Genomic DNA, 259,038 nt, shown 5'->3' on the forward strand with positions numbered 1-259,038 from the left:
CCACTCGGAGGCGCCTGAGGACGTGGCGCTCGGCGGAGGCGGTGGCAGGGGGGCCGCAGCGCCAGCGCCCGGACAGCCCTCACGGTGCCCCGGCCCCGCACACAGTAGACAGCGCCCCCCAGAGGGTCTGCCGGGAGCCCTTCCCGCCCAAGTGCTGTCACCCGCTGTGCAGAGCCCGTCCGGGCGGGCCAGAGGCGGCTCCCAGCCCCTGGGGAGACACACCAGCACCCGACTCCTCTGAGGAGCCCGAGCAGGACGTGGCTCCAACGCTGGGCTCGGCCGGGGCCTGTCCTCCCGCTGCTGGGCTCCGGGCAGCGGCACGTCCACGCGCAGCCCTCCTCGGGCTCAGTGCCGGGCACCCCGTCCTCCACTGGAGGGAGGCGGCCTCGCCTCCACACCCGCCCCTCACGCCGGCAGGTCGGGAGGAAACAGGGTGCGGAGCCAGCCAGGCCCACCCCACCCCACCCCTGCAGGAGCCGGAGCCCCAGAGCCTCCTCCACCTCCAGGAACTGCTTTGTCACCGACTTTCCAGGTGCCGCTGGGCCCAGGAGGCTGCTGGCGGTTGCCATGGAGACAGCCTGTGGGTCTCAGCCTCCCGCCCCCGCCCCAGGGCTGAGCTGAGCAAAGGCCTGCGTCTCACTCAAACGACCCCGCGGCCCCAGCCTTCAGGCCTCCGGGGTCAGCGTGCCCCGTCTCACGGGGAGAAACGGGGGTGCGGGGGCACTCCCAGTGCCCAGGCTCCCAACCTGGAGGGGGTGCCCCAGTGACGCACCCAGAGGAAGTGTCACAGCCGCTGGCCGCCACCCACCACTCGGGAAAGGGGGGCCGTGGGGCCCCCCCCAGCCCCTCCTCCAACAAGGGCCGCAGGCCCCAAAGGCCAGCAGCAGACAGCTGCCATGTTGACCCCTGACCCTCACCACCTGCCTCCGAGGGGCACGGAGTCCTTGGCTCAGTGCTCTGTCCAGCTCGAGGGGCGGCGACTGGTCAGGCAGCCCGGCTCTGACCGAGGCCACGGAGGAGCCGCCTCCCGGGGGGCCACCAGCATCCCCCCTATTTCGGGGCTGCTGACTCCTCCGTAGGACCCTCGGGCCAGGGCAGCGTGCGGTCAGGCGTGGACCCAGCGCCATCCACTCAACGCCCCGCCCGCTTTCTGAACCCCCGTTTTCAGTCTTTGGAGTGGGGTGACTCCCCTCCACCCCCCCTCACCAACACACACACAACTAGTTACAAGGCAGCCCTGGTCCCTTTAAGTGTCAGGACCAGAGACCCAACTGACAGCCGTCTGCGTAGCATTCGAATCCCAGAACGTAACGGGAAAGGTCCAGGTTCCACCAAAACTCGTCCGTCAGAGCCAGGAGGACCAGAGGCCACAGGGAGAGACAGACCACAGGCGGGCGGTCACCGGCGCCGCTGCCGAAGCCGCGGCCAGCAGAGCACAGGAGGCACCGCCGACCGCGTGTGACCGGGACCGGGACACCGAGGCCGAAGGAAGGGCACAGGCCCGGCAGACGAGGCTGCGGCAGAGGGCGTGGCCGGTCAGCACTCAGCTCTGCCCGGGCTGAAGATCCCAGGTTTGGCTCAAACCTACAGATTCAGGGTCCGAGGGCCCAGGTCAGAGAGGGCGAGAGGAGGGAGAGCCGCTCCCCAGGCCCACAGCACGGCGCCACGCAGACGGGTGGGACCTGGACCGAGTCACATCACCACCTGTGCCCTGGGGCCACCGTGGGCTCCGCCGTCCCAACCGGTCTCCCCGCAGAGGTGGAGCAGGGCGGCACAGAGATGGCGGCCAGACAGGAGCCCACAGCCGGAGCCCCCCTGCCCCCCGTGCCTCCGCCTGGAGGCAGCGCCCAAAGGCGGCCTCAGGGGAACCCACCCGCAGGGCTGGCACCCACGGGGCAGGAGGCACCGCAGTGAGGAGGCCTGTGCCACACGGCGGGCAGGCGGGTGGCACCTGGGCCTGGGACCTCGGCCGCCAGGACTGACGCGGGCCCGTGTGCAGCCCGTGTCCCCGCACACGCACGTTCACGCCAGACGCCTCCTAAGGACCGGCAGCCGGCCTGGCAGCGTGGCTTGGAAAGGCCGCCAGGCGATCCAGGGCTCATGCCTGTTTGTGGGCTTGATCCCCGGCGTGGGGCGCGCAGGAGGCAGCCGATCGATGGCAAGCACGTCGCCATGTTCCTCTCTCTTTCTAAAAACCAACTCACCTAGAGCCATCTGGCCACGCCCCTTCCGCCCGCCAGCCCCAGGCCCGGGGCCAGGAGTGGCCGGGGCACCAGCCACTGCAGACCCCGCCCGGGAGCGGCACCGGTCCCAGCCACCGCCCCTCCCTGCCCCCTCCCGAAGGAACGGGTCTGGGCTCAACTCAGACAGGCTCACGCAGAATGAGGCCGGCCACGGTGGCCTGCTGAGCCCCCCACCCCACCCCACCCCACCCTCAGATGCCAGGCCCCATGGGATCCCTGGAGACGACCCCATGGGATCCCTGGAGACGACCCCAGCCCCTGGCCCTGGGCGCTGGAGACCTCCGCGGTCAGCTCCAACGGCCCCAGCAAGCCCCAGGCAGACAGTGCGCGGAGGACAGAGCATGCAGCCACGGCGCCCGGAACCCCCTGCCGCAGGGACACGCAGCAGATCCTGCGAATGACTCATGTCCCCCGGGCCTCGGCGCCCCTCCCCTCCCCGCGTGGCCCCCAGGCCCCGTTCCCGGAGCCCTGGGCTCTGAGGCAGCAGCTCAGCAGGGGGCAGGTGCTCCCAGGGCGGGAGCCGGCACAGGGGCCCCCATCCCCCAGCGCGGCGGGGCCTGGAGCCGCCCTCCCAGGGAGCCCGCAGCCACCCCAGGAGGCCCCCCAGGAGGCCCGGCAGCTCTAATTACAGGTCCGGGAGAGAAGCCGGTTTAATTTGGAGTAAAACGAGCCGCTGCGGCTGGAACGTCCCCGTGGGAGCCACCTGCCTGCGCGGGACACACTCCGCCGTCCACGCCCGGAACGAGCCTTGGCGAGGCCAGGAGGGGGCGGGGCGGGCGCTCAGCCGGCAGAAAGGCGCCCCAGGCCCTGGGCCCCTGCCCTGGACAGCGCCCTCGTCCCAGGAAGGTGAGCCCCTCGATGCTCTCTGTGCCCGAGGGGGGGCGGGCAGGCGGGGGCTCCGGGGACCTGGACAGCGGGTGGGGCCGAGGGGACAGGCCCAGAAGTGGGCGGCTGGGAGGGGCGCGCCATCCTCCGTTCTCAGCTGCCAGCCCAGCTCCCCCACACCCCCTCACACTGCGCCCCTTCCCGCACCTGCTGTCACAGACACCAGGCCACCGGGCTGGGTCCCAGGACCCCCCGTCCAGCCGGGCTTCCTGTCTGTCACCCAATGGCTTCGCCTTGGGGAGAGCCCACCGACTGAACCCTCCAGGCCTCCCCCTGCCTCCCCCGGCCCAGCACCCAGGCCCCGTCTGCACCCTGCGTGGCTGCAAGCACAGAGCGGCCTCAGTGCACCACGTGCTCCCTCCCCACCCGCCATCCACTCCTCTCCCCTCCTCTCCCTCCTCCTCTCCCCGCTCCTCTCCCGGTACCTGCCCTTCAGTAAACTCCCGGTCTGCACTCCCGGGCCCCCTCCCCCCACTGCTACACCCCCCTCGCTGCCACCAGCCCGCAGGCTCTGGTCCCGGCTCCGCCCGCAGCACCCCCGCACACCCCATCCCTGGCGCCTGCTGGTCTCCGTCTCTGACCACCATCGATTCACTGTGACCTCTCCAGCTCCATCCTCCGTGTCCTTCCGAAGTCAGGGGCAATGAGGGCTCCCGGACTCCGCCCCCGCCGGGCCCCTCCAGCCCGCCACACGCCCTTCGGTGTGACGGAGCCTTGGGGAGAGCGGGGCGGGCGGCGGGAGGCACGGTGCGGTGCGGTCAGAAGCCCCGTGTCCCCTCGACCCCACCCATCACACTGCAGGGGCTCAGCCAATCCCGAACGAACAAATGACGGCAGGGACAGGGGAGCAGACAGCAGGACGGCCCCTCGGCTCCCTCCCCCACAGCCAGGGCCAGAGGCTGCGCCAGCCCAGGCCCCGGCGCCCCCAGGCCTGGTCCCCGGTGAGCAGGGAGGCTGAGGGCTCCCGGGGGAGGGCGGGGCCAGCGGGCACCCCCAGGACCTGCCGCAGCTCAGAGCAGGAGGCCCCGCAGGCCGCTGGGGAGGAGCTGGGCTTCCAGGCAACGGGCCTCCCCTCCCTGAGACCTGCCCACCAATCTCCACCCCCTGAGCATTGAGTGAGTGAACCCTAATTAAAAACAAGAGCCAGCAAGAGTAACCCCACGGCTGCCCTCTGGGACCTCGGCTCAGGAGGCTGAGAGTTAGGGCTCTTCCCTGACTCCCCACCGGCCAGCGCTCACCCCGAAAAACACTCCCTCCACCCCACATACACATGTACACACATGTATGCGCGAATCCTGTGTGCTGCATGCAGGAGGGAGCGGCTCCCTCGGACCCTGGCCACGTGTGACCCCACAGGACACAGGTCACCCTCCCTGCCTGGGGGTTCCCCTCCCAGCCCAGCACCCCCTGGGGATGAGGTGCAGAGCCAGGAGCCTGGGGACCGCCCAGCAGCACCCCCCCAGGACACAGAGTGCGGGGACTCAGGGACTCAGACGGGAGCCCGGGAGCCACGAGGCCAGAGAAGAGAAAGGGAACGTAAGACCAGGAGGAAAATAAGAAAGTGAAATGGGCAGAGAGAGAGAGAGAGAGAGACACGAGGGGGAGACCTGGAGGAGGTGGGGGGGGAGGAAGGGTGCGAGGGGGGGGAGAAGGGAGACCTGGAGGAGGTGGGGGGGAGAGAAGGGGGGAGGGAGGAGGGAGGGAGGGAGGAGGAGACTGGAGGCGGTGGGGGAGGGGGAGAGAAGGGGGAGAAGGGGGGGAGGGAGGGAGGGAGGGGAGGGAGACTGGAGGAGGTGGGGGAGGGGGAGAGAAGGGGGGTTGAAGGGGGGAGGGAAGGGAGGACCTGGAGGAGGTGGGGGAGGGGGAGAGAAGGGGGAGAAGGGGGGGATGGAGGGAGGGAGGGAGACAGACCTGGAGGAGGTGGTGGGCGGAGAGAAGGGGGGAGGGAGGGGGGAGGGAGGGAGACCTGGAGGAGGTGGGGGAGGGGAGAGGAGGGGGAGAAGGGGGGGAGGAGGGAGGGAGGGGGGGGAGGGAGACAGAACCTGGGGGAGGTGGGGCGGGGGAGACGAGAAGGGGGGGAGGAGGGAGGGAGACAGACCTGGAGGAGGTGGGGAGGGGAGAGAAGGGGTGAAGGGAGGGAGGGAGGGAGACCTGGAGGAGGTGGGGGAGGGGGAGAGAAGGGGGAGAAGGGGGGGAGGGAGGGAGACCTGGAGGAGGAGGGCAGCACATGGAGAAAGGACAGAGGGAGGAAAGAGGCGGAGGAACCAAGAAAAGAGGACGGAGGGAGGGTCTCCAAGGTGGAGTTGGGGACCAGGGACCCGCTGGCTGGGGCTCCCAGGAAGGTGAGCCCCTCGACGCTCTCTGTGACCAGGATGTGGGCATCAGGCACGGCCGGCGCCCCCTCTCCCGGCCGGAGGCTCCGGCTCCCTGGCCTGAGGCCCTCCACCTCCGGCCTCCCCACCTCCCCCCGCCCCCCACGCCACAGCTCAGCCGCTCTCAGGCCCCACGCCCGCGCCCCGCTTCCCTCTAATGTGCAGACACCCCTGTGCCTCCTGGGAGCCGCCCATGGCCAGGCTCTGGGGACACCCTGAGAGACAAGGGGCCCTCCTCAGGGACTCCGGTCCGGAGGGAGGGAGGGAGGGAGGGAGAGGGGAGTAAACAGTGCGGCTCCGGTTCCCCAGCGCTGCCTCCAGCCCTCCCCACCGGCCGGGCCTCAGGCGGGGCGGCACAGGGCGGGGCCGGCAGCACCGTGGACAGCGCCCTTGTCCCAGCAGAAGGTTCCTCCTCCCTCCCCAGTCACAGGCAGGGCCCTAGGCACCCACCAGGCAGATGGGGAAACCGAGGCCCGAAGGGCAGGGACTCAATGAGGAAGAGCAAGGTGCTCGGCCTCACTCCTGCCCGGCCCACCCCCAAGTCCTCTTCCCGGGCCCTGGGCTGCTGAGGGACCTGTCAGGGTCCATCTGGGAGAAACGTGGGGCAGGCGGGGTACTGACACCTTCCAGGTCAAAGCTCAGACCCCAGGACAGCCCTCCCCCTCGGTGACCGACCCCCGCCCCGCAGCCGGTCAGCAGGCCCCGCAGCCGGTCAGCAGGCCCCGCCGAGGGCGGCCTGGGCACGCCGGGCCCCGCGGTCGGCAGGCAGAGCTCTCCCCGGCGGCCCCGCGGGCACGGCGGGCACCTACCCCGTGAGGACCACCACGAAGTCCATGACGTTCCAGCCGTTGCGCAGGTAGGAGCCCTTGTGCAGCACGAAGCCCAGGGCCACCACCTTGATGCCCGCCTCGAAGCAGAAGATGCCGATGAAGTAGGGCTCCGTGTCGTCCTGCGGAGAACACGCACGGCTCACCTCGGCCCGCGGCCCAGGCCGCCCCCCGAGGGCCCCGCCCCCGAGGGCCCCGCCCCGCCCTCCAGGCGGGCAGCCGGGTGTGATGGCCACGGTGAGTGTCCCCTGCAGTGACCTGTCAACGTCCCATCCCAGGCCCGCCCCCCATCCCGAAGGACACGGAGGCACAGAGGCCACGGGCCCTGGCGAAGACCAGCCAAGGCCCCAGGCTCTGCCCTCTGCCCTCTGCCCGGTGCCCCAAGGCCGGAGCGCAGCCCGGGACCCACTGGCTCATGAACTGACGCACAGTCCCAGATGCTCCCTCCTCGAAACCTGCAGATCCCGGAGCACATGTGGCCGCCTCAGGGTGCCTGGGGGGCGTCCCGCCCTCCGGGCACAGGCAGGGCGCTGTGGCGAGGGGAGCAGTGCGGGTGGGCGGGTGCCAGAGAGGAGCCAACGATGCAAGCGCCCCCTCCACCCCCTGCACCTCGTCCCTCAGCGAGGCCCATCCTGCTCGGCTGAGCACACGTCCCATGGAGACGGCCAGCAGGGAGGGCCTCAGTGCCGCTGAGCGGGGGCTAGGCCATGGGGGCTGGGGGGCAGACCCATAGGAGGGTCATTGCAGGGAATGGCTGGCGCAGTGCAGCCCACAGGCACCCACATGCCAGGCCCCTGCCCGGTGCCCGAGGAGGGTGGTGAGGAAGGGCTGGAGCCTGCAGAGCGCCCTGCCCAGCCGGCTGGGGCGGCGTCACAAGCCTGGGGACCTGCGGCCCAGGGTGCAGGGGGCAGGGCTGTGGCCCGGGTTTGCAGCTCCCGCTCAGGACAGTGGCCGGCGCCTTCCTCTCCCCGGAGCCTGGCCCGAGGCCCTCCCACGGACCCGCAGCCCGCCGCCCCTGCCCACGGCGACGGCAGCCCTGACACGGACGCTGACTCATGACAGGCCCCCCGGGCTTCCGGCCAGATGGCCCCTCTCCCCTCCGCCCCAGGGGAGCACAGGGCCCACCACACAGAAGGCCTCTGAGTGGACAGGGGGGCAGCCCAGAGCCCGATGGCGGGGCCATGCTGACCCTGGCCTCAGCCCTGCCCCCACCTCCACCCGGATCACAGGGCTGAGCCAGGGCGTGGGGGAGGCATGGGGCCCGCCAGCCAGGGCTCCAGCTGAAGGCGCTGGAAGGTGGAGGGAGGCAAGCAGAGGCCCCAAGGCAGAGGGCCGTGGCGGCCCCGTCCCCGACCAGGTTGCCCGCCTCCCCCCTCCCCCTGCTCCCCAGGCGGTGGCACCAGCCTCAGAGCCTGGCCTTCCGTCCCTCCCAAGAGACGGGTCACCCCAGAGGGACCCCATTCTGCTCCTTTTCCCAGCAGCTCGGCAGAAGTATGCCCGCCCCTTCCCCACAGACCAGGAGGCAGGAGCTGGCCCACCCAAGCCTGGCCCCCCAGCGGGCACCGGCTGAGCCCCCACCCGCTTCTCTCCAGCCCCACCCCAGACACCCTCCCGTGGGGACAGGACAGGGTCCCGGGGGCTGGCCTAAGGCTCCCTGCCCGAGTCCCCAGCTCCCTCTGCCTTTCGCCCTCATCTGCCTCCAGAGTGGATGCTGGCACAGGGTCCACAATGCCAGTGGAGCTGGGCCCAGAAGGCAAGTGGCCCTGCCCAGCCCAGCCACACCGGAGCAAGAGCCACACGGGACACATCCCACTCCGTGTCCCCGCCTTCCCCATGCTAAAGAAACGCATGCCCCCCGAAACCTCCATCCCTGGTTCCCCCCCACCACCGGCTGCCCACCTCCTGCCTTCTCCCAGTGCCCTGCCGACGGCGAGCCCGGGGCAGGCTCACTGGCCCCCCGCCCCCCACTGGGCCCAGGGTGGGGGAGGAGGGAAGCCCAGGGCCCACGCCAGGCACCCCGCGGCCATGCGCGTCCTCGCTGCTCATCTCCAGGAAGTGAGGGGAGAGGCCCGGCAGTCACGTGCCCGAGGCGGCAGAGCTCCAGCCGCTGCCTGCATCCTCCCGGCTCTGCCTTCTCTGCTCCGGCTCAGCCTCCGGCCTCCGAGCCTCCGGGCCCACGGCAAGCCCAGGCCAAGGGCCCAGCAGCAGGGAGGGCTGGGGCCGGGAGACCTGGCCTCACCTCCCCAAACCTCACCCTTCCCGCTGCCCCCCCCTCCAGAGACCCCGCCCTGGCACCCAGCCTATCTCAGGCTCCGGGCCTCAGGGGGGTGGCACAGGGTCTGTGAGGGGTGGCAGACAGTGGGGACAGCTGGGTGCTCAGGAAGAAAGCGGGGAGGGAAGGCTGCCAGGGGATGCCGAGCCGGGAGACAATCCCGAGGCGGAGACTGGCAGACCCAGGGGGCACCCAGGGCAGAGGCCACCACGGCCCAGCCGCCAGCCGCCCTCCCTAGAGCCTGCGTTCCTGACCCTGAGCCGTCCATCAGCACCACACGCCCAGGCCCAGCGCTCCGTCCTCAGACCGAGAAGCCTAAGGCCTGGGACTGGGGTGCAGGGGTGGCTGGGGCGCTGGACGGAGCCCCCACCCGCCTCGCCATCAGGCTGCCTGGCTGCCCCATCATCCCTGCCCTGGGGAGGGGCTGCCGCCCGTTCCGGTTGCCGCCCGGAGGGAGGGGCACGGCCCCGCACTCACCAGCCGCTCGGACATGGGCGTTTTGTCGCCGTCAGGGAGGTGCTGCTCCAGGGCCAGCACGATGCAGTTGGCGATGATGGTGGCCAGGATCATGTACTCGAAGGGAGTGCGTGGGTTAAGGAGCGGCCGGAGCGCCAGGGGGAGGAGAGGCGGCCAGGAGGCCTCAGGGGGCCTGAGAGTGACCCCTCCAGGGCCCCCACTCCCTCCAGGGCCCCCTCTCCCTCCGCCCTTATCTTTGGGGGCTGCCGCGAGGCCAGGCCTTTGCGGTCACGGCCGCCAGCACCGCGGACAGCGCCGCCAGCACCGCGGACAGCGCCGTCCGGCTCGGCCCGGAGGCGGGAGGCCCGGGGGAGGAGGCGGTGCGCCCCCCGCTCGGGCTGGAGAGGGACCCCGCGCAGGCGCACTCCTGCCAGCGGCACACGTAGCCACATGTACCGACACGGGCACGTGAACATGCGTGTCCCGAGAGGCCGCACACACGCCGCACCTGCTGCCGGGAGCGGCCCGCGGCCCCGGGGCTCGCACCCCAGACCGGCTCCCCCTCGGCGCCCTCCAGGCGGCCGTGCGCTCGGCATCCGGCCGGGAGCGAAGGGACGTGGCCGGGGCAGGGGGCTCCGCCCAGCGTCCACCCGCTCCCGCCGCGACCACGCGCGCGCGCACACGCACCCGCGGCGGCGGAGGCCCGCAGCCCCGCCCCGCCCCCTCCAGCCCAGTCCTCCGGCGCCGCTCCCGGATCGCGCCCTCCGCCTGGCCCGGAAGATGGCCACTGGGCGCCGCACGACCCACCGCCCCGGCCCCGGCCCCGGCCCCGGCCCAGCCGCCCCTCCCGCACCCGGCGGGGCGCGGACGCCGGACCCGGCGCCGGCCCTGTGCCCGCTGCCCGGGGCAGCCCCCGCCCGCCCGGCCCGGCCGGAGGATATGGCCACTCGGTGATGCGCTTGGCGTATTTGCGGACGACGTTGTCCTCGCTGAAGATGAAGAGCGAGCGGTTGACGGTGAAGCAGTTCTGCTTGACCGGGATGGGGTTGTACATCGCCATGGTGCGCGCGCGCTGCGCGATCGACTGCTTGTAGAGGACCCGCTGGCCCGGCGGCAGCCCCCCGGGGCCCGGGCCGCCCGCGCCGCCGGCCCCGCCGCCCCGGGCCCGCTCCCCGCCGCCGGCGCCCCCATAGCGGCCGCCCAGCTCGTCCCCGAAGCGGACCATGGCTCCCGGGCGCCGCGCGCATCCCCCGCCGGGACCCGGCAGGGAAACGGCGGGCGCGCCCGGCGCTCGCAGCCGAGCGGTCAGGAGCCGGACCGCACGGACCTCGCCCGGCCCGGCAGGCGCCGCACCCGCCTCGGCCGCCGCGCCACGCCCTATAAGGGGCCGGTCACGTGGCGGCGCCCGGCCAATCCGGCCGCGCCGCCCGCCCCGCGCCGCCCGCCCCGCCCCGGCGGCCGCCCCCGCGGGGTCCCGCCGCCCGGTCCCCGCCGCCCGGTCCCCCCGCGGGTCCCGCCGCCGGCCCCCGGGAGGCGCCGCGGCCCCGGTCCGCCCCGGCTGCGCCCGAGCCCGGCCGGCGGGTGCGCTCCCTCCGTGCGTCCGGCGCGCCGGGCGGGGCGCTGGCCGGTGCTGGGCGGGGCCCGAGCCCTCGACGGCCGAGCCGGGCGCCGAGAAGACCCTCTGCCCCTCCCGGAGGCATCGCCAGTCGCTCAACGCTCCGCCCGAAGGCTCCTGGCTGCCCCGGTGCTTCCTCCTCCAGGGAAGCGGGGCCCGGCCCCGCCTCGCCGTCCTTTCGGCACCTTCGACATCCACACGCCGCCTTCCACGCCCCGGTCTGGGGGTGGGGGGTCCGGATGCACAGCCCCCGCCTGGGCCTCCCTGTGTCCGTCCAGACCTTCCCATCCACCACCCGCGTGAGCTTCCAGATCTCCACACTTCCTGTCCTTCCGCCATCCGCTCAGTCATAGTCTTTTCAAATACGTGTGTGTGTGTGTGTGTGTGTGTGTGTGTGTGTGTGTTGGGGGGCACAGAGAGAGGGAAACAGACACAGAGACATCACTGATGGTGCCTCTGGCACGCCCCTCCTGGGAATGGAGCCCACAGCCGGCAGGTGCCCTGCTGGGGACCTGGTTCCTGGGTCCGCGCGGAGCCCGGCCATTCAGTGACCACGGGAGGGGAGGCCGTGTGTGCTCTGTGTCCACGCAGGCTCACGCCCCCACGGGCACCGGACACGTGCCGGCCGAGCAGCGTGCTCAGTCCTGGTGGCTCCTGCTCGGGGACCGGGTGGGGGGGCGGTCAGACGCCGTCCCCTTCGCAGCCAGTGGAGAGCGAAGTCCACACCAGCCGCCCGGAGGCACAGCGGACACAGGAAGTGACGCCCCCGCCCCCCGGGGTGTGTGTGTGGGTGTGTGTGTGTGTGTGTGGAGAGAAGTGAGATCGGCGTGTGCAGAGGCCCCGGGTGACCTGGGCCCTGAGGCCAGGCTGTGGGCTCGGCCTGCTGCTCTGAGTACGACGAGGTGGCAGGGGCCCCAGCAGAGCGGTCACCTGACTCCCATCCCAAAGGCCCCCCTGGCTGCTCTGTCACTGTGGTGCATTCGGACGTCAGCAGCCCGCTTCCAGCTCCGTGCCTACCCAACTCCTCACCTCGATAAAGAGCAATGGCCCAGCCAAAACCAGTGTGGCTCAGGGGCTAGAGCATCGGCCTGCGGTCCGAAGGGTCCCAGGTTCGATTCCAGTCAAGGACACATGCCTGGATTGCGGACTTGATCCCACGGGAGGGGGGGGGGGGCACGCACGCAGGATGCAGGAGGCAGCCAGCTGACCAATGATTCCCTCTCGTCACTGATGTTTCTCTCCTCTCCCTCTTCAAACCAATGAAAAAAATATATATTTTTAAAAAGTGATGGCTCAGGTGGCATGGCTCAGTGGTTGAGCGTCGACCTATGAACCAGGAGGTCATGATTCAATCCCAGTGTGGGGTGTACAGGAGGCAGCCAATCAATGATTTTCTCTTCTCATTGATGTTTCTATCTCTCTCTCCCTCTCTATTCCTCCCTGAAATCAATAAAAAATATATTTCAAAAAGAAAAATAGCTGAAACCAGTTTGGCTCAGTGGATAGAGTGTCAGCCTGAGGACTGAAAGGTCCCGGGTTGGATTCTGGTCAAGGGCATGTACCCTGGTTGTGGGCACATCCCCAGTAGGGAGTGTGCCGGAGGCAACTGATGTTTCTCTCTCATCCTGAGCTCACCAGCTCAGGACAATGTTTCTAACTCTCTATCCCTCTCCCTTCCTCTCTGTAAAAAAATCAGTAAAATATATTTTTTACAAAAAGAAAAATAAGTAAAAAGTGATGAAGCATTCCATTTTAGGGGTGCAGACGCCCCATCGCTCCTCTCTGCCAGGCCGCCCCCCAGTGCTGCCTCATGGCCAGACGTGGCTGCCACGGCCCCTCTTCACACAGGAAGGCAGAGGCAGGCAGGAAAAGGACAGCCATCTTTTAGAATAAATGTCTAACCCTAGCTGGTTTGGCTCAGTGGATGGAGCTTCAGCCTGAGGACTGGAGGGTCCCAGGTTCGATTCCGATCAGGGCACATGCCCGGGTTGGGGGCTCAATCCCCAGTGAGGGGCGTGCCTGAGGGAGCCGATTGGTGATTCTCCCTCCCTCTACCTTCCTCTCTGAAATCAATAAAAGTATTTTTTAAAAATAAAATGCCTGATGTCCTTTGGTAAGAGGCTCCCAGCAAATTGTTCCCTAAACCCCTTTGGGCATCCCTGAGCCCCAAGAAGGTGGGAATGAGTATGGCAGAGAGGACCAGGCCCCCCAAAAATCAGGGTTCACTTGGGTGTGAAGTGGGGGTGCAGGCTGTGGGAGGCCACCAACAGGCGTGTCTGGGAACAGAACCCAGAGGGGTGTGGGGCAGGGACAGCAGCCCAGCGCCTGCTGCGGGGCCGCCCAAGCCGCTCCGGAGGCGGCGGTGCCGGGACAGAGAGGAAACTGCCGCTCCGGCTCCGTCCTCCGCAGCGTGGGCGGTGCTCTGCACGGGCGGGAAGAGGAGGGACCTGTGGCCGCGGCATCGCAGGCTCACAAGGTGGGGTTCCATACACAGTGGGGGTGCGGGCCGGCAGCTGAGGGCCCCAGGGGTGCTCAGAGCTGGTGCAGGAGCTTGGCCTGGATCCGCACCCGCCTTCCCTCCGGCCCAACCCCTCCAGGCCCCGCCCGCCGCCCGCCGGGCCCCGCCCACTTCCTGGTTCCGCCCACCAAAGCCCCGCTCACCCCTTCGCCTTGGCTCTGCATCCACACCAAGATGCAGCTCTTGGTCAAGCTTGGCCATGGAGAGCACACGGAAGGTTGTGTAACTTTTTATTTTTACCGATTATATTTCATATATATATATATATATATTTATTTATTTATATTTTTACTGACTCCAGAGAGGAAGGGAGAGGGGAAGAGAGAAACATCAATGAGGAGAATCATTGATCAGCTGCCTCTTGCACACCCCATATTGGGGTGAGCCCACAACCTGCTCATGTGCCCAGACCAGGAATCGAACCCTGACTTCCTGCTTCGTAGGTGGACCCTCAACCACAGAGCCAGGCCGGCGAGCAGCGTTGTGGTTACGCACACATTGCACAGACACCTCCTCCCCTCGCGTGGTCCCCTCGTGCTCTGCAGGGAGACGGCTGAGCACCTGCTCTCAGCGCCTTCCAAGCTGACGGCATGGGACTGAGCATGCTCACCAGCTCAGGACAACCATCCTGTACTGGACGTGTGTCGCCCTGCCAGCACGGCCCCAGGTCCGGCCCCAGCCCAGGAACCACACTGTGCTCTGCTTCTGTCCTCTCCGAGTCCATGGAGGAGTGTCAGCGGGTCCTGCCGTCCAGGCACCTGCCCTGCATAACGTCCGAGGCCCGTCCATGTGGAGACGGCAGGACGCCCGCCGCCTCCCGCTGTGCTCAGGACTCCGCCCGCCCGGAGCCACGTCCAGCGCCACTCCTGTGCTGGGGGCGCTAGGCCGTTTCCTGGTCCAGCCACTGGGGGACGCCGCCGTGAGCACGGGCGCAGGCCTCTCTCCCAGACCCCGGTTTCATTTCCTCCAATTACCTACGCTGAACCAGACTGCTGGCCATGGGTCCTTCTAATGACCCTTTTTAACATTATATTTCATTGATGTCAGAGAGGGAGGGAGAGGGAGAGACAGAAGCATCAGTGATTAGAGAGAATCACTGCTTGGCTGCCTCCTGCACGCCCCACACTGGGACCGAGCCTGCTACCCAGGCCTGTGCCCTGAGCGGGAATCGAACCCTGACCTCCTGGTTCACAGGTCAACACTCAGCTTCGGAGCCACGGCCGTGCTGGTCATCACTCTGTGTGGCCCCTCCGTGCAGTCTCCCACAGGGACTCCCGCTCCACGCCCACGGGCACCCTCACAGGGCTGGTGCTTGCTCACTGGGTCCGTCTGCACTGCCCGAGTGATGGGGCTTTTGAAATTACACGATGGTGAGGACTGAGAACTTTGGGGTGTATGAAAGCCTCTGCTGTGCGTCTTAAAATGGTTAACATGGTGGACTGTTATGTGAACTTCGCCTCAGTAAAAAAGAAGTCTTGAATAAAAATGTAAGTAGCCCTGGCGGGTTTGGCTCAGTGATTAGACCATCGGCCTGCGGACTGAAGGGTCCCAGGTTTGATTCCGGTGGAGGGCACCCCAATCCCTCTCCATCAGCACGCCTCTCTCCTCTGCTCCCACTCCTCCTCGCTTGGGCAGCAGCAGCAGCACTGAGGCCCACAGGTCCCTCCCAGGTGCCTCGGCATCCCTGTGCCCGGACAGCTCAGTCACTGCCGATCTCGGAGCGGCATCTGATGGCGCCACCAGAAAGGAAACCAGGGGGGTGGGGGTGGGGCCGAGGTCCGTGCACTCCCCTCGCTCAGCCTGCATGCTGGTGGGGCTGTGCCCTGACCGGCCAGCTCGGCTCCACACCCGCCCTGGTCCCTTGTCCCTGCATCCTGCCCGGCCCATCACGCCGTCACGGTCTCCGGCACACAGGCTGACCACGCAGGCCCTTCCCGCACGCACGGCACCGTCCTGGGAAGCGGACTCAGCGTGCACTCGGACTGAAATGTGCGACTGGCCAGAAATAATGGCGACCTGGGCCCTGCCCACATCCCAGGCATGTCTGGCGGCTGCCCGTGGGAGGCTGGCAGAGGGTGCCGCCTGCCCTGCGTGCCTGGAGCAGTGTCCTGCCGGAGCAGCACCCCCCGCCCCGAGGGCTCTGCCCACGTCCGGTTCGGGTCGTCCACGGCGGCCGCAGGTGGTCACCGCCGGCCCCTGGGCCAGGTGGCACATGGAAACCCCACAACTTGTTTAAAATGCTCAGAATCTGACGTGGCCCCTATTTGGGGGGTCCCTTCACCAACAGGCCACGCTGACACCCCGAAAGTCTCACCTGAATGAGGGCATCGCCTGTGGGACCTGTCACACCTGCCACTCGGTCTCGGCCGCTCTCACACTCTGGGCTGGGCCACCGGCCGGGTGATGTGTGACCGAGGGGAGGGGAGGCCCCGCGCGGGCTGCAGCCACTGCCTGCGGAGCCCACAGGCTGGCAGGGGAGCCAGCCCCGGCGGGAGACACAGACACGGGGATGCGGGCAGAGGCATGGCCCCGCCTGAGGCTCCCTCGGCTGCGTCAGGTTCACACACAGACCGCACTCCGATTCGGGGACTCACCTGGCACTGCCACCGCGTCCGTGTTCCTGTGCGGTGTCGCCCGTTTCCCTCGGCGCCTGCCGCCCGCCCACGTGCACACGCACACACGCACACGCACCACGTGGCCCGCGGCAGCGCAGGTGCCGAGACGGGTCTCGTAATGAAATCTTCCTTTCAGTTTTCCTTTTTTTATTGATTTCATTGAAAACAGAACAAGAAATGGTTCGAGCCAAAAGACTGCTCTTAAAACTGTCAAAAACATTTAACAGAAAAAATAAACATGACCGCGTATGAATGTTCAGTCGCACAAAACCCCCAAGGTTACTGCACTAGTTACAGTTAAAAAAGTATCTGCCAACAAAAAGGTGTGACCTGGGCCACCACACAGAAGGCAGCGGCGAGTTTATTCACCACAGACAAAGCTTTAAAAAAGTTTCCCGTTTATTCTAAAACCACTTGTTCTCTTTGTACAGTTGATATTTCACATGGTGCGTGGGAACCACACCAGGATCAGCACCGTTGTCTGTTGTTGTGTTTGTCCTCATGTTCAGTGATGGTAGAAAATAATCAGTTTATCCGTCATCAGAGCCCACAGGAGGGCGGTGTGGCCCAGCGCAGCGGTCTGTGGTGGCCGGACCTCCGAGCCCTGGAGGCGGCGTGGAGCTCGGACCCGGGACCACCACGCACGACCGGCCATTACTTAAAGAAGCCAACGTTTTCTCCAAAGTCCACGGCGCTCCCGACCTTGCAGACGGTGGGAACCTAGGACCTGTCCGTGCGGCCAGGACCTTGCGGGTGGGCTAACGGAGCAGCGGGTGACGAGGCGGGGCCCGCGGAGGAGTCTGGCAGCAGGACACTGCTCCCTGTCCACGGGTGGAGGGCCTCGGGAGGAGGGAAAGGAGAAACGTGGAAAGGACCGGGCTCTGCCGGTGGCCCAGCGCCCAGCGCCCAGCACAGCGTCAGCCCCGAGGCCTCGGCGCCAGGCCCTCCCTCCGCTGGGTGACCGGCACTGGGGGACGGTGGAGTCTCATCGGGAGCCAGCGCTGCAGGAGCTGGTGTCGGGCAGGCCGTCCTCCGAGGCCTCCCGGGCGCTGGCCTGCCGCTGGGCCAGGGCCGCGCTGGAGTGCCGGCACTTGGGGGACCCGCAGCGGCAGCTGAACAGCTTGCCCTTGATGTCCCAGAAGCGCTGCCCGTAGTCAAACCTGGGGAGAGAGGGCGAGCTGAGGAGGAGCCGGCGCTGCCCGGGCCCCCGGGGCAGGCGGGGAGGACGGCCTACCCCAGCTGCTCGCCGGCCACGATGAGGCGGGTGCTGAAGAAGGCGATGCGGGGGAAGCGCAGGTCCTGGTGCGACATGAACACGCGCACGGGCACCAGGTTGGGCTCGCAGTGGTGGTTGATGAAGCGGCTCACGTTCCCGTAGAAGCGCGCGTCGATGCAGTACAGCTCCCCGTCCTGCGGAGAGCAGGCGTGGGCACCGGGCAGGGGCCCCGGACTGGGCACAGGGCGCTGGGACCCCCCCAGGCCCTCCCAGCACCAGGTAGAGAGCACCCACCACTGGAGAATCCCCCAGCTCTGATCCCGTGGGTGTGGGGGCTGGGGTCAGGGGTCAGGGGTCAGGGAGGGAGACAGCGAGCCACAGCTGCTCACACTCGGTGACGCCGGGAGGGGGGGTGGAGACACGGAGCAGCCGGCAGGTGGGACGGGGCAGAGGGACAGAGGGAGGGAAGCTGCAGCCACAGACATCAGAGGGGCAGGGACGACCGACCAAGAAACAGGAAGCCCATGACCTCCGCTGCCCCGCAGGTGCAGGCAGCACCCAGGTCCCCGAACCCCGTCCCCCCTCCCTCCCACGAGGAGGGACAGAGGGCTGTGAGGAAGGCAGACGTGAGGGCCTGGTCTAACCACACGGCCCTTGACCAGGACTTTCTCCAGGAAGAACCAGAGTGGAGCTGAGCCCGCACCACCCAGGGGGCCGCAGGCTCCCCAGAGCGGGGTCCCGGGCCGCAGAGCCCGCCACACGGAGGCACAGAGAAGCTGGGACAGAGCGTCCCTGCCGCCCCAGCCACGGTCGGTCTGCAATCACTCTGGTGGGACGGCTCTGCCGCTTTGCCTGACTGATGGGGCCCGAGCAGAGGACCCCTTCCCCAGCCCTGCCTGAGCTCTGAGCCACTGCCAGCCTCCAACAGGCACCTGAGGAGTGAGGGGCCGCATGAGAACCAAGATGGGGGTGAGGTGGCCTCGAAACACCTGGATCCTGGAACCAGGCTGGAGGCCGGGCAGGCCGGCTCCTCCCAAGTCCCAGGAAGGCAACGGGACTCGCACCCATTCACGTGGCCCCTACTGTCCACGTGGCCCCTCTGCAGGTCACGTGGCCCCTACTGTCCACGTGGCCCCTCTGCAGGTCACTGTCCACGTGGCCCCTCTGCAGGTCACTGTCCACGTGGCGCCTCCCGGAGGCCGTACAGGCGCAGGCTGTCCCCAGGGATGCAGGCTGGGGTCTAGGGGTGGGGCTCACTGCCCACCCCTCCCCCGGTCGGCCCTCAGCCCTGAGCGCAGGAGGCCAGCGCTGGGTGGGGGGCAGACGCCCACACTGTGTTCGCTGAGCTCGGTGCACCCTCAGGACGCAGTACCTTGTTGTCAAGGTCGAAGAGGTACGAGTCTTCCTCCCGGACGTCGGCCTCGGAGTCAGAGATGAGCTCGCCCACGTACCTGCGAGCGGACACAGTGACCGCCGTGGCCACGGCCACGGCCACTGCGGGGCGGAGCTGGCTCTCCCTGGGGCACCCCAACCCCGCCTGACCCCACGCCGCACGCCCAGACGTGCCCTCACTCACTCGCAGACGAAGGTGCCCACGGGGATGTCCTGCAGGGTCCGCACGCCCCAGCCCATGTTCTGGGTGCGGTACAGCTGCAGCCTCGCCCTGCAAAACAGGTCTGTGCTCGTGGCCACGGCCGGGGCCCCGGCACCGGGCACAGGACAGGCGTCACCTTCAGAAACGCTTCCCAACGTGAGGCAGAGGAGCGACTCCGGTGGCCCGCACCCGTCCTCATACCTCAGGCATCACCACGGGGACAGCCGGGCCAGACCCCTGGTCACCACGCCCAGGCTGTGACCCGGTCAGCTCGGGTGGGGTCCGAGAGCCATGGCCCCTGGCGGGAGACGTGTCCTCACCTGAAGGACTCCCTGCCACACTGGGGTAAAGGCAGCGTGGCAGTCACTGTGCCCTGGGGTCGCCGACAATGAGGAACCACACGCGGGACATGGCGCCCAGCCAGCCCGAACGGCCGCTCCCGACCCGGAGGAGTGCCGGTCACCCTCAGCACACGCAGGAGGAGGGTTCTGACCGGAACCCGGCCTGGCTCGGGGCCGGGGCGGCCACTCGGGGCCGTGAGCCTGAGCGAGCGGGGCGTCCGGTGCTCGGGAGACACTCCTGGCAGCACCGTGCAGCTGCAGGCGAGGCCGCTCCGGGCCAGGCTGTTCGCAGCTTTGGGCTCTTTGGACCAAGAAGGTCTGGTCCTCTCGGCCTGAGAGCCACGTCTGAGCCGAGAGGAAGCAAGACGTTCACTCCCGCCAAGGCGGGACCTGACGGAGGACACGGCTGACACACCCGTGCCCTGAACACGCCCTGCACAACGCGCACGAAACAGGACGCTCCGAAGCTCCGGCCGGAGCAGCGGAGGCTCCGGGGTGGGAGCGCGCTCACCGGAGGCCGTTCTGCACGACGCGGTTGCGGCAGTTCCGCCAGCAGGCGCAGGCGTGGTTGCACTCGAACAGCAGGGGCGGCTCCGCCATGTTGAACTCAGGCAGCAGCCGGCCGTCCTGGGGACAGACACGCGGTGAGGACCAGCCAGCACAGACAGGACATGCTCCTACACACCCAGCACTGGCCCGGGGGAGCAGGGCCGGGAACCGGGCCGCCCCCACTTCCAGGCGCCACACGCACGGCTGAAGGACACTGGCTGGTCCCCAGGAGCCTCCCCCCTGTCCCCCACCCCGCCCCCCCCAGCTGGGGGAAGGGCTGGAGGGAGTGCTCACCTTGCCGTACCAGCAGCGCATGCTGAGCTGGCCACACATGCAGTTGCTGGAGGAGCAGTCGTCGATGCAGACGCAGTACTGGGGGCGAAGGGAGGGGGGGCAATGTCAGCTCGGCTCCCTCCCGCCCACAGCCCCCACCGCACAGACGGCTCTGGTCTGCCACGAGCTTCTGCAAGCCACGCTAACGAAGGGGAGGGAGGGAGGGGCGGGGAGGGGAGGGGCGGGGAGGGCAGGACCCAGGGAGTGCAGGCTCTTGGGAAGGAGGGTGGGGCAAAATGCCACAGGCTGGGAGAGGTGTGGGCACAGGCTCCGTGGGGTGGGCCGGGGGGGGGGGGCCCCCACAGCTGCCCTAAAGATGCCCCAAGGGACAGGACAAGCTGGAGCAGGAGCCCAGCCTGAGGCACGCGCCTGGCTGCGCCTGCAGGAAGACACGGCTGGGGCACAGCGCGGAGGCGGGACCTCAGCTCGCTGCTCGGGCCCTTTTTGTCCCGCGGTGCCTGGAACACCGCCCACGGGGGCACTCTGGGGGGCGGGCCAGCGTGGCACACGGGTGCGTTTTGTGGGGGACTGTCCTCCTGGGAAGCCTGGCGTGGGCGCTGACCTGCAGGTGGGTGATGTTGCGGTCGATGTTCATGGGGGACGTCACGCAGCTCTGGGAGACGTACTTGTAGTTGCTGGGGCTGGGCTCGCCGTCCACGGCGTTCACACAGGGGATGGGGATGCGCTCGTAGCCGCGGGCGATGTCTCTGGGGGGGGCCACTCTGCTGTGATGGTGCGAGGACAGACGCCGCCACCGCGCCCACCCCTCGGGGCCGCCCCGGGCTCGGACAGCCTACCTGCTCACCGTCTTCTCCACGGGGACGGGCCTGTCGGGGGCCGAGTCCCGCAGCGCCTTGCTCATCTGCAGGGCATCCCACACCTGGGAGTGGAGGCTGGCGCACTGCAGGGGCGTCTCCCCCTCCTTGTTCTTCAGGTTCACGTCCGAGTCCCGGGAGAGAAAGAGGCTAAAGGGAAAACCAAGCCAGCAGGACATTCCGACCTCCGTTTAAGACAGGAGGACAGACGTAGTAAGTCGGAAGAAACACTGAGAACACACCGTTGGCCGTGACATTTACGAGCTGGCCGACCGGCGCTGGGAGGACTGGGGACTCACCAGAGCAGCCCTCGCCTCACCCACGCCTCGGCCACACTCCCCGCCGGCAGAGCGGGGCGGGAGGCGCTGGGAGGGCGTCCGCTCAGTGCACCCTCACCGACGGCGTAAGCAGGCCCCGCGCTGCGTACCTGGCGGGGGCCCCAGGCTGCCCTGGGTCCGCACAGGACGCCGGGCGCCCGCTCCCAGGGCCTCCCACCAGCACGCCCACCGTGCAGACCTGCAGCCGCGGCCCGTGAGGCGGGGCCCGCAGGGCGTCCCTCACGCCCGGGAGGCAGGTAACCCGGGGTCACCGGTCAGGCGGGCCTGCTGATGAGAGCGGGGTCACGCCCAGAGTGGGCCCTGGGGGACGCAGGCCTCAGGAAGCCAAGGGCTCCAGGTGGCCGGCACCAGGGGACGCTGACCCCACAGGCTGTCCCCTCGGCCTCGGTCGACCGAGCACTCGGGGCTTTTTCTCAGCAACCCCGAGGCAGGCTGTCCGCGCCGGCCTCCGGCCCGGGAGCCCAGGGGCACTCACACGACGCAGGCGTAGCGGTCCTCCCGGGCGGCGATGTGCAGCGGCGAGTCGCCGTGGATGTTCACGGCGTGCAGGTCGCATCTGGCGGCCAGCAGGATCTCAGCGATGTCCACGCAGCCCGAGAAGGCCGCCCAGTGCAGGCAGATGTTCTCCTCCTGCGGGAGGGGGGCGCGGTCGGAGAGGGAGTGGGTCCTCAAATCAGAATGACCCGGACCCGGCACAGCGCCTGCAGGGACCTGGTCCGAGTCGTCCCGGTGGGACCGGCCTCACACTCACAGGATGTGGTGCTCGTGTGAGAGCGGAAGACAGGCACTGCTGCCTAGCAAAATGGTGCTTCCCAGAGCCTCTGAGAAGTACCGTTTCCCCGAAAATCAGACAGTGTCTTGTATTAATTTTTGCTCCCAAAGATGCGCTAGTCTCATTTTCAGGGGATGTCTTATTTTTCCATGAAGAAGAATACGGTACACATTTATTGTTAAATGAAAATAAAGGAAATTTGCCGAAACCGGTTTGGCTCAGTGGTAGAGTGTTGGTCTACGGACTGAAAGGTTCCAGGTCCGATTCTGGACAAGGGCATGTACATTGGTTGTGGGCACATCCCCGGTAGGGGGTGTGCAAGAGGCAGCTGGTCAATGTTTCTCTCTCATCAACGTTTCTAGCTCTCTATCTCTCTCCCTTTCTCTCTGTTAAAAATCAATAAAATATATTTAATGTATATATTTTTTAATTGATTTTTTACAGAAAGGGAGAGGAATAGACAGTTATCTATTTAGTTATTGACGCTCTATCCACTGAGCCACACGGGTCAGGCCCAGCAGCTTCTTAGGACCCAACGGTCCTGAGGATCATGGTGGGAAGGACGTGCAGTACAGCAGCCCAGGGAAGGGGGAGGAAGCACACACAGGGGTCTGACTTGGGGGCACCGAGCAGGGAGGCAGCATTCCCCGTGCCATGGGGCACCCCTCTCCTGGCTGTCCTGGCACTGTCCCCACCCCCACCCCCAAATTCCCAGGCCAAGGGCCTTGCAGGAGGGCGGCCCTGAGCCTCCATGAACCCGAGGCGGCAGGCAGCTTAGCTCGCTCAGTGGGGCTGCCGCTCAGGCACAGACTCCTGCTGCCCAGACCGCTCTCTGCTCCGCTGGCCCCTCGGGAACTGCAAGAGGTGGGAGCCCAGCCTGCAGGGGGGCCGCCATTGGGCTCCCTGCCCTGCCCGTCCTGTCCCACCGGGGCCGCAGTCCACACCCCAAGCCCAGCTGGGGGCCAAGTGCTCTCCGCGACACCCAGGCCCGCGGACAGCCCTCCCCATCCCGCTCTCCGCATGCGCACTCCGCTCAGGGAGCTTTCCGGAAGCACAGAGCATAGCAGGCCGCTGTGAAGCCGACACAGCCTGGCAGGGTGCGTCAGCCTAGGAACCCAGCCTCTGCCGGGGCCACTCCCAGCCCTCCCGCCGCCCCACCACCACGGGCTCTGAGTCCCTGCCGTCCCAGAAGCTCCTTAGTGCCGCCTCCTGTCACCGCCTCCACCACACAGGGCGCTGCGGAGGCCTGGCTGAGGCCACGCTCTGGCAGACACACCTGCCCACACACTGAGCGCCACATCACCCTTCAGCCGGCCACGCTGCGCACGGCCTACCCGCCCCCGTCCCGCCATCCCTCCGAGGCGGCACCTCTACCGGCCCAGGTGCAGGCGACGCCCGGGGCTCCTGGCCCTCCCCGGCGGATGGCAATCAGTGACACGCCCTGGAGCTGCTGCCAGCCATCGCTGACAGCATACTGACCGGAACCGGGCTGACTCGAGGGTGGCCCCCAGCCGCCCGCCCGCCCGGCGGTGACACTCACGTTGTCCCGGATGTTGATGTCCGAGCCCTTGGACAGCAGCAGCTTCACCAAGTCCACGTGCTTGTACTCAGTGGCCCAAATCATGGGTGTCCAGCCGCCGTCGTCCTAATCCCAAAAGAAAGAGTCCACAGGCCGCCCGTCGTGCAGTGCTGCTCAGGCATCTTGGCGGCAGGACTGACCCACAAGCCCCTGTACACGCCCATGCCCACGCCCACGCTGCAGGAGCAAAGAGCAGCCATGCTGTGAACAGCCCCGCCCAGGACCAGGCTGCTGGACGGGCCACTGCAGGGGCTGTGTCTGCCCCTCCCTTCGGCTCTGGAGGCCGAACACTGAGCACTGAGCACAGGGAGCCAGGGCAGCGGGGAGGGTGTCGGGAGGGGAGGGTGTGGCTTGCCTGGCAGTTGACGTCCATCTGCCCGTTGGAGAGCAGGTACTGCACCACCTCGTAGTGGCCTTTCTTGGCAGCCAGGTGCAAACAGGTGGAGCCCTCTGCATCCTGCAACACAGAGGCAGAGTCCGACACCGGCCGCGCACATGGGAAACCTGTCGCGGAGGAGCTGGCCTTGTTCAGGGTCACAGGGCCGGACCCGCTCCTGACGCTCCAGGTCTCCCCGCTCCTCCTGGCCGCCGCTGCACAGGGAAGTGGTTTCTGATCTTCCTTTCTGGACGTCCGTCAGCAAGTGTGAGGAAACACACTGCTGTGTGCACAGACCGTCCTGTTCTGTCACTTCCCCCAGGACAGTTTCCCGCTGACTGGTAGAGAGCAGGGCACCGCGGGGAGGGGAGACACATCGATGGGAAGCCTCCCACACGTGTTCTGATCAGGGTCAAGGATCGAACCTGCAACCCAGTTACATGCCCTTGACCAGGAATCGAACCCAAGACCCTTCAGTTCCAGGGCCGATGCTCTAACCCGGAGCCACCAGCCGGGGCTCGGAGCTGACTCTGTATCACTGACTCCCCTGCGCACATCCGTGACCCTGGCCGCTCGCTCAGGGCGCTCGGGGTTTCCTGCATGGAAGGTCAGGTCTTGGGGAGCGTCGCTTTGCTCCTTCCTTTCAGATTGGGTTCCTCTGTCTCTCCCCCTTACGGCAGCAGGTGGAAGGAGCTGCCCGCCCTGCAGGCGGCCCTGACCAGCGCTATCTGCTGCCAGGCGCAGGGACCAGATCCCCCCAAACCAGGACCCCGAGACACACGAACGGGACAGGGACGGGGCTCCGAGCGGCGCATGCACCTTGGGGTCCACGAGGGCCCCGGCCTTGATGAGGTATTTCACTGCGTCCAGGTGGTTGTTCTCGGCCGCCTCCATCAGCGGGGTCCGCTGGTCCTCTGAGCAGGTGTCGATGTTGGCGCCCGCCTGGGGAAGGGGCCAGGTGAGTGGGAGGCGGCTCTGCGGCCACACAGGGAGGACAGGCGCCTGGCCGCTTCGCTCTTGAAGCTGAAAGACCTCCCGGCCGCGCCATCCTCCCCACCGCGCAGCCTCGAACGCGAAGACCTGACTGCCGCCCTCACGGCTCGGGCTCCCGAAGGCGCGCACTGCGAAGTGAACTGAACAGACCGTCACAGCGCAGCCAGGACAGCACCTTCAGAAACGAGGAGGAAGGCGACAGCCCCCACAGCCACAAAGGGGCGCAGAGGGCCCTGTGAGGCTGCAGGAGGTGCTGATGTGACCGCCCGACCCCTGCTCTGCTCAGCATCGCCGCCCGTCCTCCGGGAACGCTTGCCAAAACACAGTCCCTCCGTCTATGGTGCAGCGACTCCTAGTTTCTCCTGAAGCTTGTGAACCTGGGAACCACGAGCAGTGCCCAGGCCACCCTCTGTGTCGGACACACGGCCACGCTCTGTGTGGGACACACGGCCACGCTCCGTGTCGGACACACGGCCACGCTCTGTGTGGGACACACGGCCACGCTCTGTGTCTGACACACGGCCACGCTCCGTGTCGGACACACGGCCACGCTCCGTGTGGGACACACGGCCACGCTCTGTGTGGGACACACGGCCACGCTCCGTGTGGGACACACGGCCACGCTCCGTGTGGGACACACGGCCACGCTCCGTGTGGGACACACGGCCACGCTCTGTGTCTGACACACGGCCACGCTCTGTGTGGGACACACGGCCACGCTCTGTGTGGGACACACGGCCACGCTGTGTCGGACACACGGCCACGCTGTGTCGGACACACGGCCACGCTCTGTGTCGGACACACGGCCACGCTCTGTGTCGGACACACGGCCACGCTCTGTGTCGGACACACGGCCACGCTCTGTGTGGGACACACGGCCACGCTGTGTCTGACACAGGGCCACGCTCTGTGTGGGACACACGGCCACGCTCTGTGTCGGACACACGGCCACGCTCTGTGTCTGACACACGGCCACGCTGTGTGGGACACACGGCCACGCTCTGTGTGGGACACACGGCCACGCTCTGTGTGGGACACACGGCCACGCTCCGTGTCGGACACACGGCCACGCTCTGTGTCGGACACACGGCCACGCTCCGTGTGGGACACACGGCCACGCTCCGTGTGGGACACACGGCCACGCTCCGTGTGGGACACACGGCCACGCTCTGTGTGGGACACACGGCCACGCTCTGTGTCGGACACACGGCCACGCTCTGTGTGGGACACACGGCCACGCTCTGTGTGGGACACACGCTCCGTGTCTGACACACGGCCACGCTCTGTGTGGGACACACGGCCACGCTCCGTGTCGGACACACGGCCACGCTCTGTGTCGGACACACGGCCACGCTCTGTGTGGGACACACGGCCACGCTCCGTGTCGGACACACGGCCACGCTCTGTGTCGGACACACGGCGGCCGGCCCTGGGCTGATCCCGAGCGGGAAGAAAGGGCGCATGGCCGCTGAAACCTCCCCCGGGAGGAGGCGTCCCTCTCAGAGGGGTGGACACACACTCACATTTCGCTTTAGAGTCAGTGTGTGCCCTGGGAAAGGCTGAATCGTTTTCACTTTCCACCATCAGAAAGCAAACAGACCTGGAATGGCTCCCATGCTAACAGCGGCTCTGAGACTCGCTCCTTTCCAGGGTCAGAGGTCAAAGATGCCAGAAACGCAGGGAGACACAGGGCATGGACACAAAAGCTCAAAGCCGAGGAGTGAGGCCCCAGTGGGCCCAGAACCCACAGCAGCTCATTTTAACGCTGAGCACGTGCATAAAAGAGCACGGTCAGCAAGCACCTGAGGCCCGGGCTGCACGGCGCCCTCTGCAGGGCGAAGCAGGCACTGACCCACACTGGTCGCGGGGACTTGGCAGCACTCCTCCAGGCGCCCAACCGCGTGAGGACCTGGCCGGCCAAAGGCAGGAGCTGGGTGACAGGGCCTCTGGGCAGGGCTGCGTCTGGGAGGGCAGAGGGGGCTGATGACCCAGAGCTGAGCTCGAGGGGGCATGGCCTCAGGCCGGGGTCAGAGGCCAGGCCTTCCCTGAGACTCTGGGTGCAGGTTTGAGGAGGGGTTTGGATGGACCAGAAAACCAGCTCTCGGGGTGCTCGCCCGAAACCAGAGCAGGCCAGCGACCGGCTCCACACAGCACCGAGGCCTCCTAGGGACACCAGGACCCAGCCCCGCGGAGCAGTCACCACCAGAGCAGCAAGGGCGGCCAGGAGAAGCCGAATACTCCGAGAACGAGACACACAAGAGCGAGGCCAGCAGGTGCCCGGCTGCCAGCTCCACCAGCCAGAGGAACGGAGCCTCCAGGACAGATGCCCACGGCAACAGCACAGACCCTGAGCAGAACGCCCCCCAGGTGTCCCCCAAACCCTCCCTGCCCAAGTGGATGCAGTGCAGACACCTGTGTGAACGCGCCCAGCCCTCCCAGCTCCCTGGCTGGGGCCTCTTCTCTGAGAACACCTCAGGCTCACGTGCATGCTCAGAGCCGGAGCGGAGGAGGAAGATCCCGGACAGCGTGACGCTAACGCAGCCGGACGGAGCAGGGAGCAGGCAGAGGTGTGGACGCAGACGGAGCCGTGGCCAAGGCCGCTGTGCTGGCCCACCGTGGTCCAGGACAGGGTGCGCAGCCAGGGTGTCCCCATGCTGGCCCACGCTGGGGCCGGATGCTGTCCCTGAGCCACCCGCACGGCCACCCCACCCTGCCCCAGCCCAGGAGCGCACCTCCTCTCGCTCAGTGCTGTCACCTGTATTCAAACAGCCCCACGTGGCAGCACACAGCAGAGGCAGGGAAGACCCCACGCCTCCACAGGGGTGATGGGGGACCCAGGCGCCTACCTGCCAGGCAGGCCCGGGTGTTCCTTCTCAGAGCTGCCTCTGAGGGGGCAAAGGGGCGCACAAGGCCAGAGTCGACCACCCCCACACAAAAGCTGAGCCTCCAAAACCAGCACCCGTGGGTTCCTGGCGAAACAGGACTAAACCTGCCCAGTCTCTCCTCGGGAACCTCAGGAAAGCTGCCTGGATTCCAGAAGGAAACAGAGAAAGCACGGCCCTGGCACCATCACACTCACCTCCAGGCCGAGTGCCCTCGGAGAGGCGCCCCTCCCTTACCCCCCCCCCCCCCGGGCGGGGCTCCAACCACAATGGAACGCGTTAGAGATAAACCGGTGTCAGACACTACAGCATTCGCGGGACTCCTTCCTCACACAGACTGAGAGGCAGGGCTCCTGACATTCACCACGTGCTACCCACACAGCCACGCCCAAACAGCGGCTCTCCGCCCGCAACAGGGCTGGGAGGCCCAGGAGCACGGCTGGGGCCAGACATCCAGCCCACACGCGTCTCCTCTCGGCTGCGCTCCTCTGAGGCGGCTCCGGGTGCAGGGCGCTGGATCCTGCTCGGTGCTCGCACCTGCTGCCTCGGGGCAGGGAGAACGTGACGTGGCCGAGTGACAGGCACACGGGAGGGAAGGAGACAGGAAGGGAGGGTGAGCGTGCCGGGTCAGTGGGTGTCTCAGAGCCACCAGGAGGGAGGCGCGCAGCCTGCGGTCCGGGGACGGGGCAGCCCGCACGCACCTGGATCAGCATGTGGCAGATGTCCACGTGGCCGGCCTCCGCCGCCGCATGCAGGGGGGACCGCTTGCCCTGGTGCTCCATCTTGAAGTTGGGGTCAATCCCATCAACTGTGAACAAACAGGTTGGCTGCTTACTTCGGAGCCGGCGCTAATTCCCAGCAGCAGGCCGTCGCTGGCACCTGAACCGCCGGCTGGGCTGAAGCCGCGGCGGCAGCAGCAGCGCCTGGTCTGGTGGAGACCGGCTGAAGGGAGCGCACCGAGGTCTCCACGTCAGCCGAGGGAGGCGTCAGAAGCCTCCTGTCCATACACATCCTCTCCCTTTGCCCTTGTCTGACCTGGGCCACAGGTGAACATTAAAAACAACTTTTACTTATTTTATATACTTTTAAACGTTTTTATTGGCTTCAGAGAGGAAGGGAGGAGGAGAAAGAGAAACAGCCATGATGAGAGAATCACGATCAGCTGCGTCCTGCACGCCCACACTGGGGATCGAGCCCACAGCCCGTGCCTGTGCCCCGACTGCGAATAGAGCTGTGACCTCCTGGCTCACAGGTTGATGCTGCACCACTGAGCCACCCGGCCAGGCTCAAAACAACTTCTGGAGCAAACTGTTAAGTTTCTCTCCTGATTTACTATGAAATGGAGTTCTAATCCCCTTCTCAGCCCAAAAAAAGCGGGCCCAGAGCTGGGAGCTCGGAATACAGCTGTGAGGAGGCAGGGACCCTGACGTCCACCCCACAGGGCATCTCCACACACACAGGTGCAGGGTGGCTCCGCAGCCAGCTCACCGGGCGGCTGAGTCTGCACTTCCTCCGAATTTAACCCCTTGTTAAAGTGAGAGATTCATAGAGAACTCCACTCCTACGGACAACTGCGTGTGACCAGCATCAACAGGCTCTGAGCTCACGAGGAAGGTGGTGACTGGTGTCTGCTCCCTGGGGCCTGGGGCCTGCCTGGTGGGCCGGGGAACATGGGGGAAGAGGCGGGGGGCCCACGGAGTGCCGGGCACTCACCCAGCATGAGCAGCACCTTCTGCAGCTCCCCTTGGCGGGCGGAGAAGTACAGCTGCTTGGGGTGGAAGCGCAGCTTTTTGGGTCTGCAGGGAGAGCACAGGTGTCAGCACCGCCCACCTGCTGCCATTCACGCCGCCTGCCCATCAATTCCTCCAGGTCGAGGGCCCCATACCCTCCAGGCTCACGGCATGGCACACCACTAACATAACACGAGCCACTGCCTTCTCCACCCACCGTGGGACAGGGTCCTGTGCGCAGGGAGGGCAGGATCGCCAGGCACAGAGCGCTCCTCCCCAAGGACGCCGGGGGCTGATGAGACCCGACAGCCCTTCGGGCAGTCTCTCCAGTGTTTAACTCCCGGGGACAGCCAGGCCCGGGGTCACAAAGCTGAGGGTGACACCATGGCCTAAGCTGTGTCCATTCCTGAGCCCGAGGGAGGACCCTGGCCACATCCGCACCGGACTGAGGGAGGCAGGGTGGACCTCAGCCCCGACGTGACACCTGCCCGCACGGCTCCGGCCCGATCCCTTCCACCCAGGGCCCTGGTGCTGCACTTGTGACGAGCAGTGTTCGCTCTAGAAGCCCTGTCAGGGACACTGCGGCCCCGAGAGCCGGCGCCAGGCCCGGGGCAGCGAAGGCCAGCAGCACGCGGGAATACGTGGCTCTCGCCAAGACTGCCCTCAGTGTAACGGGGTCACTCGCAATCCCTTCCTCAAACGGGGCAGCGCGGGCACTGCCCTGCTGGACAGCCACCACCAGTGACCGCCCGGGAGCCGCAGCCCAGCGGGCAGACCCCGGGAAGAGCGATCTCGGCGAGAATGGAAGCGGTGGGGACGTGAGGCCAGCAGGCACACAGCCTGGAGGCGGCGCCGCGGGTGGGGGGAGGCGGTGGCTCTGGGAGGGGAGGTGGGGAGGTGGGGGCGGGCCCTGGGCAGCCGAAAGCGCAGCCTTACTTCTCCGAGTCCAGGGCGATGAGCGCACTCTCCAGGGTCTCCTTCCCGGGCCCCGACTTGGCCAGCCCGGCCGGCCCTGCGGGGTCGAAGCTCTCGGGCACGTGGGCAGCCGCACTCTGCGGCTTGTCGTCCTCTGAGAGCCGAGGGCCCGCAGCGCTTCAGGGAGAAGGGGCGAGGAGAGGCTGAGTGTCGGGAGACCCCGAAAACACGGACTTCGTTCCCGGACCCCAAGCTTGCTGCTCTTCTGAGGGCGAGGCCCTCCCGGGGAGCCGGGCTCACAGTCAAGTCCTGGCAACAGGACACTCCCGGCACCTGTCCTACACATCTGCTCTGTGCACGCGCTCCAGGCTGAGCCTGCGAGCCCGGGACGGGCCAGGACAATCGGCCCTCAGTGCCCCAGCGTCACCTCAGCGCGAAGGAGTGGACTGCCAGTGCTGACGGGTCTGCACGCAGGTCTCAGTGACCTCGGTGCCGTCGGGCCGCGCTCTGCACCAGCGTGGAGCACCGAGGGCCCTGCGTGCTCTGGGCCTGCAGGTCGGAGGGCTCTCTCCCTTTTCCAGGTGGATTCCGCTGGCAGGGAACACGGCCACCGATTTGCGGTATTTCTACCTCCTCGCACTCAGTGACCCCTTGTCTTTCAGCCGATTTTTTTTTAACCCTTGTTTTCATTGATTTTAGAGAGAGGGAGAGTATTTAGAAATACTGATCGGCTGCCTCCCACAGGTGCCCTGACCAGAAATCGAACTTGCACCTTTTGGTGTCTGGGACGATGTTATGGCTGAGCCGCCGGCCAGGGCTCCTATTGAATTCTCTTAGAGAAATGTAAGTGCTTCCCATGCGAAGCCTTGTCTTTTACATGATTCATTTCCTGTGGTCAGCTAGGGCCTTCAAAACATCAAGCTGTGGCAGATAGCATCAGCTGACTCTAATGCTCCGCATTACACATGTACACACACATATACGGGCATGTACAGCTATATAAAAATACACGTATGCATAGAGGTACAGGTGCACATAAACACGCACACATATAGATGCACACAGGTACATGTGTACGCATGTGCACACACACGGAATGTGTAGACACAGAAACACACACACACATAGGTGTGTACAGACACAAAATACCGATGTTATGAACATGCCTACATGTATAGACGTGTGTGTGCATGTATAGGTGCACACCGGCATGTGTAGCTGTGTACTGATGTGTACACACGTGTAAAGGTGTTTCTGATGTACACAGCTACCCAGTGAACTATGCTACCTCCAGAAGACGCGATGATGTCACATCATGTGGACGGGGAGGCCCTGGCTCAGAAACAGGCACGTGGCTCCAGAAAGCAGCCCGGAGGAGCCTGTGCCAGGGACAGCCGAGCATCTCAGGTGCCAGAGTGGTCAGCGGGAGGCAGGACAAGCAGCGGCACCAGCCACAGGACAGACGGACACGTCCCTGGCACTTACCTGCCGGTGGTGGTGTCGGCCCGGCCCTCCCCGGCGGAGTTCTTCTCCTGCCCCGGGGCCAGGGTCACGGTGGAGGTGGTGTCCGCCTTGGCGATGGTCACCTCCCGGGCCTTGGAGGTCTCCTCCCCGCAGTGGGGGCAGAAGCTGGCGTTGCTGACGCGGGAGGCGCAGTCCTTGTGAAAGCGGTGCGAGATGCTGCTCTCGGGCTGGCACTCCATGAAGCTGCCCTGGGCGGGAAAGCAGGGGTCGTGCTTAAAGTGGAGCGAGTGTACAGAAAAGCAGACGTGTGCCGGAACCGGAGGGAGGCCAGCGCGGGGAGGTCCTGCGATCCTGCCTGCCTGCCTGCGTGTGTGCAGCCTTTACCGGGCCCATCCCACGCCCCAAGCCCCAAGCCCCAAGCCCCAAGCCGCGGCCCGGTTCTCTGCTGTCCGAACAGGGGAGAGGCCACCTCGGCCAGGCCCACGAAGGACCATGGGGACAGCCGGAAAGCACACGTAGGCAGAGCACCAGGGGGAGGCGCTGTCAGCACCTGGCTCGCAGCGACCTCGGGACAGCCTCCCGTGGCACATGGTGAGCGGACCGCTTCCCCTCCACCGGGAGCAAAGCGCATTGTGCAGGCGGGAGGCGGGAGGCCCTGAGCGCTGCGCACAGGTGTTTGCAGGAGGAGTGGCTGCGGAGATGACCCAGGAGGAGCAGGAGGCGAGGGCGAGCAGAGGCAGAGCGTGCCCTTCTCAGGGCGGGGGCTGTGCACTCACACGGGCACCCAGAGCCTGCCATCCAGGCCCCGGTGCTCCTAGAGGCCGAGGCCACAGGCAGGAGGAAGGGGGCATGCTGCGTGTGCATGTGTGTGCTGCATGTGCATGTGCGTGTGCGAGAGCCTGTGTGCACGCACAGAGCTCAGATGACCCCCGTCTCAGAAGCTGGGGGCTGCGCCTCCGCGCCTGCCCTGGGGGCAGACGTGTGCCGGCCGAGGCGCTGGCTGCGGGCGAGCGGGCGCTTACCGCCGTGCAGAAGTAGCCGCAGCCGGGGCAGCACTGGTGCTTCACCATCCGGCCCCGGTGGTCTTCACACAGCACCAGGAGCGGCGCCTTGCTGGACGGGCGCATCAGCTCGTGCTTGACCACGCTGTTGGTGCACCTGCCCAGCTGCAATCAGACAACACAGGTCAGCGACAGCACCAGGTGGCGCGGCGGAGGCGAGTCCAGGGCAGACCTCGAGCGCCGGGGTGGAGGTCAGAACACACGTGGCCAGAGAGGACGACCACGTGATGGATAGCCACGCAGAGTTAGAGCAGCCGCTGGTTAACTCGGCAACATTGGAGAACATCCTGAGCGAGTCGGGGTCTAGGCTGAGTGCAAAGATGGACACACGCCGGGCAGGCCGGCAGGCGGAGCATGAAGTGAGGGGCCAGCGACAGGCAGCAGGGACTCCCTGAAACCTGCACATGTCAGACAGCAGAGCCAAGGCCACACCAGGCTGCAGACGATGGGTGACCAGTTAGCTACAGATGAGGTTTCCATGGAAGTCTCTGCAGAGGGCGTTTCTCAATTTCAGCAACCAGTCACAACGGACAAGAGGAAGCACAGCTCCAGACGGACGGTCAGGCAGCTCTGCCCCGAGAAGACCCACCATGGCCCACAGCCCAGACGCTCCAAGCATCCAGGACGCAGGATGCCGCCACCAGGAACGGAGACAGGCTAAGAACCGGAGGACAAAGCAGGGCCACACTACCAAACAGGAGATGGTCTCTGTGTTCCTCAGGAACACGTCAGCCCTGGACGGTGCTGCTCAGTGCTTAGAGCGTCGGCCGGACGCAAGGCCTGGGTTCGATTCCGGCCAAGAGCACAGGCCTGGGTTGCAGGCTCATCCTGGCCCTGGTCAGGGTGCATACGATGAGGAAACCCACCCACATGTCTCTCACAGCGATGTTTCTCTTGCTCGCTCTCTCTGCTCCTCCACTTGCCTCCCTCCCTGCTTCCAGGGAAGGGGAGGGGAGGGGAGGACGAACAAACGAGAGACATCTAGCCTGGAGTCCCTCGGTAAGAGACACAGAGAAGCAGGCGCCGGGCTCAGGAGCTGGGCACTGAGGGGTCTGGGTTTGGACCCGCCACCAGCAGATGCAGGAGTGACAGAAAAACAACTGGATGGCCTGGGTAGCTCCCCAGCAGCCGAGACACGAGGAAATGCACATGGAAATGCTGGAATAGAACGTGCTCACACGCACACTCCAAAGGAGGAAGAAACCACGGAGTCTGAAATGGAGGAGAGAAGTGAGCTCACAAAGGAGAGGAGAGGAGCAGCTGTCAGCTGTGTGGCAAGGTCGCACCTCACATGCACGCCCGAGCCCAGAGCCGGAGAGAACGGGCTGAAAAGCAAATTGCTACCGGTGGGGGTTTTCTAGGAATGAGCGGCTCTCAGAAGCCTCACAGGGATAAACACCAGGAGGAAAACAAAGGGCAGCACCCCCTCCCTTGCCAGGAGGGGGCCCTGGCGGGGGCCAGAGCCTCCCCACACGCACGAACCAGGTCAGACAGGCCCGCGTGTCGCCAGAAGCCCCCGAGTCACCTGGCCAACGCCGCAGTGCCGACAGCTCTCCCATGAACACACCTTCCAGAAATGAAGGCAAATGGGCTTTGTCAGGCACAGCGAAGGGAGAGAATCCGTGACGAGCAGGCTGTGCCACCAGGAGCAAGGACACACAGGCAGACGCAGGGTTTACAGAAACGAGGATAACCCAGAGGGAGACGACACTGCCGAGGCATGAAGCTGCAGGTGACAGAAGGATGCGCGTCGCCCCATTGAAAGCCGGCAGGCAGGTGAAAGCAATAGCAGCCCGTGTGTGTGTGTGTGTGTGTGTGTGTGTGTGGACACAACACACACATGACCCCATCGACACAAGGCTAAGACGTGCACAGACACGAGGGAGAGCTCTGCCAAGCCAGACGGCACGTCGAGCGGCACAGCAGCCATGAAGAGAAGCAGATCCGTTAAGACAGCGTAATCTCAGGGCACCCGTTGACGACGTTAGGAACAGACGTAAATGATAAAGCCAGCCGTGGGATAAATTACAATCACAGACCCCCAATGCACAAGGCTCAACCCGGAGAAAAAGGAATAGCAGGTGGCTGCCTCAACTCCAGTAAAACAGTAACTGTGACTGGACGACATCCATGATCACATGACGTGGGGGTGCCCACACAGACCAGTAAGCATTGGAGACCCACACGCACACAAGGCTAACCCGAGGTGCTATGCAGAGTCGCTGCCAACATGAGGGCGGACACAGCGAGGGCAGGTGCCTCCAAGGGGAGGCGGCAACCGGGGGCAACGTCGGGCGTCAGAGCGCAGAGGCGGCGGGCTGTTCAGACCACAGGCCGGAGGAGGAGGAAGCAGGGCCAGGCCGCGGAGCTTGGGCTGCAGCGCCAGCACCGCAGGACCAGCACGCCAGGCAGGAACCCAAGACCCACCAAGGGCCCGAGCAGCAGGCCCCGGCCGGGTGGGGTTCCTCGGCTGCACTGTCAGGCTGACGAGGACGTGCAGGGGGCTGCCTGCGTGTGGACTGGCCTCAGTAAAGCTGCAACGGGGCAGCGCGAAGACCAAGGAGCTTGCTCACAAAGGCTACTGACACCGGAGGAGACCGCTGAGCATCACGACAGTCTGAGGGAAGAGTACAGCCCCAGACATCCCTGGGAATGTTGGTGCGCTTGAAGTTGTCCCAGAGCTCCTTACGCTATCTTCATATTTCCTGAGTCTTCTGTTTGTTCTTATGATTGGGTATTTTCTGCTTCCTCATACTCTAAATTGTTGATTTGATTCTCGGAATCCTCTACTGTACTGTTGAATCCCTGTAAACTATTCCTTATTTCAGTTAGTGTATGCTTAATTTCTGACTGGTCCTTTTTCATATCTTGGACATTCTTTTTTCTTTTTTTCTTAGAGAGGAAGGGAGAGATAGAGTTAGAAACATCGATCAGCTGCCTCCTGTACACCTCCTACTGGGGATATGCCCGCAACCAAGGTACATGCCCTGACTGGAGTCAAACCTGGGACCTTTCATTCCGCAGGCCATTGCTCTATCCACTGAGCCAAACTGTTAGGGCCATATCTTGGATATTCTCACAGAGATCCCTGAAGGTCTCATGAAGATCCTTAAGTAATCTTGTAACCATGGTTTTGAACTCTGTATCCCGCAGTTTGCTTACTTTCATTGCTTTCATTTGTGACTTGTTTGTCGCTGCATTTTGGCTGCTCCGTGCTTGTTTCTACGTATTCGGTAGAGATGCTCTGGCCCCTGGAGGCGGCAGTGGTCTTGTGTGGCAGGTGTCCTGTAGGGCCCAGCGGCCCAGCCCGTGTGGGCTGTGCACAGTCTTGTACTTGATCCTCGACTGCTGTCGGAGTCACTGGGAGGAGTTCACGTCCAGGTCAATTGGCATGAGGACCAGCTGCAACTCCAGTGGGAGAGCTGCCGTGCAGGAGACACCCCTAGGAGCAGGACTTGTTCAGTGGGGCTCTGGTGCTCCCTGCGTCTGCCCTCTGTGGGTTGCTTGTGGGTGTGGAGAGCTGTGAGCTGCGCTGGTCTGAAGCTGTCATACTGGGGCACTGGCTCTAGGGCCTCCTGGGGGTGCAGTCAGCCCTGCCTGGGGCCACTAGGCAGGAGCTCCATTGGGATCTGCAGATTCCTCCTATTTGTATTGGGCTCGGAGGTGCCCAGATGAGGCTCACCTGTGAAGCAAGGCAGGCTGGCGCTAGTGCCGGGTCCTGAGCCTTTCATTGATGGGTTTGAGCCAGGACAGGCCATTCATATGGAAAAACTGCTACAAACAGACTATCTCCCTCCCAATTAAAAAACAACAACAAACGAACACAGGTGGGTTTCAGACCAGCCCTTCCGTCCTTCTCCCGGTCTCCCGGGGCTTCCCTCTTCTCTAGCTGTAGGGCTTCCATTCAGCCAGCTTTCAGGTGGTTCTGAATGATATTGTTCTGCATTTTAGTTGTAATTTTGATGTAGTTGTGGGAGGTGGGAGGTGTCAAATACAGGTGTTTACCTATCCCATGATCTTGGTTCTTGGAAATTAAAAAATTTTAAGTAACAATTTATTTTAAGATAGCAATATATCTACCATTTGCTAACATAAAAAACTTAAGTTTCCAAAAGAGAAAAAAAATTACTATAATTTTATTGATTTCAGAGAAGGAGAGAAACATCAATGATGAGAATCACTGATCAAGCCCACAACCCTGGCCTATGCCTTGACTGGGAATCCAACCATCAATTCTAGTTTAGAGGTGGATCTAGTCATGGACATGGTCAACCACCTCAGTAAAGCTGAGGTATTGTTGTGCTAAATAAACTTGCAGTTAAAAAATATTTATTTTTAAAAAGGTACATGGTAGTTTCTTAGAAGGCTGGTTGCACCCCAGCCGGTTTGGCTCAGTGGACAGTGTTGGTCTGTGGACCAAAGGGTCCCAGGTTTGATTCCGGTTGTAGGCTCCTCCCGGGCCCTGGTCAGGGTGTGTGCACGAGGCAACCAATTGATGTATTTCTCTCACATTGATATTTCCGTCTCTCCTTCCCTCTTCCATTCTCTGAAAATCAATGGAAAAATATCCTCAGGTGAGGATTAAAAAAGGAAAAAAAAAGGACCGGTTGCTGGGAAATGGCCCAGTTCAGAGTGCTCCAGGAAGCCCACGGGTGTGTTGCACTCTGAATGGTTCTGCAGAACCAGGGAAATGACTGGCTCCGAGTCACTCAGACCTTCACACCTAGGAAGGTGCTGGGCCCTTGGAGAGAAGCAGTGAAAGGCACAGAGCCTCTCGGCATTGTGGGACAGGCATGGCCCCAGGAAAGGGTCACGTGAAGATGGCATGTGCGCCAAAGATGGGACTGTTGGAGCACCAACAAGAACAAAACGTGGCTCAGTGTCTGAGCATTGACCTGTGAACCAGGTCGTCACTGGTTCGATCAGGGCTCATGGTTGGGTTGGGTGCTCAATCCCCAGGAGGGAGTGTGCAGGAGGCAGCCGATCGATGTTTCTCTCTCATCAGAGTTTCCATCTCTCTATCCCCCTCCCTTCGTCTCTGAAAACCAATAAAAACATAAAAAACTTATATATATTCATGTCCACAGTGATGCTTTGAAAGGGAGGGTTGGTCAACCTCAGACGAGGATGGAACAGACTGTCTGAAGGACTGGGAAAGGAATGAGACACTAGAAGAGAAGGCAAGTCTCCCTGTAAACCACCCGAGTAACAGAACCAGCCGCCCCCCTTTACAACGCTGACGAACTACCACCGACACCGGAGAAACAGGAGACACACAGCCCACACCGGAGCCGGGACGGGCAGGCTGTGCAGGGGTCACTGGCACCCGCTCATTACTTGAAGGATGAAGAGATCGAGCAGCAGCCATGATGCTGTCCTCAGGGCCAGCAGAGGGGAGGTCCGTGCCAAGTCCCAGCCGGACTGCGGGAGGAATGGCAGTGCCCAAGGACATGGGAGGCTGAGGACTGAAGGCAGGGCATCAGCCGCCACACGGCACAGACAGTGTCTCAGCACCACTGCTGGGGTGCGGGGAGCCCACAAACCACGCCAGAGCATTCTGGGCAGGTAAGTAGACACACCACTGAAGGGTGGTGTGCCCGAACCTTGAGCTCTGGCCACAGGACGAGGACCCGATCTCACGGAGGAGAAGCCGCAGCTGCAGCGTCGGGGGTCCGGGTCGCCCCACAGCGGACGGAGGCAAGGTGTGGCAGGAGCTTGGGTGAAAAGAGGCAGAAAGGCACAGGGCACACACAGCCAATGCCACGAGGAGGCCCTGGGGGAAACTGTAAGAGGACGGTTTTCACAGACATCTGACTCTGGCCTGGGCATTATGTAACAGGAGTGCTATTTCTGCTCCATGAGAAATGTCCTTCTTTAGGAAAACGCATCCTGAAATATTTAGTGGTGTGTGGGTCTGCGCTGGAATGCCAGCTCACAGTCAGGACGAGGGCGAGGGCGACGAGTCAGGCTGCAGATGGCAGAGGCGGGGACGGGCCAGGCGTGTGCGTGCCTCTGTCACAGGGGAAAGTCCTGGGAGAGGGCGGGCGGGTCTGTGGACAGGCTGAGTGACGGGACGAGACGTGAACATCAGCGCTGCAGGCTCAAGGCCGCCAGCCTACCCACGCCTGCACCTGCAGCAGGCGGGTCCTCGTGGGAGCAGGAGCCTCAGAGCAGGCGGGCGAGGCACCCCGGCATCGCCGCCCTAAGAGCTCGCCACCGAGTCTGCGTTTCCAGGCCAGCACCTCTGCTGCCCCCCCAGGCTCTGCGCCTGTAAGCCTGGGCACCTGCCATGCTCAGACCCGCTCGCGCACTGCCACGCCCCTGCTTGGCTAACGAGAGTGAGTGCTCACCTCGTGGTCCACGCTCTCCATGGCCATGCACTGGTTGTTGGCCAGAGTGGTGATCTCTCGGCTTTTCGGGGTTTCCATCCGGCAGCTGCAGAGGGGCACTTCCTGGAGGCCGTCCGTCTCGCCCGCGTCGGGACCGTTAGCCAGCCCTGGAGTCAGACATGCGAGAACATCCCCACCAGTGGAACATGTGCCGGCTCTCGCTCCAGCCTTGCCCCGGCTGCTGACACGCGCGCGCATACGTGCACACACACACACACACCACCCCCCACAGTGAAGTGCAGCCCATAAGGGACTATTCACGACCTTTACAACATCAGGGCAGGGAAACACCAGCGACAAGGTGCTGTGTGGGCAGCGTCACCATTGGGGCCACAGCCAGGAATGCCCACCAGGGGACAGGAAGGCAAGTCGGAGCCAGTCGATCAGCCTGACGCTCACCTGCTTGCGTGCTCTTGACACCGAGATCCAGGGAGTCCAGAGACACCTCCATGTACCCCGCGCTGTCCCCCGGGGCCGCCGGCTCTGCGCTCCCCGAAGACGACGTGTACGCTTCAGGACCTGGGTTTAAAGGCACCTCTGTCAACGCCGCGCCCCAGACGTGGTACCAATCATCCTGCTCAGCTCAGCCATCACCGCCACGTGGTCCAGGCCACCGCAGCCCCCGCCATTCTGCACCCACTGTGAGCCCCCCGTCCACTCACGACTCGTGGGAGGGTCTGTGTCAAGCAAAACCGAGGCTCAGATGTGTCAAACCTCCTTCTCTGACGGACCAGCCAGAGCCCAGTGGCCAACCGCCCAGAGGACAGCGAGCGCCTGGTGTGTGGGCTCCGCGACCCGCAGGGCCAGACCAGACGCTGGGCAGCCAAGGAGCCGCCCGCGCATGCAGACCCCTGGGCCCAGGACAGGGTCGCCCATCTAGCAGCCCAGGGACGGCGTGTGTGCAGAGGAGGAGGTCCTGGAGCCTGCCACTGTCGGGGCCTGGCTGTGAGGAAGGCGCTCGGACACAGGCGGCATCGCGGAGGGGTGGCATCACGCCTGAGTGCCACCACATTCTGCTCTGGGTGCGGGACAGGCAGGGAGCCAGCACCCGCGAGAAGGCGCATACCCCGGAAGAGCAGGAGGGCCTGTGCCATTTTCAGCCTCACAGAGAAACGCTCCAGCTCCCGTGGGAGTGCTCAGGCATGTGCTGTACACGTCACGCCAAGCCAAGCAGGCAAAGGTGACACCTCTGCCCCAAAGGAGCGCTCCGTCCCGGCCTGTCCCTGCGAGTCAGCCGCAGAGGAGCACACCGGGCAGCTGGCCCATGGGGAAGGTCTGATGAGCGAGGAGCCGACTGGGAAGGAGCATGAGGTTCAAGGAGGCCCCCCGACACCCGAGTCCAGGCTCACATGTGACAGGCACACACAGCGCCTCCATTCAGGGGAGACAAAGCTGTCCCACTGAGCAGAGCTGCCTCTCCGTCAGGGCATGAAGGGAGCTGAGATAATCTGGAAAGTGACGGGGTGCTGCAGCTTTGAGGTGCAGATGGATGGATGGACGGACGGGTGGATGGAAAGAAGGAAGAGACGAGGATGTCCAGAAATGCCCAACATTGTCAGCAAAGGTGGGAAGGTGCAAAGAGAAAGTCCACGCGGCACCAGCTCAGCCGCATCGGAGACCCATGACAGGGCTAGATGGAGACTTCAAGAAAAGGCGGGACAAAGACTTTGTGCCTGACAGTTAGCTCAGACCTCTGAGCTCACTAACAGCAGGATTTGGAAAGAATATAGTCATAAGTTAGACTTCAACGTACTTTAAACTTTTACTAGTGCACACATTCACAGAACACGCACTTCACCGAGGACTGGCACTCCCTGGGAAGGCACACGGCGATCTTCCACCACCGAGAGAAAAACACTTTCCCAGAGAAGACGCAGGGGGAAACGTGACCCAGCACCAGGATGCCAGCGGTGGCTGCGCACGGGGAAGAGGTCCGTGCTTTGGAACGGTTTCCCGCCGAGTCAGACACCACGGGACCAGCCCTCCAGGCCAAACGTCGACCCGACAGGGAGAGCATCTGCTCTGAGACAGCACGGTGTGCCCAGCGCTTCCCTCGGAAACAGCCCCAATGGGAGGGACACAACAGCCCAGCAAGCAAGGGACCCAGGCCCCGTGGGCAGCCCTGGCCTGGTCTCCGGCCACCCAGCCCACACAGCACCGTGGCTGCCTCTCCAACAGCCATGCACAAAGCAGCTGCCCGAGAGCCAGGCGCCTGCCCACATGCATCCACACAGACTGCGGTGTGACCTGCCTGGACAAGTGAGGCTGGGTGACTGGGACAGGAGGCTGGCAGGGGAGGGACCCTGTCCCCAATGCCGAGTCCTCTGAAAACAAGTGGCTGCACTAGCCCCGCCCCAGGCTGCTGACCTCCTGGGTCTGAGGGCCAGTGCCTTCCTTGTGTCCCTTGACAAAAGGCCCCCTGAAGCAGGGGGACCTGAGCGAGGGGCTGAAAGCCACCAAGCGGGCCGAGGCACTGCCCTGGGACACTGAGGTCCACACAGGCCACCATTCCCGGTCACCAGGGAAGGCGATGAAGGAGCCCATCAGCTCGCAGGCACCACGGAAGTGTGAGTGCCACAGGGTCTCAGGGTCAGTCACTGAGGGCCGCCCCGCAGGAGTGGCACACACCTCTCCTCCTCTTTTAAAGGTGGACTCCTCCAGAGCCCGCCCCCGGCTCCCGCCCAGGGCCCGGGCTGCTCACCCAGCACGCTGCAGGCCTTCCTCCGGTTCCTCCGCCGCCGCTTCCTGGCCGGCTTGACCCAGGGGCTGTCAGGCTTCCCTTTCCTCTTGAGGAACTTCTTCCTGGTGCTGGACTCGGAGCTCTGCAGCAGAGGGCAGACAGGGAGAGCTAAGCGCGGGGCCTCCCAGCCCACACACCACCGCTTGGTTTTTGTGGGTAAAACGTCTGCTACGTCCTGATTCTACGACTAAAAAGTTAATTGCACTTTTAGGCATTTTTTCTGGATCCCATCCTTAAAGATACTCAGGCTTTCCCCCAAACATCACTCTAAGCCAGTTTATCTTCTAGGCCCCGAAAGCGCTCGGAACACGGGAATGGGTCGTGTAAGTCTGGAGTTTGGCTCAGGAAGCGCCAACGCGCGGAGCCCCAGCCCACACGCTGCGCAGAGGCACCTCGGAGCTCCAGTCCACCTTCACGAAGAGGCTGGAGGCAGCGCGGGGGGCACGCTGCTCTCCTTCACGGCTGGCCTGAGTTTCTAAGTCTAGGTGGGAGGATGTCCACCTGCCACGAGCGACAGACAGACAGACAGACTCGCAGCGCAGCTGGCCAGCCCTGCAGCTGGGCGAGAGGCACCGAAGACTCCTGCCCACTGTGGCAGACGGGAAAGAACGTGTGCAGAGACGAAGGCGCACAGGTGCAGGGCCTGGCCTTTCCGCCCCCGCCGGTGCTGACCGTGCCAGTGCTCCGCCCAGTGGGCCCTCGCCACAGCCCGCCGCCCCTGCCCCTGCCCCCTGGAGCTCCTGATGGCAAAGCTTCAGGAAGAACTGGCAAGCACTGCACCCAGAGCTCCCGGCACGTCACACCGTCCCCACGTCCGTGTCCTCCCTCCGCTCATCCGCCCAGACCAGCTGACACCACACGCCACATGCTGCCTCCTAAGGGTGCTCCTCCAGCCACGTGACCTCCATCCTGAGCTCCCTCTCTGCAGCTCGGAGAACACCTGCCGGTCCCAGGACCCACTTGTCTGGCCGTGGTGCCCAGGCTGCATCCCTCCCCACGTCCAAGCTCCCCCTCCCACCCAGGGCCCTGCCTCCGTGACGACTCCACTGGCTGCCCAGTGCTAACCACAGACTTGGCCTCGCCCGCCCCACCCCACCCCGCCTGCCGCCCCCACCCCGACAGGTGCCTTCTCCCTGACCCCTCACGCCTCCTTCCTCAGGCCACGCGGTGGCAGCAGTCTCGGGGGACCCCTGCCTGGCCTGACTGCAGTGCCGCTCCTGCTCCTGTCCGAGGCCCTGTCCCCCCACGCGCACAGACACGGTGAACGGATGACGCTGCCTCCTGGTGCCTGGGCTAAAAACACGAAGTCAGAATGCACCGCTGGTTACCAGGTCGGACTCGTCTCCATCCTCCTCCTCCTCCCCGGTGCCGGCCGACTCCTGCTCCTCCTCAGACTCGCCATCCATCTGACCAGCCGCACAACAAGCCAAAAAGAAAACAGAAACCAATGAGACGCTCCAGTGGCAGTGATTCCATCAAAACCACATTTTCCAAACACAGCAGGAGCTCACATGGTCAGCGCTGAGGTGAGTGCCTGGCCCATCACCTGCGGTTCTGAGCGTGGAGTTCGGTTGGGCAGTACCAAAGCACACGCGGTGAGGTCAGAGGGTACAGTCACAGACAATGACCCCGGCCCCCGCAGACACACCTGGCCCATCGGCACAGGGCCTCCTGCCGGTGCCCACAGGGGCTGAACACAGAGCATTTCTGTCTTGTCAGATGACGAGCCGTCACAGGCAGTTTGTGGATGTTATTTCTTCTAAGTAAAACACGTTTTGTAGTTCTTTCCATATCAAATCGACACAGACCTTACTGGCTGCAGATAAGCCTTTTCTAGCACATGGGTGACACATGCTAAAACACACATGAGCACCCATGTGCTTCTCACGGACCTGGCGGCAGGGACGGCCCGTACGTGCTGGCCTGGCCTCTGTGGGGCACGTGGGGGCGTCGTCAGCCCCGCCTCGAGGGCACCCAGCTCCACACGTGGCCGTGCACTGAGCCACAGGACCCTCCGCAGGGACCAGCCCCACAGGCACGGCTTCACGTGCTCTCCGCCTCCGCTGGGCCTCACCGCACCCACACCACCTGGGGTTCTTGCTTTCTGACCGCTCTGGGAAGCTGCACACACAGGTGCTGGCACGGTGCCGGCTGACTGTCACAGGTGTTTTCTGCGGTAAGTTCTTGGAGCTTTGCTTCTGGGGTTTTGATATAAACTCAGAAGGTGACCTGGGCCGGCCACACGTGTCCACCTCTCTCTTCGGGCTTCTCTCTCTTCTCGCTGGCCATCAGAAGAGTCCCAAGATCCCCTGCCACCCAGCAGTACTTTAAATCTTCTGGAAGCTACTTTTTTAAGTAACAGCTTTCCCGGGAAGTGGCTCTTCACCCAGAAACGCGTCGCTATCAAGTGTCTGATGGGTGGTTCTCAGTATGCTTGGGGTGGCCATCACCCCAATTCCAGAAGGAGGTGGCGTTAGTTAGGGACCATCCAGCAGGAGCTCACACCTTTTCCCCGAAGATCAGCCGACTGTTCCAACATTTACAAACTGTCACGGTCCCTAGGCCACAACCTAAACTCTCTTCCTGCAGTAAACTCGGTCTTACTACAAACGGCTGCTACGGCCCTCCGAAGCTCCCGCCCGCCTCTCCTCACAAGCCCCGTTTCGGGCACCACGGCCCTCGCTCCCATCCTGCGGCCACAAGGCCTGCGCCCGCCGCTCCCGACAATCCTGTAGCGGATCTGGGGGTGCACATAGCACGGTCCTCCCCTCCAGACACGCCATGGGCCTCGCCACCAGCTCGTCTTTCTTCTGAGCCTCTTCCAGCAGATTCACGCTCTCTTCTCACAGGGAGCGCGCACTTCCTGTGGAATCCATGCCCAGCGCACCGGTGAGCACGTCACAGATCGTGCTTTTAGTTTTACGGGGAGAAGCTGTGCTTTGTTTCTCACAGTCTTCCCTTCGAAGCGCCACAATGAAGTGCCTGCTTTTCAACGACCTTGTCCTGGACGACTGCGTGGCCCGTGCGGTGCCACCCGCCGTTTCCCGCGCCTGCACCGCCGGGCCCTGACCCTGAGGCTGGGCCCCGCCACCACCTGCTCCCTGGTTCTGTGCGGGAGCACGGGCGCGGCTCTCCAGCTGCTCCTCCCCCGCTTCGGTCTCGCCGCTGGAGGGGAATCCATCCTCGCAAACACTTCTTTCTCCTGGTCCTGCCACAGGAACGTTTCCCGCTGGTTCTCATCCCACAAGATCTCAGGGACTGCGCTGCGGGTTTAGGCGGGTAGACGGCAGCCACCCTCCCCTTCACTCCTGTTAGAAATGCTTTAAAAGCTCACCACTGAGGAGCACAGCAGCCTGTCTGGTAGGGTTCGATAGCTTCCGTCAGCTTTATTTATTATATGGTATCTTTAAGTTTCGTTGGGTAGTTTTTATTTTAAAAAGATTGAACAATGAAACCTAGCAGGTTGCTCAGTGATTACAGCGTCAGCCCTTGGACTGAAGGGTCAATGCCGGTCAAGGGCATGTTGCAGGCTCAATCCCCGGCCTCAGTCAGGGAGCATTCGGGAGGCAAGCAATGGATACCGTATGTCTCTCTCACATCAATGTTTCTCTCTCTCCCCTCCCCGCTTCTCATCTCTCTAAAAATCAATGGAAAAAATATCCTCAGGTGAGGATTAACAACAGCAGCAGACTGAGCAATGAAACTACCATCAAAACAAGCAGGTTAACAACTCAGTGGCCCAGCTCGTGCCGTGAGACCTGGAAGGAAGGAGCAGGGGACTTGGCAGGGTCGCTGGGAAACTGCACACACAACAGCTGCTGAGAAGGCAAATCACACCCAAGGGACGGGCAGAGGGACCGCAGCCGGACAACCGGGCAGTGCTGCAGGCTGAGACAGGAGGGAGCGAAGGCTCTGGGGCCGACCTGTCACCAGACCCAGCTCCGACCTCAGGCTGGGAAGTGAGGGTTGCGCCTCGCCTCCTCCCAACGCTCAGAACATCTGTAACCACCACCCCCACCCAGCTGCCTGCCACGTGACCAGACCCTCAAACCGGCTTCTAAACCAAACAGCAATGCTGGCCACACCAGTGAGAAGGCGGCTGCCATGGGAGGAACACACAACGGGCTCCCCTGCTACCAAGTGATTTGGAATGTAACCGCCCCACCGACAAGCGGCTGCACCGAGTGGGGTCCCACAGGGACACACAGGAGACGTGCCTGAGCCCTCGGGAGGGGAGGCCAGTCTGGCCGTGAAGTCGTGCGGGTCCCACAGCGGCAGGCACTCTGGGCGGCTAGCAGGCACCTGGGGACACCACAAGCTGAGTTCTGGTCTCGGGAAAACCACTAAGAATTACAGAGCCTTTACTGTGTTATGTCCGATAGTATTTCTGTCACAAATTAAAACGAGCATGTTTAACCCACAGTACAGCTCCAATAAATGACAGTTTAAAGACAACTACAATTTTAGCATTTTGCAGCAACTTCTGACCCCAAGATGGCCAGAGAGGATCTCAGAGAACCAAGATGACTTTAAAAACCACCGTGATAGCCCTCGCCAGGGTGGCTCCACAATAGTGTCGGCCGGTGGACTGAAGCATCTGGGGTTCAGTTCCCTGAAGGCCACACGCCCAGGTTACAGGCTCCATTCCCAGGAGGGGGCATGCAGGAGGCAGCCAATCAATGAGTCTCATCATTGATGTTTATCTCTCTCCCTCTCCCTTCCTCTATGAAATCAATTTAAAAAAACACACACCGTGATATAACAATGAAAATGAATTAACAGTACAAAGACCACAAACGTAACACTGCAGAGACAGCCACACTAACACATGCCCACGCAAGGTTCCGTCAGCACAAAGCAGGGCTGTCTGAGGGCGGCCGGCGAACACTCAGGCATGGCGTTCTGTGGTCACTGGCCAACGAAGTCCTTATCACTCTTGGGATCACGAGGTCATCCCCAAACCCCAACCCCAGCTGGCTTCACAGGCGCCCCGAAACACAGACGCTCTCGGCCTCCCCCTTTCATCTCGGCCACTCAGTGCTGGTAACAGGCCCTGTGACCTGTCTCCGCTGAGCAGTCTGCCCCTCGCACGGCCACCGTGTGACACACCTGTGGCTGTCGACCGACACGCAGTCAGGCGTGAGGAGTGTCCGCAGGTGCATGGACCATCTTTCTCTCCCTGGAGTGGCCGTGACCATGACATCTATTCTCGCTCCCTGCAGCTGCCGACTGAGAGCCATACCCGCCATCTGGTTTTGTTTCCCGCTGGCCATAGTATCTTCTTCTGTCTGCCTTTTCTTGGTTCTTTGGTTCGCTGGAGACTCACTTAGCTTTCCCCTTTACAGACTCAAACTCCTGTGCCGTAGTGTCTATGACAACGGAGGCTTTTTAAACCAGCCAGGGGAGAATCAGCCAGTAAACACTGTTGACGTACGTGGATAGCCATTTCGAGGGAATGGGTTCCATAGCATTCAGCCATTTTGAGTGCATTAACATTACATTTTATCACCAAATTAGTTCTGTAAGTCAAACGTTGATGAACAGAAGGTGATATCCATGAAGTATTAGAAGACAGCTTACATCAATGCCAGCACCCAGGATCCAGGAGGAACAGCAAGAGGCAAGGCCTGGGCTGCGAGCCCCCAGGCAGGGCTGGGAGACAAGCCGGCCCAGAGCGGATGCCCACCCCACGGTCACACACGCTCCTGGTGCCACGTCGTCACAGACGCACAACCACAGACGACGGGACAGAATGCTCAGCGGGGCTCGGAGCAATGGTCAGCTCAAAGGTGACTGCAAGTTTCCTGAGCCAAGACTGATACGGCTCAGGAAGAGCACAGCATCCATGTCCCCCAGCTCCCAACGCCCCTTCTTGTCTTCCCCTCAGAACTGAGTGCACACAAATGCTCCCCCATCCACGGCATCTGCTCAGAAACCACACCCACCGGGCCCCTGGAGACGCTGGCCAGGACGGAGCCCAGGGCCACTTGCAGGCAGTGCCTGGCTGGCAGGGCCACGATGCGGCAGCTGTGACCGTGCTGCCACCCTGCCACCTCCTGGAGCTGGTCCTCGGGTGGCCACATAACAAGGACATGCCTGGCCCCTGGGACACACCAGGGGCTGCCCGATTGCATGTCCCTCAGCAGCCGTGGATACCCACTGGCTCCGACCAGGAGGACAGGGACTCCCATCAGTGCCTCAGCGGGGGAGGCTGCGCCTGGGGAGGGGCCCCACCGGCCAGCAGCAAGCACCATGAGCAGTCAGCCACCAGAGTCCTGTCCACCCAGAGCTCAAGGAGGTCAACGCAGCCCTGCCACACAGGTACAGGGACACACATCCCTGATAACATAAAGGTTATCTAAATGCAGGAAAGGTAAGCAGAAACTTAAGTCAGATGCAGGCAGGGATGGAGGGGGCCTAGAAGGGCCACTGCCAACTCCCGGATCCACGAAGGCCCGCGCTGCAGCCTCCTGACCGAGGAGGGACAGGCCTACCTTGTGGGTGCGGTCACTCCCCGACACACTCTCTTTGGAAGTCCTGCTGTCCTCCGTGGGGAAGGCGGCAGCCTGCTCGGCGCCCTGGTCCTCCTCCTCCTCCAGCTCCTCGGAGTCCTCCTCCTCCGAGTCCATCTCCATGCTCTCCCCGTTCACGTGGAGGGTGCTGTCGCCCAGGTCCTTCTCGCTCTGAGCAGGGGCAGGGCATCCGTCACGTGGAGCCGGGAGCAGGACGGCCTGCCACCCCCCAGCGCAGGGCGCCGCCACCACAGGGACGGGAGGCATGGCCTAGAGCCGAGGCGCCTCAGCCTGGCTCCTTCGAAAGGGACACAGGCCATCCACCCCCCACCCAGGCCGCAGAGGGTCCTGGACAGACACACGGCGCACACTGCGCCCGTACCTTGGCGCCTGCAGTGGAGTGAGTTATACTCTTAAACATCTCAATCACCGTCCTCTGTTTTAACACTTTGGTCTTTTTCCTGGGAACCAGACTATAGGTTCCCATTCTTCGTTTTTTCTTCCGAGACACTGCAGCTGCTAAAACAAAAGGCAAGGAAGCTAAAAAAAAAAAAAAAAAAGAAAAAAAAAAGAAAGTCAAAGGAGACAAGAAAAGGAAGCGCCATTCAAATGTGTTTTCCAGGTGGGGGACAGCTCCCAGCCTGACCACCAACAGGCAGCACCGACACGGGACGGCCGCCGGCAGGGGCGCTCACGGGCAGACCGTTTAATTCATAAGAAAACACTGTACGGATGCAACTGGGATTGAAAGCCCCGCCCCTGCAGTGACCTTCCTGCCACCCTCCTCCTGGCTCCGTCCACCAGCTCAAGGCAGGAGGGTGCTGGGTGACAGCGCCCACAGAAAAGGGAGGACAAAGCTGGAACCAAACTTTAAAAAAAACAAAAAAAAACTCCAGGGTCTAAAAGTTTCTGAAACCCACTGAGAGAAACTGCTTTCTTTGCCGAGACCGGTTTGGCTCAATGGATAGAGCATCGGCTTGGGGACTGAAGGATCCCGGGTTCGATTCCGATCAAGGGCATGTACCTTGGTTGCGGGCATATCCCCAGTAGGGGGTGTGCAAGAGGCAGCTGATCGATGACTCTCTCTCATCAGTATTTCTAACTCTCTATCTCTCCATTCCTCTCTGTACAAAATCAATAAAATATATTAAAAAAAAAAAAAAAGAAACTGCTTTCTTTGCTGAAAAGGGCATTCTCAGGGCAACTGGCAAAAGCTGGCCAGTGTGGCTGCGCGGTTACCGCCCCGATGGCAGTGCTCCTCTCCAGAGACATTATGCGTCCCTTGTAGGAGACAACTCTGAAGTATCTAGAGGCCAAAGGGGCGTGTCTGCACCCACGCTCCGGGCTCAGGAGTCTCGGGGGGAGCACACAGCGGGGAAGGCGCGGAGATGCCGGCAGAGGGCCTGCAGGCCGGAGGTCAGACGTCCCTACAGGCGCAAGTATTTAAAGTCCAGAAGACATGCCGCTCCGACCATGGACACGCCCCAGGCAGCCTCTCAGGGGAGTGGCCGCAGTGCAGCCAGACTGTGTGGGCTCGCTACACTGAAGGGAGCGTCCTGTCTGCAGGACTTGTGTCCAGTGGCTCCAGCGCAAGCCCCGCCACCCCGGCCTCCTGGGGGCCACTCGTGCAGCCACCTGCTGCCGGAGGCCCAACCAAACGCATGCTCAGCCTCAGCCCCAACGGCAAGAGCAGAAGCAGAAGCAGGCTGAGCAGAGAGAGGGCGCCCACAGCAAAGGGGAGGACAACAGCTGGGGCCAGAGCACCATTCCCAAACCCTCCGCCCACAGGGCCCCCAATAACCATGGGGAGTTCGCCAGCCAGCATCTTCCACCCAACAGGGGACCAGGGCAGTAAGATTCCGTCATGGAGACAATCTTCATGTGAGACTGACAAGGCACCGGTGTGTGGGGGGGAAGGGGGGCGCTGCAGGTTTCCAGGGGAGCCCAGAAGGACCCCCGAGGCCAGCGCCCCAACCCTGAGCACACTCACACTCAGAGTCAAACACGGCTCTGGGTGGGCAGGGGAAGGTTGGAAACACACACCCGGAGCCGGCCACTGCCGGCCTCACCTCGGAGCCGGCCACTGCCGGCCTCACCTGTCTGTGACTTCGTGGTGGCCATGTAGCACTGGTTTTGAGGTAGCGACTGGTGAAGGGGTGGGAAGGGGGGCAAAAGCTGCTGTCGTCCAAAATCAGAAACGTTCTTGCTCATGTCCTCTGCGGGCTCCTCCTGACCTCGAGCTTCTCGGGGGTCCTTGCTGGCTGTGGGCTTCAGGACAAAGGCAGTCAGTGACCGTAATCACGCACCAGCAGCCAGCACACCGCAGCCGGCGCGCAGCCTGTGGCCCGGGCCCCGCTCCTCTCTGCACACGTGTCACCGTGAGGCGGGAGGAAGTGCGCCTGGCTCCGGGACTATAGGGTCTGCACCGCCGGCTAAGAACGTGAGGCCCCTAGAGGAGTAAGACCCACAGACAGACAATCCCTGGCGGTGGGCGGGGTGGGGAGGCAGCGGGATGAGTGTTTAAGGGGACAGTGTCCATGTGGGAAGATGAGAAGATCCCGGAGAGAGTGACAGTGGCTCCACACCTTGAATGTCCTTTGTGTCCAGAACGGGACGCTTAGAACTGGCTGAGATGGTGTATTTTATGCTTTGGGCCTGTTCATGGGTGGGGTCACTGTCCAGGCGGCAGCTGGCCCTGTGGCTCTAACTGGCCCCTGGCCACCCCCTTCTCTGAAAGGGACACTCCCCCACCTGCTCCACGTGCTGCTCCTCCAAAGCCTCCCCCTCCCCCTGCACAGGGAGCACCTCCCCCTCCCCCTGCACAGGGAGCACTATTCCAATGGAGTGCCAGGTGGGTGTGTCACTGGCCCAGGTACCGCATCCTGCTCCCTGTGCCCCTACAAGGCCCAGACGGCGGACAGAGGCAGACGGGGCCTCGGGAAAGCAGCACAGGCCACTCAGGGACACACTGCTCTGTAAGACGCTATTTTGAAAATCTAAAAAAGGCAAGCTTCTCGGTTTTGTTAGGCACTATTATTTGACAAAGCAAAAACATGAGACAAGAACTGCCTCGCACAGAGCTGCCTAGATGGGTCTGGGCGCCTCAGCCTCCCCCTCCCCTGCCCCCAGGACACTGTCACCCTCCTAGAGGGCACTGAGTCACACCTGCCACCCACTGCACCAGGCTGGCCCACACCCCACCGGCACCCAAACGGCCACAGGGTGCAGTCCTCATCACCGCGCCCGTGTCCCCAGGCCACCCTCCCCGGCCGGGGTGAGCCCTCCGGCACAGACAGCGGCCCTCTCCGCACCAGCAGATGCGACTGCACGGGGTGGGCGGGGGCTGTGCTGAGGATGGCGGGAGCTCAAAGAACTGACCCATCTTTTCCTCAGAACCTGGGGAATCCGGGGACACATGGGAGGAGGGGCAGTGGTGACACAGACGGGAAGGAGAAAGCTGAGGGGCCACTGTGCAGGTAGAGAAACGGGCTGCACTGTGGGCTGAGGTAACAAGGACCTCAATGCAGGCCTAAAGGCTCCCTTCTAGAAATTTCCCTTTCTTTGCCCAAACAGTGGAGGCATCTGCCATGTTATTGCTTTCTGCCAGGACCAACACTGGAGGGGTTGGGGGGAGGGAGGGAGAGAGGGAGGGAGGGAGGGAGGGAGGCAGCAGACAACTGCACTGCCAGGGGGCAGAAGTGAGGCCTGCAAACGCCTGCATTTCACACTCTGACAGATACCTTTTCCAACATTCACTTTCTCACTGAAATGACTTGTCTTAAAACGCCATTTCCAAGCCCTGGCCCAGTTGGTTAGACTGTCATCCCCATATACCAAGGTTGTGGGTTTGAACTCAGGCCAATGCACATGAAAGAATCAACCAATGCCAGGCCGGCATGGCTCCGTGGTTGAGCGTCAACCTATAAACCAGGAGGTCACCATTCCATTCCCGGTCAGGACCCATGCCCAGGTTCCAGGGTCAATCCCCAGCAGGGGCCGTGTAGGCGATAGCAGATCGAGGATTCTCCCTCATCACTGTTTCTCTCACTTTCCCTTCCTCTCTGAAATCAAGAAAATATCCTATATAATAAAAGCCTAATATGCTAAGTGTCCAGTTGTCGAGTCAATCAATCAAAGCATAATATGCTAATGATATGCTAAGGCAGCTCAACCACTCACTATGTCGTGCACTGAACACCAGGGGGCAGACACTCCAACCAGTATATTAGCTTGCTGCTGAGGTCCATCAATCAGGATGGGCCAGACACGCCCTGGAGCCCTCCCATGGTCCCTCCCCAGCTGGCTAACCTCCCATGTCCCTCCCCAGCCCCGATCATGCATCAGTGAGGTCCCTTGGCCTGGTCTGCACCTTCTCGCAATCCAGAACCCCTCAGGGGATGTCGGAACTGGCTTCGGCCCAATCCCAAGGCTAGCCCAAGGGAACCCACTGGTGCATGAATTTGTGCACCGGGCCTCTGGTGTGTGTGTGTGTGTGTGTGTATTAAATAAAGAAGAATCAACCAATGCACGTCTGGTGTAGCTCAGTTGGTTCAGCGTCATTCTATGCACCGAGGTCACTGGTTCAATACCTGATCAGGGCACACGCCCAGGTTGCAGGCTCAGTCCCCAATAGGGGGTATGCAGGTGGCAGCCAAACAATTTTTCTCTCTCATCTATGTTTCTTTCTATCGTCCTCTCCCACTCTCTCTAAAAATAAAAAAATTACTATGTGTATAAACACACACACACATTATATATAATCAACCGACGAGTGCATAAATAAGTAGAACAACAAATTGATGTTTTCCCCTCTCTCTCTCCATCTTTCTCTCTCTCTCTCTAAAAATCAAGAATCTTTTAAAGATATATTTTATTGATTTTTTACAGAGAGGAAGGGAAAGGAATAGAGTTAGAAACATCGATGAGAAAGAAACATCGATCAGCTGCCTCCTACACACACCCTACTAGGGATGTGTCCGCAACCAAGGTACATGCCCTTGACCAGAATCGAACCTGGGATCTTTCAGTCCGCAGGCCGATGCTCTGTCCACTGAGCCAAAGGTTTCCGCAAGAATTTTTTTTAAAACTACAATTTTCAATAAAGCTCAGATTCCAAAGAAAACCAAACAAGTGAGAAGCGGGTTTGGGGAGCTGGCCATCCTGAGGGCAGCGGAGGCCAGGCCTAAAGCACGAGGGCACCACATGCAGGGGTCCTGGCCGGGTATCTCCTCACAGGGACCCCAGGAGCACACAGTGTCCGGGCTGTGGAGCGGGCGGGCATGGCCTTCAGGAAATCGGTTTCCAAGCCTCACACCCTTCCACACTCTTCCTACAACTGACCAGCCTGAGAATGTGCAGCAATTTCCAACAAAATGATATGTTGCAGCCAACCGCATACTAATCATCATAAGAACTCAATTCAAAACAAAGCTGACACTTATAGAAGCCGATGGTCAGAGAAACTCTTGGTATTGAATTTTAAATTGCTTTCTTTCCCTAGAAAAACTTAATGAGATGACAAAAGATCCTCAAGAATAAAAATATGGCAGAATAAACACCTGGAAGAGGGAATGGAATAAAAGTATAATTTCAAGGAGATTAAATAAGTGGTGTAAAATTTCTCACATGCATTTTGAAATTGATAATGGTGGGCCAAGAAAAAATAGGCACAAAAAATGAACTTCATCTCAACCTCACACCTAATACAAAAATTAACTCAAAATGGGTACATGGGTCCTATATTTGAAGTTCACATGAAAGTAAAAAACTCCTAAGAATCAGAGAAACCGGGGACCTAGGGCTCACGAGGCTCTTGGACGTGACACCAGACAATTAGCCATGAGGAGGAGCTTCCACGTGCCGGCTGGACCTCACCAAAGGGAAGCATTTCCCACGGGACCCTCTGCGAGCGTGAAGCCGCACAAGCCAGACAGTCTGCAGGCGCAGGCCCAGCACGGCTCCGGCCACAGCCTCCGCGCTCACAGGACACGCAGGTGAAACCCAGCACGGGAGTGGAAGCGCTGCGGGAAGGACACACCATGGCCACCAGGACGTGCAGAGAATTAAACACAACAGTTCTCACAACCACAATTAAACGGCGGCACCCAGCACTGCGAGAGGAACTGGCTGTGCAGCCCATGCCGGGGTGGAATGGGCCACGGCTGGTCTGGAAGGTGGCTTGGCAGTTGCTTATAAAACTACATCTCTAATCACCACGTGACCTGCAATTGTGCTCCTGCGCTGACCCAGAGAAACGAGAACACAGGCCAGACAGGAACATGTGCGCGTCCTGCTGGCCGCTGCGTGGGCGGAGCACGCCTCCTGCACCGAAAGGCTGCGGGTTCCGTCCTCAGTCGAGGTGAGGGGAGGCCACTAACAGATGTTTCTCTCTTGTCCCCTTCCACTCTAAAAATCAATGGAAAAACTACCCTTAAGTGAGCATTAACAAAATAAATTTAAAATAATACAAAATATAACTAAGAATGCTATGAAAAAAGCAGCTGTGAACACTAAAAATATCAATATATGAAATGGCCAGCAAAAATATCAAAACTGGAAGCCGGTGAGCTGCCATGCGAGAAGGCAGAAGACACGTCCACGGACAGAGCAGCGCACAGAGCATGTTCCTCGCGCTGAGGAGACGGACGGCCGGGCCCTCAGGGCCCGCAGGGACGCTGCCCAGGGAAAGCACAGGGCCCTGCGGACGATGGGCAGACGGGCATCGCGTGCACCCAGCAATGCCTGTACGAGATCCCAGGGACCTGGCCACAAACCCGACTCAGCAGGACGGGGAGCACGCGCAGCCTGTGGGCACTCAGAGTGCACGTGGTAATAGCCGAGGCACTTGGCTCGGCGTGATCGGGAACGGCCGCCTGTTCTCAGGCAGACCGAGCCCTCAGCTGCTGGCTGGGGTCTTGGATGCGGTCCCTCGTCCCTCCCTCTGAGACACCGTGGCTCTGACCTGTCTACTCACGTCCCGAGGAGACGGGGTGGGCTCGGAGCAGGAGCGCAGTCTGTGATGCGTTTCCTCGCGGGCAATGGGCACCGCCAAGAGCAAAGCCCAGAGAGCAGGCCGAGAGCCCCTCCAACTGGGAGCAGCATCTCTAACCTCCCCGCCTCCCGGCGGCCACCCATGTGCTGCCCTCTCCGCCCTGCACCGCGCCCCTGCCATGGCACAGACACAGAGAACACCAAGGACGCTGTCCCGGCACCACCCCCCGACGGGCGCATTACCAGGCCCAGGGCGGACTTCGGCATGGTCTTCCGAGCCCTATGAACCTTGACATCTGCGCCCAGGGCCGTGGGCTTCTTGTCCTCTGAGTCTTTGTTCCCTTCCCCGGGCCTGGCTGGCGCGGCGGGAGTCTGAGAGGGCACACTGGGAGTCCGCCCTTTGCCAGCCGCTCCTGGGAGAGTCTTCGCAGCATGGCCGGGAAGGGAGGGTGCCGAGGTGCTGGGGACCCGCAGGGCCGGCTCCTGCGGGGCTGGTTTACTCAGGAAGTACCCGTTGCTCCCGATGACGGCCGTCTGTGTGAGGTCATCAGCCGGGACATGGTTCTGCTTCTCCACGTCGGTGTCTCTTTCCGAAACCCCGTTCTCCGCTATCCGGGCCAGTTTGGTGGGCCCTTCCTGGGCGCTGACTTTTGCATTGTCCTGAGTGTTCTCAGTTGGGCTGACATGCCTGCTGGTATCACTCCTTTCACAGGACCCGTTGGTGGCGTCTGCAGCCACGTGGGCGTCTCCTCCCGGCTTCTCGGGGGAGCCTTCATCGGCAGCCATAGAGATCTCTGTAACAGAGGGGAGCGTCAGAGCGCTACACCAGGGACCCACCTTAATAACCGGCAAATGGCTTGACGGGTATTTCGCCAAAGAAGACACAGTGGCTACTAAGCACCTGAAAAAATGCTCAAATTCATCAGGGACGTGCAAGTCAGCACCACCAGGATGGTGATGTCAGAGAAGGCAAGGCCACATGTGGCAGGAGGCATGCAGCCTGGCTGGCTGCTGCGGACATGGCTGGCGGCTTCCGGCCTCAGCTCCAGGCCACATGGGGGAGTCCCTGGCCTCGCTCACCACTGCGTTGAGAAAAGGCCCCGAGGGGAGGTAGGGAAGGCAAGCTTCCCCAAGTCGAAGACACCGGCCACGTCCTCTGTGGGAGCACCCCACGCACCCAGCACTGCTCCCGGGCAGCACCCTGAGCGGCTGCGGTGAGGGACGTGAACGAAGCTGCCAGCAGCTGGTCCATGACCACTCAGACTCGCTGCTCTGAGTAGACCGGAAGGGCTTTTCACTCTCTGATGAGGCTTTTCTTTCCCTAGACCTTGCGTGGGCCTGGTGCCTGGGAAGGGGCGAGAGGAGAAGCTGGCCGGGCGGGCCCACCTTACCTTCCTCTCCCAGCAGCTCGGTCCTCAGGCAGCAGTCCTGTCTGGCCTCCCCCTTGGCCGGAACTACCTGTGAACGGAAACAACTGTCAGACGTGCCCGCAAGGCAGGCCAGCAAGTCGCCACCATGACTTCTCGGAGGGTCCCGAACCCAAACCAAGCCCCAGGTGACAGTTCACGGTGGGTGGCTGGACAGCGGGCTGTGAAGAGGGGGGTCCCCGACAGTGAGGGGCACACGGCCCCGGGCTATGGAGCCGCTGTACCAAGCGGGTGCTGGTGCGTGGCTGACATCCAGATCTCAGAGTGTTCTGCTGTGACAGGGACCCAACACGTGCTCCACACGCCCAACAGCCTACGTCACAGAGACGGCAAGTGAACGTAGAGTCCCCCGGGCTGGCCCGTGTGGCGGCCCTGGGATGGCGGGGAGACAAGCGTGTGCCCGGAGGTCAGCCTCTGGTGAGACAGCAGCATGCCCGAGGCTCTGCCCGGGCCTCAGCCACCGCACGGCCACGAAAGAGAAGGGGAGAGCCTGCCCTCTGGGGCCCCGTGATGCAGACCCAGGTCTCCCACTGAGCTCCGCAACCCACGGCAGGGCCCCAGCGGGACACTGTCACTGACCCCTCCCCTGGGCCACGTCCAGCCAGCACAGGTGCCGGCGAGAAGGGCCTTTCCCCCAAAAGCGCAATGGGTGACTCTAACCGAAGCCAGGTGCCGAGTGCTGAGCCGCCCCGTCCTCCTCTGCTCAGACGCCACCCCGAGACTGCGCAGCGCTGCCTCCTCCCTGGAGTAGCACTGCCCACAGCGCGGGCGGCCACGCCGAGGGGCGCTCACACGGACGCATCTCCAGGCCACATCTGCCGTGGCGAGCTCCCCCACTCCCTAACTGTAAGCGCTCCCAGCCCAGCAGTTCACAGCTAATTGTCCGAGGGGCTAGAGAGAGAGAATGAGCCCTTTCCATATCTGGTAGACTTCCTTTTCCTCTTTGTCTTTTTGTTTCTTCCCTTGGCAGGAAAAGGAGTTAGTTCCTAAATTTGGAAAACACAATTAATATACATTTGCCCCATAATTTATATTTAAGGGAACAAACTCCCTTTTCATCTGCTACTTAACCCTTCCCTGCCTGTCTGCAAAGAAGAAAACCAGGGTGTTCCTCCTGCCCGCTTCTGGACAGAGGTCTCTCTGCCCTTTTTCCAAAGACTGACATCCAGAGCAGCACACAGCCCGTGCCCACGGCCCGCTCCAGAGAGGCGTTTCCTGGATGGGCCACGGCACCTGCCTGGCCAATGTCCGCTCCTCCGAGTCTGAGGCTGGGCACGGACATCAGCACAGCCACCGGGAGGAGTCCAGACCCCAGGAGAGGCTGCTGGGGACGTCCGGTCAGCGGCCACGGAACCAGCATCAGCCACCAGGGGTGCGCATGAGCGAGCTTGCAGGTCCCCGGCCCAGCACTCGGCTCCCGGGCAGGAAAGCCATCCCCTCTGCCCTGGGACTTGCCGGCCCCGGGGCACAGTCCACCAGCACCACGGCTGCAGGTGCCACGGACAACTGCCACAGCGCTCTTCTCTTCCTGTGCCCGGGGGTGGGGGTGGGGCAGCACAGCCGGGTCTGGCCTCAGTCCTGAGTGAGGACTTGCCCTGCCAGCGCCCCAGGTCCTGACCGCCGGGCCAAAGACCGCAAGGCCCGAGCCCTGAGGCCACACGGTCCCTGAACCCGGATGTACCGGGTGCCTAGGAACTGGGAAAGGTGCTGGCTGCCTCTCCTCTGCGGAGCACAGGAGCGAGCCCGCCTGGCAGGTGCGTCAGCTGGAGCAGGCAGGGCCCCCGGGCTTGGCGCCTGGCTGTCCTCGAAGTGGAGGCAGTCACACACCTCTCCCTCCACAAAGAGGCCGACATCCTCGTCTCCACATCAGTCTCTCCTGGACGTGGACAGTGCGGCTGCTTCAGTTTGGCTCACAGCAAAACCAAGTTTTGGTGAACCTGCCTGCTCTGGAGACATGCCTGGCTCTCACGCAGTCGGCTTTTTTCCTCTTGAACACACTCCTCTCAATGTAAAGATGTGGAATAGAAAAGACCATTTAGTGACAAGCAGCCACTGGAACTGCCGGGCACAGCAATCCGCTATGACGATGTCAACAGAAGGCGCTTCCTGCCATGCTGTGGCACCTGAGCCGTAATGTGCCTGATGTTTCCACAACTCTCACTGGATGCCAGCTCCAAATCCTTCCTCTTCTGCCAGCTTCTCTGTGAGTTCTGCTTGTTTTGCATTTCAATAGGATCAGCACTTTCCTGTGAGCTTTTAGAGAACTGTGCTCCATGTAAGTGTCACGGCAAGAGAAGATCTTAAAGCTCCCGTAGCCAGGAAGGACAAACCCACCAGAACCCAGGAGGCAGAGAGCCGGTCCGACCGGCCATCGCCAGCACCTGGAGTGGCCCCTCGCCCACCGACGGCTGTCACCGAATGCTGGGTCGTGTCGGTAGGGGAAGCTGTGGGACAGGAAGTTTTTAACCAGTTACCAAATGACCCAGAATTCCCTTCCTGGTACATACGCAGAGAACGGACGCAGGCACTGGAACAGACACCTACACACAAGTGTTCAAACAGCGCTCTGTAAAGTGGTCAAAAGATGGAAAATACTCGTGTCCATCAGCAGATGAAGAGCAAGAGATGCGGTTCACACAGACCACGGAATAGCATTCAGCCAGAAAAAGGAATAAAATTCTGGCAAAGGCTACAACACGATGGACCTTGGAAATATCATGCTAAGCGAGATAAGCAACACGAAATGACAAAACCTGTAAAGTTCTGCTTAGATGGGCAGGCAAATTCACAGACAGCTGTACAGGGACGGAGCTTCTGGGGGGGTGAAATGTTTTCGAAATAGATAGCAATGTCATGCAACACTGAAATGCTTAATGCCACCGGACAGTACTTAAAAATGGTTAAAAGATGAAAATGTATGTTTAAGTACATTCTATCATGATAAAGGAAAATGGGGGGGGGGGGGATTAAGAGGGGCCCACCTAGCCATTCAGATGCAGTCAGGTACTTCCTCAATGAAAGCAGCCAATGCGTTCAGGAAGAACTACTTTATTCTTTAAAACGCGTTTTATTAAACCAGACATGCTCTGTGTGAATGTCCTCATGTAACTGACAAACTGCAGGACTGGACGCCGCCTAGGCTGTTAGCATCTGAATCCATCTCCTGCAGAGGCCCGCGTGGGGCGCTCACATCCACTGGAGCGCCCCTGACACACACAGACCCCACCACGTGGCCAGTATGATAGGTCTAATGCTGTTCAACTCTAGAAGAGACAATAACTACAAATCAATTAGAAGAAGAAGAAGATCACAAAAAAATGGAGAAAGGAATTAAACAGCATTCCCAAATGGCCGGTAGGCATATTCAACCCCACCAGTAATTACGGGTTGGTACAGAGAAACACTCCCCCACTCATTCTGAGAGAACATATTACACAGAAAACAGAGCAAGTCAAAGACATGTTACAAAACTATAGGATGCAAGGCTGGTTTAACATCTGAAAACCAATGTAACAAATATTAATAGAATATAGGACAAAAATCACAATGACCATGCCAACAGATGCAGAAAAAGTGTATGACAAAATTCTTTCACGATTAAAAAACCCTGATAAGGTACATCTCTGAAAAATGGTCAATGCTTCTCTCCTGTAAGACCGGGACTGGAGGCCCCACCTGCTGCTTCTACTTAATGCTGCGCACACATGGGGGCTCCAGCCCCAGGCCATGGGGAAGGGGTGTCAGCATAAATGAGAAACAATGAAAATTACCCACCATCCTGCCACCTCCAGTCAACACCTCTGAATGTCTGACCGGTCTTTTCACCACGGATTAGAGCACACTGCCTGCCACCTATCCTCGTCCCAAATCGGACAAGAAAGACCCCCCCACTTTCCAGCCGCCATAGCCCGTAGCCCGGCTGTAGCGGCCATGCACGCCCTCGTCCAGCTTCCCCCCAGCCCCGCCTGTGCCTCTTCCCTCTTCCCGCTCACTGCCCCCTTCCTGTTTAGAGCCGTTTCTTCCCCAAAGCCCCAGCGTCAGGGACAGACTTCTCACTCCTCCAGCCTCTCCTGCCAGCCTCACGCTGCCCCGCTCCCAGTCTCTTCCTGGAGTCGTGATCTACCACGTCCTCTAAAAGCACACAGGCTCCTCCTGACCGGGAGCCGCGCACACTCCTCACACAGCAGAGGGCTGCCCGGGGGAGGCCCCAGGTGGGCACCATGCCCACTGCCCTAACTGGCCCACACCCGCATTCCCACAAGCGAAGAGTCATTTCTGTACATTTCACTGGCAGGAATAAAAAAGAATATGCATGTCAGACAATTTGAGGCCTACACACCTGGCCACTTACAGAGAAGCCTGCTGACCCCTAGCGGGACACACCGCGTCTGGCCTGTCACACACCCATCGCCCACCGCCTCACGCTGCTGGGCTTCCTGAGCAACGCCCGAGCTTCAGCCACAGCCCGCCTTCCTCAGCTTTCCTCCCTGAAGGCCCCCTCCCACACGCCCGCCGCCCAGGGCTTCTGCACCGCCTCGCCCGCCTCCTCGCAGCTTTACCTAAACCCTGGGGACTGCCCTGGCCCGTCTTGGCAGCCCCCTCGCCCTTTATATAAAGCGCAGCCGCTGGCATCAGCAGATCACAGTGTGCCCAGCAGGCCCACAGCTGCGCTGAACGTGCTCTAAGACTGGCCAGAAGACAAAGAGGACAGAAGAAGCCCCCGGCTGAGTCAGGGATTTCTGGGGTGTCTGCCAAGTCGGAGCGTCTGAGCAGGCTGCAGTGGGCACCGGGAGGGGGGTGGGGCTGTGGAGAGCGGTGGTGTCATTCCCCATCCTAATGGTCCGGGAGGACCTCCTGAACCTGCTCCTGCAGCTCCGCCGCCAAGGGCAGCGGCTTGCCGGCTCCCGCACTGAGTGAGCGTGGCTGCGGGCCACGCCTGTCTCCCTCAGGACTCGGGCCAGGCCTCTGAAACACGGCTTTCAGACGTTCTCGCGGCACTTCTCCTGACCCTCAGCGGAGGCACTGGGCTCCAGGCTGCTCCGGGACAGGTGGTTCTGCTCCAGGTCCATGGGCACCACAGGCTCCTAGGACGCCGAGGCAGGGCAGGACCCAGCACTCACAGGCGCTCAGCACCGCGGGGCTGAGCACAGCCTCGGTCACCACGGAGACAGGCTAAGTTCCATGTAGCAGTGTTACCAGACTCACGGTGATTTTGTCATCTCTATCCTCTCGATGGATGCACACGTGCACAATCGCTGACATGAGGAACAGCCTTACAGCGTGTTGACGTGAGAAAGCAGCTTTAAACACTGGCAGGGTCGGCACAGGCGCCCAGCCCTGGCGGAGCAGCCGCCCTGCCCAGCTTCACGGCGAGCCGCTGCTGCCGAGGCCGCGGAGCAGCCCAGGCGCACACACAGCAGGTGCCTCCCTCAGAACAGAGCCGGCCACCCTCAGGGCCACAGCTCCAACGCGGGCGGGCGGCAGCATCCTCAGCCTGCCTCCCCCGCGGCCCCTGCCCCTCTGAAGAGCCTGGGAGGTCAGTCTCTGCACCAAGAAAAGGCAGAGCCACTCCTTTCTCAGGTGGAAGAGGAACGCAGCAGAGATCCTGTGAAACTCCGCGAACATAAAGCCGCCGCGGACAGCCAGGGGCAGCACGGAAGGACGGGCCTCCATAAGCGGCTGCTGGAAGAGCCGTCCTCTGAGGGTCCCCTCTCCAGGGAGAAGACGGCCCTTGTTAGGCACTTTGCTAACAGATCGCCTTAACGCGGCCAAAGGTGGTTCCTGCAGCACCGCTCCACGGCTGGAGCAACAGCTGTGGCTCACAAGCCACGGCGCCACCTGGTGGTCACAGCCAGGCTAAGCGGAGAAACTGGGGCAATGGGTTCCCTTCCCCCATCATCTGAAGACCACGCTCATCACACTGGAGACTTTTTTTAAATATTTTTTTATTGATTTCTGAGAGGAAGAGAGAGGAAGAGAGAAAATAAAACATCAATGATGAGAGAGCATTAATTGGCTGCCTCCTGCATGCCCCCTACTGGGGATCAAGCCTAAAACCCCAGCATGTACCCTGACCAGGAATCGAACTGTGACCTCCTGGGTTCGTAGGTCGATGCTCAACATGGAGCCATGGCAGCCAACGTGGGGGCCTGGGAGTGTGACGGAACGGCTGTCCACCTCAGGGGCCACGGCACTGGGTCTGGAAGGAGGAGTCGCAAACAGTGGGCGAGGACAAAGCAGCAGATGAGCTGCAGGGGGTCCAGCCCCACTGTCAGAGCCCTGCCTGCACCCCAGGGAGAGGGGGGACGGGAGGAGGGGAGGAGGAGGAGGGAGCAGGCGTGAGGATGGGAGGCTGAGGAGGGTGCAGCGGGGGAGAAAGCCCACCAGCCGGCCAGGAGAGCAGCCCCCGGTGCGGGCAGTCCGCGGAGGAGGTGTCCCGCAGAGGAGAGGCGGGGAGCACCCTCACACCACGGCAGCAGAGGATCTGGGTACCGCTGTGCTAACCCTCACGGAGTGGCGCTCACAGCCCCCCCGCCCCCCCCAGCAGCTGACCCCAGACTCCTCACCTGACCAGCAGCCGCCTCCTCCCAGCTCAGCCATTTGGTGTTTTCTCACCCCAGAACTCACGTCTTTCCCTCTTCTCAGTCTCTGATCAAATATCATTTTCACGTAAGAAATAACAACAATAAACTGGATTTTTATCAAAACTAAAAACTTTTGTGCTTCAAGAAAGTGAAAACCCAACCCACAAGCAGGAACCGTATTTCCATGCTATGTTCACAGCATCAGGGGAAGATCCGTGTGCCACCAGCTGAGTGAGCGAGCATGCCCCCCGCTGTGAACTAGGTTCAACCCTGACCCGCCAACACCTAGCGCCCTGGGAGCCAGCACAGGAGTGAGCCGGTCACAAAGGCCATGCAGTGCGTGACTCCGTCCACGAAATGCCCAGAACACTCACATCTACAGACACAAAGTAAGTTAGTGGTTGCCAAGGGTTACCAGGAGGAGAGAAATGGGGAGTGACACAGATGGTGTGAAGTTTCTTTTTAGCATGATGAAATGTTCTGGATTTCTAGTGCTCTGTTCATGGACTTAACCAAGTTTTCAGACTAGTAATCCTGGTATAGAATAGGCAATTAACATGGGATGGATGGATGCAAGATGGACGGGTGGGTGAATGGGTGAATGAGTGAGTGGGTGGGTTGTAGTTAGATGAATGGATGGATAGATGGTGGGTGGGTGGATGAATGGATGGATGGTGGCCAGAAGGATGGTGGGTGGATGGATGGTGGATGGATGGATGGTGAGTGGGTGGGTGTATGGATGGATGGTGGGTAGATGGATGGATGGATGGATGGATGGATGGATGGATGGGTGGGTGGATGGGTGGATGGATGGATGGGTGAGTGGATGGATGGATGGATGGATGGATGGGTGGGTGGGTGGATGGATGGGTGAGTGGATGGGTGGATGGGTAGATAGATGGTGGGTGGATGGGTGGATGGATGGGTGGATGGGTGGATAGATGGTGGGTGGGTGGGTAGATAGATAGATGGTGGGTGGATGGGTGGGTGGATGGTAGGTGTGTGGGTGGAGGAGGGAAAGATGTTCCTCTTGTAGAAGATGAGAAGCCCCTTATCACTCATGCTCCTAGAGGTGAACAGCTGGCACCCACCACCATTTCTCCTGTTGGCACCCCTTCCTCCAGCTTGGCTGCATGCCCCTGGCCCCACCACCTCTCCAGGCAGGAAAGAATGAATGTGCTCGTCAAAAGCCTATGAAGTAGCTGTGAGCTCTCTCCTTCCCAGCACTCTCTCTCTTCCTTTAAAAGCGAGTCTGTGGTGGGAGCTGCTAAAAGGAAGTGGACCTCAGTGGCGGCCGTGCACCTGGTCCAGCTCTGAGAAGGGGTTCTTATGAAAGTGAGAGGGTTTGCACAGGTTCCTTTCTGATCCCATGAAACCCCCTGAGCATCACCAATTCTGCACAGACCTTCCCACCACATTCAGATGCCAAAAAGGCCAGGCCACTGGTAAACAGCCTGACAGCCACCTTTCCTCCTGGGCTTCTCTAAAGGAGACAAAACGCTTGACCGATTGTATTAATTTAAAACTCACTACAACTTTTCTTCACTTAAACTGTTTCATTTTGGTTCTGCTGTTCTTTTTTTTAAACCCCATGATCCACAGATGACTCATCCACTTAAAGCAGAAAATAATAATCTTCTAACGCAAACAACTCCCATCTCTGAACGTCTCTTACAATGAAAAGCTGAGGCCTCTCCCTGGCCCTGCCTTCCCCACAGGCCCTGCCCCTGCCCCCACCTCAGGCTGCAGCGGTCTCCCTATCCCCCCTTTCCTCAGGAAGGGAGGATACTGGAGGGAATGGAGGGAGGGAAGGAGATGATAGGGGAGGGGGAGAAGAGGAGGGCGACAGCAGGGAAGATGGAGGCCAGAACCTGCGGGTGCACAGGGGCGACCGTGAGGCGGGAACCCTGTCCGCGAGAGCACTGTCTTTATCAGAAGATGAAAACCAACGTGCCTATGAGCTGAGGGCACCAACCCCCCTGCCGCACACATCACGGGTGCTCACACCGGCCGCACCCCTGCTTCCACGGTTCCTCTCAGCCCCTCAAAGCAGTGGGCCGTCCAGGTCCCAGCGGCCAGTCCCAGCGCAGGCACTGGGCCGGCCCCATTGTTCCCTCTTCCTCATTCCCTGGAGCTGGAGTTTCCTCAGGTCCCAGAGAGTGGCCTCCCCTCCCGCACGCTTTTGTGCCCAGAACACGTCTAGGCCCGGCAGGCTGGGAGCCACTCCGCCGTCCGCCAGTGCTGAGCCCACGGCCCTCGCCGCCCAGGACAGGTCTGCACTCGCTTAGCCCGGCCGCTCTCTAGGGAACGGCTTACAGCGCCCAGGTGCGACCTGTGTCCCTCAGGTCTGCTGTCACAGCCTCCCTGCTCCCATTCTGGGAAATGGCGACTCCCACTCCGGTCTCGGAGGCCTGGACAGGCCACTTCACAAGCCGCAGTGCCCGCGGCTCCCAACGGGCAAGGCCCGCCTCCGTGGACACTCCTGGTGCGAGGGGAGCCAGTGCCCAGGGCGACAGACCCCTTTTCCTGCAGCCTGCGAGGAACACAGTGAGTGCACACTGAGTGACAAGCCAGCGCCCCCGGCCACGCTGAGCCAGTGCCTACTCTCTCACTCTGCCGTCCCAGCCTCTCCCATCACCACCACCGCCACCGCCACCGCCACCGCCACCGCCACCGCCTCCGCCTCCGCCACCGCCTCCGCCTCCGCCCCCGCCCCCGCCCCCGCCACCGCCTCCGCCCCCGCCCCCGCCCCCGCCACCGCCACCGCCACCGCCTCCGCCTCCGCCACCGCCACCGCCACCGCCACCGCCACCGCCACCGCCACTGCCACCACCGAGGCCACAGGGCGGGGAAGGGGAAAACACCCACGGGGCAGGGGAGAGGAAAGCAGGGGCACCTTGTTAGCCTTCCAGCAGAGCAGAGCAGAGCACAGCGGGCTCCAGCCCGACTGGAGAGTCAGGAGCGCCTTCCCGCCAGCCGGCCAGCTGACCCAGCTCTCAGCTGCAGCTTTGGGAGGAGCTCCTACCCCCCCCCCACGCCGGCCCAGCAGGGTCCCGGGAGTGATGTGAGCAGGAGGAGGTGGCCCTACCTCCTAGGCCACACCGGCCTGGACTGCCTGTGTGAGGGGCTGACGGGAGGAGGACGGAGCACACGCTCCCGCGTGGACCTCCAGCCACCTTCCCCGCGAGTGCCGCTCACGGCGGCCGGCGCTCACTGCGCAGACCAACCAGCAGCCGAGGGCGGGCACACGGCTCAGGCACGCTCAGTGGCCCTTTCTCCACAGTGGCAACTGGTTCCTTAAACAGAGGCAGCTCCAGGCAGGGAGCATGCCCAGTAGGGGCCTACGGTGCATCTGAAACCCTCAGATTGACAAACATTCTAAAATAGTTTTCATTTCTCAGAAGGAAGCCATTTGTACAACTGTCAATGCCCTAGAAATGGTGGAAAGTCCTACAGAGCCATCCACACACAAACCACTCCCCTAGTGTCTCCGAGGTTCTGCTTGTTTAAAAAGCACAGACAGACCACCTAGGATGAGTCTGAGGCCACACCTAAGGGCACAGAGCACTCGCCAGCCTGTCCTAAGAAACTCACCTCAGAGCCCAGCGCCCACGCTACACGTCCCGCTTGCCAGGCTCCCGGCGCCAGCCCAGAGGGCGTGGGTCTCAGGACGCCCCGTGCACACACAGCGCCCACCCCACCCCCTTTCACAGCTATGCCAGACTCAATCAAGCCCATGCTGTAGCTCTAAATACCAAGCAATACATACACGAAGGGATTACATAAAAGCAGACCAGCAGTGTGGCTCAGTCGTGAACACCGACCTATGAACCAGGAGGTCACAGTTGGACTCCCAATCAGGGCGCAGGCTCGGGTTGCGGGCTCGATCCCCCTGTGAGACGTGCAGGAAGCAACCAATCAATGGTTCTCTCTCATCACTGATGTTTCTATCTTTCTCTCCCTTTCCCTTCCTCTCTGACATCAATAAAAACATATTTTTTAAAAATATGGTCTGATTGCCGAAACCGGTTTGGCTCAATGGATAGAGCGTCGGCTTGGGGACTGAAGGTTCCCGGGTTCGATTCCGGTCAAGGGCATGTATCTTGGTTGCGGGCATATCCCCAGTAGGGGGTGTGCAAGAGGCAGCTGATCGATGACTCTCTCATCGATGTTTGTAACTCTGTATCTCTCTCCCTTCCTCTCTGTACAAAATCAATAAAATATATTAAAATATATATATATATGGTCTGATTAAGTGTCTGCTAGAGACTCACCATAGATTGAAAAGCACTGAGATTGTAAAGTAAAAGACTCACAATGCAAAGAGAAACCGTGAGAGACTGAGGTGGCCAGACTGCGACCAGACAGAATGGGCCTGCCAACAGAAACCCTGCCAGAGACAAGCAGGGCGTTTCACAGCGAAGGAGCCAAACTGGCAGCTACCACCTCGGAACACACCGAACTCACGAGAGCCTCCAATGCATGAAGCAAAACTGCCAAAAGTGAAAAGACAGTTCATCAATAATCATCAATAATAACTGGATATCCCAACACCCACTGCCAGAAACTAACAGAAAAACTATAAAGGAGGACTCAACACCAGAGACAAGACCCTGCCACGGGAGCAGCCCCGACCACTGCACAGCCCACCGCATTCTGCTCGGCACTCAGCAAAGCTCCAGGGCAGAGCAGGTCTGAGCCATTAACACACTGACACATTTATTTTTTTAATTATTTATTGATTATTTGTCCTCATCCCCCCCATTCCCATCCCAAACCCCTCCCCACGCATGCCTCCCCCTTTCTCCGTGACTACTGGTTAGGCTCATATGCATGCACACAAGTTCTTTGGTTGATCTCTCCCCCTTATCCCCACCCTCCCCTACCTTCCCTCTGAGGTCCGACAGTCTGATCGATGCTGTTCTTGTTCATCAGTCTATGTTGTTTATCTCTTTCCCCAGATGAGTGAGCTCATGTGATACTAGAAACAGTCTTATAAGAACCGAAAATGAGACAAGCTATAATGGTTACAGTGCTTCCATATCAGAAAAGAACTTAAACCAGGATCCTAAGCTTCGATCTTAAGAAACCAGAAGAAGGGCAACTAAACTCAAAGCAAGCAAAAGAAATAAAAAAGGAAAAAAATAATGGTTATGTGCTTCCCGACATATCTTGACAGTTTGGCTCAAATAAACTCACAAAAATTCTTTATAGGTTTCAATGTTGTATTTTTCGTTAACAATAAGGATTATAAAGGAGTACTGTATGCCAACCAAGTAAATGCCCTAGATCAGTGGTCAGCAAACTGCAGATCGAAAGACGCGGTTTGCCACTCTGTTGACTAATGAGTTTGCCCACCACTAGGATAGATGCTTAATCACAAGGAACAACAGCCTGTAATTATTGGAATCGAGATTCTAGGTCAGTGGTCAGCAAACTCATTAGTCAGCAGAGCTGCAACCTGCCCTAGATGAAGCAAGTACCACAATAAAGGAGGCAAAACCTTTTTGCTGGTGGAGTGTCCTGCCTTCAGTTTGTAAAAGAAACATGACACCTCTGGGTGCCATAAAGCAGAGCGGAACAAAACGAGGTGTGCCTGCACAGAAAGATCTCTTATGATCGTCAACAAAGAGACAACTGAACTGAACTGAAGGAGGGACTTGAATTCCTACAAAGGAAGTCTCCGAATGGCTAATAAGCTCATAAGAAGATGCTCACTTCCCAGATCATCACACACACAATGAGGCCCACTTCACACTCCGCACTGAGAGCTGCGGGGGCGGGGAGCTGGCTCGCAGCCTGCGGGTGGCAATGCCATGCAGTCACGGGGGGGGGGGGGGGGACACCATTCTGCGCGGGCAGTCATGGCCTCGCAACCCCAATGCCAGGTGCACGCCCGAGGACTAAGCCAAGGTCCACACGAAGCTCATGCCCGACCAGTCACAGCAGCGTCATCCACGGCGATAAACGTCCACCTGCTTCTGCCATTCACACCCCGTCTTTAAAGCAAGGATGCCGGGACCGGTTTGGCTCAATGGATAGAGCGTCGGCTTGGGGACTGAAGGGTCCCGGGTTCGATTCCGGTCTAGGGCATGTACCTTGGTTGCGGGCAGATCCCCAGTAGGGGGTGTGCAAGAGGCAGCTGATCGAAGACTCTCTCTCATCGATGTTTCTAACTATCTCTCTCCCTTCCTCTCTGTACAAAATCAATAAAATATATTTAAATAAATAAATAAATAAAGCAAGGTTCAGAGACCGGAACACGCAGTAGGAGGGCAAGCCCCCCGCCCCGGGCTAGCAGCGTCTCCACCACAAGGCAATAGGCATGGCTTCGCAGGACGCTCACACCGTTCACGGCAGGCGGAGCCACAACGGAGCTGGAAGTGAGACCGAAGCCGCAGCGGGGGCTACGGGCTGCCCGGTGAGCGGTGCGGGCACCAGAGGACTCGCGGCCGAGGGGCGCAGCCCCCGCCAGACGGCCTGGCAGAGCACACTCCGCAGCGTCCCCGGTTTGCAGCCGAGACTGTCTGCAAGCAGCAAGCTTGGGTTGAGTTGCTTCTTGGACTTTAAAGCTCTCTCTGTGGGCTGTGCGCACTGCGGTCCAACCTCAGCCGGCCTGGCAAGACAGTGCCCTCCTGCTCCCTTCTGTGAAAGGAAGACATTGGGACAGTCGCCCTCCCTGGTTGGTAGGGCTGTTGTAAGCGTTAAGGGGAAAACTCCATAAAAGTCACTTGGGAGAGCATCCGACTCTAATACACAGACTAATGAACCCCATTTGCCGATGGAAAAACACCAACAGCTGCCATCATGACTGACACTCCCTGGTCCCAGCCACACGAATAAATGGATCCCTGCTGGGCCTGTGACCAGGCCACCGTGTCAGACTGGAGTCTGGGAGACAGCTGAACCCACCACCCTGACGGCGCTGGACACGGCACGGGGGCAGAGCACAGCATGACTGCTCTCAGCTGCTGTGCATCTACCCACAAAAACCTCTGCTAAACACCCAACCCCGCCCAGCTTTTACTCCTTTATTCTTATTTTTGAGGTAGAGGTATGGGGCCCTAAAGAGAGCTTCTGAAGTCTTCTCCAAATATCGGGAGAAGCCTGGGTTAGAAATTGGTGTCATGCCAAAACCAGTTTGGCTCAGTGGATAGAGCATCAGCCTGAGAACTGGGGGGTCCCAGGTTCGATTCCAGTCGGGGGCATGTACCTTGGTTGCAGACACATCCCAGTGGAGGGTGAGCAGGAGGTAGCTGATCTGTGTTTCTCTCTCATCAATGTTTCTAACTCTCTATCCCTCTCCCTTCCTCTCTGTAAAAATAAATAAATAAATAAATAAGTAGATAGATAGATAGATAGATAGATAGAAAAAAAAAGTGGTGTCATGCCTGGCCGGTGTGGCTCAGCGGTTGAGCATTGACCTATGAACCAGGAGGTCACAGTTCGATTCCTGGTCAGGGCACCACCCGGATTGTGGGCTCAATACCTAAAGTGAGGGGTGCAGGAGGTGGAGGCGGCCGATCCATTATTCTCTCTCATCACTTTTTTAGTTCTTTTGTTTTATATTTTTCTAGGGAGGGAGGGAGACGGAGAGAGAGAGAAACATCAATGATGACAGAGAACCATGGATCAGCTGCCTCCTGTACATTCCCTGCTGGGAATCGAGCCTGCAACCTGGACATGTGCCCTTGACTGGGATGCAAACCATGATCTCTTGATTCATAGGTCGACACTCAACCACTGAACCACACTGGTCAGACTTCTGGGTCCTTTTGCAATGTGTGAATGGCATGTGTGTGACAACCCCATTCCCTGCAGGAAGCACCGCTCTGCTGGCCACTGATCCCTTGCGTGCCTGTAACGGCCCCCAAAAAGCAGAGTGGCACTGAACTCCATCAGTCACTGAGGAAATGCAAATTAAACGCACAACACCCCTACTAGGACGGAGGGCTAAAACAAAGGACAAATGACACCACATGTCAGCAAAGATGTGGAGCAGTGATGTGTCTCACACGGTGACGTGGCACAGACCACCCAATACATACGCAAATCCTGTGACTCAGCGCCCGCTCCGAGAGCACGCCAACAGAAACGGGCACCTGTCTTCCGAAGACACAACAGGGTGCTCACCTCACGCTGCCTGATCACCCCAAAGGGACCCAGCTCCCAGCCCACGGCCAGACAGGGGAGGAAGTGCCGCTCCAGCGGGTGTCCAGCAGGGAGAAGGAACACTCGCAGGGCCACAGGCGACCCCCCAATGCGATGCTGACGAAGAAGGCAGACCAGTCAGTGCACGCTGGAGCCTTTACCAGGTCACAACCGGCAGAACCGACGGCGGCATCAGGAGCCGAGGCGGCAGTTACCCTGGGGAAGTACAGGACAAACCAGAAGGGCCCAGGGAACTGCCGTGGTTCTGGTATGTCCCTGCTTGACTGGAGACATGTATGAAAATATACACATAACATGTGTAATCTCCTATAGTATTGTGTCAGATAGTAAAAAAATTTCCCCCAAACGCAACCTGCACACTTTGGTTAATGCCTGCTGTTACTGAACCTGCAAGGGGACATGACAGACCTGTCTCAGTTTCTGTGTGGGCACCAGCCGTCCCCCACCACGTGGTGGTGCTTGTTCCAGCCAGTGCTCACGGGCCAACAGGCCAACAGTGAGGCTGAGGAAGCAACAGGCCTCAGCCTAACACCAGCCTTGGCCTCCATGGGGAGGAGACGACCTGACCTCCAGGATGGAATCACCTTAACCAGCTTAGCAGGCCTTTTCCCCCCACACAGCTCAGGCCCTCCAGGCCCCTCAGGCCAGCACCGTGAGGAGGCCCTGGGTGCCAGGTGCTTGCAGGATCCAGAATCCGTATCTCCTTCCCCACAGGAATCCTGCTTTACTGGTGCACGAAATTCTGCACAGGGGGAGTCCCTAGGCCTGGCCAGCGATCAGGGACGATCTGTGGGGCAACTGGTGGGCAATCAAGGCTCTTTCCCCTATATTCCCCCCCCCACCCCACCGCCCGCCTTGGCCAGCCTGGCGCCGCCTGCTCAACAGCCCCACACACCCTCAACCCCCTGTCAATGCTGCCAGTCACCAGCAAGGCAATAGGTCGCCTCCCTCTGTTGGGTGACTGGAGGGGTGGTGGTGGCCTTGGCTGGCCTGGGGCCTGCAGGCTGGGGCAGCTCCTGCGTTGAGCATCTGCCCCCTGGTGGTCAGTGCACATCATAGTGACTGGTCATTCCACCTGGTCATTCTGCCATTTGGTCGATTTGCATATTAGGCTTTTATTCTATAGGATGGTGACAAAGCAGTTTTTCCTTTGTGGAAGTATTCCAGCTAATAAATGGAGGAAGACTGCCATTTCACAAACCCGGATGAGTTAATGGCTCTGAGCAATAACATAAATGATTAACATCACAAAACCCTCTCATTATGCCTGATTAAAAAGCTCAACACTGTACCAGTTACTATGTATTCTTGCTAAAACAATTTTTTAAAGACAAACTTACATCTGATGGAGCCTCAAGCCCAAGGCTGTCCAACCAAAACATAATGTAAGCCACAACCTGAGCCATGTATGTAATTTTAAATTTCCTAGTAACCACACTTCAGAAACACAAATTACTTTTAATAATATTTCATCTACCCCAATATACCCAAAAGGGCAGGCAAACGGTATTTTACAGTATTAACGTGACACCTGACCTTCCCTTTTCCAAAGAAGTCTTCAAAATCTGGTGTGTATGTGGCCCTTACCCCTCTCAGCTCACACCAACCACACAGCTCAGCTGCCCCGTGGCCACAGGAGGCTGGCAGCTACCTCCGCAGGAAGCAGACGCTCCATCTCCAGCTGCAGTGATGGGAAATGCAGAGGAGAGGAGCGTGTTAAACACACCGGGAGGATGCAGTCAGCAGCACCAAGGGTCTGGGAAAGTTTGGGACAAATGAACCATTATCTTCTTTTTTTTTTTTTTTTTTTTTTTTTTTTAAGAAATATCTTTTTTTTTAAATATATTTTATTGATTTTACACAGAGAGGAATTGAGAGGGACAGAGAGTTAGAAACGTCGATGAGAGAGAAACACCGACCAGCTGCCTCTTGCACACTCCCCAGTGGGGATGTGTGCCCGCAACCAAGGTACATGCCCTTGACCGGAATCGAACCCGGGACCTTTCAGTCCACAGGCCGATGCTCTATCCACTGAGCCAAACCAGTCCCGGCTGAACCATTATCTTCAAGACTTAATTGCAAGAAAAGATAAATACATGGAATTCAATACAGTAAGTTTTTTAAGAGATATCTATCCAGGGCAATGAATAGACCATACTTTGTTCCTAATTTAAAATGAAATAAAGCTCAGGACAAAGACACGATATGTGCTGACTGGAATATGAGTATTAGCTGGAATAGTCACAGGTGCAGGATGTCTGAGAACTGCTTCAGAGGAGCTGAGGGAGGGGAGCCAGCCACGAGCAGGGGACTCTGGCAGCAAGGCCAGGCACCGGCCCTCCTCCTCCCCACATCTCTCTGACAGATCTGAGCAGTCCACGCACATCCTCCAAACGCTACCAACGCACTGCGCATGTGCTCCTCCATCAGAGCTCTGGTGGCTGCCAAGAGGAGTGAGTGGCTGGGGGACCAAGGAGGGCGATGGTTCACTCTGTAATACCCTTTTATACCCTTTATAAAAGTTCCTAATAGGGTAGCCCAAACATTACCTACTCAAAAAATCAAACTCAGCCCTAACCAGTTTGGATCAGTTGAGAGAGCATGGGCCTGCGGACTCAGGGGTCCCAGGTTCGATTCTAGTCAAGGGCATGTACCTTGGTTTCGGGCACATCCCCAGTAGGGAGTGTGCAGGAGGCAGCTGATTGATGTTTCTCTCTCATCAATGTTTCTCTCACCCTCTCCTTTCCTCTCCATAAAAAAACAATAAAGTATATTTTTAAAAGTAATAAAATAAAATATGCATACTAAAAAAATTAAAAAATAATAAAAAATAAAAATGTACACACTATACCTCACCACCCAATTCCTGCCTCATCGCCTTCACGACCTGGACTGGCACGTCCTCCCAGCTCGTGTCCAGGGCAGCCAACAGGGCCAGCTCAGGCCTTTCCTGTTGACTCTTCCCAGATGCCACTCATTTCCTGCTCGGTAACATGTGCTCGGTCACACGATGAAGTTTTGTAAAATCGGGGACCCACCTCAGGAGCATGTGTACCCTCTTACACAACCCCTCGAACAGCCCTTCATAAACAGAAGTGCTCTCTCAGTGCTCACAGCCCTTAGAAAGAGCCTTTCACATTCTCCCATCAGAACCTACGAGCCTTTAAGAGAAAAATGCAGAAAGCATTCCAAACCTTTTCACAATAAAAGCCACTGCCAGTGATGTTACTGGGAAAGACCTCTCACCCGGGAAGACACCGTCTCGGAGGAAACGCCACCTTCCAAGCTAAAAGGACCACGGCAACGTTCTGTTTCCAAAGCCCAAACCTCTGAAGAGTTACTTTAACACATGGGAAAGCCAGAAACCAAATAGAAGCGAGGGTGAACAGGAGGGCGTCTCATTCTGGACTGATGTGTTCTGTATCCCCCTGCCGAGACCTCGCCTGGCCTTGCGGCCCCCTGCCAAGGCCTTCCTCCAGCACCGAGTCCAAGCTCACGGTGAGTCCATGCTCACCGTGAGCCCACGCTCCCGGAGACAGAGGAAATGACACACGACAAGAACAGAAAGCTCCTGCTGGAAAGAGCCAAAAAGATGGTTCTTGGAGCTGCATTGCTTTCAAAGACAAGCTCAATAAATCATGGTCAGATGCACAAACCTGTTTTGTGACATAACAGGAAGCAGAAGCAGGAAACCGGGCTCCAGCCCCCACGCTGGCACTGACCACAGGTGGGTCTCCAACAACCAAGCTGCCCACGACGCCCCGAGGGCAGGCCCAGCGCTGAGGTGCTCCCGCTGCGGGGGCTGGCCTGCACGACCCCAGGACAGACACAGGGGGCCCCAGTCAGGGGCCCGGCCTGCCTGCCCCAGGTGCTGTGCTTCTGCGGCTGAAACCGCCTGACTCACAGCCCAGCTCCGACTCCTGGATGGCAGAGCAGACTCCCACCCCTTCTCTTATCAAACGCCAACTACAGAGGAAAGAGAAGCACGCTCCGCCTAGGAGATGCAAGAAACCCCACACGAGCATGAACAGAAGACTCGGGGTAGGGACCCCACACAAGGCTCAGAAGTGGGGGTGATGCCTGCAGCTACAAAGGGGTGTGGATGTGAACACCCACGTGAGGAACGCGGGACTCTCCCGCCTGCACACGCAGTCAAGCCCTCCTCTTCCGTAGCTTGGGACGCCGGAGGCCAGCTCAGTAAGCTCCACCGGAAACGGACCACAGGGAAGGTGGGCACAAAGGAGCCAGGAGCAAGCTCCTCCGCTGAAGCAGGAACACTGGGTAAAGGTGCCCTGAGCCCTGGCAGGCCTCCTCCTGTTCTTTAACCTTCCGGACATCCGCTTACACCAACAAGAGGGGAAGCGCCCTCTCCACAGAAGCCAACCGCAGACAGGAGCATCGGGGAGAGCCAGCGAAAGCGCTAGTAGCATCACCCTCCAACAAGCACACAAGACCCCACACAGCCTTCCATCCCATCCCTTTTCTCTGAAGGCGAAACGCAGCCAGGGGGCCACCGGACACTGGAGGTCTCCAGCAAGAAAGCAAGAGCCCGAACGATACATCACAGAGCATGCAGGGAAACAGAAACTGCGAGAAACAAACACTTTTAATAACCTCTCCATTGACTTTTAGAGAGAGGGAGTGGGGGAGGGAGAAAGAAACATTGATGTAGGAGTGGAACATCCATCGACTGCTCCTGCGCGCTCCCTACAGGAGGGATCAAGCCCACAACGTTTGTGGTGCATCTGATTATGTCCCCAACTGAGCCACACGATCAGAGCTTTTTAATAATTTTTATTTTACCTGTAATTGAAAAAATTTAACTTAAATTGAAATAAAGAATATTATACACATAAAACAAGAACAGGAGGTATTTGTACAAGAACAGAGAACAGTAAAGAACATGGAAGCAGAAGTTAAAAATTCAGTGAAAGAACTGGAAAGTAATCAAAGACGCCCAAAAAGGTAGAACAAGAAGATGAATGCATGACAAGCCTAACACTCAAGTAAAGGAAGAGAAGAGGTCAGAGAGGAAATAGATATGACCCGCCTCCACTGCCTCCTACAGAAACTTCCTATGACTGCAGGGCACCCATCTCCACATTCCCCGGTTTAACACACCCTGCACGTGGGAAAGGCTCCCCGGAGCGAGTCACGGGACTGGGGCATGGAGGACGCAGTGACCCTGACATCCAGTGAGGAGGGGAAGCACGCTCGCCAAGGAGTAAGAGTCAATCACACTGTCCTTTTGACAGTGAGAATGAGAACTGGAAGACGCTGGAGTGTTAACTTCAAACTACTTCCCACCCGGAATGCCATGCTCAGCCCACTGTCCTGTCAGACGGTCAATCCCAGCACGGCCCTGGGCTCGCACTCGGAACAGGTGGCGAGGGGAGCCTGGCCTCGGTGAAGGACCGCCTCTCCAGTGAGAGAACTCCCAGGAGCACAGCACCCTGACCGGGCAGTGTGGCCCAACAGCGGTGGGGAATACTGGTGAGCTGAGCTGAACAAAACGTAAAATGAGAACTGTTTTGTCCTGGGTGGTGTGGCTCAGTGGATAAGGCGTTGGCCTTCCGACGGAAGGATCCCAGGTTCGATTCCAGTCAAGGGCACATGCCTGGGTTGTGGGCTCAATCCCGTGTGGAAGCATGCAGGAGGCAGCCAATCAATAATTCTCTTTCATCATTGATGTTTCTCTCTCTCTCTCTCACCACCCCCTTCCTCTCTGAAATCAATAAAAATATGTGTATTTTTTAAACTGTAGTTTAGCCTCCCGTTCAGCATGGCACAATGACCGGAACAGACGGATGAAGATTCTTGAAGGGATTTCACCAATGTTGTGAGTCACTGAGGGAAGAGAGTTGAGAGAAGGCAATCACCTCTACCATGAGTGGACGCCAGAAGATAACCCTGAAGTGGCGACGGAGAAGTAGAAATAAATCGATACCGGGCAACTAGTGGGTGGTGTGCACACGGAGCACAGGCCAGACCGCCGAGCGCCGCCTTTCCGAAGCGGACAGGAGGCGCCTTAGACACATCGAGTTTTTAAACGACCTGCATGTTTCTCTAAGAAACAAAACATCAGGTTCCAGAAACAGGGCAGCCCCCGGCCAGAGAGCCACCGGCCCCGCCTGGGGCGGCCTCCGGCCGAAGGCGCCGTTCGCAGGGTCATAGGTTTGGGAAACGCTGCCTGAAGGCAAGGGTGTCACCCTGAGCGCAGGGCTGGGAGGTCCTCGCACAGGAAACCCCCCGAGCCCGCTTACTCATCCGCAGAGTGGAGGTGGGACACTGTCCAGGGCCTCAGTTCTTTTTAGACTGGAAACCAGGGGGGCCTGAACACTTTTAGGGAGCAGGGGCTCTGACGGAGCTGCCTGCACCCATCTCCTCTGCCACAGGCTCCGGAACCCTGGGCCTCGCCGGGCCTGCGTCCTTGGGTGTCCATGGCAGACAGCACCCACCCCCTGCGAACACCGCCAGGCTTCCACGAGGGCGCCCTCGCAGAGCGGGCACTGGGGCAGCACTGACGGGGGGAGGGGGGGGGGCGTTCAGTGCCCACAGCTCACTCTCCTCTCACTCTCCGCTGCTCAGCAAGCCGTCCAGCCCGGGCTGCTGTGGAGTCAGAGGCGTCCGGTGTTCGTGAAAAGCCTACTATGTGCCAGGCACTGGACAAGTGCTAGTCCTAGGACCGGCACATCCTGGTCTTCCAGTCTGGCTCCCCTCACCTGTTGATCAGGAAAACGGCCGACGGGGACACAGCGGGCTCAGTGAGCGGTCTCACCGGACGTGGCAGGGCTCGGGCACGCTCCCGGAGTAACGCGGTGTCCACTCCCTGGGTTCCCAGCTGGCCCGGCCCCAGGCCGCGTCCCGCCCATCAGGGGTGCCTGGAGGGACTGGCGGCCAGGACGCCGGCGGGTCCTCACTGTGCGAACCCGCCCTCGGAGCCCGCACGCGCCACTCCCCCCCGCACTGGCGGGTCGGCGCCTTTCGCTCCGCGGGAAGGGGGTCCGCCGGGAGTGGGACCCCCGCGCCGCCACCGCGGCCCCGGCCACGGGGAGGCCGGGACATTGACAAAAGGAGGGAAGTTTCTCCGTCCGGAGCCGCCCGAGGCGCGCGCCCCGGGCTGACAGCCGCGGGCGGGCGGCTCGGTGCGGAGGCGCGCGGCCGCCAACTTTTCCTGAAAGACCGGCCGCCCTATCGGAGCGGAGCGGAAGGTCAGCGGGGCGGGCGGGGCGCCGGGACGCCCGGCTCGCCCGGCCGCCCGCGAAGTTGGCCGGCGCGCCCCACTTTCCTTTTTGTCTTCGCGGCTCCGCGGCTCCGCCGGGCCGGCGGCCGGGCGGGGGCGGGGGCGCGGGCGGCGGCCGGGCCTCCCCGCTCCGCGCCGCGCCCGCCCCGCCGCGCCGCCTCCGCCTCCGCCCGCGCCCGCACAAAGCGCGCCCGGCGCCGCGCGGCCCGCACGCCCGGGGCCTCGGCCCGGCCTCGGCCTGAGGCGCGGCGGCGGCGAGGAGGCGCGGGCCCGTCTCCGGCGCGGCGCCCCCGCCCGCCCGCGCGGCGTCCCCGCTCGGCGCCCCCCGATCCCGCCGCCCCGCGCCGCCCGCCCGCGCCCGCGCCCGCGCCCGCGCCCGCCGCCGGCCCGTCGGCCCCGCTCCTCACCTCGGCATCGGCGGCGGCCATGGCCCGGGCCCGCAGCGTGGCCCCGCCCCTCCCGCGCGCCATCGCCCCGCCCGCGCCTCGCGGCCCAGGGCGGGGCGGGCGGACAGCGAGTCTGCGCCTGCGCCCGTGCCCGCGCCTGCGCACTGCGGCCGGACGGCGGCGTCCGCGGCGGGGCCTGCGTCGCCGGAAGCGGGGCGCGCGGGCCGCCGGGGGCGGGGCCCGGTGGGAAGGCCGGCGGAGGGCGGCCTTTCCCCAAACACCAGCTCCCCCCATTAGGCTTCCGGCGGGCGGGCGGGACAGGTGGGGTGGGGGGGGGAGAAGGACCTCTGACCTCTAACCTCCGCGGGCCTTCTCTGGGGCGGGCCCTGCCCTGCGGCCCTGGGCGGGGCCCTGGGCGGGGGTGCGCCAGGTTGGGAAGGGGTGCCCGTCGGGGCTGTGCGGGTTAGGGGGAGCCCCAGCTGGGGAAGGTGTCGGGGCTGCGGAGGCCGCCGAGGCGGGGAAGGGGACTGGTCCCCTGGGGAAAATGGCTCCAACTCGGTGGACGCCCCAAGGGGAACGCTGTCCGAGGGCAGAGGGGCTGCGTTAGCGAAGGGGCCGCGATGAGGGGCGGTGCCCCGCTCCGGGGTGCCCCAGCCGGTGGCACGTCGGACTGAGAAGGAGGGTGCCTTGTTGGGGAAGGTGTTCCACGACCCCTTGGGGAGGGTTACCCACGTTTGGGGGTGTTCTGGTTAAGGGAGATGCCTGACATGGGGGTGCCCCCGCCGCGCAGCGTCCCTGATCACCCCAAACCCCATGCTCAGTTGTGCGCAGGGACTTCTGTGGAAGCACTGGCTTAGGCCTCCCGTTCCCCAGTCCAGACCAGTTCCTCCCACCCCTGGGAGTGGAGGAGAGAAGCGTGGACTGCAGTAGAGGTTCTCTGGCCAGTCTTCAAAACAAGAACTGAAGAGGCCGAGTTGAAGGTGAACCGGCCCCTCGACCCCATGAAGGCTCGGTCTCCCGGGAGAAAGACGCAGGGAGATGCCTTTAGTCCATCGTTGACGGTGCACACAGGTGCAGAGGAGGAAATGGATGCTTCTACCCCCCAAGGAAACCTTCCAGCGGTTTCTTTCTGGCAGCCTGGCAGCTCGTGACAGGCTGGGGACCCCCAAGCCCGCTCTGGAGCCCCAGAAAGGAGGCTCAGAAATTACCCACCATGGTTCATGCCCCTAGCCTGGCCCGCCTTCAGCCACATCTGCCTCCGGGGCTGTCCTCTCCATCCCCACTCCTGCCTTGGGCCCTCCTGTCCCTTCCCAGAAACCCTTTCAGGTCAGGGACCTGAGTAGCTCACTTCTCTACCATCCTTCAATACCACCTCGCCACTAAAAAAAAAAATGATACTGCACCCCAGGACTTCCTTGCTTCATAACGATATTGTCTATTTTTTCTCACTATAATGTAAGTCCAAAAGGCCAAAGGTTTTTGTCATGTGTCCTGGTGTTTAGAACTACACTTGGCATGTAGGATTCAAAGTGAACATCAGTGGTTGAGTGTCGACCTATGAACCTGGAGGTCACAGGTTGATTCCCAGTCAGGACATATTGCCTGGGTCTCGGGCTTGATCCCCAGTGTGGGGGGTGCAGGAGGCAGCTGACCCATGATTCTCTCTCATTGATGTTTCTATCTCTCCCTCTCTGAAATCAATAAGTATATTTTTACATGAACATTAGTTCAATGAATGATATGAAAAACCCTTTGCCAGGCAAATACCAAAACAAGTGAAATGTTTTGGGCCATGAGGGCAGCCTGCCCCTATCCTCGGGATCACTGGTAACAACATGCCAGAGGCTGCCCTCTGCATGTGACAGGTTAACGCTAACCATCAGGCCCGTCCTCAGAGACAGATCGTTGTTCTTATCCACATTCTGTGAATGTGCAAACCAAAGCCAGGAGTTGTGTTCAAGGCCACGCAACTGACTAGGGGCAGAGATGCGATTTGAACCCGTGTGGACTTTACTTTCGACTGAGGCTGCAGCTTCTAGCAGATGGGTCAGCAAACTCATCAGTCCACAGAGCCAAATATCAATAGTACAAGGTCTGAAATTTCTCTGGAGAGCCACATTTTTTAAACTGAAACTTCTTCTAACACCACTTCTTCAACAAAGAGTCACCCAGGCTGTGGTATTTTGTGGAAGAGCCACACTCAAGGGGCCAAAGAGCCGCATGTGGCTCTCGAGTCGTAGTTTCCCGACCACGGTGTTAGGTTATCCTGTTGGGGGTCAACTTTGTGCTTTTCTCCAGTTTTCATCCTCTTTTCATCCTACACATAATACAATGTGGCCTGGCGCATGGCTTCCCGAGAAAGAACACATTTCCAACCACAAAGGGTGGCCAGTGGGATGTGGCGAAATGGATCATCTACCAGCCTGTCCCCCAAAAGTAGGCCCAGAAAGCTGTGTGAGGGTAAAAACCGTAACAGCTGCCCTGGGTCCAGGGGTGGGAGCCTGGACCAGAGAATGCCAGCTACATCACGAGGCCCAAGCCCTTCCCTTCTGGACTGTTAGATGTTCAAGAAATAATCTGGTCCCGCTGGGGGAATGGGGGCCCCACCTGTCCCTTCATAGGCCCATGCGTTTGTCATAAGTTAAGGAAACGACCCTCGGCCAAGGTCACCCTCCACCCAATGGCAGAGCCAGACTTTGAACCCAAAGTCTTAACCCCACCTCCCGTTTTCCCAAACTTTGTTCCAGGGCTGCTGGCCAGGTAGGGCTTGCAAAGTCCTCAGGATGCCCCTTTGATGAACATCTTTCCGCAAAACCCTGACGCTGTCTGCTAGTGCGTTCCTGAGTCCCAGGTCAGGAGCAGGCCCGGGTGCTCCTACTGGGACGGGAGGCAGGAAGCGGACTGTGGGACGTGGCAGTGGTGCCAGCAGCAACGTGACCCTGGAGGCCAAGGCTCAGGGCCAACCCTCCCCTCCACCACGCCGGAACTGCCTGCGGCGCAGCTCTAACTGCGCTCCTGGAAGGGTGGGTGCCGGCCGGGCGGCCCAGGGGTGCGCGCACAGGCCGGAACAGCGGGCTCCGAACCGAAGCCTGGGCTCCAGCCCAGAAACCGGGCTCCGGGGTCCGGGGAACGCGCCCGGGAGGGCGGACCCAGGAGGAGGGGCGCGTCCAGGAGGAGGGGCGCGTCCAGGAAGGGCGGGGCCAGAGGGGCAGGTGCCCGGAAGGGGCGGGTCCAGAAAGGCTGTTGCCCTGGGGGCGGGGCTTGGTGTGGGCGGGCCTCGCCTGGGAGGGAGGAGGGTGGCCGTGGAGGGCCCCCAGGCTGGGCCGGCGCATGTCCCGCCGCAGGAGGGCGCCCGAGAGGCCGCGCCCCGCACTACAAATGGAATGCTTTATTTACAGGTGGGGTCCAGCCCTGCCGGCCCGGCCTGGCCCGTGGCCTGGGAGAGGCCACCTGCGGGGGGCCAGCCAGGCGCATCGAGTCCTGAGACAGCCGGTCAGGCCGGGAGCAAAGGCACGAAGCCCTGGGCGCCGGTCCCATGGCAAAGGTTGGCCAGCCGGGAGAAGGCGGCGAGGGGTCAGCTCCCCGGGGTCAGCTCCCGGGGGTCGGGCCGGCGCCCGCACTGCCGCAGCTCTGCTCATAGGACGGCGGGGCCTCTGCGGAGAGAGGGAAGTCAGTGTGGGGCCCGTGGCACCTCCGTACCCCGGCCCCTGGCCCTCACTCACCACAGGGGGGAGCCCACAGGCTGTACTCCGGGGGGAGGATCCAGGTGCTGGTGGAGGGCACCGGCCCACCAGACCCGTCTGCGAAGTAGGGCACAGTGGCACCCGCGGAGACGCACAGGGCCGGGGGCAGCGGGTGGGAGGCAGGGCCGCTGCCCGGAGGGCAGGGTTCAGGGGCGCCGGGCACCGCACCAAAGACGGAAGGTGGCCACAGCTGCATGTGGCTCTTGGCAAAGAGGGAGACAGGGTCGGCCACGGGGGGTGGGCCCGTGGCCCCGGCCTCTGCCTCCTCCTGGGGCGGGGCAGAGGGCACCACCGAGCACTGAGCCCCAGGAGGCGGCCCAGGGCCCGGCTGGGGACTTGTTGGGGCCGGGTTCACAGCGATGTTGCCAATGAAGACCGGGAGCACCACAGAGGCTTCGGGCGCCTTCAGGGAGACCTGCGAGGGCGGAGGGGCGGGTGGTGAGGGTCCGGACCACCAGGCTCCCTCCCCCCTCCCCTCTCCCGGCCCCCGCCGCCCCCCAACCCCAGCACCTGCAGGTAGTAGTCGATGTGAATGAGGCTGCAGCCCGGCAGGGCCGACTGGGGCAGGGGGGGCACCAGGATCTGCTCTTGCCACTGGGTCCGCCGCCAGGCCTTGACGCCGGCGCCCTCCACGTCGGCGATGGCCCGCACGTCGTAGATCCAGCGCTTGGCCTTATAGGACACTTTCTAGGGAAGGGCCAGCCCGTGAGCCCCGGCGGAAAGCAGCCGGCCCCTCCCCCCTCCCGCGGGGACCTGACCTGCAGCAGGCTGGCCGCCACCGGGCCGGTGTCCTTGCCCGACTGGTTGTCGATGTCAGCCTGCAGCCGCAGCACCTGCCCCGCCAGGTAGCCGCGGAGGTCGGTGCTGGCCGTGAGCACCACGCTGCCGGTCCGCACCAGCTTGTAGGAGAACTTCTTGGTGGTGGAGGCCACGTTGGGTTGCTGGGGGGAGGGGGAGGGGGGAGGCAGTTGGTGGGCCCTGGCCCAGCCCGCTCGGCCCGCCGGCCCCGGACCCTGGGCACAGCACGGTCAGGTCAGGACGGGGAGGTCTCCCTCCGCCGGGGACAGGGCGTGGCCACCTGCCCCCCTCACCTCGATGTCCGGGATGCTGTTCAGGTTCAGGGGGCTCAGCACGTAGAACGCGCAGCTGCACTGGTGGTCCTTGGAGAAGCGCGGCGTGTCGATGGTGGCCCGCACCTGGTACGCGATCTTCCCAAAGGGGCCCTCAAAAGACGTGGGCGCCGTGACTGCAAAGAGAGCGCGGACTGGCACCCAGCCGGCCCCCCACCTCCCCTCCCCCGCCAGCCGGCCCCCCACACCCCCTCCCCGCCAGCCGGCCCCCCCACACCCCCTCCCCCGCCAGCCGGCCCCCCACACCCCCTCCCCCGCCAGCCGGCCCCCCACACCCCCTCCCCCGCCAGCCGGCCCCCCACACCCCCTCCCCCGCCAGCCGGCCCCCCCACACCCCCTCCCCCGCCAGCCGGCCCCCCACACCCCCTCCCCCGCCAGCCGGCCCCCCCACCCCCCCCCCCCCGCCAGCCGGCCCCCCACCCCCCCGCCCCCGCCAGCCGGCCCCCCACACCCCCTCCCCCGCCAGCCGTCACCGCCAGGCCCGGCCCAGGGGCTGGGCGCTCGCTCACCAGGAAGCAGAAACTGGAAGGGGAAGCTGTGCTCTCCTGTAGGCAGGCTCCCTGCGGAGACAGCAGGGAGGTGTGGGGGGGCCAGGGCACCTCCGGAGCCTGAGGGGACACCACAGGGCCCAGGAGAGGAGCAGGCGCCACAGCCAAGTGGCTGCTGGGACATCCAGCCAGTGCCCAGCGCCCAGGGGCAAGGCCTGGGCAAACGAGAGCTTGGCTTAAACCAGTGGTCGGCAGACTCACCAGTCCACAGAGCCAAATGTCAACAGGACAACAACTGACATTTCTTTGGAGAGCCACATTTTCTAAACTGAAACTTCTCCTAACACCACTTCTTCAACACAGACTCGCCCAGGCCGTGGTATTTTGTGGAAGAGCCACACTCAAGGGGCCAAAGAGCTGCATGTGGCTCGCGAGCCGAGGTTTGCCCACCACGGGCTTAAACGACAGGGGGCCGGGCGGGGGTTCCCGGAGGCAGATGGGAAGGGGGAGGACAGACAGGCTGCCGGGCGGACGCACCTTTGTCCGCCAGCGACAGGGTGCTGTTGACGTAGCCCTCCTCGGCCACGCAGGCGGTGTCGTTGGCCTTGGCGGAGACCCTGCAGGAGCCCGTGCAACTCACCCGAATCGCTGAAAGAGGGGGGACAGGTGTGAGCCCCAGACGCTGCCAGCCCAGCCCTCCCTGCCCCAGCTCAGGCATTCCCTCAGGGCTGGCAGCCCCCACACACACACTGGGGCCTGAGAAGGCCAGCAAGGGTTTGCTGCCTTTTAGAAGACAGCTCCTGCCCATCCCCCAGCCCCGTGCTCACAGGGAGGCGCCCAGAGGGCACGCCGGGGCCCGCCAGACCGGTGAAAACCCGGCTCCCAGAGCGGGTGCTTGGGGAATGAGGAACAGAGGCCCACGGGGCTGCTGACCATGACGGGCCTTCACCTCCCGGGCAAGTCAGTTAGACTGGGAGGCACCTGTACCTCCCCTGCAGGAATGTGGTCAGACCCGCCTGAGCAGAAAAGGCGCACAATGGCGGGAGGGGTCAGCCTGGACTTCCTGGGCCAGCGCTGCCCAGCAGGCTGATTTTTGCATCCAGAGAGGCCCGTCCTCTCCCCTGCTCCCCAGCTTAGTGTCCGGGCCAGGGACCCTCGGCAGCCTCTGTTCTGTGGTCAGGAGCTGGGACGCCTCAGTCCAACAGCTCTGCTCCGAGCCCCAGAGGGACCGACCACCAGCCCGGGAGGCGGGGCACCGCAGGTGGAGGGGCAGGAGCTGAGCGGCAGGTGGCCCTGCGGCCCCACCCTCCTCTCATGCAGGCCTGAGTCAAGGCCAGAGACCGCGGATCTCCGCCCAGTCCCACTCCTTCCCTGACTCAGTGTCAGGTGAGGGGAAGGTGACGCAGACCTGACACCTGACTGACGGAGCCACCACGGAGGAAGCGCCAGGGGGCCCAGGCCCGGGCCAGAGAACAGCCTGGCCAGCCATGGCCACGGAGCCCCGGGCTGGCCCACCTGCTGACAGACTTCCCGTGCCACCCTCCACACATGCTTCCTACAGGCCCTGGCTCTCCTCCGCCCCCGTCGGCACTGCCTTTGGCCTCTGTGCCGTCCATCCCATCTCCCCTCGGGGGCCTCAGCCTCTCTCTAACCCTCGCTCCTCCGTCAGCCGAGCCCCCTGGGTCCAGGCCTGGAAGTGTCCTCACCCTGAAATCCTGGCAGCAGGGCTCTGACCGCCCCTCATGGCCCAGGGGCAGCCAGGCGGGCGGGAGCAGGCAGGGCGGGCAGGGTGGAGGGCCGGCGAAAGTGCCCAGCTTTAACCCTCCCGTGGACGGGCACAGCCCCACTTGATCCCGCTGCCCTGGGGATGCTGGGGCCCACAGAGTGTGCCAGAGGGATGCAGTGGTTCCCGGACAGGCCCGGTGCCCGCCAGGCACTGCCAGGTGACCCCAGTGGACGCCGGGCACTGCCAGGTGACCCCAGTCGACGGCGCACGGAGCTGAAGAATGATCTGCCCACCTGTGCCCAAATTCCTACCGCCACCGGGAGCTAACTCCACTCAGCTCAGGGACGCGCTGTTACTCTGGGTTTACATAGTAGCAGATGAGGCACAGGTTCCACTCATTTGTAACCTTCTGATTGGCAACTATTCGATCCTGTGTTGTGCTGAGGGGGAACAGTCATGCGCTGGGAGTAACCAAACGTAGGCGCCAGGGGCCTGGAGAAGCGCCAGGCAGGGTGGACAGGGACCAGGGCCCCAGCAGCTCTCAGAACCTCACGCCATCCATCCGCCCAGGAGCCCCGAGCACCACCCCGACCCTCGTAAGGCCGGCCATCGGGGACCAGCCCACGGGCCCGGTGGGTGGCTGAGACTCCCCCACCCCAGCTTGGCCTGCCCCCCAGCGTTCATGTAAAGAGCAGTGGGAGCACCTGACCCGGAAAAAGAACCGGTATCAAAGTGAACACTGGTTACCCCGAGGGCCCAAGCACGGTGGCTGTCCCAATGCCCAGCAAAGAGCCCTCTGCACCCACAGAGGCCCCGTGGGGGCCCCCGACTGAGTGAGCCGCGTCCAATCGCTGTCTCTGAGGAAACCGCCACACCGACGGGCAGGTGCGCTCACAGCACTAAGCAGGCTGCGCCCCGGGCTGCGCCATCCGGGTCAGACCACTCCGTTTCCCAGCACTGGGCTGGCGGGTACCCTGTTTGGATGTTTGGGGCTGCTCCAGTTCTCCAAGGAAAGTCATCTCGTGGCCCCACTGGGATGGCTCAGTGGTTGAGCATCAACCCATGAACCTGGAAGTCAGGGTTCAATTCCTGCTCAAGGGCACAGGCCCTTTTGCCGTCTCGATCCCCAGTGAGGAACGTGCAGGAGGCAGCCGATCAATGGTTCTATCAACACTGATGTTTCTATCTCTCCCCTCCTCTCTGAAATCAACCCTATATAATAAAAGGCTACTTTGCAAATCGACCAAACAGAACAACCAGTTGCTATGACATGCACTGACCACCAGGGGGGCAGACACTCAATACAAGAGCTGCCCCCTGGTGGTCAGTGCACTCCCGCAAGGAGAGCGCTCTTCAGTCAGAAGCCAAGCTCAAGGCTGGTGAGACTCCTGCCTTGGCGGCTGTACTAAGCATGTTCCACTGAAGGCTTTACCTCCCCCCATCCCAGGGCTCCTGGACTGCAAGAGGGTGCAGACCTGGCTGAGGGACACCACCCCTGAGTGCACCAATTTCACTAGTAAAAATACATTAGCCCAGCCGGTTTGGCTCAGTGGATAGAGCGTCAGCCTGTGAACTGAAAGGTCCCAGGTTCAATTCCGACCAAGGGCACAGGCCCAGGTTGTGGGCTCATCCCCAGTGGGGGATTTGCAGGAGGCAGCCGATCCCTGATTCTCATCACTGATGTTTCTATCTCTCTCTCCCTCTTCCTTCCTCGCTGAAATGAATAAAAATATATTTTTAAAAAATTTTTTAAAGAAAATCTTATTTTCTTTCCCTACGTCAGCCCTTCTCTCTGTCCTGGTTCCAAATCCGTCCCACGAGGAAGAGAGCGCCCACCGCCCAGGCTGCCGTGAGGCGGGCCACTGGAAGTGGGGAGGGTGATGCCGGCCGTGACAGGAGCTCAGGGGGGGGGGGGGGCTGGCTGCTGTCCTTCCCCATGTCCTCCCAGGATGGAGGTCTCCCCACTGATCAGTGGCTGGCAGCAAGGGTTCAACAAGTATCTTTTCAATAAAAGACGGAAAAGAGCCGATCTGTCCTTTCCCCCCACCCAGGCCGGCCGGGAGAAAGCCCAGCACAGCTCAGCGCCCACACGCCCTCTGCTCCCAGGGTCACCTGACCAAACCCCCTGCTCCCCCGCCCACCCTCCACCTTCCCCTCTCCCGTGGGTGGGACCACCAGCGGGGCTCCCTCGGCCTTCTGTGGCAGCTATCTGCTCACCCACAGCCCACCGGCCACACGAAGGCCAGGGGGCTCTGTCCAGGCCAGACCAGCCCCCCACAGCTCGGGCCGTCCCTCCACTGTGGTCGCCACAGCCTGCTCTCTCAGGAGGCTGACAGGTGGGCAAGCCAGGTGATGAGCTTGGCGCGGGGCTCGGCTGCCCCAGCTGCGAGGCTGTGCCTCCTTCCGGGACCCAGCACAGCACTCTCTCGTCCGCTAGAAAGCCGGCCCCATCGCACTTCCCACCTCTCGCTTGTGCCCCAGGAAGGACCGCGTGGCCCCTGCTGTGCCCCTGCCACACCCACTCCCACCCAAACCCCAAACTCCAACTGGGGAGACGAGATAGGAGGTGACAGTCTCATGGGAGGAGACTCCACAGGCCGAACCCTGAGCGAGAGGTGAGCAGGCTACTTACACCAGCCTCTTCTCAGACCCCGTGGCCGCCCACTGTGGGGTGAGGGGCAGGTGAGGCCTGTCCGGGACGGGGCAGTGGCTGCCCAGGGGGCTCTCGGTCCTCAGTGGGGACCAGAAGTGCTGAGCTGTCAACCACACAGGAGTCTGGAGGGCCACGGTCCAGGAGGAAGCCGGGTGACTGTGGTCTTGGCTGAGCACCCTGAGGTGGAGGAGCACCCCGAGGTGGAGGAGCACGCCAGCAGGGACACGACGCACAACCTTGTGTTCAGAGTCAGGGATCCCCCACCCCACCCTGAGGGTCGAGCCCCGAGGACCCACCCGGGCCCTGAGGGACACCTCGGACAGGAGAGGCGGGCACCTGGGGAGGGTGCTAGGGAGGGCAGTTGCGGCAATCTGATACCCAGTCCAAAGCCCCAGCAGGGGGGACAGGCCAGGAGGGTTCAGGTTCACCTCCCAGATGCCAGCGGGGCCAGGGGCCTGGGGCACCCAGGGTTGAGCAAGACACCCCTGTGCACAAGAACAAGTTTAGACTGGACGTAAGCAGGTGCCCAGGTGGGCCGTGGGTCCATCTGGGAACCGCAGACTCGGCAGTGGGACTGTCTGTGCCAGGAGCCCAGTCCCCAAGTGGGGGCCCAGCAGGTGCAGGACACAGCGGACCCGCAGACCCGGCAGCGAGGGGCGGAGCTTGTCTGTGTCCAGGTCACAGTGGGCTCTGCCAAGACGGACAGGCGCTAAGCCTTCACCGGGCGGAGAGGACAGGAAGGGCAGAAACGGAAGCCTGGGCCACCCGGGCCTCCCTGCTCTGCCCCGAACGCCGCCGGCCTCCCACCCAACACTCCCAGCAGCCGGGGCGCCGGAGTGGCGCCCACACGGGCCTCGGACTGTGCTAGGGGAGAAGGGGATGTCCCAGACCCAGCGACATCGGCGGCGCTTCCGGGAGCCCCGGCCCGGCCCCAGGAGCGGGCGCAGCCACCTGAACCCACTCCGCCCGGCCCGCCCGAGGCGACCCGCGCCCACCTCGGAAGGGCAGAGGCGCCCCCAGGCACACGTGCACGGCCCCCGCCAGCGGCTCCCCGGGGCTGTAGACGAGGCGGCCTTGGCTCAGGCGGATCTCGAAGAGCTGCACCCGCCCCATGCCGCCCGCGGGCCCGACCGGACGGCCGCTCGCTGCTGCCCCCGCCCGCCTGCTGGCCGGCTCTGCTCTGAGCGCCGCACCGGTGCGACTCGCCCTGGACCCCGCCCCGGACCCCGCCCCACCGGCCCTTCCTCCAATCGGGACATGCTGAAAGCCAGACCACGCCCCTCATGCAGATGTGATCACGCCCATGTCCCCGCCCCCATTATGGGGCCACGCCCTCTACCACGCCTTACGCTCGCGAGCCCGTCCCCGACTCAGCCACGCCCCCACCTTCCAGGTCCGCCCAGGCCACGCCCTCCCCGGGCCCGCCCCCAGGCGGTCACGCCCCCGTCCGCTGGGGTTTTCCTGGCCGGTCCCCTGGTCTCCTCGGTCCCCACGCGCGCCGGTCAGCCCGCGGCCCCGCCTCCGGCCCGCAGGGTGGAGGTCCGGCCGGGTCCCGGGGTCCGGCGCCCGGGCACTCCCGCTGCCCCGGGAGAGTGGCCGGCTCACCTCCCGAGGAGGCGGGGCCGCGGCCGGGCTGGGGCTGGGGATGGGCCGGAGGAGACGGGGCCGGGTCGGGGTGGGGGTGGGCGGGAGGAGACGGGGCCGGGTCGGGGTGGCGATGGACCGGAGCTCTGCGGAAGGACGTCCGGAGGGCTGCGGGCGGGTGTGCGGGCGCTGGGAGCTCGCGGCGGTCCCGGGGCTCAGGGTGGAGTGGACAGGTGGGTGCGGGGCTGGAGTGGAGGTGGCGCGGGGCTGAGGGTGGGGCGGGATATGCGTGGCTCCGGGGCGCGGAGGGGCGTTCTCTGATGTGTGGTCTCCGAAAGGCGAGGCGGGTGGAGAGTGAGGTGGGGGCCGGGGCGGGTGGAGAGTGAGGTGGGGGGCAGAATGAAGGGGGGGAGAGTGAGGTGGGGGACGGGGCGGGTGGAGAGTGAGGTGGGGGGCAGAATGAAGGGGGGGAGAGTGAGGTGGGGGCCGGGGCAGGGGGGAGAGTGAGGTGGGGGCCGGGGTGGGTGGAGAGTGAGGTGGGGGACGGGGCGGGTGGAGAGTGAGGTGGGGGCCGGGGCAGGGGGGAGAGTGAGGTGGGGGCCGGGGTGGGTGGAGAGTGAGGTGGGGGGCAGAATGAAGGGGGGGAGAGTGAGGTGGGGAGCCGGGCGGGGGGAGGGTGAGGTGGGGGCCGGGGCAGGGGGGAGAGTGAGGTGGGGGCCGGGGCGAAGTGGGAGACCGAGAGCCCGGGAGAGACGGCCGTGCCCGCTCAGCTCAGAGCTCGGAGCGCGGCCAGGGGCGCCCCGCTACTTAAACACGGGGCCTGTCGGAGGCGTCGGGTCAGCGGGGGGAACGGGTGGCGTTCTCTAGCGGAGAAAGCTGGCCTCGGTACACGCTGTTCGGGGCGTGGGAGAAAGTCACGGCCCGCAGGTCTGAGATGCCCGCCGGGCGCTCGCATGAGTTTGGGGAGACGGAGGATTGGAGATCCGTTACGCGCCCTTGTGTGGACGGAACTCGGGGCGCTGATGACGTTGAAGTTTGGGGTGAAACCACAGAGACCTAACCTGGCCCTCAGCTAATGGAGCGGGACTTCCTGCCCGCAGGGTCTGCGGGGCCACGGGAGGAAGGGCGGGGCCGGGGAGCCCGGGAGAGCCGGGGTCAGGCAGGCGGCGCCGGACCCCAACCTGGCTCCCGGGAGCCTGATGCGCCACAGAGGGAGGGGCTGACTGTGCAAATGAGGGGACTCCTGAGCCAGGGCGGACTGCCCAGGAGAAGGAGGGGATTGTGGGCATCCCATAATGCCACAAGTCCCTACTGAAGTCAAGAAGGAAGAAGAGAGGTGTGCTGACGTCTTTCTCTCAACGTCCCTTAAAAAAAAAATATATATATATATATTAAAATTAAAAATAAATATATATATATTATTGATTTTTTACAGAGAGGAAGAGAGAGGGATAGAGAGTTAGAAACAACGATGAGAGTCACTGATCAGCTGCCTCTTGCACACCCCCTACTGGTACATGCCCTTGACCGGAATCGAACCCGGGACCTTTCAGTCCGCAGGCCAATACTCTATCCACTGAGCCAAACCGGTTTTGGCTCAACGTCCCTTTTTTCAAAATATAAATATTTAATTGGTTTCTTACAGAGAGGAAGGGAGAGAGATAGAATCATCAATTAGAAATGTCAATCAGCTGCTCCTGCACACCCCCCACCAGGGATGTGCCTGCAACCCAGGTGCATGCCCTTGACCAGAATTGAACCTGGGACCTTTCAGTCCGCAGGCTGACGCTCTATCCACTGAGCCACACCAGTTTCGGCTCAGCGTCACTCTCCTCTTCCTCTCCTGGTGCCAGGCTTCCTGGGTGTCTACTCCTGTGCCTGTGGGTGCCCTCCTGAGCCCTGTGGCCATGTCCAGACCATTTCCCTGTCACCTTCAAAGCTTTGCCCGGCTGATAGGGCTCCGGCTTGAGAATGGACCTATGAGCCAGGAGATCACGATTCAGTTCCCTATCAGGGCACATGCCAGGTTGTGGGCTCCATCCCCACTGTGGAGCATGCAGGAGGCAGCCGATCCATGACTCTCCTCACTGCTATCTCTCCCTCTCCCTCTCCCTCTCCCTCTCTGAAATCAAAGTGTACCCAAGTAAAGTGTACCCAGGACTCATTCTAATTGCGTGAGGTGACAGATAGACAACTGCTCGCTCTCAAGAGTTTTGTGCCTACCCCAGAGTAGGGGTTAGCCCCCTGGGAGATGCCAGGGTTGCCTGGCCCCAAGCCTGTGGGTTTTCTTTCTTTTCTTTTTAAATATATTTTACTGATTTTCTACAGAGAGGAATGGAGAGGGATAGAGTTAGAAACATGGGTGACAGAGAAACATTAACCAGCTGCCTCCTACACAACCCCCACTGGGGATGTACCCACAACCAAGATACATGCCCTTGACTGGAATTGAACCTGGGACCCTTCAGTCCGCAGGCCGACGTTCTATCCACTGAGCCAAACCGGTTTTGGTGCCCGTGGGTTTCCTGTGGGAATGGGTGGGGCAGGGGAGGCTGTGAGTAATCTCCATGGGCTCCGGTCCCTGGGGGTGGTCTCCGGTGTCCAGTTCCTGGCCCCGTGGGGACGGAGGCAGAGGAATCCGGGCGTGGGGAGTGAGGGAGATAAAGGAGGTGGGGGCTCTGGATTGGCCGGTTTGCACGTGACAGTGTAGTCCCAGAAGTTGCTTGCTGTCTCCAGGAATTAGCTCTGGGGGCAGGCTCTCCCAAAGTCGCAGGGCCCCCAGGTGTCAAAGCACAGGTCAGACCATAACTCTGTCCATCCATCTCCTCCCCACAGCTCTGCCAGAACTCCAGCCGCTCCCTCCCTTGGCTTGGTTCCTTCGTCTCAGAGATGCCTGCCAGCCCCTCTCCTTCCCTTTTCCAGGCGCGCTGTTTCTCCCATCAGAAGGTGGGCTTATCCCTCCCATGGACCCTGGGCTGGCCCGGCTGGCTGTGATGGTGATGCTGTTAGAAGCGATGCCACACCAGCTGAGGGGCTCACGAGGGCGTGGGTGTGGGAGCTGCCACTCGACAATGCCTGCTTACTGCTGGGGAGACCTCAGAGGGAGAGGGGGAGAGAGAGGGGGAGGGAAAGGGGGAGAGAGGGATAGGGGAAGAGAGGGAGAGAGAGAGAAGGAGGGAGAGGGGGAGAGAGGGAGAGGGGAAGAGAGGGAGAGAGAGAGAAGGAGGGAGAGGGGGAGAGAGGGAGAGGGGAAGAGAGGGAGAGAGAGAGAAGGAGGGAGAGGGGGAGAGAGGGAGAGGGGAAGAGAGGGAGAGAGAGAGAAGGAGGGAGAGGGGGAGAGAGGGAGAGAGAGATTGCCTGGACACCTGTGTGCCCCTGGCTCAGACTTCTTGCCTCACTCACACCCAGGGACTGGCTGAGAGGCCCTGGCTGTGTCCGCTAGCTACTGCTGCAGAACAAACTGCCCCACTTGCTTAGTTATTGTGACAATGAGGCTGCCCTCAGCCAGAGGCTCTTCTGCTCCGTGCGGTATCTGCTGAGAATGGGACATCCAAGACATCTTTTTTCTTTTCTTTTTTAAAAATATATTTATTATTGATTTCAGAAAGGGAGAGGGAGATAGAAACATCAGTGATGAAAGAGAACCAATGATCATCTGCCTTCTGCACGCCCCCCACCCCCCACTGGGGATAGAGCCCGCAACCCGATCATGTGCCGTTGACCGGAATGGAACCCAGGACCCTTCAGTTTACAGGCTAATGCCTCACCTGCAGTGACTGGGGTAGCCCAGGTATGGTCAGCTGACACACCTGGTCAGGTGTCCCCGGTGAGGCCTCTCCACATGGCTGGTTTGGGTGTAGCACAGTGGGATGGTCTCCAGATAGTCAGACTGACGACCTGGCGGTATGTCACCAAGGCGGAGGAAGGTGAAGCTGCCCATCCTCAGTCCTGGGCTGTGAGTTCCAGAACCTTCTATGACTGTAAGTGCATCAAAAACAGTCACAGGATCAATTGGGCGGAGCATCACACACACGAGGAGGAAAGGAATTGGTGACAAATGGAGACAGCTGGCCGCACCAGCCAGCAGCAGAACCAACCAGCTGAGCCCAATCTGGATTACAGAACCATGAGGAAGTAAACAGTTGCTTGAAGTCGGGAGGTTTTGGGGTGGTTTGTCATGCACCAACAGATAACTGGGACAGACATTATTTTTCATGGTGGTGGCACCAATTTTTATATCTTTATTTATTTTAATATACATTTTATTGATTTTTTACAGAAAGGAAGGGAGAGGGATAGAGAGTTCGAAACATCAATCGACACATCCACTGGGGATGTGCCCACAACGAAGGTACATGCCCTTGACCAGAATCGAACTTGGGACCTTTCAGTCCTCAGGCTGATGCTCTAGCCACTGAGCCAAACTGGTTAGGGCAGTGGTGGCACCAATTTGTAATCCCAGCAACAATGCACGAGGGTTGCCTCCCCCCACCCACACTTGTTTGATTCATTGATCCCTTGATGATAACCATGTGATAGGTGTGTGGTGGTACCTCATGGCGTCCTCCCTTCTTTCTGATAAAAGTCAAAGAGCCTATTGCTCCTCCTGCGCTCTAGTCTGGTCACAATAGCCACCTCCATTTTCTTTTATTTATTTATTTATTTATTAAATATATTTTATTGAATTTTTACAGAGAGGAAGGGAGCTAGAGAGCTAGAAAGGTCTATGAGAGAGAAACATTGACCAGCTGCCTCTTGCACACCCCCTACCGGGGATGTGCCCACAACCAAGGTACATGCCCTTAACCGGAATCGAACCTGGGACCTTTCAGTCCACAGACCGACGCTCTACCACTGAGCCAAACAGGTTTCAGCTATTTATTAAGTATGTTTCCATTGATTTTAAAGAGGGAGAGACAGAAACATCCCAGGCTACGCACCCCCCCTCACACACACACGGAGCAGCAATGCAGGCATGTGCCCTGACATGACCGGGAATTGAACAGGTGACCATTGGTGCATAAGACGATGCTCAACGCACTGAGCCACACCAGCCGGGCGGCCACCTCCGTTTTCAAACATGCCAGGAATGTCCCCAGCTCGGGGCCTCTGCATCGCCTCATCCCACTGCCTGGAATGCACTCCCTGTGTGATGCTATGACGCATGCTTTCTCCTTCCACTGACTTGTGGGTCAGGCCTGCTCTGCTCCCCACCTTCACCAGGACCCCCAGCCTCTAAAGCTGACCTACGCGTTCCCCCGCGGCAGGTACGGCCTCCTCACTCCGCACATAACTCTCTCCACGGGCTTCCCTGCCTTCCCCGCTGGAACAGGAGCAGGCGCTTTCAATGTGTGCGCTGTGTGTGTGTGTGTGTGTGTGTGTGTGTGTGTGCTGGGGCCACAGCGCCAAGCTGGAGTGGTTGCCAGGAGGTGAGGAGTCCCTGGAGCAAGCTGTCTGCGCCCGGGACATCGCCCACCCGGTTAGGGAGCCTGCGGCCCGGGACGCTGGTGCAGCCTGGGGTTGGGAGCCGGCCGCCTGGTCCCAAACAGGCCCCGAGCTGAGGGGACAAGGCAGGGGGAGGAGGCCCTCCGCTGGGCTGATCTGGATTGGCCTTGCTTCTCGGCGGCCGGGCACCTGGGCCCCGCGCTCACCCCGATCCCGCCCCTGCCCGCTGCCCTGGACCGAGGGCCGTGTACGGGAGCCGCGGCGAGCCCAGCGCCCGGACCATGGCCCTGGGACAGCCGGGGGCGCAGCGCCGGGAGCCGCGCGGGGACCGGGGCGGCGCGGGGGCGGGGCGCGCGGTCCGGGGGAAAGCGCGGGGTCGCGGGCGGCGAGAGAGCCGGTGCCGGCACAAAGCTTCCCGCGAAACTGACGTCGCGGGGCGGCCGCGCAGGCCCCGCCCCCGGCCGCGCCCCTCCCCCGCGCTCGGCTCGCTGCGCGGCGCGCCTGCGCACTGGCCGGCTCCCCGTTGGCCGCGGCGGAGCGGCGCGCGCCGGCTGGTGCAGGGCGCGCCCCCCTATTGGCCGGCAGGCGGCGGGCGGGGGTGTGTCCGCGCCGCGCCCCGCCCTCGTCTCCGCTCGCGGTGGTGCGCGCGGCGGCGGCGGCGGCGGCGGCGGCGCGTGGCAGGTCCGGCGGGCTCGAGGCGGCGGCTGAGGCGGCCTGGTCCCGGCCCGGCCTCGTCCCGCCCGGCGGCCCGGACCCGACCCCGGCCCGCCCGCCCGCCCGGCTCGCTCGGCGCGCCGCGGCCCCGCCCCGGCCCGGCACCTCCCCAGGGAGCGGCGCCGCCGGCGAGCGCAGGCCTGGCCATGACCGACTTCAAACTGGGCATCGTGCGGCTCGGCCGGGTGGCCGGGAAGGTGAGCGGCGCGGGCCGGGGGCGGGCCGGTGGGCGCGGCGTCGGGGCGTGGGGCCGGGCCGGCCGGGGCCGCGGGGCCTGGCCGGGGGCGCCGGCCCGGCGGTTGTGAGGGCGGCGGCGGGCCGGCGGCGTGTCCCCGCGGGGCACCCTCCTTGGGCCGCGGCCTGGGGCCCGGGCGTGCGCCGCGGCCCGGGAGGAGGCGGCCCGGCGGCACCTGCGGCGCGGGGACCGCAGCGCCCTTCCGAGGCGGCGCGCTGGCTCGCCCCTGCGGAGGCCGGTGTGTGCGCGCCGCGCCGCGCCTGCGGGTCCGGTGGCGCCTCGCACGGGTTTCACGCGGCCAGCGGGGGCCCCCGCGGCCAGGCCTCCCTCTGCTGCTCTCCAGCCCGGGCCCGCCCTCCGCGGGGCCGAGGCCGGGGCTCCTGGCACCTGTGGGCATTGAGGCTTGGCTGTTTCCAGGAGCCGGCCGGCCGTGCCGCTGACCAGCCCCGGACCGTACCCTGGATGGGAACCCTGTTCCCATCGCCAGCGGCGGAAGCTTCGGGTGGGAGAGGAGCAGAGGCAGTCAGACGAAGGTAACACGGACGCAGACCCTCGGGAGCGGCTTCCCGAGCCAGAGCGAGCCGGCCCTGTGGGGGCTGCTGCTGCCCGCCCGCCCGCCCGGAGGCGTGGCCTCCGACCTAGGGACGGGTGGGCGCCCCGCAGCCCCGAGACCCTCCTGACCCAGCGCCACGCAGGAGCCTTCAGACCTTTTCCTCGGAGCGAAAGTAAAAAGGTCAATTCCGTGGGCAGCTGTGCGCCGGCTGCCCGGCTTAAGAAATGAACGTTAATCGAAACCTTCTGGATATTCTGCCTCAGTCCCGCCCCCTTCCTCTGCTCCGCGGAAGCCGTGCCCGGCTAGGCTTATTGGCACCTGAGACGGCACAGGGTCGAGGTTGGCCAGCTTGGTGGCAGGTCGGATGGGTAGCCTCGTGCGGGTGGCAAGCGCAGCCCGATGCCCGCTCCTCTGGTGCGGCCTCGGGGGGGACGGCCAGCCCTGGCACGGCTACCTGCTGCCTGGGGCAGACTGCCCACGCCCTCGCCTTCCGATCTCTGGCTCCTGAAGGGGCTGGTCCGTGCCGCCTGTCTCCAGTACCTTGCCCGTCCCGCATGTAACGTGTGAAATGTGGTTGATTTGTAGACCAAGTACACGCTGATAGACGAGCAGGACATCCCGCTGGTGGAGGGCTACTCCTTCGAGGTGAGGGCGCCCCCTTCGCCAGCCCTTGGGGAGGGCCGGGCCGGGGGGGGCCGGGCTCCCTGTAGAACTCGGTCTCAGCGCTGCCTCTGTGGCCCTCCTCCCAGTGGCCACCCTGATTGCTCCCCTTCCCCAGGAGAGACCAGTTGTGCCATATCCGTGACTGAATTCAACTGGATGAGCCCTGGTTCCTTAGGAGGCTGTCCCCCACCCCCCTAGCCTGGGCCCTGTCCCTCCCGGTGCCCAGTGCTCCTTCCTCTCTTCTTCCTGGTGCCCCTGCCTTCCACTGCGGCTGCTTGACCAGCTTCTGTTCATGCCCCAGGCCCCAGGCCCCAGGCCCCCACCGCTCCTCCCTCCGTGAAATCCTCGTCGGAACACCCCACACACGCATCCCCGGTCCTCACGCGCCTGCAGCAGCTGCTTGTGCCGGGTGCCCCTCTCACTGGTGGTGGCGTTTGTGAGGCCTCCTCTCCCTGTCCACCGTGCTGCTGCCTGTCGCGCTCAAATGCAGGGGCTGGGGACACGCGGGCCCGTGCTGTGTCCGGGCTCCCGGGGTCCCAGCTGCCTTGTTCAGGCGCTCGGTATCTCTAAGGGGGATCAGAACGGTTGCGCGTCGGAGGCTTCTTAGCAGACCTGTACCTTGTTCCTTCTCAGGCCAGGATGGAAGTGGATGCCGATGGAAATGGTGCTAAGATATTCGCTTATGCCTTTGACAAAAACCGAGGAAGGGGCTCGGGCAGGCTTCTGCATGAGTTGCTGTGGTGAGTATTACCGGGCTGCTTGTTCCCCACTGGGTCCTGCATGAACTCTGGGGCACAGGAGCCAGCGTGGCCTCCCTCGTGCTCTGTGCCCTCGGCTAACTCCGAGGAGTGGCGGCGTGCTGTGACACCAGCGGGCCGCCGGTCTCCAGACCACATGCTCTGCTGTTCACAGCTCACGGGGACGGTTACTGCCTCCCCAGGAGGGTGGGTTCTGCTCCCCCCCCCCCCCGACACCCCCTACACACACACCCGGCCATTCCCACCCCGGGCAAGCCCCCACCGCCCCAGTGTCTGTCCATTGGTTATGCCCACGTGCCTGCCGGCTCTGGCTGAGCCTGTGGGGGGACGTGGGGAAGCAGCTGCCGTCCTTGGTGTGCATGGGGGGGGGGATTGGGGGAGTCCCCTGGGCATCCTGACTCCGGTGTGCCATCAGTCAGTGTGCGGGCAGTGCAGGTGCGTGGCGGACGCTGGCTGGGCTGTGGAGGTGGGTCGAAGAGTGCCTGTTTCTAGGGAGCGGCACAGGGGCGGCATCGCCCCCGGCTTCCAGGTCGTGCATCTCAACGCGGTGACCGTGGACAATCGCCTGGACAACCTGCAGCTGGTGCCGTGGGGCTGGCGGCCCAAAGCGGAGGAGACCTCCAGCAAACAGAGGTGGGTCTTCCCGCTGCAGGCGCTGAGGACTGCTGCTCTCACACCGGCCCACGTCCCCGCGCTGCCCGATGCTGCTGTTGTCCCTGGACGTGTGGGCCTCTGTTCTGGGAGGCGGGGGAGGTCCTGGTGCTTCTCTTTGGGGGGCGTCTAGGCTGGACGCCTGCCGGCAGTAGCACTTGCCCTCGTCCCCGAGGCAGGGGGGGTGTCCAGCTCCTGCACACAGGTTTTTTTGTCCTGCTCCGTGCCCAACACTGACGCAGTGGGTGAGGGAGCAGGCCACGTGGATCAGAAGTTGGTCTCTACTGAGTCCTGCAAACGGCGCTTGTGCTCAGCACAGGCACCTGCCGGTGGGAAGGCCGCTCCGAGCCTGTTCCTGCGGCCTGGGGGCGCCCAGCTCGGAGCTTCGAGGAGCCCCTGGGACGAGCGGGGGACCAGCAGCAGGATGGGGCTGGAGCTGACAGGCCAGGGTGTCTCTGGCCACATGCATTCCAGGCTCGGAGGGCCCCCACGGGCTTCTGCATGCCCCCGGGCCTTTGGGCAGCTGTCCCCAACGGTGGTGGTGACTCCCAGCAGTCAGATGTCAGGGAGGTTGGACGGGTCAGTGTTTCCCGGGATCTTGGCAGACGGAGACGGGTGAACAGCCAGTTGTCATCCTCACGGTCTTGCTGGAGCCTGAGCAGCGGGTTCAGAGGCCACGTGTCGGGTGGTCCCAGGCTCTCAGACATGCCTGCACCCCGTGCCTTCCTCCCAGGCGCTCAGCACGGAGGGGCAGGGCTGGGCCGAGCCTTTTGTAATCCTCGTCCTGCATTTCTGGTTGAATGTGACAGATCCTGGCTGGTAGGTCCGTGGCTTAGAGCAGTGGTTGCTAGCCGGTGGCTCGTGAGGTCCGAGAGGTTGGCGATCTCTGGGGTAGAGCATTGGTGTGATATGCAAGTTTCCAGGGTTGACCCCTGCTCAGAGCAAATACAGGAACCAACCAATGAATGCACAAATAAGTGGAACAAGACATGGGTGTCTCTCTCTCCTTCTTCCTGTCTCTCTTTGAAATCAATACATTAAAAACAAAAAAGAAAGAAGTGCCCTGGCTGGTGTGGCTCAGTGGATAGAGCATTGGCGTGGGGACTTACGGGTTTCAGGTTTGATTCCAGTCAAAGGCACATGCCTGGGGCAGGCTTGATCCCCAGTAGGGGTCATGCAGGAGGCAGCCAATCAATGATTCTCTCTCATCATTGTGTTTCTATCTCTCCCTCTCCCTTCTTCTCTGAACTCAATAAAGATATGTTTTAAAAAGAAAAGAAAGTGACAAAAACAAGGCCCAAGTTTGGCTGAAGCAGAGATCGGGCACTGATTGGCGCGGCCACCAGAGCGGCAGACGCGCTGCCCCCGGCAGGTCCCCGAGGCCTCGCAGGCCCTGGGTCACCAGTGAGCTGCGTTAGCTCACGTTTCTCCCCGGGCGCTGGGACGGACGGCTGGTCCACAACAGAACCGAAGGAGCAGGGCAGCCGCCTCAGGTTCCCGGGCCAGTGAGCACGCGTGTGCGGTGTCCATGCGGGACCTGCCCTCCCCGACCCAGCAGGCCCTTTAGCCCCCGTCACCAGCAAAGGGTCTGCTCCTCCGGGTCCCTTCTTCCTAAGGCCGACCAGCACCCGTGTGTCCACCACGTGCGCCTTACCCTTGGTCCGGTGGCGGCGCTGGGTGGCTGCTCCGTTCCAGCGTGGGGAGCGATGCTGCTGTGAGTGTGGGTGTGCAGACCCCGTTAGGACCCCCCGTCAGTTCTTGTGGGCGTGCCCCCAGGAGTTAGATTGCGGGTCCTGTTGGTGATTTTCTGAGGGCCCTCAGACAGTTCCCCAGTGGCTCCCGCCGTATGGTACACGGTGCCCAGGCCCCCTCCACATTCCCTCAGCACTTAGCTTAGTTTGTTTAACAGCAGCCATCACTGTGTGTGTTGGCTCATTGTAGTTTTGCTTTTTCCTGCCCACTGGGGATGTTGAGCATGTTCTCGTGGGCTTTGGGCCATTTGTGTGTCTGGAGAATGTGTAGCAGTCCTGTCTTTAAGTTCCGTTATCTTGTTGCATTGTACTGGTCTTTATGTACTCTGTAACCGTTATCACATCTATGGCTTGCAAATCTTTCTCCTCATTTTCTGGGTTGCCTTTTTACTCTGGACAGTATCTTGATGCACAACAGCTTAAATTCCGTGAGGTCCACACGCCTGTTTCCTCTGTCAGCTGAGGCTCGGTGGCCTGTCCAGGAAGTCGTGGCCAAGACCAGTGTAGGGCAGCTCTTGTCCTGGGTTTGCGTCTTCTTCTTCTTTTTAATACTTCATTGATTTTTTACAGAGGGGAAGGGAGATGGATAGAGAGTTAGAAACATCGATGAGAGAATCATTGATCAGCTGCCTCTTGCACACCCCCCACTGGGGATGTGTCTGCAACCGAGGTACATGCCCTTGACCGGAATTGAACCTGGGACCTTTCAGTCCGCAGGCCGATGCTCTACCACTGAGCCAAATCGGCTTCGGCTGGGTTTGCTTCAGAGAGACCTTGTGTTTGAGGTCTTATTTTTAGGTCCTTGGTTCATTTTGAGTTACCCTGTTTCCCCGAAAATAAGAGTGTCTTATATTAATTTTTCTCCCAAAGTTGCGCTAGGTCTTATTTTCAGGGGATGTCTTATCTTTCCATGCGCTAGGTCTTATTTTTAAAGGCTGTCTTATTTTCGGGGAAATACGGTAGTTTTTGTGTACGGTATTGGGTGAGGGTGACCCTTCCCATTCTTCTTTTTTAAAAACTATTTTCATTGATTTTTTACAAAGATACAAGGAGAGGGAGAAATATCAACAATGAGAGAATCGTGGATCGGCTGCCTCCTGCACACCCCACACTGGGGATGGAGCCCATAATCCAGGCATGTGCTCTGACCGGGAATTGAACCAGTGACCTCTTGGTTCCTGGGTCATCGCTCAGCCACTGAGCCACACCAACCAGGCTTCTTTCCCTTTTTTACCCAAGTCCCCACAGGCCTGGGGTTAAACTTCCTGGAAGGCCACAGTGCTGCCTGTGAGGGCGCCTCACTCCGGAGCCCTCAGTTGCAGCCCTGCTGTCCTCACACGGACGGGGTGGAAGGGTGCGGGCAGCACAGCACTGAGGGGAGGAGGCGCAGACCAGCGACGGAGCAGGCGCTGCTGGGGCCCTGAGCAGGGAGGGGACTGCTGCTGGCTCAGGTGGCAGGCGCGGTGGGGTCCTGAGGCTGAGTCCCATGCCTGCCGTGTCCCTGGCGCCAGGTGCGGGAGACCCAGCCCTGCTCTGCGCCTGTCAGTGGGGAGACCAAGGCTACAAAGTAGGTGTCAGTGGGGATGAGCCCACAGTGCGGGTGGGCCACGTCCAGTTGCCAGGACAGAAATGGGGGTGGCCGTCCTGGGTCCTGCATCATCCTCTGTCCTCGCTGGGCCCCTTCTCCTTCAGGGAGCAGAGCTTGTACTGGCTCGCCATCCAGCAGCTGCCCACGGACCCCATCGAGGAGCAGTTCCCCGCGCTGAGTGCCACGCGGTACTACAACGCCAACGGGGACGTGGTGGAGGAGGAGGAGAGCTCCTGCACCTACTACGAGTGCCACTACCCGCCCTGCACCATGATCGAGAAGCAGGTACGGCGCCCCGCTCCGTCCCCTCGGGCTCGGGCCTCCAGAGGAGGTAGTTCTCGGCAGGACTGAGGTCACCTGCTCTGTGCTTTCAGCTCCGGGAGTTCAACATCTGCGGGCGCTGCCAGGTGGCGCGGTACTGCGGCTCGCAGTGCCAGCAGAAGGACTGGCCCGCCCACAAGAAGCACTGCCGGGAGAAGCGGCGCCCCTTCCAGCACGAGCCCGAGCCGGAGCGATGACTGGGCAGCGGCAGCCCGGCTGTGGCTCCAGGCCCGCCCTGGGCGCCGCGGACACGGTGGTGGCTGAGCCTGGTGTGGAAGAAGCCGGCAGCGCCCGGAGCCGCGGCGGTGGCGGCGGCCCTGGTTGCGGGCACTTGGCGGGGCCAGCGCTCCCCTGGAAGTGCTCCCTGCAGGACAGCTGGGAGGCTCCCGCCAGGATGCTTCTCATTATTTATATGTTAATATGTTTGTAAACTCATGTACAGTTTTTTGGGGGGGAGGCCGTGGGGGGTTAGGAGTTACAAATAGAATCATTTGCTGTCATCCTCAAGCTGCAGACGGTCAGGCCACGGGTCTCAGACTGTCACAGCAGGAGCCGCCAGGAGTGCGGCCTCGGTGTGGCGTCCACACGGAAAGTAAAGGGCAGTCACCCAGCACCTGCTCTGCGCTCCTCCTTTCCGCTGAGCCTGTTTCTGCTGGGCCGGGCCCTGGGGTGGGGGCTGCCTCGATCCCGGCTTCTCCCAGGAGTGAGCCCAGACCCACTGGCCTGTGGCGGGGAGCGGCCCGGGGATCGCAGCCCAGCTGCGACGTTCTCGCCTGGACTCCCTGGGGCCGGCAGGTCTCTGAGGCCCTGCCTGTGAACAGCGACCTGGAGGACGGGAGCTCTGCTCCCCACACCTGCTGGGCCTCCGCCTCCCTGGAGCCACAGATGTCCGAGTGCTGGGCCACCCGGCAGCACCCTGCACAGCCACCCTGGGGCAGGGAGCTGGGCTGTGTGGTTGGCATCTGGCTGGGAGGATGACTGGGTGGCCCCGGCCCTGGAGTTGCTGCTGCTCTCCATGCCAGCTCTTCTGTGCTCACCGCGGCCTGGCTGGGCGGCCCATGCTGGCCTGTTCTCTGCTGAGCTTCCTGTCGCTCCTTTGCATGTGTGGTGTCCTGTGCAGAGTCCCGGGGAGCAGGCATAGGAAATGTAGAGCTCACGGGAACAGGAGGGCTCTGTTCTCACCCTGAAGGAGGGTTTTCTGGACGGGAGAGGACTCGCATTCCCACACACTTGTTTGGCCAGACGCTCCTTTGCAGTCAGCGGTCAGGCATGGGTATTTTCTGGGTCCGAGAGTTTTGCCCCACGGGCGGTCTGTTCAGGTCCCTCCAGACCTTGGGATGAGCAGTGATGGGCTCAGCTATTGGGGGCGGTGACATGTGTGATCCTGAGAGAGAGTTGTCCCTACAGCTGGTTTGAGCTCTCGGGACATTCCCGGTGACTGCGTCCAGAGGCTAGTTCTGGCCAGGACAGTTGGGGGTGGGGCTGTATAGGCCTGGGCCCTGAGTGCTCAACAGCTTCTTTCAAAAAGGCTCCTGGGCTGCAGCTACGGGTTCTGCCTGTCCTCTGGGGACTGGCCAGGTTGGTGCTTCAGCCGGTCTACATCCCCTGACCAGCACGTTGCTCTGCAGTCAGACATTCGTCAGAAAACCCATTGGAAGGGACGTGCCAATCTGCTGACCACAGTGCCCACTGGGTCCTGACACTTGGCTGCTTCCTACGTGTCTCGTGGTGCTTCAGGCATAGCCTTGACCTGGGGGTCACTGTCAGCCATGGAGCTGGCGCCACAGGAGGCAGCGTCCCAGCCCTGGGCTGAGCTGGGAGCGTGGCCTTGGCCTACAGTTGGCCCTGCAGCAGTTCCTTCCCTGTGCTCATGTCATCACCATGGTGTGGAGAGGTGCTATTGGTCCACAGACTCACTAGCTTTCCTTGTCTGCTGCCTTGTACCCAGCCCAACCTCCTGATCTTTGTAGCCACACAGCTGAGCATCTAGGAAGTCCGACATTCAGAAGGTCCGTTCACCGCGGGGCCTGTTTTTGACCTGGTGGCAATGTGGCTGGTGGAAAACATCTCTCTTTGGGGCAGAGTCCACGACTGTTCCCAGTCCTCCTTTCTTCAGCGGTGTCAGCGTCCTGTAGCTCCGGGTCTGACCGAGGCTGTGCTGGCCACTCCTTTATATGCTGAATCTAAGTGGCGGGGGACCCCTGCCCTCCCTGGACACTGGCTGTTCTCCAGGCACCTGCACCTGTGCAGAGGGCCTGTGTCCTCTCCCGCTGCCCTGGCTGTCAGGCCTGCATCCTATCCCACTGCCCTAGCCTGTGTCCTCTCCCGCTGGGCCGCCCGCCTTCCTGGGTGGGCAGGAGGGGAGGAGGGCAGCCGAGGCCCAGCTCCTTCCAGCCTGGACTCCGCTTCACGCATGTGAAGGCCCTTTGCACACTTCCCTTCTCCGCTGCCCTCGGGCCCAGCTGTCCTGTCAAAACCCAGGCAAGGGGCTCGCCCTGGCACTTGGCGCCCGCCGAGGTCCGCCGGCCGGGAGGGGGCGCAAGAGCTCGGCCTTAGAAGGGGGAGGCAACTGCGGCCGGAAGTCCCGCCCCAGCACACCGGAAGGAGTCGGGAGGGAGGTCACTGCGGAAGGGGAGCAAGTACCTACCGGTGCGGCGGCGCGGGCGCTCCTTTCGCGCTTGGGTTCCGGCCGCAGACCCCGGCCGACCCCGCCGTCGCCTCGGCCCCTCCCGGGCGCGCAAGCTGGCCTCGTCATCCGTCCACAGCGCCTCGGCCTCCGCCGCGGCCGACGCCGGGGGGCCGGGCGGGCCCGCGCAGCTCCTGCAGGCGCTGGACACGGAGTTCACGGCCGACTCGGTGGAGTGGTGCCCGCTGGAGGGCTACCGGCACCTGCTGGCCTGCGGCACCTACCAGCTGCGGGAGCCGGAGAGCCAGGTGCGGGCGGCCCTGGGGCTGCCGCGGTCCCGGGCGCATGGCCCGCGCCGGGGGTGTGGGGGGCAGAGCCACCCCGGCCCCCACCCCCGCCCCCGCCCCACGGCCGCACCTCCCCGGTCTGCGGCCCAGCGCTGAGACAGGCGCCCCTGGGCCCACAGGGGGACGGTGCGGCGTCTGCCTGGGGCCCAGGGGCAGATCTCTGTGGCTGAAGGCCCTCTGGTTGCGGCGTGGCTCCAGCTGATGTGAAGAGAAAACGCGCTGTGTGGGGACTGCACCCAGTCTATGGGAGCAGACACGTGGGCCCAAACCGCGACCCTTAGGGGTGACCGCTGGCGCTGGAGCACAGGCCCCAGCCGGACTGCCCTGTGCGGCCCTGAGCACCGCTGGCCCCTGTGGGCTGGTGTGGAGGGAGGCTCTGAGCTGGGCCCGCGCAGTGCCCGGCAGCCCTCTCCCTCGCTCCCTGCCCCACCGTCAGCCTCTGTCGGGGTCACCTGGACACCTGCATCTTTTGCAGAGCAAAGAGGACGTTCCTGAGCCTCAGGCCCGCTTGGGCCGTCTCTACCTGTACAGTTGCAGTGGCCCCTCTGCTTGCTCGGTGACTGAGATTCAAAGACGAGACACGTCTGCCATCCTGGACATGAAATGGTACGGACCTGCGAGAACCCCACGGCCTGGAATCGCGTCACTGGCAGGGTGCCTGATGCCGGCAGCATTCCGTCGCCTCCGAGCAGCTCGGCTCTTCACTGCCCTCCCGCCTGCGGGCACTGGCGGGGTGATGCAGCCTGGGGTCCGTGTCCTTTGTCAGTCTCCCAGCCCCAGAGTCAGCCCTGTTCTGAGAGTGGTGCTGGTGTGAGGGTGTGTAGGCTGGGGATCCAAAGCAGCGTAGGGGCTCCCCTGTGAACGGCGAGTTCCTGGGGTGCTTTGTGCCATCCTGGGCCCCTGTCCTGACTGGCACGTGGACTCTCCCCTCAGGTGCCACATCCCGGTGGCTGGCCACGCCCTCTTGGCTGTGGCCTGTGCCGATGGGCTCATAGGGCTATACCAGCTGCTGAGATCCAAGGTCAGTGGCTGGGGAGGGCGTCCTCGGGCTGGAGGGGACATCTCCCTGGGGTGGTCTCTGTGCAGGGAAGTCCCACACACAGCGGTCCGGGGCAGCCATGGCCCGTTTTAAAGTGTCGGGTTCTTCCCCGCAGGTGGGCAGGGCTCGGCCTCTCCCTCTGGTAAGAGGTCCTGTGAGTGTCATATCAGAAGGCCTGAAGCCGCGGGCTGCTGGCCTAGCTGTCATCGCCTCTGAAAGGACTTCTGTAAGGAGAGCCTGGACCACCGTCCTTTTTTTTTTTTTTTTTTTTTACAATATGTTCTTATTGATTTCAGAGAGGAAGGGAGAGGGGGAGGGAGGGAGGAACCTCAGAGGTGAGAGAGAGTTACTGACCTGCTGCTGTCTCCTGCACGCCCCCCACTGGGGACGAGCCCATACCCGTGACCTGGTTTATAGGTCGCCGCTGAACCATTGAGCCACACTGGCCGGGCAGCAGAGACTTTCTTACGTGGGACCTGCCCTTCTCAGTGACGGTTGGGAGAGCACACGATCGCAGCCCTCATCCTTGGGAGCCTGGAGGGGAGGGGAGAGGAGGGGACAGCCCCCCTCCCAAGGCCATGCCTGCTCTGGAGCACACGGGGTCTGCGCGGGAGGCCTGAGCAGAGCCTCAGGGCGCCGGGCTCCTGGCCTCGGAGGGCTGTGTGGAGAGGCCTTGCTCCCGGCCGCGGGAAGGAGCGGCTTGTCCTGGGAACAAGGGAGAAGACGGGGCCCCGGGACCGGATGGAGGCCCAGGGCCCGGGATCGAGGCAGCAGCCGTAAACCCGAACGGAGCCGCCTGTGGGGCGGTTAAGCGGGTCCAGGTCGCGTAATGAAACCTCCGAAGGTGTTAGGAGAGAGAGACAGCACTTCAGCGGCACATGGACTCTCCCCTCAGGTGCCAAATCCCGGTGGCCAGTCATGGCTTCTGGAAAGGAAACCAGAGGGAAGTGTCTGTTGTCTCTGTCTCTGAAGGCCCAGCCACCTGGGGAGCTGAGGGCGGACACCAGGGCCCTTCCAGGCCCGGGGGGGGAGCGGGGACGGGCAGCGAGGGGCTGAGTGCCATGCCTGCTCCCCCGAGGTCACTCGCGGCTGGGACTTCCTTCTGTAGGTATGTGAGCTCTCAGGTCCCCCGGGAGCGAAGGAGAGCGAGAGGGGGCGGCGGCGGCCGGAGCCGGGGGCTGCCCTCCAGGTTCCCGGGTGGCGCTTGCAGCGGTTTGTGCCCCAGGAGACCGCCTACCGCCTGCAGCCGCTCACCAGCTTTGCCCTGAGCAAGCAGGGTCTGGCCTTGTCCCTGGATTGGTCCACCGGGAAGGCGGGAAGGTGAGCGCCCCGTCTTCGCGCTGAAGGCTCGTTCCTGCTTTTGTGGGGGAGCGTTGGCACCCCCCGTGCTTCCCTGGCCGCGGCCCCTAGACCCCGGGTGCCATGCCAGGCCCCCCACCCCCAGGACAGAAATCCCAGCCTTCTAGCTAAAGGGTGGTGTCTCCGTCCGGAGCGGCCGACGGTCTGACCTCCACAGGCTGAGTGGGAGTGCCGCTCTGCAGGTGCCCAAGCTGCTTACACACCTGCCACTTGCCAGGCCCAGGCAGAGCCGCCCGGGGTTTGCTTGGGACCCTGAAGAGGCGATGCGGTGGGTCTGAGTGACCTTCACCGGGTTCTCCGTTGCTCCCTGTGTCTAGGGACAGCTGCCAGCCCTTAAAGATCATCAGCAGCGACTCCAAGGGCCAGCTGCACCTGCTCCAGCTGGGCGAGGCGGGGTCCCAGCTGCATGAGGTGGCCGCCTGGCAGGCGCACCAGTTCGAGGCCTGGATCGCGGCTTTCAATTACTGGCAGACGGACGTGGTGTACTCCGGTGGGTGTCCTGCGCCGGCAGCAGCCACGCACCGGCATCACGCCTCCCTCTCTCCGACCCTGGCCTCGCTGGGACCGGAGACCTCGTGCGCAGAACGCGCTTTCCGGGCGGGAGCTGTGGCTGCTCCCCACCTCTCAGCTCAGCAGCGCCCGCTGCAGGATCTGCGGGAGCCCTGCCTCTGCGGTGCCGTCTGCGCCGTCGGCAGAGGCCCCAGCGTGGCCGGTGTTTGTGGGTCCCGGGGGCTCGGGGCTGGATTTCAGGCTGCTGCTGCCTTTATGGGGGTTTGCCTTCCTGAGGGAAAGGGGGTGGGAGAGAGGGATCGGCTTGCTGGTGCTGTGACTTGGGGACGAGGAGGGAGCAGTGGCCGGTCCAGCCTCTGGCCCAGGCAGGGTTCTCCCCGCGGAGGGGCGGCCTTGGCCCCTGAGGGGACAGGTGAGGAGCCGCTGCCCCTGCAGGAGGCAAAGATCCCACCTGCTCCTGCTCCGTCCCTGGCGGGGAGGAGCGGGCTCTTCGGTCAGAGCCGGTAGCTGGGCTGCCTCGCCCCACCAGACCGCTCCTGCCAAGGTTCTGGTCGCGGCCCCCAGGCCAGCGGCCCCTTCGGCCCATCTTGCTCAGCTCCTCACAGCATTTGGCATGCGACCCTGGGTCTGGATCCGGGCTCCCCTTCCGCTCTCCACCCCGCCCTCTGCCTCTGTCCTCACTCAGCAGGTGACTCTCCTGAGTGCAGGCACTGTCCCTGCTGGAAACACTTGCCCTTGGCCCTCCTCCAGGGGGCGCCGCGGAGCCCCCACCGTGTCGGATGGCACCCCTGCTCCCCTCTCTTTAAAACTGTGGAACGCTTCACGAATTTGGGTGTCATCCTTATGCAGGGGCCATGCTAATCTCTGTATCGTCTTCATTTTAGTATAGGTGCGGCCAAAGTGAGCACTCTGCTATTTTTTTGGAAAAAATATATTCTATTGATTTTTTACAGAGAGGAAGGGAGAAGGATAAAGTGTTAGAAACACCGATGAGAGAGAAACATCCATCAGCTGCCTCCTGCACACCCCTTATTGGGGATATGCCCGTAACCACGGTACATGCCCTTGACCGGAATCGAACCCGGGACCCTTCAGTGCTAAGGCCAATGCTCTATACATTGAGCCACACGGTCAGGGAACACCCTGCTCTTAACATCCAGCACCAGCACAGGGTTTGGCGGCCACACCAGAAACCTCTGCCTCCTCGGCCCCCCGGGTCCGCCCTTGTTGGTCTTCTCAGGTCTCGGCACTGGCCGCCTCCCTCCTCTCTGTCGTGCTCATCCTGTGTTTGGCGCTTACCTCCCCCCAGGGTGGGGCCTCAAACAGCCTCAGAAACAACGAGGATTTCATTTCATTTTCCAGTTAGTCCCTCTGCCTTGCGGCTCCGCTGATGCAGGGCAGGGGTGTAGTGGGCAGCGAGTCGATCATTCAGGACCAATCCAGTTACTCAGCGAGCGTTCTCTGGGCGCTTGGGCACATGCGTGAGGGAGGGACAGTCCCTGCCTTCACTGAGCCCACATTGATGGGAGGACATGGACAGAACCGACACCAAATAGACAGTAAGTTAGCCCAGAGGTCAGCAGAGCCAAATGTTAAATAATTATGTAAATAATTATTTACATAATTATGTAAATAATTATTTACATAAAAATGTAAATAATTATAAAAATAATTTTATATATAGAATTATTTTTATATATAGAATTATTGTTTATATATAGAATTATTTTTCTGTATTTATTGAAATGAGCATTTTGAGTAACAAATATCAATAGGACGACGGTTGAAATTTCTTTTGAGAGCCAAGATTTTTTTTGTTTTGTTTTTAAAAAATATATATTTTATTGATTTTTTACAGAGAGGAAGGGAGAGAGAGAGCTAGAAACATCGATGAGAGAGGAACATCGACCAGCTGCCTCTTGCACACCCCTACGGGGGATGTGCCCGCAACCAACGTACATGCCCTTGACTGGAATCGAACCTGGGACCTTTCAGTCCGCAGACCGATGCTCTATCCACTGAGCCAAACCGGTTTCGGCGAGAGCCAAGTTTTTTAAATTTAAACTATATAGGTAGGTCCATTGTTATGAACTTAATTAGGGTCCTCCTAAGCTGGCCTTTGCAAAAAACTTGAGAGCCGTGGTTTGCCAACCACTGAGTTAGCCAATTGCACAGGAGGGCCGAGGCAATAGGTGCTGGTAAGGATAGAGCCAGGGGCCAGGGTGCTGCGCCGGTGCAGAGGGTCCCGTTGCAGAGCCGGTCCTGTGGGGAGGCCTGGAGTGGGGGAGCCTGATGCTGGACAGTCGAGAGGAGCAGTGACAGGAGGAGCAGGTGACAAGAGGTCACCGCCAAGGCCAGGGCCGTGCAGGCAGCCCCGGAGCTTGGCCTCGCTGGTGTAACGGAGCCCTCACGGCAGCTCGGGTTGCTGTCCCTCACTCGGAGTTGCGCCATGGGGACCTGGGAATGCCCGTCAGGCCTGCCGCGGAGCTGCCAGCTCTCCCTTCTTCCCCGCAGGCGCCTCTCCGAGTCCAAAGGCAGTGGTGGCTCGGTGCCTGGGCGGGGTGCTGACCTGAAACCCAGGAAAAGGGGCCCCTCCCCTCACGGCCTCAGGTTCCCGCTGTGAGACATACCACCTGCTGCTGCAGGCCACGGTCAGCCTTGCTTCTCTCCGCAGGTGGGGACGACGCCTTGCTGAAAGGCTGGGACACCAGGGTCCCCAGCGCATCGGTGTTCACCAGCAAGAGGTAAACCCCGGGCTGGCGGTGGGTTGACAGCACCTCCCGGAGGGGCTGCCGCGCCTGCTGAGGCCTTGCCCTTTGGTTACAGACACGGCATGGGGGTGTGCAGCATCCAGAGCAACCCCCACCGGGAGGGCATCCTGGCCACCGGGAGGTGAGGCCACGGCTGTTCCCGCGCCCTTCCTGCTCTCCCTTCCTGTCCTTGGGCCGGGGTGCGGGTGGGGGAGGGGGACTCGGCCCCCGGTCCTGGGAGACGACCCTGCATGGGGCCCTCTCGTTGGGTTTCAGCTATGACGAACACGTGCTGCTGTGGGACACGCGGAGCATGAAGCAGCCGTTCGCAGACGTGCCCCTGCAGGGCGGGGTGTGGCGGCTCCGGTGGCACCCTGTGCACAGCCACCTGCTGCTGGCGGCCTGCATGCACGGAGGCTTCAGCATCATCGACTGCCGGCAGGCCACGGGTGAGGGCCCTCGCCTCCTGCCCCCCATCCCCCAGGCCGGCTCTGAGCGCCCCGGAGTCTCGGTTGCAAGCACTGTGCCCTTGGGCTGCAGTTCTTCCCTGAGCAGCTCCGTGGTTCTGGAGCCTTCTGCACTGCCCGGGACCTCTGTGCCAGGAGCCTTCCCACTTGTCTCTTTCCTAACCACCCGTGGCCCACCTTCTGCCTTGTCCTTCCTGCCGGCGGACAAGGTGGTCTGCACGGCCAGGTGCCCCCAACGTGCTTCCCTTCCTCTCCTGCTCCACTCCCCCTGTGGGCAGAACCAGCACCGGTTCCGCCCGCTCTGCTGGGCCGTCCTGCAGGGAGTGCTGGCAGGCCCTGCGAGTCGCCAAGCACGGACCTGGCCTGTGCGGCCCTGCACCATCCTTGCGTGCTCTGTTGCGATTCAGACCGCGTGGCCCTGACCCTGCACGTGGGAGGCAGCGGTGGCCACCCTTTGGGTGCTGGCCTTTCCGGCTGGTGACGGCTCCATGCTCACATCCCCTCACTGGCCTGGTGTTCCTCAGCGGCTCCAGCCAGCCTCGGCCGGCGTGGGCTGGACCCCTTTCTCTGGTCCTGTCGCTCTGACCATCGGCAGCTGTGTGCCTTCTGGACGGAGGCCTCGCCTCCCCCGGTCCCACCTCCAGCCTCCAAGTTGCCACAGCAGCTCAGGAAACCTCCAGGAAACTGCTCACGTTCCAACCCTTCCAGCTGAGTGTGCTGACGGGGACCATCCAGCCTGTCACCATGCCCCGGGCCTTCCCCTCATCCCTGTGTTTGTGGCTCCCCAGGAGCCGTGCTCTCACTGCCTTGCCTCCGCGGGCAGCTCCTGTCCTCAGCTGTGCACGCGTCCTGCCAGCCAGGCCCAGTGCTCTCAGGTGCATGGAGCATCGCACCTGGTGTCAGCCAGCCTCTGTCCACCCCACGCCCACTCCCGCAACAGTGGTGCTCGCCGTGAGGGCGGGCAGGGCCATCGGCAGGGTCAGAGACCAGCTCCGCATAACGATGCATTTCCTGTTCTGTCTCTGTCCAGAGAAGAAGCAGAACATGTGCACCATCTGTGTGTCCCACACGCTGCCCAGGTCCCTGCTGTATGGAGCCGACTGGTCCTGGCTCACCTTATGCCGTCTGCCTGAGGAGCAGCTGTCATCCCACTCAGCGCCCTTACCCGGCTGCTCCCTAGTGGCCAGGACGGGAGACGAGGGTGGAGGCCAGTGGCCAGGACCTCCCTGTCCTGGCAGTCTCGCAGAAGTCACGAGTGGAAGCAAGGAAAGTCCTCCCCTGCCGTCCACAGAGGCGAGGAGCATCAGCAGCCAGCGGCACAGCCCAAGGACCAAGATCCGTGTCTGTGACCCAAGAGTGGGAAGACCCGACCTCGACATCAACCTGCTGGCCACATGCTCCTTCTACGACCACGTTCTCCACCTCTGGAGGTGGGACAGCAGCTGAGCCAGGGAGCTGCCCGGCTCGGGACCACAAAGGCCAGGCCGTGAACGAGCTGCCTCAGACCCTCCTAGGCACATGCTTGGGTTGTGGGCTCCATCCCCAGCCGGGGGGGGGGGGGGGGGGGGGGGGGGCGTGCGTGCAGGAGGCAGCTGATCCATGATCCTCATCATTGATGTTGCTCTGTCTCCCTCCCCCTCTGAAATCAATTAAAAACAAGCACAAAATACTGAGATTCTGGCCGGGAGTGCCTCTCCCAGCTCTCAGGCTTGTCTTCTGTGGATCTTCCAATTCTTCCCACTCGTTTAAGCATCGTTTACAGTAATTACACCAGCACTGTTAAAAGATCACCCACCCCACGGAGGCACCGGAGGCGCTCCTGTCTTTGCCAGCGTGGCAGCAGGGGGAAGGGGGTGTGGGTGGGGAAGGCGGGGTGGGCACGCTTCCTGACCCTGGCTTCCGGGAGCTGCGGAGCTTCCCCACGTTGTACACGAGAAACCCACACACTCGGCTGGGCTTCTGACCCCCGACGTCCAGACAAGCTCGCCCGGGGCATGGGCCACCCCTGAACTCGCCAAGCCATCAGCATTACTGGGGGGGGGGGGGGGGCGGCCTGAAACGTGCACTTGAGCGTCTCCCTGAGGGGGCCGCACGGCTCGCGTCCGACCAGGACGTGCTGGGTCATTCTGGCTAACTGGTCAGTCCCCTTACCATCCGCTGGAGCTTCCGTTCCTTAAGGGTCAATCCAGTACTAAGACCACAAAACCCTAGGCCCATGGTCGGCAAACCGCAGCTCGGGAGCCACATGCGGCTGTTTGGCCCCTTGAGTGTGGCTCTTCCACAAAGTACCACGGCCTGGGCGTGTGTTTTGAGGAAGTGGCGTTAGAAGTCTCAGCTTAAAAATTTGGCTCTCCAAAGAAATTTCAGTTGTTGTCCTGCTGATATTTGGTTCTGAGGACTGATGAGTTTGCCGACCCCTGCCCTAGGGGTTCCCGCTTAAACAGGCCGGGCACGGGGAACAGACAGATCCCTCGGTGTGCCCGGTGTGCTGCCAGGGAGCAGCGCCTCTCACCTGACGCGCCCCCACCCCGCCGCCAGCTGCTCTGGAACCGTGAGCGGTCACCAGGGGGTGGACTGGCGGCGGGGACACGTGGCACCCAACCACGGGAAGGGGCCGAGCCCGCCCTCCACCTCACCAGGACCACACGCCAAGCACACGCGCGAAGGTAGCCGGGCCTTTAATGGGGGCCGGGGCCGGGGCCGCTAGCGCGGGAAGTTCTTGGGGTACAGCTGGAAGAGCTTGCCCTCCTGCGTGGGCTCGAAGCCGTACTTCTCCAGGCGCTCGGGGTCGAAGGTGCCGGCCCTGAAGTCCTTCTCGATGGCGGGCGCCACCGCCTCGCGGAAGAGCTGCTCGGCCGTCAGGGGCGTGTCGGTGCCCGCGGGCGCGCGGTAGTTGACGTAGGGCTTGAGCTTGAAGCCGGTCAGGTCGGGCACCACCAGCTCGGGCACCTGCTCCTTGACGAGCAGGAACTTGCCGCCGCGGACGAGGTAGCCGGTGCCCTTCGCGCCGCGGCTCTTGTAGAAGGTGCGCGGGCCCCGCTTGCTCGTCCACTTGCTCATGCGGTCGGCGCCGCGGACCACGCAGCGCGCCGCCGCGCCCAGGAGCCCCATGCCGCCGCCGCCGCTCTCGTGCGCCCCGGGCCTCCGCGGCGCGCTTCCGGCTCCAGAAGCGGCTTCCGGCGCCAGGGGCAGCTTCCGGCGCCCGCCCCTCGCGCCGCAGCAAGAGCCGCTCCGATTGGCTGCGCCGCGCCCAGTGCGCAGCCGCGGTCCTGCGAGGGGGCGGGACCGGAGGGGACCCGGCCAATGAGCGGGGAGAGCCGGCGTCGCTGCGCGGCGGCGAGAGCGCGGGCTCGGTGAGTGGCTGCCGCGCGCCCCGAGCTGCGCCCGGCGTCCGGCCTTCGGGGAGGGGTGGCCCGCGGCTCCCCAGCCCGCGCCCGGCGCACTCGGCCGCTGGCCACTGGGAGGAGCTCCTCTCGGGCCCGGGCACCAACCGTGCCCCCACCTGACGCCCCCAAACTCGGTGCCCCCGTTACTCTGACACCTTAACCTGTTGCTGCTGTAACACCAGCGCCCCTAACCGCGTCGCCCCTCGCACCCCAGTAACAATGAAGCCCCCAAACCCAACGCTCATCTTAACACCCATGTCCCTGTGACACCGACGCCCCCATACCCGTGACCCCTGAACCTGAAGCCACAGTAACACCGACGCCCCTTTACTCCGACACCCTCTAACCGACACCCTCTAACCTGTCGCACTGACGCCCCGTTACCCTGACACCCCATGTCCCCAAACCCCCAACTGACGCCTCCCTAACTCTGGTGCCCCCAGAACCCCAGTGGCCCCCCTAAATCTGACGCCTGGAGAGACTCCTGTTCCCTAACCTCCACAGCCAGTCCAGACACCCCTAACTTGCCATTTCCACTAATCCTGACATCCCCCAACCCTGGACACCCCTAACCCTGGATACCCCTATCCCTGACATCCCCCAACCCTGGACATCCCTAACCTGATATCCCCCCAAACTCGATCTAGGCTCTGTAGGCCCCTAACCCTGGTGCCAGGGCCCTCAGCTCTGCATGGGGTCCCTCCCCTCTGGCCCCAGGCTGTCCCCCTACAGAAGTGACAGCTGGTGCTGAGGGGCAAGGTTGGTGTGGGGAGACGGCCTGGTCAGGGCAGTAGCCGGCCACAGGGGGTCCGGAAGGGTTTCCCTGCGGGATGGGGAGGGCACAGGACATTTGACCCCGTGAGCAAAGGCAACAACCCCACACCTGCCGGCTCCCTGCTTCTCTGGGTGGGACTTTGTCGGAGAGAATCCCTCCCTGGCTCCCGCGTTCCTACGGGCCGGCCAGGTGAGGGGGCTGGTTCCCTGGACCCCACACACCCGCTGGAGGGCTCAGCCACACTGGATGGGAGTCCCCACGCCCGGCCCCTGGGGAGGGTGCCCTCTGTGTGCCCAGGCCAGCTTGGAAGGCCGCTGGCAGGCACAGGGCCGGGGCCAGCTGCCCGCTGCCCTTGCTGCCCGGGCAGCCACGTGAGGGCTGTTTGTGGAGGGGGCGTGGCTTGCTGCTCCGGAAAGGCAGCTCCTCCTCTCAGAGAAGTTCGTCCCCGTCCTCCTGCCAATGAAAACACAGAGATTTATTTACCTCAGTCTTGTTTGCTTGTCGGTCCTCACCGGAGGACATTTTCCCTTTGATTGTTAGAGAGAGAGTAGAGAGAGAGGGAAAGACCGAAGGAAACATCCACGTGAGAGAAACACGTCTACAGGTTGCCTCCTGCAGGAGCCCCCACCCGGCCCGGGCCTGGGCCGGGGAGGAGCCTGCAACCCAGGTACGTGCCCTCCACCGGAATGGAACCCGGGACCCTTCGGTGTGCAGGCTGACACTACCCACTGAGCAAAACTGGCTAGGGCTGAAGACATAATGAAAGAACACTTTTTAACACGTTCTTAATGATTTGAGAGAGAGAAACATCGATGGGCTGTCTCCTGCACTCCCGCTGCTGGGGTTCGAGCGGGAACCCAGCCTGCCACCTGGCATGTGCCCAGACCCCGACCGGATCAAACTGGTGGCCTTTGGGTGCACAGGGCCCTCCGGCCAGGGCTGAACATCTAGCTGACCGCGGAGGGGAGCCCAGGAAGGGAGCCCGGGGCAGGCTCCCCCGCGGCTCAGTGGGCGGGACGCTTGTTCCAACGTCTCTCTTCCTTTGCAGCCATGGAGCAGGAGGAGCCTGCCGGCCCACAGGTAGGGAGCCGGGTGGTTTCCCAGTCGGGGCTCCGTGGGCCAGGCCCCCGGGCCCTGCGGAGCGAGTGGGGCTGTGTCTCCCTCCCGGGGTCATTCCTGGCCTCAGTCACCGTGAGGAGTTGGAGTCGGAGGCGCGGGGCCTCGGGGACTGCACAGGGCTCTGGTCACCAGGCGCCCGCCCCGCCCCTGGACGGAATGAGCTTGGTGTTCGGGGTGTGGCCCCGGGTCTGAGCACCCCGTCAGGCCAGGAGGAACCAGACGCAGGGGTTGAGTTTTCGGGGCACTCCTGAGGTCCGGACGCAGCGCTCTGCTCAAGGTGCAGTGGTTTTCTAGCGAGAGTTGTCAGGCTTTTGCAGAGCTCGGAAGGATGGACAGGGAGAGGGAGGGCGCAGCATCCTCCACCTCGGCCTCTGCTGCTCTCCACGGCTCACTCCTCCCCACTCCCCACTCCGGTCTGGACTTCTGAAGCCAGGCTAGCTCTTCTCCTGGGGCAGCCGAGGGGATGGGGGGGCAAGCTGGCCAGCAGCCTTCTCTTCTCCTGAGGAGAGCTGGGATCTGAGGTTCTTACAGCCCAGGTGGCTCCTGGGCTTTCCCGGCACCCCTGGCGCTTGGGCTCCTGTGTGCCCGGGGCCAGCAGCTCAGGTCCTGGTGCCTGGAGGGTGCTGAGTGGGCCTGAGAGTGCAGGGTTCAGACGCATTAATGGCCTGTGGAGTGTATGCTGTGCACACAGCTGGGCTGGGGCACCCTCTGCCCTGCCGGCCCAAGGGCGGCCGTGGACACAGGTCTGGCTCCCGGACGGGAGCTGCCTTCCTGAGTCCCCGCCCTGACCCCGAGCGCTGTCTCTGCCGGGCCTGCCCTGCCTTCCTGACCTCCACGCTCTCCCTCCTGCAGGCTGGCGTCTGCCTGGGCGCCGCCCTGCAGTCCTGGTGGCTGCTGGTGATGGAGCAGCACTCACAGTCCACCATGGTAAGCAGCGCCCCGCCGCCAGCCCCTCGCCCCCGTGCGGTGCCTGTGGTCAGGTGGGGCCGCTGCGCAGCCTCGCTGGCCTGACGCTCTGTCTGCCCCCTCCAGCTGACGGGCATGGCGATCGGAGCCCTCCTGGCCCTGGCCCTCGTGGGCATCGCCGTCCTCTTTGTGCGCAGACGGCGGAGCCAGCAGCGTGAGTGCATGTCTTCGGGCGGCCCAGGGAGGGCACTGGGAGGTCCGGGTGACGCCCTCCCTGCCCGGGGCCGTGGGTGGAGACTCTGGCTGTGCAGCCCGGGGCTGAGCCGTGGGCCCACGGGGTCCTCGTTTGTCTGCGCTTCTCCAGTCTCGCCCACTCCGCCTTTCGTGGGAAGAGCACGTCTCTGGGTCCCCTTGGGGTGGGAGGTGCCAGCCTGGACGGACGCTGCCCTTCCAGCGCTGGGGGGGGGCGCGGCTCAGGCGGCCACTCTGCTCCCTGCAGGACAGGTGCAGCCCACCCCGCAGTACAGGTTCCGGAAGAGAGACAAAGTCATGTTCTACGGCCGGAAGATCATGAGGAAGGTAGCCTGGCTCCTGGCTGCGGCCCTCGCTCGGCCCTGACCCCGAGGCCTCGGCCCCCACTGGCCTGGCCGGGATGGCTCCATGGCTCTGTGCTGGGCTGGGGGGCCGGGGGGCTCTGGGGGCCTGGGTGGGGCTCCAGGAGGATTGAGGGGACTGGGGGGGCTCTGGGGGTCTAGAGAGGCCTGGGTGGGGCTCTTGGGGGGCTGGGGAGCATAGGGTGAGGCTGGGGGGAGGGGGCTTGCTGGGCGGTCCTGCCAGGATTTGGGGCCAGGTCCCCATGGGGTGGAAACCCCTCTCTGTGGATGAGCATCCGGTCCAGCTGGTTCCAGTGGCCTGAGCCCACTCCCGGCTCTGAGGGCGGGAAGGATGCCAGACGCTCAGAGGCCCGTGTACTCAGAGTCAGGCTCAGGGGCCCTGGTTCATCTGGGGACACGGGGACCCGCGCTCCTTGTAGAAAACAAGCGTCAGACAAGTGTGTGTGTCTGGCCTGGGTCCTGTGAGTTCTTCACGTCGAACTCCGTGAGGTCGGCCTCCAGTGTCAGGTGCTGGGCGGGAGGTCGGCTGGGGCTGCCCCCGGGTGGTGGCTGCTCGGAGCCCGGACGGGCCGCACCCGCTGTTGGCAGGGGCCGGGCCTGGTGTGGGTACATGCAGCTGCCTCCAGACGGCCCCGGCAGGTTGAAGGGGCTGGTGCGTGTGGGGCGGAGAGCCCAGGGGTATGGGGACACGTGGGAGGGCCCACACCCCACAGCAGCTGAAGCCCTGGGGCTGACCCTCACGTGGAGGGAGTCCTGAGGGCAGCAGAGGGACCAGGACAGGGGCCCTTGTCACACCACTGCCCACCCGGGGCAGCCCAGTTGGCCTGACCCTGGGGAAGAAGGGCAGGACTTTCCTGACCCAGGCGATGGTGCAGAGACGGGGCTGGAGGGAGCGGCGGGCAGGGCAGGGCAGGGCAGGGCAGGGTGAGCTCCAGAGGCTGTGAGGAGGTGGCCACAGTGCCTTCTGGAGGCGGCCCTGGCCTGAGGGGGTCACTGTCCAGAGCACCTGGGCTGGCTGAGGGCTGGGGCTGACCGCCGAGGCCGAGACCCGGACCCGGCCTGTCTTGGGGTGTGACTTGGCCTCCCCTGCTCTGCAGGTGACCACGCTCCCCCACACGCTTGTGGGGAGCACAGCCGCCCCCCGGCAGCGGGTGAGGAAGCGGACCAAGGTGCTGTCCTTGGCCAAGAGGTACGGGCCTCCCCCAGGGGTCACTGCCAAGCTCCCAGCTGCGGGCTCTGCTCCAGGGCGTGGGTCTCTGCTTTGTAGGATCCTGCGTTTCAAGAAGGAGTACCCAACCCTGCAGCCCAAGGAGCCGCCGCCCTCCCTGCTGGAGGCCGACCTCACGGAGTTCGACGTGAAGAACTCGCACCTGCCCCTGGAGGTGCTGTACATGCTGAAGAACGTCCGGTGAGGGGGCTACCGGCCGGCGATCGAGGCTGTCCCGTGCCCCCGAGGCTTAGCACAGCCTCCTGCCGCTCTGCCTGGCGGTCAGAGGGCCTCCTTACCCGTTTCTGCTGTGTGTTCACGTGCGTGCCGCACTCTCGCCTGCCCGAGGGCCCTCGGAGCCAGTGGGAGTCGCAAGCCCAGGTCCCCTCTACCCCTCCCCGACCCCTCCTTCCTCTTCTCGCCCCATCCCCGGCGGGAGGAGCTCCTCCCCTGGCCTTGGAGATGGGTCAGAGTCCCTGCGCCAGGGCTGTGAGCTGGAAACGGCTGGTGGGGTTCCTGTCCGGATGGGGACTCCAGGCCGCAGCCCCGGGGAGCTGGCTGGCTGCGTCCGGCCGGAGGGGCGGGAGGGGGCGCTGGCCCGGCCGCCCCTCCCTGACGCCGCCGCCCGCCGGCCTCACAGGGTGCTGGGCCACTTCGAGAAGCCGCTCTTCCTGGAGCTCTGCAAGCACATGGTGTTCGTGCAGCTGCTGGAGGGCGAGCACGTGTTCCGGCCGGGGGAGCCGGACACCAGCATCTACGTGGTGCAGGACGGGCGGCTGGAGGTCTGCATCCAGGACGCGGTGAGAGCTGGGGCGGGCAGGACTTGGGAGGGGGGCGGGAGCGCGGGGCGGGGCGCCTGCTGTGTGTTTCTTGGAGGTCTGCCCTCAGCGTTTTCTTACATTTTCCGTGGAAAAGTTAGTGCAAACTCTTAAGTTTTAGTACTTTGAGGGAAAAGGCACATGTTGATCCCAACATGGGACGCAGCTGCTCTTGACGCTGGCGGGGCTCTCTCACACACACACACACACACACACACACGCACGCGCGCGCACACACACACACACACACACACACGCACACACCCGTTTTGTTGAGTGGGGTCAGCAGCACTGACCCCTCCCAGGCAGTGAGAGGTCCCCACTTCCACACATGCGTGTGTGTGAAATCGCCCGTGTTGCCAGGTCTTTCTCTTTTAATCCGGTGGGAAATGTATCAAAATGAATGACTAATCCTGACAGGACGTGGATTTGGTCCCCAGCCTCCGGCGGGGCTGCGGCCTCAGGGCGGTTTGCTGGGATTCAGGCCCTGTTCTGGGGTGCGGATGGGGTTGGACGAGGGTCGGACGGGTGGGCGGGCTTCACTGTTCTCACACTGCACTGCCCGTCCTCTGCTTCCGAGCGCGTCCCTCTGGTCTGCAAGGCTGCAGGGTGCGGTGGAGGCCGCTGCCCCGCTGGCCAAGCCCCCCAGTGGACCGCTCTGCTCTGCCCACGTGCAGGACGGCTCCGAGGTGGCGGTCAAGGAGGTTCTGGCCGGCGACAGTGTCCACAGTCTGCTCAGCATCCTGGACGTCATCACCGTGAGTGCCCGCCGCGCCCGCGGCAGCCAGGGCCCCTCCCGGCAGCGCCCACGGACGGCGGCCCGCGAGGTCCCGCATCTCGGCAGAGCTGGCTGCTCAGGGGTTTGGGGCGTCTCTTAAGCGCTGTGTTTGGACGGGGTCACCCCCGCACGTGGTCCAGGACCCAAAAGGCCTGCAGCGTCACAGGTGGAAACGCCCCTGCTCCCCTGGGGGTCCCGTCCACTGGCCACTGTCACCTGGCCTCATATGGGCGTCCACCTGTGTGCCTGAGTCCAGTCTGTAGGACAGTCCTGGGCCCCCGGGGCGCACTCCTCACAGAGGCTGAACCCCCTCGCGCCTCCCTCCCCAGCTGGGAGCCGTCTGAGAGGTGGTTTTGCTGGTCTAATCGGTGACAGGACAGCATGTCCTGTGACCTTGGGCTTTCTAAGCGTTTATCCTGGAACATTCCAAACCTTCCGTGGTCAGAGGGCAGACGGGGATGAGTGTGTGTGCCGGGCGCCAGCTGCGGCCTCGGCTCAGCCCCTCGCCTCCCCCGACAGTTTCCTTTGAATAGAGTCCACACGGTCACCCAGACCTTCCTGCTCGGTAGCTCACCAGGGTGCCCACGTCAGCCTTCTCCTCGGGAGGGGCACCCTCCTTTAGGATCCTCGCCTGAGGGTGCTCCCCACCGGTTTTTAGAGAGAATGGGAGGGCGGAGAGATACATCGACGGTTGCCTCCCACCCATACCCACTCGGGGCCAGATGTGGACCAGGATGGGGACCAGGTGCGACGTTCCAGGCGCAGCGTGTCTGCGGGTCCACGGCTGGGGGGCTCCAGCAAGAGAAACACAGGCCGGAAAGCCCGTGTGACCGCCCACAGCAGCTGTCCGCGGGACTGCCCGCCCTGGGAGCAAGGGTCCGAGCACCGCCGCATCCCGGCAGACAGCCGTCACGAGAGCGGGCCACGTCCCGGCAGACAGCCGTCCGGAGAGCGGGCCGCGTCCCGGCAGACAGCCGTCCGGAGAGCGGGCCGCGTCCCGGCAGACAGCCGTCCGGAGAGCGGGCCGTCCCGGCAGACAGCGTCCCCGGCAGACAGCCGTCCGGAGAGCGGGCCGTCCCGGCAGACAGCCGTCCGGAGAGCGGGCCGCGTCCCAGCAGACAGCCGTCCGGAGAGCGGGCCGCGTCCCCGCAGACAGCCGTCCGGAGAGCGGGCCGCGTCCCTGGCAGACAGCGTCCCCGGCAGACAGCCGTCCGGAGAGCGGGCCGCGTCCCCGGCAGACAGCGTCCCCGGCAGACAGCCGTCCGGAGAGCGGGCCGTCCCGGCAGACAGCCGTCCGGAGAGCGGGCCGCGTCCCGGCAGACAGTGTCACGAGAGCGGGCCGCGTCCCGGCAGACAGCCGTCCGGAGAGCGGGCCGCGTCCCGACAGACAGCTGTCGTCCCGGCAGACAGCCGTCCGGAGAGCGGGCCGCGTCCCGGCAGACAGCCGTCCGGAGAGCGGGCCGCGTCCCCGCAGACAGCCGTCCGGAGAGCGGGCCGTCCCGGCAGACAGCCGTCCAGAGAGCGGGCCGCGTCCCCGCAGACAGCCGTCCGGAGAGCGGGCCGTCCCGGCAGACAGCCGTCCGGAGAGCGGGCCGTCCCGGCAGACAGCCGTCCGGAGAGCGGGCCGTCCCCGCAGACAGCCGTCCGGAGAGCGGGCCGTCCCGGCAGACAGCCGTCCGGAGAGCGGGCCGTCCCGGCAGACAGCCGTCCGGAGAGCGGGCCGCGTCCCCGGTGTCGCCTCAGGGGCAGGAGCCATGCCTCCCGTCCGCACAGAAGAGGGCTGGCCGGTTGCAGGAGCACTGGGGGGAGGAGAGGGTGACGGGACCGAGCTGAGCAGAGAGGGCGGGGGGCACCCAAGGGGACCCTCTTCTCGAACACCAAGCTGGGCGCCTCCTGGGCTGGCGCCCCTCGGTGCACCTTGGGAGGCCCTCGGGCTGGTGCCTGGCATGCCGTTGCAGAGGGACTGAGAGCCGGGGGCGAGCTCCAGGCCGGGGAGCCCACGTGCCTGTCCTTGCAGGGCCACACCGCGCCCTACAAGACCGTGTCTGCCCGCGCCGCCGCCCCGTCCACCGTGCTCAGGCTGCCCGCCGTGGCCTTCCAGGGCGTGTTTGAGAAGTACCCGGAGACGCTGGTCAGGGTGGTGCAGGTGGGCGCTCGGGCCCGGCCCGGCGTGCGGGCCCCAGTGCGTGCAGGCGGGCGGAGGGAGGCGGGGACCAGGGGACACGCTCCATGATAAGCCCACGCTCGCGACCTCCGAGGCCCAGAGCCTCCGGGCCTCCGGCTCCCGCCAGAGCGGTTTTAGCTCGTAGGAAGCTTACAGTGACACAGCGCTCCCGCCCGAGGCTGACGCTTAGGTGACCGTGGAGATTGTCAAAATGGGGGGGGGGGGGTTCCGGCTCTCAAGGCCCAGGTGGACTCACGGCCCGTGGCCCTGTCGTCCAGATCATCATGGTGCGGCTGCAGCGGGTCACCTTCCTGGCTCTGCACAACTACCTGGGCCTGACCACGGAGCTCTTCAACCCCGTGAGTGTGCGCGTGTGCATGTGTGTGCATGTGTGCGTGCGTGTGCATGCGTGTGTGTGTGTGTGTGCGTGTGTGTGCGTGTGTGCGTGTGTGTGCGTGTGTGCGCGTGTGAGTGCACGTGCGCGTGTGTGTGCGTGTGTGTGTGTGTGTGTGTGTTGGGAGGGCGTCATGGAGGCTGTCTCCTCCTTCCCCGGGTGCCTTTGACCCCCTTCCTGTCGGCTGGGGGTGAGCTGGTGGCTGGAGGTGGGCTATACCGGCTCCCACCCCCGAGGCCTCGGACGTAGATGGGACCTCGTGCCCGCCCCGCCCTCTCCCGTGGCCAAGCCCTCCTGCTTCCCGCGTTACTCTCCACCTGCTGAGGAGTGTTGCCGTTTCTGACCATTTTGATCGTTGTTTTAAGCTTGCCGGGTCTCTGTCACCTTGAGCAAACCAGTTGTCCTTTTCTGCAACTTGTTTCAAGTCCCCCCTGGCTGCCCCGCTCTGAGGGTGCACCCCGCCCGGGCGCTCAGGGCAGCCCCTCTTGCTCGCGCCCAGGAGAGCCAGGCCATCCCCCTGGTGTCTGTAGCCAGTGTGGCTGCTGGGAAGGCCAAGAGGCAGATGAGCTGCGGCCCCGAGGAGCGGCCGGAGCGGCCCCTGGGGCCTCAGGAGTCCTGCGACCCAGGTACTCGCCCAGGACAGACCTCTGCCTGCCTTGGCCTCCTTCTCCCCCGCCCCTTCTCCCTCTGGCCCCGGCCTCCTTCTCCCCCCCACCCCCGCCCGGCCTCCTTCCCCCCCCTGGTCCCAGCCTCCTTCCCCTCCGGCCCCGCCCCCTCCCCCCCGCCCCCAGCCTCCTTCCCCTCTGGCCCCGGCCTCCTTCCCCTCTGGCCCTCGGTCACCTGCTGCCTCCCTGTCTCTGCTGGGGTCTTGCCTGGGGAGAGGGTGTTCCAGGGTGGGCACTGTGCTCTGAGCCCCGACCGTGGTCATCTGAGACCTCAGGAGGAGCTGAGGTTTGGGGAAGAAACTGACCAGGGAGGCTCCTTGGCTTGGATTTGATAAACTCGTGGCTGACGGGGCGTGCAGTGCAGAGCAGCCGTGTTGCTGGGCCCCTCCTGAGGCTGGGACCCACTCTCCTGAGGGCAGTGGGGTTCTGACGCTCGCCAGGCTGGCAGCTGTGTGCAGGGCTACCTCCGAGGGCTGGCTCAGAGGAAAGGGCACCGCCTTCACGGTGCCCAGCCAGCGGCAATGGGCGGCCAGTTCAGAAAGACCTGGAGACGGGCCGAGCAGGGCCTGGTGCGAGGCTGTCCCAGTGCACCCGTCACCTGGGCCGGCGGGCATGGGTGGTGGGCAGGCGGGCACAGGCGGCGGGCAGGCGGGCATGGGCGGTGGGCAGGCGGGCACGGGTGGTGGGCAGGCGGGCACAGGCAGCGGGCAGGTGGGCATGGGCGGTGGGCAGGCGGGCACGGGTGGCGGGCAGGCGGGCATGGGCGGTGGGCCGGCGGTGGCCTTGAGGCATGTGCACAGAGGCCCCCGAGCCCCGAGGTGGTGGCGTGTGCTGCTGGGGGGACGGAGGCCCACCTCACCGTGCCCTCCCCACAGACCACGGGGCTGGCCGGGCAGCCAGTGGCGGGCATCTGCTGAAGAGGAGCCACTCTTACCCGCTGCCCTCTGTCCACGAGGAGGTCTCGGACGACCTCGGCCAGGCCCAGGCGGGCGACCAGGCCGCTGGGGCCCCCCCAGGTGAGAACCGGCTACCGCACACGGCCGCCTCCAACACCCCAGGCCGGCAGCAGGCACACCGCGCCTCGGAGGCTGTGTGCCGCGGTCGCAGCCTTCCTGTGGGCGGGCGGCCGGAATGTGCGCATGTCTGCCACGGGCGTGGGGCGGGTGTAAGCCGGTGGTGTGGTTCCGTGGCTTACTGTTTTTTACGCTGCCCTTTTACTGACTCCAGAGAGGGAGAGAGAGAGACATCACTGACGAGAGAGAGTCATGGATGGGCTGCCTCCTGCACGCCCCACACTGGGGATCGAGCCTGTAACCTGGGCCTGTGCCCTGACTGGGAATTGAACCCTGACCTGGTTCGTAGGCCAACACGAACCATTTAGCCACACCAGCTGGGGCCAAACGTGACATGTATTTAACACGTAGTAGAAACACGCATGTATCAGGATGAGAAAAGTAGCTGTCAGCTGTGACTTCCATTTTTATTGTTCATTTGTGTTAATCCTCGCCCGAGGATCTCCCACTGATCTTTAGAGAGAGGGAGGGAGGAAGAGGGACAGACAGACGCTGGCGAGAGGGACACTTTGGCTGGTTGCCTCCCGCCCCGCGCCCTTCGCTGGAATCAGTCCTCGGGCCGATGCGCTGTCCCCTGAGCCGAGCCGACTGGAGCAGAAACTGCGTTATTTTGAACGTTTTGGAATCTGATCCACGTAAGCCAGTAGCTGAACCGACTTGTTTGCTGTGAAATGTAGCCGGGAGGACACCGTGGGAACTGGCCGCGCAGTTCCTGGCGGGAGTCCGTCTCGCCCTGAGTGCTCGTTCCCGGCCGTGCGGCCCCAGGCCTCCCCCACAGAGGCTTTCCCGCGTGTCCCCATGCAGCCCTCACGCTCCCGACTTCTTCCTCTGCTCATCCGCTCTCCTCCCTGTGCCCTGCATCCTGTGGCTGGGACCCGCTGCCAGGGAGCCTGGCACCCTTCCCTGGGAGCATGTCTCCCCTGCTGAGGTGGAGGTTTTCCAACGCGGACAGGACTGTGGGCGCCAGGGACGGCCGCCCCACAGACCCCTGGGTGCTGCCGTTCCGCTCCGTGGGCCTCTGCCGGAGCCCACTGGCCTGCCCGCGCCTGACCCGCCGCTGGGACTCGCACCTGTGGGGGCCGCCCGGCTCAGGCCGGAGGCCGGAGGCAGCCCAGGGCTGAACTGGCGGTGTCTAGGCCGAGACTGGCTAATGCCGGCACGCTGCCCGTGTGAATGGCACGCCAGCACCGGGCCTCCCTCAGGGTCAGACTCATCCGCGGTCCACAGGTGTGAGGGCCCCGCCACCCCGGCTGCCAGCACCCCTGAGTCTCCCTCTGTCTGCAGGTGCCCCCTCGGACCTGCGCATGGCCTGTGACCGCGCCAGGGTGCCCCTGCGGGCCGAGGAGCGCCCCGGGAGCGCAGCCAGCAAGGTAGTGGTGCCCTCGAGCTCTCCCTCCCACACTGGCGACCCCCGTTCCCTGCTCCCTTCCTCTGACCCCACCGGCGACCCGTTCCCTCCCTCTGACCCCACCGGTGACCTCTGTTCACTCCTCTCTCCCTCTGACCCCACACCGGTGTCCCCTGTTCCCTGCCCCCTCCCTCTGACCCCACCAGCGACCCGTTCCCTCCCTCTGACCCCACCGGCGACCCCTGTTCACTCCTCCCTCCCTCTGACCCCACCAGAGACCCCTGTTCCCTCCCTCTGACCCCACACCGGTGTCCCCCGTTCCCTGCTCCCTCCCTCTGACCCACCGGTGACCCCGGTCCCCTGCCCCCTCCCTCTGACCGCGGTCCGTGCCCTCAAGTCCAAGAAGAGTGTGCTGGTGGCAGAGACGCCCTCCGCCGTGTTCCACTACTCGGACTGCGACCTGGACGAGAGCGCGGCCAGCACCAAGACGGACGCCATCTTCCGTGCCGCCAAGAAGGACCTGCTGACCCTGATGAAGCTGGATGTAGGTGCCCTCCGGCCTGACGCCCACAGGCCGGGCGCCGCCTGTCCATGGCGCCAGGACCCGCCAGTGGGTGGGCTCTGTGTGGTGGGTGGGCTCTGTGCGTGGTGCGTCCCTCAGGGCTCTGCAGCCCCACCCACAGCAGTGAGCGTTGGATGAGACACGGGCTCACCGATCACCCGTCCCTCGGGTGGCAAAGGCGTCGGCTGCATGTCTGGCGCTCTGTGGGCCGCCCTCATGTCTGCTGGCGCCATCACTTGGTGGCAGGGGCAGGGTGCCGGCCGGGGCAGGGAGCCGGCCGGGGGCAGGGTGCTCCTGTGCGGACGCCACGTTTCTGTTTAGGACCCTTCGCTGTTGGACGGCCGGGTGACGTTCCTTCATGTCCCGGGGGGCACGGTGGTGTCCAGGCAGGGGGACCAGGTGAGCGGAGGCCTGGGTCTGAGGGGCGCTCACGGAGAGGGCTCTCCCGGGCTTGTCCTCACGGCTGGGCACGCGCCCCCCTCCCCGCCCTCCCTTCGCTTTGTCCCCCAAGGAGGAAAGAAGGGTTACCCGTCCTCACAGGAGGAGGCGCCCACCATCCCGCACCCGGTCTGGGTCACCCGGGGAGCCCTCTCCAGGGCCTCTGCACCCTTGGCTTGTCCCCCAGCTGCCGACCGGCCTGTCCCCGCACACCCGTCCCCGCACACCCGTTTCCATGTGGCTGTGCCCACACGGCCGTCCCCTCACGGCCGTCCCCAAACGCCTGTGCCCACACTGGCCAAGTCCATTGGGTCTGTCCCTTCCTGGCCAGACCACAGGGATGAGGTCCGAGGGCAGGTGAGCAGGTGGGGAAGAGGTCACGTGTGGCAGATAGGTTGAGGTTGGCGTCAGCGTGTGTCACTCGTCGATGTTGGGCCCGTCATGCCTGCGACGTGGGGGCCGGCAGGGAGGGTCCGCCCGCCGCTCGCAGCAGGCACCTTGTCGGCCGCTGACGCCTGGCCTGGCCCGTCAGGACGTGAACGTGGTCTTCGTGGTGTCGGGGCTGCTGCACGTGTACCAGCGGAGGATCGACAGCGAGGAGGACAGCTGCCTGTTCGTGACGCGGCCCGGCGAGATGGTGGGCCAGCTGGCCGTGCTCACGGGCGAGCCCCTCATCTTCACCATCCGGGCCAACCGGGACTGCAGCTTCCTGTCCATCTCCAAGGCGCACTTCTACGAGTGAGCCCCACTCGCCGCCGCCCGCCCCGCGCCCTTCCCCGCGCCCGCAGCGGGACCGGCCCCCTGTGGTCTGTGCCCCCTCCCGGGGCATTGTGGGGTAGACAGCTGGGCGGGGCTCCCGAGGCTGCTGGCGGCTGGTCGCCAGGGCGGGTGGCAGGTGGTGGCTGTGCTTCTGTGCTCCTGAGTGGGAGCCACGGTTTGACAAGGGGTGCGGGTCCCGTGTCCGCTCAGTGCCGGGCTGGCGGGAGGGCGGCTGACGGGGCCTCTCGGCAGGATCATGCGGAAGCAGCCGACGGTGGTCCTGGGCGTGGCGCACACGGTCGTGAAGCGCGTGTCGTCCTTCGTGCGGCAGATCGACTTCGCCCTGGACTGGATGGAGGTGGAGGCGGGCCGTGCCGTGTACAGGTGGGTGCGGGCGGGGCGAGGGCTGCATGGGGGCCTGAGGGGGCAGGCCTCCGGTGGAGACCAGGTGGGGTCCCCCAGGGCGTCCGCGGCCCGTACTCTCGCTGGGCCGGCTGGGCCCGGTGCTCACGCACACGGATGCTCAGCGAACCCACACCGGCCGGGACACGGCCACTCGGCGCCGGCAGCACAGCGTGTGTGTGGGTGCTGCTGGCCCTGCTCCTCGGCGGAGCGAGGGCTGCTGTGCACCTGGGTCGCCGCTGCCCCTTCGCCAGCTGTCCGTCAGAACTAAGGGCGTTCAGGACGCTTGCTTACCCGAGTGCCATGTGGACCCGTCCCATGACGGGTGGTGGGTGCGCCGGCTCCCGGCGGTGCCCTGCCTGCTCCAGCCCCCGCCCTGCAGGCAGGGGGACAAGTCGGACTGCACCTACATCGTGCTCAGCGGCCGGCTGCGCTCCGTGATCCGCAAGGACGACCTCAAGAAGCGCCTGGCCGGGGAGTACGGCCGCGGAGACCTCATCGGTGTGGTAGGCTGGGCGCCGGGGGGCCAGGGCGCGAGCCCACTGGGCGCTGCCGGGTGTGGGAGGAGCCCTCGCTGTGGCCTCAGGAGGGCGTGCCTCCGTGGCGTTCCGTTTTCTGGGCCCGTGTGCCCGCCCCCAGCCGGGCTGCGGCACAGGCGGAATCCAGGGGTCAGAGGTCTCCAGACCTCGGGGGGCCTGGCTGCAGCGTCCTCACCGCTCTGCCCTGTGTCCTGGGCGCCGGGCGGCAGGTGAGGGAGCGCAGCCGGCACCCACCTCCTTCCTCAGGTGGAGACACTCACCCGCCAGCCCCGAGCGACCACAGTGCACGCCGTTCGGGACTCAGAGCTCGCCAAGCTGCCGGCGGGGGCCCTGACGTCCATCAAGCGCAGGTACCCGCAGGTGAGGGTCTGAGCCGGCCGGGGCGGGCGGCCGGGGCAGGCGTTTGAGCGGGTCCAGCTGTTCCTAACACGCACCTGAACGCAGCCTTTCTGTCTGAGAGGCTCCACGTCGGCTGCAAACAGACGGCCGAGCTGCTGCTGCGTCGGAAGGAGGGAATTAACAGATAACGTGCCTTTTCCACTAGAGAACGAGTGGCCGCTGAGGACTTAGAGGAGAGGCTGGGTCGTGTGGGGTGGAGCGGCGCTGCCTTGTTCTTCCCGCCCGGGAGAAATGGAAGGGAGCAGCCCCACTAAATCGCAGCGCTCTGCCTGGCCGGGCGGCTCAGTGGCTAGAGCGTCGGCCTGTGGCCTGCAGGGTCCCGGGTTTGATTCTGGTCAAGGGCATGCACCTTGGTTGCAGGCTCCTCCCTGGCCTGGGCCCTGGTCAGGGTGTGTGCAGGAGGCGACCAATTGATGTGTTTCTCACGTCGACGTTTCTGTCTCCCCCCCCCCCCCACCCCCGTCCCCTAACAATCAGTGGGAAGTGTCCTCGGTGAGGAGTGAGTACATGTGTACACGTACATGCGTGCACATCGCAGAGTTCTTAAGTCAGGTCAGCCAGGGGCTCTGCCTCGCAGGGAGTGCAGCCCGGGGCCGGCTGGTCCGTGTGGGCAGGGCTCCCCTTGGGGCCCAGGAGAGCTGCCCGGAGTGACTGGCAGGCGGGCACGGACACAGGGAGACGCCGGGCAGAGGGGCACTTCACGTCCCGGTCTGGGCCGAGTGGGACTTGGGGAACCCGATCACCATCCCCCGGCTTTGGAAACTCGGTCCCAGGGCCCGCGCCCGCTGGTTTCATGTCTTAAAGGTTTGGGGTCTCCTCTCCGCCAGGTGGTGACCCGGCTGATCCACCTGCTGGGGGAGAAGATCCTGGGCAGCCTGCAGCAGGGGCCTGCGACCAGTGAGTGCCCGGCCCCCGGCCCCCGGCCCCCTGCCCTGCACAGCGCCCTCAGGCCTGCCCCCTGCCCCCTGCCCTGCACAGCGCCTCCGGCCTGCACCCTGCCCCCTGCCCTGCACAGCGCCTCAGGCCTGCCCCCTGCCCCCTGCCCCTGCACAGCGCCTCCGGCCTGCCCCCCGCCCCCTGCACAGCGCCCTCAGGCCTGCCCCCTGCCCCGCACAGCGCCCTCAGGCCTGCCCCCCCGCCCTGCACAGCGCCCTCAGGCCTGCCCCCTGCCCCCTGCCCCCTGCCCCGCACAGCGCCCTCAGGCCTGCCCTCTGCCCGGCACCACCTCCGTGAGCAAGGCCTTCATCCCAGGCCTGAGACTTCCCTCTCCTCTTTCCCCCCTCTCCCTGGCCTCCCCTCAGTGGGGGTGCACCTCTGCTGGCTCAGGCTGTGGGGAGGTGGGTCCCCCTCACTCACTGGGGTCTGCTTAGCACTGGGGACCCGGGGAGTCTCCCTGGAAGAGCACCCAGTGGGGAAGGCCAGATGCAGCCCACCTGCCTGAGCTGGCAGGGGCAGGGCCACTGCTGACATGGCGTCCGGACCCTAGCCAGCCTGTTCTCCCCCCGCCCCCCTCGGGCCCTTCTGAGGGCTGTGCCCGCCCAGCGTGGGGGTGCCTGCTCCTCCCCCGTGGCCAGGACCAGACCCTGCCCCGTGCCTCAGGCTGCACAGCTGCAGAGAGCGCGTAGACCCTGTGCCCCCCTCCCTGCCTCCCTCCCTCTCCCCCTGCCTCCCTCCCTCGGAGGACGGTGACGTCAGAGGTCACTGGGAAGGGCGGGAGGAAGGGGACCCCACGGTTCTCTGTGTCTCTGCTCCCTCCTGGGGCCGAGCCCGGGGGGAGATGGGGTGCAGAGCCGGGCGTCTCTGTGGGGGCTGGGTGGAGGCGTCCTGGTGCTCGGCTCGTCCCAGCTGCTGGTGCCAGCGTGTCCTCCAGAAACACCTCATGACACCTGGAGAGGGGCCCCACCCCTCGCCGACCACGACCCCTGCTTCCAGGTCACCAGTTTGGGCTGTGCTCCACGGGCAGCAAGTGGGACTTGGGGAACCCGGCCAGCAACCTGTCCACGGTGGCCATCATGCCCGTGGCCGAGGACGTGCCCCTCACCGCCTTCGCCCTGGAGCTCAAGCACGCCCTCAGCGCCATTGGTGAGCGGCCGCCCCCTCCCGCCTCCGTCTCCCTGTGGTTCGCGTGTGACCCGGTCTGTGCGGCCGCTGGTGTGAGTGTCAGGGGGGCCGTGAGGCGGTGGGGTTTTCTTCCAGCCACAGAGCCTCCCTCCCCGTGGGCGGCCTCAGCTGTGTCTGCTCTGAGACACGGTAGGTGGCAGTCCTTGCTGATTCAGACCCAGGTGTGGGGGGTTGTGCGTCATTAGCCTGTGACTGTCCGCCACGGCCAGCTGGTCTGGGTCTGGGCATTTGTCACCTGCATTTTATGAGCTTCTGCGTCCCCTGCCCCCAGCACGCCACCTCTGTGCTGCAGAGCTCCCATCCCTGGGCGGAGGAGGAGACTGAGGGTCAGAGAGGCCCCTGTCCCTGTGCCTGGCGAGCCCTGAGCAGTGCAGTCCTCCCACTTTGCCTGAGCGCTCACCTGCCCGGCCACAGGCACTTCGGTCCTGGGAGACGCAAAGCTGCTGGTGGCCTCGGAGCCCACCTCTGGGGGCCGTGCTGCCTGCTGGGTCGGCTGGCTCCCCTGTGGCAGCCTGGCTGTCCGGGAGGGGCAGCTTCCCACCACCAGGTGCTTTCCAGGCCCCGTGCTGCTGCTGACCAGCGACAACATCAAGCAGCGCCTCGGCTCGGCCGCCCTGGACAGGTACAGCTGCAGAGGCACCGCTGGCTGCAACGGCTGAGCACAGCCCGAGACGGCCCGTGTCTGTGCGCCCTGAGGCCTGCCCCCATGTCTGCGCCCCATGTCTTCACCCCCACGTGTGCTCCCATGTCTGCACCCCGTATGTCTGCACCCCGTATGTCTGCACCCCATATGTCTGCACCCCCGTATGTCTGCACCCTGTATGTCTGCACCCCCGTATGTCTGCACCCTGTATGTCTGCACCCTGTATGTCTGCACCCCCGTATGTCTGCACCCTGTATGTCTGCACCCCTGTATGTCTGCACCCCCGTATGTCTGCACCCCCGTATGTCTGCACCCCCGTATGTCTGCACCCTGTATGTCTGCACCCCTGTATGTCTGCACCCCCGTATGTCTGCACCCTGTATGTCTGCACCCCCGTATGTCTGCAGCCCGTATGTCTGCACCCCTGTATGTCTGCACCCCTGTATGTCTGCACCCCTGTATGCCTGCACCCTGTATGCCTGCACCCCGTATGCCTGCACCCCGTATGCCTGCACCCCGTATGTCTGCACCCCCGTATGCCTGCACCCCGTACGTCTGCACCCCCATACGTCTGCACCCCCGTACGTCTGCACCCCGTATGTCTGCACCCCGTATGTCTGCACCCCGTATGTCTGCACCCCCGTATGTCTGCACCCCGTATGTCTGCACCCCCGTATGTCTTAACCCCCGTATGCCTGCCCCCCGTGCGCCCGCCCCCCGTGCGCCCGCCCCCCGTGCGCCTGCCCCACGTGTGCCGTCCGTGCAGCGTCCACGAGTACCGGCTGTCCAGCTGGCTGGGGCAGCAGGAGGACATCCACCGCATCGTGCTCTACCAGGCGGACGGCTCGCTCACGCCCTGGACCCAGCGCTGCATCCGGCAGGCCGACTGCATCCTCATCGTGGGCCTGGGCGACCAGGAGCCCAGCGTGGGCGAGGTGGGCGCTGCCCCAGGGCTGTGCGTGGGGGGTGGGCGAGGTGGGCGCTGCCCCAGGGCTGTGCGTGGGGGGTGGGCGAGGTGGGCGCTGCCCCAGGGCTGTGCATGGGGGGTGGGCGAGGTGGGCGCTGCCCCAGGGCTGTGCGTGGGGGGTGGGCAGGGCGGGGGCTGCAGGCAGGGCTGTGCGTGGGGGGTGGGCAGGGCGGGGGCTGCAGGCAGGGCTGTGGGTGGGGGGTGGGCAGGGCGGGGGCTGCAGGCAGGGCTGTGGGTGGGGGGTGGGCATGGTTGGCACTGCCCCAGGGCTGTGCGTGGGGGGTGGGCAGGGCGGGGGCTGCAGGCAGGGCTGTGCGTGGGGGGTGGGCAGGGCGGGGGCTGCAGGCAGGGCTGTGGGTGGGGGGTGGGCATGGTTGGCACTGCCCCAGGGCTGTGCGTGGGGGGTGGGCAGGGCGGGGGCTGCAGGCAGGGCTGTGCGTGGGGGGTGGGCAGGGCGGGGACTGCGGGCCGGGTCCCAGGGCTGCTGGTCAGGCGTGCAGGGGCTGGGGCAGCCATGCTCTCCTCAGATCCCTCCCTCTGCTGCTCTCTCCTTTAACGCAATGTTTCAGGAATGGACAAAGGAGCCACATCCAGATCTTTCTTTTCTTTTTTTAAATATATTTTATTGATTTTTTTACAGAGAGGAAGGGAGAGAGATAGTTAGAAACATCGATGAGAGAGAAACATCAACCAGCTGCCTCTTGCACACCCCCCTCACCGGGGATGTGCCCACAACCAACGTACATGCCCCTGACCAGAATCGAACCCGGGACCTTTCAGTCCGCAAACCAACGTTCCACCACTGAGCCAAATCGGTCTCGGCCACACCCAGATCTTGACCTCAGTGGTAGTTTTAGCATCTGCGGTCCCTGCCCTCCCCCCCAGGCCCCTCCCCTCCTCATGGCTCCTGTGGAGCTGGCGCCTCTGCCCGTCGCACACTAGCCGCGTGTGAGCTGGACGCAGGCCTGGCCTGTGTGAATGGCACCCTGGTTCTTACCGTTTGAACCTCGCGGTGGGTGAGCCCCACCTGCCTGTCCCAGTCCCTGGGCCGGGACGTCACTTCCTGACATGGGCCCCCTGGTCCCAGGGTGGGCGCCTTCCGTTCACCAGGCCGGCGCGGCCTCCAGGCCTCACGGCGGGAAGCGGCCACTTGGCCTCCCTCCGGCGGCAGCCTCGCTGTCCCTTCCTCTGCCCACGCCGCTCCCACCTCAGTCACCCCTGGCCCTGCGGCCTCGGGGCTCCTGCCCTGCAGGGAGTGGCTCCCTGGGGGGGGGGGGCCTTTGCAGAACTCATTGTCCAGAAGGTTCAAGGGGCTGAGGCCCGCAGCCCTGCTGGTCACGGGACCGGGTGCTGCCTGGTCAGTACGGGGGGTCAGCGCGGGGGTCAGCGCGGAGGTCAGCGCGGGGGTCAGCGCGGGGCCTCTGGGCAGCCCCGTCCTGGCTTCGGGCCCTGACCCAGCTCTGCCCTCAGCTGGAGCGGATGCTGGAGAGCTCGGCCGTGCGCGCCCAGAAGCAGCTGGTGCTGCTGCACCGGGAGGACGGCCCGGCGCCCGCCCGCACCGTCGAGTGGCTCAACATGCGCGGCTGGTGCTCCGGCCACCTGCACCTGTGCTGCCCGCGCCGCGTCTTCTCCAGGCGCAGCCTGCCCCGGCTGGTGAGGGTCCGGCGTGAGCTGAGGCTCCTGGGGGTCTTGGTGGCCTCGGTCGGCATAGCCTCCTGCCTCAGGCAGAGGCCGTGCAGACCCCGAGCCCTCTTCCCGGGGGGCCTTGGCGGGGGCCGGGGGAGCACGGAGCCCGCCGGGCGTCCCAGCCTGCTGGCCCCGCTCAGGGACATGTCGGACAGCTGCGTCCACGCCCCCGAGTCCCTGCCCAAGCACCTGGCCGCGGGCTGGCGGGGTCAGTGAGGTGTGGACAGGGTGGTGACGGACAACAGACAGAGCCGAGGTGGGAGCGCCCTCCGCCTCTGCAGGTGGAGATGTACGAGCGGCTCTTCCAGCGGCCCCCGGACCGGCACTCGGACTTCTCCCGCCTGGCCCGGGTGCTGACGGGCAACGCCATCGCGCTGGTGCTGGGCGGAGGCGGGGCACGGTGAGACCCCGTCCTGCACACGGCCGGCCGGGCGCACGGGCTGACCGCGGTCCCTCCAGATTCCAGAACGTGCAGGAGCGCCTAATGGTGCCCGTCTCCTCGGAGCGAGCCGGGCGTGGAGGGCAGTGGTGGCACGGCGGCGCCGGCACTCACTCCTGTCCCTGCTCCCGTGGCAGAGGCTGCGCCCAGGTAGGCGTCATCCGGGCGCTGGCGGAGTGCGGCATCCCCGTGGACATGGTCGGGGGCACGTCCATCGGGGCCTTCATGGGCGCCCTGTACGCCGAGGAGCGGAGCTACAGCCAGATTCGCATCCGGGCCAAGCAGTGGACGGAGGTGGGCCCCTGGAGCCAGCTGGTCCCCGCGGCCGCCGGAGGCAGGGGGCACAGGGTGCGGCACACCCCGGAGGGGCTGGCTGTGCTGGTTCCTGGTCTCCGTTTACCGAGGTTCACTGTACCCACAGTTCCGCTGAACACGAGGCGGGCCCCGGGAGCCCAGCCAGCGCTTTGGGGTTCTGGGGGACGGACAGGATGGCAGCTGAAGGCCAGCTCCTCCGAGCTGCCCGGGGCTGGGCCCTGGGCCTGGCCGTGGCTGAGCGGCCGGTGCTGCCTGGTGTGAGGTTTGGGTGGAGGTGGGGGTGCATTCATCAGTTTCCAGGGGAGACACCAGGGAGGTCAGCGGAGTCCCCACAGCACCTCCCTGCGAGCCGCTCAGGCACAGCGCCCGCTCCCTGAGACGCACCCCAAGGTGCCCCCGGCAGCTCCGCTCTGTCTGGGAGCACAGCCAGACAGAGGGTGCTCCCAGGGGGTGGTCCTTCCCACCAGCCTCACTGCCCCCCAGGACATGTCCTCAATGATGAAGACGATGCTGGACCTGACCTACCCCATCACCTCCATGTTCTCGGGGGCCGGCTTCAACAGCAGCATCTGCAGAGTCTTCAAGGACCGGCAGATCGAGGTGCTGCACCCTCCTCTCGCCTCACCCCACCCTCCTCATCCTTCCCACCCCTCCTCACCCTCCCCCACCCTTCCTCAACCTCCCCCACCCTTCCTCAACCTCCCCCACCCCTCCTCCCCCTCCCGCACCCCACTTGTTCCCCTCCCCCTCCCCACAGGACCTGTGGATCCCCTATTTCACCATCACCACGGACATCTCGGCCTCGGCCATGCGGGTGCACACAGACGGTGAGCGCCGGCCCCCACGGCTCCCACAGAGATGGCCCGCACACGGCAGGGCGGCAGGGAGGGACCAGGAGCCCGAGTGGGAGGCGCAGGAGGAGCCGGCCTGAAGGCGGCACGTTTGGAGCTGCTCCAGCGTCTCTGGGGGCGGGAGGGGCTGCACCAGGAAGGCGGGACACGCGGAGCGCGGCTCTGGGCCTCAGGTGGGATGTCCAGGAGGCGGGCCCAGCCTGCGCAGGGCCCCTCGTAGGCAGCGGCAAGGGTGCGGCAGGGATGAGGGTCCGGAGAGCTGCCTCCTGGGCATGGCCGGACCTCCGCCCCCGGCCCCTCCAGGCTCCCTGTGGAGATACGTGCGCGCCAGCATGTCCCTGTCGGGCTACATGCCCCCGCTCTGCGACCCCAAGGACGGCCACCTGCTGATGGACGGGGGCTACATCAACAACCTCCCAGGTACGGCCTCCCGGCGCCTCCGCTCGGCCGCTGCACACTTCCTCCCACCGGGGCCAGGCGCTCAGTCTGGCTGCGAGCAGGGAACACGCACCGCACACACGCACACGCCCCGCAGCCCAGCATATGGCTCCGTTTGTCAGCTCAGCAGCTCCCAGAACGGGCCAGGGAGAGGCGGGGGCCCTTAGCTCCCGCTGTGCCCACCGTAGGAGCTGAGCCGCAGGGGCTGGGGGGGCCCGCCCTCGGCGCACCTGCCCCCGTTGGGCAGTCTGTGTGCTCCACGGTCCTCGGGAGGGCTGGGCAGGCTCTGCCCGGCCTGGGCTCCGGCTCCTGTCCCGGGGTGACCACCCAGAGCGACCGTGTCTCCTCGTCCCAGCGGACGTGGCCAGGTCAATGGGGGCAAAGGTGGTGATTGCCATCGACGTGGGCAGCCGGGACGAGACGGACCTCACCAACTACGGCGATGCGCTGTCGGGGTGGTGGCTGCTGTGGAAGCGCTGGAACCCCTTGGCCACCAAAGTGAAGGTGGGCGCAGCCCTGGGCGGGCAGGCCGTCCCCTGCCTCCTGGGTCCCAGTGCCTTCCCCGCCAGGCAGCCAGCGCTGGGAGAGGACGGCCAAGCAGAGCTGCTGCCCTGGGGCTGGAGGGCAGGGCCCAGGGGACAGTGAGGCCTTGGTGATGGTAGGTGCTGAACATGGCAGAGATCCAGACGCGCCTGGCCTACGTGTGCTGCGTGCGGCAGCTGGAGGAGGTGCGCAACAGCGACTACTGCGAGTACCTGCGCCCGCCCATTGACAGCTACAGCACCTTGGACTTCGGCAAGTTCGCCGAGATCTGCGTGAGTGCGGAGGGCGGGAGCGGGGCCCTGGGCCCGCTGGGCTTGTGTCTGGCTTTTTAAAGAAACGCTTTTATTGATTTCAGAGAGGAAGGGAGGGAGAGAGAGAGAAACATCAATGAGGAGAGACAGTCACTGATCGGCTGCCTCCTGCAAGCCCTCTATGGGATCCACCACCTGGCCTGTGCCCTGACCACACACACACACACACACCCCGCACACACCCCGCAGCACTGGCTGCTTCCTCCCCAGCCCCTGCCCTTCTGAGAGCAGGAGGTGGTCCCACACCCAGGCCGGCCCCTGTGTGCAGGAGGTGGGGTACCAGCACGGCCGGACGGTGTTTGACATCTGGAGGCGCAGTGGGGTGCTGGAGAAGATGCTGCAGGACCGGCAGGGCACAAGCAAGATGAAGGCCTTTGATGTGAGTGCCCAGCGGCGCCCTCTGCCGTCCCTCTTCTGCAACCTGTCCCCCCACCCCCCAGCCCCGACCCCCGAATCTGAGATTGCAGCCAGCAGCACCAGAGCACCCTCAGCTGCCGCGTGCCGTGGCCAGAGGAGTCGAAGGCAGCAGGCCTGGGGCTGTCTCCTCGCCTCTCTGTGCCCTGCCCCTTGCCCCATCCCTCCCCACCCCTTTCGAGAGGGTGGGGGTCTGGGTGGGGGTCTGCACAGGACTCTGCCCATCTCTCACGTCCCCCCCCCACTCCAGGGGCTGGGGATCCTCAGAAGCCAGGCCCCCGGGGGTGGGGGGGGAAACAGGGCCCAGGGGTGGGCTTCGGGCCTGGCTGGGCGCAGTGCCTGTGCCCAGGTGTGGCCGCCTCCCCAGGTCCTCACCTGCCCCAACGCCTCCTTCACGGACCTCGCCGAGATCGTGTCCCGCATCGAGCCCGCCAAGGTGGCCGTGGTGGATGGTGAGTCGGACGCCAGGACGTGTGCCCACAGCCAGGGTGCTGGGGCGCGTCCCTGCCACACCCTTGCCCAGCAACAAGGGACCCTGGGCCTGGTGGGCTGTGGGCAGGGCCCATGCCATGGCAGCACGGCCCTGCCCCCGGGGAACCAACGTGGACCCCTGTGCCCAGACGAGTCTGACTACCTGACCGAGTGCGAGGAGGGCTTGCCGGAGGGCCCCCAAGAGGCCTACGCGGACTTCCAGAGCTCCCCGGCTGACGGGGGCTCCGACTGGGTGAGCTGCCCGGACCGCCTGGCCCCCGCGCCCCCCCTGCACCGAGGCCGGGGCAGGGACGCCCTCAGGGTGGGCCTCCCCTGTCCCCACCCCGACCGTGTGGTCTGCTTCCAGGAGGACCAGCCCTCGGTGCAGCACCCCGGCGTGGCCGCCCCCACACCGCCCCGGTTCTCTGGCCAGGACGGGTAGAGGCCTCCCCGGACGCCCCCTGAAGCCAGTACCTTGTGGCCTGTCCTGGAGACCGTGGCTCCCAGGCAGACCTGGCCACGCCCGGGCCGTGCTGGGTGTCAGGCCTCTACACTGGGCGCCCCTGGGGCGCTGGTCCTGGCCCTCCGGCACCCACAGCAGCCCTCTGGGTGCACACACACACACACACACACACACCTGGCTCTGAGTGGTGCTGGAGCCTCTGAGCCCTGATGCTTCTGCCCATCGGGCCAATAAAAGTAGATCTGATGGTGTGGGCGTGTTGTCCTTAGCCCGTCCTTGTGGCAGAGCCATGCCAAGACTGCCTGCAGCCACTGGGCACAGGGGGGCCTGGTGGACCCCGCCTCTCTCCCCGGAGGACACCCTCTGCTGGGATCTGAAACCCTGGCAGCAATTACAGGCCAAGTGGGCGCGTGCCAGGATCTAGGGTCCCCAGAGCAGACCAGCCTCCCCCACCCTCGGGCATTGCTCCCACTGGTGCGACGAGGCACCTAAGGCGCGGGAGCCCCCACTTCTCCGGGCCATGGAGCAGCGCCCGGCCTGCGGGGGAGGCAGGGAGGGACCACTGACCGGAGCCCAGGGCCTTCAGGCAGGTGCCTGCCCTGGTGCGGATGGACGGAAGGACACTGTTGGCGGAGCTGCCACCCAGTCCTGACGTCAGGAGGGCGGCCAGGGTGCAGGACCGCCCGCCCCGCCCCGCCCCGCCCCTGACGTCACGGCGGGCGGAGCATCGCCCCCGGGCCTGGCCGCGCTCCGGTCGGGCTCGGCTCCGGCTCCCGGTGCGGGACGCGGAGGGCCCGGGACCATGCGAGCCCCCGGCCCGAGCCCCCGTGCGGCCCGGCTCCCCCGGTGGCGGCGGCGGGCGCGGGGCGCGCTCTGAGCCCGGGGATGCGCCGGCGCCTCGACCATGGGCGCCGCCGCCTCCCGGAGGAGGGCGCTGCGGAGCGAGGCCATGTCCTCCGTGGCGGCCAAAGTGCGGTGAGTGCCCGCCGCCCCGCGGGCTCCCCGGGCGCCCCCGGCCTCCCCACCACGCGCGGGGCAGGTCCCCGGCGGAGGGCCGACCGCCCGGCTGCAGGTCCCGCCCCGCTGCCCTGGCCCCGGGTCCGGAGCTGCGACCTGACCTGCCGGCCGGGCTCTGGGGGAGGAGTGCCCGCGGGTGACCCGGCTGCAGGGGGCGGGGACCCAGCGCCCGCCCCGGGAGAGGCCGGGCGAGTGCCTGACGCGCCGCGCTGTCCACCCCCAGAGCCGCCCGGGCTTTCGGCGAGTACCTGTCCCAGAGTCACCCTGAGAGCCGGAACGGAGCAGGTAGGGCGCGGGAGGCGGGGCGGGGGTCCGCACAGCCCTGGCCCCGGGGCCACTGGCCCTGTTCCAGCGGCCGCCCGGGGGCTGGTGGGGTGAGCTGAGTGGCAGCAGCTGCCCCGCGGGGCTGGCTCCCTCCTGCCCCTGCCCTCCCTGCCCAGGGCCCCAGGAAGAGCTCATCACCATGGCACCCACCCAGCCTGGGCCGTTGGCATGGCAACCGGCCTCCTGGCACCCCCAGGGTTGGCACCGCTGTCTCTGGGGGCCAGCTGGCCGGGGGAGGGGAGGAGTTGGCACTGGGCACCGTGAGCGGTGCCAGGCTAGGAGGGGCTGCTGCTTCTTGCCCCCCGTCGCCCGGCAGGTAGCACACCCTGTCGCCCACACGCACAGCGCTTGGGCTCCGCTGGAGGGAGGGCAGCCGCTGGAGGAGCCCTCGGAGCCCCCTCCTAGGAGGGCAGGGACCAGGGTGGTCGGTGAGGCTGGGCAGTCCCAGGCCCACGTCCCGGCCTCCGAGCGCCCGGAGACAACGGGGAGGGAGGCCCGGCCTGGAGCTCACCTGCCATCTCTCCCCCAGACCACCTGCTGGCCGATGCCTACTCTGGCCACGAAGGGTCCCCCGAGATGCAGCCGGCCCCCCAGATCAAGCGCCGCCTCTCGCTCGTCTCCAAGGGCAGCCTCTCGGAGGAGGGGGCCATTGGGAAGCCGGCGGGCGAGGGCCCCCAGCCCCGTGTGTACACCATCTCGGGGGAGCCCGCCCTGCTGCCCGGCCCCGAGGCTGAGGCCATTGAGCTGGCCGTGGTGAAGGGGCGGCGGCGCCGGGAGCAGCACCCGCCCCCCCACAGCCAGTCCCTGCGCGGCAGCCGCGAGAACGTGGGCACAGCCTGCCCGAGCTGGGCGGGCAGCCGCCAGGGCTCCCAGGACTGTCCGGAGTGCGCCCCGCTGGCCCCGGGCCCCTCCCCTCGGGCCTTCGGGCTGGACCAGCCGCCCCGGCCCCAGGCCACCGGCCGCCGCAAGAAGCTGGAGAGGATGTACAGTGTCGACCGCGTGTCTGGTGAGGGGCTTGGCGTGGGCGTGGGCGAGCTTGGGCGGAGTGTTGGTGCCAGGTCTGCTAGCAGAGCCGCTGGGATGCTTGGCCAGGTGGAGGGTGCCCAGGTCACAGCTGCAGCTAGTCCTGCCCCCTGTTCCGTGGCCCGTGGTTGGCCGTGACCCTGCCAGAGTCAAAGAGTGCTTCCCGGAGGAGGAGCTTGGAGGGAAAGGGGAAAACATGGCGAGGTTGGACGGTGGCCTGCCCCGGCCCGGCCCCCATGCAGGGCTTCCTCTCAGGACACACACGGCTGTGTGGGCCTGGCCAGCTGGGCCTCCCCCCAGGCTGGTGGCTCTGCGAGTGGTGGGCACCCCCGAGGCCGCCATGCCTTGAAAGGACCCCCCTGGGCCTCAGGCAGCCCTGCCTCCTGCTCAGAGGGCGCCTCCTGAGGGCAGAGCTCTCCCTAGCTGAGCCGCCATGTCCCCCGAGGCACCTCCTGGGCATTGGGCACAGCCCTGGGCGTGGGCAGGCCCCCTCCACCACCTCAGGCTCCTGAGGGACAGGGTGGGCGGCAGAGCGGCTGCAGCCTCCCGCCTGGTCTAGGAGCTGGGCAGAGCGGCTGCAGCCTCCCGCCTGGTCTAGGAGCTGCAGGTGGACACACACTCGGGGGTCTCCACCTCGCCCTCCGGGAGCGGGGAGGGGGGGGTCTGGCCGCTCCCACCAGGATCCTGGTGCAGAGGGTCCGGGGGGCTGCGCCCTTTCCCTGGCCCGCCTCCTCCTCGCGGAGACGGGATCCTGTCCGTCTCCCTGGGGACAGGCTGTGCTTTCCCAAGAACGCTCCCCACTGTGCAGCCAAAGAGCTGAGCGAGGACAGCACACATCACGAGCCCGCAGTGGTGGGTGCACGTGGCTGAGCCTGTGCCTGCCCCCCCCACCGGCTGTGGCCGAAGCACATGCTCCCCTGCAGGCCCCCTGCCCCCCTGCAGACTCCCCGCTCCCCTGCAGGCTCCTGGACTCCCCTGCAGTCCCTCCACTCCCCTGCAGGCTCCCTGCCCGCCCCCTGCAGCCCCTCCATTCCCCTGCAGCCCCCCCACTCCCCTGCAAGCCCCCGCCCCTGGTCACCACCACTCTGTCTCTTCCAGATGACGCCCCCACCCCCATCCGCACCTGGTTCCCCAAGGAAAACCTCTTCAGCTTCCAGACCGCAACCACAACTATGCAAGCGTGAGTCCTGTCCCCGCCCGCCGTGCGCCCGGCCCCTGGCCCTGGTCCTCAGCAGCCCCGTGCCCACGCGTGGCGTCACTCTGAAGGCAGGCGGGCCAGCTGCTCTCAGCCCCGCGGCCCCCAGGCCTCCCCTCTCTTCACGGCGCCTCCTGCCCGTCCACGGCTGGGACAGTCACCAGTGGGGGCGGATCCCCGGGGCCCACGTCACCCAGCTCTGCCCACGAGCTCTGCCTCACCGCGCCCGACAGCAGCCTGCTCACGGTGGTCCGTGTGTCCCGGGGGACAGCGTAGGCCCCGGGGTCTGCCCTCTGTCCCGGCTCTTCCCAGGCCCCGGCCGTCCTGTGCGCCGCACTGGAGCCGCCCCTCCCCACACACCCCACCACACCCCTAGGCCCGGGGCTGGCAGGCCACAGCCCGGGGAGGGACTGGCCGCAGGGCGCTCCTGGGAGTGGGGTCCAGGCTCACGGTGTCTTCTCTCCCACGCTGCCCTCCGGCCGCGCCGCCAGCATCTCGTAAGTACCCCGTGGGGCCTGCAGCCTGGGCAGGCGTGTCCCCCGGAGCCCCTCACCCCAGTAAGCTCGGGCAGGCCCCGCCAGGGGCCCGGCCAGGGCGAGGCGCAGGCCCCTCTGCAGGCCCGGTGCCCCGCCTGGCCCACGGTCCCCGAGCTCTCGCCTCTGCCCCACGTCTGTCCCTCTGCCCGCGCTGACTCCCCGGTTTCCCAGGGTGTTCAGGGGCTACGCGGAGAGGAAGCGCCGGAAACGGGAGAATCATTCCGCGTCCGTAATCCAGAGGTAGGGCCTGCCAGCCACTCGCCACCGGGGTCCGTCTCATGTGTGTGCTGGTCTGGCCTGGGCCCCCGAGGCCCCCGCAGACCGGATGGGGGAAGGGCGGTGGCGACCACTGGCCTGGCCCTGCTCTGGGGACGCAGTAGGCAGGCGAGGGCACGGGGCCTGGGCCCCAGGCTCTCGTTGGGGGCACAGTGGAGCCAGAGCTGTGGGGTCAGTATCGAGGCTGGCCCTCCCAGCTCTCACCTCAGATGGTCAGATGGCCAGGAAGTCGGCCTTGTCAGGGCACAAGGGTGTGGCAAAGGAGACCTGCCCCTGAGCGGGGCGGGGGGGGGGGGGGGAGTAGAGCGGGCGGCCATGGCCGAGGCCCAAACCACCTGTGGGTGGTGCAGAGCAGGAGCCGTGACTTCACCTGGGGCAGGAGGCCCGCCGGCCGGGGAGGGGAGAGGGGAGAAGGGTGTCCGTGGAGGTGGTTCTGCACTAAGGGAAGGAGGGGTCCCGGCAGCCAAGGGGGCGCTGGGAGGGCCTCACGGGAGAGGGATTGGACTGGGGAGGGACCGGTAGGAGGGTCCAGGCGCCGGGAGGCGTCTCTCCCGGACAGAGGGACAGAGGCCCAGCGCGGGGTCAGGGAGGGAGGGCAGGGCCCCGCTCACCCATCGCAGCCTCAGCAGCCGCTGCCCCTCTTCCCCCAGGAACTTCCGGAAGCACCTGCGCATGGTCGGCAGCCGGAGGGTGAAGGCCCAGAGTAAGGGGGTGGGCGGGCGGGCGGGGAGGGGCGCCTGCTCTTGGCTGGGCTGCGATGCTGCTCGCTGTGCGGGGCCTCCCACGCCCCCCCAGACACCCCCGTCTCCATCCCTAGCCCCCAGCACTCCCAGGCTCCGCCCATAGGCCCCCACCCGCCCTCACCCCTCCTTCCCGCCATGGCCTCCTCCAGTTCCCCAGCCCAGAACTTCCAATCCTACCCCAGGCCCACCCCGCACGGGCCCCCTCCGGCCCCGCCCCGCCGCCCCGCCGCCCCGCCGCCCCGCCGCCCCGCTGATGGGGTTCGCTCTCCCGCAGCGTTCGCCGAGCGGCGCGAGCGCAGCTTCAGCCGGTCCTGGAGCGACCCCACCCCCATGAAAGCCGACACTTCCCACGACTCCCGCGACAGTAGGTGCCCCGCGGGCCGGCCCCGCCCGCGGTACCCCGGCCCCCCGCCCCGCCCCTCTCCCCCCGCCCGCGGTACCCCCGTCCCGCCCCGCGGTACCCCGGCCCCCCGCCCCTCTCCCCCCGCCCGCGGTACCCCCGTCCCCGCCCCGCGGTACCCCGGCCCCCCCCCCCGCCCCTCTCCCCCCGCCCGCGCTCCGCAGGCCGGCCCCCTCCAGAGGCGCCCCAGGCCCCCAGGCCCCGCGCTCCGCAGGGCGGTCCCTCCGGGGCTAAGCTTCTGGCTTCTGCTCTGAGCCTCGGGTTACCGGCTGGTAACCGAGGGCGCCCGCACCTCTGACCTCGCGGCGGCAGCTGTGCAGGTGCGGGCGGCACCTGCGGGCGGCACCTGGGCCTCTGCGGGCCGCCCGCGGGGGCACGTGGCTGCCTCCCCCGCACTCGCCTCCTGGCCCGTCTGCGGCTCCACCCCCACCGCCTGCTCCCTCCGCCCGGGACCCCGGGGCGGCCCGCCAGCTCTGCCCCGCCCCTCGCCGGACCGCCGCCCGCCGCAGCCCGGTGCCCTACCCCGCAGGCGGCGACCTGCAGAGCTCGCACTGCACCCTGGACGAGGCCTTCGAGGACCTGGACTGGGAGGCCGAGAAGGGCCTGGAGGCGGAGGCCTGCGAGGCGGAGGGCTTCCTGCCGCCCAAGGTCATGGTGAGGACCGCCGGCTTCGCCCATCGGGGCGCTGACTGGCTGCCGGCGGGGGAGGGGTGCCGCATGGGGCTCCCCTGGGGCTGCCCGGGGTCTCCTCGTCTCCGCTGCGGGGGGGTGGGGGGGCTGGCCCACAGGGCCTCCTGCTGCCCCGGCCCCGAGGCGGCCGAGCCTTCCTGAGCGGCTCCTGTGTCCCCAGCTCATCTCCTCCAAGGTGCCCAGAGCGGAGTACATCCCCACCATCATCCGCAGGGACGACCCGTCCATCATCCCCATCCTCTATGTGAGTGCCCGCCCCCTCTGAGTGCCCGCCCCCTCTGTGTGAGTGCCCGCCCCCTCTGTGTGAGTGCCCCGCCCCCTCTGTGTGCCCGCCCCCTCGGTGTGAGTGCCCGCCCCCTCGGTGTCAGTGCCCGCCCCCTCTGTGTGAGTGCCCGCCCCCTCTGTGAGTGCCCGCCCCCTCTATGTGAGTGCCCCGCCCCCTCTGAGTGCCCGCCCCCTCTATGTGAGTGCCCCGCCCCCTCTGTGAGTGCCCGCCCCCTCTGTGTGAGTGCCCGCCCCCTCGGTGTCAGTGCCCGCCCCCTCTGTGTGAGTGCCCGCCCCCTCTGTGAGTGCCCGCCCCCTCTGTGAGTGCCCGCCCCCTCTGTGAGTGCCCGCCCCCTCGGTGTGAGTGCCCCGCCCCCTCTGTGAGTGCCCGCCCCCTCTGTGTGAGTGCCCGCCCCCTCGGTGTCAGTGCCCGCCCCCTCGGTGCCAGTGCCCGCCCCCTCTGTGAGTGCCCGCCCCCTCTGTGAGTGCCCGCCCCCTCTGTGAGTGCCCGCCCCCTCGGTGTGAGTGCCCGCCCCCTCGGTGTGAGTGCCCGCCCCCTCGGTGTGAGTGCCCGCCCCCTCGGTGTGAGTGCCCCGGGCCGGTGGGAGGCTGCCTGAGGGGGACTCTGACTCAGGTTGGCCTGTGTCTGTCCTAGGACCACGAGCACGCGACCTTCGAGGACATCCTGGGTATGTGCCCTCCTTTCCCCCGTCTTTGGGGGCGCGGGCAGGGGGTGGGGGTGCCCAGGCCGTAGGCAGCACTGGGCGGCACTCACACCCCTCCCTCCGCAGAGGAGATAGAGAAGAAGCTGAACATCTACCACAAGGGCGCCAAGATCTGGAAGATGCTCATATTCTGCCAGGTGGGGCGGCGTCCCGGGGTGTCCTGGGGGAGCAGCGGGTGGCACCCGTGGTGCAGCCCCCCGGGCTGACCAGTCTCTCACAGGGCGGCCCGGGGCACCTGTACCTGCTCAAGAACAAGGTGGCCACCTTCGCCAAGGTGGAGAAGGAGGAGGACATGATCCAGTGAGTGGGCGGACCGGTGGGGGCTGGGGGGAAGGCCGGGGGCGGGCGGGGGCTGCAGAGGGAGTTGGGGGGCTGGTGGGGGCTGGCAGGGGCTAGGGAGGGAGTTGGGAGGCAGGCAGGGGCTTGTGGGGGCTGGCGGGGGCTGGGGAGGGAGTTGGGGGGCAGGCAGGGGCTTGTGGGGGCTGGCAGGGGCTGGGGAGGGAGTTGGGGGGCTGGTGGGGGCTGGCAGGGGCTTGTGGGCGCTGGCGGGGGCTGGGGAGGGGGCTGGGGTCTGGTGGGGGCCGGCGGGGGCTGCAGAGGGAGTTGGGGGGCTGGTGGGGGCTGGAAGGGGCTAGGGAGGGAGTTGGGAGGCAGGCAGGGGCTTGTGGGGGCTGGCAGGGGCTGGGGAGGGAGTTGGGGGGCTGGTGGGGGCTGGCAGGGGCTTGTGGGCGCTGGCGGGGGCTGGGGAGGGGGCTGGGGTCTGGTGGGGGCCGGCGGGGGCTGCGGAGGGAGTTGGTGGGTTGGCGGGGGCTGGCAGGGGCTGGGGAGGGAGTTGGGGGACAGGCAGGGGCTTGTGGGTGCTGGCGGGGGCTGGGCCCTGCGCCCTGTGCCCTCCGCCCTCCGCACTCCGCCCTCCGCACTCCGCACACCTGGGGCCTGGGCTGGAGGCCACCTGTGACTCGCCCTTCCCCCACCAGCTTCTGGAAGCGGTTGAGCCGCTTGATGAGCAAAGTGAACCCAGAGCCAAACGTCATCCACATCATGGGCTGCTACATTCTGGGGAATCCCAACGGGGAGAAGGTACAGGGACCCCAGGCCCCACCCAGGTTTCGGGGGCCCGGACCCATGAAAAGATTGACAGAATGGCCCTCCCACCTGTGTCTCCTCAGATTCCCTTTCCTCTTCCCTTAAACCCTCGCCGGCTTGGCTCCGTGGATAGAGCCTTGGCCTGGGGACTGACGGGTCCTGGTTCAATTCTGGTCAAGGGCACGTGCCCGGTGGGGGGTTTGATCCCCAGTAGGGGGCGTGCAAGAGGCAGCCAATCCATGATTCTGATCATTGATGTTTCTTTCTCCCTCTCCCTTCTTCTCTGAAGTTAATACAAATATATATTTTTAAAAAGCCTCCAGAGAACCTTTTGGTTTTTCTAAGCCTTATGCCATCAGTGATCATATCAATTGGCAGTGACTTTGTATAGAGAAGTAGAAAAGTCGCAAATGTGTACCACAGACACAACATGTATGCTTTTTACTTAGCTAGTAGCATAAATAAAACCAAATCTCAACATTAAAAAAAATAAAAATAAAAACCCTCCAGAGAAACCCCTTGCTCCTCAGCCCAGCCTGTTGTGAGGGGTCCTGCCCCCCCAATCTTGCCCTTAAGCCCCCTCCCTCCTCTGCCTGGACTCACGGCCCTGCCCCTTCCTTTCAGCTGTTCCAGAACCTCAGGACCCTCATGACCCCTTACAAGGTCATCTTTGAGTCCCCCCTGGAGCTGTCGGCCCAAGGTGAGTGTCAAGCTGCTTCCCACCTCCTGATGGGGTACAGGAGGCAGCGCCCCATCCCCCAGGCCCGCCCTATTCCAGCCTGAGCCCGCCCCTTCTGCCCCAGCCCCGCCCCTCAGCCCTGGCCACGCCCTCCGCCACGGCCACGCCCTTCGACACCTGCCCTCAGCCCTGGCCACGCCCTCCGCCGCGGCCACGCCCTTCAACACCAGCCCTCAGCCCTGGCCACGCCCTCCGCCGCGGCCACGCCCTTCAACACCAGCCCTCAGCCCTGGCCACGCCCTCCGCCACGGCCACGCCCTTCGACACCTGCCCTCAGCCCTGGCCACGCCCTCCGCCACGGCCACGCCCTTCGACGCCGGCCCTCAGCCCTGGCCACGCCCTCCGCCACGGCCACGGCCTTCACCGGTCCCGCCCCTCAGCTCTGGCCCCGCCCCGCGCCCTGCCTGAGCCCGCCCACGTCCCCCCAGGGAAGCAGATGATCGAGACCTACTTCGACTTCCGGCTGTACCGCCTGTGGAAGAGCCGCCAGCACTCGAAGCTGCTGGACTTCGAGGACGGGCTGTGAGGGCAGGGCCGCCGCCGCCGTCCTGGCGCCCGGTCCGGCCCGGGCCCCGCCGGCGGCCTCGGCTCAGGGTCCGCCGCCGCCGCCGCCGCAGAACAAGTGCCATTTCCTCCGGCCCCTCGAGCCAGTGACGTGCCGCCGGCCCGGGTGCCCGCCCTGCGAACCCATCACCAGCACCGGGCAATGGGGGCGCCGGGTCGGCTCGCGTGCGCCCTCTGCCGGCCTGTCCCCAGCGTGTCCAGGCCGGAGGGCGGGCGGGGGGAGGGGGTCCATCCAGGGCTGGGTCCCCGGGTGAGACCCGCCCGCTGCATGGGGGCCGGACCCCACCTCCAGGCCCAGGAGCCGCGCTGGTGGGCGGGCTGGCACCTGCCCCGCGCGGGCGGCTCTGTGCATACAGCGGGCGCCGGGGGCAGGTCCCCCTTGCAGAGCCTGGTCTGAGGGCACCTGGCTGTGCCCGAGGCTGCGGGCAGGCGGGTGGCCGGGCTCTGTCCGTGTCCGATGTCCGTAGAGTGACCATTAAAGCTGACCCTCCGCTGCTCTGCCGTGTCCTCAGCCGCGGGTCCTCTCTGCACCGGAGCTTCTGGGCTAATGGAGCCGTCGGCACACCTGGCTGGGCCGAGGCTGCCAGCTTCCACCCACGCCTACCCGCCAGGGGCACGTTCCATGGGCGGGTGGGGAGCCCGCTGCAGGGCCTGAGCTGCTGCCACCTGGGCCCTGAGAAAGGGCAGGGCGGATGTGAGCGGGGCCTGCCCCTCGCACTTCTGTCCCCACCCCTGGCAGTGACCACAGGACCGGCTGGCCTTTGAGCCTCCTCCTTCCCAGATGTGCCCACTGCCACCCGTCGCTGTCACTGGGCACCCCGAGGGACAAACAGCTGGTGCCAGCCGGTTACCCACAGTGGGCAGTATGATGCAGCCGGAGGGACAGCGGGGGCCAGAGGGACAGCGGGCACCAGAGGGACAGCGGGGGCCGGAGGCACAGCAGGACCGGAGGGTGAAGGACCTGCTCAGGGACCGCCCTGCATCACTCCTGCTGGGCGGGAAGTAGAAATTTTGTCACAAACTTGAATAGGTAAACTCTTAGGGGTTTCGACTCAATACCACGTGCTTGTCTACATGCTCTGCACATATTTACTACACGCACCACAGAGTCACGTGGTTCCTGAGACCTGGTGGGACTCTCGCGCCCTCAGACACTTCTGCTGGTAGATAAAACCCTGCAGGCCCAAGCAGGGGGCCTCCCACCCGGCCCACCTCCCGCACACGTGCTCGGAGGGCCCTCCGTCCTGCCCCGGGCCAGCGGAAGCTCTGCCATGTGCCCCTGGCCTCGCCCGGCCTCGACGGGACCCGGGGCGGCTGAGGGCTGGGCGGGCCTGCCCCGCCCGAGGGAGGCTCCAGGGTGGCCACCTGGTTCAAAGTTCCACTCCTAGGGGCATCTTGGAGGAACAGATGGCAAACACTGACGGTGCCCAGGGACAGGCAGTGCAAACACGGAGGCATTGGGGGAAAGTATGTGGGATCCTTAACACGGCCCGCGTGGTTCAGGGCCCACTCGGGGTCCGGTTTCTGGAGAAGGCTGCACCCTAAGATAGAGAGACTGGGACTGGAAAAGGGTTCATTTGGAAAATGGGGGCCAGGCGGGAAGTCCACCTATAGTGGGAGGACTACTCCTGCTCTGGCCTTTCACTGTTCCTTTTATTGGAATTCTGAGACAAAGACATCTCTCAGGCGGGAAATTCCAACAGCAGAAAATCAAGAATTTACATATGATCAACAAATTCAAGTTGCCTCAACTACCACTATTTCAACTAGACAATGAGCTAATAGCTCTGACCATTCGGAGCCATGGGAGCCATCGAGGTTGGCCAGCTCTTTTTACATTTTACTATCAGGGAACAATGTTTGGTTTCGGTCAGCCAGCTCTTTTTACATTTTACCACTAGTGACTCAACCTAGAGTCAAGGAGTTAATAGCTCCGACCATTCAGAGCCATAGTGGTTGGCCAGCTCCCTTTACAATTTATTACCAGTGACAATGTTAGGTTTCGGTCCAGCAAAGTACACAAGTGAGGTGACGGCGCCTGCCCACTTCCCGCCTGAGACACCAGCGAGGCAGAGGTGAGGCAGAGGTGGTGGGGGAAGAAGTATTCACAGCACGTGAGAAGGTCAGGTCCTTAACAGGGAGGACGTTTTCATGTGTTTTTGTTTTGTTTTTAAATATCTTTTATTGATTCTTTTACAGAGAGGGAGAGGGATAGAGAGTTAGAAACATTGATGAGAGAGAAACATTGATCAGCTGCTTCCTGCACCCCCCGACCCCCACTGGGGATGTGCCCGCAACCCAGGCACATGCTCCGAGCAGACTCAAACCCGGAACCCTTCAGTCCGAAGGCCGACGCTCTATCCCCTGAGCCAAACCAGTCAGGGCTGTAATTGTAGTCTTTAAGTTACTTTTATATCATATAAAACCTAGAAAAGGTATCATTCGGGGAAGATGTATATGTGCTGGCGGGTGTGGGGGAGGCACTGTGAGTGGCTGCCGTCCCGTTGGACAGAATCTGGCAGCCACTGTTAAGTGTCACGCATCCTGATGAAACAGGAGCGCTGGACAGACTAATTACTAGCAAGGAGGCTGAGTCAGCCATCAGAAACCCCCCAAAAAACAGGAATCCAGCACCAGATGGCTTCACTGGTGACTCCTACCAAACATTCAAAGAAAAGTTAATACCAATCCTTCTCAAACTATCCTAAAAAAATACCAAGACCTTACCCCGATGCCAAACCCAGACAAGGATGGCACACAACAACAACATCGCTGATGACTGTAGATGCCAAAATCCTCAGCGAAATGTCAGCAAACGGAACTCGGCAATACACTAAGAGGATATCTCATCACCGTCACATGGGATTTTTTCCAGAGATGCAGGATGATACAGCATCTGCAAACCAAAACAACAAGCTTAAAATGTGTGAGACCACGAACGGCCCCAAGTAGCTACAGCAAGCGTCAGAAAGGAGAAGAAAGCTGGAGGCAACTTACCCCCAGGTTTCAAACTATGCTACAGAGCTACAGTCCTCAAAACAGCATGGCATTGACAGAAAAACATATCGATGGGACGGAGTAGGGAGCCCAGAAATAAACCCATGGATGTACACATGGTCAACTGATTTATGACAAAGGAGCCAAAATTATGCAATGGGGGAGGAAGATCTCTTCCATCAACGGTGTCGGAAAACTGGACCCTCCCTTACACCACACCCAGGATGGACGTAGAGGATGGGAGCCTTGAGCATACAGCCGCTAGAAGAACACAGGTGGGAATCTCCTTGACATTAGGCTTGGCACTGATTCCTTCAAACCTGCACCGAGCCCTGGCTGGTTTGGCTCAGTGGATAGAGCGTTGTCCTGCGGACTGAAAGGGTCCCGGATTCGATTCCAGTCGGGGCACATGCCTGGGTTGTGGGGGGCATGTGGAGGGTAGCCAATCCATGATTCTTTCTCATCACTGATGTTTCTATCTCTCTCAACCTCTCCCTTCCCCTCTGAAATCAATACAAATATATTAAACACACACACACACACACACACACACACAAACACACCAAAACCCTGCACCAAAAGCACCAGTAACAAAGGCCACAAGAGACAGGTCTGTCACATGAAAAGTCTCTGTGGAGCCCAGGGAGCCGTCGCAGAGCAGAGGCAGCTTGAAGACGGAGACGAGAATTGCAAACCACGTGCCTGATAAGGGGCCAACGGGCAGCAAATATGAAGAATTCACACAACTCAGCAGCTACAAACAATTAAAAAATCCAATTGGAAAACGGGCAGAAGAGGGTGTCAAAGTTTACACCGAGCCGGGCCGGTGTGGCTCAGTGGTTGAGCGCGGACCCCAGAACCAAGAGGTCGCTGTGAGGGAGCAGGAACGGGCTCTCCTGCCAGGAAAGGGGGGGCAGCTAGTGGCCTGACTCAGGACCCCGGTGGCCTATCTCCTGGGTGGGTCCGGGGAGACCTGTGCCCCAAAGTCCCTCACCTCTGACTTCAGGGTCAGAAGGTGGAAGCTCCCGGAACGCCTTGGACGGGGAGGACGGAGGTGGGCGCAGAGGAGGGACCAGCACCGGTGCTGAGCGGGAGAAGCCAGGTGCCGTTCCATCCCTGAGCCTGCCCTCCAGAGGAGCTGTGGAGAAGGAGCTGTTGCTTGGGGAGGGCGTCCGCTCAGGAGGGAGGCCAGGGCCCCCAGCTGTGCACAGAAGCGGTTCTGAGAGCGGACACCCCCTCCCTCCCTCAGCCCCCCCCCCCACCGGGCTGGGCCGCCTTGGCCTTTGCTCCCGCCCCAGCCCTGGCTCCCCTTCTAGTCACCTGACTCACCTGACTCTGACCTGCCCTCAGCCCAGCCCTGGCTCTTCTGCCAGTTGGAGGAGGGTGGGGCGGAGGGCAAGGTCCGCCTCCCTGGAGGGGCGGGCCCACCTGCCGGGGTCCCAGAGCAGGGCGGGCAGAGAGGAGCAAGTGGAGGGGAAAACCTGGGCTGGGGAGAGCCTGGGGTGTGGAGGGGGAGTGACTGTCAGGGGCCTGAACTTGGCCTCAGGAGCCTCAGCCACTGTCTGCAAGCCCGGGGGGGGGGGGGTGGGGGGGGTGCTCCGGCTCCTGCCCGCCGATATGCAGGTGCGGGCAGCTGGTGACTAACGGGTGGGGAGGGGACCAGCAGCACCCAGCAAGACGCAGGTACCTGAGGGACAGCAGTCCGGCTTCCTCCTGCTGCCGCCGGCCACCAGCACAGGTGAGGGGCCGGCCAGGCCTGGAGGGGGGCTGTCCTGGCCTGGAGGGGGGCTGTCCTGGCCTGAGGGGGGCTCTCCTGGCCTGAGGGGGGCTCTCCTGGTCTGAGGGAGGTTGTCCTGGTCTGGGGTGGGCTTACCAGTCCTAGGAGGGTGCTGACAGTCCTGGGGGCTCCCCTGACTCTGGGGAGTTGGCCCATTGTCTTAGCCCCCCACGGGGGCTCAGATGCTGAATCCAGGGAAATGGGGTGTGGCATGGGGTCCTGGGGCCCTGGCTTTGTTCTGTCACCTGCTTGTCTCTGAGCCGTGGCCAGGACAGCCCTCGCTGCAGCCCAAGCAGTACCTGCCTCCTCTGAGCCTCCATCCTCCCTCCTTCTGGACGGAGGGAGCCCCCAGCTGTCAGCACCCCTTTAGGGTCGGTCAGGATCAGCAGGAGCAGGACAGAGGCAGCCTCCCTCTCTCCTCTCCCCCCACCCCACCCCCCCCCCCCGGCCCTGCTCCAGCCGTGTTTGCCTTCCTGGGGGAATAGATGATACAATACAAAATCACGGGGACCCCAAAGTGCTGCCGACTCTGAGATCAGGTTCCCCCCGGGCAGCGGTGCCAGCTGGCTCGAGGCTCTGGGTGACCCTGGTGAGCAGCAGCTGGGGCCCTGCCCTCGGGGTCAGCCAGGATGCTGCAGGGGGGGCGGGGGCATCAGGGGCCGGAATAAAACCTTTCAGCGCAGACTGCAGACGCAGAGGCTGGGCTCCACACAAACCCGGTCTCTGCTAACTGCCCCTCAGGTGCTATAGTGGAGACCCGCTTCCGGGACCCAGTGACCTCATTCGTCCAGCGGGGTGCAGGTAGGCCTGACCCAGGGCCCAGGGAGGAACCCCGCCTGGGGAAGGCCTGGGGGGGCCCCAGAGGAGGCTGGACCATGGAGGGGGTCCGAAGGGCAGCTGCCAGGACAATGGGGCGGGACGGGCGGGGCTTACAAGGGCGTGTGGGCTCCCAGCCCAGGCCGGCCTCTGGGGCTCGCTCCCACCCCCAGTGCCCGCCGCTCCTGGGCTCCCCCTGGCCCAGCGAGGGGGCAGGACCCCAGGGTGGAGCCTGCCCACTGCTGCCCCCCAGGCCCAGCCCGCCCTCAGCATGAAGCTGACGGTCAAGGAGAAGGTGATCGTGGCCCTGCTGGGCGTGGCGGTAGCCCTAGGCCTCACGGCGCTGGTGCTCGCCCTGGCGCAGGTCGCCAGCATCCTGCTGCCCGCGGACACCAAGGTGCGCCTGGGGGCGGGGCGGGGCGGGGCGCCTGTGCGGCGGGGCGGGGCGGGGCGGGGCGGGGCCAGGGCGCCTGGAGGGGGCGGGGCGGGGCCAGGGGTGTGCCGGCCCCACACCCTCCTGACACCGGTGTCACTCCCAGTTTGGGATCGTGTTTGATGCGGGGTCCTCCCACACGTCCCTCTTCGTGTACCGGTGGCCGGCGGACAAGGAGAACGACACCGGTGTGGTCAGCCAAGCCCTGACCTGCCGGGTGAAAGGTCAGCGGTCGCCCTGTCAGAGGGGGCGGTGTTGGGGCTCCCCGCCCCCCAGCTGGGAGCTGGCATGGGCTGGTCCCCGTCCCCAGCGAGTGGCAGATTACCCTCAAGGAGAGGGGCTCAGAGAGGTGGGGTGAGCTGCCCAGGAGGCCCAGCGGCTCTGGGGGTGCTGGGCCGGAGCCTGCATTGCCTCTCGGGTCTGGACAGGACCTGCCTGAGCCCTCCTGCCTCTCCAGCCTCGGGGGTTCCTGGGTGCCTGCCCTGTGGCCCGGCCCGCAGCCTCTGCCTGCAGGCCCCTCCCCTCCTGCACAAGGACCTGCCCCGGAGGGGGTCCTCGGGGTGACCTCCCCCACTTAACCTTTCCCAGCGAGGCCACGTGGGAGGCCTGGCAGGGTGAGAAGGTGGACACACCTTCTGGGGACCACTGTCCACCCAGCCAGCCTTCGGGGCCTGGAGCCTGGTCCTGGGCTGCTGTTTCAGGGCCCGGCATCTCCTCCTACGCCTCCGACCCCGCGCAGGCCGGCGAGAGCCTGCGGGGCTGCCTGCAGGAGGCGCTGGCCGCCGTCCCTGAGGCCCAGCAGCAGCAGACGCCCCTGTTCCTGGGCGCCACGGCCGGCATGCGGCTGCTCAGGTGAGGAGGGCCCGGGGGCCGCTAGCCGAGGCCTCAGCGCCCCCGGCGGGGGGGGGGGGAACGGGCGGGGGACGGGTGGGGACAGGTGGGGGACGGGCGGGCAGGCCTCCCGCCAGCTCCGCCCGTCCGTCCGCCCGCCTGTCCGCTCTGCGCAGCCAGAAGAACAGCTCCCAGGCCGGGCACATCTTTGCAGCGGTCTCGGACGTCCTGGGCCTAGCTCCCGTGGCCTTCTGGGGCGCCGAGCTCCTGGCCGGGCAGGACGAGGGCGCCTTGGGCTGGATCACCATCAACTACGTGCTGGGCCTGCTGGTCAAGGTGCCCGGGCGGCCTGCGGGGCGGGAGGAGCCGGGCCGCCCGCACGGCCGGTCCTGAAGCTGGTGCCGTCTCTGCCTAGTACTCCTTCTCCGGAGAGTGGATCCGGCCTCCCGAGGGGACGCTGGTGGGCGCCCTGGACATGGGCGGGGCCTCCACCCAGATCACCTTTGTGCCCGAAGGCCCCATCCGGGACCAGAGCACCCAGGCCTCCTTCCGGCTCTACGGCTTCGAGCACCGCGTCTACACCCACAGCTACCTCTGCTACGGGCGCGACCAGGCGCTGACCAGGCTGCTGGCCAGGCTGGTGCAGGTGGGCTTCGGGGTGGGGGGGGCCGCCGATGGGGTGCCCTGCCCCAGGCCGGTGCTCACTGCCGCCCTCGCCCCCGCAGAGCAGCACGGCTCCCCTTGTCCGGCACCCGTGCTACCACGGCGGCTACGTGGACACGCTGTCCCTGGCCCCCCTGTACGAGTCGCCGTGTGTCCAGGCCGCGCCCCGCCCGGACTTCCCCCCGAGCCTGCCGGTGGAGGGGACCGGGAACCCCGGGGCCTGCGTCTCCGCCATCCGGGAGCTCTTCAACTTCTCCAGCTGCCGCGGCCGCCAGGACTGCGCCTTCAACGGGGTCTACCAGCCCCCGGTGCGGGGCCAGTTCTATGTGAGCGAGGGTCCCGGCCCCGGCCCCGGGCCGGGCGGGCCCGGCGGAGCCCCGGGCGGGTGGGCGGGCCCGGCGGAGCCCCGGGTGGGTGGGCGGGCCCGGCGGAGCCCCGGGGCGGGTGGGCGGGCCCGGCGGAGCCCCGGGCGGGTGGGCGGGCCCGGCGGAGCCCCGGGCGGGTGGGCGGGCCCGGCGGAGCCCCGGGCGGGTGGGCTGGCCGGCTCCCTGGGCGGGTGGGCGGGCCCAGGGGAGCCCCGGGCGGGTGGGCGGGCCCCTCGGAGCCCCGGGCCGGGTGGGCGGGCCCGGCGGAGACCTGGGCGGGTGGGCGGGCCGGCTCCCTGGGCCGGGTGTGGGGTCGGGGGCACCACCTTGCCCGGTGCCGCCCCATCGCAGACACCCCATCTCCTCGCCACCCCCAGGCCTTCTCTAACTTCTACTACACCTTCCACTTCCTGAACCTCACGGCCGGGCAGCCGCTGGCCAAGGTCAACGCCACCGTCTGGGAGTTCTGCCAGAAGCCCTGGAAGCAGGTGGGTGGGCCGGGGCGGCCTCGCTGGGCGGGGACGCAGGGACCCACGCGGACAGGACAGGGTGGCCCGGGGTTTGGGGGAGCCATGGAGGGAGGACACCCCGTTGCTCGGGCCGGTGCGGCCTCACCGGCTCCCCGTCCGGCCCAGGTGGAGGCGTCCTGGCCCGGGCAGCAGCCGTGGCTGCGGGACTACTGTGCCTCCGGCCTCTACCTGCTCACGCTCCTGCTGGAGGGCTACGGCTTCAGCGAGGAGACCTGGCCCAGCATCGCCTTCCGCAAGCAGGTGGCTGCCCCGGGCCGGGGGGCGGCTGGAGGGGTGGGGCCCGGCCCTGACCGCCCGCCGTGTCCCCCTCCCGCAGGCCGGGGGCGCCGACATCGGCTGGACGCTGGGCTACATGCTGAACCTGACCAACATGGTCCCGGCCGAGGCGCCCGCCCCGGGCCGCGCCCAGAGCCAGGCCGTCTGGGTGGCCGGCGTCGTCCTGGTGGCCCTGACCCTCGCGGCCGTGCTCGCCGTGGCCGTGGCCCAGCTCCTCTGGCGCCGGGACTGAGCACGGCCCTGGAGCCAGAGGCCCGGCCCCCACAGCCCCGGGCCCGGCCCGGGCCCCGCTCCTCCCCGCAGTGCCCCCCCGCCGACCCCCCCGGCTGCGGCTGCAGCGTCGGAGGGCAGTGGGCCAGGCCAGCCGAGGGCCCTGACTCCCTGGCAGGGGCAGGTGGGGGGCTGGGGGCCCGGAGTCAGTGGAGCTTGGAGGGAGGGGGCAGGGGAGGCCCAGCCTGGAGCCCGTTACCGCCCGCGCCCACAAAACACGTCACACCTTGGCGGGAGCATCGCTTTTATTAAACCCTCCCTCTGGCCACGGACTTCTCCAGGCTGCTCTGTGGGCTCTGGAGGGGGGCGGGGGGGGGCCGGAAGGAGAGGCCGGGGCGGGCGGGGAGGGGCGGCTCCTCAGCGCGGGCCCGCGGGGACCACGAAGCTCTTGGGGAAGATGCCGACACGGCCGTCGCAGTGGCCCTCCAGCCAGGCCTGGTCCACTGCAAGGAACCACGTGAGCCACGTCCCCTCGGACCCGGCGCCCGCGTGGGGGGGGGCCCCTGGCGCCTACCCTCGCACAGCACGTCCACCGTGTCGCCCGGCCGCAGGCCCAGGTCCGCGGGCCCCTGGGCGGAGTAGCTGTGCCGGGCCACCACCTGGTAGAGGATGGGCCGGCCGCCCGCTGCCTGCGGGCGGTGGGGGGACACTCAGGCCGGGCACCGGGGTCCGGGCCGCCCCCTCGGAGCCTCCCAGCCAGGCCCCCCCAGCCGACCCCGCCCAGCTCACCGGCCCAGCTCACCCGGCACTGCAGCCGCAGCCCTGCCGGCCCCGACGCCGCCTCCGGCCGGGCCCCCCGCAGCCCCTCCGCCCGGAGGGGGACCCAGCGCCCGCCGGCCCCCGGCTCCTGGTAGCTGAGGGAGACCCGCCGAGCGTCAGAGCGGCAGTGAGGGCGCCGGCTGCGAGGGGAGGCCGAGGGGAGGCCTCTGACGGGCCAGCCTCCTCCAGCTGGGCCCCCCCAGGCCCCCCAGGTCCACCCTTGCCCCCCCCGGCCCTCCCCGGTCACCTGAGCTGCCCGCACTGGGCCTGGCGCGGGAGGGCCTGGCTCAGCAGGGCCCGCAGGTGGGGCAGGTCTGCTCCGCGGGGGGCCTGCAGGGTCAGGGTGAAGGCGCACTGCACCGTGACGGTCACCCAGGGCTCAGGGTCCCCGGCAGCCACGCCCTGGGGTGGGGCAGAAAGGCCGGTGGGTGAGGTCCGGGCTGGGGGCGGGGCTGGGGGCGGGGCTGGGGCGGGGCTGGAGGCTTCCCAGCCGCGGTCCCCAGGCCATTCAGGGGGACGGGGCCTGGGCTCAGGGACCTCTTACCCCGGCTCCTGTGGGGTCCTCGGGAGGTCCGGGGTCCGGGCCCCCAGCCGCCAGCAGCCCTGGGAGGGGGCAGAGCCGGACTCAGGCGCCGGAGGGGGCCCTCTGGGGGGAGCTCCCAGAGCACCAGGGCAGCGGGGGCACCAGCTTCCTCTCCGGGGGTCACAGAGGCCGCTCCCAGCCCCCGTGCTGCCCCTCCACAGAGCGCCCGGCCCCGGACACCTTACCTACAGGAACCTGCCCGCCAGGATGGTCCGCGCAGGGCCGCTGCAAGGGAAGGCAGGCTCTGCTGGGCCAGGGGAGGGGGCCGGGGAGGGACCTCCAGGGTGGGGTGGGGACTGGGGGTGGGGGCAGGGGAGGGGCCGGGGAGGGCCCTCCAGGGTGGGGTGGGGACTGGGGGTGGGGGCCAGGGGAGGGGCCGGGGAGGGACCTCCAGGGTGAGGTGGGGACTGGGGGTGGGGGCAGGGCTGTGGGACTGGCAGGGAATGGAGGGCCCTGGATGAACCGAATGAAGCTGAGCAGCTTCTCTGTGCGGCAGGATCCCGCCCCGGTGCTGCCCGAGGGCACTCAGCCCCCTGCCCTGAAGCCCCGCTCCCTCCTCAGCCTCACCCACACCGGGCGCCGTGCCAGGAAGGAGGCGGGTGCTGGGGCTGAGGGAGGTCGGGAGACCCACAGCAGGCCGGGCCCCGGGACCGCCCGGCCCTGAGCATGGGGAGCACCGGCCGCCGTCCCCCCGCTCAGCCTGGGGGGCCCTCAGGCTCACTCACCCGCTCCTCACAGGGGCTGGGGGCACAGGGGCCCGCCCGCCCGGCCTGCTCAGACCCGGCCTCCAGGTCTGCACAGGGGGGCGTCCTGGGGCCCGAGGGGGTGTCTGCTCCGCAGGCGCCTGTGTGGAGGGCCCTGGGGGGAAGGGGACCCCAGTCTCAGCGCTCACTTCTCCCTGACGCAGCCCCCCCCCACCCCCTCGGTCCAGGGCTCTGGGGGCCCCAGGCACCGAGGAGAGAGGAGCAGTGTGGACCCACCCCCTGTGCACCGTGAGCACCCGGATGGCCCTCTCTCCGAGGCCTGGGGTGGGGGTGGGGGGGGCTGCTGACCACAGCCCAGCCTGCGCCCCGTCCCGGAGCCTCACTCTGACCCTCCACGTGGTCCGGAGCCCCTCGAGGCCCCAAAGGGGGTCCCATGGGGGCAGGACGGGCTCAGGCGCCAGGAACTTGGGCCTTTGGCATGCGGGACACAGGGCGTGAGGAGCCGTGGGGGCGTGGGGGGCGGGGCCGGGGCGGGGCCATGGGGGCGGGGGGAGGGGCCATGGGGGCGGGGGAGGGGCCATGGGGCCATGGGGGGCGGGGGGAGGCGGTGAGGAGCCGTGGGGGGCAGTGGGTGCGGTGAGGGCTGTGGGGGCTGTAGGAGGCAGTGGGAGACTGGGCGCCCGGCCCTGGGGCTCCAGCCAGGTCCCACGTGGGAGGACAGGACGGAGTGGCCACGCCGGCGCCCGGCGCTCCTGCCGGGACAGGAGCGGAGCGCTCGGGGGAGACGCCCCTCCTACCTGGGGCCAGCCGGGGGCCCGGCTCCGCCATCCTCACCCCGGACCTGTGGGCACAGGTGGCATCCAGCTTGGTGCAGACTCGGGGGAGCGCCAGGGCGGGCGACTGGCAGGCTCCCCCGCAGGACTGGGAGCCACAGCCTGTGGCACAGGAGGGGACGGCCACCCCCACCTTCGCGCCGGAGGGAAGTTGGGGGCCAGGGGAGGGCTCAGAGCCGGTGGCATCTCCCTTCCCCGAGGAGAGACCCGCAGCCCTCTGACCCCAAACCCCGAGGCGGCGGCTGAGGAGGCGCCCACCCACCTGGGGCCGCTGAGGCCAGACGCCCTGGTTCCGGGCCTCGAGCGCAGGAGAGGCCACCACCACCTGGGGAGGGAGGGAGGGGCACCGGGTCAGGGCGCCAGCCGCACCCGGGCCTGTGATGTGCGCTCCCCAGCCCCTGCTGCCTGCCCATCCCCAAGTCTCCTCCTGCGGGCGGGGCTGCCCTGTCCTCGGCCTCCAGGCCTCCAGGCCTCCAGGCCTCCAGGCCTCCAGGCCGGCGAGGAGACACGCCTGTGCTGGTCACTGCAGGCTGTTCCCAGGACAACTTTCCAACACCCTGCTTCTCTGGAATCCACTGGCAGGCAGACTCCCTCCCCCCACCTCCCCCGGGCTGTGCTGGCCCAGGAGACCCTGTGAGAGACACACACACACACACACACACACCCCCGGCCAAGCTGGCCCAGGAGATGGGCGGGAAGCAGGGAGCACTGACCTTGGCCTTGCCCAGGAAGTCCACATGCTCCAGGCGCTCCAGGTGCCTCCGGGGCGGCCGGAAGACCTCGCCCCGGGGGACAGGCCGGGGCTGCAGGGGAGCCTGATTCTGGGGGAGCAGGCATGTGCCTGAGTGGGCGCCTGGGGAGCCCCCACAGGCCACAGCGCCCGGCCCAGCCCCCCGCACCAGCCGCCTCCCTCCTCTCCCAGGCTGGTCCTGGGGCGTCTGCACAGGTGGGAGCCCCGAGCCGCACTCTGAGCCCGGAAGCCGGTCTGGGTCCGTTCGGGAGCCCGAGGGGGCCGGCCCCCTCACCCGACCCCTCACCTGCACGTGAGCCAGGGCCACGCTCAGGTCGCCGTGGGCCCCGTCCGGCGCCTGGTTGGTGGCGTCCTCCAGGCTGCGGGCGGCCTCGGCCCAGAGCCCCAGGGCGCACTGCGCGGCCGCCACATTGAACAGCACCTGGGAGCCGGCGGACGGTGGGCATAGCCAGGACCTGCCCCGTCCCACCCGGGGTCAGCCCTTTGGGGCTCTGGCCAAGCCCTGGTCCTGCTCCAGGCCCGTCCCCGGAGGGACCCCCTGGTCCAGCCGCCTCCCTCCCGGCCTCAGCGCCAGGGCCTCCGGGTGCCTGGTCCGGACCCACCACGGAGGTCCAGGCTCCGACCCGCCTCCCGTCCCTGGGGCGTCCAGCCTGTCTCCTCGCCCCCCCTTGTGTGCCCAGCAGGGCCCCTCATGGCCCCTTCCTCCCTGCACTGCACCCTCGGGTCTGGGGTGCTGCCTGCTCGGCCCTGTCCCCTTGCCCCATGGGAAAGGACTTTTGACGGACACGTGGGATTGGGTGGCTCCTGCCGCTGCCACCCTGGGTTCCCCACCAGAGCCTGCTGGGAGCCGCCTGCACCGTTCAGAGCCCCAGGCCGGGACACAGGTGGGCTGTGGGCCCGCACCCGACAGGCCTTTCCCACGACCCCCGGAGGCTCCGAGACCCCGTGTTTCTGGGCATGCTGGGGTGCAAGGGGCCCCAGCCTCCTCGGGGTAGCAGAGTGACCAGCAGGGCCTGGGGCACCCTGGCCAGAGGGAGCCTCGGTGCACACAGCCCCTGTGACAGTGACAGTGGGGCCTACGGGGTGACCGCCGCCCATGGACAGCGCCCGGAGGCCCGGCCGGCCCGCTCACCTCCCAGGCCTGCAGCTTGAAGCGCAGGCCCAGCTGTGTGTAGTCGATGGCCGCATTCCCCCGCAGCTGGGCCAGGGCCTGCTGGAAGTCGGCCAGGGCCTCCTGGGACCTGCAGGAGCCGGGGCCCGGGGTGAGGGGGGCAGTCCTGCCCGCCCCCCCCCCCTGCCCGGGCTCCAGGGCTCCTGCTGGGGCCGTGGCGGTCACTCAGGTCCCAGCCAAGGGCTCAGGGGCCAATGCTCAGATGCGCTGCCTCTGGGAGGCTGGGTGGAGCTCCGCTCTGAATCCTGGGCGTCTAGCTCCCATGCCTGGGCGTCTGCACCCCAGACCCCTCTGGAACCCCGGCTGTGCCCGGGCATTCCCCTCCTCTCTCAGTCCCCGCCCCTCCGGCAGAGCCCCCTCCCCCGGGGAGGCTGCAGAGTGGGGCCATCAGAGGGTTTGTCTCTGGGAAGGGCCGCGGTGCACAGCCTGGCGAGCAGTGAGGACTCCAGCCCCCGGGGATGGGGACAGACCCCTCCAGCCCTGCCTGCGTTCCCACAGGCCCCGCTGCAGCGAGGAGCAAAGGAGGGGACGCCCTCCATGGACTGGACTGTGGCTCTGCCCTGCACCCTGCTCCATCCAGTCCAGTCCAGTCCAGGCGGACGGTGGGGTGCAGCCAGGACCCACCCAGGGGGTGACCCTGGGAGAGGCGGGGGCGGGCGCACAGGGGGCCTTCAGAAGGGGAGCCCGGAGCCTCGCGCTCACCTCCCCACCTGGAGGCGGGCCACCCCACGCTGGAAGAAGCCAACAGCCAGGCAGGCGTCCTTGGTCACGGCCTGGTCAAATGCCTGCGGGGAAAAATGCCCGCGGGATGCCAAGGTCTGTAACCCAGCCCGCGTCACAGACCCAGGCCGGGCGCGTGACCGGGGACAGGGCCAAGGCATTCCTTCGGCCCTGGGGCTCCGGCCTGGCGCACAGCACTCAGGGCCCTTTGCTGCCCCCCCCCCCCCCCGCCCGGCCCCCAGCTCCCCAGATGCCTCTGGAGGCTCAGAGCAGCGATGTCGTGAGCACCCTGCTGTTTGCCGGGAGGCGGTGGATGAGTCACCTCGGGATGACTCCTGTCTTTTGGAAACCCTATTTTGGGCGCTCCTACACAATGACACACTTAGCTAACGGCATCGGAGGGACACACCGCTCCTCTCCACACGGCAGCCTCTGTTCCCCAGGAGGAGAGGCCGGGGTCAGGTCCTGTTCGACGGGGGCGGGGCCGTCGCCTGGGCCGGCTCAGGTGGGAGGCGCGCAGACGGGGGCCTGGGGGCCGCGCGGGGGCCGCACAGGCTGGGAAGCCGCTTGCTCGCTGTCCCTCGGGGGAGCCGCCAGCCCCAGGCCCGGTGGAGCCCACAGCCCTGCGGCCCCGCGCGCCCCTCCCCCCCGCCCGCTCCCCGCAGCAGGCACCAAAGGCAGCTGGCCTGTCCTTTTACTTTTAAAAAACATACAGACTTTGTATTGACTTCAAAGAGGAAGGGAGAGGGCGAGAGAGAAACATCAAAGAGGAGAGAACCATGGAGCGGCTGCCTCCTGCGCGCTCCCCATGGGGGATGGAGCCCACAATCTGGGCCCGTGCCCCTGGCTCACAGGTCGGCGCTCCACTGATTACTAATAAGCCTCACCGACTATTATGTCCCCGCCCTCAGATAGCACCCTGGCGCCCCCTCTGAGGGTGGGGAGCCTTGAACACGCAGACCCTCCCCCGCCACAGCCTGAGCCTCTCTGGCTAAAGGGCTGGACGCCTGGCCCCCCTTCCTTGGGCAGCAGTTCCCCTGAAAGGGTCATCGGGAATCGTGGGCTCGTGTGCGAGGCCAGACGTGCGGGGGTCCCTGTGCACTGTGCCCAGGCCCTTCGCCGGCAGACAGACAGGGATGTCCTTCCGCATCAGACCCTCTCCTTTCTTTCTTCTTTATAATATATATATATATATTTTATTCATTTCAGAAAGGAAGGAGGAGGGAGAGAGAGAGAGAGAGGAGAGAGGGAGAGAGGAGAGAAACGTCCATGATGAGAATCATGGATCAGCACGCCCCCTACTGGGGATGGACTCCGCAGCCCTGGCGTGTGGCCTGGTTCTTAGGTGGATGCTCAGCCACGGAGCCAGGCCGGCTGGGCACACGCTCCTTCCGTTTTCACCGACAGAAGTTGGGGGGCGGCATTGCTGGGGGCCCTGTAAAGCCTTCAGCCGGCAGAGAGCTGCTCTGGCTGCCCCGGGGAGGCCGGGTGTGTGTGCCGCTGTGCACCTCAGTTCTTGGCTGCTCTGGGGAGCAGGCTGGGAGACAGGTGGGTGCTCACATCCGGGGTTTGGGCAAAGAGCTGTGTCCTCACCACAGGCACCTGCTGAAACCCCAAACTTTACATCTTGGGGGACAGGTATGTTTCCAGGTGTGTGAGCACCTCGCTGGGGAGCACCTGGGCGGGTCCTGGCCCTGGCCTTTCCCATGACTGCGAGGCTGGCATTGGGTCATCGCAGCGGGGAGGCGGGAGGAACCTGAGCCTCCTGCCGGCCCTGGCTCAGCTCCCAGAGAGGGTCCCGCCCACCCGCTCCCACCTGCCGCAGGTGCTCACTGGGGCAGAACTGCCCGGATGTCTCCAGGGGGCCCCGAGGGAAGGGGGCCCTGAGCTGGTCTGACCCCATGGCTGTGGACCCGGAGCGGTAAGCCAGGCGCCGGGGTCGGGGAGCAGCCCCCAGAGGTGGATCTCCGCACCAGCCCGGGACCCTGCTCACCCGCAGCGCGGCCTCCGGGTCCCCGGCCAGCAGGTGCACGCAGCCCACGTTGAAGCACATCTTGGCGGGCGGCTCCGGGAAGCCGGAGAAGAGGCGCAGGGCGCAGCCCCAGTCCCCGCGCTCCACGGCCTGCACGCCCCGCTGCCAGTCGCGCACCTGGTCCCCGAGCGAGGGCATGGCGGCGTCCGCACCTGCTCGCCGCCGGGAAGTCCCAGCTTCCGGGCAGGAGCGGGCAGGTGGAGGGTGGGGTCGGGGAAGGGTCCGGAGAGATGACCGCGGAGCAGGGACGTCCGGGTCCGGAGGTGGGCTCGGGCTGGGGGGCCCCTCCGAGGCCGGTCGGGGGGTCAGGGGAGGCGGACTGACCCCGGGGCACCTGTCCGGGGGCAGGATGTCCCCAGAACCCGGTGCGCCACGCCTCCTGCTGTCCAGGGGGCCCCTGGGGCACAGCGGCCCCGCCCCTTCCCGCACGGCCCCGCCCCATCGGGCAGGCCCCGCCCAGTATGGCCAGGCCCCGCCCCCCAGTGCTCGGCCCTTTCTGTGGCGCCCAGCCCCGCCCCCGCTCCGCCCAAGTCCCGCCCCTCCCGGGCTGGCCCCGCCCCCTCAGGACTTCCGCCCCAAAGCTCGGAGCCTCGCGCCCCGCTTCGCCCGGGATCCGGGACCCGCGGGGCCGCGCGGCCTGGTGCTCCGGGAAAGCCGTCCGGGTCCTTTGCCTCCGCCGCTGCCGGGGCCGCGCCAAGGTTCCGGGCGGCCCCGCGGGTTGAGGTGAGCGCCCCCCGGGGTGCGCGCCGAGGCGGGCGGGCGGGCTCGGCGGCGGCTGAGGCGCCGGAGGCCGGGCGGGGCCGCGGGCAGCGGGCGGGGCTCAGCCCGCACCCTCAGGGGCCGAGCCGCCGCCGCCGCCCCCGGCCGAGTCAGGCGCGAAGTCCGGTCCGCGCTCCGGAGCCGGCGCCGCCGGAGCGCGTCCTGGCCTCGGGCCCCAGGCGGCGGCCCCAGGCGGCGGCTCCGGGCAGCGGCGGGCGCCCTGGGGCCCAGGCAGGCCCTGGGCCGGCCCCCCGGGGGAAGCAGGGAGCAGCGCCCGCCGCACTGGGGCTGCCTCTCAGGGGCCCCGCGCCGGCCCCAGCAGGCGGACCAGCCTCTCCGGCCTCGGGCTGGGCGCCCAGATGGCCCTGTGGACTGGACCCTGAAAACGAAAGTTCTAACAGCGACACTGCTTGTGGGGGCACGAGCCAGCCCGGCCGAACTGGGGAAGCGGAAGTGGGCGGCGTCCCCCGCGGAGCTGCCCGCGCGGCCGGTCCTGCGGCTGCGCACAGCGCCCCCTGCTGCCACTTGGAAGGTGGCTCCCTCTTTGCGGCTTCCCAGTCTAGGGGGGCCCCCAGGACCAGGCCCCGCACAGGGGAGAGGCCTGGATTTCATTTATTATCTGTTCATCCTCCCCCGAGGATGTCTCCCACTGATTTTTATTTTTTTAAAAAAATATATATTCTATTGATTTTTTACAGACAGGAAGGGAGAGGGATAGTTAGAAACATCAATGAGAGAGAAACATCGATCAGCTGCCTCCTGTACGCCCCCCACTGGGGATGTGCCTGCAACCAAGGTACATGCCCTTGACAGTTCAGTCCGCAGGCCGACGACGCTCTATCCACTGAGCCACACCGGCCAGGGCTCCCCGCTGATTTTCAGAGAGTGGAAGGGAGAGAAACACCTCGATGGGCTGCCTCCTGCACCGCCCCAAACCGGGTCCGGCAGGGAGGAGCCTGCAGCCCCAGTCCATGCTCTGTCCACGCTCTGTCCATGGAGCTCCCCGTCCGGGGCGAGAGGCGTTGAGTGCAGGAATTCGCTCACCGGGCTGTGGAGACAGCTCGTCCACGCCCCCCCCGGCAGGCTCACAGGCCAGGCCGAGCCAAGGCCGCAGCTCACGGGCAGGCTGGCGGGAGGCCGGGCTCCCTCCGTGTTGCTCGGGGGGCCTTCCGCGGTGGACGCAGAGACGGAGCAGCCAGGCAGAGCCAGCAGGAGGGCTCAGCACAGACTGGCAGTTCAGGACAAGCTCCCTGTGGCCGGCTGGGAGAGGACCCCCCTTTGTGAAAGGAGGAGCTGGGGGGCGGTGGCCACGTCGGAGGGGAGGGGAGAGCTCGGGAAGGTGGTTTCTCAGTGGCCCGGGTCCTGCCAGGAGGCCTCTGGGCTCTGTAGCTGACATGGAGGTTGAGCGCCCCCTGCTGGCCTCCCGTCCGTCTTCAATGCGCCCAGCACGCCTGTGCCCCGGACCGCAGCTGTAAACTGACCCCATGGAAGCCTGGGGCCCAAGCCATCCTCCCTGTGAGGTCAGAGGGCCTCAGAGATGGGGCGGCCAGCCCGCTGGGGCCGTGGGGCCGGGCAGCCCTCTCTGTGCCCAGCCTGTGCCGAGTCCCCCAGGAGAGGGCAGGCGGGATCTGGACAGACGGGTGGGCCCGTCATGGTGGGTGAGCGGCACCTGGGCCTCAGAGGGCTCCCACTCGGGGCCCTGGAGGGCGGGTCTGGGGAAGGGGGACGGGAGGTGGGCGGGGCCGGGCTGGGGACTGTATAGGGTGCTGAACCAGGGCAGGCGGGGCCGTGTGGGGGGCAGTGGCTCTGTGCGGGCCCTCCTGTGACCGGTGCCCTCGAACGTGGGGAAGGCGTGTGCACCTGTCCAGGCGGCAGGCGGCCGGCCGGCCCACATGGGGCGCCCTGACCGTGTCTAGGAGACAGCGAAAAGGAACGGGGTGCAGTGGAAGGACCTGGCCAACCTCGGTTCCCTCCCCTGCCTGTGGCCAGCAGCCCCCTCCTGCTCTCACAGAGGGTGGGACAGGGGGCACCCGGCCACAGACACCCCCTCCCCAGGGCCCCGGACCCCGAGCAGCTAGCACGGGGCAGCGCTGGTGTCTGGGTCCCTGTTACAAATCCACGTGAAGCCCCAACTCCCGGAGGCCATATTGGAGGTGGGCTTTTTAAATTTATTTTTAATAAATTTCTTTCATTGGTTTCAGAGAGGAAGGGAGAGAGGGAGAAACATCAGTGACGAGAGAATCATGGGTCGGCCGCCCCCTGCACGCCCCTCATTGGGGGGGACTGAGCCCAAACTCGGGCCTGTGCCCTGACCAGAATCGAACCCGGGACCCTTCCGTCCATAGGCCGACGCTCTATCCATGGAGCCGCACTGGCTTGGGCTGGCAATGAGGGTTTTAAAGAGGTGATTTAGGTGAAATGACGTTCTGGCTAAGTAACGGGTGACCTCGTGAGAGGAGGTGAGGACACACACACACACACACTCACACACATACAGACACACACACACATACAGACACACACACTCACACACACACAGACACACACACACACACTCACATACAGACACACACACTCACACACATACACACACACTCACTCACATACACAGACACACATACACACACTCTCACACACACACACACACTCACACACTCACTCACTCACACGAGGGAGGCCGTGAGGACCCGGGAGAGGGCCGCCTGGCCACAGGCCTGCCACCTCCTCCTCCGCCCACAGGACGCAGTGCCTGCCGCCCGAGGGCACCCGGCCCGGCCCCTCCGGCAGGAAGCGTGATGCCTGATGCCGCGGCCGCTGCCCGAGCCCTGTTTCCCGGTGGATTGTTTGCACCGGGCGGGCGGCCGGCCGCTCCAGGTGGCCGGCGCGGAGGTCCGGGCCAGCGGGCGGGAAGGAGGCCGCGCTGGGGCCTCAGCGCGTCGGCGGGGTCGGGAGCTGTTGTGGGAGGTGGTGGGGTGTTGTGGGAGGTGGTGGGGTGTTGGCACAGTAGTGACCTCTGACCTCTGAGCTGGTCAGTCAGACAGGAACCCGGAAACAGCCATACTGTGTGCTCCTTAGACATGTGGACGTGCCCGGCCCGGTGGCTCCCTGGCCGAGCGATGACCTATGAACCAGAAGGTCGGTTCCATTCCCGGTCAGGGCACGCACCCAGGTGGCAGGCTCCATCCCCAGTAGGGGGCGGGCAGGAGGCAGCTCTCTCTCTCTCTCCCTCTCCCTTCCTCTCTGACATCAATAAAAATATATTTTAAAAAAAGAAACATGGACATTAAGACCCACAGACGCCGAGGAGCCCCTGGGAGCGGTCTCCGGGCCGGCCTGGACCTGCAGGCGGCCGTGTGGTCCTGGGGTTCCCTCAGCCGCCTGAGCCCCAATAAAACAGGTTTGAGGAGGGAAAGCGGGGTACCCTCGCCAGTGTGGGAGCGCGTCCAGCATCAGGCGTGCGTCCGCCGAACCCGGTGGCCGAGGTGCCGGTCCAGCCTGGGTTCTCACTGCAGGGCCCCCAGGGCCCCCAGCCTCTGAGATAGGGAGGTCTCCCTGTGTGCCTGCAGCGGGATCCCTCTGCGCCTCCCCCCAGGTGGACCCAGCCTGACTGTCCCGCTTCTCTAGTCCCACCTCCTCAGGCTGCCTGCCGCCACCTGTCCGGGCCCCCCCGCCCTGAGGATGGACCCTGGACAGCCCGTTGGTGCAGACCCTGCTGGTGACCCTGCCAGTGGAGACGCTGCTGGTGACCCTGCCGGTGGAGACTCCGCTGGTGACCCTGCCAATGGAGACGCCGCTGGTGACCCCGCTGGTGACCCTGCCAATGGAGATGCCGCTAGTGACCCCGCTGGTGTCCCTGCCGGTGGAGACCCCACTGGTGACCCCACTGGTGGAGATGCCGCTAGTGACCCCGCTGGTGACCCCGCTGGTGGAGACCCCACTGGTGACCCTGCTGGTGACCCTGCTGGTGCAGACCCTGCTGGTGACCCTGCCAGTGAAGACGCCGCTGGTGACCCCACTGGTGGAGACCCCACTGGTGACCCCGCTGGTAGCCCTGCTCCTGGTGAGTGCTGCTCTGTGGGGGAGTCTGTGTCCCCTGGTCCTGAGTCCAGCTGGGCTGCATTTGGCTGGGCTGAGGGTGTGGGATGCGGAGTGAGGGGTGCATGCCTGGGCTGTGTGTGTGTGTGTATGGTGTATGCAGGGTATGTGCTTGTAGTGCACATGCATGATCCCCGTGTTGGCCGTGTGGGGTGCATGTGCATGTGCAGGGGGGCTCTGTGCTGGGGTAGCATGGGGTACGCGAGCTGTGTGTCCCCCTCCCTCCCCCCCCCCAGTCTGTGCTGAGCACAGTGTGGCATGAGGCTCACCTTTGGGGATGAAGGGGGTGACGGGATGCAGGTGGGGTGGCCGGGGCAGCCCGGGGACCCTGACTCGGCCGCTGGCCCCGCAGCTCCTGGACGCGCTGCAGAGCACGCGCTCCGGGCGCCGGCACGCTGGGCCTGCGGAGAGGGCCCCTCAGAAACAACCGGGAGGGGATGCGGGCCGGAGACTCAGGGCTCACACCTCGGCCCTTTCTCCAGGGGCGGCCGGGGCTGGGCCCCCCGGTGCCACTGGGGGGGGGGGGCAGATGGCCAGGCCTGGGCTGAGAGTCACTGCAGCGAACACGAGTGTCGGTGTCTGGTGCTCAGGCCGCCGGCAGGCACAGCTGTGGTCCAGGCAGCCAGCTCAGCGTGGGCACTGGGTCCTGCTGGGCCGAGGGCGCGCCAGGCAGTGGTGGGAGCCTTTGAGATCCTGAGCTGAGAGCAGCCTCCTGCCTGGCCGGGGGGGAGTTGGGGGGAGGCAGGGTGCTGCACTGGCCACTTTGTGGGGCACAGGGGCTGGGGTGGCTCTGTGGTCACCGCCCACTGCTGGAGGCCAGGTGTCTGCCACCCAGCATACATACACACTCATACACACATAAATACTCATACACATATGCACATTCACATATACACACATATACTTGTGTACACATACTTGAACACTCCCACACTCATACATACAGTCGTGCACACATGCACACTCACACAGTGCACACGCACACACTCAGATACATGCCAGCTCTGTGCTCTCAGGCTGTCCTGCAGGGTCGGATGGACAGGCAGAAGGACTGTGGTGGGGCCTGGGGCACTTGGCCGTGGGGGGGCAGGCTTGGGGAGCACCCAGCTTGTCGGGGCACAGCAGTAGCCGGGCATTGGAGGAGGGGCTGTGACATGACGCCGAAGTGGGGGACAGACCCGCTGGACATGCCTGCAGGCTCAGCTGGCCCTCAAGGGGCCTGGTCAGGGCTGTGGGCGCGGCCCTGCTGGTTGCCCCCCTGCCCCCAGCTCACGGCTGTTCCGGGACCTGCAGTCCCCGTGGCTGCAGTGCCACCCGGGCTCACAGGCCCGAGGGGTGGGGGCCTGGGCACTGGTGGTGTCAGTGAGCCCGCCCACCACAGCCCTCCGTGGCCCTGTCTCGTCCCCAGGCCAGGACATGCTTGGGTTCCCGCCGGCCCTGCAGGCGCTGTGGTCGGCACGGCAGCCGCAGCAGGTGAGCTGGGTGTGGGTGCTGGCCGGGGCCCAGAGCACAAAGGCGGGAGCACCCACTGCCACAGGGAATGCCTGAGCCTCTCCCACCTCCCGCTGTGCCCCGAGCTGGGGCAGGGCTGGCGCGAGCACGCATGACAGGCATCTCCACAGTTCAAGGAGGAGGCCTGGCGGGGCTTTGCTGCCCTGGACGACCCCCGCACTGCCCTCCTGGACCTGCTGGAGGGGCGCGCGGCCCCCTGGAGGAAGGGCCCCTCCCTGGAGGCCTGGCTCCTGAGGGAGCTAGAGCGCTGGCTGCAGGCACAGCCTCCCCTGGGGCCCTCCCAGGTAAGCCCCTCCCCGGGCCCCCATGGGCCACCCCCCACAGAAGCTTCTCCCGCCTGCGTGCCCAGCTGACGGGCCTCACAGCTGGGGTTGCTGGGTGGTGGGGGCTGGGGACTCAGCCTGAAGACCAGCCCCTCAGCCCCTGACGTCTCCCTCAGCGGTGTCTCCGCCTCCGGGCCCCACCCGCCCCGCCCCGAGCCCCCGGCCAGGGCCACCAGCTGAGACCAGGTCTCGGCTTCCAGGGCAGCCCGGGGCTGGGGCCCCTGCAGGCCCGTGCGGCCAGGCTCCTGTCTGACAGCCCCCCGAGCCTCGTGGAGCCGCTGGTCAGGATCTTCCAGCTGCAGGACGCAGACCGGGGGTCAATGCTGGCCCTCGTCCACCGGCTGCACCAGGAGGGCAAGTTCAAGGAGGTGAGTGTGACCTCCGTGTGGTCTGGCCCCGCCCCATGGCTGGGGCGGCCTCGGGGCCATCCCAGTTCTCAGCTGTGGTTCTCTACCGGTTTGTGGGGTCTGTGGGGTGAGCGAGAGTGGGCTGGGCTCACAGGGTCCACCCCGAAGTGCCTCTGCCTCCACCTGGAGGTGCCGGGGCTCGGGGACCAAACACCCAGACCCAGCTCAGGGCCATGCTGCTGCCGGGTCCCAGGGGCCCCCTGTGCCCAGGGCCTTCCTCCTGAGGCGCCCGGCCCTCCCACTCTGCCGGCGGCACAGGGACACCCTGGCTCTGGCCCAAGGTCGTGCGCCGAAGCGCCTGGCCTGGGACGCTGCCCCAGCCTCCCAGGGTTTCGTGCTGGATACCCTCTCGGGCCAGAGGTGCAGGGCGTGGGAGAAGCCAGTGAGGGTCCCTCTGCCCCCCCATGCCACCCCTGCGCCTGGGCCAGCCTGCTGTCCCTCTCTCCTCCTCCCCACAGTCACCGGGCTTCTGTCGCTGTCCCCGCCTGGCCCCCCGGCTGCCCTCCTGTGGGCCCTGCAGCCACGGCCACACCCGGCCAGGCTGGGAAGTCCCTGGTCTGATGGGTGACAGGGCACATCGGCATCTATATCGCCAGAGCCCTGGGCGCTGCGGTGCCGCTCCTGCACCTGCCAGGGCCCTGCCTGGGCTGTGGGGTGGCCCCTGCGTGTTTGCTGGTCAGGCCACGGTGGTGACATGAGGGACTGGCTCCCCAGGTCCTGGGGGCTCCCGGCCGTCGCCGGCTCAGGCAGGACCCACCTCCCACCGGCCCAGCAGCCCCGGGCCAGCCCCCAGCATCACGCTCCTGCTTTGGATGGAGGTTCAGTGGGGGGCACAGGGCTGGCACCCGGGGCACAGATCACCGGCCATGTGGGCGAAGCTGCCTGCTGGGGGGAAGGCAAGGCGTGGGCCTCAGTGAGGACACCCTGTGAGCGGCCTGGAGCCTGAGGGAGGGGGCCTGGCCAGCGGCTCCGGGGACTCGTCCGAGTGGGGCGACAGGGAGGGGTGGGCCTGCAGCACGCAGGGAGTGCCTGGGTGGCTGAGCTGTGCTGCGGGCGCACGGGGCCGAGGCGATAGTGGGGCGTGGGGTGGGGCGTGGGAGTGGGGCTGAAGCAGGGATCCCAGGTGCAGGTGGGGGCTAGGGCCGGGGAGGGCGCCCCAGAGGGAGGAGTCCGGTGTCCGGTGATCAGAGACAGTCCTGCTCCTCGCACAACCTGGCCAGAGACAGGGCTCTGGGCGCTGACCCCACACCCGTGGCAGCTGGGCGGGGCGGGCACCGAGGCCAGACCCTGCCCCCACGTGGGCCCTTGTTCCCAAGAGCCCGTCTGGTGAGGAGGCTCGTGGGAAAGTGGGCGCTGGGGCCGGAGGTGCGTGCCCTGCGGGCAGCGTGGGCCCCGCCGCCAGCCCTGCCGCCTGCTCTCTCGCCCGGACGCCCGGATGGACACTGCGGGCGGCCCCGCTCGCGGGCTCGACCGTTCCCAGCTGAATGGGCGGCTGCGCCGCGGAGAATGCGGACGGGAGGCAGGCCCGTCCGTCTCCGGTTACACTGGGCCTTTCAGAGTGTCTGGCGCTGCCGGGGCCTCTCGCTCCAGGCAGAGCCACACAAAGGGGCCTTGTCCCCCGCCCTGTGCGCCAGCGGATTGTCCCGCCGCGGGCGGGCGGTGTACGCTCCAGTGCCCGCGCCCGGGCGCACTCAGCCGCCGAGCCGAGCGCCGGGCACCGCTCAGTGCGCCTTGGTGTTTCATGTCCCGGCGGCTGGCTCCGGGCCGATGAATGCCCGCTTTTGTCTGCCGAGTTATTTTATTTACATTTCTTAAACAGCTTATCAAGGTAAAAGGATAGCTCTGCTTAAAAGGGGGGCCTTGGCTCCGGGCCCAGCGAGCCTCGGAGGCGGGGGCGGCACCCTGGGTCCCAGGCCACTGCCCCGGGCAGCCCGGGCGCGGGCACCCCTCCCCCCGCCGGTTCTCGGGGTCATTCTCCCCAGAAGCAGCTGCTCTGGGCCTGTCGGGGAGTCCCACCTCCCGCCCTGACCGCCAGCCGCGGGGCCTGCCCTCCGGCTCGGCCTCTGGGCCGAGGTCAGAAAGCCCGCCAGGGGCCAGCAGCCCAGCCCTGGGCAGTCTCCTGCGGGGCCCGGGCCCTCCCACCTGCGCGCCCCTCTGGACCTGGATCTCAGGCCGGTTGCAGACACCTGGCCGGAGTGATCTTCCCACACCTGCTGGGCCTCACGTGACCAGGCCTGGACAGTCTGGGTCGTACCTCAGCTGCAGCCCGTCCAGAAAGGACCAGAGATCGACTCTAAGCCCAGCCGGGGGCAGAACCACGGGCAGCCCCCACCCAAGCCCTCGATGGGGCCAGGCTAGGGAGCCTTCCTGGAGGGGGCGGTTCTGCTGCCGCAGTCCCCCAGGTCACTGTGGTGGCCCCAGTGGAGTGGGAGCGCCCTCCCGTGGCGGGGTGAGACCAGGCAGCCTCCCCGTGGACCTGTGCCCTCCCCCAGCCCAACCTCCAGCCACAGAGCGGGCCGGGAGAGGCACCCTGGGTGCATGGAGCGCTCTGGCTGAGCCTGGCCAGGGAGCCGGCTGCTGTGGGAGACCAGCGGCAGCAGGGAAATCCCCTTGGACAGGGTTGTGTAGGGCAGGCCCCTCTCAGGAGAGGCCTGAGCTCTGAGCACAGCACCCTCCACACTGGCCCCACCCCGAGCGGAGGCCCCTTCCCAGCCAGTGGGCAGGTGGGGGGTCCTGCATCCCCTCCCCCAGCCCTGCACCCCCTCCTCAGGCCCTGCACCCCCTCCCCTGACCCTGCACCCCCTCCCCCAGCCCTGCACCCCCTCCTCAAGCCCTGCACCCCCTCCCCTGACCCTGCACCCCCTCCCCTGACCCTGCACCCCCTCCCCGGGCCCTGCACCCCCTCCTCGGGCCCTGCACCCCCTCCTCAGGCCCTGCACCCCCTCCTCAGGCCCTGCACCCCCTCCCCGGGCCCTGCACCCCCTCCCCTGACCCTGCACCCCCTCCTCAGGCCCTGCACCCCCTCCCCGGGCCCTGCACCCCCTCCCCGGGCCCTGCACCCCCTTCCCTGACCCTGCACCCCCTCCCCCAGCCCTGCACCCCCTCCTCAGGCCCTGCACCCCCTCCTCGGGCCCTGCACCCCCTCCCCTGACCCTGCACCCCCTCCCCTGACCCTGCACCCCCTCCCCCAGCCCTGCACCCCCTCCTCAGGCCCTGCACCCCCTCCTCGGGCCCTGCACCCCCTCCCCTGACCCTGCACCCCCTCCCCTGACCCTGCACCCCCTCCCCGGGCCCTGCACCCCCTCCCCGGGCCCGGCACCCCCTCCTCGGGCCCGGCACCCCCTCCCCCCGGCTCTGGGACTCCTCCCCCTGGCTCTGGGACTCCTCCCCCGGCTCTGGGACTCCTCCATTGGCCCTGTGCCCATCCAGCCACCTTGTGCCCCTTCCCCGGCCCTGGGCCTCGGGGGCTGGTGGAGACCCCGCTCTGGAGCTGGCCCGGCTATGGGCAGGGTCAGCGGGCACTGGGCAGGGCCCGCCCTGAGATCCAGCCAGAGGCCCGGAGCCTTTCCCAGCCGCTATTTCGGTCGTTTCTGTGAGCGGCCGGCGAGCGGTGGCCCTGTGGTTATTTTTGCGCGTAATGGGAGCGCGATGTATGGAAATATTAATAGCACAGGCTGCCCTACGTGCGGCTCTCAACCCGGCGTGTTCTCTGCCAGAGCCTGGGTCAGGCCCGGCTCCCGTGCACGCCCCCCCCAGGACAGCTGCCCCCCAAACTGCCGCTCCTTGGCACGTCCCCGGCCGGCTCTGGGCTCCAGGGCACGTGATGAGGGCTTCTGCCTCTTGCCTGCCCCCCGTCCTCTGTCCACTCAGGAGCAAGCCCTGGTCAGGGTCCCCTGGGTCCAGCCCCCGCTGAGACCCCATCCGGGGACAGCACAGGGCTGTCCCACCTGCCCGACCCCCCCGTGCAGAGCAGGCAGGCCCTCGCTGGCCCACAGGCCCTCGCTGGCCCACAGACTGGGCGGTGACCAGCGTCCGTGCAGAGGGTGGCCGCCCGCCCCCCCGCCCTCCCCACGTGACGGCCCTTTGTGTTCGCCAGGCTGTCATGCTGGGCACGAAGCTGCGTCTGCAGCTGGAGCTGGACCTGGACATGGTGAGTGTCTTTCTCATGCAAATGCCCGGCTCCCACTTGGATGCGGCCCAGGCCTGTGGACGGGCGGCAGCCCACGCTGGGCCTGGGCCTGGCACGCACTGGGCAGGGCGGGCCGGTGCCGGAGGTCAGGGGTCACGTGTGAAGGGGACCTCGAGGAGGGCGGGAGGGGCCGCAGGTGCCCCTGAGTGGCCAGCAGGCTCTGGAGTCAGATGCTCAGAGTGAGGCCAGGCTCCTCTGTCCTGCGGGGGCCACAGGGGCTCCCAGGGGTGGGCCAGTGAGGACCGCCTGAGGCGGGCCCCGTCCAGCCTGGGCTCTGGGTAGCTGGACCTCCGAGGGTGTGTGGGGGGCTGACAGCAGTGAGGGGCTCGGCTGAGGCTGGTTCTGGCAGGGGAGTGGCCCATACCACACGGGGGCTCCCTCAGGGCCCGCGGAACCCGCCGCGTGGGGTCCTGGCCTGCGGGGGGCCGTGTGCGGGCTCGCCCTCCTGCGCGACCCGGCGCTCCCGCCCCAGGACCGCTGCCGCTGGGCCCCGTGAAGACCACCCGCGCCCTTCGCCGCGGAGACGGAAGGCACAGCCGCAGGGACCAGGCCCAGAGCCGCGGGCCCGTGTGTGTGCATCTGAGTGTGTGCGGGCACACGTGTGCTCATGCGTGAGTTGTGGTTGGTGCACGTGTGTGTGGGCTGGGCTCTGACCTGCTGGGCTGTGCTCCCGGGCAGGTCCGCAGATGGCCGGCCTGCTTCTGACGCCCGGGCTGCTCCCTGCCCCAAGGAGGAGCGTGGGCTCAGCCGGGGCGCAGCCTGAGGGTGCCTCCCCCCCCCCCCGCATCCCCTCCCCCACCGCCCGCAGATGAGCGCCCCGCTGCTGCTGCAGGACCAGCTGGGCCTCGTGGAGCGCTACGTGCAGGGCTTCCCCGGCCTGCAGCGGCGGCTCCTGGCCCTGCTGGACTCCTGGTGCCGGCCCGGCTTCGACGTCGGCGTTGTTGCCAGGTGAGTCCGGGGGCCCAGGGCAGGGCGGGCGGCAGGCCACGGAAAGCCACTCGCCCGGCCACGTGCTCACCAGGGGATCCGCAGCCAGGCCCCGGGGCGAGGCCAGGCGGGGGCCAGGGGCTGGGACGGCAGGAAGTGGGTGAGCTGATGCCTGAGGCCTCCAGCCCCAGTCGGAGCTGGTGTGTCCGGCGGCCCCGCCCCTTCGCTGTGGCTGCGCTCCATCCGCTCAGAGAGGGCGGCGCACGGGGCGTGTGTGCGATACGGGGTGACACCCGAGGGTGGGCACAGGGATGCCCCGGGTGGCCCCGTGCAGCTGTGCGGGGGTGCCAGCGGGTGTCGGGCGGTACCGGGTGGGGGCCAGGCGGCCGCCTTCCCTGCGAGCCCCTGGAATTGCCTGACGTAGGACCGTGCGTCTGGGTGACTGATGAGAAGGAGCACCTTACAGGGCTGTTGTTTTTATATGACTTCTATTGACCTCAGAGAGGGAGGGAGAGAGAGAGAGAGAAAAATTAATGATGAGAAAGTCGTCCATCGGCCGCCTCCTGCTGGGACCTGAGCCACCGCCCAGCCTGCGCCCTGACCTCCGGTTCGGAGGCCGGGCTCACCGGTGTCCCCGAGCCGGAGGCAGCTGGGCAGGAGCCGTGTCTCTCCCGCAGGCGGTTCCCGCAGGCGGCCCCCCTGGCGCTGGAGAAGCTGCGGCCCCGGGTGCTGACGCGGCAGGTGCTGCGCCTGCAGAAGCGCTTCGGCCTGGACCCAGGTGAGGGCGCTCCCACCGACTCCGCGTCACCCCCGGCGCCTGGTCACCGCTCTGCGTGGCCTGAGTCCTTTGTGCGGTTGAAATGTGTCATTACAAAGACATTGAACTTCTCATCTTTAGTTTATAGATAGATATATATATAAATAAAAGATATATCAATATATTTCAGAGATGAAGGGAGAAAGAGAAACACCCATGATGGGAGAGAATCACTGATCAGCTGCCTCCTGCGCACCCCCCACTGGGGACCGAGCCCACAGCCCGGGCCTGTGCCCTGACCGGGAATCGAACCGCAACCTCCTGGTTCCTACGTCAACGCTCAACCCCTGAGCCCCACAGCTGGGCTGACTTCTCATCTCTGAAAGGGTCTCTCCTCTCTCTGGCTGCTTGGTGCTCAGCAGCGTCCCCGCCAGGAGACTCCATACAGATCCCTTTGCTCACTCGCAGCACGCGCTGGGCTGTTAGAACTGGGGGGTGGGAGGCAGCCGAGGCTAAGGCTGCGGTGAGGAGAGGGGGAGGGGGCGAGGCCGTGGGAGAGGGGGTGGGGCCATCGGGGGAGGGGGGAAGGCTGTGGGACTCGGCAGACCTGGTGCTGAGCCGCCCTCTTTCAGCGTCCTGTCCCCACACTGTGGCCCAGCAGCGCCTGGCTGCCCTGCGGTACCTGTGCTACAAGCGGTTTGTGGAGGTGTGTGTGCTCGTGGGAGGGGTGGGCGTGGGGAGAGGGCGTGGGCATGGGGGAGGGGTGGGCGTGGGGAGAGGGCGTGGCCATGGGGGAGGGGTGGGCGTGGGGGAGGTGTGTGTGCTCGTGGGAGGGGTGGGCGTGGGGAGAGGGCGTGGGTGTGGGGAGAGGGGTGCCCAAGGGGAGAGGGGGTGGGCGAGGGAGAGGGGGCAGGCCGTGGGGAGAGGGGTTGCCCGTGGGGGTAGGGGTGGGCGTGGGGAAGGGGGTGGGGAGAGGGGGTGAGCGTGGGGAGAGGGGGTGGGCGAGGGGGAGGTGTGTGTCCGTGGGGGAAGCTGCTGTGCCCGGCAGGGGCCTGGGCCGTAAGGCCGTGTTGGCGCCTGCGGAGCTGCGGCTGGAACAGGCTTGGTGTCCCTGCAGGGCAGCATGTCCCAGGAGGACTGGGCCGACTTCGTGCGGGTGAGTCTGAGCAGGAGGCCGGCCGGGGGCCCTCACACGGGCCCAGGGGCTGTCCCGGGAGGTGTGCCTGTGCAGACCAGGTCTGTGGTCAGAGGCCCCCACAGGATGGCAAGGAAGGGCCCTCCCAGCAGCCTCTGCCCTTTAGGCCATGCTGGAGGCGAGGCTGCCCCCTGACCCTGGGTCATCACAGCCCCAGGGCTGCCCCCTGACCCCGGGTCATCACAGCCCCAGGGCTGCCCCCTGACCCCGGGTCATCACAGCCCCAGGGCTGCCCCCTGACCCCGGGTCATCACAGCCCCAGGGCTGCAGTGGCCTTGGGGGGGGGACACATAGTGCAGGTGCGCAGGGCCTGGTCATGGAGTTGGTCAGCTCCCTCCCAGGTGTCTGACGCCGTCGGTGTCCTGAGTGGCATCCAGTGGGGGCAGTGCTGAGCCGCCCTGGAGCCGGGGTGGGGGGTGCAGGGTGAGTCACTGGAGAGGAACGCGGACCCCAGGCAAGGCCCGGAAGGCAGTCCCCCGAGTGCCAGCGGCCGGGGCAGCGGACATCCTGAAGAATGCGGAGGGCTTCCACATATTGTCCGCGTGGGAACTCCGGCTGCGGGAAGCGGAGGCCCGGGCTGCTGGGGGCAGAGCCATGGGGGGGCGCTGGCGCTTCCGGGGCTGAGCGGACGCTGATGGAAACCCCGGCTCCCACGCAGGACGCTGGTGTGGGGCGGCCGGGCTGGGAGCTGCCCGCGGGGGGCGGGGGGAGCGGGGCCCAACCACGTGCTGGCCCCCAACCCAGGCCGACAGGAGGTGCTGGCCGGTCCCCAGCACGGCAGCGGGAGGGCCCGGCGGGGTGGGCAGGGACAGCAGATTCCCCGAGGCTGCGCCGGCCGAAGGGTGAGGTCCGGGCGGGGCTTCCCGCCCGCAGAGCCGAGGCTCAGCCTCGCTGCCTGTCCCCAGGGCCTGGTGGGCTCCAGCGAGTGGCTGCAGGGCCGGCTGCTGCGGCTGCTGGCCTCGCGCACCGACGCGGCCACGGTGGCCCGGTGCGCGCTGGACCTGTCGCTGCCCGAGGCGTGGCTGCCGGCCACGGCGGCCACGGAGCTCCGCCGGCTCAGGCTCCAGGGCAGGTGAGCCGGGGCGGGGGCCCTTGTCCTGGGGGTTATGTGTCCGCGATTTGGAAATCAGAAACCAGGAATGGGGTGCACACCGCCTTCCCAGCGAGCAGCCACGCAGAGCAGGGGACAGGCCCCTGGGGGACCCGCGTTGGGTCTCACCCCAGGAAGCTCTCACGCCCACAGCGGCCTGTGGGAGGAGGATGGGGCAGACCCCCGTCAGGCCAGGACATGGTGCCGGCGCTGCCTCCTCCTAGGCCGGCCGAGGCGCCCTCCCAGGACACGACAGGCTGCTACTACCAGCTGCCCATCGCCAGGAAGGACGTCCACGTCCTGGCCTCGTGGGAGGAGCTGGCCCGGCACGAGGCGGAGCTCCTGCAGGTGGGCCACGGGGCTGCCACGGGGCCGTGGGCTCCGTCCACGCCGCCTCGTCCCACAGCAGGGCACACCCACCGGCCGTTCACGGCGCGGCCCTGCTGAGGAGGGAGGGGCGGCCTCACGCACGTGGTTCAGCCCGGCGGCGCCCACTCAGACCGCCTGTGGCCTCTCTGCAGCCCGGCCAGGTGGTCGCCCTGGACCTGGAGTGGAGGCCCTCGTTCGGCGCCTGGGACCGGCCGCCGGCGTCCCTCCTGCAGCTGGCCGTGCGGGGCCGCGTGCTCCTGCTGGACCTGCTCACGCTCTCGCGGCCGGAGGCGCAGGCAGCCCGGGCCCTCTGTGGGCTGGTGTCCCGGCTGCTCTCAGACCCGTCCGTCACCAAGCTGGGTAAACACGGCCTGCCCCAGCTCCGGCCAAGCCCGCCGGGATGCAGCGCGGGGGTCGGCCCACCCTCGGCGCCCTCACCCTCTGCTGCCCACAGGCTATGGCATGGCCGGCGACCTGAAGAGGCTGGCAGCCGCCTGCCCCGCCCTGGCCCACGCGCCCCAGCAGCTGCAGGGCGGCCTGGACCTGCAGCTGGTGCATGAGCGGGTGAGCGCGCGGGGCGGGCGGCCCAGGGCTCGGTCCGTCTGCTCAGTCCTCCCCCCAGCCCTGCCCCTGACCACAGTGACCGGGGCCCGGAAGGCAGGGCGTCCCTCATGTGCCACGACCCCCGGAGCCGGCCCCCTCTGGCCCCTCAGGAGCTCTCAGCACGAACCCGAACGGGCAGGTGGGCGGGGACCACAGCCCCAGACCCCGGACCAGCCTCCTGTCCCTCCGTCCTCGCTCGGACCGCTGCGGTGCAGGGCAGCCAGGGCGTGGGCGTGCCCCCGTCCCCTGGGCGGGCCTCACCGGCACTGTCTTGGCAGATCCGGGAGGCCGCTGGGCCCGCGCCGGGCGAGGCCCGGGCCCCGGAGCCGCGGGGCCTCAGCCTCCTGGTGCAGTGGGTGCTGGGCAGGCCCCTGGACAAGGCCCAGCAGCTCTCCAACTGGGACCGGCGGCCCCTGGCCGAGGGGCAGCTGCTGTACGCGGGTACGTGCCCCGCCCGCCCCGCCCCGCCCCCCGGCCCGCCGCCGGAGGCTAAGGCTGCCCCTGCCCCCAGCTGCCGACGCCTACTGCCTGCTGGAGGTGTACTGGGCGCTGTGCAGCCAGCCCGCCCGCGTCCACCTGCCGGGGGACCTGGCCCGGAGCCCGGAGCCGCCTGGCCCGCAGGAGGCCGCCGCCCCGCCCCAGCAGGTGACCGCGGGAGCGTGGGTCCCGGTGCGGGTGGAGGCCCGGGTGGGGGGCCCGGGTGGGGGGCCCGGGTTCCTCCATCCGGAGAGGAGCCCAGCGTGTGGGCAGTTTCCTGGAGGGGGTCCCAGCCCTCCCGACGCCAGGCCTGGGTGTCCCCGGCCCCCGGAGGTCCAGGGCAGCATCTGGCTGTGCCTGTGCTCCCTGAACCCCACTTCAGGGCCCCGGGGCCCCCGGGGACTGAGCGGGTCCTGGGGACCTCGTGTGGGTGACGATCCTTTTATCTGTTTTCTGCGTTGGGCTCGCTGCTCGAGATTCTTTTCACAGTTTTTTTTTTTTTTTTTTAAATATATTTTATTGATTTTTTTCAGAGAGGAGGAGAGAGGGATAGAGAGCTAGAAACGTCGATGAGAGAGAAACATCGACCAGCTGCCTCTTGCACACCCCCTGCCGGGGATGTGTCCGCAACCAATGCACATGCCCTTGACCGGAATCAAACCTGGGACCTTTCAGTCCACAGACGGATGCTCTACCTGCTGAGCCACACCGGCTTCGGCACAATTTTTTTTTTTTTTAAAGCGACCAGCCCGGCTGGCGTGGCTCAGTGGTTGAGCATCAACCTATGAACCAGGAGGTCGGGGTTCGATTCCCGGTCAGGGCACAGGCCCGGGTTGTGGGCTCGATCCCCCGTAGGGGATGTGCAGGAGGCAGCCGACCCATGATTCTCTCTCGTTGACGTTTCTCTCACTCTCCCTTCCTCTCTGCAATCAATAAAATATAAAAATAAAAATAGAGCCACCGCTTAACCCCGAGCGCGGGGGCGGCTGCTGCTGAGTGGGCTGCCTTGCAGGTGCCGGAGGCGGAGGCGGAGGCGGAGGCGGAGGCGGAGGCCCAGGCCCCGGAGATCCCGGTCCGGGCCTTCCGTGTGGTGTGTGACAGCATGCTGCAGGGGCTGGCACGCAGTCTGCGCCTCCTGGGCGCCGACGTGCTGGCGCTGGGCAGCGGCGAGGACCACCGCCGGGCGGCCGAGGTGAGCGCAGGGCGCCCGTGGGCTTTGTCCCTGTCCCGTCCCCGGCGCTGCAGGGCGCAGGGCTGTGTGGTGCTGCTGCGGCCGCCGCGTGGACACCCTGGAGCCCGAACAGCTGTGGCTGGCCCTTCCTGGCCCCCGTTTCTGGGCCACTTTACCCCGTCCCCCCGGAGACCGGGCAGAGGCGATGGGCTGCAGCAGCGGGTCCCGGGCGGGTGCCCTCACCAGTGGTCCTGCCTTTGCACAGGTGGCCCGGCAGGAGGGCAGGATCATCCTGACATCAGGGCTGCCGTACCACACGGTGAGGACCCCCGCGGGCCCCGCCCCTCACACCCCAACTCCATCTGCTGTGGCCACCGGCCCCTGGTGTCCTGAGTGGACCAAGGGGAAGCCGTGGGCCTGAGGCTGAGGAGCTGGGGGGCAGGGGAACGGGGGCTGGGAGCAGGGGGTTAGGGGGAATGGGGCAGGGGACTTGAGGGTCAGGGGGCAGAGGGACGGGGGGAAGGGAAGCCGGGGGCAGGGCGGCCAGGCCGTTCCGAGCTCAGCAGCCGACCCCTCCACAGCTCCGGTCCCAGGTCGGGGATGGGCGCTGCCTCCGGGTGGACTGCAGCCTCAAGGCCACGCAGCAGGCCAAGGCCGTGCTCCGGCACTTCAACGTGCGCGTCAGCCCCGCCGACATCTTCAGCCGCTGCCAGGTGGGTCCCCCGCTGCCCGGGGCAGAGTCCTGGCCGGGCCGGACGCCGAGGCCACTGCCCGTGTGCGCTGTCCCGCTGCGCCCTCTCTCCTCTTCTGCCCACCAGGGGTGCGGCTGCAGGGCCTCTGTGACAGGGCCCGGCGTGGCCGGCAGGCGGCTGCGGGCGAGGGAGCCGCTCAGAAAAGTGCTGTCCGATCGGACCGGAACTGTCCTGTGCCCGGTGACCTCCGCAGGCCTCGGGGGCAGGAAGCTGGGAAGTCTGGCTGGGCGGGGCCCTCGGGCTCCTGGGGCCCCGGGGCATCCGGAAGGCTGGGGAGGAGGTCCCGGAGGGGGGGTCCAGAGGGCTCAGCCTGGGTGCCCGATGCTGACTCACCTCCGTGCCGCCCAGGCTCTGAGCTCTGAGCCCCCGCCCGCCCTGGGGGTAGCCTAGCTGAGGGAGGATGCAGCCTTTCAGCTGGCCCTGCGGGCTGGGCCAGGCTCCAGGTGCAGAACATTCTGGAATGCGGGTCCCCGTGAGGAGGGCTGATGGTGAGGAGGAAGGAAGGGGAGCCTGTGTCGGGCGGGAGGGCCACGGACAGCAGCCACTCCGGCCTCCCTTGGGCTGGGGGGCCGGAGGGGGAGGGCGCTGTCAGGCCCGGGGCCTCCCGGAAGCGGGGCGGCATGCTATGAGCTTTTCGGAGAAAACAGGACGTGGAGCGGGAGGAAGGCCCCTCTGCGCCCTGGGGAGCATGTGCTGGGAGCAGCCTGTGTCCAGTGCTCCTGGGCCGGCCGGACCGCCGCCCCGGCCCAGGCCTCAGGCTGGGAGGCAGAGCTCCCCCTGGTGGCCGTGGGGGCGGGCGGCGCTCAGTGGCCGGAGTGGCCGGACTGGGAGTGCCGGACAGGGCAGAGGGGAGCGTGCACCTGTGTGCAGTGGTAGCCGGCCAGGGCGGAGGGCCGGCCGGGATGACGCGTGTGGCCAGGTTCCCTGGTTTCCGGCTGAGGGACGGGGCTGGGCTGGGTCCTGGGTTTGGAGTGGAGGGGGGTTGGGACACCTGGCATGGGGCGTGGGGTTGGGTGGGGGTCGGCGAATGGCTTCCCGCAGGCCACTGGCGAGGAGGTGGGGCCGGTGCAGCTGCCCTGACTGGCGTGGGGGCCACAGCGGGAAGGGGTGGGGTCCCGCAGAGACCTGTGTGTGGCCCCCGCGCGGGCTGGCCTGCCCGGGCAGTAGGTAATGGCAGTGTGGGGTGAGGCGACACTGGCGCCCGGTTGTCTTTGTCAGGAAGCAGGACCCTCGGGCCTGCGGAGCCCGGAAGCACAGCCGGCCACAGCCCCGCCGGCTCAGCCCCGAGGAGACAGGCAGGGCCCCGGGCAGGCGCCCTGGTGGCAGGCAGGCGTTTGGGGGATCCACAGGCCCTGGAAAGGCAGCAGGTGCAGGGCCAGGTGGGCAGAGAAGGGGATCTCTGAGAAGCCGGGCTTTCTCCACTTGGACCGGCCTGGTGACCAGGAGGCGAGGGGAGGGGTGCCAGGGGGCGCTGTGTGCATGGCTGCTGAGGCTGAGCCGGGCAGGGCAGCAGGTCCTGCCCGCTCTGAGCCCCGTGTGGCCTCCCCAGCAGCCGCGGGACAGCTGAACGCCCTGCCCAGGGCCCGGGAGGCGGTTTCCAGGGCGGCCAGGGGGCCGAGGCCTCCCAGGGGGATGCCAGCAGGCCCAGAACTCCCAGCACCGGTGCCACCTGGTGCCCCTGGCAGCAGGCTGCGGCCGACCCGCCCCCACCGCCCGGGAGGCTGGGCCGGAGAGGGCGCTGGCGGCAGAGTGGTGCCCTCAGGCTGACCCAGGAGGGCTCTGGGGGCTCAGCGTCGCCCGCGCCCCCAGCCCGGCCCGAGGGCCCGGACGCTGGCTCCGCGCCCCTGCCCCCGCCGGCCCAGCGGCCGCCTCCCGGGAGAGCTCCCGCCGCCGTTCCCACTCCCCTCTTCCCTCGGCTATTTTGGGGCCGTTCCCAGAGGGAAACGCGCTCGGCGCACGAGCATTCCCAGGGCAGGCCTCCCGCCCAGGCTGGCGCCGGGCACCCCGAGTGCGTGAAGGTGGGAGAGGCTTTGGGGCTGGGGCGCCCGCAGCCCTGCACCCCCAGCGCCTGCACCTGACCCCGGCGTGGCCGCTGCGCGTGGGGTGCCCCGGGCACAGGCACGCGGTTTCCGGGCCCCGGCCGTGGGACAGGGAGCTCCTGGAGCCGCGGGGCGGGTACAGCCGGGGGCTCCTCTCGTGGGGGGGCTCCTGTTGGGACGGGGGGGGGCTCCTCTCGGGACGGGGGGCTCCTCTCGAGGGGGGGCTCCTCTGGGGGGGGCTCCTCTCGGGGGGGGGGCTCCTCTCGGGGGGGGCTCCTCTCAGGGGGGGCTCCTCTCGGGGGGGGGGCTCCTCTCGGGGGGGGCTCCTCTCGGGGGGGGGCTCCTCTCGGTGGGGGGCTTCTCTCGGGACGGGGGGGTGGGGGCTCCTCTCGGGGGCGGGGGGGGGCTCCTCTCGGGGGGGCTCCCCTCGGGGGGGGCTCCTCTCGGGGGGGGGCTCCTCTCGGGGGGGGCTCCCCTCGGGGGGGGGCTCCTCTCGGGGGGGGCTCCTCTCGGGGGGGGCTCCTCTCGGGGCGGGGGGGGGCTCCTCTCGGGGGGGGGGCTCCTCTCGGGGCGGGAGGGCGGCCCCGCAGAGGTCATCAGGCCAGACTGTCCACAGCGGCCGCTGCCCGGAGCCCGTTCCCAGTGCTGTCCATGGGAAAATATTTTATCAAAGAAATTTGAGTTAAAAAAAAAAAGCCTACGCACGAACCCTGACACGGCCGGCCGGCGTCTATTTTTACTGCCCTCGGTCCCCTGCGGTGAGCACCCGCAGGGAGGGCCCGGATGTCAGCCCGATGCCCCAGGGGCCCCAGGACGTGGCCTGTGAGGGGGACTGCGGGCAGCTGCCTCGGTGCCCACGCTGGAGCCCGCGCTGCCCGGCCCCGGCCGGGAGACCGCCTCTCCCGATGTCCAGCCCCAGACGGAGGGACAGGCAGGAAGAGGCTCGGGCGCTGACCCCACCCTCCCCGGCCATTGTGCTCAGCCCCGGCCCAGTTCCCACACTCGGTGCCCCGGGGTCAGGCAGGCACAAAGGCTGCGGGAGGGGCCCCGGGCCGGAGGCCGGGCCTCAGCCGGCGGGGCGGCTGGCGTGGAGGCCCCGGAGCTGTCAGAGTCGCAAGGGCTGGGCCTGAGTGCCCCAGACTGGACGCCGGCTGGGACGATGGCCCGGTGGGCAGGGTCAGCCCAGCGGCAGCAGGGGGGGGCAGGCTGGTCGCCCCGTCCCACTCGGCCCCCAGCCCTCCCTTCCCACAGCCCGGGGCCCTGCCGACTGCCCCTCCATCAGAGATCCTGGTCCCACCCGATGGCCCTGGGGCCCTGGACCCCACCATCCTGGGCACCCTGGCTCCCGGTGGCCGCTTCAGTAAGGGCCCTGGCACGGAGCCAGCGTGTCACCCACACCCTCCCCCCTGCAGCCGCTGCCGGCCACAGCGGCCTGGCACCAGCCGGCCCTCGTGTCCTCCCAGGAGGGAGGCACGCAGGTCCCCAGCCTGGCTCAGACCCTTTCTTTTGCCCGTCCTGGGGGCAGGATCCCAGACCCACAGGCGGCGCCACTGCCCTCCGGGCCTCTGTCCCGAGCGATTCTCTCCACTCCCCTCAGCCCTCGGGGCTCAGGCAGGCTCTGCGGCTGCACCCTGGGCGCTGGCAGAAGCATGAGCACAGGCCCGTCCACTTCCGAGCGGGTGACCAGCTTCCAGCTGAAACACCGCACCGGGCGTGGGAGCAGCCTAGCAGGCCTGGTGGGGCGGCTCAGGGCTGCAGCGGGCACCCTCAGCCTGTGGGACCCTGAGGCCCAGAGTCTGTGGAGTCAAACCACGTGGCATTCGAGTCTTGGCATCCACTGTGCCCCCCGTGTGCCCAGGCCCTTCCAGGCGTGGTCCCCACGCCGGCTCTGCCCGGGGGCCTGGCTGGCATCTGGTCGGGGAGTTCTTGCTTTGGAGCAGCAGCCCCGGAGCAGAAGTGGGCCCCGGAGCCAGGGCCACCGGCCTCGAATGGGTGGCCACGGTCCTGGCCCGGATCGCAGGCTGACCCTGCAGGCCGCCGGCCGCCGGGCTGCACGGAGGCGGCGGGACAGGCCGGGCTGCAGGCACAGGGCTTGGCCGGGGGAGGCTGTGGTTTGAGTCTGGGGAGGGGCCTTAGGGAGCAAAGGAGCTGCCAGGCAGTGACGGCCTCCATCCCCGGGCTAACAGCAGGCCCCTGCGGGCGAGTCCCCCACCTTCTGAGGCCGTCAGAGTCCCCGTGGGGCAGCTCGGCCGGCAGGGTGGGGCCGTGCCTCTGTGGGACCGCGGGGGCACCGGGCCCCGCAGAGCAGTGGGCAGCGCAGTGGGCAGAGCTGGGCGTGGCAGCACCGCTTCCTCCCATCTCCCACACCCACGGGGGCGGTGCAGGCGCAGGCGCGGGTGCTCAGGGCCCGCGGCCGTGGGAGGGCAGGAGGGGGCGGGCAGGAGACCCCCTTCACCAGCCGCGTGCCCCACCCCGCCCGTCACCCAGCTCCTGTGGCGCCCATGCCCACCTCCGCGGCCTCCGGGATCGAGGCTGCTTCCCCCAGGGCCCGGGCGGCGCGCTGAAGCCTTTGGAGGGCACCCCGTGTCTCCCCGGACCCGGATCGGGGAGCAGGGAGGGTCCCGGCCCGGACAGCCCGGTGGCCAGTGGGCGGTGGAGAGTGAATGCGAGCTGAGCCGGGCGGCGGGCGGCGGGCGGGGGCGGCTGCCACCTGTGCCTGAGGGAGAGCCCGCTGCTCCTCGGTGGGAGGGACAGCCCGGGCGCCCCGGGGCCCCGGATCCTGGGGCCCAGCCTCTCTGCGTCCCCAGCCTGGGGCTCCCAGACCCCAGCGCCCCTGACACACACACACACACACACACACACACTCACTCACACACACTCATACACACTCACACACACACACACACTCACACACACACACACACTCACACACACTCATACACACACACACACTCACACACACTCATACACACACTCACACACACACACTCATACACACACACACACTCACACACACACTCACACACACACACACACTCACACACACTCATACACACACACACACACACACACTCACACACACACACACACTCACACACACTCATACACACACTCACACACACACTCATACACACACACACTCACACACACACTCACACACACACTCATACACACTCACACATACACACACACACACACACACACACACACACACACACACACACGGGCGCGGGAAGGCAGGCAGGCGGCGGCCGTTTGCTTTTGAATCCCAGCCGTTGCCCTGAGTGGCCCTTTCAAAGGCCAGCGGGGGCGGGAGCAGTTCCCAGGCGCGCCCCGCCCTCGCGCCCCTCCCCCCGCTTTCCCACGCGGCCGCCGGCGGGTTCTCACGCCGCCCCTCCCCCGCCTGGGAATGGCTGCGGTGCCCAGCCCGGCCTGGGGCGCCTCTGGGCTCCCGGGAAGGGGGTTGTCACGCTGGGGGGCGCTCCGAGGCTGGGGAGCGGGTACATGTGCTGCAGGTGGGGGGGCAGGGGGCGGTGCTGGAATGTGCCCCTGGGGGCTGCTCTGGGCTGGGGTGCGGTGCCCACCGGGAGGGCCAAGCCCCCCCTCACCCGCCCCCCCTTCCTCCAAGGGCCCGGGGTCACAGGGCATCTTCTGGCCCAGCTTCTGTTTGATCTAACCCAGGACTGGTGGTTACCCTGCGCCCCACGTGCAGGAGCGAGCCGGGTTCCAGACCTGCCTGCTGCGCCGGGCCAGGGCCAGAGCTCACACACACACACACACACACACCCCCCAGGGCCGGGGCGGCCTGCGCTGTGCGCCTGGCGTGGGGGGCCGCAGGGAGCGGTCACTGAACCCACACGGGCCTCACTCGGGCCTCTGTCCCAGAGGGGCCTTGCCAGGGGGGCGGGGCTGGTCCCGGGGCACCCAGCTCGCAGCACCTGGTGCATGTCCCCTGCGGCCACTCCGGGGGCTGCAGGTCCAGGCCTAAGGGGCCCGGGCTCCGGGTGGCAGTAACCAGAGTGAGGTCTAGGGGGCTCTGCAGCCACCTCCCAGGCTCGGCCTGCGCAGGAGGGGGAGGCCAGCCCACACCCCACTAGGAGGCCCTGGGCCAGATTCGGGGTCCCAGCACTGGGAGGCGGCAGACACCATGGCCCAGTGCAGCCGGAAGCTCCCGGAGGTGGCTGTCCACTCTCCGTCTGCTTGGAGAGCGCTTCCCTAGGCCTCTCGAACCCCAAAAACAGGCGCCGGAACAGCCCCTCATTGCTCAGTGGGAGGCACAGGGGCACCATCCAGGCTGGTCACATGCACATGGGGCCAGGGAGACACACACATGCTGGATGCTGGTGTGCTCACCCCTATACACGTGTGCTCAGGAGACACCTGCCTGTGCTGGCTGTCGCACACGTGTCCCCAGACGTGGCCCTCGGCCCCAGGACCCACGCCCCAGCCCAGGGACCGCCTTGTGCTGACAGTCTGAGGCCCATCCCCCACCGGCTCTGTGCAGACATTGTCCTGCCCCACAAAGGGGATGGGCAGTGGCGGGGGGGAGGGGCTGGCCCGTGGGAATAGGCTTCCGGGCCTGGGGGTGGGGTGGGCCCCGCAAGGACCTGCAGGGCCCCCGGCCCAGGTGCAGGCGCTGAGGGCGAGGCCCAGGGGCCCAGGGCCGGGGACTGGTCTGCCTCCTGGGACCGCAGAGCCGGCCAGAGCACATTCGGGGCCTCCCGCCCCTCCAGCCCACCTCCAGGGGCCCAGGACCGGCCAGTGGGGTCTCTTCCAGCAAAGCTGGGTGACACGCTCATCACTGGGAGACCTCTGGGCCATGTCCCCAGAGCAGATGGCCTGGGAGAGCGAGGTGTGGAGCCGACCCAGGCCCGGGCGCCCGGCTGCTTCCTCCCTGTCCCGCCCCCTCAGGCAGGTGTGAGGCTGTCGCCTGGGCCCAGGCCCCAGGCCGGCTCTGCCTCCCAGCCCTCCTCCCCAGCCCGGAGCCCAGCACCATTTGTTGGCTGTCTGGGGGCCGAGCTGCTGAGAGAGACCTGGGACCCACGGCCTCAGGATGGCAGGCTGGCTGGGGGGGCGGGGCTCAGTGGGACCAAATGGGCAGCCCCCTGGGGACAGACACTGGGCTCCGGAAGCCGGGCTGCCAGCCGGCCGCCCGTTTCCCGGACGGCACCTGAGCCAGGTGGGGTGGGTGTTTGCTTCCATCCACGTTGGCGCTGGGCCGTCCGCCAGCTCCTCCCGATGAGCGAGCAGCCGCGTTCCCCAGAGCAGGCCCCCAGGGCACCGGACTGACCCCTCCCCTCCCCCTGGGGCCCTCGTGACGTCCCAGGTTGCCACACCTGCCCCTGCTCCTCAGCAAGGGGTCCCAACCCTCCGGGGAGTCGGTGTTGGGCCGGGCACAGAGTGAGACCCCTCTGGCCAGGGCCCCAGCGGGAAGGTGCCGGGAGCTGGGGGACAGGTGGGGGCTGGGGGACAGGTGGGGGCTAGGGGGCAGGCGGGGGCTGGGGGGCAGGCGGGGGCTGGGGGGCAGGCAGGAGCTGGGGGCCAGGTAGGGGCTGGGGGGCAGGCGGGAGCTGGGAGGCAGGCGGGAACTGGGGGGCAAGCCGGGGCTGGGGGGAGAGCTGGACCAGGGTCTCCTGAGGAGGGCGCTCCTCCAAGGCTCCCAGCACCAGGGGAGCAGGGTTGTCTTGTGCACGGCTTGGCAGGGCCCAGGGCAGCACATAACACCCCCACCCTGTGCCCCCCAGTGAGGCCTGGGGCTCAGGGTTGGTGGGCGCACTGTGGCCAGCGGTGGCCGGAGCCTGGCACAGTTTGCTGCCCTCCCCACCCACCCGGGCACCAGCTCCTGGGCGGTGGGCACCGGGCAGTGGGAGCGCACTCCTGGGCCAGCCCAGTGACCTTGCCTCCGGCTCCTGGGCCGGGTCCGCCCCTGCAGGTGTGGCTGGGCTTCCTGGCTCCCAGCAGAGCCTTCCCTCAGCACCTGGGCTGCCCTGAGGGGGTGCAGGGGGAGCCCTCCAGCTGTGGGCCCCCTCCCCACCTCAGCCTCAGAGGACGGTCAGGTGTTGCAGGGCCTGCTGTGGCCCCTCAGACCCTCACAGCCCCTGAGACGCACCTCCGGGGAGTGGCCAGAGCGGCCCTCGCCCACCCTCCCCGCCAGGGGCCCAGGGGCTGCAGGGGCCACGGGCTGAGCAGCAGGCCCGTCCCTCATGGTGGCCGCACGTGGGCCCTGCCCTGCCCCAGGCTGCCCGGCCATGGCGCGCTGGGCGGGCGTTGGCGCTGAGCAGCCTCCCAGCCCGGCCGTGGGAACCGTGGGAACCGGGAGAGCAGGCGGGCCCCTGGGACCGGGAGCCAGCCGCCTTCCCAGCCCCTCCTACCCACTCACCTGGCCCCGCCCTCCGCCCGCTCTGGGGGCGGCAGCCGGCCCAGCCCTGCCCTCGGGCTCCCTGGCTGGCGGGGGGGCGGGGGGGGCACAGAGACTGTCCAGGCCCCCAGGCCTCCCGTGGTCTCCGCCCAGACCACTGGCACCCAAGGCTGGGGTCTGCGTGGCCCCAGGAGGCAGGTGCTCTGAGGCCTGGGCACCCCCTCGCCAGCCGGGCTGTGCGGGGTCCCGCGGGCGCCCTTTCCTTTCCAATGGAGGCCAGAGGCACGTGCCCCCGGGTGTCCGTGAGGGCCCTTGGCGGGCGGGCACTGAGCCCCAGGGCAGGCCCCGCCAGTGGCGGGCAGGGAGCGCGGCACCGGGAGGGCATGGGAGCCAGAGCCGCAGGGGAGCGGGCGCAGGGCTCCGCTGTGGGAAGCGGGGGGCGGGGGAACCGGCTTTTCCAGCCGTGGGGTGGGGTGGGGTGGGGGCAGGGCTCCCAGGGCCTATCGGGGTGACAGTGGGCGCCAGCCGTGGGAACTCTGGCACCGGTGGTTCCCGAGGGTGTGGCCAGGGCCCTGTGGATGGCACCATGTGTGCCTGCTGCCGTGACTCAGCGTGAGCTGGCCGCCCCGCCCAGGCGTGCTCACTGGCCCGGGTCCTGGGAAGCTGCCGACCCTCACCGAGGCCCTCCTGGCCTGCGCTGCCCTGCTCTGGCTGGCCCTGCACCTGCTGGCCCTGCCCCTCAGGGGCCTGTCCCCTCGGGTAGCTGTCCCTTGGGTGGCTGTCCCTCGGGGGCCTGGACAGGGAGAGCAGGGCCGTGGCAGGCAGCTCAGCTGGGCCTGCAGTGACCACCGGCCAGACTTCAGCCAGCGCTTGGCCTGCACCCCTGGCCCCGGAGCCCTAGACCTGCAGCCTGGACGAAGGCCACAGCCGCCCTGGGCCAGAGGCTCTGGGGGGTCAGGAGGCTCTGGGGGGGCAGGAGGCTCTGGGGGGTCAGAAGGCTCTGGGGGGGCAGGAGGCTCTGGGGGGGCAGGAGGCTCTGGGGGGGCAGGAGGCTCTGGGGGGGCAGGAGGCTCTGGGGGGGCAGGAGGCTCTGGGAGGGCAGGAGGCTCTGCACTGGGATCATCTTCCCCATCCACGTCCCCAGCAGAGGCGCCCTCCCACCCAGGAGCCCCGCCCCGCCCGCCCAGCGGAGCCCAGCGGTGAGGCCGCAGGTGTAGCTCCGTGTTGAAAGGCCGTGGGAAAGGGCGTGGGGGGCGGGGCGCGCTGCCTCACGTGGGCTCACCGCAGCTCCGGGGCCTGAGGCCACCGCCCACCCACCGCCCGCCCGTCATCCAGGACACTTCCTCCCAGCTCCCCGGAGGGTCCCTCCCGCGGCCGGAAGGGCTGTGACCCGGTGCCCTGGACCCAGCCCTCCCCTGGGGCAGCCGCACGGGGAGGGCAGGGTGGGCCCCAAGCCTTGCCCACACCCCAGGCTGACACTCCCCGGAGCCTCCTGCGCGCCCCTGACGAGGCCTCTGTACGGCAGCGCGTGACTTCACCCCTGACCCCACGGGGACCTAGTGACAGGCCCCGAGGCGGCAGAGAGAGGCCTGGACCCTGGGCTGGCCCCAGCTCCCCAAGACAGGCCGCGGGGGCCGGGCAGCCGTGGGCCTGGGCCCCGCACCCCTTGGGGCTGGGCCGGCCTGGGAGGCCCTGCAGGGTCTCGGGACCTGGGAGAAGGTGCAGTCAGGGAGGGCTCCCAGGAGGTGGTGCACCTGGTGCTGCGGGGAGAGGAAGGAAGCACCCTGCAAGCCCAGGCGGGAGGGGCCTCGGGAGGCTCCCCACCTCAGCCCCCTCTGCCCCCAGGCCTGTAACTGCGACCAGTACCTGAAGGTCTCCCAGGGCCTGATGACACAGCTCGTGGGGCTCAGCGGCCAGGAGGACCCCAGCAGCGCGGGTGAGTGCCCCTGAGGTCACCCGGCCCGGCTGCTGGCTGCTCCTGGCTCACTGCAGGGCTGCAGCTGGGTTGGCAGGTGGGAGACAGCACCCGAGACTTGGGGTGCAAAGGCTGCCCTGCAGGGAGCCGGACACCGAGGCCACGGCCCTCCGGGTGGGGCACACTCCTCCCCAGGGTCCCTGATCAGCGTGCCCGAGCTCCCCAGACCCCGTGCACGCACACGTGTGTACACGCATCCTCGTGCACGCCTGTGCACCCGGAGCCCTGCCAGCCGGGGCACTTCCCACCTCACCAGGAGGTAAGCAGGCTGAGCCTGGGCAGATGGAGCAGGACCAGCCCAGCTGTCCCCCACCGGGGCAGGGCGGGGCGGGGCGGGGCGGGCCCGACCAGCAGCCAGCCTCAGTCTCCCTCTCTAGAAACTTGGAAAGAGGGTGACATGGCGTGGCCGGCTGGGCGGTGAGCTGCCCTGCCCTCAGCACTGTCCCCTGCCTCCGGGGAGAGGGGCCGGCGAGGGCGATGCAGGGACCACTGGGGCTCCGTGGGGACAGGGCGGGTGGACGGGGGGCCTCTTAGGATCCCCTTGTGGGGTCATCCTGGGGCCAGGGAGCTTCTCCGGGAACCTGACGTCCCCCCAGCCTCCCTCAGAAGTGTGGGGTCAGCGTAGAGGCCACCCACACCGCGGCAGCTCCTCAGCCAGGGCCCGGGAGGCAAGGACGTGGCAGTGCCCCCTCGGGGGCCCCGGTGCCCCCCAGGCTCCTGCTGGTGGGGGGAGGGGCGTGCACCACGCCGTCTAGTGCCCCAGGAACCAGCAGGGAAGGGCTGGGGTCACACAGGCCCGGCCGGGCAGAGGCCAGAGGGAGGTCGTGGCCTTGCTGGGCTCCACGGGGCCGCGGGTGGAGGGGCGTGCCCCTCTCGGACCCCGGCTCCAGTCCTCAGGGGTCAGCCGCAGAGAACTGTTTGCCGAGCCAGTGACGAGGGTCCCAGGGCTGCCTGCTGCCTGCCTCCCGGGCTCTCCGTGGGGGCGGCCTCCGGCTCTCGGGCACCCTGAGCTCCCGCAGGGCCCCTGGGTCCCGCCCGTGTGCCCGGTGCTGATTGTGCAATGGCTCCTGGCGACGGGCTTATCCGCTCATCACAGCGGCCGCCCCCGCCCGCCCGCCCGTTCTCGGCCCCTGGAGCCGGAGACCTTTGAGCCCCAAGAACGGGCCAAGGTGTGAGCTCCCGGGGGCGGGGCCGGGGCTGGCACTGCGGCTTCTCGCCCCCTGCCCTCTGCCCTCGCCCCGGGGAGAGGGTGAGGGTGAGGCTGGCTGCTGGCCCCGTTCTCAGGGGTTCCTGAATTCCGTGATTGACAGGTGACCAGGCCCAGAGCCAGGACACACGGGAGCCAGGTGAGCACTGGGCCTGCCCACAGAGGACCCCGCCCTGCACCTGCCGGCTCTGAGGGGCCTCCGTAGGGGCCTCCCTGTGCCCTGGGCGGGGCGGGGCGGGGCGGGGTCCGTGGCGGGACTCGTAGGGGAGCCCTGGGGGGGGGGGGTGAATGGGGAAGGGCGGGTCCCTGGGGAGGGAGAGGGGTGGGCGCAGGCTGAAGCTGGGCCTCAGGTGGTCGCCTCCACCCACCAGGCTCCGCCCCCGGGGAGACGCCGGGCCTCACCTACGACCCTCCCTGCCGCTGGCTGGAGGCGGCCGAGCTGCGGGCCAGCGCCCCGGCCACGCTGGGCAACGGCACGCGGCTGCAGCTGGCGGGGGTGCCGGCGGGCGTGCTTCGGCGGCCCGGCCTGCGCCACTTCTTCTGCTGCTCCGGCTGCGGCAAGGTCTTCTGGGAGGGCTCCCACCTGGGCCGCATGGCCTCGCAGTTCCAGGACGTCCTGGCCCGGCCCCCCGGCCCCCCGGCGCCCGGCCCGGCCCGCAGCCCCCCCGAGGGCGCCGGGCCCAGGCCTGACCGACAATAAACGGGAAGAGCCGCACCTGCGGGCCGGCCTGCATCACTGCTCACACCGGACGCCGGCGGTCGGGGCGCCGGCCGAGCGTGGCCGCCTGCGCTCGGAGAGGCGGCAGGGCGGGCAGGGCTGGCCTGGGAGGAAATGGCCTGGGCAGCGGCCAAGGGCTGGACGTGGCAGTTCCCACGTCCGCTGGAGCCCGTGAGGCTGGAGCTGGGCAGGGGCAGACGGGCCCGACGCTGCGGCCCACCCACCGAGCCACCCTCTCCTCCTCACCCTCTGCCAGGAGCCAGCCCCCTGGCCAGCAGGGCGGGGCCCACTCCACGGAGCATGGATGGCGGGGTCCTGGGGTCAGGAACCCTCAGGCCGGGCCGGCCACTTCCCAGGGAGTGGGCCCAGCGCGCCTGGTGCCCGAGGCAGCAGGGCAGCCAGCCTAGAGGAGGGGCTCCCTCCCTCACCCTGGTCAGGGCTGGGGCCTCCTCTGGGTGCTCAGGCCGCGCCTCACACCTGCTAGGCCCGCTCGGGGAAACTGAGGCCCCGGCTGAGGTGACAGAGGCCTGAGGGCACCAGTGCCAGGCGTGGCGCCAGGAGGAGTCCAGGGGACGCAGCCGCCGTGGAGGCCCCTGCCAGTGGCAGGCCTGGTCCCGGCTGCGTTGTGCTCCCGCCCACCCTGCCCACCCCCTCCACTCTCCGCAGGAATTCGCCCCCCACCTCTCCCACCCTCGCCCACCCCCCGTCACATCCCTTTCCTGTCTTCCTGTCCAGAGCGGAAACGGCGTGGAGGTGACCCGGGAGCCCGGGCGGAAGCCTCCAGATGGGCGGCCTGGGCCGTACCAGCCCCGCCTCCCCCCGGGCAGCCCACCTGCAGGCCCAGGTGCCACACTCAGCGCAGGGCGGCACTGGCAGTGCCAGGCCAGCCCTTGCCCCAGAGCTGGCCATGGACCATGAGCCCCAGGGGGCAGCTCCAGTGGGCACCAGGCAGGTGGGGGCTGCATGGGGTCCACTGCGACCTGCCAGCCCCGAGGCCTTTCCTGTCTGAGCGCCTGCTTTGTGCCAGGACCAGCCCACTTAGCCCCCCGGCAACTCTGGGGTCAGCTGGAGGGGTGCCCAGCGCCCCTGCTTCCTGGGGGCCCCCTCTGACCGAGGCCCTGGACGGACAGGAACTGGAGCTGGACCCCGAGGGCGAAGGCTGTGTCCTTCCTGTCCCCCAGGTCTGACCCGCCTCCCTCCGCCCTGCACACCGCACAGCTCTAGGGAGGGGGCAGCCGAGAGGGATGCCTGCCGGGTCCAGCCTGCCTTCCTCCCCTCCCCCCCTCCTCTGCTCCCCAGCCTGGCTGCACTCCTCCGGGACCCTGGGCTCACGCTCACGCCAGCCCACCCTGGCTCCAGCCTCAGCCCAGGACTCCCTCCGGCCCTTCCCCAGCCCAGCTGGGGTCAGACACCGGCCGGCCGCGCTGCGCCCAGGGCGGGCGGCCTGCCTGGCCCCGGGCGGGCAGGAGCGCGATTGTCTGGGGCAGTTCCTGCCCCGGGCGGGCGGGCGGGCGGGCGGCCTTCCTGGCCCGGCCACGCTGGCCGCCGAGTGTTTGTTATTTGATCCGTATCCTCGCTCGGCCCCTCTACCAGGTGCCCGGGCTGCTGGGAAGAAAGCCGCTCCTCTTTCCCACGCTCCCGACACATTTTAATGAATCAGCTGGAAGCCCCGCCCCCACTGCCCGCCTGCCCACGGCGGCCGCCCTCCCCCCGCCCGGGCTGTAAGGTGGCCACAGGCCTCGGCCGGCTCTGGCCGCCGCCCGCCAGCGCTGCCCTCCGCCCGGAGACCTTCCCAGCCTGGGCCCAACATGTCCTCCGCCTGCCCCACCCCCGCCCTGAGCCTCCAGAGAGATGGGTCCCCTCGGCTTCTCAGAGCCAGCAAACCGCCACTCACACACACACACACACTCACACACACTCTGTGTACGCACGTGCACACGCGCACACACGCTTCTCACAGCCCCGGAGCCCCGCCCCCTCCCACCAAGGCGTTTGGAACAAATGTCCCCCTTTTGGACCGTCCTTCAGCAAACAGTGGGGACGTGTGGGGAGCCTGGCCGCACAAGGTCTGCTCCGGGCCGGGGGGTGTGGACAGCGAGACGCAGGCCCCCGAGAGGCACCTGAGCCCCGAGGAGCAGCGGGCCGGGGGTGAGGTGGGGGTGGGCACACGGCCACGGCAGGCCCAGACACCCCCCCGGACTTGCACCCGGAGGAATGCCGGGCGGGGTGGCCAGCCACCTTGGGCCGGCCCCGGGCAGCTCCAGTCGCACAGTCCCCGCCGGGGCGGCCTTGCTGCCAATTTCATGGCCGTGGCAGCGGCCGCGAGTTCTCACACTGAGCGCACAGGGCCCCTTTGTCTGCCCTCCCGCCGCCGAGGGGTCAGCGGGACCTCCCTCCCCGCTCCCGGCCGGCCGTCTCCAGACGCGGAGGCTCAGGCCCGTCTGGCGACCCGCACCTCTGGAGGGGCCGGGAGGGCTGGGCCTGGCTGGTGCACGGAAAACACAGGCAGGACAGCAGAGGCCTCGGCCCATCCCTACACGTTCTCGGAGCTCAGCTGCCTCCCCACCCACCTGTTCCCGGCAGCAGGCGCCCGCCGTGCTTACCGGGGTCCCTGACTCCACCGCAGCCGGGCCCTGGGCTTTCTGCCGAGCCAGGGACACACCCTCCCGGATGAGGGACAGGAATGGGCTCCGGATGGCAGCGGCACCCCCAGGTCACACAGCGGCCAGGCCAGCTCGGGGCTGGGCTCGCCCACCCGCCGAGGGAGCAGGTCTGAGCAGGCGGACTGGACCCCCGGCCTCAGGAGATCCGGAGCGAGGGGCTCGGGGGCCCTGCTGCAGGGAGGCCCCAGGCAGCCGGCCGGCCGCGGCCCAGCCTCGCTCTCCCTGTGCTTCGGCTGTGACCCCTCCCAGAGCACCCAGTGAGGCCGGGGAGAGCCCCCCTCAGACTGGCCTCTCAGGGTGGTCTCCCGGGGAGTCCCCCTGCTCCTGCAGGAATGCAGGTCCGGCCTCCGGCTGCCGGAACCACCTCCCTCCCTCTCTGGCGGCGGCCACAGCCGGCCCCAAGCTGGAAACCCCTGAGAAATGGGGCGGCGTGTCCTGTGCGTGAGGGACGGTTCATGTCTGGAATGAGCCACTTCAGGGCTCCCTCTCGGGGCAGAGCTGGGGCCGCTGGCCCGGCCAGGCCCCCCTGTCCCCGGCATGCTGATGGGGAGCCCCGAGGGGGCGGCAGGCCTCCAGCCCTGGGCTTCCTCCTCTGGAACCCAGGTCTCCGTCAGGCAGCGGGGAGCCAGCCGGCTGGGGAACAAACGGGGCGGCCCGCGGAGCCGTCCTCCGTGGGAAGGCCCACGTGGCCCGGACCACACGCCCGAGAGGTGCGCCGGGTGGTCACCCGAGCTGACCCCGCGGCCGGGCGGGCGGGGCTGAGCGGCGCGCGCTGGGGACCCGCGGGAGCGGAGGGGTCTCCGCCCGGACCTCCGGGGCCTGGGACGCTCGCGAGCCCCCACCCAGGACAGGGCGCCCGCGGGTCCACCGGGGTCCGCTCCGCTCGGGCCGGTTCCGTGCGCTCCCGGAGCTCGGAATTCCCCGCGCGGCCGGGGAGAGGGGGCGGGCGGCGGCGGAGGCGGGAGCCCGGGGCGGGGCGGCGGCGAGACAGGCCTCCCGCGGCCTCGGCTCCGGGTCTGCGCGGCCGGCGACCAGCGCCCCCTGCGGCGGAGCGCGCCTCCCGGACGCGCCCCGGGCCCGCCCCGCGCCGCGCCGCCCAATCGGCGGGGCCGGCGGCGCGTCACGGGCCATTGTTATGCAAATGGAACCGGGTAAAAGCGCCCGGCGCGGCGGGCGGCCCGCGAGAGCGGCGGCGCGTGGGGAGGCGCGTGGGTCCGCGCGGGACTGCAGCCGGAGCCTCGGACCAGGGACCCGGAGCGCGCGCCGCCGCCCGGCCCGCCGGCCCCGAGAGCCAGCGCCGGCCCCCGCCGCCCGAAGCCCGGGCGCGGCTGGATGCGGCGGGGCCCTGCGGCGGCGGCCCCAGAGCGCCCCGGGGCGGCGTGCGGGGCCCGGGGGCGCCGCGCCCCCCATGCGCCCCGGCCGGCCCCGCGGCAGCCGGGGGCCCGCGCCCAGCCCGGCGCGCCCCGCCGCGCGCCCGCGGCAGCATGAGCCAGGCCGAGCGCTCCACCTGCGCGGCGCCCCCGCAGCGCGTCTTCCAGGAGGCCGTGCGCCGCGGCAACACGCAGGAGCTGCAGTCGCTGCTTCAGAACATGACGAGCTGCGAGTTCAACGTCAACTCGTTCGGGCCCGAGGGCCAGACGGCGCTGCACCAGTCGGTCATCGACGGCAACCTGGAGCTGGTGAAGCTGCTGGTTAAGTTCGGCGCCGACATCCGCCTGGCCAACCGCGACGGCTGGAGCGCGCTGCACATCGCGGCGTTCGGCGGCCACCAGGACATCGCGCTCTATCTCATCACCACGGCCAAGTGCGCGGCCGGCGGCCGGTGACCCGCGCCGAGCGGACCCCGCGCGGCCCACGCGCGGCGCCGCTGCGGCCCTTCCCGCCAACTACCTCCCGCGCCGCGCCCACGGCCGGGCCCCGCGCCCCGCCGGTGGCCGCCGGGCCGGCGGCGCTTCCCACGCCCCGCCCGCGGCCGCGGTGGGGGCGGGGCGCGGCTGCGCCTTTGAAATCCGAGCGCGGCTCCCGGCGAGGCCGGAATCCCGCGACACCGGATCCGCCGCTGGACGTGCTTCCCGGAGCCGGAGCCGGAGGCGGGGCCGCCGGCCGGGCCCCGCCCGCAGGACCGCGGCGCCGCCCGGGAGACCGGTCCGACTCCGCACCGTGCGTGCGCACCGGGGACAGTGCGCTGCCTTTGTTTGGGACTCTGCGTGGTCGTGGGAGATGCGTTTTTCCTTTTCTTACAAGAAAAACTTGATCTGTCGTTTCTTGGTTGCACTGAACGCCGCCAGCCCGAGGGCTTCACTGCTGCTGCCTCTGCGCCCGGCTCTCCCCGCCCCTCCGCCCCCCGCCTGCCCGGCCCGCCCCTCCCATACCCCCTCTGCCCCCTCCCCCCGCATGCCCCCCGTCTGTCCCCTCCTGCCGCCAACCTCCCTCTGTCCCCTCCCCCCAATACCCCCCTCTGCCCCCCCTGCCCCATCTCCCTCCTCCAACCCCTTCCCCTCCAACCCCTTTCCCCCCACCTGCCCCCATCTGTCCCCTCCCCCCATACCCCTTCTACCCCGTCTGTCCCCTCCCCCCATACCTCCTCTGTCCCCCCACCTGCCCCATCTCCCTCCTTCAACCCTCTCCCCCTCCCGTTTCTCACACTCGGTTCCGTGTGAGTTTCGGGAGCCCCGGGCCGCCTCCCCCCTGTGACCGGCCCCCAGACCTGCTGGCTTCCTGGGGTCCCCGCGGGGCGGGGGGACCCTGGGCGCCGGGGGGCGGTGCCGGAGGGTGGTCGTGAGAGGTCGCAGTCGGTTGCACACTTTTTAAAAAGTAAAAGGATTTGCCACGATTATGTCATAACATTTATGACAATGTAAACTGTTAGCGTGTTGTAAGCCAAGCGCTAGGTGTACTTTCTGAGTCGGTTATGACCCCATTTAAAGGGCGTTGTGTAGGCAACAGTGTACCCATATTTATATTTTTATAAAATGCTGTAAGACTGTGAATTCTGTGCCGACTGCCTTCCGCGCCCCGCGGTTTCAGGTCCCGAACCCGCGGGGGGAGGGGCCGGGCTGGGGGCGGGGGCGGAGCTCTGCCGGGAGGCCGCCCTCGGTCCCATTTTCTATGCAACCCCACACCCCGGCTGTTTGGATGCCGGGAATGAAAGGGGCCGGGATAATTCAAATTGAAATGAGGCTTCCCGGGGGAAGGCTGCTGCCCCTGCCTGCAGAAATGGGGGGCGCTTGAGGACACAGGTGGGTGGGGGCCCCGCGCCGCGGCCCCCCAGTCCTCCGTGGCCGGTGGAACCCCCGTGAGCAGAAGACGCGGTGGGACCCGCAGGCGGCGGCCGGGGGCACAGGTTACTCCACAAGGAGTTGTTCTGTATGTTTTTTTCTAGATGCAAATAACGTTTTAATTATGTTAATTAATGCTAAGACCTTCTAGGCTTATGGAAGCTGTGTGTGGGCCCGGTCTGATCACCTCTAACTGGATGAAGTCTGCAGCCCGTCCCTGAGTACGATGCCCCTGTAGCCCAGCATGGGAAATTTATCAATAAATTTTTCATTGATCTTTTTATATGAAAAGACAAGCTTGTTGGTTTTCCTTGGGCTCGGCCCCCAGGCGGGCAGGCAGGACTCGAGGGGCCAGGGCCGGGGGGCGGGCACCCCGCGCGGCCGCCGCCTCTGCTCCCTGCCAAGCAGCGGAGGCCTCGGACCTTCTGCTCCGAGCTCTTCCCTGACCCCTGACCCCCAGTCTGAGAGGTGAGGTCCGAGGGGCACCCCCTCTGGCTGCTGTGGGTTCATGCTGCTCACCAAGGGGCATCTTTTAAATTTGGGGGAACATCATGGTTGCTTCTCTCTGGCTCCGGGGCTGCGGCCGGGAGCCGGGAGCCGGGCCCTGGAGCCACCTTCCCCGGGGAGCACAGCCCCGAGCTGGGCCGAGTGGAGGCGTCTCAGGACCTGCTGACCGGAGCTGGGCCTCTGGGCCCGCCCGGGCCTGGGGGAGGGCTGGACGGCGCCAGGGGAGCAGGAGGAGGGAGGGCGCCCTCAGCCTGCCGCGGCCCCGGCCCCTCCGAGCGTCTCCACCTCCTCTGACCCCTCCCTGCTTCCCAGGCACTTCCTGTCACCTGAGAGGTGAGTGACCATTGGATGCAAATGAGCCGGCGGGGGGGGGGGGGGCGGGGGGGGGCCGGCCAAGGGGCAGGGAGCTTGGCCACAAGAACCGGAAATTCTTTCCCTGGAGACTGAAGTCGGGCCTGGGCACAGTGGGCAGCCCATGGGCACGGGGCCGGGCCTCCACTGCCCACCCACAGCGGTGGCCACGGGTCCGGGCGCAGTCTGAGACCAAAGGGAGGGGGGCACGGCCCTGACTGCCCTCCTTCGGGGTCTCCCTGGTGGGAAGGCTGGGGGGTGGGCTGGGAGCTGGGGGGCTCTCCAGGCCCGTGGCTGCTGCTGGAGACTGGGCTCCCGGAGGCCTCTGCCTACAGCACGGACTGAGCAAGGCTCCGCCCCACGAGGGGGCCTGGTGGGCTCCTGCTGCCTCTGCCTAGGGCCCCTCTGCACAGACCCCCTCCAGCCTGGCCCCCCAGCGCAAGGGGTGCCAGGGGCGCTGAGGGCAGGCCGGCAGAGCCCAGGGGGGCGCCCCCCAAACCAGGTTCACCCCCATGTGGTCAGGGCGCAGTGCAGGCCCCGCCCCGCCTTCCTGGGCAGCACAGGACCGCTTCCTGCACGGCGCCGCCCCTCCCCTCTCTCCTCTCCCCCGCCCCCAGCTCCCTCCCCTCCCAGGCCTTCGGGAGGGGGGAGGCTGCTCAGGGTGAGAGCACAGAGGCCTGGGGTCTGCAGGGGCGGGGGTCTGAGGGTCCAGCCCGGCCACCAGGAGCCCCAGGAGGCGGGTCTGGCGGGCAGGGCTGGGCGGGACCCCTGGAGGGGCTGCCCTGGAGGAGGCAGACCAGATGGCGTGGACAGGCCCACACAGCAGGGCCCAGAGTGCGGCCGTCCGGCTGCCTCCGCCTGACCGGGCGGGCGGGCAGGAAGTGCTGTCCACGGGGCGGCCCGGGCCAGGGCCCAAGGCTGCAGGAGGGAGTGCCCCGAGGGGGGGGGGAGCCTGGCTGGGGCCAGGAGCCAGGAGACCTGAGGGGACAGAGGGACAGGGGGTGCCCTCTGGTCCGTCCCCGGAGGCCGTGCAGCCCAGCCCAGATGGGGCGCTCACCGCGGACCCGGAGCCCGGAGGCCTGGGTGTGAGGACGGAGGAGAGGGTGCTGGGCGCGGGGCACAGCCTGAGCCCGGGGTGCGGGTGCGGGCTGCGGGGGGCAAGGGGGGAACGGCCCCAGGAGGGGGACCTGGGTCCCAGGCCGCCTGACCCCCCGCCCCCGGGGGCGCATCCTCCCGCTCCAGGTCGGACTGTCCGCTCTGTCCGTCTGTCTGTCGGTCTGTCTTCCCCATTCGCTGCACGGCCTCTGCCCTCTCCCTGCTGGGGAGCAGCTGCCACGCTGCTGAGGCGGCGGGAGGGGCCTGGCCGCGGTCCGTTCACCGGGCCCCATCTCCGTATGCCCGCAGGGGCTGCCTGCGCACCCCAAAGCGCACTGGGGGGGGCACAGAGACGGGTGCGTGTGAGCGGCAGGGACCAGCTGTCACGTGTCCTGGGGTCACGGCCTGGACCCCCGCTCAACCGCCTTTCCTCCACTCCCCACCCCTCGCACCCACCCCCCACCCCGGCACCCACCACCCACCGCACCCACCCCCCAACCTCACCCACCACCCCCACCCCCCGCACCCACCCCCACCCCGCACCCACCGGACGCGGCTGTGCGTGGGTGCGAGCGCGCCCTCGTGGGTAGGGTCGGATAGCCCTGCGCACCCCCAGGACTGGGGGCTGGGCGTGCGGAGCCCCCAGAGGCGACACCTGAGGACCCCCGGCCTGGCGGTCCGGTCAGGGGTGGAGACTGGGGGTCCCTCTGCCGCCCCCCACGGGCGTCCGAGGAGCAGGGCGGAGGCAGGGGAAATGGGGGACCCACGCTGCTGCTTGGGCCCGGGGCGCCCGCCCGCGGGGAGTGGGGGCGGCGCGTCCGCTGTGGCGGGGCTTTGAGTGACGCCCCGGGAGCCCCCCGTTGGCCGGGGACCGCGCGCCTTGGGCTGTGCTGCCGCCCCGTGGCCGCGGCAGGAACTGCGCCCGGGGCCCGCGTCCCAGGCTCAGTGGATGGAGCGTCAGCCTGCGGACTGAAGGGTCCTGGGTTCGATTCCGGCAAGGGCTCGATCCCCAGTGTGGGGCCTGCAGGAGGCAGCTGATCTATGGTTCTCTCTCATCATTGATGTCTCTATCTCCTTATCCCTCTTCTCTGAAATCAATAAAGAAATATATATTTTTTAATAAAAATTAAAAAAGAAAGGAAAGGGGCGTTGGGAGGGGCAGCTGATGTTTCTAACTATCCCTCTCCCTTCCTCTCTGTAAAAAGTCAATAAAATATATATATATTTTTAAATGAGGCTTCTGTTTATGACACTTCACTTATTTGGTGAAGACTCTGCCGGTTGAACGTGGGCGCACAGAAGGAGACAGGGCAGTGTGGCCGTGCCTGCCATGTTGGAATAAAACACCGGCTCGCCAGGCTGGGGGCTGGGCCCTGTTCTTCCCGCTGGGAACGCCACCGCACCCCAGCCCCGGAGGTTTCTGTGAACTTTCTAAGAACGGAAACAGTGCTGTTTATGTGCAAGGACACACACTAACACTAACCCTTTCCTTAACCCTCACCCTACACCTGACCCTAACCCTATGCTTAACCATAAACCTACCCCTAATCCTATATTTAACCGAAAACCTACCCCTAACTCTAAACCTAGCCCTAACACTAACCCTTTCCATAACTTCAACCCTAACCCTAGCCCTAGCCCTAACCCTAACCCTAGCCCTAACCCTAACCCTAACTCTAACCCTAGCCCTAGCCCTAACCCTAACCCTAGCCCTAACCCTAACCCTAACCCTAACTCTAACCCTAGCCCTAGCCCTAACCCTAGCCCTAACCCTAACCCTAACCCTAGCCCTAACCCTAGCCCTAACCCTAGCCCTAACCCTAGCCCTAGCCCTAACCCTAGCCCTAACCCTAACCCTAACCCTAACTCTAACCCTAACCCTAGCCCTAACCCTAGCCCTAACCCTAACCCTAGCCCTAGCCCTAACCCTAACCCTAGCCCTAGCCCTAACCCTAGCCCTAGCCATAGCCCTAGCCCTGACCCTAATAACACTGGAGCTGTGCTCAGTATTTGCTGTGCTGAGCTGTGGAAAGCAGGCAGCTGGAGGAAAGCAGGCCCTCCCGGGCGGCAGAGTGCCCTGCTCGGCGCGGCACACAGTGCAGTCCGGTGGCCCTGGGCCTGTCCGGCCCGCCCCGCCCGCCCCGGGCTCCACCCGGACGGAGCGGCCTAGCAGCCGGGCCTGAGGGCAGAGGGCGTGTGAGAGACCCTCCCTTATCTCCGGGGAGTAATAAGTAACCAGCGCTTTGAATTCTCAAGGTTCCGGGGCCATAAACGCTCCTTGTCAAGGCTGCTTTTTATTTTAACCGAGGCCGCAAGATCGTTGGGCTTATCGTGTGAGTTTCTCAAAATCCATTCATTGTGGGACAATTCCCATATAATAAAGCGCAGCCTCTCGGGGTGTGGTCCTCGGACGGAGGTTCGCACCCGCCTGACTAACGGCTCCATCAGAAGGCAGGACCCCGCCACCCACCGGCCCGGCCGGCCTGCTCGCCACCGGAACCATCCGGAAAGGATGAGTGTGGGCGGTGCCGCCACCACCCGCTGAGACCCACCGGTGTGGTGTCGTTTAGGGGGCGGGGCATGGGGCGGTCTTTCTTTTCTTCTTTCTGTTGTTCTCGCTGGAAAACTCTGGCTGAACACACAGGGTTGTCCTCCTCCGTAGTTTCTCCATCAACAGAATTATTTTCCTCAGGAAAAGTTCTTTTAAAAAAGTATGTTCGTATTGGATTCAGAGAGGAAGGGAGAGGGAGGGAGAATCACTCCCCACACTGCTTGTGCCCCGACCAGGAATCGAACCGCAACCTCCTGGTTCACAGGTCGACGCTCAGCCACTGAGTCACACGGGCCTGGTTGGGCAAGAAAACTCTCATCGATGCTTCTAACTCTCTAGCCCTCTCCCTTCCTCTCTGTAAAAAAAAAATATATATATATATATATGAGGAGGCCGGGGAGGAGGCCGGGGAGGAGGAGGCTGGGAGGAGAAGGCCGGGGAGGAGGAGGCCTAGGAGGAGAAGGCCGGGGAGGAGGAGGCCTGGGAGGAGGAGGATGGGGAGGAGGAGGATGGGGAGGAGGAGGATGGGGAGGAGGAGGATGGGGAGGAGGAGGCCGGGGAGGAGGAGGATGGGGAGGAGGAGGCTGGGGAGGAGGAGGCCGGGAGGAGGAGGCCTGGGAGGAGGAGGATGGGGAGGAGGAGGATAGGGAGGAGGCCGGGAGGAGGAGGCCTGGGAGGAGGAGGATGGGGAGGAGGAGGTCGGGGAGGAGGCCGGGGAGGAGGAGGCCGGGAGGAGGAGGCCGGGCAGAGGCAGCCAGACCCATGTCTCTGTCTCCGGAGGCTGTGCTGCGGTCCCGGCAGGGACCCGGAGGATCGGAGGGGCCTTGGGGAACAGCGGTGTGTCCCGGTGACTCATTTCCTTCCCACGGGAAGGACGGGCCTCAGCGTTGCCAGCCGGGACCTGCAGGAGCCGTGAGTCAGTTCCGGGAAAGAGGCCTGTCCAGCTGGGCCGGGGCCCGAGGCGCGCAGGAACGGGCGTCCGGGAGGTGCTGCCGGGCCACGGGAGCCGGGCGCCGGGACAGGTGCTGGCCTGCGCCCGAGGCGGCGCCCTGGGAGGAGGCAGCCGCGGAGCCGCGAGGGGGCGAGGGGGCTCCGGTCCCGTTGGAATCGGGACGGGAGGCGGGAGGGTGCGGCCCAGCCGCTCAGACGGGAAAGGAACAGTTTTAGCTGCTTCTCGTGAGAAACATCGACGTGAGGACCGTGGATGGCTGCCCACGGTGTGCCCCGACCGGGGATTGAACCCACAACCACGCTGCGTGCCCTGACGGGTTCGAACCCGCCACCTTCTTGGTGTATGAGCCGCCGCTGGAGCAGCCCGTCCTCCCGTCTGCGGGGACCCGGCTTCCGCTCCGTCCAGGCGTGAGCTCCGCTCCATCGCAGGTTCCGGAAGGCCGGGCGGCCCCGGGGCCTGCCGGCGCGCTGGCTCTAGGATTTCGGTGAAGGTTATGGAGGGGGAAGGGCTGTTCTTTTTCCTCCTCCTCCTCCTCCTCCTTCTTTTTTTTAAAAAATGAGCCAGAATCCCAGGAACTTGCTAACCTTTTTTTTGTTTTGTTTTTAAATTGCGGTAACGTTGGTTAATACATTCCAGGTGCACGGCACTAATTGGAACTCTGCGCTCCACACTCAACACCCATCTCCTCTCCTCCCTCACCGGCTGGCCGCCTCGGCCACGGCCATGGCCACGGCCACGGCCACTGCCACACACTGACATGGGCGAGCAGAGCCTTCCGGGGCGAGGGAGACAGCCTGAGCCTGAAGCGTGATGTCTGCAGCACGTGGCAAATTTACCAAAACTCGCTAAATCTGCAAATTTACCAAAACTCATTAAATCTGCAAATTTACCAAAACCCATTAAATTGTCCACTTACAAAGAGTCAATTTAGTGGCCTGTAAATGACACCTCAGTCAGGTTGGTTTTAGAAAACAAGGTCATTATCTTGAAAGTTGGGGAGCTATTGGCTGGGGGTGGGGGGCAGAGCAGAGGACAGACGGGGGCTGGGGGAAGAGGGGGCGCACTGTACTCGCCTTGGGGTACAATCTGAGCACCGTTCCCGTTCAACACTTTTCTCCCGTCACCGTCACCGTCGCCGTCGCCGCCAGCCCGGACCCCAGGCAGGAACGGCCGTGAGGGGAGGCAGGCGGTGGGCAGGGAGCCCCGGCCCCTTCCAGGCCAGAGGCCTCAGGAGATGGTCCCCAGCCCATCCGCAGGCAAGATGGGGGCAGTGACCCCGAAAGCGTCCCCAAAGGGGGTGACAAGCCCAAAGGGGTGACAAGCCCAGTCCCAGGGAAAAGCCCGGAGCCAAAGGCCCCCAGAGACGCGGAGTCGGGGTGTCGTCTGTGGACAGGGAGCCCCAGGTGGGACCCCGGGCGGGAGGGGGCGTGACCTGGGGCGGGCGGAGCGGCAGGAGCTCCGTGTAACTGCCCCCCACGAAGGGAAAAGGAAACACCGCTTTGGGGGGGACCACGACCCGCAAAAAGCAAAAAATAAAGCTGCTCCGGGCGGCGGTTCGGCCTCGGACTGGACTCTCCCCCGCCTGGCCCGGCCAGGGGGTTTGGGGTGGACGGGCCGAGGCTGGCAATCCCAGGCCTCCCAGCCCTGCCCGGAGCCCGGTGGGGGCCGCTGCGGCTTTCCTCTGCGGGGACCCCTCCCCGCCCCTGTCGCCCCGCGGCCACACCTGCCAAACCACCAGGCCGGCCGGGCCCGCTGACGGGAGGGGCTGCGGAGCGGCTGGAGGGACCCCTGGGTGGGGGTCGGGCTGAGGTCAGAGGTGGAAGGGCGCACCGAGCACCCCTGCTTCCCCCGGCGGCGCCCCCAACTCCACGGCTCCCCCTCTCCCCCCGGCCTGGCTGTGTCCGCGTGTCCTCTGTGCCCGTCTCCCCGGGGCCGGGTCCCCTCCCGGGGGCGGAGCTCACCACCGGGCGGCGGGAGGGACTGCGGCCCAAGCGGCCACCAGGCGGCAGCAGTGAGCCCCCGGGGCTGCGGAAAGCGCCGCCCGCAAAGCAGAGGGGCGGGCGGGGGTGCAGTCGGGTGGCTGGGGGGGTCCTGCCCGCTGGGGGGCTCTCCGGGCCTGGGGGGCGGGGGTGCAGCCGGGTGGCTGGGGGGTCCTGCCCGCTGGGGGGGCTCCCCGGGCCTGGGGGGCGGGGGTGCAGCCGGGTGGCTGGGGGGGTCCTGCCCGCTGGGGGGGCTCCCGGGCCTGGGGCTGGAGGACCGGGGCCTCCCCAGTCAAGGCTGGGGAGGTTGCGGCAGGGAGGCCGGAGGTCAGGTCCCGCTCAGGCCGCCCCCTGCCCCTGGGAGGCCCCGGGGACCGCTCACCCGCGGACACCACCCCCGGGCCGCCCCCGGGCGGAGGCGCCGCTGGACACGCAGCTTCCCCCGGACACCGAGGCCAGAGGCCCAGGCCAGGGCCCAGAGCAGGCAGGTGTGTGAGCGTGTGTGTGTGTGAGCGTGTGTGTGTGAGCGTGAGTGTGTGTGTTTGTGTGAGCGTGTGCGCGCGCACGTGTGTGATTGTGCGGAGAGGGGCTGCCGCAGCTCCCGGGGCTGGGGTCACACTCAGCTCTACAGCAAGGTGACCAGAATCTTTCCAATCTTTCAAAAAATCTGACTTTTTTTTAAAACGCCGCGGGACGCGTTAAAATTGTTAGAAATCGGGACTGTCCCGCAAAAAGCCGGACGATCTGGTCACCTTGCCAGGCAACCAACCGGCTGTGTGACCGGGAGAGCCGCTCACCCCGAGACCGTCCCCGGGTTCCGGGAACGCATCGCCCATCCCCGGAGCCTGCACGTGGGCACGCGGCGGGCGGCGGAATGTGGCGAGTCCAGAACCCGGAGGGGCAGCGGGGAGGGCTGGGAAGTTGGTTTATTGGGGCCTCGGGCGCGGGGCAAAACCAGGGGTCCGCTCCCCGCCTTCCCCGGGCGCCCCGGGGTCCCCCCGGAGTCTGTCGGGCGCCGGGGCCCGGCTACAGCAGGTTCACGCGGGCCACCACCTGCTTGCAGCCGGTGACGGCGAACTCGCGGCCCGCCACGCGGTAGTAGCTGAGCTGCTCGGCCAGGCGCTCGGCGCGGGCCTGCTCGGGGAAGAAGCCCTCGCCCGCCATCTCGTCCCGGAAGCAGCTGACCACGTCGCGCTTGTCCAGCAGCAGCAGCGGCACCACGGCCGCCGCCTGCCACAGCGGGTGCGCGCGCGCCAGCAGCGCCTGCAGCGCGGCGCGCAGCTCCTCCTCCTCCCGCCGCTGCTCCGCGGGCGCGCGGGCGCGGGCGGCGGGCGTGCGGGACGCGTTCTGCAGCACGAAGCGCGTCACCTCGGCGCCGCCCGCGCTGCTCAGCAGCACGTAGACGGCGTTGCGGAAGCGCGGCGGGCGCTGCGGCTGCAGGAGGCCGTGCAGCTCGTCCAGCAGCGCCGGCGGCATCTGCTCCACCTCGTCCAGCACCAGCAGCGGCGTCTTCTCCTCCGCCTCGGCCCGCGCCACCACGGCGGCCACGCGGTGCGCCAGCTCCTCGCGGCAGGCCTGCGGGGCGCGCGCCGCGGGGCAGTGGTGCCGCGCGTGGTACTGCAGCACCAGCGCGCCGTCCTCCAGCGCCGCGCGGAAGTGGCGCGCCAACAGGCGGCCCACGTGGCTCTTGCCCACGCCGCTCGGCCCGTGCAGCGCCAGCAGCAGCGGCCGGCTGTGCACGTGCGTGGACAGGTAGTCCCGCAGCAGCGCCACGACGCGCCCCACGGCGGCCGGCTGGCCGAACACGCCGCGCCGCAGCGCCTTCTCCAGCCCGTCCAGGTCGTAGCGCAGCGCGTTGTCGTCCAGGTTCTCGATGGCGTTGAGCACCTGGAAGCCCACGATGGCCACGAGCAGCAGCAGGCAGCTCTGCGCGCGGCTGCGGTGCTCGGCGCGCGGCCGGGCGCGGCGCGCGGAGTCCGGGTAGAGCACCACGCGGCTGCGCCGGCGCTTCTTGCGCGACGGCGGCGCCCTGGAGGCCAGCTCGGCGGGGCCGTCGAAGGTGAAGAACTGCGGCTGCTCCGCGCCCGCGCGAGGCGCCGGGGCCCCCGCGTCCGGCCCCGCGCCCGGCGTCAGGGGGCGCCGCTTGCGCTGGAGGCACACGCGGCGGCGCAGGCGGACCACGGCGCGCAGCGGCGCCATCACGCTCCGGCCGGGGGCGCGGGGAGTGGCGGCCCCGGGCTCCGAGGCCCCGGGCTCCGCGGCCACAGGCTCCGCGGCCCCGGGCTCCGCGCTGGGCTGGCCGCGGTCCATGGCGCGCGGGCGGCGCTCCGCATGCAGGTCGCCCTCCCTGCAAAGGGAGCACAGGAGGGTCTCAGACTCCCGCCCCGGGAGCGCGGCCCCCAGGGCGGCCCCGCAGCCGGGCCGCGGCCGGAGGTCGCCCCTTTGGACCCGGAAGCGGCTCCCGAGGGGCCCCATGCAAATCCCCGCGCCGCGGGCGAACAGCCGGGAGGAAGTGCGGGCGGGGGAGGGGACGCGCTGCGGCCGCTTATCCCGCGGCCCGGGCTTCCTGGAGGAGGAGCCGGCCGCCCGGCGCCGGACTAGGGGTGAGGATGGGTCACGGCCCGGCTCCGCCCCGCCCGCCGCTCCGCCTGCCAGGCGCCGAGCCGAGCCGCGGGGGCACCGGCCGGCAGCCCCTGGAGCTGGGAGCCCCGCACCCCGGGGGGGAGGGGGTTCCGGCCGGAACTTCTGCTTTTTGAGAATGGGCCCCAGCCCCAGTCCCAGGCCGAGCTCGGCCTCCCAGCCCCCCACCCCCCAAGATCCTCCCAGCACCCTCCGCAGGACACCGGTGGAGGGGCAGCGGGAGCCCCAGGGCCGGCGGGAGAGGGACAGGGCAGCAGGAGGACAGGGAAGAGCCCCTGAGGACAGAGCTGGAGAGACGCGGGGTGCACCCCTGCCCCCAAACCACCCCATACCTGCAGCTGCGTCAGGCCAGCTCCTGCTGGACCCCAGCCCCCGGGCAGCCCCTTGGGGCGCAGGCTGCGGCTCAGGAAGCGGAAGGCCGGCGGGTCAGGGGTCTGGGGTCGGCTCAGGCCGGAGGGCAGCGGCACCTGCGGTCCCCAGGGAGTGACCAGCGGAGGAAGCCGGGGAAAGTTTCCGCTTCTACGCAGAGGAAGTGAGTCAGGGGTGTGTCCAGGGCGGGACTTGGGCTGGACGGAGGCGCCCGGCGAGGAGGCCTGGCTGACTCCTGCTGGTCCCCTGACCAGCGGGTCACAACTCCCCTCAGCCCTGAGGGCCCTGCATCGCCTCCCCCGGGATCCCAGGGGCGTCTCCTCTGGCATCTGACCGTCACCTGGCCCCATGGGGGGAGGGGCATCCACACATCCCTCCCTGTTCTCCCCCCACCCTTCCTTCCCCTTCCCTGACCCTGATCTGGGTCCCCAGAGTAGGGCTCATTTCCTCCTCTCCCTCCCTCCCTCTCTCTCTGCTCAGGTCACTGTCCTCTCCGCCTCCTAAGGTGCTGACCTGCTCAGCTGGCTGCTCCCTGCACTAGCACCCCAGTCCCCCAGTTCCACCACCCACCTCGGGGTCCCAGGTGCCATCCACCCACCCATGGATGGGGCCTCCCATTCCTTCACCTGGGCTGGAGGAGCCCAGCCTCACTGACCTTGAGCCTCAGGGCCCCCAGGGATCCAACCTGCTCGGACTCCTCCCATAGCTGGCCCCCTCCTTCCCTCTCCTGGGACCCCTCCCAGGCCAGATCCTGGCTCTGATTTCCAGATGGAAGCAGCCTCCAGATGGAAGCAGCCGGAGGGATCCTGAGAGCCTGCCCCCCACCCCCAGCTTCCCGCTCCCACAGGCCGGCCTGCGCTCTGTTCCACCCCTCTGACCACTCTGACACAGCTGGCCGCTTCTCCCTCTGGGTCCTTCCATCAGCGTACAAACATGTGTTTAATATTTTCTTCATCGCAGAGGGAGAGGGAGAAACATCAGTGATGAGTCACTTCTGCACGCCCCCTACTGAGGATCGAGCCCAAAACCCAGGCCTGCGCCCTGACCGGGAATCGAACTGTGACCTCCTGGCTCATAGATTGCTCAGGCCCTGAGCCTCTGACCAGGCTAAACACGTTCCTTTCATCTTGACAACAGACAGCAAGCTCCTCCTGACCCGCCCCAGCAGCCTTTGCTGCCCTCCCAGGTGCCCCCACCCGCAGAGCTGCACCTGTCAGGCCATGGACTTCTGTGGAGCAGGACCTCAGTGTGCCACTGGGAAGGCGGGGGAGGCCCTTCTGGTGGCCTCTAGCAGCCTGGACAAGACCTTCCCCGTGACCGTGGCCCAGAGGCGGACACGCCTGGGAAGGCCTGACCCCGTACGGCAGCATCCCCCACCCCTCGGCACAGAAACACACCGCTGCTTTTACCAAAACGCTTTTATTGACACGGGAGTCGCTGCAGATGAGCTGACCCTCACCTGCACAGAGTGCAGCTGAGGCAGCAGGTGGGGCCTGGGCTTGCCTCTGCCTGGGGTCCCAGTGCACTGTCCACTGTCCACCACATAAGTCCTTGGGGCCAGGCTGACCAGCAACGCTGCCAACCTGTGCCCACGCCCGCCGGCCACTCCCCTGGCGAGCAGGGCTCCCCACAGTGCCCAGCGGAGGCAGGGCCATGGCCGGAACGGTCCCGGGCCCACGCACACGACTGCAGGTCCGGGTGGGGCGGAGCATGGAGGAGGCACCTGCCCAGGGGGCCACCCTAGGTCTCAGCTCAGCCACCACCCACCCACGAGCACCCTCTGCCTCCAGGAGACACGGGTCCTCAGAGTCCCAGCCAGGGGCTCCTGGCCGACGATGGGGCATGTCCTCCCGGGGCCTGTCCACCCCCAGCGGGTGGGGGAGTGTCAGAGGCCGGCCGGGGCGGGCACCGCAGGGAGGGGCAGCTCCAGGGCGGGGGGCTCGGCGGCCGGGGTCGGGCTGGGCTTGCGCTGGTCCAGCTGCTCCAGCTTCTCGCTGAGCTGTGAGTGGAGCTCCCTCACGGCCTCTCCGCTCTGCGGAGACGGGTGTGGGCAGGCGGGCAGTCAGGGAGCCCCTCACCCCCAGGCCGGGCGGGCAGCACTCACCTGGCCGCTGGGCTCCAGCGCCTTCTGCAGGGCCTGCAGCCTGGCGGGCGCCACGCGGTGGTGCAGGTGCAGGAGGAGCCGCAGCACATGCCGCTGCACGTTCTCCTTCCTGCGGGGGAGAGGGAGGGGAAGGGGGAGGGAGAGGGAGAGGGAGGGAGAGGGGAGGGGGAGGGGGAGAGAGGGAGAGGCCAATGTGTGGGCCGCAGGCCGCCAGCCCCTGCCCCCAGCCCCCGTCCTCCAGCGCTCGCTCTGCCCATCCACGCCGGCCCCCAGGCCCCCGGCCGCACCTCGGGGAGGCGGTGAGCAGGAAGCCATCGAACAGGCTGCTGCAGAAGTCCTCCAGGGCAAACTCCTCAGCCAGCAGGGCCAGGTTCCCCATGAGCAGGTGCAGAAAGATGTCGCCGAAGGCCAGGTCGCTGAAGGTCTCCACTGCGGGCACAGCAAGGTCAGCCCGCCTCTCCCACCCACCCCCCAGCAGCAATCCCTGGGGGACAGCAGTACAGCACTTGAGGGCGGGTGCCCCTGGTCCTGGGAGCCAGATGTGGGGCCTGGGCCTCAGCAATGAGGCGGCTGTGGGGAGAGCCGGGAGGGGTGGGGAGCAGCAGGAGGAAGCCACGGACATCAAAGCCCCAGGGTCTGCCAGCCGGTGGCTCTGTGGTCGGGCGTTGACCCCTGAACCAGGTCATGGCTGGCCTCCTGGTGAGGGCACAGGCCCAGGTTGTGGGCCGGATCCCCAGGAGGGGGCGTGCAGGAGGCAGCTGATCCATGATTCTCCCTCATCACTGATGTTTCTAACTCTCTGCCCCTCTCCCTTCCTCTCTGAAATCCATAAACATACATTCAAAAAAAAAGAAAAGAAAAAGGAAACCACCTGAACGAAAATGTATCGAGACGTGAGTGCGGCCAGGACCTGGGCCGGGGGCGTCCCGGCCTCGTGGTTTTTCATGCCTTTCCTTCCTGGCACAACCCTACGCGGTCCACAGCTGGGGCGGTGGACTGCGGGGCTCCACGCTGACCACCAGAGGGGCGGCCGCAGCAGACTCCCACGGAGGTGGGGGTGGCCATGTGGCTTCACTTCCCACCACCTGGCCTCCCTCTGACAGCAGAGGGTCTGAGAGCAGAGCTGAGCTCCTCCCTTTACACCCCCCTTTCAGGAGGCGGGGAGGGGGCGGTCACAGCAGGGAATGAAGGGGGAAGAGGGGGAGGGGAGGGGAGTCACAGGGCGGCCCCCCTCACTCACCGAGCCCGGGCAGCAGGCGCAGGAGCGCGTTCTTGTTCCTCTGCTTGGTGATGTGCAGCACGTAGTACAGCCCCACCTCGCAGGCCATGCGCTGCTCCTGCAGGAACCTGCGGGCAAGCACCGCCCTGAGGAGCGCCCTTCACTCGCCTCCCGGCAGGCGCCCGCCCCCGGCCCCCCGGGCCCGCATACTTGGTGAAGCTCTCCGGCAGGGTGGTCGGGTAGCTGGCCGGGGCCCTCTCCTCCGCCGGCAGCTTCTGGTCCACGTTGAAGGCGTGGTCGTCCACCACGAAGGACATGAGCGTCGGCAGGAACTTGGTGATGAGCTCCACCTCCTGGGGGGCGGGGGGCGGCTCAGCTGGCACAGCCCCGCCCACCGCCCTCACCCCGCCCCCTGCAGCCTGTTCTGCGCCCACCCGTTGCCCAGCTCCACCCCTTGCAGCCATGGGCAGGCCCCATTACCATCCTAGGCTCCTTGAAGACCTGGCTGTCAATCATGTCCCAGGCGCCCTGGCCCAGCGCCAGCAGCCGGAGCAGCAGCAGCAGATCAGGGCTGTCCTGCGGAGAAGGCCTCAGTGCCAGCTCCCCGGCACCCCCTCGCTCAGTGGGGTCCTGGCCGCCCCGTCCACTCCTGCCCTCGCCCCGAAGGCCGCACGTGGCCAGCCAGGCGCACTCACCCTGGGCAGCGTCTCCAGGCTGACCAGCTCCTGCAGGTGCCGGACGGTGCTCAGGGACAGCGTGTTGATGGCGAAGGGGTCACACAGGATCATGGACAGGTCCCTGCAAAGCAGCGGCGTTCACGCAGAAGCTGCGGCCCAGAGGTGGCCACGCCGGGCAGCCGTCCTGATCTGCAGACCCAAAGCGAGCTCCCCCTGCACCCCCCCACACACACGCCCTCCCCGGGGGCTCACAGGGTGACACTTGCACCCAACGTACTCACAACCCCGAGGAGTTAAAGTTCTCACGGAAAGTAAGCCACGTTTGGTTCTGGGGCCTGACCCTGACTCCGCCTTCAGCCGCGTCCCAGACACATCCCAGGCAGTGGGCACGGCGAAGGGTGGCCCTCCCCACCCCAGCACACGGCCGCGGTGGTGTCTCCACCGTGGGACGGGGTGCCCAGCCCCCTCAGACACCGGAATCGCCACCACAGTGGGCAGGACCGGGATCTGGGCTCCACCACGGCCAACGCTCACCCCAGGACTTGCTCCTGCCCCTTCTTCACGCCGTCGAGGAACCCCTGCAGCTCGCGCGCCCGCTTGCTGTCCACAAAGCGCTCCCGGATGCAGGCGTCCAGGCACCAGGTGAACTGTGGGAGCGAGTCAGGGCGTGAGTGGGCCCTATTGGCCCTCAGCTCTCGCTGCCCAGGCCTTGGAGGGTCAAGGGCCCCGTCACCTCGCCAAGACCGTCACCTCGCCAAGACCTGTCCGAGGTGTAGGACGCACGTGGCAAGCAGGCCTGGGTCCCCACCCACCGGCCATGCATGGGAGACAAGGTCGGCGTTTGTTCTAAAGGGGCCCTCTCGGGCCTCCGAGTGACACCATCTCGGTTCACAGCACCCGAGGGGACCAGGGCGCGGTAGAGCCCAGGTCCAGAGCAGCCTGAGGCCAGAGGGGAGGGCCAGCCCGGGAAGCCCGGAGGCAGCAGAGGGAGTGATGGAATGGCAGGTGGGGGACATGGCCAGGGACACCCCCCCCCCCCCGCCAGCCGATTCAGCGCGGCGGCAGGTGGGCGGTCGGAGCCAGGGGCCAGGACTGGCAGCCTGCAGGGGACGCCGGAGCAGAGGACGGGGCGGCACCTTGTGGCACGGGTCCACGGAGCAGATGTCGCCCACGTCCAGGTCGTGCAGGGACATGAGCAGCTCGGCGCGCAGCGTGCAGTAGTGCACGTTCCGCGTGCGCAGGAAGAGCGTGCGCAGGAACTGCAGCACCATGTCGTACAGCTTCACGTTCTTCCCCACCATCTGCGTCAGCTTCTGCACCACCTGGGGCAGGACCGGACGGCGTCACACACACAGGACCGCGGAGTCACACACACACAGGACCACAGCGTCACACACACAGGACCACAGCGTCACACACACAGGACCACAGCGTCACACACACAGGACCGCGGAGTCACACACACAGGACCGCGGAGTCACACACACACAGGACCACGGAGTCACACACACAGGACCGCGGAGTCACACACACACAGGACGGCGGAGTCACACACACACAGGACCACAGCGTCACACACACAGGACCGCGGAGTCACACACACAGGACCACGGAGTCACACACACACAGGACCGCGGAGTCACACACACAGGACCGCGGAGTCACACACACAGGACCGCACGGCGTCACACACACAGGACCACGGAGTCACACACACAGGACCGCGGAGTCACACACACAGGACCGCACGGCATCACACACACAGGACCACAGCGTCACACACACACAGGACCGCGGAGTCACACACACAGGACCACGGAGTCACACACACAGGACCGCGGAGTCACACACACACAGGACCGCGGAGTCACACACACACAGGACCACGGAGTCACACACACAGGACCGCGGAGTCACACACACACAGGACCGCGGAGTCACACACACACAGGACCGGACGGCGTCACACACACAGGACCACGGAGTCACACACACAGGACCGCGGAGTCACACACACACAGGACCGCGGAGTCACACACAGGACCGCGGCGGCACACAGGCCCCCGCAGCCGCCTCGCTTGGCCTCCCTCTCAGGACCCAGGTGGCACCTTCTCCCCCCCTCCTCACAGGAAAGGCCAGTCTCCACAGGGGCCGAGAGCCTCTCCCCTGCGAGCCCTGGGCTCTGGCCACACGGCCTCCGTCGCCCTCGGCAAGCCCAGCCTGCCCTCCGCCAGGCCCCTGCTCACACCTCACCCCGCTCCCCTGCCGCCTCCCACCTCACGGCCCTTGCCCAGCCTCGGTGACCAACGTGACATTTCCAGGAGTATCTGCTCCCTCATGAGACTTCGAGTGCCCCACGCAAGCGCCCCCATACCCAGGGCTGCCGAAGCGTCCAGGCCCTTATGGCAGGCAGGCAGCACTCGAGAAACGTCTGTCAAAGCAACTAACAAACCCGACATAAAAGCAGAAGTCGTCCCAGAGCTGAAGCACACACTGAGCTTCAGCAACAAGACTGGCAAGGTGCAGTCACGTCCGACGCCCAAAGGCCCAGCCTGGGCACAGTGAGGCCGGTCGCTGTACAAGCCCAGCCGTCCCGGAGCAAACACCCACCCGTTCGGGGGCTGGGGAGGGGCTGGCCAGGCCTCAGTCACCCGCCCGCCTCACCTCGCCTTGGCGCCGCGCCCGGGGGGAGGGGCTGAAGAAGTTGTGCAGGACGGAGAGCTCGGAGCTGAAAAGGGCGCGCTCCTTCTCCAGGATGTACTGCTTCAGCAGAGGGGACACTTCGTCCCCGAAGAGCGCCTGGTTGTCCTGCCAGATCTGCCGCTTCACCTCCACGGCGCAGGCCCGGTACAGCTCCTTGTCAGCCATGACCAGCTTCAGCTTCTTCTCAGGGACCTATAGGACCACAGGGGCCTGTGAGCAACGCGTCGGCCCCGGGTCTGCCTCCGACAGGGAACGGGCCCGGCCGCGTGGCTCAGGGGTTGAGCATCGACCCATGAGCCAGGAGGTCCCCGTTGGATTCCCAATCCGAGCACAAGCCTGGGTTGCAGGCTCCATCCCCAGGGGGGGATGTGCAGGAGGCAGCGATCAATGATTCTCTCTCGTCAGTGATGTTCCTATCTTTCTCTCCCTTTTCCTTCTACTCTGAAATCAATAAAAATACCAGAGGCCCATTGCACGAAGATTCCTGCTGCCGGCACCCGGGACCCAGGCCTTCACTCCGGCCCGGAACCGGAACCGCCTGCCACCATTGCAGGATGCCCAGAGGCACAGAGCATCCCAGCCACGGCCATCTTTGTCACGTGAACCTGCATATCCCCTCCTGACTGGCTGTGGGTGCCGCCATTTTTGTTGCAAAGTGACAGTCAACGTGTATACTCTGTGTTTATTAGATAAGACAGTAAAAAAAATAAAGAGTGCGTGAACTGCTGCGTCACCTCCCTCAGGAGGCCTCAGCACCACTCCCGGCAGACACCTCGAACCCAGCCCCCACTGACAGCACCCGTGGCTGCACCGGCTCAGCTCCGCAGGTGCAGCAGCCATGCTGAGCGCACAGCTCTTTTCCAGAAGGGGGCTCCGGTCTCCGGGGCCCAGAGGACACACTCCCGGTCACCCAGCCTCGGGGGCAACCGGCCGGGGACCCTCCCGGGGCCTCGCTGGGGGCTCATAGGGAGAGGCCAGCCCAGAGGACACACTCCCGGTCACCCAGCCTCGGGGGCAGCCGGCCGGGGACCCTCCCGGGGCCTCGCTGGGGGCTCATAGGGAGAGGCCAGCCCAGAGGACACACTCCCGGTCACACACCCTCGGGGGCAGTGGCCCGGGACCCTCCTGGGCCCAGCTGTGTGCTGACCTGCGGCTCACCTTGGGCAGGTGTTTCATGACGCACATCACCACCGGCTGCAGCGACGGCATCTTCACCAAGGAAAAGCTCTTCTCCAGCAGGTCCTCCAGCTTCTTGTACCTGGAAGACGGCGGTGGCTGAGGGGCGGCTCGGGACCAAGCCGGCCGAGGGGGCCGGCGTCCCCAAGGGGGCAGGAGGTCTGCGGGGCCAGGCCCCGGGCTGAGAGCGGCTGCCTGCCACCGGCCGCCTACCTCTCCTCAGCCTTCCCCTCCGAGGCGATGGCCGACACGCGCTCCAGCAGCTTTTCCCGCAGCTCGTCGAACACGGACTGGTGGAACTCCAGCCGCGGCGTCCCGTGCAGGTCCAAAAAGGGCAGGGCCGACTGCAGGGAGGGCAGCAGCACGCCATTCTCTGTCTGGGGAAGCGGAGGGTCAGGGGATCGATGCTGCTTGCTCGGGGGTAGCCGCGTCCGGCCCGGCCCCGCAGGGGCGCAGAGCAGAGGCGGGGGCTGAAGGGGAGTCCGGCCGCGGGCACGAGCTCCGGACACCCGGTCCTCCAACCCGGGAACAGGTCAAAGCGAGAAAAACCGCCCACTTCCCACGCGGCCCCGCCCCCACGGCCGGGCCTCCCCGCCCACGGCCCGGCCCCCGCGCCCACGGCCCGGCCTCCCCGCCCACGGCCGGGCCTCCCCGCCCCGCCCCACGCCCACGGCCCGGCCTCCCCGCCCCGCCCCGCGCCCACGGCCGGGCCTCCCCGCCCCGCCCCGCGCCCACGGCCCGGCCTCCCCGCCCCGCCCCGCGCCCACGGCCGGGCCTCCCCGCCCCGCCCCGCCCCCACGGCCCGGCCTCCCCGCCCCGCCCCGCGCCCACGGCCCGGCCTCCCTGCCCACGGCCCGGCCTCCCCGCCCACCGCCCGGCCTCCCCGCCCCGCGCCCACGCACCTGGAACTGCTCGATCGCCTTGAGCGGCTCCGTGCAGTTGGTGAGCGTCTCCTTCAGGTCCTCGCCGTTGGCCACGCCCAGGTCCTGCAGCCCCGCGAACAGGGCCGAGGCCCCGGTCCCAGGCCGGCTCGGCGCCCCATCCCCACCGCGCTCCGCCGGCGCCGCCGCGGCCGCCGCAGGCCCCCCGGCCGCCCGCTCGCTCGGGCCGCGGGGGCCGCCTGAGCCCCTCTCCCCGGCGCCCTCCAGCTCGGCCAGGTCCCGCCCGGAGCGCGGCGCCGCGGGACCAAAACCGCCCACTCCCGCCCCGCCCCGCGGGTCCCGGGCTAAGCGGTCCGGCCGGAAACGCTGGCGCCGCGCGGAGGTTCCTAGAGAGGAGCCGGCCCGGCCGAGCGGCTGCGCGCGACCGCAGCTAGGCCGCGCCTCCGCCGGTCCTGGGCGCCGCCTCCCCGCCCGCCGCAGGGCCGCCCGACGGGGTGGCCGCCCGCCCTCTGGCCTCGTCCTCCGTCTGGGCCCGGGGGCGCGGTGTGCGGGCACCGGGCGGGAGCGGCACGGAGGGGGCCGTTTCCAGGCAGAACTGACACTTTGGCTGAACAGACTTTATTATAAAACCCTGAGGCCGACCTCACAGCCAGCGGGTGACGCGGAGAAATGACCCGATTAGGGGCAGCGACCTGGAACGAACCGGGAGGGCCTGTGGGAGGAGCCCTAGGGTGACGTCAGCTCCGAGTGTCGCACCAGCCCTTCCCCAACTTCCGCTTCCGGTTCGTGAAATTCCGTGTGGGCTCTGCAGGCTGCCTGCTGGACCCTCTGGGGTCCCGCTCCGCGCTGTATTCCCAGGCTTCTCCCCGGAACCGTCCGGCGGTTTTTCTTTTTTTTAAAAATGTATTTTTATTGATTTCAGAGAGGAAGGAAGAGAGATAGAAACATTAATGATGAGAATCATGGATTGGCTGCCCCCGCACGCCCTGGACTGGGAATGGAGCCCACACCCCAGGCCTGTGTCCTTGACCGGAATCGAACCCGGGACCCTTCAGTCCGTAGGCCGCCGCTCTATCCACTGAGCCCAACCGGCTAGGCGTCCAGCGGTTTCTTGTTAAAGCCCGTGCTTGTCCGTCTGCCTCTGATTGCTGGATTCGCTGAGTCTTCCTGTTTCCTTGGGGATCAGGCTGTTTTGAGACCGGCTCGCCATTGGCCCATGCTTTTTGGAATACGGGATGTAACCCGCCAGCCTTGGTTCCGGCCCGGACTGGACAGTCTTGTTGAAAGCGTCCAGCGGTTGCCCCGCCCTCCTGTGACCAGGCGGCCGCTGCTGGAGAGATTGCCTGTGGCCCTTGCTCTAGAGAAGTCTGAAAAATGGAGTCTCAGTTATTTAAGTATTTTTAAATATATTTTACTGAGTTTTTACAAAGAGGAAAGGAGAGGGAGAGAGAGTTAGAAACATTGATCAGCTGCCTCCTGCACTTCTCCCACCAGAGATGTGCCCGCAACCAAGGTACATGCCCTTGACCAGGATTGAACCCAGGACCTTTCCATCCGCAGGCCGACGCTCTAACACTGAGCCAAACCGGTCAGGGCTCAGTAATTTAAATATTTTAAGGCCGCCCCTCCTCCAGGAACTCAGGTTTGAAAGATGAAGTCACGCTTCATGGGCATGTTTCACTAACTGGACAGATCTGACCAAAAGTAATTCCGAAGATCAGTGGCTGCTGTGGGGAACCTTGGAGGTTTCCAAACTTTTTTCCCCTCTTAATTGATTCTACAGAGAGGAAGGGGGGTGAGGAGAGAGAGTGACATCAATTGGCTGCTTCCCCATCTGGGGATTGAACCCACAGCCCGGGTGTGTTCCCTGCTGTGAATCGAACCTGTCACCTTTTTGGCAGCAGGACAATGCTCCACATCCGCCGGAGCCAGACTTACTTTCTTAAAAGTAACAGCTGGAACTGGCAAAGGTGAACGGAATGCCTGTTTCCAGTGGTATTTTGAGGCTTACAAACGTTACTTAGAATCTTAAGTTGCCTCTTTACAAAATAAAGTTTCTGCATGAACAGGGGCTGTTGAAGTTTTTGGGGGACGGGGCATGGGAACAGACAGGGTGGTGAAGGCTTGAAGCAAGGGGCGGGGGGTGGGGGGGAGGTCAACAGAGGGGACCTACGTCATACGTTCAACAATAAAGATTTTTAAAAATGAAGTTACTGCCCTAATCGGTGTGGCTCAGTGGATAGAGTGTTGGCCTGTGGACTGAAGGGGCCAGGGTTCGATTCTGATCAAGGGCACATGTCCAGGTTTGCCGGCTCGATCCTAACTGGGGGGCGTGCAGGAGGCAGCCAATCAATGATTCTCATCACTGATGTTTCTAACTCTCCCTCTCTCTTCCTCAATAAAAATATATTACAAAAACAGAACACACCTGGTTTCCACTATGATTGCAAAGAGCCCAGACACTGGAAAAGGGACTCACAAACATGAGCGCGTCAGGCACCCTCAGCCCCCCAGTCAGCCTCCTTCTCCCCGATTCCGGGTGATGGGGCTCTTCCCGCCGCCCCTTCATCTGCTCAGAGAAACCACCCTGCCTGGCACCCACAGGGCACACCCTGACTTCACTCCCCTGGACCGGGTCATCGCCTCCCCCTGCTCCCCACACTCACCCCAGCCTGCCCTTAACCGTTCTGGACAAACCCACTTGGTGACGGGACAGCCCGCCGATCCCGCTTGTGGCCGACAGAACCCTGTTGCTTGAGGAAGCAGAAGCCCGCGCTCCCAGTGGGGGTGCCACAGGCCTGGGTTGGCAGTGGGAGTGGGCACGGAGGGCTGTCCCTCACCACGACGGGCATGGGCCCCAAGGTGGAGGGCTCTCAGGCCGGCAAGGCCGAGGCTGAGTCCTGCGATGCCAGAAGCTCCCAGCGCCGGTGGGTGCTGCCTGCTCTGCCCTCTCGCTGGGTTCCCGGCAGCTAAGTAGGCCGGGCCCTGACCCAGCACCTGCGGCCGCTCCACCCTCCTGGTGAACCGCCAGCCCCAGCCCCGTCCCCAGTCCCCACCCAAGGCCACCACCCCGTGCCCTTCAGGAGCCCCCAAGCTTCACTCTGTGGACACCCCTCCCTGCCACCCAGCACACCCTCGCCCGTCCTGGTGCACCCACTCCCCGCCTCCTCCCCGCAGCCCAGCCCGCGGCCTGGGACCCATCCTTCCTGCGTCCCACTTCTGGCTTTGAGCCCCCGGTTGGGTTTGCTGGTGGGGCAGCTATGGGTGGGGCTCCCGTACCCCCACCCTGGGCCAAGCCCCCCAGGCCAGGGCTCCCACAGCTCTCTGTGGCCCTTGGCCAAGCCCAACAACAACCAACTGCAACCCTAACTGGTGTGGCTCAGTGGATAGAGTTGGCCTGTGGACTGAAGGGTCCCAGGTTCGATTCTGGTCAAGGGCATGTACCTTGGTCGTGGGCATATCCCCAGTTGTGTGTGTGTGTGTGTGTGTGTAGGAGGCAGCTGACAGATGCTTCTCTCTCATCAATGTTTCTAACTCTCTATCCCTCTCCCTTCCTCTCTGTAAAATAAATCAATAAAATGTACTTAAAAACCAACCACAACTGCAGGCCCACTGATTTGCTAGGGGGGTGGGACTTGATCCCCAGCTGGTTCACCGGTGAGTGTGCTAGGGCTCCAGGGCCCTGGCCGCCCTGCAGAAGTGTTTATGGACCCATAGGGGTGCTGCCGCCCGCCATGGGGCCACCCTCGGGAGGAGGGCAGGCCGGGAACCCAATGGCCAAGCTACTGCATCAGGATAGGCCCGCACCGGGGAGTCCGGGGGCTGTGGCTTGGCCTGCGTGGCCCTGGGCGGGCTTGCCGGGGCTGTGGGCTGGGCAGTGGGGCCAGGCCCTGCGTGGTGGTCCTCTGGGCCCTCCTCGTGGCTGTGCAGCTGGCCTCCGCCCAGGCGGCCGTCCAAGGAGTCGGGCCCCAGCTCTGGCAGTTTCTCAGTTCAGCAAGCAGCCTGGCTCTTGGGTAACCGGGTAGCCTGCTGGCCCCCTGAATGGGGGTGTCCTGCACTCCCCAGAGGGACCCTCCCTACTGTCTCCGCCCGTAAGCCTCAAGCTGCCACCCACCGCCCTGGAGGAGAGCAGGGGGAGCGGGAGAGGCGGCCAGGGAGACCCCTCAGGTAGCCAGGCACCACCACGTCCAAAGGAACCAACAGTGTTTCTGTGTCGCCTGCTGGGCAGGTGGGCTTTGGCTCCTGTCCACAGCGCACAGCGGGCTGGCCGGCCAGGAAGGGGGTCAGGGTGCCCAGAGGGTTAGGCGCCCAGGCTGGGTGGCGGGTCCCTGGGGCGATGGCCGGCCGCTGTGTGCTGGGGGCTACAGCGAGCAGAAGGGGCCCGTTTCGTGGCGCTTAGGCCTCCGCACGCCCTGGATGAGCACTCCGGGCGCCGCGGGGAAGCGCGAGTTGTAGCAGTCCTCCACGTGGTAGGCGGCGGGGCCCGGGCTGCGGGCTGCGGAGGGAGAAGGCGGGAGCCCATGCGGCTGCGCCCGCCACGGCCCCGGCCTCCCCGCAGCCCGGCCCCGCGCAGCCCGGCCGCCCCGCGCCCAGGCCTCCTTACAGGCGTGCACCCAGGAGGCCAAGGCGGGCGAGCGGCTCATGGAGAAGGCGGGCGGGCGCAGGCTCTGCAGGCGGCGCCCGGGAGCGATGTCGTAGGCGGTGGGGCTGGGGCGCCTCTCGCCCGGGGGCCGCAGAGGGTCCTGCCACGGGGGCCGGGCACTGCGACCCGCACCCCGGGCCCGCAGCAGCCTCAGGGGCGTGCGCGACTGGGCGACCTTCGGGATGGGCCGGCGGCCCACGAAGCTGACGGCTGGGAAGGCGTGGCCGCTCAGCTGCTCGTGGTTGGCCAGCGGGGGCAACTGGGGGCGAGGAGGCGGCTGAAGCCCCGCCCACCGCCCCAGGCCCCTTCTACAAGCCCCTCCCACTCCAGTCTCACAGGCCCCGCCCCACAGGCCCCTCCTGTCCCGCCCTTTCCCCAAGGCCCCTCCCACTCCGGCCTCACAGGCCCCGCCCCACAGGCCCCTCCTGTCCCGCCCTTTCCCCAAGGCCCCTCCCACTCCGGCCTCACAGGCCCCGCCCCACAGGCCCCTCCTGTCTCGCCCTTTCCCCAAGGCCCCTCCCACTCCGGCCTCACAGGCCCCGCCCCAAGGCCCCTCCTGTCCCGCCCTTTCCCCAAGGCCCCTCCCACTCCGGCCTCACAGGCCCCGCCCCCAGAACCTCCTGGGCCCGCGCCCCACCTTCTCACTGAAGGGCCTCTCGCTCTGGATCCACACCGTCTGCCAGGCCCCGCGGCCAGCGGCCTCTGCGGGGTGCGGGCGGCAGGGTCACTGGGGAGGCAGGCTGGGGGCGGCCCACGTCCAGGACCCGCGCGGGGGTGGGAGCGCGCAGGGAGGGGCACGCACCGGGGATGGGGCGCTTGCGGCCGATGCTGAAGTGGGGGTGCGGGGAGGATTCGCGCACCGAAGCATCGGGCACCCGGTACGTGGCGGGGCCGGGGTAGTCCGGGGCGATCGCGATGGGGGCACGCTGCTCCAGCCCTGGCAGGAAGCAAGCTCTGGGCCCGGGCAGCCCAGCAGGCCCCTCCCGCCCCGCGCCCCAGGCCAGACCGCCCCCCGCCCCCCGCCCGCCGGCACTCACACAGCTGCTTCCGGTCCCAGTCCCCGGGGCAGACCCGCCAGGACTCCGGGAGGCTGCCCAGGTTCACCCGGAGGCCCTCCGGGAACTCCTGCACCGCCGGGGGCCGCGCCTTCACGCAGGCCCAGGGGCAGGGGCCCCACCACACAGCCTTGGGCCTGCAACAAGGGGCAGCTCCGTCCGCCCCGTCCCTGCAGTGCAGCGGCCCCGCCGCCCCGCCCCAGCCTCCCCCGCCCTCGGAGTTACCGCAGCGGCATTAAGGTCTCCTGTCGCAGGGGGCTATGGGTCCAGTGTTTGCCGCCATCGATGTAAAAGTTTGCCAGGAATTTCACGGCCTTCTGGTCGAAATTCATTTGTCAGTGTCCCTGGCTGCCTCTCTTGTGGACACCACCAGGCTCTGTGACCTCAACGGCCCGTCATGCCGCCCCCCCCCCCCCCCCCTGCTGCGGGGAATTCCAGGTCCAGCCCTGGAGGGGCTGTGGCCATAGGATCCCTCCACTGACCTGCCAGGTGGGTCATCCTGGGCTACCCTGGCCTGCCTGGCTTAGACCCCTCCCCCCTCATACTCCCTTCCTTGTCCCCACCCTTCTCTTCTCTGGATTTCGGGGGTCCACTCCAGCAGGGGTTCTGGGCGGACTGGCATGGGCCGTGGGCAGAAAGGGCGTGGGTGCTGTGCAGTGCCCAGCTGTGCCCGGCCGGCTGGAGGGAGGCACGAGGGCGGGCTGGGAGGTCCAGGGAGCTCCCAGCCCCACTAGAAGCCAGTCCTCAGGAAGGCCAGGCCAGGCCCATGGCCTGAGGGGACTGTGCTGGCCCTGGAGGTCACCGGGGCCCCTGCAGGGGAGAGGGTGGGAGCCTGCATCCTGCCTGGGGGCACAGAGGCCAGAAAGTGTTCCAGATGATGGGTCGCCCAGGCCAAAGTGCAAATGAATGACACCCACCCCCACTGAGTGTGAGCCCACCTGGCACCACGGCCCTCCACGTTGACCCGCGTGCCAGCCCAGCCCCGGCCTTGGCCTCACCCCCGGGAGTCCCTGGCCAAGCCCGTCTCCTCCCGGGGCCGGCCTGGCCGTGGGAGGCATCCGGGTGGAGAGGCTGAGGGAAGGGCATTTATCCAGGCGGGGTGAGGGCTGGGCTGGGCCTGGGCTCGGGCCTGCGGGGTACACAGTTCTCTGAGGGCAGAGCTGGCAGAGGCCACAGGTGCTGAGCAGAGCCCGGCTGGTGGACACCGGGCTGGCTCCGATGTCTCTCCGACAGACACTGCGGGTGGGTGACGCTGTGCCTGTGTCTCCGGCTAAACGCCTCTCATTCCGCAGGAGTGGCTCCTCGGAGGGCAGGCCATGGGCCTTGGAGTGTAACAGCCTGTGGGGCGATCCCTGTTCCCAAACTGCTTTCCAGACGGCAGCCCCCCCCCCCCCCCAGGAGCGCCGTTCCCGCCGTCACCCACAGCAAGGGAACTGCCGTTGTCAGCGCTGATCTGGGTCCCCTCACCCTCCTGTCCAGAGGGTTATGGACTGCCTCCCCCCCCCATGTTCACCTTCTGGGTGCATTCCTCTGCTGCGCGGTGCTTCCAGTCCTGTCCTGTAAGGGCTTTTCGTACTGATATCCTATCTGTTCGTAACACTTGTTACACATTCCCCCGTGTGTAGCCGCCTCTTAGCACTGCTTAGGCCGCTTTTTGACATGTACTTGAACCTGCTAATCTTTCCTGTTATGACATTGTGTTTGTATGGTTAGAAAGTCCTTCCTTACAAAAAAGGAAAAAGTCTGGATTTGTTTAAAATGGAAAATAGCGCCAGCTCCAGGGAAGACGTCCCCTTGCTGCAGGGGGCTTGTCCCCGTGCCCCTGGAGCTCCCGGCCTCTGGTCTGAGAAGAAGACTTGGGGTGCACAAGGGTTCTCTTAGCCTCACACGGGGCCACTGGCCTCCTCAGGGTAACCCTGGCCCCAGGCTCCGGCAGGGCCAGCTTGGGACCTGGCTGCGGCGACAGGCACCACTCCTGGGCCCTGAGGTCCGGGCGTCACACCGCCCACCGGCTGCTGTGGGCCTGGGTGCCCCCCTGTGAAATGGGCACTCGCAGGGTGAGGACAGGCCTGGCCAGGGGGTGCCCACCCATTGGGCTTCCTCACAATGGTTGTCAAGCAACAGAGACGCCTCCCAGGGAAGGAGCCAGACCAGAGGAGGGACCACAGAGCAAAGGTGGAGTTGAGGCAAGATGACAGCTACCCAGAAACACTACCTCTTCACGCCGGAACCCCACTATGTCCCGGGGTAAGCGCGGGGGCTGCACAGGGGTGGGGGCTGCTCAGGCCAGTGGAGAGGGAGCCCCAGAGCTGGTCTGCAGGGCAGGGCAGGGCAGGGCCCGGCCTCCCTCCCTGCTGGTGGTGGGAAAACGCCCGAGTCCCACACCACAGTGCTCCACACTCTAGTAAACTGACCTGCAGACGCCAGGCTGCCTCACTGGGCAGCCCCTCCCCAACCCCTCCCCGTAAGCTCCGACCACGCCCTCTATGGAACGCGGGCACCCACACATCTGTGCCTGTGAGTGAGGAAACAGGCGGGCCAGGAACCAGGCCTGACGTCCCAGGAGTTCCAGGGGCAAAGGTGGGGCAGGAGAGCCTGAGGAGGGAGGGCCCCCGCTACCCCACAGGTGCCCCCACCAGATATGCCCACAGCACCTCCCACGTGGCTGTCACTCAGCTCAGCCCTCACTTCCTCCAGCAGCCCTCCTGCCTGCCTCCCACATCCTGGTCCTGTTCCCTGGCTCCTGGCCTCTGGGTGGCAAAGGTCTGAGCCAGACCCCCGCCTTGCTGAGCAGTGCAGGCCTCCCGGAGCCTGGGCAGGACCCCGTATCCCTGTAAAAGCTCCCAGGCATTCCGTCCCACCGCCTCTGCCACCTGTAAGCCCCTTGCTGCTGGCCGACGTGGTGGGGACACGGCAGGGTTGGCGCTTGGCACGTGCTGCCGTGCCCTCATCCTGAGGCCCAGGTCCGGGGCCTGGCCTGGGCCTAGCGGGCTGGCTCCTGCCCTCGCCCACTGGCCCGCCTCCTCCTTCCTCCTCTCCCCACCCCCAGCTATGCCGGCTTCTACCCGCAGCTGCGCTACCAGGTGGGCAACACCTACGGGCGGACCACGGCGCAGCTGCTCACGGACCCCAGTGTGCAGAAGAGCCCATGCTCCGTGCTGTCCCCCATCTCCAAGCCCAAGTTCATCGAGGACTTCAGCACCTCCAAGCCGCCCCCGACCCCCTGCCGGGACCTGGCCGAGCCCTACATCCCCCACTACACAGGTGAGCGAGGCCCCGCCGCCCGCCCTCCCCTCTGCGCCCCGCCCCTCCGCGCCCCCTGCCAGCCGCTCACGCTGCCGTCCACACAGGTCTGAAGCCCTTCAAGAACTTCGAGATCCTGGGCAAGTTCTCCCCGCCAGAGGCAGAGGCGGAGGCGGCGGCAGAGGCGGCGGCGGAAGGACCCCCGGGGGCAGAGCGCGCGTGCTGGGAGGCCCCCCTGCCTCCGGGCTTCATGCCCTATCCACCCTACGCCCCGTGCCCACCGGGCAGGAAGACGGTCTCCAGGGGCCTCGGGCACCCGGGCATGCGGCTGGCGTACGGGGAGGAGGCCTGGAGGACCACCCCCCTGCGCGAGGCCCCTGGGCAGTACCAGGTAACTGGGAGACAGTGGGACCCGCTGCACCCCGCAGACCCGGGTGGGGGTGGGGGTGGTGACCTGCCCCTGCCGCCCCAGCTGTACCACTGCAGGAGGGACGAGTACCCCAGCCCGGGCCACCAGGAGACGACCCTGGACGTGGGCAGGTTCCAGAGGCTGCCCCAACTGGACCACCCCAACCTGATCCAGCGCAAAGCCATCTCAGGTGGGCGCCCCCAGAGGGTGAGAGCACGGCTGCCCGGCTCCTGCGAGGCCGAGGCCCATGCCCTTCTGGCCCGTCATGGAGGGGCCTGGTTATGGAAGGAGCCGGGCGGGCGTCCCTGGCGCTAGGGCAGTGGGCGGTGAAGGGGATCGGAGGTGGACCAGACCTCTCCCTCCCAGGCTACGCCGGCTTCATCCCCCGGTACGCCTGGGTGATGGGCATGAACTTTCGCAAAGGGGTCACGCAGGCCATGGACGAGTTTGACAAAAGCCAGGTATGCGGACAGCTGCCCTGGCCACCCCCTGGGACTGGGGGGCATAGCCAGGGTGTGGAGCCCAGCGTGGTCACAGCAGCCCCCCCGTGGAGGGGGTGACAGTACCTTCGCCATTCAAACGTCAGCCTTCCCAGCTGGGCACTTACAGCTAAATACCTGGTGGGGGCAGCCCGCCAGTCACACCTCCCTCTCCCCAGTTCCTGTCTAGAAACCCCATCTGTGCCCTGGGCAGGAGGCTGCCCCGGACGTACTGGCCCAGCAACACCATCTCCAACAGCCAGGGCCTGATCCCCTTCTACATGGGGTTCATCCCGTGTGAGTGCGGGGACCACAGGGGCGGGGCAGGTGGTTGGGGCCCCCCCCTGCTGCTGCACAGGCCCAGGGCGGGACATGTCCCTGGGGTTCCCCAGGCAGGATGGCCCAGCACCTCTTCCCGGCGAGGCCTGTACAGCCAGACAGCTGCCTCTGCCAGGGGACCCGCCCCGCCCGAGGCTCAGTGTGGCCCTCCCCCGCAGACATGCAGGACCACTACGGGATGACCTTCGGCAACAGCACGCGCATGGCCTACCGGAAGGAACAGGAGCGGAAGCGCCGGGCACTATGAAATGCTTTAATGGTGTCTGTACAACTCAGATGTCAGGAAGGAAGAGCAGTGCGACAGTGAGACAGGGTCAGGAGGACAGACAGAGTGAATAAAGAGTTCTCACGCTTCCACGCTTCCGGCGGCAGCAGCTTAGGCCACCTCCTCCTCCGCCTCCTCCTCAAACTCGCCCTCCTCCTCGGCCGTGGCGTCCTGGTACTGCTGGTACTCAGACACCAGGTCGTTCATGTTGCTCTCCGCCTCGGTGAACTCCATCTCGTCCATGCCCTCGCCCGTGTACCAGTGCAGGAAGGCCTTGCGCCGGAACATGGCGGTGAACTGCTCCGAGATGCGCTTGAACAGCTCCTGGATGGCCGTGCTGTTGCCAATGAAGGTGGCGGACATCTTGAGGCCCCGGGGCGGGATGTCGCACACGGCCGTCTTCACGTTGTTGGGGATCCACTCCACGAAGTAGCTGCTGTTCTTGTTCTGCACGTTGAGCATCTGCTCGTCCACCTCCTTCATGGACATGCGGCCCCGGAACACGGCGGCCACGGTCAGGTAGCGGCCATGGCGCGGGTCGCAGGCGGCCATCATGTTCTTGGCGTCGAACATCTGCTGGGTGAGCTCGGGCACCGTCAGGGCGCGGTACTGCTGGCTGCCCCGGCTGGTGAGGGGGGCGAAGCCGGGCATGAAGAAGTGCAGGCGCGGGAAGGGCACCATGTTGACGGCCAGCTTGCGCAGGTCGGCGTTGAGCTGGCCAGGGAAGCGGAGGCAGGTGGTGACCCCGCTCATGGTGGCCGACACCAGGTGGTTGAGGTCCCCGTAGGTGGGCGTGGTCAGCTTGAGGGTGCGGAAGCAGATGTCGTAGAGGGCCTCGTTGTCAATGCAGTAGGTTTCATCTGTGTTCTCCACCAGCTGGTGGACCGAGAGGGTGGCGTTGTAGGGCTCCACCACCGTGTCCGACACCTTGGGCGAGGGCACCACGCTGAAGGTGTTCATGATGCGGTCCGGGTACTCCTCCCGGATCTTGCTGATGAGGAGGGTGCCCATCCCAGACCCGGTGCCCCCGCCCAGCGAGTGGGTCAGCTGGAAGCCCTGCAGGCAGTCGCAGCTCTCCGCCTCCTTCCGCACCACATCCAGCACCGAGTCGACCAGCTCGGCGCCCTCCGTGTAGTGCCCCTTGGCCCAGTTGTTCCCGGCGCCACTCTGACCTGCAAGAGAGGGCAGCAGCAGGTCACTCGGTGGCCGGGCACCTGTCACTGGTCATCCTGGGCCAGAAAGGCCAACCACATGGCGTGAGGTGACACAGGCCTCACCCTGCAGGTAAGGCAGGTGGACCCCGCACCAGGCAGCAACCTGCCTCGTTAAAAATTAACTTGGGAGCTGCGCTGAGATGACTGAACAATAACCGGCCCCTCCCACTCGGCCCTGCCAATTCCCAAGGACAGATGAGCCGCCACTGCGCTCTCGGCGGGGAGATTACATCGCGCTCGCCCCGCCCGGACAGCTGGGCCTTCCTCCCAAAGCGGCTTTGGGCGAGGGATTGGGTGACGCGCAGGGGCGGGGGTGTCCAGCCGGGGCCCCAGCTCCTGCGCGGGGTGCAGCGAGGGTCGGACCTCGCTCTCTGCGGTCCCGAGGGTGGTGACCTTGGGCGCCCCCTGACCTTTCGGCCCCCCTGACCACACGGGCGGCTCACCAAAGACGAAGTTGTCCGGCCGGAAGATCTGCCCGAAGGGCCCCGAGCGCACCGAGTCCATGGTGCCGGGCTCCAGGTCCACGAGCACCGCGCGGGGCACGTACTTGCCACCTAGGGGGTGGGAGGGCGTGGGTGAGGGCCTGGCCGCGGGGACCGCGGGGGCGCCGGAGGGGGCGGGCAGGGGCGCGGGTCTCACCGGTGGCTTCGTTGTAGTAGACATTGATCCGCTCCAGCTGCAGGTCGCTGTCCCCGTGGTACGTGCCCGTAGGGTCGATGCCATGCTCATCGCTTATCACTTCCCAGAACTGCGAACGCGGGCGCGCCGGGCTGAGTCACGGCGGCGCGGCCCGGGACCGGCCCGGCCCCGCCCCGGACGGGCGCGGCCTTTGCCTCCCTCTCCTTCCCTCGCCTCCCCTCCCCCTCGGGCCTCACACTCCCCGCAGCCCAGCTGGTCCCCGGGGGGCCGCGCCGGCGCCCCCGCCCGAGCTCCGGCCCCGCAGGATCCGCAATGCGGGGGCGCCGCCCGCCCGCCGCCATCTTTCCTGTCCGCCCGGCCCGCCCCGGAGGTCCGCCCGCGATAGGCCGCCGGCACCCGGCCCTCACCTTAGCGCCAATCTGGTTGCCGCACTGGCCGGCCTGCAGGTGCACGATCTCCCTCATGGTGGCGGCGGCGCGGGTGGAAAAACAGAACCAGGAGCCGAGCAGCGGAAGCGCAGAATGCTACAACCGACGCTCCGCCGCCGTTTATATACCCAGAGCGCCCGCCTCCCCAAGCTTCCTATTGGGCCGCCAGAACGAGGCTGGCCGGCGGCCCCGTTTGATTGACTGCAGTCCCGTCAATCGAGCCGCCTAACGCCCGCCTCCTCCACTCCGCCGCTATCTATTGGCCAGGCGAGGCCCCTGCTCTCGCTCTAGAGGGACCCCCCATCGCGCTGCGGCGCTCAGCCCATTGGGTGTTTCAAATGATTGATTTGTCCCCTCATTGGCTGGCTCCGGAGAGCACGCCGCCGGGCCGACGCTATTGGCCGCGCGGGCCAGCGTCCTGGTAACCGCCGCAGTGCCGCGGGCGGGCGCGCGCGCGGGCTCCGGGCCGGCGGGGCCAGGGGGCGGGAGTCTGGGGAAGTACCGACCGGGCGGCGGCCCGGAAGCTCCGGTGGGCGGGCGCCTCGGGGGCCGCGGTGTAACGAGGACGTGCGAGGCTTGCCCTGCGGGCCCGGAGCCGTCCACGGACCGGACGCACGGGGCTCGGGGGCCGGGCGGCGGCGCCAGGGCTCGGGCGGTGCCCCTTCCTGGGCCCTTTGCCCGCGCGGGGGGCGGTCAGGTGAGGGAGCACGTGGGCCCCGCCGGGCGGGGGCGGGGGCGGGGGCAGGGCGGGGGCAGGGCGGGTCCGCCCGCAGCCCGCCGCCCGGCGCTTGTTGTGGAGACGGCGCTGGCCCGGCTCCCGTCGCCTTGGTGCCCGGGCCCCGCGCCGCGCGCTGCGTGGAGACTAGGGCGGCGCCCAGACCTCCCTGGGCGCTGGCGGGGTGCGGGCTCCGGCCCGGGGCGCTGGGCACCCGGCAGAGAGCGCGGCGCCTGGCAACGGGCGCGGCTGGGAAAACAAGGGCCTGCCCCGGGGGCCTCGCCGCCTCCAGCACTGTGCCGGCCCTTCCCCGCCCTCCCCGCCCCTGGCTCCTGCTGGTCCTGCGGGGGAACCCCCGCTACCGGGGAACGAGCGAGAATGTCCCCCAGGACCACGAGGTGCTGACTGGGGTCCAGTGCGTCCTGGCCGCACACGGGCTTCAGCTCCCGGCCCAGCAAAGCAGCAGAACCGGAACCAGCTGCGCTGACTAATGGCCGCTGGCCGCCCGGTCCATGGAGGACACCCTGGGAGCGGGTGCATGTCCTGTCAGGACCCACCAGCCCCCTGGAACCCCGGCCCTTCAGCAGGTCCCTTCCCCCAGGGCTGCCCTGTCTCCCCCTCGCCCGCCGCCTTTCCCCTCCCCCCACCTCCTCCCTCCCGCCCAGAGCCGTTTCCGCCGCCCTCCGGCTTCGTAAACACTTTCCCCTACAGTGTGAGTCTTGCTTCTGAATTTTTAAACCAGAACTCAAATAAAAGCGGAGGCTGCTGAGTCAAGGTGTGACCCGATCACCAGTCACGTTCCGGTGCCATTTCCCACACCACACAGCCACGGTTTGGCGGCCCTGCCAGCGGGAGCCTTTGCTTTTATCTGCTGCTGTGTGTGTGTGTATGTGTGTGTGGGAGGACATTAAGCATCGCCTTAGCAGCACGCTGGTCTCCTAGTGAATGTTTACGATCACACGCTTCCATGGGCCCTGCCGGGCTCTCCTGGGGTGGGCCCTGGGCCTCTGGGTTCCGGTTTGTGCTGTCTTTTAAATATCTTTATTGATTTCAGAGAGGAAGGAGGAGGAGAGAGAAACATCAGTGATGACAGAATCATCATGGGCCAGCTGCCTCCTGCATTCCCACTGAGGATGGAGCCCGCAACCCAGGCATGGGCCCTTGACCAGAATCGAACCTGGGACCCTTCAGTCCACAGACTGATTCTCTATCCACTGAGCTAAACCAGCTAGAGCTGTTTTATTTAAATATATTTATTTTAAATATATTAAATAAAAATAAAAAATATATATATATATATATATTTTTTTTTATTGATGTCAGAGAGTAAGGAAGAGAGAGAGAGAGAACATCATCAGTGATGAGAATCATGGATCGGCTGGCACCTGCTTGCCCCCTACACCTGTGCCTTGACCAAGAATCTAACCCTAACCTCCTGGTTCGTAGGTGGATGTCTCAACCACTGAGCCACACCAGCCAGGCTGTTTTTTGGGTTTTTTTAGTAACCTTCTTGCCCTCCTTTGTCCCCCACTGGAGGCTGCTTGGGGCAATGCCTCGCCTCCTCTCAGCCTGGGCTGCACACACCAGGCAGGAAGTCTCAGCACACTGCGTTCCCTGCAGCAACTTCCTCTCTGGGTAGGCCGTTGGGACCAGCAGCCCTGGGACGTCACCCCGGTGGGTCCCCGGGGAGGGTCTGCAGCTGGCTCTCGGCACCGCAGGCACCAGGCCCAGAGCAGCACAAGACCAGCTGCTGAGGCCCTAGCGGCGTCCGAACCAGTCGCATTGACTATGACCCCCTGGCCCGTCCACCTACAGAGACCACGATCCCAGAGGACGAGTGTGGGAAGCTGACGGAGATCCTAATGGGATTCACCCCTGTCCAGGGCAGTCAGGCCCCCGGGGGGCTCTGGGACTGGGCCTGTCCCCCACAAACAGGCCAGGAAGGTGGGTGGGGCTCCTGTTGACCACAAGCCATGGCACGTGACGCACGCGGGGCCACTGCCTGGCATCCTGGGTCCTCCCAGTGCCAGGCAAAGTGGCCAGCTTAGCCCTCAGCAGCCGCAGCCAGGCCCAGGCTCTGAGCAGAGAGGCCATGGGCCCGCACTTGCCACAAATCGTTGGGAAAGGGAGCAGCTCAGATCCCCCGCAGTGAGCCGGCTGTGTGGCCTGAGGCCTCCCTCTCTGACCAGTGCCCACAGTATGGCACCCCCACTTCAGGGGAACACGGAGGTGCGTGTCACCCATCCAGGGGCGAGCCCCAAGCTCCTCCTGGCTCCAGGGTGTTCGCCTTGCCCCTCCCATGGGGCAAGGCTGAGGGCTCTGGGTGCCCCCCACCCCCCGCAGGTCCCCACCCTCGGCCAAGAGTGTTCCTGCCACCGTGTGGAGCACTGAGCGGTGGGGGCCTGTGGCCAGGTGGGAGGCTGGCCGGCGGGCGCAGGGGGTCTGGGCAGGGCTGTGGGAGTGGGGCGCCCAGCTCCGGCAGCTGTGAGAGCCACCACAGGGGTGGCTTTGTCTGCTGGTGGCCCTGGTCCCAGCGGGAGGGTGCGTTACCTCCCGGTGGGGCAGCAGGCAGACAGGCATTTGTGGCCTCAAAGGACCTGGCGGTCAGCCTTTGTGGGTGGCCTCGCCTGCCCCCGGAAGGAGAGGTGCACGGGGCACCTCCCTCCCTCCCACCGCCTCCCATCGCCCCAGGGAGCCGGCCAGCCTGCCTCTCCCCGGGGACTTCCGTCAGAGGCTACAGCCAGACCCAGAGGAGTGTCCTGGGGTCACAGAAGTGGGGGGAGCCAAACTGGGGTGCATAGCCTGCTCCAGGGGTCTTGCTCCCACCAGGTCCCCATGGCTTCCAGATTAGAGGCTACTTCCCTTGAGGGGTGAACCCAGGCTCAGGGGCCTAGGAGCTTGTTGGGGGAGGGGACTGGGGTCCATGGAAGGGGTGAGGGACAGAGGATCTGGAGGATGTGGGGGTGGTGCTGAGGGAACCTGAGGGTAGAAAAAGGACCATAAGGAACAACGGCTGTCCTGGCCGGGAGCTCAGCGTGGTCCCCATACACCAAGGTCAGGGGTTTGAGCCCTGGTCAGGGCACACACAAGAAGTAACCAATGAGCCCTGACCTGTGTGGCTCAGTGGGCAGAGCGTCGGCCTGCGGACTATAGGGTCCCAGGTTCGATTCTGGTCAAGGGCAGGTGCCTTGGTTGTGGGCACATCACCAGTAAGGGATGTACAAGAGGCAGCTGATGGATGTTTCTAACTATCCCTCTCTCTTCCTCTCTGTAAAAAATCAATAAAATATATATATTTTTAAAAAGTTACCAATGAGTGCATCCATAAGTGAAACAACAAATCTGTTTATCCCCATCCCCCCTCAAATCAATAAATTAACAAAAAGTAACCGCGGGCCTGGGCTACCTCCCTCCCCCAGGCCTAGCAGCACAGCACCCCCAGACTGGGAGCGGGGGACCCCGCCCCCCCCTCCCGCGCATGAGCGAGGCCGGGCGGACGTCTGGAAGCTTCCTTTCCGGCTGAGTGCGGGCGGCCCCTGCGGCCCCGGCCGGCGGCGGAGTGAGGGGAGGAGGCCCGGGCGCTCCTGGTGTCCCGTTACCGCCCCGCAGACAGGCCTTCCGCTGCGACAGCCCGCGCCCCGCGGGGAGGGGAGAGCCGGAGCTCGGGCACCGCTCGCCCCGCAGACCCCTCCCCCGCCCCGCAGGGCCCCCCTCGCCCCGCAGGCGCCCCCCCCGCCCCGCAGGGCCCCCCCCCGCCCCGCAGGGGCCCCCCGTCCCGCAGCCCCCCCCCCGCCCCGCAGGCGCCACCCCCGCCCCGCAGGCGCCACCCCCGCCCCGCAGGGCCACCCCCGCACCGCAGGCGCCACCCCCGCCCCGCAGGCGCCACCCCCGCCCCGCAGGGCCCCCCCCGCCCCGCAGGGCCCCCCCCCGCCCCGCAGGGCCCCCCCCGCCCCGCAGGCGCCCCCCCCCGCCCCGCAGGGCCCCCCCCCCGCCCCGCAGGCGCTCCCCCCGCCCCGCAGGGCCACCCCCGCCCCGCAGGCGCCCCCCCAGGTGCGGGGCGCGGGCTCCTCTTCCCGGTAAGGCGGGGCCTGGTGGGCGCAGCAACCGCTGCTCGACGGTCTTGGGCTGAGCCCCCGCGGGCCCGCAAGGCCGTCCGGTCCCGGGCCCGGAAGCCGAGCGCCCGCCGGCCCGGCCGCAGCCCCGATCCCTCTCCCCGCGCCCCGCCCGCCCCATCAGACAGGGAAAAGCGGGCCCGGGGGACGGGGGCAGGGCGCCTCGGGGTCCCCGGCCCCCCTCGCTGCCCCACGCCCTGCGGGCTGGACGGCGGGGGCCCCCCGCGCCCTCCCCGCGCGCACCCTCCCGGCGGCGGCGGCCGTGGGAACCGCCCTCCCGCACCCGCCCGCAGTGCCAGGGCCCGGATCTCAGCCCCCCGGACCGGGAAGCCCTCCCGCTCCCACCGCACCCCGGTGTCCGCCCGCCCCGCGGCCCGGAGAGAAGGGGTCCGGCCGGGCGGGGTCCCTGCGCGCCCTGCCCGCTCCTCCCCGGACTGGCCGCTGGGGGGCAGCAAAGGGCCGCTCCCGCCGGGGGGTGGTGTGGGGGGACGGGCGACCCGGGCTGTGCCGTCGGGGAGACAAGACACTCACACTGGGGTCCCAGCCGCGTTTATTGCTGGAAGGCGCGCCCGCCGGCGCCAAAGTCCGCAGCTCCGGGGACCCCCGGGGCGCCCCCAGCTCCGTGCGGGGCGGGGGCCTCACAGCCGCTGGGAGGCCAGCACCGCGGGGCCCTCGGGGCCCTCGGGGCCCTGGGGGTTGTCGTAGCAGTGGTTCCCCTTGGCGGCGGCCGGCGCGGGCCCGCAGGGGCAGCAGCGCCGCAGCAGGCGGTCCCAGGGCTGCAGCGAGCGCAGCGGGCGGGGCAGCCAGGCCCAGGAGCGCAGCGCGCGGGGCAGCCAGGCCGGCCGGCGCCGCTGCAGCGCGGTGACCAGGGCGGCGAGCAGCAGCAGCGCCAGCGGCGGCCCCGCCACCCCCGCCAGCACCGCCGGGCCCGCCAGCGAGAGCCCGAAGGCGGCGAGCGGCAGCAGCAGGAAGCTGAGCAGCAGGTAGGCCGCCGCCACCCAGCGGAAGCGGGCCGTCAGGTCCCCGAAGCGCCGGGCCAGCGGGATGGGCAGCCGCAGCGGGGGCGCCGCGTACCACAGCAGGATGCCGGCCGCGTTGAAGAAGAAGTGGATCAGGGCCACCTGCGGGCGGAGCGGGCAGGGCCGTGATGGGGTCCCCTGGCCCCCCAGCTGCCTCCCCCCCAATGGTGCTGAGTCCGAATCAGGCTGGGGTCCTGCTTCTGGGCTGAGCTGGCCACCTGGGAGGGCAGGTTCCAGGCAGGTGTGGGCATGGCCTCCTGCACTGCCCCGCATTGGGGGGCACCTGAATGGCTCCCACTCCCCCCACCCCCACCCCTGCTTCTCATCCCTCAGAGGGCTTGGCCACCCAGCCCTGGGCTCTGGCCTGGCTGCTGTGGGGAGACCCCCTCCTTCCCCCGTCCGGGGGCTGCTGGCCGGAGGAGCCGAGCCGGAGGGCACCGACTGGGGGGCTCCCTGGAGGAGGTGGGGCAGGCCCCACATGGGGGGGTCCGAGTGGACAGGTGGGAGGTGGGGCCTGGGCCTCTCTCCCTGCAGGCAGCAGCCCAGCGAGACAGGACCTTCGGGAGCTGCCTGGGCCCAGGTGGAAGCAGGGGAGGAGGACGCTTGGCCGGAGGAGCAGTGGACCCTGAGGGGAAGCCGGGCTGGGCGGGACGGGGTACAGGGCAGAGCCGGAGGCATGCGGTGCCCGGCACAGGGCAGGCACGCCTCTGCAGGACCAAGTGTGTCACCCGAGGGGACCTGTTGGGTTTGGGTGCTGGGTGGTGGGGGCGGGCCCACCTGGAGGTGGTGGAATAGCAGGGGCCAGGCCACCCAGGGAGGAGCAGAGCCAGGGCACAGGGTGCGGGGGGGGGAGGGGGCAGTGCAGAGGGCATCCAGGACCGCACAAGGTAGCAGGGGAGGAGCAGCGGGACTGGGGTCCCCGAGACGCCCGAGTCTCCTGGCACCCAGGACATGGGCAGCTGGCCCGGCCGGCGGTTGGAGGTGGGTCCCCGGAGAGCTGAGCTGTGGCCAGCCGGGGGCAGGCCTCAGCTTCCTGTGCGGGGCTGGCTGTGGGGTCTGGAGTGCCGGGGTGGGGAGGACCAGGAGGGCAGTACCTGGAGCGCGCTGGGCAGCATTCTCGGGGGGCTGGCCAGGGCGGCAAGCCGAGCCGTGGTGGTGGTTCCGATGTTGGAGCCCAGCAAGAGAGGGTAGGCCCGCTCCAGGCTGATCACCCCCACGCCTGGAGGAGCCGGGGTCAGGGCGGCCCCCGCCCCCCGCCCTCCCGCCCCCACCCCTGGTCCCCGCCCCCCGCCCCAGGGTGCCGGCCTGCTCACCCATGAGCGGCACAATGGCGGCCGTGAAGACGCTGCTGCTCTGCAGCACGAAGGTCATGCCGGCGCCCACCAGGATGGCCAGGTAGCCGCTGAGCCAGCCGAACGGGAAGGGGAAGTCTGGGGGGGCAGCGAGGTCACCCCGGCCGGCCTCTCCCCCGCCCCGCCCCCACCCGTCCCGCACACCCACCGGCGTTGATGACGGTGCGCACGGCCTGGGCGATGCGGCCGCGCAGCAGCGAGTTGAGCAGCTTGACGACGAGCACGAGGCAGGAGCAGAGGACGAGCAGGGAGCCGGCCAGCAGGATGAGGCCCACGGCCAGGTCCGAGAGCGCCGTGCCCGAGAACAGGTGGTGGCCTGGCGGCGGGCAGGGTGAGCGGCGCCCCGAGGCCCGGGCGGCGGGGCTGGGGGGCGGCGGGCGGGCGGGCGGGCGGGGCGGGCGGTGGGGCTGGGGGGCGGCGGGCGGGCGGGCGGGGTGGGAGGCGGGGCTGGGGGGCGGCGGGGCTGGGGGGCGGCGGGGCTGGGGGGCGGCGGGGCTGGGGGGTGGCGGGCGGGCGGCGGGCGGGCGGGGCGGGCGGCGGGGCTGGGGGGCGGGCGGGCGGGCGGGCGGGGCGGGCGGTGGGGCTGGGGGGCGGCGGGCGGGCGGGCGGGGTGGGAGGCGGGGCTGGGGGGCGGCGGGCGGGCGGGGTGGGCGGTGGGGCTGGGGTGCGGCGGGCGGGGTGGGCGGCGGGGCTGGGGGGTGGGCGGGCGGGCGGGGTGGGCGGCGGGGCTGGGGGGTGGGCGGGCGGGCGGGGTGGGCGGCGGGGCTGGGGGCCTCACAGGGCAGCTGCTCCGCCGTGGTGGAGCCGTTGGTCTTGGGGCAGGGGCCCGGGGACGCCGCCCCGCAGTCGCTGCTGTTCCCTGGGATCTGGGGGGACAGGCAGGGCGGCTCGGGGCGGGCGTGGGGCCGGGTGGGGGGCGGAGGGCGGGCGGCGGTGCTCACCGCGGGCTCCCTGGCGCCACACCAGTGCTTGATGAGGCTGCCGTTGGTGGCGTTGCGCGTGGCGCTGTTGGCGATCGCGTCAGCGTCCAGCTGCAGGCGGAGGGGTCGCGACCCTGAGCTGGACTCACGGGAGTTTGCCTGGAGCTCACACCGTTGCAGGGCCCACACCCCCTCCTCTGTCCCCTCCGCCCAGGCCGAGCCCTCAGGGCCTTCCTCCGAGGGCAGCCGTCCGCCCGCCCGCCCGCCCGCCCGCCCGCCCGCACCTGCACGATGAGGTGGGTGAGCGGCTGCGTCAGCACCTTGAGGATGTCGGGCGCCTGCGCCCCGGGCTGCAGGCTGGCCGCCCGCAGGGCCAGCGCGCTGAGCCTCTCCAGCGGGGCCAGCGCGCTCTCCAGCGGCAGCAGGACCAGCGCGGTGAGCCAGTTGAAGACGCCATGCACGGCGGAGCCGCCGAAGGCCCTGCGCCGCGGGGGACGGCGGGGGTCGGCGAAGACCGGCTCCCCCGCGCCCCGCCCGCCCGCCCGCCTGCCCGCCAGCCACTCACCTCCGGAACTCGTCCCGGTCCCCCGACTGCGCCATGGAGACCAGCGTGCTGGTGACCGAGGTGCCCACGTTGACCCCCATGACGATGGGCACAGACTCCCGGACGCGCAGCACTGTGGGGGGGCCGCGTCAGCCTCCGCCCGGCCCCCCGGCCCCCCCGGCCCCCCCGGGCAGGAGGGCACTCACAGTTGGAGGCCACCATGCTGACCACGATGGAGGAGGACGTGCTGGAGCTCTGGACCAGCACGGTGACCAGCACGCCGATGACCAGCCCGGCCACGGGGTTGGACAGCACCACGTTGTCCTTGAAGATGTCCCCAGCCACCTTGCCTGCGGCCGGGGGAGAGGCGCCCTGAGGCCCAGGCCCGGCGGCCGCCGCGCCCCGGCCGCCCCTCCGGCCACTCACTGCCCAGCAGCTGGAAGGCGGAGCTGAGGATGTCCAGGGAGCAGACGAAGAGGTAGAGGCTGCCCAGGAGCCCGCAGGCCTTGAGGAGGCCCAGCAGCACCCGCTGGGCCCTGCCGGCTGCGCCGAGCTCTGCGGACACAGGGTGGGGTCCACAGCCAGCCCGTCCGCCCCCCGCCAGCCCACTCGTCCCCCCTCCCCGGGCAGGGCTGGGCAACCCCCTTTACGGAAGGGCCACAAAGATAGCCCCGAGGCCTCCCTGGGCAGGGCAAGCCCCCTCTGTGCTCCCCCCAGGCCCTCTCCGTGCTCAGACCCTGGAGCACAGCCCCGCATGGCTGTTCCCCTGACCTACCCCTCCAGGGCTGGCCCGTGTCCTTCAGCTGGGGGAGGGCCCAGGGGTCCAGGGCGGGGGCGGAGCTGGAGGTCCCTGCGGGGCAGGGGCAGGGGCAGGTCGAGCCAGGGACCGAGCTGCTCTGTCACCCCCAGTGGAGGGGGTGGGGGTGGGGAAGCCATGACAGGGGCTGGGGTGAGGAACCCACAGGACGTGGGAGGACGGGGCCTGACCGGGGTCGTCCGGAGCCCCTCCCCCTCCCCGGGCCGGGGTGCAGGGCTGGGCCTGATACCTGCATCTCCTGGGCTCCGGTCCGCCAGGCTAAGCGTGTCCAGGGCCGGGGGGCTGACCTGGCCCCCGGGGAGAGAGCTCCGCATGGATTCCGGCGAGGACAGACCCAGGCCCGAGCCCGGATCTGCGGGGGGGAAGGCCGGTCAGACCCCCGCTTCCCTCTAGCCCCCCCAGGCCCCTGGGCCCCGCTGGCCTGGGTGACCCCTCCCCGTCCTCCCCTATGGCTATGGAGACCTCAGGCCGCGGTCAGTAAGCCCAGTCCGGTGTGGGGGCAGAGCAGAGCCGGCGGCCGGCTCCCTCACCGTCCGGCTGCAGGCAGGCCTGGTGGGTGGCCCCGGCGGAGGTGCTGAGGCTCGGCCCCAAGTGGCTGGGAGCTGGAACCCGGGACCTCCTCTGTCAGGGGTCACCGGGGCCATCGCAGATGACTTAGACTTTGGCATCTGATACCAAACGGTGCTGTCTCCTCCCGATAAGGGCCCCGCCCCCTCGGAGGGGCAGGGCAGGGAGCGGAGGTGCGCGGGCTCCCCTCGGCCCTCGGGGTCTGGGCCCCCACCCAGCTCTCCGCCTCAGCTGTCCCGTCCCCGGGCCCGGTCCCGGGGGCCCCGTCACCCTCCCTCCTGCTGGCCCGCAGCCGGTCTGTGTCCTGGAGGCCCCCGGCCCTGGCCCCGGGGCTCCCGGGCCTCCTGGTCCTCGAAGCGCCTACCTGTGTGGGTGGTGAGGGGGCACCTGCGGGGAGGAGGCGCGGGCGGGCGCAGCCGCAGGTCAAAGATCCGCCGGGCGCACACATGACCTGCTGTGGGCTGAGCCCCATTAATGTTTACCCAGAGCGAGGCCCCCGGGGAGCCCCGCGGAGCCCCAGGCACCTCCATGCCCGGGTCCCACTGTCACCCGGCAGGTGCTCCTGGCCCCGCGCCAGGCCGGGACCTCGCGTGGCCGTGCCGTGGCCCTCGGTGCCGGCCCTTCACAAGCCGGTGCCCGTCTGACATTGCATCAGGGGACACTGCCCGCCGGACGCCGGCTGGGGGCCCGGGGAGGTCTGCCTGAGTCTCAGAATGGATCTGGGTTGGCTTGTCCCTGCCTGGCAGGTGGTGGGAGGGAAGCCCTTTGTACCAGTCAGGTGGGGGGGGGGGGGGCGGCCCCAGGTCACCCGGTTCAGGCCTGGCTCAGGGCCGGGCTGGGCAGAGCTCTCTGCAGGCTGGGGCCGGGGCGGGGGGGTGGGGGGGGGTGGGCAGCAGCGGTTAGGGTGTCAGGTCCCCAATTGCAAGTGGAGGGAGGAGCAGGGTCGGGGAGGGCACCCCCAAGGCCATGCTCCGGCCCAGCTTCCACCCAGCCCCCCGTGGACCCGGAGGCCTGGCCCAGCCCCTCCACAGCCGAGCCCTGACAGGCCTTATGGCTGGTGCGTCACTTGGGGTCACTCCCCTTCCTGCTCCCGGGGTGCTGGGACCAGCCCCCCTCAGGCGGGGTCTCCCCAGGGGCCTGCTGACCCGCACCCTGCCCTGCCCACCCGTCCCCGAGCCCGGGACTTTGCCCGGGACCGGACCAGCTTTCTGAGTGTTCTCACCAGATTCCCGCGCCTGCCTGCCTGCCACCAGCACCCCGGAGCCTGGCGCCTCTCCCCGGAGGGGGCCCAGCTCCTCCGGGTGTGTGTGAGTGTGTGTGAGAGTGTGTGAGAGTGTGTGAGAGTGTGTGAGTATGTGTGAGTGTGTGTGGAGGGGACTATGGTAGCCCAGCCTGGGGTGTCTGGCCCAAGGCTGCCAGCAGCTGCCGTGGCCCCTCCGTGGGGTCTGTGTGTGGCCACTGGGGGCAGAAGGCAACTGAGGGCCCAGCGAGGCCTGCTGTGCTGTCTGTGAGCCGGACCCTCTGGGCCTGGAGCTGACTCTCTCCTCAGACACCTGTTCCCGGTGACCTCATGCCTGCAGGGCCCCTCATGGCACAGACACGGTGGTTTCAGCGAGCTTTGTTGAGTGAAAACGCCACAGGCTGCCAGCATAGCGGGCACCCACTCAGGGAAGCACCCACCCAGCCCCCCCACGCCCACTGAGACCCCTGGGAGGGGTCAGGAAGGGGCTTACAGACTCGGGCAGCAGCCTCCACCCCTGCACCCAGGCCAGCTCGGGGCCGGGACCCCTGCGGCTTGGGGGGCAGTCACCGTCCCTGCAGAGCCTCCAGTGCCGTGGCCCAGGCGTCCGTGGGGGGTGGCGCCCGGACTCTGAGTCCCCGGGCTGTTCCGGGTGGGCTGTGCGCCAGCGCCCTGATCCTGCCCCTGGGGCCGCCACGGCCAGAGCTCAGACGCCAGGGCTGCCCGGGGGCGCCCAGCAGAGCTGGCCGCAGCCGCAGCAGCAGCAGCAGCAGCAGGGCTGGGGGAAGCGGGGCTGGGGGCCCAGGGCCGGGCAGAGCACGGCGGGCTGCTGCGTGACCGCGGGGCCGCCTTTGAGGGGCGCGGGGGGCCGGGGCCCGGCCCGGGGGGGCTCCCGCTCGGCCCTGATGGCCAGGAAGGCGGCCAGGTCGAGGTCCAGCATGGCCACCCCTCCGCGGGGCGTGGGGGTGCTCTGGCGGCACTGCGGGCAGGGGATCCAGCGCTGCTCGTGGGCGGGTGCGTCCAGCCTCCGCACGCACGCCTGGCAGAAGGTGTGGCCGCAGTACAGGCGGCGCGGCAGGCGGCCGGCCAGGTCGTAGGCCGAGTAGCAGACGATGCAGTCGCCCCGCCGGGCCCCGGCGGCCGGCCCCTCCTCCGAGGCAGCACCCTGGGGGAGGCACGCGGGGAGCTCACCGCCAGGGCGCCCTCCCGCCTCGGCCCCGTCCTGCCCGCTCAGGGCCCAGGCACCGGGAGCCGCCCCGGGGTCAGGAGCCCAGGCCGCCCCAGGCGGGGTCCCCAGGGCCAGCGTCCGGGCCAGCTGCCTGGCCTTTCCCGTGGCCCTCCTGCTGGGCCCCGGCCTGCCCCCTTCCACCCACCCGCCTGCCCCGGCCACGGGCCTCCTACCTGCATCCGCTCTGCAGGGCGGCTGGGCCGGCCAGAGGGTGGCCGGGGTGGGGGGACCCAGGGCGCCCTGCGGCTCCCTCCCAGGGGCTCACGTTACTGGCCGAGCCCGAGTCAGCAGGGAGGCAGGTGGTGGCTGCAGGCGGGCGGGCGGGCTCCCCTTTCAGCCACAAAGCACTTGCAACTGGATCCACCGGCCCCCCCCCACGCTGCCCCGCCCCCACCCCCGGGCCAGACCCAGCGGCAGGAACCCCCAACCCAGGCCTGGCTCTGCCGCTCCTCCCGGCTCATCCTTCCGCTGCTCACCCTGACTCCCTCCCGCCTCATCCTCACGCTCCCCTCCCAGCCAGAGCGGCTCCTGGTCTTAACCGGATGGGCCTGTTCATCTCCGTTCCATTGTCGCCTCCTCCAGGAAGCCCGCCGGGGCCGCACTGGCCCAGAGCCTGAGGCCCGCCCCGCCCAGTTCAATCACAGTGTGAGGGTGCCTGTTGGTCAGGCCAGTGTTTTCATCCCGGCCCTCGACCTGGGGGGGCAGGTGGCCCATCTGGAAAGGCCCCAAGGAGGTCCTGGCACAGACACGGACCACCCAGAGTCAGCCCTGGACACCCATCAGAGCCCCCACCACCGCCAGGGCCCCAGGGCCTCAGACACGGCAGAATGGGGTGCGTAGAGAAGGGCTGAGACGGTCCGGATCCCCAAGGCTCCTCCACCTCGGTGGCGGGAAGCCCAAGGCCAGAGCCCCCTCACTCCCATCGTGGGCAGGGTGCAGCCTCTTGGCAGGGGGCACCGATCGGACAGGTTTCTGGGTCCGGCCTGGGAGGGGGCGGGCCGGGGGCAGTGGCCGGCAGTCGGGCACCCCGCGTTCCTGCACAGTCACATGTCCGTGACACAGTCACAGCCAGTGACATGTCCGTCCACACCCAGGCGGCCAGTCACCACGGGTCAGGGAGGGCCAGCACGGGACCTGTCTGTCCTGCGGGGCCAGCTCGACTTCCTCCCTCCGCTCTGGGCCCAGCCCGGAAACACGGGCGCTCCGTGCCGGCATCCACTGACTCCTCGCCCCGGCATCCCGGCCTCACCCGCGGTGAGGCAATGCCGGCTTCCTTCGAGCAGAGCTGCCCCCTCGCCCTCCCACAGGCATGCTGTGCTGCGTGCAGCCGGGGGCAGGGGTGTGTGGGGACAGGGGCTCCACGGGGCTCCCCGCCTCCTCCAGGAAGCCCAGGCCCGAGTCTGGACGGGGCCCCGGGGCAGGTGCAGGAACGGGGTTTGGTGGGAGGAAGAATGCCTGGTGGCTGGCGGGCGGGCTGTGACTCAGAGGGAGCAGGCTCGGTCCTGGCTGCCGGAGCGCCCAGTCCCAGACAGACAGCCTGCCGGCACCGGCCCACCCCCCCTTCCCCTCTGCCGCGTCCTCTCTTGGGGGCCTTTCTTGGGGCCCCGCTCCCCAGATCCCATGCACGGCCCCCTGGCCGACCTACAGACTGAGGCGTCTCCCAGCTGAACCCAGGCCTGGCCAGGGCCGGGGTCACACTCCGGCCCTCCTGGCAGCCTCAGGGCAGACCCGGTCCCGCAGTGCAGGTTACAGAATCGGCCATGGCTTCCCTGTCCCCAGGCCAGGGGCCTGAGTGCCTTCCAGCCCGGGTCCCCCTGAAAGGAATGGCCTGAGGACGCTCACTGCTTTATTACGGGCTCGGGCCTGGAGGGAGGGGGTCCAGGGCCTCTTTTCCAGAGGCCGAGCTGAGCGGCTGGGCTCGCTGGCACGTCCCTGCCCGGGGGGGAGGCGGCGGGCACCTGTGCGATGGCCCAGCGGGCACCTCCAATGTCCACACGCTCCCGAGCGGGATCCGGCCGCCCGGGGGCCGGGCTAGGAGACGACGCAGCAGCAGCTGTGGCAGCGGCAGAAGCGCGGGCAGTGGCAGCAGGAGCAGCAGGGGCAGCAGCAGCAGTGGTGGGCGATGTCGTCGCCGCGCCCGATGGGCGGCCGGCCGGCGTAGGTCAGTCCGCGCTGCCCAACGCAGTAGGGGTTGCCAGGCTGCTGCCAGGACTGCGGGCCCTGGACGGGGGCGGCCCCCTTGGCGCCCCCCTTGGCGCTCCCTTTGGCGCCCCCCTTGGCGCCCTTTGCCCCCTGGGGCCCCCAGACCTCCTCCACGGGCTGCAGCAGGCGGGAGGGCTCCGGGGCGCAGGCACCCCCAGACAGCGGCTGCCGCTCCGAGGGGCGGTGCGCGGCCTCCAGCTGCTGCTCCAGGTCGGGGCGCAGGGGGGCCCGGGGGATGCTGATGTGGGTGTAGGGGTTCTTCACCACCATCTCATGGGGGTCCATGGCCCGGCCTGGCGGGGGCGGGGGGGGCAGAGCAGACAGTTGGCTCCATGGAGGGGAAGTGCCCACCCCGGGGAAAGCCAGTGTGAGGGCTGGTCTCCGGCTGCCCCGAGTGGCCGACCCCTGGGGGAGCTGGGAGGGGGGGGGGTCTGGAGGCACAGCAGAGCTGGCCCTACGGGGAGCCCCAGGGCAGGGAGGGCCCAGGACCCACCTGGAGTGGCAAACGCAGTCTGTCCTCTGGTCCTGCCGTGCCTGTGAGCCGGCGGCTGGCAGCTGCCTTTTCCCTCCTGGGGAGGGGTGGGGCCGTGGGCGGGCCTCAAAACGGGGTTCCCACGTTCCCGGGAGGCTCTAGCTCCTCCAGCATAGTGGGCACCCACCCTTCCTTCCCGGTGGGCGGTGGCCACGGCCCGGGCTCAGAGGGGCACGGCCAGCCAGGGTGACTCAGCCCCGACACACGCCAGGCACGTCCTGGGCCCGGGCGGGAGGCCGGGCGGGGAGCTGGGGTCAGGCCTCAGACCCCAGGGCAGGTGGTGTGGGGGCTCTGGCCTCACTCGTGCCCCTCAGAGCCCCTGCTCTTCGGCAGCCGCAGCCTCTGTCCCGGTCGAGACCGGAGCGGTTTGAGGCGTGGACGCCCGAGTGGAGGGGTGGGGATGTCGGGCCCGTGGGCCGTGGGAGGCCCGGGAAGCCGTGCGGCCTGGCCCTTAATGACACGTGTGAGGGACAGAGCAGGCTGGCTCTGAAGCTGGTCATTTGTGTGGCCCGCGCACGATGTCATTAATACCAAATGCCTCCTGCAGGAAAGAGGTGCCGCCCGACTCAGAGGCTTGCCTTTTCATTGATAAAAAAATCGATTTACACACTTTTGCTGATAAAACTTATCTGACAACTGGTGACACGCGCTTCCTACGCCCAGTGACAGTCTGGCTCCCTCTGCGGGGAGGCGCCTGGGGCCAGGAGTCTCCCCTCAGCGCCCAGCCTGGGCCCTGAACCCTCCCACCTCCGATGGGAAGGTGGCACTCCGCACTTGCCGTACAGGGTGGCTGTGTGCAGGGGTGACAACAGATGCACACACTGTGCACCCTGGAATTGGCGAGCGCCCCCCGGGGCAGTAGGGTGCGGCCAGGCCCCGTCACCCCGGTGCTTGGTGGCCGTGGGGAACCCCCAGGAAGGGCGGGATCAACTCAGACGTGGCCCAGGGGCCAGGGTGACCCGGGTGGCCTCTGCGGGGGGCCGGTCTGACCGGTCCGGACACGAGCTCTTCCGATGCAGCATCTGATCCCACGGGACAGTCCCGCAGCCATGAACTTCCCAGGACGGAGCGGAGGCCCGTGCGCAGGCGCCGTAAGCCCCGCCCACCGCGCCTGCAGGCTCCGCCCCTCGCGGCCAGGCAGCCAGGCGCATGCGCGACCACAGGCCCGAGGCGGCCTGTGGGAACTTTATTCCCCAGAAGCCTCCGCGCTCGAGGGCTTCCTTGAAGACCCGGTTCGGGGTCTGCCGGGCCCGGACCGCTCCGAACCCGCCTTGGGCCGTCCCGGGAGCTCACGAGGCGCGGATCCGGCGGGGGCTTGCACGGGGCGGGGCCTCGCTCCTGGGGGCGGGGCCTCGGGCGGGGGCGGGGCCTGGGCTGCGCTTGCCCAGCGGGTCTGTAGGGGGGTGCGGGGCTGATGCTGGGCTCCCCCGTGTCCACTGGCCCGCGAGCCTCCCTTTAAAAATATATATATATATTGAGGATATATATATATTTTTAATTGATTTTTTATAGAGAGGAAGGGCGAGAGAGAGAGATAGAAACATCGATGAGAGTCATCAATCAGCTGCCTCTTGCACGCCTCCTACTGGGGGACGTGCCCTCAACCAAGGTACATGCCCTTGATCGGAATGGAACCGGGACCCTTCAGTCCGCAGGCTGACGCTCTATCCACTGAGCAACACCGGTTTCAGTCTGAGAGCCTCCCTGGGTCCCACTTCATGCCAGAGCCCTGGAGGCCGCCTGCCCCTCCGCCTCTCCCACCTGCTCCTGGCCTAGACCCTGGCCGGAGGTCGCACAGGCCGGCCCAGGGCCAGGGGCTCTCCTCCTGCCCGGTGGGCCCACGTGGCTGCCTCTCCGGGTCACCGAGCTCCGGGCTCCGCGGCCCTGAGGGCCCGCACACAGGTGCAGCCCGGCCCACACGGAGGAGACGGCTGTCCCGGTCAGAGGCAGGCCCTGGTTCCCTCCCTGTGGGTTGGGGAACCCAACACACGTCCTCTGTGCTCCGTCACCCAGGGAGGCCCCCTAGGCCCGGGGACCAGGGAGGCCTGGCTGGGGAGGGAGCAGAGAGGAATGGGGCTTCCTGCTGGGTGGGGCCAGGTGCGCACCCAGCGGTGTGACGGCCGCACGTGCTGCTGGGGGTGCGGAGGCCACCGCACCCTGGGTGGGTGTGTGCTGTCTTTCCGGCTGTTTGACCTTCCACGTCCGCCTCCCCACCCACCTGTCCGGCCGCCCTGGTCCTGGAGCCTTCTTCCAGCCGGCCCTCCCTCATCCACTCTGGCGCCTGCCCACCCTGCGCCCCTCCGTGGCCACCCTGCCCGCAGCCTGCGGCGCTGGCCGGTGCCGGGCGCACCTGGGGCCGGAGCCCCGAGGCGCTCACGGGCCTGAGCCGAGACCCTGAGCTCCGGGGCGGGAGGGCGGCGCCGGCGGCCCCAGGGCCGAGCCCGGGAGCCAGCTCTCCGGGGTCACCTCTGGGCCCCTCCTTTCCCTCTGGCCCTGAGCTCCGGCGGAGAGGCTTGGCTCGGGCTCCGGTCCGCCAGGCGGGGACGCGGCGGGGCGCCGGGGGCGGGGCGGGGCGGGACGGGCACCCGCACGCGGCCCGCGGGCGCCGGTGACCCCGGGGCGGGCGCCGGGCCCTCTGCGGACCGAGGGGCAGCCCGGAGCCGCTGGCCCCGCCCCGCGGACCCCGCGCGGGTCCCAGGCGGGGGTGGCGCTGCGGGCGCGGGCGGGCGCCGCGCGCACTGCGGTCCCCGCGCCTCCGCCGCAGAGCGCGCCGCGCCTCGCACGCACCTGCCGCCGCCGCCGCGCCCGCTCCCCGCTCCCCGCTCCCCGCTCCCCGCGCCCGGGGGCCGCCGCGCCATCGCCCGGAGCCGCCGCGCCATCGCCCGGAGCCGCCGCAGCCGCCGGAGCCGCCGGGCCGGGCGCGGGCCCGCAGCCGCCGCCTTTGAGACAACCTCTGCGGCGGCGGCCGGCCGCCAGGCTGGGGCAGGTGAGAGCGGCGGCGCCCCGCGCGGCCCGGCGGCCTCGGGGGCGGGACGGGGAGGGGGCCGGGCCGCGCGGGGAGAGGGTCGGGGTCAGAGGTCGGCGCCGGCCTTTTGTGCGGAGCGAGGGCGCGCGGGCGGGCCGTGCTCACGCCGTCTCTCACCTGCAGCTCGGGCCTGCTCCGGGCCTCCTCCCCGCTCCCGCCACCGCCGAGCCTGCGGCCCGGGCCCGCCCGCAGCCAGGCCTCCGGCTACCTGCCTTCCCTGGGCGCCCTGCCCTGGAGCCATGGGGCCCACCTAGCCCCCGCCTGCCCGGACGGCCCGGCCCGGGCACTGCTGACCTCGGCCGCACGGAGAGCCCGCCCCAAAGCCCCTCGCCGGCCCCCGCAGCCCGAGACCCTGGGTGAGGCCCTGGGCCGGACCTGCAGCCCCAGGCAGCCTCCCGCCCCCCTCTGCCCGCCCTGCCTGCCTCCCGCCCCCCCACCCCTTCCTCCTCCTCCTCCTCCTCCTCCTCGGACTGGACCAGAGAAGCCGCTGTGGCCACCGGGAGGGGCCCTGCCCCCCCAGCTCTCGCCAGTCGCCCCCAAGAGTCCTCGGGGAGGCTGGGGTCCCCACCAGGCCTGGCGGGACCAGGATGCTGCCCCTGCTCCTCCCCCCCGGCCCCACCCAACGCCCCCTCCCACCCTAACACCCTGTCTGACCGGAGACAGCCGGATGCCGGCTGACCCCGGGCCCGAGGCGGGCAGCGGCCGGCCGGGCCTCCTCATGTCCTGCCTGAAGGGCCCCCATGTCATCCTCAAGATGGAGGCCATGAAGATCGTCCACCCCGAGAAGTTCCCCGAGCTGCAGGCGGCCGCCCCCTGCTTCCCACCCGCGCCCCGGCCCACCCCAGCTCTGGCTCCCAAGCGGGCCTGGCCCTCGGACACCGAGATCACCGTCAGCCAGGCATGTGGGGGGGACATGCCTGCCCTGGAGGGGGCGTCCCGCACCCCGCCCCTGCCACGCCGGCCCCGCAAGGGCAGCGCGGAGCTGGGCTTCCCCCGCGTGGCGCCCGTGGACGAGGTCTTCGTGAACCAGTACGTGATGCGGGCGCCGGGCCCCACGGCCCCCGGGCCCCCCGCCGGGGAGCCCCTGGAGTGCCCCACCTGCGGGCACACGTACAACGCCGCGCAGCGGCGGCCTCGCGTGCTGTCCTGCCTGCACTCCGTGTGCGAGCAGTGCCTGCAGATCCTCTACGAGTCCTGCCCCAAGTACAAGTTCATCTCCTGCCCCACCTGCCGCCGCGAGACTGTGCTCTTCACCGACTACGGCCTGGCCGCGCTGGCCGTCAACACGTCCATCCTGAGCCGCCTGCCGCCCGAGGCGCTGACCGCCCCGTCCGGCGGCCAGTGGGGGGGTGAGCCCGAGGGCAGCTGCTACCAGACCTTCCGGCAGTACTGCGGGGCCGCCTGCACCTGCCACATGCGGAACCCGCTGTCCGCCTGCTCCATCATGTAGTGCCCGCCCGCCGCCCGCCGCCCCCGCCGCCGCCTGCTTCCGGGACCCGGCCCTGCCCCATCCCCCCACCCCCCACCCCCCACCGCTTCTGGCCCCCATCTGTGTGGCATTGTCGCTGCAACAACTTTGCCATTAAAACTCTGCCAAAGTTTGCATCTCGTCCCTGGCCTGCAGCCGCTGCCTGGCCTCCACGCCGGGCCAGGGTGGGCACCGGGACTGCAGCCCGGAGGGGGCAGCCGCTCCCTGGCCAAGCTGGGCCGGGCGTGCTGCTCAGGTGACGGGGCCTGGCTGTGCGTGTGCGCACATGCGTACTTAAGTGTGACCATCACACACCTGTGCAGAGCCAGCTGCCTGCGTGAGCCAGGCAGGGACGTGCAGGCAGGTGTGCAAATGGACCCAGCTGGGCAGGGAGGACCCAAGAGGGCAGGAGCCACCGGACGTGGGGTGGCTGGGTGGGGGACCGTCTGACCCTCCGAGGTCGTGTGGGAAGGCTCCGGGTCAGTGTGACGGGGGTAGCACTTCTGGCCGATGGTCTGGGAAGGACGCGGGGCAGGCAGAGCAGGGCCGCTGGACGGGACAAGGGCACAGGGAGGACAGCACTGGAGCAGTGGTTCCAGCGGCTGCTGCTGTTTATTGAGACACGTCTCCTGGGCTGGCACAGCGTGTGCCCAGCTGGTGAGGCCGGCCGGTGAGGCGGTGCCGGGACTGGCTGGGTCTGTCCTTCGGGTGAAGGCCCCGGCTTGGTGACGTGGGCTGCCGCAGGCAGGGGCTCAGCTCTGCGCTCCGGCATCAAGGCCAGGCTGGCCTCTGTCCCTCGTAGCTCAGGGGCATGTGCCCGCCCTGGCCACGCGTGGTGCCCCTGGGTCCCCCGCTGGCTGGCGGGGAGGCCCCTCGTGGGTTGAGTTTGCAGAGCGAGGGCCTCTCCTCTCGGCCGCCCCGACCTTCAGGGACACACGTGGGCCCTGACCTGGGACACGGGCAGGAGGGGGTGGGGCGCCGGCAGCCCCTCCCAGGCCCACCCTCCAAGGTGAGGCGGCCGGTCACGATGTCCTCTGAGCCTCAGACACGCCGGGTGGTGCCTGTCCCCGAGGGGAGCTGGGGCCCTGCCACGAACCTTCCAGCCTGTCCTTGGGCGCCGCGGGCACTGTCTGACAGCAGTGGTTCAGAGTCAGGGGCTGCACAGAGGCTCCTGGGTGAGCTGGGCCCAGCTTGGGTCATGATCGAAGGCCAGGCCCGGTCAGCCTTGGTCACCAGGCTCAGGGCAAGGTGCTCCTCCAGGCGCGGCCCCGCGCACCAGGCCTGCAGGACGTGGCCATCAGCGCCTCGGGCGGTGCGGGCGGAGGCACGGGCCCGCTCGGGCGCTCAGTGGCCGGCGCGGTCCAGCAGCATGAACAGCAGCCCCAGCAGCATGAGAGGCGTGAAGACCAGCAGCAGCCCCAGCAGCTCGAGGCCCAGCAGGCCCAGCAGCGCCAGGCGGCGGGCGCAGGGCCCCCGCTCCCGCAGCGCCCACAGCCAGGCGCCCAGGCAGGGCGGGCAGGGCAGGAAGGGCAGGCAGCCCTGGACGCCCACGGGCCCCGCCAGGAAGCGCAGTTGGTAGCGGTGCTCCAGGGAGGCCCAGGGCCCCGGGCCCCGGCGGGGTGGGGCGGGGGGCGCCGGGCTCGGGGGCCGCGGGGGCCCGTCGGCCTGCAGCAGCTCCTCCTGCAGCCGGCAGATCGCCCACTCCAGCATGGGCGTCTTCTGGCGGCACAGCGGGCAGCGCACGCGGCCCAGGTCGGCGCTGGGGGCCGAGCCCAGCAGCTGCTGCAAGCAGCCCGAGCACAGGCCGTGGCCACAGTTCAGCAGGGCCAGGCGGTGCCCAGCGGGCCCGTAGGGCTCTGTGCAGATGGGACACTCCTCCTCCTCCTCTTCCTCCTCCTCCCCTGTGGGCCCAGCCCAGGGGGGGGCTGCCGCTGTGGTCCCCAGCAGGGGCTCGCTGTCCAGACACCTGGCACCCCCAGGGCTCCCGAGGGCCTGGCCGTCCGGCCTCTCCTCTGCCGGCACCTGGCACAGCGGGTCCAGGCGCTCAGGCCCCGGGCATGCCGAGGGCGGACTGGGGAGCCCCGAGCTAAGGTCAGCGGGGCCATGAGGAGGGGCCCCGGGGCAGGAGTCAGGACCGGGGGGACGGGACCCCAGGGCGGCAGTGGGCGGTAGGGCTGTGAAGGTCACTGGCCCTCGGGCTGGGCCAGCGTCTGGCACTGACCTTGCAGCAGCCACGGCCTCCTCTGGCTCCTCGCCCCGATGGGAAGTGAACTCCCGTGGCCTCAGCACCGTGCCAGCTTCAGCCGCTCCTGGGCCACAGGCTGCCCCGCTGGGTCCGCCGGAGCCGCACAGCTACCGCGACTCCGGGCAGCACCTGACTTAGATGGGCCCCGGGCCGCCTGCCCAACTGCCCCAACAGGAATTTCCTTGGCCGGGAAGGCCCATCCCAGGTGGTGACAGCGCCTGCCCGCCCCCTCCTGGCCACACCCCCTTCCTCCTGGGCCTCAGGCTGCTGCTCCCTGGCTGAAGGAATGGCCTTTACCCGCCTAGCAGGGCACCCCCCACACCCTTCCTTCGGGTCTCTCCAGACTGCCCCCCACCCCCTGTCAGAGCTTGGACAAGGTGGGCCAGCAGCCACCCCCACCGGGCGAGAATCAGACACCCAAGTGTTCCCACCGGGGTGCTGAGCCGGTGCTGAGCACGGCTGTGTCCCCACCAGGGGCGCTGTCTCGGTCAGGAGCTGTAGGCCCACCCGAGGCATCGGAACAGCATGAGAACAAACAGGTCAGAAGCAACACCTGAGCCGGCGTTTATTGCTGAGTCTTCCTGCAGCCAGGCGAGGATGGTGACAGCCCCCCAGGCCCGGGAACTGGGGCCGGTGCGCCACCAGGCAGGGGGGTTGTCCGGGGGGGCCCCCTGATGCCTGTCAGGCTAGGGTGCCTTCTGGGTGCTCCTGAGCAGGACCTAACTCGGAGCCAGTAAGGAAGGCCGGCTGGAGCCAGGGACGGCGGCTGAGTGCAGGCCCCGGATGCATGTGGCCACACAGGGAGCGGGCCGTCGCCACGTGGGGTCAGGCAGGGCAGCCTGAGGGTCCCCGCGCACAGCTCCTCAGGCCCACGTCTCGGTCTGGAAGCGCAGGGTCCGCTGCAGCTGGGCCAGGTAGGCGGCTGCCTCTGGGTCCGAGAGCCCACCCTCCTCCCGGAAGACGGAGACCAGGGCTTCAGACACTGCTGCGGGCATGTCCTTGGCGTTGCTGGGGAGACAGGCAGCCCGGGCTCAGTGCTGCCTGGTGCCCGAGGGCTGGTGCTCGGCCCCACAACCTGGCTCACCCTGCACCTGGCTCCCCCTGCACCCAGGCTCCCCCCGCCCCTGGCCCCCCTCCCCTGCTCCCGCCCCGGGCTCCCACCGCCCCTGGCCACCCTCCCCGGCTCCCTGCTCCCGAGCTCCCCCCGTCCCTGGCCCCCCTCCCCGGCTCCCTGCTCCCGAGCTCCCCCCGCCCCTGGCCCCCCTCCCCGGCTCCCGCCCCGGCTCACCCCGCCAGGAAGAAGCAGGCGCCTTGGTGGTCCAGCAGCTCCCACACCAGCGGCCCTCGCTCCCGGAGCCGGTGCTGCACATACACCTTCCGCTCCTGCGGGGCGCCGGACACAGGAGGGAGGGTGAGCACCCCGCCCCGCCCCGCCCTGCCCGCCCCGCCCGCCCTCCGCACACCCACCTGCTCCCGGGAGAAGGCCGTGACCAGGGTCAGGCAGCCCCTCTTCTCCAGCTCCCGCCACTCGGCCTCCCAGTAGAAGTCCTGGTCCCGCCAGCGGCAGCCGAAGAACAGGAGGTTCCCTGGGGACGGAGGGGCCTCGAGCCTGGACCTGAAACAGGCCCAGCCGCCCGCACGCCCGCCCGCCCGCCCGCTCACCTGTCTGGCCCCGGGCCACTCGCTCCTGGACGGCGGCTCGGAAGGGGGCCACGCCGGTGCCGGGCCCCACCATGATCACCGGGGTGCTGGGCTCCTGTGGGAAGCTCAGGGCCCCGGGCCGCACCCACAGGGGCACCCGGACCGGGCCTGCGGGGGGAGGAAGGCGGCATGACGTGGCTGGAGGGCCAGGGCCCTCGCCCGAA

At 66.4% G+C, this 259,038-nt stretch overlaps 23 protein-coding genes and 1 non-coding gene across 63 annotated transcripts in view; 9 read left to right on the forward strand and 15 right to left on the reverse strand.

Annotated features, from left to right (window-relative positions):
- Window positions 1–6,285: 6,285 nt before the first annotated feature.
- LOC123651464 (voltage-dependent N-type calcium channel subunit alpha-1B-like) lies at window positions 6,286–10,409 on the reverse strand. The gene is made up of 3 exons (XM_045573928.1): window positions 9,997–10,409; window positions 9,077–9,182; window positions 6,286–6,449 (listed from the first exon to the last, which is right to left on the reverse strand). The coding sequence occupies exons 1-3, from the start codon at window positions 10,278–10,280 to the stop codon at window positions 6,306–6,308; spliced, it is 534 nt and encodes a 177-aa protein (XP_045429884.1). The 5' UTR covers window positions 10,281–10,409; the 3' UTR covers window positions 6,286–6,305.
- A 5,505-nt stretch (window positions 10,410–15,914) lies between these two features.
- On the reverse strand, window positions 15,915–79,307 carry EHMT1 (euchromatic histone lysine methyltransferase 1). 9 transcript variants are annotated; one of them, XM_036416794.2, is made up of 28 exons: window positions 79,226–79,306; window positions 58,757–58,763; window positions 56,784–56,846; window positions 55,636–56,186; window positions 50,499–50,670; window positions 48,785–48,921; window positions 48,385–48,573; window positions 43,219–43,296; window positions 41,852–41,972; window positions 39,550–39,669; window positions 39,112–39,257; window positions 32,723–32,866; window positions 31,722–31,948; window positions 30,258–30,413; window positions 29,305–29,387; window positions 28,293–28,399; window positions 24,536–24,658; window positions 23,696–23,797; window positions 23,302–23,406; window positions 21,465–21,619; window positions 20,634–20,801; window positions 20,399–20,543; window positions 19,798–19,875; window positions 19,466–19,581; window positions 18,596–18,682; window positions 18,392–18,470; window positions 17,038–17,213; window positions 15,915–16,963 (listed from the first exon to the last, which is right to left on the reverse strand). In XM_036416794.2, the coding sequence occupies exons 1-28, from the start codon at window positions 79,286–79,288 to the stop codon at window positions 16,789–16,791; spliced, it is 3,873 nt and encodes a 1,290-aa protein (XP_036272687.1). In that variant the 5' UTR covers window positions 79,289–79,306; the 3' UTR covers window positions 15,915–16,788. The 9 variants fall into 9 exon arrangements, 8 of the variants coding, with proteins under 8 accessions (XP_036272687.1, XP_036272686.1, XP_036272688.2 ...); XM_036416793.2 differs by having other exon boundaries at window positions 48,785–48,942; XM_036416795.2 differs by lacking the exon at window positions 58,757–58,763 and having other exon boundaries at window positions 48,785–48,942; window positions 56,784–56,850; window positions 79,226–79,307.
- Window positions 79,308–82,465: 3,158 nt separating this feature from the next.
- On the reverse strand, window positions 82,466–90,131 carry ARRDC1 (arrestin domain containing 1). Its single transcript, XM_036416917.2, has 8 exons — window positions 89,940–90,131; window positions 85,103–85,213; window positions 84,587–84,637; window positions 84,039–84,193; window positions 83,706–83,888; window positions 83,458–83,634; window positions 82,927–83,362; window positions 82,466–82,857 (listed from the first exon to the last, which is right to left on the reverse strand). Exons 1-8 carry the CDS (start codon window positions 90,055–90,057, stop codon window positions 82,793–82,795), a joined length of 1,296 nt encoding a protein of 431 aa, XP_036272810.1. The 5' UTR covers window positions 90,058–90,131; the 3' UTR covers window positions 82,466–82,792.
- A 6,491-nt stretch (window positions 90,132–96,622) lies between these two features.
- ZMYND19 (zinc finger MYND-type containing 19) lies at window positions 96,623–103,820 on the forward strand. 2 transcript variants are annotated; one of them, XM_036416955.2, is made up of 7 exons: window positions 96,625–96,884; window positions 97,340–97,455; window positions 98,061–98,120; window positions 98,772–98,878; window positions 99,389–99,529; window positions 102,991–103,171; window positions 103,261–103,820. In XM_036416955.2, exons 4-7 carry the CDS (start codon window positions 98,778–98,780, stop codon window positions 103,402–103,404), a joined length of 567 nt encoding a protein of 188 aa, XP_036272848.1. In that variant the 5' UTR covers window positions 96,625–96,884; window positions 97,340–97,455; window positions 98,061–98,120; window positions 98,772–98,777; the 3' UTR covers window positions 103,405–103,820. The 2 variants fall into 2 exon arrangements, with proteins under 2 accessions (XP_036272847.1, XP_036272848.1); XM_036416954.2 differs by lacking the exon at window positions 97,340–97,455 and having other exon boundaries at window positions 96,623–96,884.
- A 2,833-nt stretch (window positions 103,821–106,653) lies between these two features.
- DPH7 (diphthamide biosynthesis 7) lies at window positions 106,654–114,127 on the forward strand. Of its 2 annotated transcripts, XM_045573906.1 has the most exons (8): window positions 106,656–106,786; window positions 107,114–107,201; window positions 108,328–108,539; window positions 108,896–109,068; window positions 111,763–111,832; window positions 111,915–111,980; window positions 112,115–112,287; window positions 113,336–114,127. In XM_045573906.1, exons 1-8 carry the CDS (start codon window positions 106,779–106,781, stop codon window positions 113,749–113,751), a joined length of 1,206 nt encoding a protein of 401 aa, XP_045429862.1. In that variant the 5' UTR covers window positions 106,656–106,778; the 3' UTR covers window positions 113,752–114,127. The 2 variants fall into 2 exon arrangements, with proteins under 2 accessions (XP_045429863.1, XP_045429862.1); XM_045573907.1 differs by lacking the exon at window positions 107,114–107,201 and having other exon boundaries at window positions 106,654–106,786; window positions 108,445–108,539; window positions 113,336–114,120.
- LOC118707112 lies at window positions 109,893–109,996 on the reverse strand. Its single transcript, XR_004984187.1, has one exon. It is a non-coding gene; the product is annotated as a U6 spliceosomal RNA (small nuclear RNA).
- An 830-nt stretch (window positions 114,128–114,957) lies between the features above and the next one.
- Window positions 114,958–115,484, reverse strand: MRPL41 (mitochondrial ribosomal protein L41). Its single transcript, XM_036416971.2, has one exon. It carries the CDS (start codon window positions 115,414–115,416, stop codon window positions 115,009–115,011), a length of 408 nt encoding a protein of 135 aa, XP_036272864.1. The 5' UTR covers window positions 115,417–115,484; the 3' UTR covers window positions 114,958–115,008.
- Window positions 115,485–115,547: 63 nt separating this feature from the next.
- PNPLA7 (patatin like phospholipase domain containing 7) lies at window positions 115,548–140,564 on the forward strand. Its single transcript, XM_036416787.2, has 36 exons — window positions 115,548–115,658; window positions 117,515–117,546; window positions 118,438–118,512; window positions 118,618–118,705; window positions 118,991–119,070; window positions 120,203–120,294; window positions 120,373–120,513; window positions 120,953–121,112; window positions 121,808–121,888; window positions 123,926–124,054; window positions 124,351–124,431; window positions 124,966–125,092; window positions 126,007–126,147; window positions 127,489–127,574; window positions 127,950–128,096; window positions 128,436–128,513; window positions 129,085–129,290; window positions 129,564–129,695; window positions 130,096–130,219; window positions 130,499–130,612; window positions 131,479–131,548; window positions 132,584–132,733; window positions 133,331–133,394; window positions 134,182–134,350; window positions 135,853–136,035; window positions 136,350–136,468; window positions 136,645–136,801; window positions 137,306–137,422; window positions 137,580–137,649; window positions 137,977–138,093; window positions 138,467–138,615; window positions 138,774–138,926; window positions 139,234–139,344; window positions 139,747–139,831; window positions 140,000–140,103; window positions 140,218–140,564. The coding sequence occupies exons 2-36, from the start codon at window positions 117,517–117,519 to the stop codon at window positions 140,290–140,292; spliced, it is 4,005 nt and encodes a 1,334-aa protein (XP_036272680.1). The 5' UTR covers window positions 115,548–115,658; window positions 117,515–117,516; the 3' UTR covers window positions 140,293–140,564.
- Window positions 140,565–140,906: 342 nt separating this feature from the next.
- Window positions 140,907–150,391, forward strand: NSMF (NMDA receptor synaptonuclear signaling and neuronal migration factor). Of its 13 annotated transcripts, XM_036416881.2 has the most exons (16): window positions 141,082–141,288; window positions 141,554–141,615; window positions 142,184–142,660; window positions 143,776–143,857; window positions 144,364–144,369; window positions 144,580–144,648; window positions 145,335–145,387; window positions 145,702–145,791; window positions 146,357–146,481; window positions 146,678–146,761; window positions 147,437–147,470; window positions 147,573–147,643; window positions 147,727–147,806; window positions 148,484–148,586; window positions 149,217–149,292; window positions 149,760–150,391. In XM_036416881.2, exons 1-16 carry the CDS (start codon window positions 141,218–141,220, stop codon window positions 149,855–149,857), a joined length of 1,581 nt encoding a protein of 526 aa, XP_036272774.1. In that variant the 5' UTR covers window positions 141,082–141,217; the 3' UTR covers window positions 149,858–150,391. The 13 variants fall into 13 exon arrangements, with proteins under 13 accessions (XP_045429842.1, XP_045429846.1, XP_045429844.1 ...); XM_045573886.1 differs by lacking the exon at window positions 141,554–141,615 and having other exon boundaries at window positions 140,907–141,288; XM_036416887.2 differs by lacking the exon at window positions 145,702–145,791.
- A 5,322-nt stretch (window positions 150,392–155,713) lies between these two features.
- ENTPD8 (ectonucleoside triphosphate diphosphohydrolase 8) lies at window positions 155,714–158,905 on the forward strand. 2 transcript variants are annotated; one of them, XM_036416894.2, is made up of 9 exons: window positions 155,714–155,882; window positions 156,025–156,162; window positions 156,571–156,770; window positions 156,926–157,085; window positions 157,165–157,395; window positions 157,475–157,738; window positions 158,155–158,265; window positions 158,413–158,547; window positions 158,624–158,905. In XM_036416894.2, the coding sequence occupies exons 1-9, from the start codon at window positions 155,757–155,759 to the stop codon at window positions 158,813–158,815; spliced, it is 1,557 nt and encodes a 518-aa protein (XP_036272787.1). In that variant the 5' UTR covers window positions 155,714–155,756; the 3' UTR covers window positions 158,816–158,905. The 2 variants fall into 2 exon arrangements, with proteins under 2 accessions (XP_036272787.1, XP_036272788.1); XM_036416895.2 differs by having other exon boundaries at window positions 155,716–155,882; window positions 156,025–156,142; window positions 156,620–156,770; window positions 158,624–158,904.
- Window positions 158,906–159,156: 251 nt separating this feature from the next.
- On the reverse strand, window positions 159,157–166,863 carry NOXA1 (NADPH oxidase activator 1). The gene is made up of 14 exons (XM_036416981.2): window positions 166,368–166,863; window positions 164,357–164,439; window positions 163,616–163,724; window positions 162,770–162,904; window positions 162,446–162,553; window positions 161,995–162,057; window positions 161,697–161,740; window positions 160,921–161,053; window positions 160,381–160,420; window positions 160,157–160,215; window positions 159,860–160,014; window positions 159,596–159,707; window positions 159,368–159,482; window positions 159,157–159,296 (listed from the first exon to the last, which is right to left on the reverse strand). Exons 1-14 carry the CDS (start codon window positions 166,542–166,544, stop codon window positions 159,211–159,213), a joined length of 1,419 nt encoding a protein of 472 aa, XP_036272874.1. The 5' UTR covers window positions 166,545–166,863; the 3' UTR covers window positions 159,157–159,210.
- A 140-nt stretch (window positions 166,864–167,003) lies between these two features.
- Window positions 167,004–197,358, forward strand: EXD3 (exonuclease 3'-5' domain containing 3). 9 transcript variants are annotated; one of them, XM_045573870.1, is made up of 23 exons: window positions 167,004–167,129; window positions 170,790–170,860; window positions 171,083–171,225; window positions 172,669–172,733; window positions 172,883–173,056; window positions 173,296–173,463; window positions 177,599–177,652; window positions 178,500–178,639; window positions 179,296–179,396; window positions 180,008–180,081; window positions 180,493–180,531; window positions 181,476–181,642; window positions 181,885–182,008; window positions 182,182–182,389; window positions 182,484–182,588; window positions 182,906–183,073; window positions 183,144–183,277; window positions 184,122–184,301; window positions 184,546–184,599; window positions 184,862–184,993; window positions 195,275–195,365; window positions 196,715–196,750; window positions 196,983–197,356. In XM_045573870.1, the coding sequence occupies exons 2-23, from the start codon at window positions 170,844–170,846 to the stop codon at window positions 197,309–197,311; spliced, it is 2,703 nt and encodes a 900-aa protein (XP_045429826.1). In that variant the 5' UTR covers window positions 167,004–167,129; window positions 170,790–170,843; the 3' UTR covers window positions 197,312–197,356. The 9 variants fall into 9 exon arrangements, with proteins under 9 accessions (XP_045429826.1, XP_036272873.1, XP_045429823.1 ...); XM_036416980.2 differs by having other exon boundaries at window positions 171,083–171,116; window positions 172,665–172,733; XM_045573867.1 differs by having other exon boundaries at window positions 170,790–171,225; window positions 181,885–182,002; window positions 182,176–182,389; window positions 196,983–197,358.
- Window positions 186,099–202,338, forward strand: LOC118707072 (NOTCH regulated ankyrin repeat protein). Its single transcript, XM_036416979.2, has 2 exons — window positions 186,099–186,348; window positions 201,433–202,338. The coding sequence occupies exon 2, from the start codon at window positions 201,477–201,479 to the stop codon at window positions 201,816–201,818; it is 342 nt and encodes a 113-aa protein (XP_036272872.1). The 5' UTR covers window positions 186,099–186,348; window positions 201,433–201,476; the 3' UTR covers window positions 201,819–202,338.
- Window positions 202,339–211,219: 8,881 nt separating this feature from the next.
- Window positions 211,220–214,014, reverse strand: TOR4A (torsin family 4 member A). 3 transcript variants are annotated; one of them, XM_045573903.1, is made up of 3 exons: window positions 213,678–214,013; window positions 212,976–213,052; window positions 211,220–212,930 (listed from the first exon to the last, which is right to left on the reverse strand). In XM_045573903.1, the coding sequence occupies exons 2-3, from the start codon at window positions 213,013–213,015 to the stop codon at window positions 211,732–211,734; spliced, it is 1,239 nt and encodes a 412-aa protein (XP_045429859.1). In that variant the 5' UTR covers window positions 213,016–213,052; window positions 213,678–214,013; the 3' UTR covers window positions 211,220–211,731. The 3 variants fall into 3 exon arrangements, with proteins under 3 accessions (XP_045429859.1, XP_036272816.1, XP_045429858.1); XM_036416923.2 differs by having other exon boundaries at window positions 212,961–213,052; XM_045573902.1 differs by having other exon boundaries at window positions 211,220–213,052; window positions 213,678–214,014.
- A 1,100-nt stretch (window positions 214,015–215,114) lies between these two features.
- Window positions 215,115–224,652, reverse strand: NELFB (negative elongation factor complex member B). Its single transcript, XM_045573840.1, has 14 exons — window positions 224,648–224,652; window positions 222,496–223,090; window positions 221,807–221,970; window positions 221,576–221,675; window positions 220,379–220,609; window positions 218,851–219,036; window positions 218,249–218,361; window positions 217,733–217,835; window positions 217,518–217,613; window positions 217,248–217,390; window positions 217,059–217,165; window positions 216,106–216,247; window positions 215,819–215,927; window positions 215,115–215,746 (listed from the first exon to the last, which is right to left on the reverse strand). The coding sequence occupies exons 1-14, from the start codon at window positions 224,650–224,652 to the stop codon at window positions 215,600–215,602; spliced, it is 2,241 nt and encodes a 746-aa protein (XP_045429796.1). The 3' UTR covers window positions 215,115–215,599.
- A 1,383-nt stretch (window positions 224,653–226,035) lies between these two features.
- STPG3 (sperm-tail PG-rich repeat containing 3) lies at window positions 226,036–228,703 on the reverse strand. Its single transcript, XM_036416942.2, has 6 exons — window positions 228,397–228,703; window positions 228,154–228,308; window positions 227,919–228,053; window positions 227,754–227,818; window positions 227,078–227,393; window positions 226,036–226,969 (listed from the first exon to the last, which is right to left on the reverse strand). Exons 1-6 carry the CDS (start codon window positions 228,501–228,503, stop codon window positions 226,836–226,838), a joined length of 912 nt encoding a protein of 303 aa, XP_036272835.1. The 5' UTR covers window positions 228,504–228,703; the 3' UTR covers window positions 226,036–226,835.
- A 1,659-nt stretch (window positions 228,704–230,362) lies between these two features.
- Window positions 230,363–233,197, forward strand: FAM166A (family with sequence similarity 166 member A). The gene is made up of 7 exons (XM_036416941.2): window positions 230,363–230,418; window positions 231,221–231,435; window positions 231,522–231,805; window positions 231,887–232,013; window positions 232,190–232,284; window positions 232,482–232,599; window positions 232,800–233,197. The coding sequence occupies exons 1-7, from the start codon at window positions 230,363–230,365 to the stop codon at window positions 232,886–232,888; spliced, it is 984 nt and encodes a 327-aa protein (XP_036272834.1). The 3' UTR covers window positions 232,889–233,197.
- On the reverse strand, window positions 232,881–235,328 carry TUBB4B (tubulin beta 4B class IVb). Its single transcript, XM_036416903.1, is given in 4 exon segments — window positions 232,881–234,078; window positions 234,564–234,675; window positions 234,677–234,868; window positions 235,167–235,328. Coding segments are annotated over 4 exon segments (1,422 nt in total). The 5' UTR covers window positions 235,224–235,328; the 3' UTR covers window positions 232,881–233,017.
- Window positions 235,329–240,549: 5,221 nt separating this feature from the next.
- On the reverse strand, window positions 240,550–245,568 carry SLC34A3 (solute carrier family 34 member 3). 2 transcript variants are annotated; one of them, XM_045573884.1, is made up of 13 exons: window positions 245,129–245,568; window positions 244,896–245,018; window positions 244,628–244,699; window positions 244,276–244,407; window positions 244,056–244,199; window positions 243,871–243,982; window positions 243,590–243,785; window positions 243,327–243,416; window positions 243,164–243,251; window positions 242,534–242,701; window positions 242,347–242,463; window positions 242,128–242,252; window positions 240,550–241,135 (listed from the first exon to the last, which is right to left on the reverse strand). In XM_045573884.1, exons 2-13 carry the CDS (start codon window positions 244,978–244,980, stop codon window positions 240,653–240,655), a joined length of 1,812 nt encoding a protein of 603 aa, XP_045429840.1. In that variant the 5' UTR covers window positions 244,981–245,018; window positions 245,129–245,568; the 3' UTR covers window positions 240,550–240,652. The 2 variants fall into 2 exon arrangements, with proteins under 2 accessions (XP_045429840.1, XP_036272884.1); XM_036416991.2 differs by having other exon boundaries at window positions 244,276–244,404; window positions 244,625–244,699.
- A 1,226-nt stretch (window positions 245,569–246,794) lies between these two features.
- Window positions 246,795–248,162, reverse strand: RNF224 (ring finger protein 224). The gene is made up of 2 exons (XM_045573841.1): window positions 248,096–248,162; window positions 246,795–247,961 (listed from the first exon to the last, which is right to left on the reverse strand). The coding sequence occupies exons 1-2, from the start codon at window positions 248,160–248,162 to the stop codon at window positions 247,180–247,182; spliced, it is 849 nt and encodes a 282-aa protein (XP_045429797.1). The 3' UTR covers window positions 246,795–247,179.
- A 30-nt stretch (window positions 248,163–248,192) lies between these two features.
- On the reverse strand, window positions 248,193–250,825 carry CYSRT1 (cysteine rich tail 1). Of its 2 annotated transcripts, XM_036416969.2 has the most exons (3): window positions 250,397–250,825; window positions 250,011–250,196; window positions 248,193–249,959 (listed from the first exon to the last, which is right to left on the reverse strand). In XM_036416969.2, the coding sequence occupies exons 2-3, from the start codon at window positions 250,186–250,188 to the stop codon at window positions 249,733–249,735; spliced, it is 405 nt and encodes a 134-aa protein (XP_036272862.1). In that variant the 5' UTR covers window positions 250,189–250,196; window positions 250,397–250,825; the 3' UTR covers window positions 248,193–249,732. The 2 variants fall into 2 exon arrangements, with proteins under 2 accessions (XP_036272862.1, XP_036272860.1); XM_036416967.2 differs by having other exon boundaries at window positions 248,193–250,196.
- A 2,470-nt stretch (window positions 250,826–253,295) lies between these two features.
- Window positions 253,296–255,061, forward strand: RNF208 (ring finger protein 208). Its single transcript, XM_036416951.2, has 2 exons — window positions 253,296–253,421; window positions 253,584–255,061. The coding sequence occupies exon 2, from the start codon at window positions 254,128–254,130 to the stop codon at window positions 254,908–254,910; it is 783 nt and encodes a 260-aa protein (XP_036272844.1). The 5' UTR covers window positions 253,296–253,421; window positions 253,584–254,127; the 3' UTR covers window positions 254,911–255,061.
- Window positions 255,062–255,951: 890 nt separating this feature from the next.
- On the reverse strand, window positions 255,952–257,689 carry LOC118707090 (basic proline-rich protein). Its single transcript, XM_036416993.2, has 2 exons — window positions 257,645–257,689; window positions 255,952–257,280 (listed from the first exon to the last, which is right to left on the reverse strand). The coding sequence occupies exons 1-2, from the start codon at window positions 257,687–257,689 to the stop codon at window positions 256,273–256,275; spliced, it is 1,053 nt and encodes a 350-aa protein (XP_036272886.1). The 3' UTR covers window positions 255,952–256,272.
- Window positions 257,690–257,713: 24 nt separating this feature from the next.
- Window positions 257,714–259,038, reverse strand: part of NDOR1 (NADPH dependent diflavin oxidoreductase 1) — a 7,108-nt gene continuing 5,783 nt past the window's right edge. For 2 of the 5 annotated variants that reach the window (XM_036416851.2, XM_045573878.1), the window contains 4 exons: window positions 258,836–258,982; window positions 258,641–258,759; window positions 258,462–258,556; window positions 257,714–258,181 (listed from right to left, as the gene is read on the reverse strand). In XM_036416851.2, coding sequence (XP_036272744.1) covers window positions 258,037–258,181; window positions 258,462–258,556; window positions 258,641–258,759; window positions 258,836–258,982 — 506 coding nt within the window. In that variant the 3' untranslated portion in view covers window positions 257,714–258,036. Of the gene's footprint in view, window positions 258,182–258,461; window positions 258,776–258,835 lie in introns of all 5 variants that reach the window. The other 3 variants (XM_045573879.1, XM_045573877.1, XM_045573876.1) reach the window with 3 other exon arrangements.

The sequence above is a fragment of the Pipistrellus kuhlii genome, unplaced genomic scaffold (assembly GCF_014108245.1).
Source record: "Pipistrellus kuhlii isolate mPipKuh1 unplaced genomic scaffold, mPipKuh1.p scaffold_m20_p_57, whole genome shotgun sequence".
Classification (NCBI taxonomy): Eukaryota; Metazoa; Chordata; class Mammalia; order Chiroptera; family Vespertilionidae; genus Pipistrellus; species Pipistrellus kuhlii.

What these genes read in the sequence shown, in the direction of transcription:
- TOR4A (XM_045573902.1), bottom strand. Translation starts at nt 213,015, where the DNA reads ATGGACCGCGGCCAGCCCAGCGCGGAGCCCGGGGCCGCGGAGCCTGTG.
- STPG3 (XM_036416942.2), bottom strand. Translation starts at nt 228,503, where the DNA reads ATGAATTTCGACCAGAAGGCCGTGAAATTCCTGGCAAACTTTTACATC. An exon ending in CCGCAAGCGCCCCATCCCCG is followed by an intron (nt 227,819 to 227,918) that starts GTGCGTGCCCCT and finishes CGCACCCCGCAG; the next exon opens with AGGCCGCTGGCCGCGGGGCC. An exon ending in AGAGGCCCTTCAGTGAGAAG is followed by an intron (nt 227,394 to 227,753) that starts GTGGGGCGCGGG and finishes GCGGGGCTTCAG; the next exon opens with CCGCCTCCTCGCCCCCAGTT.
- EHMT1 (XM_036416793.2), bottom strand. Translation starts at nt 79,288, where the DNA reads ATGGCGCGCGGGAGGGGCGGGGCCACGCTGCGGGCCCGGGCCATGGCC. An exon ending in TGTCAAGAGCACGCAAGCAG is followed by an intron (nt 39,258 to 39,549) that starts GTGAGCGTCAGG and finishes GTCTGACTCCAG; the next exon opens with GGCTGGCTAACGGTCCCGAC. An exon ending in TCTTCGACCTTGACAACAAG is followed by an intron (nt 17,214 to 18,391) that starts GTACTGCGTCCT and finishes TGCTCTCCGCAG; the next exon opens with GACGGGGAGCTGTACTGCAT.
- RNF224 (XM_045573841.1), bottom strand. Translation starts at nt 248,162, where the DNA reads ATGAGCCGGGAGGAGCGGCAGAGCCAGGCCTGGGTTGGGGGTTCCTGC. An exon ending in CCGCTGGGTCTGGCCCGGGG is followed by an intron (nt 247,962 to 248,095) that starts GTGGGGGCGGGG and finishes CAGTAACGTGAG; the next exon opens with CCCCTGGGAGGGAGCCGCAG.
- CYSRT1 (XM_036416967.2), bottom strand. Translation starts at nt 250,188, where the DNA reads ATGGACCCCCATGAGATGGTGGTGAAGAACCCCTACACCCACATCAGC.
- DPH7 (XM_045573906.1), top strand. An exon ending in ACCAGCTGCTGAGATCCAAG is followed by an intron (nt 107,202 to 108,327) that starts GTCAGTGGCTGG and finishes TTCCTTCTGTAG; the next exon opens with GTATGTGAGCTCTCAGGTCC. An exon ending in TCCACCGGGAAGGCGGGAAG is followed by an intron (nt 108,540 to 108,895) that starts GTGAGCGCCCCG and finishes CCCTGTGTCTAG; the next exon opens with GGACAGCTGCCAGCCCTTAA.
- NOXA1 (XM_036416981.2), bottom strand. Translation starts at nt 166,544, where the DNA reads ATGCCCTCGCTCGGGGACCAGGTGCGCGACTGGCAGCGGGGCGTGCAG. An exon ending in GCCCGCCTCCAGGTGGGGAG is followed by an intron (nt 163,725 to 164,356) that starts GTGAGCGCGAGG and finishes CGGCTCCTGCAG; the next exon opens with GTCCCAGGAGGCCCTGGCCG. An exon ending in ACTTCCTGGGCAAGGCCAAG is followed by an intron (nt 162,058 to 162,445) that starts GTCAGTGCTCCC and finishes CTCCCTCCCCAG; the next exon opens with GTGGTGGTGGCCTCTCCTGC.
- EXD3 (XM_045573867.1), top strand. Translation starts at nt 170,844, where the DNA reads ATGGACCCTGGACAGCCCGTTGGTGCAGACCCTGCTGGTGACCCTGCC. An exon ending in ACTGGGCCGACTTCGTGCGG is followed by an intron (nt 180,532 to 181,475) that starts GTGAGTCTGAGC and finishes GCCTGTCCCCAG; the next exon opens with GGCCTGGTGGGCTCCAGCGA. An exon ending in CCCGGCACGAGGCGGAGCTC is followed by an intron (nt 182,003 to 182,175) that starts CTGCAGGTGGGC and finishes CCTGTGGCCTCT; the next exon opens with CTGCAGCCCGGCCAGGTGGT.
- ZMYND19 (XM_036416954.2), top strand. Translation starts at nt 96,834, where the DNA reads ATGACCGACTTCAAACTGGGCATCGTGCGGCTCGGCCGGGTGGCCGGG. An exon ending in CTTCTGCATGAGTTGCTGTG is followed by an intron (nt 98,879 to 99,388) that starts GTGAGTATTACC and finishes GCCTGTTTCTAG; the next exon opens with GGAGCGGCACAGGGGCGGCA. An exon ending in GAGACCTCCAGCAAACAGAG is followed by an intron (nt 99,530 to 102,990) that starts GTGGGTCTTCCC and finishes CTTCTCCTTCAG; the next exon opens with GGAGCAGAGCTTGTACTGGC.
- ARRDC1 (XM_036416917.2), bottom strand. Translation starts at nt 90,057, where the DNA reads ATGGGGCGGGTGCAGCTCTTCGAGATCCGCCTGAGCCAAGGCCGCCTC. An exon ending in CCTGTCGCTGGCGGACAAAG is followed by an intron (nt 84,638 to 85,102) that starts GTGCGTCCGCCC and finishes CTGTCTCCGCAG; the next exon opens with GGAGCCTGCCTACAGGAGAG. An exon ending in ACAGCATCCCGGACATCGAG is followed by an intron (nt 83,889 to 84,038) that starts GTGAGGGGGGCA and finishes CCCTCCCCCCAG; the next exon opens with CAACCCAACGTGGCCTCCAC.
- NELFB (XM_045573840.1), bottom strand. An exon ending in GAGGGGAAGGCTGAGGAGAG is followed by an intron (nt 221,676 to 221,806) that starts GTAGGCGGCCGG and finishes GCCGTCTTCCAG; the next exon opens with GTACAAGAAGCTGGAGGACC. An exon ending in GCCTGGAGACGCTGCCCAGG is followed by an intron (nt 217,614 to 217,732) that starts GTGAGTGCGCCT and finishes CCTTCTCCGCAG; the next exon opens with GACAGCCCTGATCTGCTGCT.
- LOC118707090 (XM_036416993.2), bottom strand. Translation starts at nt 257,689, where the DNA reads ATGCCTCGGGTGGGCCTACAGCTCCTGACCGAGACAGCGCCCCTG. An exon ending in TGACCGAGACAGCGCCCCTG is followed by an intron (nt 257,281 to 257,644) that starts GTGGGGACACAG and finishes GAGTCGCGGTAG; the next exon opens with CTGTGCGGCTCCGGCGGACC.
- NSMF (XM_045573886.1), top strand. Translation starts at nt 140,922, where the DNA reads ATGGACGGAAGGACACTGTTGGCGGAGCTGCCACCCAGTCCTGACGTC. An exon ending in CCATCATCCCCATCCTCTAT is followed by an intron (nt 146,762 to 147,436) that starts GTGAGTGCCCGC and finishes TGTCTGTCCTAG; the next exon opens with GACCACGAGCACGCGACCTT. An exon ending in AGATGCTCATATTCTGCCAG is followed by an intron (nt 147,644 to 147,726) that starts GTGGGGCGGCGT and finishes AGTCTCTCACAG; the next exon opens with GGCGGCCCGGGGCACCTGTA.
- LOC123651464 (XM_045573928.1), bottom strand. Translation starts at nt 10,280, where the DNA reads ATGGTCCGCTTCGGGGACGAGCTGGGCGGCCGCTATGGGGGCGCCGGC. An exon ending in AAGCGCATCACCGAGTGGCC is followed by an intron (nt 9,183 to 9,996) that starts ATATCCTCCGGC and finishes TAACCCACGCAC; the next exon opens with TCCCTTCGAGTACATGATCC. An exon ending in CGCCCATGTCCGAGCGGCTG is followed by an intron (nt 6,450 to 9,076) that starts GTGAGTGCGGGG and finishes TGTTCTCCGCAG; the next exon opens with GACGACACGGAGCCCTACTT.
- PNPLA7 (XM_036416787.2), top strand. Translation starts at nt 117,517, where the DNA reads ATGGAGCAGGAGGAGCCTGCCGGCCCACAG. An exon ending in GCATCCTGGACGTCATCACC is followed by an intron (nt 121,889 to 123,925) that starts GTGAGTGCCCGC and finishes CTGTCCTTGCAG; the next exon opens with GGCCACACCGCGCCCTACAA. An exon ending in GGCCGCTGGGGCCCCCCCAG is followed by an intron (nt 126,148 to 127,488) that starts GTGAGAACCGGC and finishes CTCTGTCTGCAG; the next exon opens with GTGCCCCCTCGGACCTGCGC.
- ENTPD8 (XM_036416894.2), top strand. Translation starts at nt 155,757, where the DNA reads ATGAAGCTGACGGTCAAGGAGAAGGTGATCGTGGCCCTGCTGGGCGTG. An exon ending in GTCAGCGGTCGCCCTGTCAG is followed by an intron (nt 156,163 to 156,570) that starts AGGGGGCGGTGT and finishes GACCACTGTCCA; the next exon opens with CCCAGCCAGCCTTCGGGGCC. An exon ending in GCCAGAAGCCCTGGAAGCAG is followed by an intron (nt 158,266 to 158,412) that starts GTGGGTGGGCCG and finishes CGTCCGGCCCAG; the next exon opens with GTGGAGGCGTCCTGGCCCGG.
- MRPL41 (XM_036416971.2), bottom strand. Translation starts at nt 115,416, where the DNA reads ATGGGGCTCCTGGGCGCGGCGGCGCGCTGCGTGGTCCGCGGCGCCGAC.
- RNF208 (XM_036416951.2), top strand. Translation starts at nt 254,128, where the DNA reads ATGCCGGCTGACCCCGGGCCCGAGGCGGGCAGCGGCCGGCCGGGCCTC.
- LOC118707072 (XM_036416979.2), top strand. Translation starts at nt 201,477, where the DNA reads ATGAGCCAGGCCGAGCGCTCCACCTGCGCGGCGCCCCCGCAGCGCGTC.
- SLC34A3 (XM_045573884.1), bottom strand. Translation starts at nt 244,980, where the DNA reads ATGCGGAGCTCTCTCCCCGGGGGCCAGGTCAGCCCCCCGGCCCTGGAC. An exon ending in GGACACGGGCCAGCCCTGGA is followed by an intron (nt 244,408 to 244,627) that starts GGGGTAGGTCAG and finishes ACCCTGTGTCCG; the next exon opens with CAGAGCTCGGCGCAGCCGGC. An exon ending in CACGGCGGAGCAGCTGCCCT is followed by an intron (nt 242,702 to 243,163) that starts GTGAGGCCCCCA and finishes GCCCGCCGCCAG; the next exon opens with GCCACCACCTGTTCTCGGGC.
- FAM166A (XM_036416941.2), top strand. Translation starts at nt 230,363, where the DNA reads ATGACAGCTACCCAGAAACACTACCTCTTCACGCCGGAACCCCACTAT. An exon ending in ACGAGTTTGACAAAAGCCAG is followed by an intron (nt 232,285 to 232,481) that starts GTATGCGGACAG and finishes CCCTCTCCCCAG; the next exon opens with TTCCTGTCTAGAAACCCCAT. An exon ending in CTACATGGGGTTCATCCCGT is followed by an intron (nt 232,600 to 232,799) that starts GTGAGTGCGGGG and finishes CCTCCCCCGCAG; the next exon opens with ACATGCAGGACCACTACGGG.